The sequence below is a fragment of the Aspergillus brasiliensis genome, assembly GCF_001889945.1.
Source record: "Aspergillus brasiliensis CBS 101740 unplaced genomic scaffold ASPBRscaffold_5, whole genome shotgun sequence".
NCBI classification, from domain to species: domain Eukaryota; kingdom Fungi; phylum Ascomycota; class Eurotiomycetes; order Eurotiales; family Aspergillaceae; genus Aspergillus; species Aspergillus brasiliensis.
In genome coordinates, this window is record NW_027137446.1 from 1,969,113 (window position 1) to 2,198,309 (window position 229,197).

The window sequence follows — 229,197 nt, forward strand, 5'->3', positions numbered from 1 at the left end:
ATGGAACTTGGAGCTCACTAAACCACGCAGTGGGGCCGATCCAGGGACTGGATACATTCAGGTCGCAAAAGGACGGAGTCTCGGTACGGGTAAACCTACGGTATCTGAAGTTACTACCCCTGAAATGCTGGAAATACTTCCCTCCTCGGACTAACGTTTCAGAGAATGCGAACAAGTAGTATAGAAAAAAAAAAAAAACACCATAGGTACGACTACTCTCCCTGTTAGGAAGGCGTGAGGTCATCGTGGCTGCACAATGTAGTCAGATATGAGCTGAGAATTCTCCATATGCTGAAGTTATATCAACTATCTATCTCACAGATAACTTAACTATTAACTCGAGCCTGAATGATACGGAGACCCGTCATTTTCCCACCCCCTTACATCCCTGGGAAAATGGTCCATCCAGTCAAATGCTTCAGTGCTAATGCCCTACACGGAGCTTGGATATATCTTTTGCATCAGTCGGCTGCCAATTATCGGAGATTTCTTTCTTCATTGCCATCGTCATCACCATCACCATCGGCCCAGCCACACTGAGGCTTTGGCTTCTGCAGGCTCCGACCTCCACTGCCGATTATTGAAGGCTGCCTGTCAGCTGTGGATAATGAACGGCGTTTGGGTGGACTTCGCCCTTCAACAAGTGTCCATGAGTAGGCAAAGAAGATAATACACGTAGAGGTCGGTTGTGTCTATTGAGAATCATATATAGCGATCCTCGTTGGAGCCCGGCAATGGATATCCGATAGGCTGGTGCTTTTGCACAATCCAGCAACGATTGGCCTTAATTTCGGTACTCGACTGTCGATCCCCGAGCGTTTGCTGTCATGGCGAGGAAGTAAATCGAAGTTCCATTAGACGCTGTAGGCTAAGAGCAAGCGGAAAGTCCGGTCAGGCATGTTTCTCCTGAGCTTCTAGGTCGGCGGTGTTGTAATCCCCTTTATCCATTGAAGCAATGAGTCCCAACTGGATACGTAAGCGGCAAGCGGTACAGCTGCATATCAACGGGATCCCCACCGTGGAAGATTTCCACCCGAAAGGTTAGTTTGTCTGGGCGGGTCGCTCCCTTCCCCTTCCAGCGTTCCCTGGGACGGCACTATACTCGCTTGGGATTAAGTCCACTTGGTCACAATCGCTATTGACTACTGAGTATTGAAAGTATTGAGACGCTTTGGGCTTAACTTGCTCCGGAGAAACGGAGGTAACGGGGAGCACACCACACGAACAATGAAGCAGCACGTCCTCTGGTGTATCCATCCAATATCCATACTCTTATGCGCCAGGGGCCACAGAGCGGGGATTCTTCTGACTGATGATCATCAATATGACCGACCATCGTGCTGTTTGCCTGAGGGAAGGTGCGCGCTGAAGTCCAAAATATGTGTTTGTGGAGGAACCGTGGTGCTGGTGGCGGTTCTCCCCACTTGCGCCCGATCGGAACTCGCAGCTCGGTACGGAGTAAGGTAAGCAAAACACCCAGAGTTACATCGTCTCGTCCCTTCTCGTATCATCACCTGGATAATACGCAGCATCAGGCAGTCACAATATAGAAAAAAAATAAAAGGTTTCTCGCTAGTGCAAACTGTGTTGCCAGTTGCCACTACGTCGCACAGCCATAGAATGGCTTATGAAGCATTGTACTAGACGTATCTTCACTCCCTAGTGAAGCCCTCTGCAGTCTACGCCTGGAAACCGATGCGACTATTGAACGGGACCCAAAGATTCAGCCCCCAGTCAGCAAGATCCAAGAGAAACCCAAGGGAAGAAGCAACACGGTGACTCTTACCCTCTGTAACTCTATTTCACGGGGTCGGATGATCAGCCTAGGGTTCGCGCCGTAATAGAGGATTCTCTGGTCCAGGCTAAGGAGCATAAGGCTTTCTGGGGATTGCCGGTGTTTAGACATGAGCAACCTGGCTTCTTGACGGGTGTCATCCTTTTCTGAACACGGCTGCCACTTCCGAAGTTGCCTCCAAGGCCACAGTCGATACGTTTATCGATGTGGCGATATGATCCTACTAGTCCATAGCGACCAAATAGTCGAAATGACAGACTACAGACAGACGGGTTCCAATCACGGAGGCAACCTCGGTATATTAGCTTAATACGCCATATTAAGAGCATTGTGCACCACCATCATTTCTAAAGCTGATTGCCTCAAAACTGAGTTAACTACATTCCTCCATCCGATTGGTTGCTCAATTAATTCGATACCATGGTCAACACCTCGACACTTGGAACCATCGCCCTTTTTCTTCGCTTTTTCCATTATTCTTCTCAACCATGGAACCGCGATCAGTGGCAAGAAGGGCAAGCAAATCCGAGCCAACCACACCGCGATCACGTTCCACAGCAATCAATTTTGGGCGCTGTCAGATTCAGATGACGGCACAGTTCGCATGTGCACTGTGGAATGATATTTACTTACATGGTACCTACAGATCTGAGGACGATCCGGCCACAATTGGCTGTTGGATATGACTACCCGCATCCCGTGTTACCTCAGCAATAAATAATGATGCAAGATCACATAACTTCCCAACAGGAACCCCAACATTACTCACTAGTTTTCAGGAACTATCGCCATGATATGCAGAAGAATACATTGGCCCCATAATCATGCACGGGTATTGGGGTCGGTGATGAGAGGCGCCCTCACCTGTCAGTGTCCAAAACCCCTAGATTATTATCCTGACTCTCCACTGTCATGGCGCTCGACTGGTCAATTATCCGCCTTATGGCTTCAACGGCTAGGGTCATATCTTGAAATGGGACCAGTCGGACAAAGAACGGCTTTAATACATGTTGTATTGGGCCAATCTGCAAATTGATGGTTAATACGGAGTATTATCTGCTACTCTATCCGGCATAGTACGGGGTATGACTACGGGCGCGACCATGCTGGAAAGAGCAAGCCCGACACATTGCAATATGTGCAGTAAAATAACCATTTGCACCAAGACATGACGGTGTCTGCTAGTCATTTTCATTCTGGTTTCTTTCGGCCCCTAAGTAATTAGTCAGAGCTGAAGTAGCCCACTGTATGAAGAAAACAGCAATGCCGGGGGGCGGGTAGTAATAGTGTCTCTGTTGTTGAATATATCCCTTGAAACAATCGTGAAACCACCTCACCAACATCCAACTTTGGGGCAGAACCTAGCCAAGTTCACCAATTGAAACCGCCATTTCCAACATGCTATCCAAGCCCCCTTCCCCTTATGGTCAGATTGGCCAAATGACACGGTACAAACATACACACACACAAAGTACCTACTTTACTTCCACCGACGCAGGCACCTGCGGGATTTGCTTTTAGGTGTGGTCTGATCACCTCCGTCCTCATTGTCAGGCAACACGAAGGTAGCCACCGTAGATAGATAGATAGATACAGTAGGGACTACTGCAAAGTAGCGCATTCGATTCCTTGGAAATTATGCGACTGGTCATGCCCGATGTGCACTGAGTTTGTGATATGTAAAACTCCCTTCCCCCCAGCAGCGCCACTACAAGGCAATTCTCCATACTTTACCTTTCTTTTTCCCACTTTCAATTTCTGCAAATGTCCAATGACCTGCATCCCTTCAATCAATTAAACCTGCATACAGTAGGCACGGACGCTTCATTTTTCAGTTCCTGCTCCTGGTTCCCATTTCCCGGAATGCTCCCGACACTTACTGGATAGTTACTTACTGGTAGTACTCGTCTTACCCCGAGTGCGGCCCATCATCCCCGATATATCCAATGCAGGCTTGCAGCATTGACACCCGCACTGTCCATCTTTTGACGCAAGGTCCGTACTCCGGTACTTCCTTTCAACTTACTGTCTGTTTCCCCCCCTCTCACCTTCAAATTCCCCCATAGTTATAGCTTGTATTTTTAAAGTAGGTGGAAACTCCGACGATCTTCCGTAGATAAGTCCATTCCTCCGGCGTTTGATGATCCCAGGATCGGGATTGTCGCTGACTTACCGTGGTTCGAGCACAAGATAGACTACTATAACCTTGCCGTGCATTTCGGTGTACCCCGTAGGGTAGACCACTAAGTATCTACCCCGTATGGATATGTCTGAAGGTGCCAATTCTAAGCATTGATTGGCGGATCAATAAAACCCTAATATTGATTCTAGATTCTCAACACCAATCAAAATAACCTCGATTCCTATAATCCCCGTCTTTGTCAGCGGCACTGGACAATCCCATCCCATCCACCCATCTATCCCCACTGTGTGTGTCTGGGTGGATTGTCGTAAAAAAGAGACACGGGAAGGAAACATAAGTACATACTGTTATCAGGACGTACGTACGTCATTATTAGAGGAGGATCCTGGTTTTCGAGACTCGAGTTGTCGGACTAAGTTGTTAGACTCGAAGTTACTTTGATAGATGTCGGGGTTGGGTGGTGGCACAATATTCGGGCCCGCTTTCCGTCTAGGTAAGTAACCAAGTACCGTAGACTACTTACTTGCTGAGTGTAGTAGTCGCAGAGATAACTTGAATGGGTTAGAGGTTGCTGCTGTCAGGTGTCGATCATGAGCGGCTTATCTGGTTAATGTTATTGTGTGGTTAGGATTGTTCGGTCAGCACTTTACTTATGTTTTGCTTGTTTGTGGGATCGTTTACTTGCTCGTACGCAGGATTGGGTGATTTTCTTGTATCTTGCTATGGGGGAGTCTTGGGTATCACCGACTTTGTCTACCTACGTGGCTTTTGTTTGTTTACCTCTAAATCTCGCTTCTTACTGGATTGGATAGTTTGTAGTTGGAGGTAAATGGTAGGAACTGGAAAAGGGCACATGCACCATCGTAGTAATGGACACATATGCTAGATCATAGCATTAATTTGAAATTCCCATGACAATACCATTATGGTGCGACTAAATACTCGGAGGAGCCGATACTGTCACAGATCTAAGTCGTCCAGATATTCGCGGGCATCAACATATTGAAACTTGCGGTTGTCCACTTACTAAGTGTATAATCTCCATCTAATAGTACTTTGAAATTATAACAGAGCATAAGTAACTCAAGGGATCAACATTCCGCCGCAAATAGTCCAGTCATGAGCATGGACTGTATGAACGTCTACATTCTAATGGCCTTCATACCTGCTCACTTTCTCCAATTTGCCTCTAATTACACCTCTTACTACACAGACAACCATAATAGAAGACTTCGGATATAATAATGTATCTATATTTCAATTTCGCAATTTCATGCCATAACGTAATAATAAAGACATGCGCCTACTCAATAACACAGCTTCATCCTCAGCAGAGCCATCATCCTTAATGTGCCAAGCTTAACCCCTCAATGTTTTTGATATCATATTCGCTTAGCAGGCTTCTCATCCATTCTTCCATCAATCAACTTGAACTCTCCAGTGCATTAATACCCTTTAAGCTGTGTACATTGCTGGTCCAATTCAGAGGCCTCTTTCAATTAGACCGCGCAACCTTTCTGCGCCTGGACCCCATAACACAGATGTTTCGCATATTTGATTGCATTTCTACATCTCAGACTAAATAGCCCGACTTGTCCCGCTTGAATTCAGGATGCTGCACTGCTTTCTCGCATAAAGGTCCGCTTGTGCGAGATAATGTCCGTAATTTTGCTCCGGGTAGTAAGGGATAGATGAATGTGCCAGTACGACCCACAATATGTTGTGCACCTATGTATGTGATTTATGTAGGAAATAAGGGGTATTTGAGCGACCCAATGTACGTTTCCAATCTCCAGATGAGATTGTAAAAGGTAATAGTGCTGTGGTACAAACTAGGACCGTCAAGGTTCGCAGAATTGATGATATATGAAGGGATTCCTCTGACATGTTAGAAGTCAAAGTATATCAATCTTCGAGCAGTTTTTTGGTGCAGCCCAGTGATTGATGCCTGCTTAATTGCGCATTGTAGACCACTTTTGTTCGCACTATTGGCTTCTATGAAGCCTGGTCATGTCTATGGCGCTAAGTCTATGTCTTAGGTAATAAGCAGAATTTGACTTGTGACAATGTAACATTGACTGATGACAAGACTAAGTAAGTTTTATCTTAGCCTAACAAAACTCTCTTAAGAGACATTTTGCCCCATGGGCTGCCTAGGGTTGGGGGTAACAATGTTAGTCGTCTCCAGATCCAGGCCACAATGAGAATGAGAAACTGACCCCGCAGTCTCCGACAATTAACCTGGGCTATCCCATATGCAAATTGTTTTTTTTTACCACTATTGAAACCACATAATGGAAATCATGATCTCCTTAGCCCAGTGCAGTCACCGTTCACCCATTCCATCGGTTTTCCAGGGCAATAGTAACCGACTATGGCACCCCCCGCCTGGTACACAAAAGCCCAGACATGCAGGACATAGTCAATGTGACGCCAACACCACCATCCATGCATAATACCTGCAATAAATATCGATGATGTTGTGCAAGGCGAATTACAAATCCTCCAAGGCTTCGGTGAACTTGTGTCACCTTTACCCATCATACAAAGAAACATTGAAAACATCCCAACTTTTCTTTTTCGCTGTGTGGTATTTCACCGATACAAAACCCCTAACAAAGCCATTGTAACATACCAAGCGCAATTTCACCCGCTAAACAAACTTTATCAGCAAGAGAAACACCCCACTACATCGAACAGAGTTCACAGCTCCCAGAACACGACAAATGGGAAAATAGCCTCTGGCTTTCTAGAACACTTTAGAAGTTTAAAAAACCATTTAGGGTTGGTATCCGAGTCAGAGGGAGAGAAACTATCGTCGGACACGGATCCAGAAAAGGCAGTATGTCCTTTTTTTTCCTCCCTTCCGCTCAACTCAATTCCCTCAATGCTACTATGGGGTCTTTTCCCCCTTCGGAGTATGGAAATGATAAAGAAACAAGTTTTAAAATTACAAATCACAGTAATATAATCCTGGTAATGTAAGCATGATACATTGCTACTTCGTGACTTCCTCTCCCAACGCCGCTCCAGTTGGGGTCAAGACCACAGACCATGATCTACACATCTGCATCCATCTCACCCGCTGACCCAAAATCTGGAATTCCGGGTCAAACAACTAACACTGGACGGGATGGCCCCCAAAAGATATACTTACGCAATTTCCCCGTGTATGCACTCAGCCCTGCTAGGTACGCCTTGCTCCCTCCCTCTCTCTCCCTGATTCTGAGAATGGCTTAGTATTGTTACTGGTTACACAGGAAAGCAACTAGCGCCGATGGGAAGGTCTCCAGTGTCCACGGAACTCTGGGAAACCCATCCATTTTCCTAGGCCGGTAACGAACCATCTCCGTGCGTCAAGTAATATATTTACTAATTTGCGTCAACTTCAGCTTAGTTACTATCCACTTTCTCTCGCCACGTTTCGCAAGGAAGTCGGTCCCGTCTTGGGCTGAGTTACGCAGTAGGTTGCTGCCGTCTTTCGCTAGGTAGAAACTAGTCCGTCTATTCCTTTTGGTGTCTCGGATCTGAGGTTTGATCTACTGTACGGATTGCATCCTGGGCTGATTTTGTGTCTATCTTCTAGATGTATACTTATGTGAACTAATTATATATTAGCACTGCCACATAGGATACAGATTTGTGTCCGTCAGACGCCCTTCTGCGCTGTGCTAGTAGTAGTCTTTCAATTCTCTACCTACTTAGACGGCGTTTTCGCCCCATGTCGAGATACTGATGCTGACGGTATGCAGCCAGAACATTTTCCATGTACATACTCTGTTTTGGGGGGCGCATTCATCAATATCTGCTTTATTACGTGAAAGCTACCAGTCGCATATGCCTTCTCGACGCCGCAATCGAGCCCACAATGATCGGAGATCTCGGGCCGTTGATGCTTCGCTACAGTGGGCTCTATCATGATCGCCTCGTTCCGCGCACGGAGCAGTTGAGATCATATATCTCTTCTGGACTTGACTACAGGTAGTATGACATCAGTCCCAAGCCTGACCAGCTCCCTCCGTATTCTAAATTCTCACCGACCGCGTATATGTTGGGGCGTCGGCTACCGCGGGAGTCCCAAGACCTTGCTAAGCTCCCGCAGGATTCCTATCGTGGGCCGGATCTTACAAGCGTTCATGCAGATAGGTATTCTAGGGTATCCGAATCCTTGCGCGTATATCTGTTGGGTTATCAGGCCATTCTTGTTGGCTGCTGTCAATCACGATGTCAGCCTGTTGTGCAGCTTCCTGGGCCGTTGCATATGGCTGAGCAGCACGTGGCGCGAAGGACTGGCCCCAACCTGGGTTTTACAGGAATCGTATTGTAAGTATACCAACATGGAGATGGCTTCTAGGTATATCTGGCCCCAGCTAACACCGCCATGGTGTAGTCGTAGTGAGCGTGGCTTTGGCAAACCCGCGTACATGGGGCCAGAATTGTATCCATGGCGATGCAGTGTCTGTTCCAGGTGGTGTAGGACAGGCGAAGCTGTCTGGAGAGCCTGAGCCAGTTAAAGGCTTCGTCTCACCCACTTTTGCATTTGGAGGGCAGAGTCCAAAGATAGACGCGGTGAGCCACTGTGCTTATCGGATATAAATCCTAGCCTTGAAACCATATGCTCGGACTTTTGGCGGCATGAGCTTAATAGCAGCTTAAAGTGCGGTGGTCAAGTGCTGATGCAGTAGCAATTTTTTGAAAGCTGCTTCATGTTGAGACAGTAGAGTTGGTGCACACATTAACATGTTATCTCGCATGTTGCTATTCCATCTTGAGGACGTGACCGCCTTTGCTCACCCAACGCTGACACAAGCTCGGAAAGACACGGAACCAGTTCTGCCTAAGGCTAAGAGTCGGTCTGGCCAGTGATCGGGTGAACAAAGGCCCGATAAACAGCGAGGGAGTGATGTGGTTGGTTGGTCGTGGGCGATCAGAGGGCCCGTTCACCGTTACGAGCTCAATGGCGCAATTGACAAGCTCAATTGATGGAAGAAAGATGAGCCTGTGTATTGATAGCTGTAGAAGAGAGAGACAATCGAGAGAATAAGTGAATTGAGGCCAGGAGAAGAATAAAAGAAGCAGCAGTGGTGAAAAGAAGGGTGTTTGTGTGGTTTGCACGGGGGTCTACACCGGACGGCCCCGAAGGGAAGGGAAGCGGGCTTAGATAAGCCGCCTGCCGAATTCCGACTAGCCGCAGGGGAAAGTTTGTTCCCAACATCTCCGTTGAGGAAGTTGAAGATAACAGAATCTCCCTTCCTCTCCTCCAGCTCCTCTATACCCTCCCCGGTTGGACCCTCCCTCTCGTCCATCATGTTGTTCCGCGCTGCGGTCCGTCAGTCCGCGCCCTTGAGGCGTCAGGCTCTCACTCCTCTTGCCCGTCGCTCCGTCACCACCGACGCCGCCTCGTCGCATGCTGAAAATGTCCCCCAGGTTCGTTGAGAGCTCCCTGGATATCCCGGATTGACCTCCGCAATGACCCTTGCTAATGCGATTCCCATTCATCTATAGGAGGATGACAAGCCCTTCACCGTCCGCCTCTCCGACGAGAGTTTCGAGACCTACGAGATCGACCCTCCCCCGTACACACTGGAGATCACCAAGAAGGAGCTCAAGCAGATGTACTACGACATGGTTTCGATGAGGTATGGCCACCGTTTGGCCCTTTGCTTTTTTACCCTCACAACCGCTACGCAGATTCTAATTCATCGATCAGACGTATGGAGATGGCCGCCGACCGTCTTTACAAGGAGAAGAAGATCAGAGGTTTCTGCCACTTGTCTACCGGTCAGGAAGCCGTCGCCACCGGTATCGAGCACGCTATCACCCGCGACGACAAGGTCATCACTGCTTACCGTTGCCACGGTTTCGCCATGATGCGCGGTGGTACCGTCCGCTCCATCATCGGTGAGCTGCTCGGTCGCCGTGAGGGTATCGCCTACGGAAAGGGTGGTTCCATGCACATGTTCGCCCCCAACTTCTACGGTGGTAACGGTATCGTCGGTGCTCAGGTCCCCGTCGGTGCTGGTCTCGCTTTCGCCCAGCAGTACAACGAGGAGCCCACCACCAGTATCGTCCTCTACGGTGACGGTGCCTCCAACCAGGGTCAGGTCTTCGAGGCCTTCAACATGGCCAAGCTGTGGAGCCTCCCCGTTCTGTTCGGTTGTGAGAGTAAGTCATCTTCACTCCTCCGCCACTCTCTCCCAACACAGGCGTGCTAATTCTTCTCCGCTAGACAACAAGTACGGTATGGGTACCTCCGCCGCTCGTTCCTCCGCCTTGACCGAGTACTACAAGCGTGGTCAGTACATCCCTGGTATCAAGGTCAACGGCATGGACGTCCTGGCCACCAAGGCCGCCGTCAAGTACGGCAAGGACTGGGCCGTCGCCGGCAACGGACCCCTGGTCTACGAGTACGTCACCTACCGTTACGGTGGTCACTCCATGTCCGACCCCGGTACCACCTACCGTAGCCGTGAGGAGATCCAGCGCATGCGCAGCACCAACGACCCCATTGCGGGTCTCAAGCAGAAGATCCTCGACTGGAACGTCTGCTCCGAGGACGAGCTCAAGTCCCTCGACAAGGCCGCTCGTGCCCACGTCGACGAGGAGGTCGCCATCGCTGAGAAGATGCCCGTCCCCGAGAACACCTCCCGTATTCTCTTCGAGGACATCTACGTCCGTGGCTCCGAGCCCAAGTGGATGCGTGGTCGCACTGTCGACGAGACCTTCTACTACTAGATATACCCATAACCATTCAAATCCGAATCTAGATATGTTTTCATAAAACAAAGGCTCCCTATTTTCCAGTGTGAAGAAACGAAGCTCAGTTGGAAGAACAACTCTGGATGATGATGACAAGGCAAGGAGAGAAAAGAAAAAAAGAAAGAGAAGGAGAAAGGAGGAGCGAGTGAGGGAAGGTCAACCTTTTTTGTTTCCTTGTTGAAAGAAAAAAGTTTAGACCGCGCACACACATCACACACCAGACCATTTGGGATTGGCAGGCTCCTACCTACTACTTACTACTACGCAAAGGCATCCATACCATGGATATGTTTACTATGTAATTTAGCCCGGGAAATTTGTCTGTTTTTTAGTATTTATATTTTTTGCATTACCCCCAAACTTTATCTTGTTACCATCCTCTATCGTACTAATCCTGTAAAGCGTTAAGTTGGGGAATATTTTATACTCGGAGATAGTTTACATGTCTATCGATAGTGTTGAGTAGATGTTTTCTACTAGTAGTATGGAATTCAGAAGGAGTGGAAGTATAGGAAGGTGTATATATTGATTCCCCGGAAGGTCATAGTGAATATATGAAAATGAACAGAAAGAAAATATGAAATGAGAAGGGAAAGGATGTCGCTAACAGTCAACCAGTCACGTCATAGACTCGCACTGAAGCAATGAATAAAGTATAAAGTATAAGAAAAGAAGAGAGGTAAATAAAAGAGATAGAATATAAGATAGTCGACATACTCGTCCATGGGTATCATCTGGTACAAAAAAGGACGCACAAATATTTGAACAGAAAGCTAGAGGATATAAGTGGAATATGAGAGGGAAGAAGAAGATAAGAAAGACGAGAGCGAAAAGATGGATGAGAGATGTAGAAAGGGTCCTCAAGCAGGCTCTTGTCTCAACATCTCGAGAATCATTTCCTGCGTCCGCTGCACCGAGTCCAATTTCTCTTCAAGCGTGGCGCGATCTTTCTCCAACTCGGCTCGCACTTCGGCGCGCATTTCCTGCCGAAGTTCATCTTTGAGTTTGTTGATGAAGTCGGATGATAGGTTCGTGAGTCCGGTTTGTGCGACGGAGGCAGGAGGAGGGGGGCTATTGCTTGTTGTATCGAGTTCCACTGGCTGAGCGTCCCGGCTCTGTTTGCGAGCACGGGATCTGGAGGGCGACGTCGGTTTCTCGGGCGCAGATGAGGTAGGTTTGGTATGAACCGAGTCGAGGTGACGGTTCAGTTTTCCCAGTGTCTCCAGCATAGCGCTCATCATGGAATTATCCGTCCCTGGAGGCGGGTTACTTGCAGCAGCAGCAGTTGTGGATGGCGGGACACTAATCGCCGGTGACGGGGTCTGCAGTCCCTGATTCGAAAACATATTGTCGAACCCTGGGGGTAGTCGCACCGTACTCTGCGAAACAGGAGTCACAGGTCCAGGATGGTGCTGGTTGACAGTAGGAAGCGGGCTTGTTGTGCCCTTCCATTCATCACTAGGACTCATGGTCCACGTGTCCCATGGCCGGTCTTTTCTCTTCCTCGGCTTTCGCGAATCGCGCTTCTCGATCCGCCGTGCCTCTGCATCCTCCCACCTCCGCCATGTAGGAATCCATGCGTCCACTGCTGCCCGCCACCGGGGGTTCGACAGGTCTTCGCTCGCGTCCGCCCCTTTGTCGCGCTGCTCATCGAGGAACTTCATCCGCTGTTTCGTGACCAACTCCACTTTACGACGCACCGAATGCCACGAGTATGGGTGACCCTGGTCCTGGGTGAACTCTTCTGTCACAGTCATCCACCATTTACAGAGATTACTGCGCTGTCCGAATTCACTTGCATGCCGGTTGCAGATATTGAATAGCGAGACCTCTTCCAGGGTCGTTAACCGTTTCCCATGCTTGCGCGACCTATCGCTGTTTGGTGCGCCATCGGGATCTTCGTCGTGGTCTTCCGTTGGATAGGGTCTAACAACGCTGGCCGCTGCAGCATGGAGTGCGGCTCGATTAGCCGCCGTGCCGTTGGGCATTATCCCGGCGGTAGTCGTAGGTCTATGTCCGGACTGTCGGGAAAGATTCGCTCCCTGGGGTATATTGTCAGGCGATGTGCTGTAATCGGGATCTGCGAGAGCGTCGGCGTGGGTGGGGTCGCGCGCACTGGGATCCGTATGGTCACTTGCTTCGCTTTCGAGCGCCTCAGCCAGCGGTTGTTGGGATCGCGAATCGATGACGGCTGGTCCACGTTGGCGCGTTTGCGGACGTGCTGGTTGGTGGTTGTGTTGATGGGAATGGGGATGAGGATGGGAGAGAGGAGTTTGCGGCTGCGGCTGCGGCTGCGGTGGTGTTTGGGATGACTGCGGCGACGGGTGTTGTTGCTGATGTTGCTGGTGTTGCTGTTGCTGGGCGATGCGCAGATTTGAAGACGATAAGGTGGGAAGAGGTGTTGCGCGCGAAATCATGGAGGGGAGCCATCGTAACCCAGGCACTTGTAGAGAGGATTGAGTGGTGGAGGAGGGGGAGTCGATGCGAGGTCCAGAAGAGGCGTCGGCGTTGGTCGTGGAGCCATGCCAGGGATACATTGGCATGGTCTGTGATACGGGTCTGTCTGTGCGACTGACGGGGTAAGAGGACAGAAAATTGATCGGAGCAGAATGATGGGAATGAAGCAGCAGCAGTGGACGCACTGCCGGCGTGCTGGAGATTGAAGAGTAAGAACGAGGAGTAGGAAAGTCGAGGTCGAAGTCGAAATCGAAATGAAAATTGCTCGGTCGGATTTGCAATTTCGAGGGCTGACAGGCGAAAAGCCCCCGCCGATCGGGGCCCGGCGTGTAATTTTCAGCTGACGGTAAGCCGACCAGCACGGGTACTTCCCTTTTTGGAATGTATATATACACAAATACATCCATCATACAATATCCAGTCAAGATGCTGGACCAAAAGATCATACGCAAACTATCCCAAGTATCGGACTGTACAGTGTGAAGATCATCGTATGAAGTGAGGATATATTTCATTGGTGATTTACAATTGTGCTCATCCAGCTCCAACACCGCTGCAACATGATATTGACCCTCTCCTATCAACAGAGGACCAGACAGATAGATATAGAGATACACGGTGAGCACACCGACAAATGCAGAGAAAGATCTAAGAGAAACAGCCAAACCAGCGACCCAGTAATACAATAAGACTGTGGAACATGCCCGCAGAACAGCGAAGATAAACCCAAAGAAACAAAAACAGATGAGGGGCAACTAATTAGTACAAGCATTTCTCATGCGTCTACCGCCGTCTCAGGTACCAGTGGAATGCTAGCGCTCCGGTGGAAAGGGAGAAGGGCGAAGGCACCTCCGACAAGCCCGGACGAACCACTGGGTGACGCAGGTACACGGCCGCACAAGCCTTAGGGTGCACCTCCAGGTAGCGAGGGATCGTGGCAAAGGCGCCCATGAAGTCCCGCGGCCGCCAGGGCGTAGCGTACGGCTTCGAATGGTCAATCGGGTTATCACGCATCTGGATAAGGGCACGACGAAGAATCTGGAACTCCTCATCCGTCAACTCGGATGTATCCACCTCCTGTTCGGGGTTCTCAGCAGCCTGGCGGAACGCCTCGGACAGCTTATCGCCAGGCTGGGTTTCGCTGTCTGCCTCAGAAGCGGCCTTGGTGTCGGTGGCCGTGTCGGAATTGGCAGGCGTGGTATCCTGTCTTTCCCTGTGGTTCCTCTTCTTCGATTTCTCTGCCTTCTTGGCCTTGAGCAGCAGAGTCAGCTCGGAAAACTGAGCCTCCAGGTTGTCGGTGAGGACGCTCGAATCGGAGCGAGACAGCACGCGACGAACGGCCTTCTGGAACCCACGAAGTTCCTGCTTCCGCTTGGCGGGAAGCACCGACTTGCTGTCGGCCATGATGTTCTTGGCCTGAGACAGCATAGCCTGCAAGGTCTGGCGTGGGGACTGGACCTTTTGCTTATCCTCCTCCTTGGCCTCGCCCTCCTCCTTGGCTTCCTCCGCTTCCTGGGCCTGCTTCTCGGCCTCCTTCTCAGCCTCCTTCTGAGCCTCCTTCTCAGCAACACGGCCCGCGCGCCGGTCGTACTTGTCCTTCGGAGCACCGGTGGCAAACATGACACGATCGGGTTCGACCTGGAAGAGATCACCGGGGTTGAGCAAATAACCGGGGTATCTCATCTACCAAAAGTAATGGGTCAGCTTTGACTGGCATTGCCCAAATGGCAAGGACCATAGAACGTCCTGGACACACTCACCTTCTTTCCATTGACCGTGACCGCTCCGTGAATGACGAATTGCCGCGCCTGCCTCGTACTGCTGGCGAACATAGCCCGGAAGACGGCCACGTCCAGCCGGCGCTCCAGGGGAGCAAAAGTCGCCTGTGTATAGGGAAAAGGCCGGTTCAGTTGTTCAAGCTCGAGTTTCTCGAGTGCTGAGCTTCGAGCCTGCTTCCCTGGGTCCGGTTTCGGCTCGACACCCTGACCACGACCGGCGGACAAGGCAGAACCATCATCTTTGGCCAGTTTGGCGGGATCCATGGGCATCACACTGCGAATGCGGGGAGAAAACATGCGCGCCCACTGCTTCTCGGAGACTTGTTCGCCATGATATCCACGGGCTATCGACTTGGCATCCCATTTTTGCTGGAAATGGGTGCGGAACATGGGGTTCTTGACGGAAAACCGCTTCAGGTTATATAGGTTCCATTTGCTCCATGATTGCCGGACTTTCTAAGCAAAGCATAAGAGTTAGCAATTGCGGCGAGATGAGCACGGAGACAGAGCAAGAAAAAAGACAGAGATGTCCTTACCGGCTTGCTCAGATGCTGGGTCGCCCTGTTCCTCATGATGGCGAGATGGGCAGGAAATGGCCTGCTAGCAGATGTCTTCTTGTCTGTCTCGCTGCCCGTCGGCCTCTTTTCCCATGCATTCCCGGCCGCCCAAAACTTCGCAAAGGCACGTGATGTAAATCACGTGCGAGATCAAGACGGTATGCCGTCTTTCTCAGGCACCAAGAGCCTTGAATAACATCTGTCTCTGATTGGCGGAACCAGCCTCGCTTACGATTAGCGTTCCTCACCGCCTCTACCAGCGGGTATATAATCTTCGCTCGCCCGCCCATCTTTTAGAATTTTTTTCTTCTTTCTTTTCTTCATACTTACCTTGTTTGGGTGGCTGCGATCAAGAAGGCGGTCCACCACGGATTGGTCCCTGCATTGCACAGCGCGGCGGAACAATCCGTTCAACGGCCTTCGGGTCATTGACAGGCGTATTCTTTGGCACTCCTCCACTTTGTGGAATCATTTCTTTTCATCATTTCTTCGCCTTGAGCGGGGGTATGGAGAAGAGACTAGCTGAACAACAATGTAAACTCATAGTTACTATATTCCTCTGGAGACACATGACGGACAGGTAGTCAACACCCTTTCGATTGTTTTGAGGTGTCGAGACGTTCTGCCTCCCTGCTCAGACAATTGCTTATCCACGTTTCGACTTACATGCACCTCATGAATTTACAGTTGTGACCGCTATTGCCTTCCATGTCGAGGAATAGTGAGAGTTCTAGACAGTTCATTATATGTCTTTGCTCAACCAACAGTTAGATTTGCATTTTATACTAGACCCGTAATGGCTAATTCTGCTGTATGTTCGTGTGGTTATCGCTTGCCACATACAGCCCCAAGCATACAGCACGCTTTCCGGTGACTTAAGCATCCTAATTCATGTGCCCTTATAACTCAAATATCAACACCCCAACTTCCAATCGGGTCAGACTTACTCAAGCATCGTGCTGAAAGCATAATAGTACTGATATGCCGGATTCTTATCTGCATTATCTGTCACACTCCGGATGTCCATCAGTCCCCCTTCGCTCCCTACCGTCAACTGGTAGATAGTCCAATATATTTCCTACACTCATCGCCTCTCCCACCCGGAATATTCCAGTTTCAATTTCAAGCAGGTCTCCTAAAACAGCCCCCCGCCAGTACGTCTTTTACAGCTCTGCCAAAGTGATGACTGTTTGCCGCTGGGTTTCAGTCAGAGACTCAGCTGGCCGCCTATCCTCATCCTCAGGTCTGGGGCCAAAGGCCAGCTCTAACACAACTTCCGCAAGTTCAGAAGCCTCCACTCTTCCCAAACGCGGGGATGCGTCTAACAAAGTGTACATGGCTTTGGGATATTCCTCCAGGTTCAATGTTTTCAACACCTTGCCGCTGTACTGGGATAAGTCTCCCTCATGGAAGGGAAACCCAAGCGCATTGGACTTCTGCGCATCACTTTTGGGGATGAACGAGCGATCGGCTAAAACGTAGGCTAGGACGGAGACATCCTTTAAGCAATGATGTAGTAGTCGAACGAAAGATACCGCAGCAGCGAACCGAAGTAGTGAATGATGACGCTTGGGAGACCTATACTCACAAAGACGGCAGATAAAGTCGTCTATTTCCTGATTAGGAACAACACCACTATCTATTCAACATCCATTCAGCAGGCCTAACGCAACAATGGCACTCGCAAGAACCATTACATCTTCGCCCTCCCGGTTGAGCGCCCGCTGCAGAGCAACAGCGCTACTCCTATTTCTTCCTGTACCGGCACCTGCTGTCTCCCCCGGAAACCAAGCCAATGCATAAGCTGCAAAAGCCCTAACCTCCACATCCTCATCCTCCAAAAGCTTCTGAAAAAGTGGCACACCCATACAAACAGCATCATACGTCGCCAATTCATATTCGGCGTTTGTGCACTGTTGTTTCAGCCCAACATGACGGACATACTCACGCACTTTCCGCTGGTTTTCGTCCCTCGCCTGTTCAGCGTAGTAGTAGTATTCTGTTTCAGATTCGGGAGTATATATCTTCCCTACTACCCGCTGACGCCATGCGACAATATCCACACCCTGAGGTAGGAATGTTGACGGAAGACCCAGCGCTAGATCAACCAGGTAACTAATCAGGGAGGTCCGGGCCGGCGTCGTCGGGCTCTCTAAAATCTTGAGGAGATATGGAACAGCATATACAGTTGCTTCGTAGCGGGTTGTTTGATGGAATATGTTGGAGTAGAGGGCCTTATATGCATCTGAGTGGTCTGATTTGTTTGGCGATAGCAAGGAGCGCAGGTTGTCGGGCACGTCGGTTGCTACGCCATAGGCGTGGTGGAGGGAGGTCCAGTTGACGGAATCGAGGAGGCGTTGGGCTGCAGGGTCCATATTGAAAGGGGGGGTAGAACCGTACTCGGTATTGAAGGATAAGTTGTTAAGGGCGGGGGTTCAAGTTGGTTGCAATTCTTCTCTTATCAAGAGAAGTAAGATCTAGAAGATATCAACCTCATTCCTGATGGAACCCCCAGCGGAAGCACAAGGCGCTCTGCAGTGAAGCAACTGCGGAATGGAAGGATTGTTGACATTTTGCCCGGTTCAGGCACAGCCTTTATTTGCTGGATTTTCATGGAACCCCTCCTACAGGCTCTAATTCTCTGTTCCAGACCCCTGGGATCTTTTCATACCGATTGGTATCTTTGAATAGCATAGTATAATAACGTGGGTATGTTTCGAACCTGCTATTTACCTGATTACTGTATCTTGATCGATGTGTATCTGTCATGGAATGTAATAATCGGCGTATCTGTCCAGCTGCCTACTAATAGAGATCTGTTTAGACTATCCTCTCCCGTAAGCTAGACAATGTAAAAGTGGCTGTTTGGCGATCTGTTTGCTGTGATTGGAGATAGTTGATGCAGTTTTTTTGTTTGTTCTGTCTGGTAACAGATAGATTGTGGAGAATTGGAGACGAAGCATTGAATGAATTAGAGCGAATACACACATTTTAAGACCTGCCGTCTACTGTCTACTGGGCCTTATGGAATCTCTACTCCTTACTCCATTAGGTAGGCTACTTGGATTACTTCTACTACTACTACTACTACTACTACTACTACTACTACTACTACTACTACTACTATTATAACGAGGGATGTACTGTCTTGGTTGTTTGGTAGTAGTTCTGATAGTTTGAGATTGGGAGATATGTAGTATTTGATCTAATTTAGTACCGAGTATGGGCGGATCAAAACTAGGCCTGGCATTCAGCATGATAAAGAATCTAGTTGGTTCGGTGAGGTAGTATCTATATGTTTATAATGCGCACTAAGCCGGCAGTATATATATTCAGCACAGACTATTCAATTTATGGTCGTATTCTATCGTATATCATTATTCAGGTATCGTTGGTATCGTTGTATAAATATTCAAATATCCACCCATTCATGTCAAACCATGACATTACCCACTAAATCTCACCAGATCAGCAGATCAAATCTGTCTCAGCTACATGCAGCAGCTCTACTCCTCCCGCTTGGCATTAGGAAATGCCTCCTCCAGAGCCTCAGCTTCCTCCGGCGTTACGGCGTCATCGAGAATTTCATGGGCCATTTCAACCGTATCGTCGTCGATTCCTGCTTCCAGCACCAGCCCCTCGCTGAACGCCAATCGTGTCATTACCACTAGGAACTTCTGCTTCCCACCAGGAACACGGGACAACTTGGGCTGCAGCTCTGCCTGTTCGCGATGGCGCTGCATCACGTTGTAGACGAGACACATGAGTCCGTTGACCAAGGCGGCATGGAGGTCCTTCGCGGGCGGTTGTGAGTAGAGGGCGTCTAGCTCATCGTGCATTACCCGAATCAATCGTGCCAGTGCGGTGGGATGGGATGCGATGACCATGCTGCCGTGCGTGCTCTCCGGTATCCGAGGATTGAAGGCGACGCTGGCAAGGAAGGCTAATGCTTCTTGCCGCATGCCGCAGATCTCGTGTGGGGTGTATGGCTTCTGTCCTTCGTCGAGCAGTGGTGGCTCGCTGAGCAGGTTGGCAACGCGATCCACGATGTAGTTCTCAATGGTGAGTTGGAATTGCTCGGTGTCTTGAACGGGACCGAATGAGTCGGCGCGGATGCTGGCCGACAGTAAGCTGAGCATTAGCGTTATGTCGTCAATGCGCTGCGAGCAGTTCAACATCGTCAGCACAAAGTCGTAGCGCACATGTCGCCACAGCTCAATGACATCCTTTGCTACGTGCAGCCGGATGTATGCCAGGTCATACAGCAGGCCAAGAACCTTGGTCGAATCGACCAGCGGTTCCAATTCGGATAAGGGGGTCTTTCGCGCCTGTCCTAGGTTTTGTCGGGAGACGGGCGAGGCCTTGAACCGAGGAATTGCGTTGACTTCCGCGGCTACTTGCAGGACCGGCACCAGGTGTGAATACAAGTCAGGATCGAATACTTGTAGATCCTCTGATATGAGGTAGTGCATGATGGAAATGAACATCGGAATGGGTTGGAAGAACTTTTCTGTCAACGCACGAGACCATAGCGAAGTGATCGCTCGCCCGTACTCCACCATGTAATTCCCGAGGTTAAGTCTCTCAGTCTCCTCCAAGAGAATGGTGGAAAGCATGCGCTGTGGCTCTGATGGGAATGCCAACCCAGCCATGACCTCGATATCGGGCTTCTCATCAGGGTCTGTTCTGTGATTCATGAGACGTTTAATGATGATGGGGTCCACAACGTTAGGTACTGCGCCTATCTGAGCTTTATCCGGCGCAGCATCTAGCATTGCATCGTCCGACAAATCCTCGGCCAGATCGGCTGCTATGGGCTCCGCTTGCGGACTTAACTGCAAGGGTGTCGGGATATCCTGGCTGTCCTTCCTCTTTCTCTTTCCGGGTACGACTGATGTAGTTCGCTTGGAACGTGCTGACTTGCTGGGAGAAACGGCGAGGATCTCATCATCGTCGAAGCCGTCGCGGAAAGGTAGCACCTTGGACTTCTTTGGTGTCACCGGCGGTGCCTTTTCCTCTGCTCGAGCTTTTGCCTTGAGTTGATTGGCGCGCATAGCCTCCTCTGCTAGGTCTTGCCTCAAAAAGGCATTTTCTGTGGCGAACATCTTGCCCTCCGCACGAGCCGCCGCAACTTCCTCCTCATGTTTCGCTACCTCGTCCGCCATGGCCTTTCGCAAAGCTGTCAGTTGGCGATCATAATCGGCGATGAGTTTGGCCTGATTGGCCCGGATGATGGAGATTTCGCCGGCTTTGGTTGCAGCCATGGATTTGGCCGCAGCCAGCTCCTCGGCCATTTGTTTCTGTCGCGCGCTCTCTAAAGCCAGCTATCGAGACGATCAGCACAATGAACTGAAGGGTGGTGGTTTTGCATAATTACCTTTTCACTAAGCTCTGCATAGGCTCTGTGTAAGTCAGGCAAATGAGAGGCGCCATCTTCTTCGAGCTCCATGGGATCCAGTAAATCCCCGTAGTCATCCTCGGCCACTGCCGCTACAGCAGCAGCATTTGGCTGATGCTGAGCTGTAGCAGCGAATGTCGCCGCTTGATCCAGTGCAGCATTTGACTGTATTGGAACCCCATTATCCAGAACCTCCGCGTCCAGCTCCCCTATGTCCCAAACATCGTATTCGTTACTCAGACCGGTATGCAAGGCAGGAGGGGGTTGTAAGGAAGCGTTGGAGGTAAATGCATTCTCAGAAATTGCCCCACGGTTCTGGACCGAAAAGGGGCGCGACGATCCCTTTACGTCAGAGACAGGCTGTTGTTGTTGTGGTTGTTGCTGATGATGTTGTTGGGCAGGTTTTGGGGCCTGAGTCGCGCGATAGGCGTTCTGCTCCAATTGGAACAAGGTACCGGGAGGGATGTCGTCGAAGCCATCGTCGGAGAAGAAATCATCTTCGTTTTCTTCCATGCCCTGGAATGGACGATCGCCATGAACGGAGAGGGTGGAGATTAATTGAAAAAAGGAGAGCGCTAGTTGGTTGAGGAAGATGAATGTTGAGTAAATGAAGTGAAGGACTAAATGCGGGATGCCGAAAAGTTGACGTCGTGTTGGGGAGCAAATGGAGCAAATCCAGATGCTCTCCAAAGTCCAAGTTGCTTGCCAGTTGCTGCCTCACGGGATCTCATGCTTTTCCCTCTTCACAACTTCTACTTTCCTTCTCTCTCTCCAACAACCCGCACCTTTCCAACCGTCGAATTCTCCTTCGTGACGACCTGGATTGACCGGTTCCACAGCAGTTTGGATAGTTTCCAAGACCTCAACTCTTTTCTCCTGGGGATCTACTTACTACTCTGCCCACCGCTCGTGCTCCATCCCGCTGTTCCCCGGTCGCTATTATTTCACATGAATTTTCGCTAGACGTCGATCACTGCTCTTCGCCTACTCCGTTCTCGTCTCCCTTTTTCCTTACTAAATTCTACTTTCTCCTGCGCTCGCGCGTTCTCGCCTGGTCGGTCAAATTCCGAGCTCGATCTCTCTGGTCACGCCTGGAGAATCCACCGTCTCCCCGCAGCCCACGACTCGAGAAGCCGCCGTGCTCCGTCGCTCTCCGTCGCTCTTCCCTGCTCCCCTGTACATAACTTTCCGTCATGTCCAAATCGCGTCGGAACGTCAGGTTCCCCCGTCGGATGTCCAACTCCTCTGAAGGTCGGCGCCTGAGCATCTCGGATGCCAGCGATGTCCTCTCCGACCCTGGTAGTCCGTCCAAAGATGGCAGCGTCACCGCGCCTGCCACCATTCCCGAGGAGGTGAGAGCTACGAGCTGCGAGCTTTCCGGCACCCCCCGTGAAGGTGTTTCCTGTTAGACAAGGCTGACATGACAACCAGAAATCCGAGAAACCCCAGTTGTCCGAATACGAAAAGAAGAAACAGACCTTTATTACACGTACGATATGGACCTTTGTGATGATTTTCGGCTTCTTCGTTGCCATGTTTTCCGGCCACATTTACATCATCGGCATCGTTACCGCTGTCCAGATCATCTCGTTCAAGGAGGTTATCGCCATTGCCAACGTGCCCAGTAAAGAGAAAAATCTCCGCTTCACCAAGTCGCTGAATTGGTACTTTCTGGCTACAACCATGTACTTTTTGTACGGAGAGAGCGTCATTTACTACTTCAAGCATGTGCTTCTGGTGGACCGGGTGCTGCTGCCTCTAGCTACCCATCACCGGTTCATTAGCTTCACGCTTTATGTTATGGGTCAGTTCATTGCTTTTTAGCGCGTATGTTCTCGCCTTTCTCTTGCTGACCGGTAATCCTAGGCTTCGTCTTCTTCGTCGCGTCCCTGCAGAAAGGACAGTACCGGTTCCAGTTCACCCAATTCGCATGGACGCATATGGCGCTCTACCTGATCGTGGTGCAGGCCCACTTTGTCATGAACAACATCCTGGAGGGCATGATCTGGTTCTTCCTTCCTGCCTCTCTCGTCATCACAAACGATATTTTTGCCTACGTCTGCGGTATCACCTTTGGTCGCACCCAGCTTATCCAGCTGTCCCCCAAGAAGACTGTCGAAGGGTTCCTGGGCGCGTGGATTTGCACCATCATCTTCGGCTACTTCATGACCAACATTCTCATGCGCTACAAGTACTTCATCTGCCCTGTCAATGATCTGGGTGCCAACGTCCTGACGGGTCTTCAATGCTCGCCCAACCCGGCCTTCGTGCCTCAGCCCTACCATGTCCCGGAGTGGACCGGCATGCACAAGACCTTCCATATCGAGCCCATCCAGTTCCACATTCTGATTTTCGCCACGTTCGCTTCCCTCATCGCTCCCTTTGGCGGCTTCTTCGCCTCCGGTCTTAAGCGTACTTTCAAGATCAAGGACTTTGGCGAGTCGATTCCGGGTCACGGTGGCATCACTGACCGCATGGACTGCCAGTTCATCATGGGCTTTTTCTCATACATGTACTACCACAGCTTTATCGCGGTATTCAAGGCGAGTGTCGGAGATGTAATTGAGGCCGCCATCAACGGCCTGACGGTGGAGGAGCAGCTCGAGGTCGTTCGGGGTCTGAGCAAGTACCTGTACAACCAGGGTACTGTCTCTGAAACAGTAAGTCGGCCCTATTCCCGGTCTACGTTTTCCATCATATCTAACCCACTTTACCTAATCACAGATCCTGGATTGCATCAACACCGAGCTCCGCCGTTAGAGCGGAAGCATGATGACTCGACCTCCGCCCTTGATCCAACGGATCTCCGTGATGAAAAACTTATCCTTCTCTTTCTCTCTCTATAGTTGCTGTTGAGGGTTAAAAAAATGAGCGATGTCCCATCTATACACCTTTCTAATCACCCTTCTAGCATCCAGGGATTGCTCTTTTCTCACTCGCGAGAACGGCACCGGGAAGCTCGTTCTTTTTGGAAATGTGCAGCACCCTGCATGCATGCATGTATTTGTCCCGCTTTCGCTACTTATATTTATCTATTCCTTGCTCCTTGCATTGGGGGTTGTTGTTCATTGGTGTATACATGCTTTCAGAGGGCGATAAAAGGGGGGAAGCAGGAAGCAGGAACCAGGTATATGTGAAATTGATGGAGGATGAGGGTTGGAATGCAGCAGGGGGGCGTGGGATACGAACGAAACATTGAACCCTGCATGCAACATGACTTTGACATGACACTACACTGTTTACATACTATGGTAGTTATAGTCATCTCGTTTCGTTTCTTTTCTCTAAACCTATCATTCCTATTCCTGTCCTCCAGCTCTCTTCATTGAAGTCCTTTCCCGATCATTGTATTCTTCTCTTGTTCAAGTATGGTCTTGTTTGGTGGTAGGAGAGAGGAGTTGTAATATTAAGGGATAATAATTCAAGGAAATGTGCATACGGCAATAGCATACTATTGTCCGTGTATCTCGTGGCCAATAGGCTCGACATTAAACATCAGCTGTCACGTTGCTTGTAATTACAAGTCTTAGCTATCAGAATGCGCTACTTAGTCCCATGATAGTGGACACTATAATGATGGATGATTCGTGGTATTAACTATTCGCAGGTATAGATAGTAGTAGTAGTATACATTGCATCCCAATATATTGCTAACTCTCTGTCATCATCTAGGTACTTTACTTATTATGTTGAGTAGGTCTATATAGGTGCAGTCGTATTCGTTCAGACTGTTTTCACGCTCCTCCGTGACCCCTTCTTCGTCGGTGTATTCTGAGTCTCGGGCTCAACAGGCAATTCGAAAGCAGTTTCTGGACGACTTCTCCCCTTCTTGGAATGTTTAACGCACGAATTCCCACCAGGGGACTGTCGCCCGGCCATTCTCGCTTGAAGATGCCGTGGGCTATTGCTCGATCGAAAGCAGAGCGGAGCGCGGATGTGTCCTCGTTTGAGTGAGGTCCGAGGCGGAACGACCATGCTTGGTGATTCGCTCGCGCCTGTTCAAAAGGAACGATACGGGCCTCTATGCAGGGTGCAGATGTGGTAACACATGCAGAGCGAGGCACGTTCCTTGCAGCTGGAATTGCGGCCCCATGTTCATCTGATATATGAAACTCGAGAGAGTGTAAGAGCATCTAAGCAATTCACTCCTCAACTTCGTACTCTTCCATCTCGACTTTGAAGTACGCCGCTACGTGGGACTTCTCGGCATCAGCACACTCCGGATCCAGCATGAAGCGCACAGCGCCATCGCGGCCCTTCTCTGTAGCCCTGGGACGGTCCCCGTTTGCGGCGACCGGAGTGAGAGGATGCAGTTTGGTGGCAGCATCCTTCGCGGCTTTGTCGCCGTTCGCGGCCTTGCTTTCGCGAGGTTCAGGAACCCAGTTCGTGTACCGGGGCAGTTTCTGAGACTCGGCTTCGGTATTTAGCGGGATGCGCACGGTGAGAAAGCGATCCGCTGGGAAATGGGGACCGACGGTTGTGTGTCCGCGGTTGTGGGTGTAGAGTTCTAGGAGGTCGAGGAGGGTTTCTTTCGAGTGGGTTAGCCTTGAGCTTCAAGGGCAAGGCAGCTCGGTCTTACCCATTACTTCCTCGCGACTCGTTTTCCATTTTGCATAATCAACGCCTTGCTCCACGGCCTCGATTCGTCGGTCAATTAACCGTCCCGCCAGTTCCAAACAGGTGAAGGCCATGGTGGAGGTCGTTTGCTTGATAGGCGCGTATGTGCGATAGAGGTCCTGCGAGATGCGATACGCCAGGTTCGAGACCTCCGATTGCGACGTCAGCCCGTACTGTCGGGCGAGCTTGGTCAGAGTCTTTTGCGGATGACGGGTCCGGAAGTCGAAGCCGGATGCCTCTAGCATCAATCTCTCCAGACCGATGATGCCTCTGGCGTGTGCTTCAAAGACCTGCTCTTGTATCAGTGAACTGGAGCTCTGAGTGAAGGACAAAGGTGCCAGCTTACCGGATTATCAGGAGCCATATGCTCTTGCGGAGGCAGCTTGAGATTATACGCAGCGCAAACAATCTCACGGGACCGCTTCAACGTGTCCTCGATCTTGCAAGCAGTAAAGAGTGCAGCTGCAGCGGCGTCCTAGGACGGAAGTCAACAATCACATTCAGCGGTATCAAAAGGGGGCATAAATGGCAATACCATATAATTATACTCGTTGTCAGGATGAACGAGTCGGAACTTGTGGTAGTACACCACAGCCGTGTTAAAGGTGCGGATCGGGCTAACTAACTGATTAGCTATGTTGAGCTCTGGGGTGCAGTGGAGAATCCGGCGTATGGGCACCTACAGGTAGAGCACACGGCGAACATTATCGATCCAGGTCACGCCTTGCAAGCGAAGGGATTCTTCGCGCAGTGGATTGACACCCATCGCGGCAATACATCGCTGAATGGTCTGCTCGAAGATGTACGGCTTGGCTACCTGAATGAAGGACGGGTGGATGGGCGGCGGGTCAGGGATGGCAGCATCCGGGGAGGATGCTTCGTCCTTCTTGTCGGGAGCCATGCTGGAAATATTGATATATGAGCGATGGCTGGAGAAGGAAGCTCTGAATGGGATGGAATGGATGGGAGGCTTCTTAATGCTGATGGCCGCCGACGACGGCCATTGGCCGGCCGGTCATGTGATGGGCGCAATTTCAAAGTAGAATTACAATACGTAAAATACAATACCAAGTCTGGTATGATGACTAACCAATCGTGTTGCACAACAGTGAACATCTCTACATTGTTGAAACGAGATTCAACAAATTGCTCTAATTCTAAGAGAGAATAATAGAGGGTACTAATAAATAGCCGTGGATACAATTTGGGTTCTCTAGCTTAGGGGCCCACCTAACTTCTCTGTTCGCTTAGATGTTGTATCAATGTTCTACTGGCGACACCTGTCTACTTGATGTATGGCTAGCCCGGAGTTAATATAGCCTATGCTTGAATTATTGAAGGTTTGATAGACCTACTACTACTCACTGGCACCAGTAATTAGATTATTGTGAGTTGTGACCAGTAACAACTGAGTACCTTTAAATATTCCTAGTCATTTCTTTCTAGAGAGCTCATGTGAGTAGTGCCAGAATATAATTATATGATTATAGGTTATCGAAACTTTCAACTTCAGATGCACAGCATATTATGAATCTCTCATCTAGAGTTGTATCATAATCATGGAGTCATTCAGCATCAGTCATGGAACCCCCTTCCCCTCCCTGGTCGCCCTCGCCAACCAACTCTGCGCCTCATCATCTGCATACCTCTTATAGATGGGCAGATAATGGACCGCCTCACTCGTGGTCTCTTTCGCACTTCTGCGTCCCTGCACAGCCTCCAACCACTTCCTCCACTTCCCCCAAACCTCCTCATCCTCCCCTCCCTCGCCGGGCTTTGGAATTCCCAACCCACCCTTGAACTCATCAAACACCCAAAGCCGAAATGCCCATGGCGCGAGCACCAAATCCGGCAGCGTTACCTCCGAGCCCCAGAAATACGGGCCCGTGGAGTCGATCTCCCTAGCCCATTCCTTCAAGATGGAGATGAACTCCTGACGGGCTTGATGCAGGCCCTCAATCCCGCGCGTCGAGGGCTGGTACTGGAGAAAGCGGTGCAGGAAGGGAATGATGCGCGAGGTGACGTAGTCAATCCAGATGCGGGAACGGGCGCGCTGGTACGGGTCCGAGGGGAGAAGGGGCCGGTGGTCTGGGTATGCTTCTTCGAGGTATTCGAGGATGACGGTGGATTCGTAGAGAGGCTTGGAGGTGCTGGTTGAGGGGTCGGGGACGGAGATGGTGGGGACGAGGCCTCGTGGATTGAGGGCGAGGAACGAGGGTTCTTTGTGGTAGGGGTTTACTTCGATATATTGGTAGGGAATCTGTTTCTCTTCGAGCGCAAGCCAGACGCGTTGGACTGGAAATTGATTAGTTAGTTGCAAATGGAGTAGTGAGAAGGTATGAGGAGTCGAGGGGGTAATACCGAAACTGCGAAGGCATTAGTAGAAGCTCCTGAAAGGTGCACTCTGGTGGGAGGGGGGAACTTGCGGACAGAACCAGCCAGCATACAGCTTCAAAGGCTGCTCAGCTTGGTGTCGGTCGACCAGCGCTTTGGCTGCACCGGTAGCTTCGGGGTGAACGTCTGCATCGGGGATGGCCATTGTGAGATGGATAGTATGTAATGACGATGGGATGGCCCGGTGGGCGGCAGTGGCTGTTTATTTATACTCGAAGGATGGTGTCATGGGCTTATTAATTGATGGCATCACAACCCCGCATGCGGTTAGAAACAAGATTGTATGTTTAGACTAGAGGAGGAAGTCATGGTAGTATTTGTAAGGATATGAGTAAAGAGATAGCTCAATTGTGATACCAGTCATAAAATGTCGCCATTAACGAGCAGATAACATTCTAGAAATAACGAGCTTAATAGCAGCTACTCTGTGCGGGTCAAAGAATTAATCCCCATATTTCCTCAGTAACTTCTGCATGATAGATACAGCTCCCGATCGGTATCCAGCTCCAAATATCGCATGGTGGTTCAAATGATGGTATCTTCTTTTGTTAGCTTCTTTCCCAGAAATTCAGACTGAAAAGACACGAGGAACAACATACAGCTCGTACAATCGCACCCGGTCCTCATACTCCTCCACCGGTTCGGTCTTTGGCACGATCTTGTGATATGCGGCGAAAAAGGATGATCCAAACCCGCCGAACATCCTCATTATCCCCAGATCATACTCGCTGTGTGCGTAGCAGACCGACGGATCATAGACCACATCGCCTACCTCCTCGTCATCCTTGCGACCGCTGCCCACAATGTGACCGCGATCTGCATTGCCACTCCACAAATCCCCATGGACAACGACAGGTGTGATATCCTGTCCATTTCCATCTCGGTCGTATCCTAAGTGTCCGTCCCGCAGCAATGCAGGGACTACCGTCCGCGCCGTCCGCTCCACCAGATCCCGCAAGCCCGCATCACGACCATTCCGAGTCTCAGACGACGCGAGGATAGTGAGCAGCCGCTCGTTGGCATAAAAGTCCGCCCAAGAGTCACAGAAGCGGTTGGGCTGCTTGGTGTCACCGCAGAAGGTTGGAACAGGGAACCCAAATCGGCGTCGTCCCGTTGCAGGGTCCGGGGGTGCGGGCGTCGAATGTAATTTGCCTAATCGCTGGGCTAATGTGTCTCCCCGACCTCGACGGCCGCCTCCCCCTAATTCCAAGAACTCGGTTGCTAGGAAGAAGCTTGTCCCAGCGCCTTCCTCCAGTGGGCCCCAGGCGAGAGCGCGGGGACAGAATCCGGGCACGGACGTCGCGATCGCATTCAGTGATTCGTACTCCCCACGGAACATCTCCTCTGCAGCCTCGCCATCGGAGGAGGTCTTGATAAAATAGCGTCGCTCTTCCTCCCCTGAGCCATCGGAGCGGGGAACTATGGCTCTGATAGCACCGGTGTTGGTGAAGCCCGACCCCAGACCGGCGGTAGACAGGCTGGCCTTGGCGGGGTCAGGAATGGAGAGGGCACGCAGCAGGGTGACAGGCACGGGAGCCATCGTCTCAATCAGCACGCAAGCGACTGAAGATGAGACGAGGTTCAGAGTTCAGGAACAAGGAGGAGAGAGAAGAGGGGAACCACGAAAAAGATGGGGAAATCAGGACGAAAATAAACAGCAGCAAAGATTGGCCGGAAACGATTTCAGCGGAAGACATCCCGATGACGTCGCTCGGGCCTTATCTTATCGATAAGATAAATCCATTGTGAAATAGTTACCTGAATTTGAAGGTTGCTCAACTTTCCCGGTGGATGGAAATGACGGGGAGGATTGAAGTGTCAAAAGAAAGAAGAGGGCCCAAAGTGTCCTGAGAAAAATTCACACAGTAGAAATGGATGAGTCTCCTGGTGCAGGTCGAGCACCGTCTACGTGAGTAAACCAACGCTTTGTACACAATCAACACCGTCAAACGCCTCCCAGATTGTCTGGATTTTCCATTTCAATCCAGTCCAAATAGCCCGCAAAATCCAGGCACCCGAATGCATAGCTAGCCTAATATCAAGTTTTCACTATGTGTGCGTCAAGTGATTAACTAAATCCTGGGCCGTCCTTGTCCTTTCCCGCACGTCCAGATCGGGATCATCCCCAAGACTGGCCAGCCGATCCATAACTCCCATCGCTCGCAGTCGGAACGCCCGTTCTCGACACCCTTCCTCCTCACTCGCATCGTCTTTGTATGTAAGGTTAATCACCACCCACACACAATTAGTCCGGACCTCACGATGGCTATGATTGAAGTACCCCATCAAGTATCGTAGCAAGTCCCGATGTGACACCAGAAGCTGGCGGTGCCACGGGAGGCCCGCAGCTAGATGAATCATGACGAAGGTAACGGACACCAGAATCTCTGTAGGAACACTAAGAGCCCGGTGCGCTGATGACTCCCTCCGATGTGGAAGCTGGATTGACCGGGGCCGGAGCTTGTCCGCCAACGCATCCAGAATCAAGTCCTGACCAATCACCTTGAACAAATGGTCAATCATCTCGGATGCGCCTGGCCCGCAGATGATATTGCGCAACAGGTCGAATGTCTGTTCTTGTACTGCAATATCATCCTGCCGAGCCTGGGTTGTCTGGTCGAGGTTACCATGCAATGCCAACTTGCGTCGTCTCGTGGCATCCGGAAGGAACATATCCAGACTCATTTTGGACGGGGGCATAGTGTCCGCCATCTTCATGTCCTCGTCTTGCCCAGTGGCGTTATCAACTGGGTTAAGCAAATCCACCTGCTCCCCTGCTGAGTTGGCTCGGCCCATCCCGACGCTGGAACCGTTGTCCATCTCCTCATCCATCCCTCGCTTGGCCAAAGCGTTGGTCGGGTCTTGGGTGATAATTTGCCGGATATAGGCAGGGCTTAATCCATCAATGATTCTCATCTTAACGTCGTTGGTCGAATTGTATGCCACATGCTTCAATGCCCACAGCGACTCAATGCGAAGCTTGGTGCTCGGAGAGTGTGCATGTTCACAAAGGGTGGGGAGAACGTCGGCGGTAATGATCGCCTAGACTCGTTAGCGCATTCTCTCAAGTGGCAGAAGGATGGGAGAACTAACTTCTTTCATTGGACTGAAATCCAAGGCTAGGTTACATATCACCTGCGTGGCAGCGATTTGCACCTCAATATTGGGGTGTTTGATCAAGACAAAGAGAGGCGTTGCCACCCCAGCATCGATCATACTCGTCCGCAGAACACTGACTGAGCGCGTCAGCATCCGAGCGGCACCGCAAGCAGCTAACAGGGTGGAAGTTGGGTTGCCATGAGAAGCGGTATTTTTAGGACCTGACGGGTCCGCCGACTGATCGTCCGAACAAGGCTTCAGTGAGTCAATTATGTACGGTACCACGCCGTTTTCGCAAACGGCCTTGCGGTACTCGTCCTTGAAAGGGACTAGAGCTGCTAGGGCTTTGAGGATATTCTCCCGGTATCGCATGATGTGGCAGTGGACAGGAGAGAAGCCCGCAGAACCCAGGCGGCAGTCTGCGGACAAGGTGTCGGGAGAACCCTCGATACTTTCTTCAGCATCCGCATGCCACATAGGGCGAGTGACATCCTGGACTGGGTTGTATGTTTCTTTGAGCAGTTGGGAGAGTCGTTTGATGGCATTGCCATCGACTGCATGCCTTTGCAGCTCGAAATCATCGATCACCAAGGTAGCCAGCACAAACGGAGCCTCTTCACGAAGACGCTCAGTCGAAGGGATGAGTCCCCCGTATTGTACTCCATCGTCTCCGTTCACTTCGTAGTCCTTGTCAAGCATCCGGATTAAGATGGGTATTAATAGGTAGCAGAGCATCGAGACTCGACGCTTCTTCGTTAGCCCCAAGCGAAAGAGGACGGTCACAAGACGAGCCGCCATCAAACGAACCATACCACCTTCCGCACGGACCATATATAGGAGCCACGGAATGATAGGATTCTCCTCATCTTCAGAGGTTGGAGGATCGTAAGCCGACATCGGCGTAGAATACGACTGACTGTGTCGGCGGTGAGTAGTACCCTGATGACCTAGAGGCGGGAAGTTGGGAGTGTTTGCCGGTGATTTGCTCTGCGACAAGGGAACCGATGGCAAAAGATGCTCCAAGGGACTGGCGCCTGCATGGCGGGGAACGGCGGAACCAGAAAAGTAAGTTGAACCCCATGGCCCCTTCTTGATATCTGTTGGAGCAAACTCGGGCAGCTGCCTGGGAAACACTGTAAGTATACCAGGCGATGAGAGAAAGTGCTCTGCGCGCCACTTGGAATGCTCGATAATGACCGCAATGGCGCGAAGAATGGGCGCCAATTTAGCTCCTGCTGGCGCAGGAGCTGGCAGAGAACCCAGAGCACCTGGATCCTGCAAATGCGCCTCCGCACCGGGGAGCACGAAGCCTTGCGCAACGATGAAAGAAGCTACCTTCACGGCCAAGGCGTCCAGAACCCCGCACTCCGCCAGGACTGCCTTGTGAACCTCCTCCGTGCACAATTTCCCAACCAGAGATGCAGCAAGTTCAATGGCCGCTTGATCGTGATGGCTTTCATACTCCTGGCCAAGAATACGGGCTAAGCAGCCAATGTGATCGTTGGAGAAGAGCAGATCGGCCAAGCGGGTGTCCTTGGACGATAGCTGTTGGCTCTGGAGCGGCAGTCGATCCGCAACATTGTTGAGGGTTCGAAGAATCGGGAGAACGAAGAACGAGGGACACCCCGGCGCAGACAGGATGGAGAGAAGGGCCGGGAGAACACCGCTGGAGAAAATGGGAGAAAGGAAGGGCGCACCGCCTGCTCGATCATCAGTACCCGTGGTGAGATAGAGTACGTGTAGAGTACCCAGTTGACCAGAGCGTTGACCTATTTACCTTGTGCTAGACTCCCCAAGATTATGACTGCTTGAAGACAAGCTTCATCTTCCTCCGATGTAGGATAGCGGAGTTTCGAGCCCCCATTGAGCTCCGCGGAAGCCGTGCCTTTTCCGGGGGACTGCCGGGCAGCCAGGATTTTGGCTAGCACGGGGAGAATCCCCCACCGAACCCAGGATTCTTTGCGTTGGTCATGACCAATTGTTTCGTTTTTCAAGCTTCGTAGGGCAGCTGCCTGGGCAGACAAGGTTTCTGCATTCTGTAGTTGTAGTAGGAGTGGAGGGGCCGAGGCGCGAGTCATGGTGCGCAATCGCCGCCTCCCGCGGGAGGGATCTTGGATGGATTACGTCGGAGAATTTTAAGAGTCAAGCTGATCGCGTGGAAGTTGTCGGTATGGATTAAGAAAAGAATGAGCAGGCCAATGTGTGAGGTCTAGGGAACAAAGGTTTCGAGGATGGATATGATTAGAAGTGAAGGTTGCGTATCGCCAGCTGGCCTGAGGCGATGGTTAAGCAATTGTGAATGATAATGGCGTTGCAACTGGAATAAATGGTGGAAAGTACCGGATCAGTACCACAAGGCAAGGGAATGAGATTTCGTGAAGATCTACCGAGTATGACAGAGTAAAAACAGACAGTACAAGCTATGTACGGAATGGACAAGAGAGGTAATAGATAGAAACAAGATCCGCGACCATGGGATCTGGGGTTTGAGCTGGACTGGGGGAGATGGGGGGGGAGCTTCTGGACGTTGACTTGACTTAGTGGTGATACTTGGTCCGCTGCCCGGGGCGGCCATTGCCTCTTGCCTTACCGCTTTCGGCCGGAGCCGTCAGGTGATGTCACCTGATGGTAGCGGTTGCGTAGTAAGCTGACATTGCTGAGTCATCCATAGCCGGACACAGCAGGTCATCATGTGATTCAGCCCTATCGGTATTGGCCGTAGTCTCTCAAGAGGTAGTACTTGTATCCCACTGTATTGGCGTTGTGTCCCATGCGGTAAACCACACATCTGAATCTGAGGAGTGTATGAATGATGAACGGCCAATTCAATAATTGGAAAGAACGGAAACCATGGTGTCACTAGACTGCTGGAGGTGTTTCTTGGATAGTTGGAGAGGAGTTGGAGTAAGTAGTTGTTACTAGTAGTAGTAAAGGGGAGTGCGGACAATGGGGGTAAATTGGGAGGATTTCGTAACTCAGTATCGCATGATGCTTAGCAAAGTGACCGGGAGATGAGTGTGGAAGACATGGTCTCCTTGAAACCTGAGAGGATAGGAGAAGAGCTTCTTGGCCTATAGCCCATAAACGATGCAAACTCCTCGCCTCGTTCGCACCCCTGAAGTCGACAGATTGATAGGTCTGTGTCACCATCACCTGACGCCAAGTTGCTTTCTATACGGACTACTCCATTACACATGATAGTACAATAATACCGAGTAAGTACCTGGTTTCACGCAGTACATGTCATGTCAGGACTCAGGACATGATAAGATCGTCTGGGGGAGTGTCAAACACTCCGCCTTTCCGATTCAAATCAAACTCTACCCAATTGAGTATCTATCTCCTAATGAGAACCAGCAAACCAGCGAGTTCGAAGTAATCTGGTTCTTTTGCCGAGATGCGTCAAAAACAGGGGAGCTGTAATGCGGCGGGACACTAGACCGAGATTAGACCGACCAGCGGGGACTCCCATTGGATAATGGGGCCACGCAGGGTGAGATTCCCTGCTTTGTTCCCTGCGTATCATACCGTCCCCATACCGGTCCATACTCAATTTTGCTCAATTTTCCTTACTGCCAAACTTACCCGGGCCGGTTGGAAGAGAAATTTTCTCCAATGATTATCCACCCCCCTCTCAGTGCTGTGCTGGATCGGCGTCATTGTTAGTATATGATTTCTCGCTCGTCGGAGTTCCTTGCTGTCTAGTACTTTTTCTGCTTGTATTCCCAATCCTCCTCCACTTTCTTTTCTTCCCTTCTTCCGTTCCCTTTTCTCTCCCCCTTCCTTTCTCTCTCTCTCCCCGCCTTTCAGCCTCCTTCCTCCCTTGAAGAGCTGAATATTTCGCTCCTCTCCCTTTCTCCCCCCCGCAGATCACGATGCGTCTGTGCACGCCACCTTCACCCCTCGCAGCAGCACAAGGTTTCGCAGCGTCTGCCAGCTCCGTTGCACGTCGTTCAGTCGTGCGCCCACGTGGTGGCCTCGTTGGGCGGAAATGCTAGTTTCATCGCCCTCTCCGTCCGCCGCCCTGCGTCCATCCCCCTCCCCTTCCACCACCACCACCACTACTACCACTACTCATCATTCCCATTCTCATCCCCTTCCCCATTCTCACTCGCATCCTCATCCGTCTCCTCATTCTCATCCCTCCTCCTCCTCCTCGTTTCCCCGACAGCCTCCGCCTCAGCATTATGAGCCCGCCGGGCACGCCTCTGCTGCTGCTGCATCTTCCAACTCTCGTTTCGACCCGCAATCTTCCCGTGTGGCCATCGAAGAACTTCGATCGGCCCTGAACCGGCATACCGTTGGATCCTCCCCTCCCGGGCCCTCAGGGGATCATCTCCCTCGCGGTCGCATGTCCGCCGGGCTGACCTCCTCTGGGGGCGGAAGTAGCACCACGTCTCATCCGCCTGCTGACGCCGCCATTCCCGCCTCCAATCCTATGCGCCCTGCTCAGGATCGTCCTGCCAATAACGTTTCTGTCCCGGCTGTACCTGCAGCCTCCGTTCCCGCCTCAGGTGCCCAATCCACATCGACTCCCCCAACAATGCCGGCCCCCAACAGTGCTGGCTCCGGGTCCAACAAGCGTAACAGCCCGAATGACCCTCCGGTCAGTGGTGAGCGAGCCGCGGGCCTAGCTCACGCTGACCTCGAAGGCTCCCAGGCGAAACGAATGCGACCGGACAGTCCGGCAGTCAAGTTGCTGCCGGAGCGGTACGAGCTGGCGGATCCTCGGGATATTGTTGTGTTGATCTCCAGCATGTTGATGGAGCTGATCCGGTTTAACGACAAGATCCCTCTGAATCAAGGTCGCTTAACTCGCTTTCACTCGCGGTCGCCACCGCGAATCTCGGTGCATGATTACCTCCAGCGACTCACCACTCATGCTACCCTGTCCCCTCCGATCCTTTTGAGCATGGTGTACTACATTGACCGACTCTGTGCTCTATACCCCGCCTTCACCGTGTCCAGCCTGACCATTCATCGATTCCTCATTGCAAGCGCCACGGTAGCTAGCAAGGGTCTAAGCGACAGCTTTTGGACCAACAAAACCTACGCTCGGGTGGGCGGTATCACCATGACCGAGCTAGCCCTGCTTGAGTTGGAGTTCCTGTTCCGCGTAGAGTGGCGCATCGTGCCCGAGCCCGAAGTGCTTGTAGACTACTACAAGAGCTTGGTCGAGCGATGTGATGGGTATGCGATCGGACATGACAGTTGATCCTTTCTATATTTCTCCGACTTCAATATTTGAGGGTGCCTGCGAGCCACGCATGAAGATTTAGAGATCGATTGCATATATTTCTGGGGCTTGGATGGCGCAAGCTAGGTGATTACTACTATTATGTAGAGAGTTTGTGGGAAGACGATGTGTTTGTACCAGTACATATCACAACATACACGGACATGGAGTTGATGTTGTTTCTGCATATTTTGATGGCGGGGAGCGATCGATATCCTTTATGGCTGGTGTTGTCTGATTTACCCGTTTTCCCATTTTCGTTTCTTTTGAAATTTCTTCCTTTTCAGTGTCGTGTCTGGTTCTTACTCGTATACACCCTGTACAGCATTCACAATACACAGTATATTTCACTCTTTCTCGGACGATAGAGGGATCCACCCCTTCGACCCATCGCTGGGCCCGCACCGTTGCCCCGAGTGGTTTAGGCGTCAGAAAAAAAGACAGTGCTGGCTGTACGTAACAATCTAACAGTATTGCTTACCCGTGAAGAACATGACGTCTTAATCCAGATCTCCTCTAGTCCCAATGCAGTTCTCCTGCTAGGGCTTAGGTCCTAGGGCACAGGGTCTGCAATCCCGTGCATCCAGACTGGAAAGTTATTCGGCTTCATCTTGCCGTTCTCGCATCTTGACCCAGACGGCGCAGTTGATTTCTGCCCAAATTGAGTATCCGCATTGAAAGAATGCCGTGACCGGACACATCCGCCATTCTCATTTTTTCCTCCTCATCGTCTATTCGCCCCTCCTCCACCCGCAACCCCTCCATAAAAGCCATCTCCCCCGCCAGCTATACTGCCACCGGCAATGGACGTAGAGGAGATTCTGCGCGGCATCAAGCCCCTCGAGGGCCAAGTCACCGCAATTCGGACCGTCCAAGAAACGCGTCCCCGCGAAGACTACGGTTCGTCGTCTCTAAACCTCCCCACAATGTCCTTAAGCATCTAACAACCCCCCAGCCGATGCCTACGTCACGGAGGTCAATGTTAAAAACGCCTCCAAGGTGATCAAGTGAGCTTTCTTCCAATCCCCTCTAAACCTCCATAGCTGTCATATCCTAACAACCCAGAGTCCTGGACTCCCGCTTCCCCCGTGACTCCTCCCAACCACTAAGCCACCTCCGCCGCTTCGCGAAACACAACCAACTCCCCGAGCACCTCCGACCCATTCTCCTCCACGAGGGATCCTCGCCCGCGCAGACCATCTTCGTGCTTATATCCCCGCCTCTCCCGGACATCGAGTCCCTCCAAGATGCGCTATCGCCATTCGCACCCCCAAACCCTGCGGGGGAGGAGGGCGGAAACAGCAACAGCCCCCTCACCTTCCACACCATCCGCATCCCCCTCCAACCACCCCTCACCCCCGTCCAAGCCGACGCATGGTCCAAAAGCATGTGGCCAGTGGTCTACAACCCCGCCGCACCTCGCGCCATGATCGCCCCGCCGCCACACATCCTAGCGCGCGCGCGCGACTTCATCCAGCCCAAAGCAGGCCGGTACCTCGCTCTAGCACAAAGAGTCGCGGAGGAAGCAGAACGTTCGGGTCTAGGTCGCCGAGTTGGCGCTGTCGTCGTGGACCCAGACCTCGAAGCCAGTATCGCCGAGCAAGCAGCAACCAATGACAATGACAATGACAATGACATTCACTGGTCCGACGCAATCGTCGCAGTAGCTGGCGACGGACGATACTCCCGCGCAGATACAGGCACCGACCCCCTCAACCCACCCAACCAAATCGCAACAACCTACTCCCCAGACCACGAAGGCGGACCCGAACTCCACGCCCTAATGCGCGCTGTGGAACTCATCGCCAGCAAACGTCGCGAAGACCGTCCAGGGTCATCAGCTACAAACCGGCCGTGTCTCACCGAAGTGGAGAGATACTTCCTGTCCAAATCAGACAGCACCACCACCACTTCTACACAGCCCACCGAACCCGAACCTGAAACCGAGTCCAAAGAGTCCACACCACTTCCCCCACCAGAAAAATACCAAAAAACCACCGAAACCTCCGCACACCCCATCCATACCACATCCCTATCTACATCAGAATCAACATCGCGCATCCGCCCCCGCTCTCAAGGAGGATACCTCTGCACCGACCTAGACGTATACCTAACCCACGAACCATGCATCTGCTGCAGCATGGGCCTGTTGCTTTCGCGCTTCCGGGCCGTGGTGTTTCCCCGATCTGGGAGGATGGTGTCGGGTGGATTGGCGTCGGAGCCGGTGGTTAAGCCTGTTCCTGTGGAGGAAAGGAATGAAAATGAGAATGAGAATGTTGCTGAGAAGACCAACGATGATGATGATGGGTCAGTGAAAAGGGAGTATTATGGGTTGCATTGGCGGAAGGAGTTGAATTGGCGGGCGTTGGGGTTTGAGTTTGTGGAGGAAGAGAATGGAGAGGAGGTGGGAGGACAGGGGAGTGCTGAGTTGGGGGTGGCGTTTCATGCTTGATCAATCATGTGGTGTAGGTATAGATAGGTATATAAGCATGTCGTAGAGGCGTCATTTATTTAAAAAGGGGCGTTGCGTGGATGGGGGTAGTATAACTATCAAGTTGTGATCGAATGAATATGAGTACATCAGGTAGAGTAGCTACGGATGGGAAAGATAAGTAAATTACGTGGTGTGAGAGAGGATCATAGTATCTACTCCATCTACTAAGAAAAGCTCAATGCTAACCTCGTCATTCATAATATTAAGCTAAGATATTATCAAATCCATGACTGGCTCCATAAAACCAACCAACTATTCGCATCTCATATGCAAGTAAGCGGCGGCTAGACATTTCCGCGTTTACTCATCCAGGCATTATTTCATTAAAAACCAGGACGTAGACCACTTTTGTTTTGCAACTTCTTTTCGAAATCATCCCCGCAGAAGCCGGGCACGGCGCGACAAAGGCGCAATCTTGCGAATGATAGGGTCATGAGGCGAAGTCTCAGCAACAGACATGTACAATGCCTCCAACCGTTGGCTGAGGATGTCCATGATTCTAGGCACAAGCTCGCGGATATCCGGATCCTGATGTCTTGTCAGTATAGGTGCAATCCTTGAGGCCAGAAGGCTAAACATACCAACGGGTTGACCGTTTGCAGGACCACTTCCAGCCATGTCAGACGCTGCATGACGTTGGTCTGCAGTGATGAAGTCACGGCAACGCCAACAGACAGACCCACGATAGGCGAAAGACTGGTCAGGTAGGAGGGATTCAACCGCACGAACAGGTTGTCAAACAGATCAGCCTGCTGAGAGGATTGGAGCCACTACATCAAAGTTAGCAAAGTCCCTGTAACGATCTCATAGACAATATACGCACCTTGACCGAACCCTCTTCGTACCGACCTGCGTTGATCAACTCGGCAATTTCTTCCAATTCAACTCGCTCGGGAGTTCTCGTGTCGGTAACCGCAGGCGCAGCAGGTTGCTGCTGCTGCTGCTGCACTGGCTCCGGCTGGGCAACCGGGGATGCCAGGGCACGATTGAGCCTCAAAACTTCACCCTGAAGCTGGGTCTGTGCCGTCGCCATAGAGGAAACAGTCTCAGAGAGCTCTCGCACGAGGGAAGTGAGCTGGTCAATCTTGGCGGCATCATTCTGACGCTGTAGCTCATACTGCCTCGCCTGAGCCTGCATCTGCTTCTCCATAGAGCTGGCTACCTTCTCCGCAGACTGCGCAGCAACGTTCCGGATGGCAGGGGCAACGGTGTTGTGAACAGCCTTGGAGACCTCGCTCTCTACCTGGGACGCCAGCTTCTGGCCCACAGCATCTGACAAGACTCTCATCAAATCGGGGTGCTGAATGGCACGAGTGACGGCTTCAGGAAGGGCCTGGCGCAGTTCACGGGGCACAACCCCTCCGATCTGCTGCGAAATAACGGCATTGAGTTGCTTACCGACAGCGGCGGCCGTGATATCGCTCAAGGCAGGCACGACTTCAGTCTGAATGTTGCTCGACACAATGCGGGCCAGGTTCTTCTCCACATTGTCAGACAGGGTGCTAGAGACCAAGCGTAGAACTTGATCCTGCTTGGCTGCTGAGGCTGCATCCCAGCTACGTCGCTCTTCATCGAAGCGTTGATACAGTCCCTCCACCTCACGGCCAAGGCTCTTGCTGAACTCGGACGACACGGCACTCTGCAAGGTCTCCAGATGCTTATTCAGAACAGCCGCAGAGTCGACAGCCACAAGGCCAGGTGCAGAGGGCGCAGGGGTAGCAGAAGTCGAAATAGGAGTAGGCGCAATAGATGCCTTCTGTGCATCGCCGTTGGATTGTTCGCCGCTCATAGAAGTTTGAACAGAAGCAACAAAATCACCAGTGAGGGGCTCAGTTGCAGTTGCAGGCTCCTTGCCCTTGACGGATGGTTCGCTCGTGGGGGCGGCTGTCGCAGCACTCTTCTTCTTCTTCTTTTTATCGGCCTTGTCGGTGCTATTGGCAGTAGTAGCAGGCTCAGGCTGTTCTTGAGCGGGCTTCCTTGTCACCAGCTTCGTGGGTGACTGAGTACGCAGAGTGCTAGGACCAGCGGCGGCAGCGGCAGTAGCAGCCGTCTCCGTGTTCAATTCAGGGATCTTCTTGGCGATCTCCTTGACTGCAGGCTTGGTGGGCGTAGGGGCGGAATCACCGTTAACCGATGGCTCGTCCGCTACATACGTGGGGAAGGTCTGCAGCTCAGCAATGTCGATGAGGCCTTCTTCCAATGCATTGACCGGGCGGATGATTTTGTTGTCCGAGGTCCATCCCAGGTCTTCCTTCTTGATGTTCAAACATGTCACTCCGCGGGAGTGCATGACGTAAAGCTCGAACAAGCCACTCTCATCGCCAGCGCTCTTGGTGACAGGGAGAAGGTCCAAGCTGCGCAACTGTCCCTTCGAGGCGAAGGAGATCTCCCGGATACCACTCATGCAAGCAGTAGACTCCGGCTTGGGCAGGCTGCTATCCTTCTCGCCCGAGCGCTTGATGAAGGAAGCCTGCGACATAGCTTGCAAGTTGTACCGGGGGGCGGACAGGTGGACGAAGTAGATGGAGTTCCTGGTAGGATGTCCGACGACAATGATGCCGGACGCAGGGTGGTAGGCGACGCTGCAGATGGCGTCCGACTCGTTCTCATGGGGGAACTTGAGCTCCTGCACAGCCTTGCCCAGCCCAATATCCCAGAGCTGCAGGGTGTGGTTCTGCTTAAGACCCACCAGCACGTAACGAAGCGCCATCGACTTGACATACGGGCGCAGCTTGTCGATGAAGAGCACCGAAGTGGGCCACGACTTCTCGGTAGGGGAACCAGTGACAAAAGTGTTCAATGGGACCCGTACCTCAGCTGGACCAGGCCCAGCGGTAAAGAAGGCGGGATTGCTAATCGCCTCCCGAATGTCCCAGAAACGCAGTCGGCCAGTCTTGTCAAGAGAGGCAATAACAGTGTCATCGTCGCTGAACATGAAGTCCTTGCCGGCCTTGCCGGTCGAGATTTTCAGAGCACGCTCCTTGAAGAACTTCTCAGTGTTAACGACACGTTGAGGGCCTGCGACACCATAGTTCGGATTCATAGCGGCCTGTGGCGAAACGACGTAGATGTTCTTCCCGCGGCCAATGGCAAAGAAACCGGGATGGCGAGAGCTCCGTTTGGCCCGCGTTTTCAGCTGGCCGCCCGAAGTGTTCTCGTCTGAGGCCGGGAAAGGTGGGAAAATGAGGCTCTCGCTCTCAAGAGCGTCCAGTTCGAAAAGATCCTTATCAGCGCGTGAGATCAAAGCCCAGTAGACTGCACCGCTCACGCCGATACCAAGGAGCGCCTGCTCCTCGGTGCTGCGGCCAGTCACCGCCTGCGAAGTACAGACAGCAACGTTGAACACGCGGTCACGAGCAGAGCGGAACACCTGCTTGTCGCTTCCGTCGTCCTGGCGGATGATGCGCATGCCTCCATTCTTCGCCAATGCATAGACGATGTAGTCGGAAGTAGCGGACGTCAAAGAGCGATCAAGCTGATCGAAGTCCTTCTTGAGCCGGGCGATGTCCATGATGCCGTCATCTCGCAGAGTTGCAAGTTTCCCAGTGTGGGCCTTGACGATAATGGAGATGAAGGGCTTCAGAGGGAAATTGTGCACGGAGACGACACGCTCTTCCTCCTTCTCAGCACTGTCCTCCGCGCTCTCCCAGCTGTCGGCAAGCGCATCACCACTGCCACTCTGGGAAGTCTCCTTCGCAGCAGCGGCCGGGGCGGCGCCTTCGGTTTCTTCCTTCTCGATTTTGCTGGTGGCAGCTTCAGCCTCCTCCTTTGCGTCAGCCGCTGTCTCGCGGAGGTGAGAAGCGACAGACGAGATAACAGCCTGAGCGCTCTCTTCCTGAGCCGACGCGATCTCAGACACCTTCTGCTCCGCAGACTTGGAAGCAGCAGTATCCACCTCACGGCTGATTTCCTCCACAAGCCTGTCAACCACCTGAGTGACAGCCTCTTTCTGCTCCTCGGCTAGGGCGGGGGAAGTGGTGCGTTCATCCTCGGTGGTCTCCACGGGGTTGAGTGCCGGCGCGTCCTCAGCCTTTGTAACAATGCTGACCTTCTTGTTCTTCATGATCTCCACAGCTGGACTCTCACTCCGAGACTTGGGTTGGGGAGACTTGACACGAGGGGAGGCGGCAGCCAACTGCTCAAATGGATTGACGTAGGTGAACATCGACTCCTTTCCAGAAGGCCTGTCCAGTTTCCCAGACAAGGGCTCCTCCGAACGAGCAGTTGACTCCCCAACAACCGGACCAGATGGCTTCAGGATATTTCTCAACTCTGCCTCCGGCACAGGAGACTTGATGGGAGAGACAGTAGATGGAGACTGAGAGACAGGTCTCACAGGTCCCTCCGACACGTCCTGAGCGGGCTTAGGGCGGTTCAGCAAACGAAGCAACATCTCCTGAGTATTCTCTGCGGTCGGAGCAGCAGGAGAGGAACTCTCCGCCACACCGGGACTCGCAGCCGCAGCCCCAAGCTGACCAGGGTGAGTACCCGCCGGTCTAACAGGTGGGGCAGTGGATTGACCCTGTCCGAAGAGCGACGCGACGAGGTCGGACGCAGAAATGTTCCTCGCATGGCCCGAAGACGCCTCCTCCGGAGCAGCAGCACGCGCCTGAGGGTATTTAGGCTGATCAATCCCAGCCACCACCGGCTGCTGCTGATGCTGTTGCTGCTGAGCAGGATCGGTCGGGGGCTGGTTGAACTTGAGAAGGTTCAACAGATTGACAGCACGGTCGGGGTTTTGCGGCAAGGGCTGATGATGCGGCTGCCGCTGCTGCTGGGGATAAATGTCGGCACGCGGAGTGGAAATGTTGGGACTAAGAATATCCGAGCCATGATGAGGCGGAGTATTGACGGGCGACGGACTATGGATATTCGACGAGACGGAAGGATGGCGGTAGCCGTGGTGGTGGTGGAGGTGTTGAGGGTGAGGGTAGCTCTGGCCGTCATAGGGCGGCTGGAACTGCTGCTGCTGCTGCTGGCGGTAAGCAGGCTGGTACTGGCCGGGGTGGTGCTGCTGCTGCTGCATGGGAGCATCATGAGCAGGGGTGCCCGATGGCGAGGGACGCGGCCTGATACTCGCCAGGAGGGCCTGAAGATCATTGGGGGTGGACATTTCTGTCACTCGCCAGGTGGATGAGGCGACCTCCAAACGAAATCCAAGCTCCAAGGGAAGTGCGAGGCAAGCTCTCTTTCGAGAGTCAACAAGCGAGGTAAAGGAAAGAGAACGCGAGAAAAACGAGCAGGAAGACTCGCGCAGGAGAAAAAGGGAGGAAAAAAAGGAATGCAGGCAGAACAGCAAGAAGACCAAAAGGACGGACTATAGTACACGAACGAAGGGGGAAAGGGGAAGAAGAGAAGGAAGAAAGGGAAAGAGAAGAGAAGGAGAAGAAAGCTCGGCGAAGAGCGAGTCGAAGCGAGAAGCGGAAGAAATGAACGGCGGAGAGGCAAGGTTTTTGTGGCTGGTGGGTTTGGCAGGCGGATGTGGCTGATGCTTTCGCTCGTACTGTCACTGTCAGGTATGGTATAGGAAAGGAAAGGAAGAGGAAGAAGGGAAAGAATCATGAACCATCAACATTATCATCATCATCAAGAAGAAGAATTATTCAACAGCATCACTTCCACTTCTAATTCACCCTATCATTTTAGTCCAGATAGTAGTACTCAATTCACTAGATTTCCCTCATCTCCGAGGTGCCTCTACTTAGGATCTTACCCGGTTCCTTCCCTCGCCACCAATTCACCGTCCTGTCACCGCGCCAGAGACCCTCAACCAAACCACTTTATCGTCGATCGACATCATTGCCGAATACCTCACCAACCACTATCTAACCACCATTAACATCACCGTCACCACCACCACAAACCCACGACCGGCACCATGTTCTGTCTACGGAGGTAAGCAAATCACCTCTACCTCACGGATCTCCCAAGATCATACATACTAATCAATACAATGAATGATAATAGCTGGCTTCCCCTCCTCTTTATCCCAACGAACGCCTCTCCCCTCTTCATCATCTCCTTCGTCACCCTAACCTACATCCTCCACCGTCCCTGCATCTACTGCTCCGCGTTACTTCTCATCCTCTTCATCTCCTCCTGCCACTGGTCCGACAAATGTTTCTTCGATCTCCGCGGTGACTGGTTCTCTCCGCGCTACTCAACAACCACATCCTTAGACACCACAACAAGTACATCCATCAACGACACCCTCGCCAGCTACGTCTTCGAAACCGTCAACAGTACCACCAAGGCCCTCGCCGGCGCCGTCGTCGAAGAAGCGCAACGCAGACTCGCTCTGAATGGAACATTAGCCGCGTCGTCGACGACAACGACGACTTCCGCGCAAGATGAGTGGACGGGTATTGGGCTGGAGTGGTTGAGGAGTCTTTTGGGGAGGAGGGAATGGACGTTGCCCTGTGTGGATGTCAAGGTGAGGTTGTAAATTAGGGGGGTTGAGAGTTTCGCTTTATTTATATACTTTATTCGGGGGAAAAGAGAGGGAATGGTGTGATGTGATTTGGGGGTGGTTTAGATATATATGTTTAGTTTTATTTGGTGAGGACCTTTCTATTCTCCTTTCGTGTCCTGGTTCTCTTCATTTCTCTTTTTTATTGTCTGGTTCTTCGCTGAAGAGAACGGTATTCGCAATGTTGTATATGGTCTGGATGTGTTTATCTTCTTACATCACTCCACCTCCATCCCTCTCCTCTGCCCCGTCTTGCACACACACACACACACACACACACTTTCTCTCTTTCCTGATTTCCCCGTGATTCAAGTTCAAAGTCGAGGTTGAGGTCGATATAAACATAGAGAAGTCGCGGTGGACTTGCAGCTAGCTGCATACATGATGCATATTATATATGTCTCATCGAAGAAAAGTCCTGGTCTGGAGGGGGCTCGTGGGGAAATTCTCCGCGTGTAACCTGCGGGAGTTTATGTACATAACTACTATTATCTTCTTTTTTTGTCCTGTCCTTCCTGAAATGTGTTGTCACTGCCGATAGTACAGCGCGTGTATTTATTACCATTACTATCTTAATGCTGCCGTATAAGGTATTAGAGAAGTTCTCCTGTAGCAATTCTTGGGGTATAGATAGTATCATATCGCCCGTCTTTGCACCCGAGTTCTGGTATGTAGTACTGCAGATGGCGAGATTCCGAGGCCATGCGCCTCATCATTTGGTAAAGAAAGTAAACGTCATCGTACTAATTACAATGCAAATAGGTATCTAGCTGGAAGCAAGAGATTAGAACCAAAGATAGGTAGGTACCGGCTGCGATCATACACTCGTCAACAGGGCAAGTAGATCACATCCCACAGTAGATAAGAATCAGTCATAGTCAAAGCATAAAACCACACCACGTCGCATCAAAAACATCATAAAACGTTAAAAGGTATCACAAAAGATGGCGAGAACATAGCCCGTCGTAAACTCCGTGGACGCGTCGAGTATGCGAAGAGCAAAGGGCGGGTATCGAAGCACCGATGTGCAAGGATCGTAGAGAAGTAATATAAACAATTCGGATATAAGGGGAGGGAGTGAGGGGCGTATTAATGGGGGGTAGGTGTTTTCCACGCTGAGTGCTCTAATGGTATGCACCCCCGGTTGTAATCGGCATAGGCCAGTCGTCTTCAGTGATGCTGCTCCAAAAGCTCCATACCGTACCAACTGCCAAAAGTGTGAACAGTGTCTCAAACAATGCGCCGTTGATCTTGCTGTTAGAGGCCTGGCAGAGGTGAACGCTAATCACGTATTCGAAGATTTGTCCGATGGCGAATAACAGGCCGGCAGCAGTTAGGTAGACTATTAGACAGGTTAGGGGAGCCAGATCCAACACAGGAAGATCATTCAAAACGGGTTGTAAACGTACTCATCGGTCGAACTTCGCCCAAGATCCGAAGAACTAGGATAGTCTCTAACACGTAGAACGCGACGAGGCAGATGAGAGGAAAGAGTTGATACAACACATAGAGGGCGATGTTGCGATAATTGTTTGCCTCCGTCGTCGCGAATTCACCAGTCCAGTCGAAAGCCGTATCCAGGGCAATATAGCCGGTACCGATAAAGAGAACCAGGGCGGAGGCGAGAATAAGACCGATTGAGGCCGGGGTACCGTCGTCGAGGAATTGATAGCCGACCACTGCATTCAGAAAGAGAATCCAGCACGTTGCGGTAATTGCAGCTACATGTGCAGCCGAGAAGCCCTATGCATGTTGATTAGACACAGCAAATCCTTGTGAGGAGTCGCGCGACTAACCTTGCGCACTGCTGCATCCAGAGGAAAGCCGCCCACAGAGAAGATCTCGCAGATTTCGACGACGATAAATGCCAGCAAGAATATTTGCATTTCCCTATTCCGATCAGCATCTCCTCTCTTTCTTCCCTTGTCCGATCATTTGTTGCATACCTCCTTCCGACTGCCGCCCGTTTGCGATCCGACCTAAATAGTAGGAATAGCGATACTAGGATAGAAATGAACGCGAGAAGAATAGAGCCTGCTTAGATTAGCGCCTTGAAGTCTACCATGAGCATGTCCGGGGTATGTCATACCTAGGTTGCTGAGGTAGCGATTATCGCTGAGCTCGATACCGTGAAGCGGGCATCCTCCGTATGCTTCATTAGGGGGTTGGTTGTTGGAGACAAAGAGCTATCGGAAGCACATGGTCAGCCACATGGAATGTATCAATTGAGTATTGACAGCCGATGACAGAAACAGAAAAGGAAACTGGGGATAAAGTAAAATGAGGAAAACGTACATTGCAGACGGGCAGTGTGGAATCTCGACAAAAGTCCTGCACATGCAGATCATTCACGGTCAGCCTCTTCGATATACTGGCAGATGCCAACGATAGATCAATCGCAAACCCACGTTGAAATTGCCAAACTGTGTCGAACCCATGGCTAAAGAGGCACGAAGCGCGACACCATGCAACAAAGGTCACGGAGAGTAGGCGTGGTCAGATGGTGGTGGTGGTGGTGGTGACGGTGAACAATTCGATCGAGTTCGGCGGACCCACGTCGGTCACGATGGCTCCGCTGCAGATCTGGAATGTGGGAACAAAAGGGCACCAATTATGATTACACAGTAGGGCGATAAGGAACAATAAGAATTAATTCTTAACAGGGTGGGAGGTCTCGCATGAGAATAACGGGGGGAAGAACGGGGCCAACAGGGGGGGAGAGAGAGAGAGGCTGGACAGGAAAAGGGAAAGGAAGACAGGAAGAGAGACCAGGAGAGGGAGGGCCTGAGAGGCCGGGTTCACAATTCAACGTGCAGTCGGACAATTGAAAGAAAGCGGGAAAAGATGGAGCGAGTTGATCGGGAGATTGGAAGACTTGAGGAGCCGGAAGGCGGGAAAGGAAGAGTAGATAATTATCAGCAATTCGAGGGAGACGGATGTGTGAGGTGAGCCAAAGAACCGTAAAAGCGATAATCTCAAACACCGGCGCAAGTGGATGTTCTGTAGGGCCGAGTGGGTATGTGTAGTATTTTAGTACGTATGTGGGGGGACGGGAAACAGCAGTGCCGAATTATCGAATAAGTAACGAAGTCATACACAGGATAGACGACTGTGTAAGAGGATGAACGATTGGGATGCGAATAGAGAGAAAGAGAGAAGACAGAGACAACGGAGTGAGGAGGGGAAGCAGAACGAGAAGGAGAAGAAGATGCTGAGCCACGCTGTTCGGGCGAAAAGCGTCGGAAGAAAGAGTAAGAGAGAGAGAGGGAGAGAGAAAGGAAGAAGGGGAGGGGAAATGATGGAGAGATAATAACTAGTACAGCAAGTGAGGTTAGTGTCTAGTCTAGTCTAAAGTCCACACGAGATGGCTTTGCTGTGCTGGAAATCAGAGCGTCCAGGAATGATGGAATTAGTTCCAGTTTGGCGCGGGTTAGCGTTGAATGGAAGATCTTTCGGCTCACGATGATAGGCAGCGCGAGTGCATCCCACCAGCCAGTCTAACTCAGCTAAGACCCAGAGGGAAGAAGGCCCGTTGCGCGACGCCATCCACAGCCAACGAATGGCCCCTAAATAAGGCATTGTCCGTCCAAAACCCTGCAGCTAAAGCACAGCAGATCCAGGAACCAGATAGGCTGAGGCGGGAATTACTTCATGCGGCTGGTAGAGTCTGAAGTTGTGAACAGAGACAGCGCCTTGGCTATCTATGCCTATACTAACCAACTAACAAACAAAACCATTCATTGAACACTACACAACCCCCTGGTTTTGATTTCATCAAAGTTTGAACCCCCTGTGGAAAACATATCCAGAGCTGCCCTTCAGTACCATGGATCATGTTCTTCATTTCGCCATCCATGGCTCGGGCTGTCCTGAGGTTTTCTCCATTTTCTATTCTGGTTCCGCCCTCAACCCGCGTCCTAGTCTTGTCATGAATCATGGCAAGAACTCGCTACATACTTACGTACTGTCCGGGCTAAGAATAGCAGTGACAGGCAACATTTTCTGGGGCTTGATCGATCTTGCATGAAATCCGGATGTGAAGTGCCGCTGCGATCTTCTTCCATCCTTCTTCTACTGTAGTATGATGTGTCTTACCCGCGCGGTTCCTTGGCCGAATGACGCCTGCAGGGCCCCCCAGCCACACTCACCACTGTCGGTCAGCATGATCCAAAAACTTTTGCTTCCCGGAAACTACTATTTAATGCTGGCGCTCAATTGCATAGCATTTTCGTGTTCTCTGTAGTAACATGCATGTACCGCTCAACTACTAAATCTCACCCATCTCATTCGTCCTATGGAGGCTCTCAGCCACTGTGTGCGCCCCGCTGGTCCCCTCGGAAGGGGCCATCAGCCAGAGGATGTATCTTTCATCTGTCTGCTCGCCCTTGCATCCATCCATACCTTACCTGTGGCATATCCAATCGATCATACTACAAAGGAAAAGTCCAAAGGGAGGTTCAGAGGGAGGTTCAGAGAGCAACATTGCCCTTGTAAGATAGTAGGAAAGACTCCTCTGCAGGACGGAGAATGCCGTCTATGCCATACATGGTGGCCAGATGATGAAGTCGTCACACCGATTCAATTTTCCGATATATCGTCGTTGCCTATTGATACTATCATCCACCCACCCACCTACTGCACAGAGTCCGCAGATCGCATCCTCTAGCACACGTCTTCAATCTTCAACTCCTTCCCATCATGCTCTCCCAGATCCAGCTTCAGCGTCCGCCCGAACAACTCCAGCAACATCTCAAAGCACACCTTGGTAATGGCAGGGTCATACCGTCCCTTGCTGAGCTCATCGCGAATAAAGGCATCTATTGAACCCTTGTCAGCACAACCCTTCTAGTACTTCCCCCTTCCTAAACAGGAAACCAATGGAGAACCTACGTTGAGCCCAAGCCACCTCGTAAAAGCTGAACAAGACTCCCTTGTCATGAAGGGTCTTGCGGATCAAATCCCTTCCCTCGGGCGGAACATGGGTATCATTCTTTCCAAAGATCTGCGACAACACACACGAACAATCCTCCCCGTTAGCACTTTCATTCCCTCACGCCGCGTGCAAAGCGGACTGAAAATCAAATGGGAAGGAAAGGGAAGGGAAGGGGATCCTATCTCACCATGAGCATCTCGCCCTTGATATCCCCCGCCCGGGCCAAACTGTCATCACTCTTCCCCAGCCCCAACGTCTTACTATGGATGTCCGTGGCAAAGTAGCACACCGCCGCTTTCACGCGGCTGTCCAACGCGCAGCGATACGCCAGATGTCCACCAAGGCACATACCCGTCGCACCTACACGGCCATTGCACGTGGGAAGTGACAGAAGATAGTCGACGCACAATGAGGCGTCCTCATCGTAAGCCGCGATTTTCTATCATAAAAAAAATCCCTCAGCATGGCCTTTTCCATGTTTCACCAGAATTCACACTGTAAACAGAATGACAGGCGTAAGTTAAGTTACTCACCTTACTAATCTTCCACTGATTCCCCTTATCCGTATCCTCAGCATCATACTTCAACGGCTCCGGGCCCGTGAACTCATGATAGCTCGAAGGCGCCGCGCAGATATATCCCTGACCGGCGATTTGGCGAGCAAATCGCGCGACGGGGCCAGTGACTATATGTATAGGTATTTATCAATAAATAACACCTTCTCTCATCATAGGAAATCTTCCTATTTCTAGTACTTGAGAGATCAAGTTCACAACCTACCTTGGTAGATTTCACTAAACACAACTACACCAGGGAACCGCGCCTTAGGATACCCGGGAATAGTAGGGTGAAAGACGTAAATACCTGGATTGGGGAACCGAATCAGCAATGACCACTTGAATGATATGTTTTAAGAGTGCCTTAGTATGTAGTAGTAGCTACTGGTGGGCAATAAGTAAATCTCGAAAAAGAGAAAAATTGAACCTATCAATGGATAACATACGCATAGTTCCACTGCCGTCCGCCTTGGTCGGCACGTCATGGAAGGATTCCTGGATCAACATGGTGGCTCAGGGTGGGGAATTGTCGTAGATAGGGAGTAATAATGATTTGTTCAATGTCTAGGGGGGCTCAGGGCAAGCACCAGATCGACAATTGAAGCGTTCTATCCCGAATAGAGCGTTATGGAGGGGCTTAGTTGTTGTTGGGACTGATACTTTGCGATAAGATTCCCGGAAATGGAGGGGTAGTCATGTGATTTTGGTGTTGGGGGGAAGGTATTGAGAACACAATGTTGAAATCTACCGTTGCATTAATAATAAAATTTAGTGGAGTGTAAAATGTACTTTTTTTGAGATACAGATTGATGATAGGATAGCGGTCTGGTATTAACTAGGATACATTGATGTGCATGGTACCCATGGTTGCGATTAGCCTCGGGGATACATGAAAGGAGAAGCAAAAGGAGCCGAATGGAAAGGAAAATAAGAAGAACAATCTAATAATGTACATGGAATGTTCATAATTTTGATAGAGAAAGGTAAAATGCAACAATCGAGGGAATATCCTCATGCAGAACTACAATCAAGACATAATGCATGTACTCCGGCGTACTCAAGCCACATGGCTCGAGTGTATTGACCGAGCAAATCAAAGAGATTACAACCAGATATGATAAAATAAAACAAAGCAGTGAAGCTTATGAATGGCAAGGCCCTACCTGCAGCCCTGACTAGGAGACGTAGAATCCCTGAAGTCCGCTGTGAGGGTTGGGCTGGTGCATCGAGACGCTTAGAACACATACTAGCCATAGATGTCAGCTTTTGGTCTACATCATCATCACTAAGCAGTTCACTTACCGGAATGAACAGGTAAGGAACCTGTCTCTCGTACTCCCTCCAGGCCTCGCCGTACTTGTTCCGGCAACGCTCGATATCGCGCATCGCACGGTGGGTGATCATGCAGGCGAAGAACAGAGGATAGAACCAAGGGAATGGGCTGTTGAACCCAGTAATGAGGCCCCAGTTGAGGGCAAAGTACAGGTCACAGGTGTAGTGGATCTTGCGAGCCTTGCCATCTGCAGAATATCGAGTTTAGCGCAATGTATGACGTGAAAGGTAAACGTTGAGAGGGGCACTTACACCAGCCGTCGACGAGGATCTTTGACCCATCCTCAGCCGTGATAGTCTTGGGGTTCTTCAGCGTCTGCCAAGGCAGCTGAGGGAAAGTGCTGCGAAACACCATGGTTCCACGCTCTTGTTGGCGGTAACGGTTCTTCTGGCTATTGGTCGTATCCCACACCCAGTACACGAAGAGGTAGGCGACGTAGAGGAATGTGAGGAAGTAGCGGTTCCAGTGGTACGTGGCCGGGTCGTGGTTGGCCAGGTAGATTGTGCAGTGACAGTAGCTCAAGGGAACACCGGCGAGGTTCCAGAAGATCAGCATGAAACCCCATTTCTCGTAGTACATATCCCTACAAACTAATCAGACTGTGACACGCTGTCGCAGGTTTCGGGAAGTACTTACCAAGTGGACACAATGCACTCTTCACCCTTAGAGCAGGCGTTCGCGTACAGAAAGTGCGCCATGAGAAGGAAGCCAACTTCTCCAGAGACGTAGCCATAGACTTCATACTGTCTGGCCGCGGCACCCAAGGTAACAAAGAGCAGGATATACCAAGGAAGGCGAACTTCAAAGAACATCTTGAAGTCCAAAATCCCAAACATTCTGGGGTTGAGCTCGGCACCCATGAAGAAATCGTAGACATGGTGCCCGGTCATGCGATGTTGCGCCCCGCGTGCCAATGCCGAAAAGTAGGCCACGAAAGCAACAAGGAATCCAGAGAGGATAGCGACGCTCATGAGAGGGCCGAACTCGTCAATGATAGTATACAGCTTGAAGATACCAGTCACATGAAGCAAGGTGGCCAGTGCGATAGTGGTGTAGAAGGACCAAACAGCAGAGCAGTAGTATGGCAGCTGCTTGCCTCCCAAGTGCGGCAGAGGACGACCCATCACCGTAATACCCGGGAGAAGGAGGTAGCAGATGCCCTCGAAGATGAAGAACACCCAGTAGATCGTCCAAGCCTTGAGAGACGGGAACGCACCTTCGTATACCAGGTGTCCCAAATGCGCGAAGAAGTCCGACATACTTTGTCCTTCGGCGGGGCGAGGAAACTTGCCATCGTAGTAGGTGGCACCAATCCACATGTAGTACATCAGTAGCGGAAATCCGATCATCATGGACGCTACACCGAAGGAGCCACCAAATTCAAAGTGGCCACTGTAGTCGACTTTGGGGTCTTTCCCCTCTTCCCACCCATCCACAATGCGAGCCTTCTTGACATCAGAACCTTCGGTGTGACCATTGGTCGCAAATGGCCTTGATTCTTCCTCCACAGGTTCAGTCTTGATCTTGACAGAAGTGCGTCTCCGGGTTGTCGACTTCGATCCGTCAGCTGTTGAGTCGGAAGGCTCCTCTGACAGTCTGGCACTGCTGCTGCGGGTTACTCGGCGGCCAGGTGTCTCGATGAAGCCGGGCCGCTCCATTTTCCTAGAGAGATTGATCGACTGGTAAGCTAAAGACGAATACATCAAGCAGAAGGCAAGGCTCGCAAGCGAAGCGCGATTGTGGTTGACCGAAGGGAAGGTAATTCACGACTGGGGTTCCTCACTCGGTCCCTGGTCCATCGTGCCTTCTCGTTCCTCCCATGAACTCTCACTCCCCTTGCGCGGCTGAGTGACTTACTTTGGGGTTTTCCCCGTTTGGGATCGAGTGACGGTCATTGTGTGCTGACCATAAGAGGCCTCAGGCCAAGGGTTCTATAATTGTTCGAGTATAAGTGGAGAGAAGAATGGGCGCAATTGACGCGAGAAGAAGGTTAGGGAGATGAGGGAGAATCTTTAGGCGGTCGCAAGGAAGAACAACAACAACATTCAGATGGGGATGGCACTAAAAGGGAGTGGGTGCGTTGCCCGCTGCGGCAGGATCATCGGCCCTGGAGCTTGTTACCGCAACCAACGACTCCCGTGGAGGGCTTGTACAATCCCACAATAATGAAAGGGGCAAAGGGTCCAACATAAAGCACGGACTATCATAGGCGAACAGATTGATTGATCAATAACTGCGCAGTACTAAGTAACTACTACTAGTTACACAGTAGGGGTCATGGCCCGCTGGCACCATCCATAATTTTACCAACAGAACAGACAGGAAGAGCAGCATTTTAGTATTAGCAACATAGTCATCAATTGATCCCACATATAGCTACATGCATTATTTGAGACGAGTCCAGCAATACTTGTATGAATATCATCATGATTTGGTAAATAGGGGTGTCAATAGGGTGTGGCAGATACGTGTGCTTTGGCGGAAGAGCTGTGGGTATATCTACTTCTCGTACGGAGTACACGGTACGAACATGGTACGGAGTATCGAGTGAAACCCGTGCCTTAATCGCCTGCCGTACAGCACGTGCCTGAGGCTCCGGTCGGCCGCCAAGGCATGACATACTCGCCCCTCCCTCAATCTGTCTCTCCTCTTCCGCTCTGCCTCTGCCTCTGCTAATTTACACAGTAGGGGAAGCTTCAGGGTTCTGGTGCTTCTCCTCTCCTGGTGCTGCCCTTGGGGCTTTTGTAGCCCTTCTCTTTAAATTCATTGTTTAAAGTTTTCTTGCTCAATTACAACCCCCTACCTCCCTCAGTGGGAGGCTGTACCGCAACTCTAGTCATATCTCCGCAATTTCCTTCATAACTGCTTTTTTCTGACCCCGCCATACAAAGGTACTTTCACGCCTTTACCTTTAAGGGCAGAGTGAATAATGTCGGGCAATCCTAGTCAGATCCCTACCACATCTATGAAAGCGGTGAACATTCCAAGTCAGCCAGCCTCTGCGACATTTACTCCATCGTCATTCGATAGCGGCTCTCCGCGGTCTCAGCGGCGCCCGGGAGGTTCTGGCAGCTTTGGAGCTGGATTGACATCTCAGGCTAGGAACTCTGGCACTCCTAGGAACAACCAGGCTCTCAGGAATCAGCATAAACGACAGAGGCGCCCTAGGTTGCTAGATGATGAGGATTATAGCGAATCGGTACGTGTCTCGAAGTCTAGGGAGCGGCTACAGCTACACGATCCTCCCTCGAGCCACACTATACTGCCATACTTCCCTCCCTTGTCTCAGCCCTACCTCATGCTCTTTGTGATGCCTTATGCGCAGAGCCTTAGGAAGCCTCCTTGAGATCCTCTGGATATCATATACGCGAAGGGCTTACATAAGATACTCGAGGGGCCTGCGCATGCAAGATGATCTGGGGGTTGTAGAAGTGGGAACAGTGTGGCTGCAATCACTCACTAGGACTATCATCATGGCTTTTCTGGATCTGTTCACTGACCTGTCTGTCTCCCCAGGCCATCATGAGATCCACGACCAGTCGCAAAGGACAGACGTCCATCACTCATCTGATGAACTTCTCCCTCCCCCCTCGTCCTCAGTACCATCCTCCGCCCCGTAATACTCGCCGCTATACGTCTTGGGGTCCGGGTTCTGGCTACCATGTCATGGACAAATCCCGCTACGTCCATGCCAACTATCGCTTTATCGTGACACCGAATCGCAACTATCACGCACAAGCGGCCAATGCTGATGTCCACCTAGACTGGGATTCAGTCATGCAGGTCTTGGTATCCGCGCAGACACAGTCAGCCAGTTGCCCCATTTGTCTGTCCACGCCGGTAGCGCCGCGAATGGCTCGTTGTGGTCACATATTCTGCCTTCCTTGTTTGATTCGTTACATGCATTCGACTGAGGAGGAAAACCCGGTTCCCGAGAAGAAGCCACGATGGAAGAAGTGTCCCATTTGTTGGGACTCCGTATACATTTCGGAAACTCGGCCTGTGCGATGGTTTCGTGGCCAAGAAGGGGACCTCCCATTCGAGGGGGGTGATGTCGTGCTAAGGCTTGTGAAACGGGAGCCCGGAAGCACTTTAGCACTGCCACGGGATGGAGCTGAGGCTATTGCGCCAGATGAGGATGTTCCATGGTACCATGTTGCGGAAGTGGCAGACTACGCGCGTATAATGAAAGGAGGTGAAGACTATATGAAAGAACAATATGACATTGAGATTGATGAGCTCCGCAGGCAGGAGCTCGAGGATGAGCTTCTATTTGGGGATGATACTACTTGGACACGGAAGGCAGTCGCAGCGATTGCAGATGCCAAATCCAAGATAGAAGGTATAGGGAACCCACCGGAGGTTGTGCGACAGTCTGCCCCAAGCCAGGAGCCAAAAGAGCCTGTCGCCGCACACTCACCACCAGAGGAAGTTGCTGCTATGTACGCATCGCAGCATGCAATCAAGTCGGGCCAAAGTTCGTCTGCGGAATCCATTCCCGCGTCGGATACAGGGCCCGGTTCGGCCTCCACCCCGGAGACGTCCAACGATGTGGATCGTACAACCGAGGCTTTGGGACAGGTTGACCTGAATGCCACTTCTGCCCTAAAAAAGAAAAAGAGGGATCCCGGACAAGGCAGAAACAACGTGCCCTCAAAGCGAGGCCCTACGACATCTGACCATGCGTTCTTCTTCTACCAAGCTCTACCTCAATTCTATCTTTCGCCCTTGGATATCCGCATCTTGAAAGCTGCATTTGGTGACTATTCTTCTTTCCCGGCCACCATTCTGCCCAGAGTTGAGCGTATTTCGAGCGGTCATATCGTGGATGACGAGCTACGCAAACGAGTCAAGTATCTCAGCCACCTTCCGCAAGGTTGTGAGGTGAATTTTCTCGAGTGTGATTGGAGAGATGTAGTCGTGCCGGAGGTGTTAGAGACTTTCAAGTCAGAAACTGAAAAGAGACGGAAGCGCAATAAAGAGAAAGAGGTGCGAGAAGAGAAGGATCGCATTCGCGCGGAGAAGGAAGAGGATGAAAAGCGCTGGGCAGCAGCGCGCCGGAAGAGGCCTAGCATTGGGGCCGTTGAAGAACCTCCCTTCTCCGAACGCGATTTTCAGCCATTATCGGGCTCTGCTGGCGAGCCTTCTGGCTTTGATATGGGATCTTCCTCTACATCCCCTCCTCCTCCCTCCTCAAGTCCCCCCGGATCTCGTACAGTGTGGGGAACAGTTGCCCCTCCGACACTAGCAGCTCCGTCGAGCTCCCAAGGCCCTGCCGATGGCTGGCTGCAGGGCTGGGAGGAGGAGCTGTGGGCCCAGCAAGAAAGAGAGCTCATGGCACAGTCGGCTGCTGAGGCAAACACTCCGGCCTCTTCCTCTGGCGGGAAAAAGAAGAAGAATAAGAAGATTACACTCATGTCGACCAATATTCAAAGAGGGGCGTAGAAGGTGCAACTATCTGTGCGTCTTCATCCATCAGATTCTCGCGATATACTTTGTCGTTTACAATTTTTTTTATTTATACGGTCGTTTGTGGATTTTCTCAACTATACTTACGAATATTATGTTATAATCATGTGTGGGGAGGTTGTTTGCAGATACATTCTGGGAAGAGCATGGGTCAGGAGTCGAAAGTGTTTTTCTACGGAATTTGATGATGGCTACATATGTGTACCAATTACAACAACTAGATAAAAATGATAAACAGCTAGATAGAGGAACCTCTTTCGTTGGACTCTTTGACGGTCACCACGCGTCGTTCCAGATAGAAGGTGCTAGTAACTTAGCTCTCTTTCCTATTTCGGAAAATAACGCTGCCAGGAGAATATTGATCTGTGGGAGGCCTGGGGAATATGAGAAGTCTCCTAATTATACTACTCGGAGTGTAATACTATAAGCCTGCCTGTCACCATCATTAGAAATATTTCGAATTCCCGAATCCAAAAATGAAGGTAGCTATCATCTGGTGAGGCTCTGTTGGGTTTGGTTGATGAAACTCCAGGGCCGGTGATCCTGCCGCAGCGGAGCCTCAGGCACGTGCCGTCCGCCAAAAAAACATCATCCATCTCAGCTCCAGCAATCCACCCACTTCCCCCCGATTGTGCTGTCCGGCCCTTTGCCTCTTTCTTCACCACCCACTTTTCTTGTCTTACTGGCCTTCTTCTTAACCCCTCCGACCTCGCATTTCATCCTTATAGCTTGACCCCGCGTTCTGCACAAGGTTCGTACCACGTCTCGCCCAACCAACCCTTCCCCGATCTTTTGCGCAACGTCCAACTTACGTCGTACACCACGCTGATCCTTCGAGCACAAATAGACGCCAAGCTTCGACCTACAATTACCTCATCTTAGCTTCCAGTATCCCGCCTGGGGCGTTAGGATGGCCGCTTAGACCGGTGCTCGCCCCCCAGTCTACTTTCTTTCGCTTCTTGACCTCGTATGGCTCCCATTGAGGCAACGCGTGGCTGAATAGTCAAGGCGACTCCCCGACTGCCTGGACATGATGAACCATCATATGCCCGCAATGCCCCATGGGCAGCCACCCATGCCTACTCCTCGTCGACAGCAAGATGTTCCTTACACTGCAGCTCCTCCCAACATGCGATCCCCTCCCGCCTACATGGGGTACCATCCCCATATGACCGGCCACCCTCCTCCGGCCGCATACTCGCCCCAGCAATACCCTCATTGGTACCCAACTTATCCGGCCATGCAGCTCCCTCCACGCCCATACCAACACCCTTACGCACCACCGATGTATGTGTCCAGCTATCCTCCCTCTCAGCCTATGCTGGCGCCGGCCCCTATCCCTCCGCCGTCTCTTCCCATGCAGCCGAGGACCTCCACTCCGTTACAAAGCACCATGTCTCCGCCTGTCGGACTTCCACCTTTGCCTATTACTACTCAGGGACAGTCTCCTGCCACTGTTCCCGTGCACCCAGCACTGAGTCCCGCTGTGTCATCGTCCCCCGCTCCTGCACCTGCAAAAGTTGCTCCAGAGCCCAGGGAGCCTTTCCGCCCACCGGTAAGTTAAACATAGATTGGCACACACTCAATATTCCTCCTGACATCGATCCCCAGCTACCTTGGCTCTCCGTCCCCGACCACCCTTTCCCTGCTCGGATTCCGGGCAGGCGTAGGAAAAGCCGTCTTCTCCCTACGTCATCTGTTTCCGTCGAGCTTCCTACGAAGGAGTCTCACCGGACTGGCCAGCCCGAGAGACGAACTGAAGTCCAAAGGCTAGAACCGGAACAGTCGCCGTCGGAACCCCAAACACCGACTTTGTCTGCCGCGCCATCAGTTGCGAATTCGACACAGCCCACAACCCCATCTTCAGTTGCGCAGAACCTCCCTCTGCGTCCTCAGTCGCAGTCCAAGGGAACCAAGCCGACTATTCCTGTAGTTCCCGTCGTCCCAGTCGTTCCCGCGCCTAGCACTCCTCGTCAGGCTACCAAGGATGATTCGAGCCGCTCGTCGGAAACGCCCAAGTCGGTCAGTGTGGGCGGCACAGCTCAGGAGAAGACAAACGAGGATGGTCAGGAATTGTCCCAGGATAAGTCTGAGGAATCTGTCAAGCAGGCCTCGCCTGCACCTGCAGTGCCCAAGTCGTGGGCGGATTTGGTCCGGTCAAAAGCACTTGCTAAAGCAGCGAGTGCTCCCAACGCATCCCCAGTTGTGTCAAATGGTGTTATCAAGCCCAAGAATGAGACTTTGGCCGACGTCTTGACCACACTAGGAGAAGACGTGTCGCAGTATAGTGAAAAAGTTGCCTTCCTCCAACCCAGAGGACTTGTGAACACCGGTAATATGTGCTACATGAACTCTGTATGTATCTTCGAGGTGCCAGCGCGAAGTGCTACTAGCTAATCACTTTACTTTAGGTGCTTCAAATCTTGGTTTCCTGCGTGCCTTTTTACCAATTCTTGGATCACATTGGACGGAGGGCGTCCCACAGCTTCAACAGCGACTTTCCGATGATCGACGCAATGTGAGTGGATTGACCTTTCCGATTCTCAGTTCTTCATTGTTTTCTGTCTTGCTTGGAAAGTTTCACTAATACCTGTGAAGGATCATGTTTATGAGAGAGTTCCGTATCATTGACGCTGCACACACCGAGGAACAGCTCAAGTTGAGGTTGAAACCAAACGAGCTCGAGGATTACGGCGAATCCTTCATCCCTGAATTTGTCTACGAGGTTATCAGGCAATTGCCACGCTTTCGGGACATGCGGGTAAGTGTGTTCCCATGCCTAGTTTACGGAACCTTGCGAGCTAATACGTACGTGATTCATGAATACAGAGAGGCCACCAGCAAGATGCTCAAGAGTTTCTGGGCTTCCTATTAGAAGAGATGCACGAAGAGTGCAATCGTGCCGCAAAGGATGCACCTGTAACTGCTTCGGCCCCTCCAAACCCCGAGGCAGAGGTTGCAAATGAAGAGTCCGGCGATGGCTGGTTGGAGGTTGGTCACAAACAGAAGGCGGCCGTCACGCGCTCATCTGGCCATATCGCTCTGGAATCGCCAATTACGAAGATATTCGGCGGAAAGATCCGTTCGGAGTTCAGGGTGCCTGGAAACAAGACTTCTGTGACCCTCGAGCCCTACCAGCCGCTTCAGCTTGACATTGGAGCTCCTGAAATCAATAATATCGTTGATGCTCTCAAAGGACTTACTAAGCCGGAAAGCATTCAAGGAGACTTCAATTCTTCCCGCGGTCCTAATGTCACAGCCACCAAACAGATTTTCCTTGAAACTATGCCGCCAGTTCTTATCCTTCATCTGAAGCGATTCCAATACGACAGTGTGACCAGAGGCACCCAGAAGATCTGGAAAAAGGTTGGATATCCGCTCGACCTGGAGATTCCTCGCGAGGTTTTCCCACCTAACAAGCGCAATATCATGATGGCACAAGGTGGTCTGCCCAAGTATCGCCTCGTCGGTGTCATCTACCATCACGGCAAGAACGCTAGCGGCGGTCACTACACCGTCGATGTCCGTCGTCAAGATGGACGCGAATGGATCCGTTTGGACGATACTCTTATTCGTCGAGTTCGGAGTGAGGATGTTGCGCAGGCCGGTGGCGAGGAAGACCCCAAGGTTCTCGCGGCGGCGCTTGAGCAACACAAGCGCGACGGCCCGAACGTTAACATCTTTGACCATATTGATCAGGACGACCTGGAGCAGTCCGATAACGAGAGGGGCTGGAGCCAGGTAAACGGCGCCAGCGGTCATTCAAGCAAGAAATCCACCTCAGGTGCAGCTTCAGCACCGTCTTCCGGCGTCCGAACTCCCCTTGGACGCTACGGATCTCGAGACAACAAGGTGGCTTACCTGTTATTCTACCAACGCATCGTTTGATTTGGCATATTCTGGGGCGATATAATCTCCAGGAGCGATTGGTGACTTATCGAGAAGACAGAGAGATTCAACAAGCGCAATTTGCTTCTTCACATTCTCCCATCCTTTTCTTATCAAGGGAAAGGTCACAACATTTCAACGCTGTCTAGTGGTACGCCAATGTGTTCTGGCGCTTCACTACACACGTCTCAACCATTTACACTAACTCAAGTTTTGTCTGTCGACTGCGCATACAACATGGGCATCGACCTGGCGGTTCATTAGAGGTCCGCGTTTTCACCTGTCATCAAGGGTTGCTGTTGCGAGTGGAACGGATCTTCGGAGAGTTGTTGGGCCCTTTTTTCCGACTATCCAGTTTGCCGCACAAAGGACCCCGTCTTGTTTGCTCGCGTTTGAGTCTACACAGATGGCGGACATCCCCAAGACCATCGCTGTGTATTTTGCTTTTACTTGTTATTATCTTTCCCGTCCCCTTCCGTGTTCCTGATGACATTTGCCCTGTAGCTTATCCATCTATCTCGCTTATGATCTTGTGTGTTCGCGGTGCTGTATCTGGTGAGATGTCGCTCTGATATATACCCCTAGTTTCCTCGCATAGCCCTTTGGTTTGCCTCACTGATGCAGATGGGTTTTTTATTGATGTGGCGTGGACGGGTTTATAACGACTGCATGATTTTCCTTTTCTCCTCCCAATAGACATGTCTATCCAGAAAAAGAAGGGCTGTGGAATTTTTGGTCGGTGGCTGGCGTGCATGCTTTATATGAACGAAGTTGGAGATGAGGAGTCCGGAGGATGGTGATGAGCATGGTATGAACGACGCCCGACGATGGAGTTGAGTTCAGTTCAAATGATGGGGACTACTCTTGTTTTTCTTTGACTCCCAGATGATTTTGGACCAGTTGTGGTTGCAGCACTTTACCCATCATGGCTGGTTATTCTATGTCTTTTTTTCTTTTCCTTGTTTCCTTATTGCACCATTATACACCCACACACAACCCTTCGTTTCAACACAAATCATACTTTTTATTTCCCCTTTATACTCTCATTTTCATATTAATGACGAGATACGGCGGTATGCAAAATAGGGTGGTCATCTAAAAACAAGGCATGGTTTAGGGTGGGATGATGATTCATTTTATTGTTGATCTATTTCAGGCACGACTTGAGACAAAAAAAAAGCATGTTTAGGCAATATTATCACATTTATAAAATTATCGGCTTCCATCACATCTTAAATTATGTCAAGTGTTCCCGTGGACTGGACTTGAAGGTAGTATGCGATGTAGTGCTAGTAATGATTTCACGTACTAGTAGATATGTCTACTATATATTCAATCCATGTATTAGTAACTACTTAGTAGTTTTAGAGTAGACACGAGGACAAAAGTCCATGATTTACTGGTAAGTAAGAGTAGTAGCCACTTATCAACCACATCATGATCAAATATATATTTGACTAATCACTAGCCTATGCAGTCAGAGTGAGATCTGATTTTGAACAGAGAACATTTACTGACGCTAGATACTAACGATTAGTAGCAGAACGTCCATTCACCAACATCCATCTATCATCCACAGGTCCTCAGCCGCATACAACAACCCCCTCAACACTCTAACGTATATATTTGCAGCCATCCAGCTTCACCACCACCGTATATACAACATGAGCGTTGATTCAGTATGATTTTCCCATCTCCGAATCCCTGACCCTGGATAGACACGGGCAATCTAAGCATGTTGTTCGACTGGCGGAGTCGGACTGTTGCTGCTCTCCTGTGCACTATCCTGCTCATTCTCCCGGATAACCAGGTTGACGGGTCGAGCTGGTTCATCCGCAGTTGCCGATCCAACCTGGACTTGCTCCTGCAAAGAAGTGGTAGGGATAACAGTCCGACCGATCTGGAAGACGGCCGGGTTGGGCGGTTCCCGTCCTGCATTACCGCGCTTCCGATTCCGGTTGTTCGTGGGCCCTGCGCCGCGTGTCGCGGTGCTGTGTGTGTGATGCACATTGGCGATCGGTACAGGGTCGGGCTCAGCAATTGTGCTGGTGCTGAGTGCCTGGGAGATGGTCCGGGGGAGATGGTAGCCAGCTTTGGCTAGGGGGATACAAAGTCCATGAACAACCTGAGAGGTCAAAAAATGCTCAAGATTTGTATAACATGTTGGGTAGTGCGTAAACTTACTATGCTGCAAATGACCAGGAACCAAACCACGACATTCACGGCCTCGGACACCTTCGCGGCATCTTCCCGGACCTGACCATCGACGGTGATCTGACTCAGGTATTCCCGGCTGACCGACAGGTAGAAGACAGCCCCGACCCCGATAGGTCCGAAGAATCCAACAAATGCTGCCTGATAGAAGTGCTCGATCTGGTGGATGAGCTTGTGCATGGCGAAAATGACAGGCATCCGCCGAACTAGCAGAATTAGGATTCCCAAGAATATCAAGCGATAGAGGGGAATGACGCTGTTGTTCAGGAATGATGACCACGGGCAGACAGCACCAAACCACATGAAGACCGCTAAATTCAGCAGCATATCGATGGTTGGCTGCAAGGAATCATCCATAGTCTCCAAGCGGAACCAATCACTACTTTTGTCAGCAATTGAGCCAAAACAAATAGATCTGAATGTCTTACTCTTGCGTAAAAACATTGCCGGCAACAAAGCAGGCCAGGAGATCATCCGTCCCTATCAACCCACATGTACCAATGATAAACAGCTGCATCCAACGTTAGCAACGTGAGATGACCGAGCCAGAAGTTCAACCTACAGAAAGAGCAATGGCGAACACAAGAAAGCTTTCCCGATCAACGTAATGCTTCTCCTCTGCCCAGTGAAGCAGCTTACGGGAGAGCCATCCAACTACGATCCCATAGACGACACTCAGGATCACGGTGTAGACCCACGTTTCATAGAACCACAGGCCCATTGCTTTCCCAGCGCCCCCAGAGTATCCCTCGCCGCCCATTCCAATGTACTTGAGAAGATACAGCCCGAAATAGAGAAAGGGATAACCGAGACCATCATTGGCACCAGACTCGGCCACAATAATGCGCTGCAGAGGACGGGGCACATTCTTGTCTGCAAATTTCCCCTTTACGATGGAATTGGAAAGCACTGGGTCGGTAGGGGTGATGCACGCACCCACGACGAGGGCATGAAGAAAGGGAAAGTTCGGCACCATCGCCCAGATGATCAGGCTGCTACACATCCACATGGCAGCCATCCCGGGACCCAAAAGGAGCGACAGGCTCTTCCATTCTATCTGCAAGTACCGTTTGGGGAGCTGCACCCCGGCAAGAACCAGCTGAACCCCGAGAACGAGACGGGTGAAGTACAAGGTGATCTCTTCTAGATTCTGCTCGGAACCAAGGGCATACTCTTGGGGTCTTATAAAATTGGCCGCATGGGGGGAGAAGATCACTCCAGCTAGCAATGAAATCACTGTACAACGTCAGTCATCCACCGTCCAATCAGCGACAACACGCCTAGCTGAGGAGAGAGGTCGGGAGTAGCGGGTGGAAGGTTGGAAAGGTGAGGACGGACATGCTTCAGAAAGATAGAATCTTTCCTTGAATAGGTAGGACACCAATCCGAAGACGGATATGAATCCTCCCAGCGTCGCACAGACGATGTTGAAGTTAATCAACGATAGGGTAGGCATCTTGTCGTTGCGCTCCCCCAGATGCAGCGCACACCGTCTATTGCTATTTCTTGCTCCGATCCCAAGCAAGGATGCCGGAATCCTGAAGGTTTACAGTTTCTTTCCAAACAGCTGGAGCGCGGGGTAAACGAAGGTAAAATGTGGGGAGAATATAGAAGATATAATCTCCAGAAAATTGGAAAAAATCAAACTAAGTCACAAGCACGTGTTATTCAATCATAATAGTATAGATATCCTTGATGACAAGCTCTCCTGGCATCGGAAGAATTGGAAATTCCTCCAGCAACTGGATGTTTAACAGGCGAACGTCGTCACGGACAGCACGAGTTTCCAGCCCGATAAGCTTTGCCGGGGGGGGGAGGAAGAAAAGAAACGAGCGATACGAAGGACAAGACACGAGGCGAACAGATGCAGGCAAGCACAGACGCGACGGATGACCTCGAGCGACGATCAGACTCGATATGAACGACTTTGCGCCAGAAGCGATGCAACTATGCAGCGGTACGTGGGAGTGGGAGAAAGAAGGAAGAAGAGCAAATCGGGGAAGGAGGAGAAAAAGTTCCGGGGATCATCCATCAGTTCCAAACTTCCAGTTGGTTACTGAGTGGCCCGTGCCGCTTTCGGGAAAGGCACACAACCTCGTGGTATTCTCTATGTTCCACTCTACAAAGTGACTTTTTCTTTAAGCACGGGCAGCTCTGCTGTCCGTCATACAGGTCATATTCTCTACAGCTGGCCCAATTCGTGCCAAGTAAAGCATCAAATCCCGTGCTGCAGTTCTAGGGAACACGTCATGTCCTGAGACCAACAGGAATAGAAGTCACAGATCGCAACACAACAATCTACCCAGTATCACAAGAGAACTGAATCCGTCGCCATCATTGATCTGTCTCCGGCGGGAGCATCTTGGAGGATAACTCGCGATCGGTAGCTCAAAAGTCGTCGTCGTCATCATCCTCATCAAAAGCCTCGTCCGGAATGTCCCTGACTGCTTCCAATGCTGCAGCCTTCTCCGAAACTCCTCGTCGAGCACCACTCACCGCCAGACGATCGGCGGCCTCGTTTCCGGGGTGAGAGTTATGTCCCTTGACCCATTCGAACAAGGTCTTCACCTTCAGCTCATTGCGTTCTTCGATCTTCGAGAGAATGGATTCAACCAGGTCCTTGTTGTCCACCGGCTTGTTGCCAGCGGTCATCCAGTTGTTGCGCCGCCACTTTGTGAACCACACCGTCACGCAGTTGATCGCATATTGACTATCGGTGAATATGGTCACATCCCGATGTCGTGGAGCAATGTCAAGCGCCCGGAGGATGGCCGTCAGCTCGGCACGCTGATTGGTCTGGCGACTACCTTTGAGGGGCTCGGAAACGTTTCTGCTGGGAGAATAGGCGTCAGTATTAGCCAAAAGTAGACCCTCCCAGGGATAGAGAAGACACGAGAACGATAGGGCGAGCGTCAGGGGAGACAAACCGTGAGTCGCCAGGACCAAAGTAAACCCCAACACCCGCTGCGGCGAGCGCTTGGCCATTTTTCAGAGAACTACCGTCCGTGTAGATGCGCAGCATCCCCGGCGGACCAGTGGCTTTGATTTTTTTGGTCGCAGCCTTCTGGTCCTGTGATTTGTAGACCACTTTTCCTGTTTTCGGATCCAACAATACATTGGGGTCAAACCCATCCTCCGCTCCGGTCGGCAGAGGGCCATTACCCGCCTCAAAAGGTACCCCCTGTGCATCCGCAGGGACTCCGTTCATCAGTCCCGGTGCGCCGGCGAGCTTTTGCGGTTCCGAGGTCTTTCCGAACGTAGCGCCAGATCCTTGACCTTCTCTTACAAATTCCTCTGCCTCCTCCCTTGTCGAGAACTTCTTGTACCGCGGCTTGGGAAATCCCTTGATCTGCTCCTGCGCCGTTGCCCAGTCCGTATAAACACCAGGTTTTCGACCACGTTGGACACCGTAAAATCTCGTGGGTTCTGAATCCAGGGGGGTACCGCCGCGCGCAGCGGGGGCACGGGTCCCGGTAAGGAAGGCATTTGCTTCTTCGTATGAAGGGAAGGCCTGGACTGAGAGAACAAGTCAGTCTCAGAAGACTGGATGCGGAGTATTCGCGAGAGACTTACAGACAGCTCCCTTGTACCCAGTGACCTGGGTCAAACAATCGCGCCATTCATAGTAAACCCCTGGCTGATAGCCAGCCTTCACGGCGTAGTATTTCGCCGCCGATGCGCGCTTGCGTTTCGTTCCGGCTGCTGTGGAGGAGGGTGATTTCGAAGTTGGGGATGCTTTGGTGGCAGGACCCGGAGTAGGAGAAGGGGTGGTCGTGGTGTCGTTCATGACGTCGTCCCCGCAGTCCGCAAGAGTCGAGAGGAAGGTTTCTAGGAACGAGGAAGGCTGGGAAGGATAATTCGAATAGAACCGTTTTGAATGGTTCCTGTCGCGCGGATCAAGTGAGCAAGATCCAGGAGTCAGAGATCTCAGCCTGCAGCTCGAAATGGAACACCTCGGTCCCAGCTTCGAAGCTGTCAGGCAAACCCAAGTGAGACGCGTGATGGGGAACAATCCGCTGCTCTCTGACTTGACCCTATCACGAATGATTTACAGTGATCGAATGATTTGAAAACTGGACGATGGTGTTGAGAAAGGAGTTCAGGCAAACGCGGGTCTAAAGTTTTGGTCGATGAGCGGGGGGGTGTGGCAGAGAGGTCAGTCAGAGGGGGGGGTGTGGTCAACCCATCATCAAGCAAATCCCCGACCATAATGCGGCTGGATCCGATGCGCTTTTCACTGGTGCCCCGGCTGACCTCAATGACAATTTCATTTTCTCTGATGGCGTTCATTTGTTCTCAAGTCCAGAAGCAACTTGAACATTGTCAGGTTTGTTAATCATCGATGGTCAACAGGGACAGGCCTGGGTCGGATTGTGGACCCAACGGGGTTTGAGCATTCGAAGGGGGGCATTGGCGATGGATCGCTGGTCAATTGGAAGACTTTCCCAGATGATGTTGAAGATGCATGAACAGAAGCTAGAGGATCTTTTTTCCCACTTGTTCCAGTGCTAGCGGATTGCCTGATTGACTGTGTGGTTTTACCTCCAGCTGTTGGATCACGGGTCACGTGATTGATGAGTAGATCGGCTACTATGGATACACCATTATCTCAGTGATCACTCTGATAGATATGCTGGATAGTATTTCGAAGGCTCGAACTACCATTTGTTCGTGATGTAGTAGAGCACATTCTATTATCAGCAATGAAATGCGGGTCTACCAAGTAGTAGTAGTACCTGACCACTTACTAACTACGGATTTATAGTATATATACAGCGCAATGCTAGACTCACAACTCAGTTGTTATGCTTGGCTAGTAGTAGTACTTAGTAGTAGAAGACTACTATCATTGCAAATAATCCACATATCGCAATGAATCATAAGTACTTCTATCGGACAGCTGCATCCACACACCGATGTACAAGCGTTACTGCTAGTAGTTGCTTGCGTTCAGTTAGTACTAGTAGTTAAGCATTCCCAGGCTATTTGTGCAAACGCTTAGAGGGCAACAACCGTCGGTTCAAGGCATAAACTACACGGTCACTAGTATGAACTTCGCGACTAGAGAGCCAGTATGGGGTTTTCTTTCCATGATTAGCTGCTATTGACTTGATTCATCATGAGAAAGTGTCAATCCTCGCTTTAGTCGTGGTTTCTCGCCTTGCTAGACACCGTCCAAGGCTCTAAGCCTGTGAATTATTGTCGGCTCATTGACCTAAAGGGTGAGAGATATTGTACTGATTATTGCAGCGACATGGTTGCAAATCTCACTTTCTGCAAAAACCCGACACCAACATTGTGGACCACAAATGTCATAGGATGAACCTCAAAGTGGCAGAGGATGACATGCAAGATCAAAGACATACATAATCTCAGCCGGGATTTCCGGGATGGTGCTTCCATATAAGTGACTGGCTAGAGTCATACATTTCTGGACCCTAGTGGGAAATGAGGTAATAATATGTGTGCAACAAGCTTCTTCTTGTCCACGTCACCCAGCCACGCATTTCCCAGTGGGGATTTGGGTCTAGTGGGGTGCGTACCCTGGCTGCTTCGGCAATCCAGAATACTGGGAATCCTGATTTGGATTGCAAGCAATACACAGATATTCTGTTGTTGCTGGGGTCGAACACAGGACTCTAGAAATGTGGTCGTTCTCATATCTTATGTTATCAAGAATGATTGTGGCAGTCCGAATTAATTTAAATAATATCCTCAGTCCCTTGTCAGTACAGTACTCCTGTGAGGCCAGGTAGCTAGTAAGTAGACGAATCTCGCACTCGATGTTACTTTTAGCGTCATTGAGAAGGAAACATGGCCATTGCCAGCCGTGTGATGACTGAACTTGATTGCATCGTTGGCAATTCAGGACCTGTCTCACGAAGAATATGTAGCTGATCAATAATGGAGAGAGGATGAGAAATGCCACCTCTTTCTCTCATCGTATCTGTGAATTAGAGTACCCATTGTCACAGAAGTGGGAGAATAACCTCACTTGAATGTGTCGGACTTGAGGCTGGAAGCAGCTCTTGGAGTTTGCATTCCATTCAAAATGACCAAGGAGACACATGATCTGTCTTTTGTCTTCATTCAATCCCTCATATCCCCCCTCCAATCCACCTCGTCTAATCCATTTGTTCAAGCACAAATAAAGAACTATGAGACGCTATATAAGCCTCTCGATTGATCACTAATCAAGTAACTTGTTTCTTTTGACCTGAACCGAGTATCTACCGTGCTCAGGCGACTTCCTCGGCAAGATTTCTGGGCAAAGCATCGAGAACAAAGGCTTTTTCGCACCCACAATGGCAGACTCGACGATGGACTCCGCTTGTCTGAAACCGTGCCAGTCAAGCCTTGTTTGAGCTTAGAAGCCCCTCGTTGGTTTTAGGCCCAAGCTACTGGGAGAAATTTCACTCTATCAAGTAGGTAGAGTAGCTTTGGCTGTTGTTTTGAGGAAAGATGCTGATAGTCTGTGTTAATCTCGGTGTAGTTCCGGGTTTGGGTTGCCGGCATTATGAGAGAAAATACCAGGCATTTCCACTTTCTTCATCGTGAGACCCACCACCTCAGCCCTAGTGCATTTCCTTGGAGGCTTAGCATCTCTGTTTTAGCTTGATGGCTATCTATTCTGCCTGTCCATGAATCATAGCTTGAGAAAGAGACCCTTCACCCTAAGGATCCATTCAACAGGGCTGACGTGACCCCTAAGGGTTTTTGAATGCGCAAGCTACTCGTCCTCCGCCGGCATCCGTCGGCTTCTCCTAGGATTTATCATTGTTCCTGGTTACAGGAAAGAAAAAGGCTCCGAACTGGTGCTCTCTATATCGACGATTAATGAAGAGTTTGTGTCTCCCGGATCAATCCAGTGGCATAGACGCAAATTCGTGACGTCGTTTCTCTTTCTTTGCGGTGACATCTCTCAAGCAACTCACTGGAACCAAAATGGCACGCAATCCCTGAAGGCATATCGGCAAACCCAGCAGAGGGCAAGGTGACGCGTTGCCTGGGGTTAGATTGTCGCCAATCATCCCCAAAAGGGCCGAAGTTATCGCAGCCGACGGGACACCGGCCGTTTCATGAACCACGAACACCGTAGACTTCGGATTTTCCGACTTGGCATCCCGAAAGCCCTATACTCAGAATAGGAACGCTATCTACCAAAGACCGGATCAAGAGAGTAGCCATACGTAAGGTACGTGGATCTATCAAGTCTATTGACCAGTTAATTGAGGAGGATACCACTCGTGCCGTACATCATCCCTTACAAGGGGTTGACGGAAGTCACACAATTGGGATGCGTCGAATCTAACAGCAGAGGATAAATAGTACAATGGATGCCCACCATAATCTAGAAATCTAGATCATTTTCTCCCTACTATCTTGACCTCACTCGCTTGTTTGCTTTCCATAGAGTTTCTTTTTGAGTCATTCCTTATTCCGTCATCCCACTCCTTATGGTTTCCTTCTTAATATGAAAGTCCTCTCGTTTATCGTGGCTGCGGCCCTTCTGGGTCTCACTGGTGCATCTTCGAACTCCAGCCAGGGGCTGTTGAAGTCCGACGGTGGTAAGTGCAGGATACTCATCTGTACGTTTCTGCTGGGCCGGACAGCTAATGCCGTCACATAGTGGCCCTGGGAGACTGGGACTCGGCTTATCAGAAGGCCTCTTCCTTCGTCGCTGGCCTGACCACTGATCAAAAGCTGGCTTTGATCACTGGAAGCAGCGTTAACTCCACTAATGGCACCTTTAGTGGCCTTACTTTCCTTGATGGTGACATGGGTCTACAGGATTTCTTCTATGTCTCCGCGTTCAGCTTGTCTTCAGCGGTTGCCATGACCTGGGACCGCGATGCTATCTATGCACAGGGCAAAGCAGTCGGCTCTGAATTTTATAACAAGGGAATTCAAGTTGTCGCTGGCCCTACCTCTCAGCCATTGGGACGTACGCCCTGGGGTGGTCGCAACGTTGAGGGGTTTGGTCCCGACCCATATCTTAATGGCTTAGCTACTGGGTTAACAACAAAGGCATACGTCGACGCTGGCGTAATCCCAGGTGCTAAGGTAAGTAGTCGACCATCAATCCATCGGATAAAGCTATTATCTCACTAACCCTTTACTATACAGCACTTTCTCCTAAACGAGCAAGAAACTAATCGGACCAGTAGCGGAGGAGGCGGAGGAGGACCAGGAGGAGGTGGCGGCGGCGGCGGCGGTATGCCCTCCGGTGGAATGGGCCCTGGATCGTCAAACACTTCATCCATGGGTGCCCGGCCTACAGGGTCAATGAACCGTCGTGCTGCCGGTTCTGACTCCGAGTCGGACAGCGGCTCGGCACCGTACTCCTCCAATGCCGACGATAAGACCCTGCATGAGACCTATCTTTGGCCTTTCTATGATGCTGTCAAGCATGGTCTGGGTGCTGTGATGTGTGCAATGACTAAAGTCAACGGCACTCTGAGTTGCGAGAACTCTGACCTATTGATGAAGCATCTGAAGACTGAGCTGGGCTTTCCGGGATTAGTATGGCCCGATATGAATGGCCAGAACAGTGCTTTGGAGTCTGCCATCGGTGGAGAGGACTACGGTTCCAGTAGCATTTGGAGCACCTCCACCATGGAAAAGCTGTTATCCAATGGCTCCCTCACTAAGGCCCGCTTGGATGACATGGCTATCCGCAATCTGATGGGCTACTACTATGTTAATCTGGACAATGGGCTTCAACCGGAGGAGCAGAGTGAAGATGCGTACGTGTACGTGAGAGGCAACCACTCTAAGCTGATTCGGGAGAACGGAGCCAAGTCTCTGGCCTTGTTGAAGAACAAGAATTCTGCTCTGCCATTGAAGAAGCCTCGTGTGATGAGTGTTTTTGGTGCTCACGCTGGCCCTGTGATGGGAGGGCCAAATGTGGCCATGGATGTTGAGGGTTCCGGACCAACATATCAAGGTCACTTGGCCACCGGCACTGGATCTGGCCAGGCCTCCTATCCTTACTTGGTGACACCTTATGTTTCATTGACGAACAGAATTATTGAGGATGGTACCATGATGCGGTGGGTGCTCAATGATACGTATTCCTCTTCTAGCACTTCCGGCTTGATCACAGAGGGAACTGACAGCACCGCTGTGGACCCTTCGTTTGTCAACTATGCCACAAACTCCGATGCCTGCCTTGTCTTCTTGAATGCTCTGTCCGGAGAAGGTGCTGATCGCACTGAGCTGTATAACGATGACCAAGATACCATGGTCAACACCGTCGCCGATAACTGCAACAACACAATCGTCATCATCAACTCTGTCGGCCCGCGCCTGATGGACCAGTGGATTGAACATGAGAACGTTACTGCTGTCCTCTACGGATCCCTCTTGGGCCAGGAGTCTGGTAACTCCATCATCGATGTTCTCTACGGAGACGTCAACCCTTCTGGCCGCCTCATCCACACCATCGCCAAGAACGAAAGTGACTACAACGTCAAGATCTGCTACACGGCGCAGTGTAACTTCACAGAAGGTAATCAGCCTTAACCTATGGCTCTCCCACACACACAGTCATACAAGATACTTACTCGATTAATCTTCATAGGTGTCTATCTCGACTACCGTTACTTCGACGCCTACAACATCACCCCCCGATACCCCTTCGGTCACGGTCTCTCCTACACCACCTTCTCATACTCCGACTTGGACATCGAGAAGCCCTCCACACTTTCCAAGTACCCCACTGGCGAACAAGCCGTCGGAGGCAACAGCGACCTCTGGGATATCGTGGGAAGCGTCTCCGTGAAGGTCGCCAACACCGGCTCGCTCGACGGCGCCGAAGTTCCCCAGCTCTACCTTGGATTCCCCTCTGCTGCGCAGCAACCCGTTCGCCAGCTCCGTGGCTTTGAGCGCGTTGATATCGCTGCTGGCAAGCAAAGCGAGGTTACCTTCAAGCTGCGCCGTCGTGATATCTCCTACTGGGATGTCCAGGCTCAGCAGTGGCTTGTCGCTTCGGGTGACTATAAGGTCTACGTGGGTGCAAGCTCTCGTGATTTGAGGCTGAATGGCACTTTTACTGTCCAGACTTCGTCTTAGATATGAGCTAGTACAAGTAGAACAGTACTAGCAGAGCGGGATCCTTTTTAACATTTCTCGAAGGGCAGCGTATATGTTGTTCTATGTGAATTATATGCGGTCATCCCATATGACTTGTTCAATATTTCTTCCTCATTGTTGAACGACCGATTACAGCATCTTCATGGGTCAGCATTTGATAGTAGGATGCTTTTAGTAGCTGTTGTGTTCCATGTTACTGAAATTTAATTATCCCTGTAAATCATAATATGTCTACAGGATAGAACTAAACGGCCACTTAGAACAGATAGATCTTATCACTAGGTTTCTAGTGTATTCATTTCCAGATACATCGAGTTCAGCAACAAGCTTGATCATTGACCTACTACACAGTGAACCATATTGGCCATAAATTCATCAGGTGCAACAGAAACTTCAATGAGCACGTTGTAGACTATAGTAGTATACCGATGCGTATGGATATTTAGTAACGCGTAGGATTATAGCCTAGCTCCTGGCTTTCCTGCCTCAGTGACCCAGCGGAGTAGCTCGTCTTTCTCGAACTCTTCCATAACACTTACAGGTAGATTCATGCGGATTTCCCAAGGGCTCTCATCTCTCTTTGAAGGAGTCCTGTCTGGTAGAATTAGAGTTAACCCATCGGTTCGAGCGTCGATGGTATCAAAGTCTAGCAGTGGTCCCAATGTCGTACCCCAGTCTGAGGTATAGATGTTAGTTTTTCGAAGGCTGGACATTATGACCTCGGCAGGGGCACCAAAGATTGCTGAGTAGTCATCACGTTCTTTCACACGGCCTATGAGACCACGAATTTGCTCGTCCTGAATGGATCTGCATTTAGCTCGAGACATCAAGGCTAGTTTGAGCAATGCATTAATTGTTTCTTTATCCATTCTTCTTCGGGTTACGGGAGAGGCTTCCTGTGGAGCAGGGATATCCTTCCAGTCGCACTGGGTTCGCACCAACACAAGGCTATTTCCCAAGTAGCTTCTTGGGAGAGGAGGCTGAATCATTGAGCGAACCTCTATATTTCGGGATAAAGAGGATACGCGCGGCAGGGCTGACGAAAGCTTGGAAGCAACACGACGGCGAGCGCGGGATACAGAGAGCCATACGAGAGCAGTCACCAAATCGTCACTTGAGATGTTGTCAAGTTCATTCTGGCTTCCAGTTGGTGAGTGCTTTGGTGACGTTGAATAATCCTTGGCAAGCTCATGAGCAAGATTGTTGCACATATTTTTTTAGATAGTTGACTCTGTCTGTATGCATAGTATAACGGCGGCAGATGATTGACGCGGGTTGGTTTCCACGCACTTCATCATAGCTAATCCCGCAGTATGCATCCCTGAGATCTGAGTTGTTGTAACTGGCAGCTTGGTTTATCCTTCTCCTTGCCTGCTCTTCTTTATCGGGGTTCATCGGAAGACGCCTGGGAGCGGCGCTCTTTCGATCCCGTCCGGAGCAGAATCGAGATAGGGAGTGCAAAATTATGGTGACGCCTAGTGAATCCATCACCTGGTGATGCCATGAGAGGCATAAGATGAGTCCGTCTCGCATGACATTGGCCTGGAACCGTACAGTAGCAGGTATCGGATGGGAATTTGAGACAGTCGTCGGAATGTGTAGCATTCCATATTCAATAACCGGGGAGGCCAAAGCCTGTGAGATGGTCTGTTGATGATGCTTGACAAGTAACATGGGGCATCGGTGGAGGTACGATGCTGTCGGTGGCTGCAATTCTAAGACGTTGTCTCTATCCTTCCTCTGCACCCGAGCGACATTGCCGGCCAAAAAGGGCCATTGGGATATCAGTTCCAACAGACCCGATTCTATCGCGACAACTGCCTCAGACGGTTGTTCCGGTCGAAAAGACATATAGGCGAATACATGTTGTGGAGGGAGCAAGTGGTCTAGAGGTGTGAGGGTATAAGGCCGGAACGAAGGAGTGGGGGTTTTGGCGGTCATGTTTGTAGGCTGATAAGTCGCGCCGATTGTGGTGGAAGAAATGGTTCCTTAGAAACCTATAATTATTGCCATGGCGTATAGTGTACCAGAGAACTATTCGCTGAATGAGAGAAACTCTGTCAAACTTACGAGCAGATGATGGCATCTTAAGCTTTCGGACTCCTGTAGCCAGGTTTTGTCTGTGTGTTGAAACAAGATTCTCCATCGTTAGAGGAGGACATAGATGCAGAATATTTTGCCTACTACCCAATAAATGGTTGTTGCTCGTTGATTATTAGTCGATAGCCAGTTGATGATAGTTGTGGTCTTGAAGTGTATTTCACACGTCTAGCAAGTTAGTAGTGCCCATGGTAGAGGTGCAGTATGGTTAAGCTGAGTCTCAAGTCGGGGATGCTGTTCAGCCCAGTTTCAGATCCAGCGAATGTAGAATCTTGATCAACACCATTGGTAGATTTTCGATGCAATAAACTCCCGGGTTGTCATCGTTGATCCATTGTACACTTCTTGAATGAGAGGTGGTCGCAATGGCTCATCCCACCTTTGGATCAAGCCAGAGTGTGAATGCTTAGGGGTGACTAATTCTGCTACCAATTGGTCCACCTTGGGGATTCATACCCTAAAGTTAAAGGAGATTTGATGATGGTAATAAATGGTGAGGATTTTTTGATTGTAGGACTCCCAAGATGCAAAGATTCTCGTAACTATCCCAAAAGGGACCCCGACAACATGACTCAGCAGACAAACGCACTGTAGTTAAGCAAGTCACCAATAGCTAGTTATACAACTATTTATCTCAAGAAACCCCAATCTCACTGCATTGCAAGCTTAGTTAGACCTTGAAACGATCCCAAACAAAAACAACATGTCCGACAAAGACCTTCTCACCACCATATCCCAAGAACTCGCTGGGACTCGGTATGCCTCGTCCTCTCTAACCCCACTAAGTGGCGGAACTGCCAACTTTGTCTATCGGGCTCAGCTCGATCAACCGCTCCCAGATGGAACAAAATCTGTCATATTGAAGCATACGGAGGCATTCATTGCCCTTAACCGGGAATTCAAACTTCCTGCTGAACGTTGCGTGGGTTGCCCCTTGTGTGAAGTTGGGACATACCCAAGTACATACATCGTGTTGACATATGCCATATAGCTTTTCGAGGAATCCATCTTGAAGACCCTCGACGGGTTCTCTAGCGTACTTGACAGAAACAAGCAGACTGAGACTCATGCCCAAGAAGTGACAGTCAAAACGCCTCGTCTCTTTTCGTTCAATCGCGAAACCAACACTGCTGTTATGGAAGACCTCCCCGACTCCCAGGACCTGAAGTCTTTCTTGATCTCCACAGCCGCTTCCAATAACGTGACTCAAGAATGGGCATCTTCTATAGGCCGTGCACTTGGGAACTGGCTACAATCGTTCCATCACTGGGCTGATAATGAGGCCCAATCAGGGGTGGCGGCAGAGATGGACAAGAACCAGTATATGAGAGATTTGAAGTTCATGGTTAACTATGATGCTCTCGTGAACAGTGTTGATAAATACCAAACTGTGCTGGGAGACTCTCGGGATGTGTTCAACAAGGTTAGGGAAATGGCGGCTGCAGAGTTGAAGAAAAAGGACGGAAATGGATTTGGGATAATCCATGGAGATTTTTGGTCGGGAAAGTACGTGACTCTGCCCTGATACATTAGAAAGAATGAGCAAACTGATGCAATATAGTGTCCTCATTCCCAAGACGGCCCTAGAGCAACCAGATCATCTTCCCTTATTCATCATCGACTGGGAACTCTGCCACTGCGGTGCTCGTGCCCTCGATCTGGGCCAGATGTTCGCTGAGCTGTACATGTTGAAGCATTTCAAGAACATCGATGCCGGGACGTGGATTATCCAAGGAATTGTGGATGGGTACCAGGGTCTGGACGATGAGATGGCTTTTCGGGTATTGATCCACGTTGGCGTCCACTTCATTGCCTGGGGGCCTTTGATTCCAGGTTGGGGTACCTCGGAGCAGGTTGAGGATGTTGTTCGTCTTGGAAGGGACATGGTTACCAAGGCATGGGGAAAAGATAAGAGCTGGTTTGAAGGGGTATGGAAGTCCTTGGTTAGAGATCGATAGATCATCCAGAAGCCAAACTCCATCTCTGTATCTACTTAGCAGCGTTATAATGTAGTTAATAGGTTAAGATACGAGTCACATAAGTGGCCCTCGTATCATAAGCCAACTTACCAACGAGAGTTGACCGAGAAACGGTGCACATTGTCGGGTGATTCAGTGATAGAAATCACCCATTCTAAGAATAGCCACACCCTACGTTGTTCGGTAGTTGTGTCAAACGGCGGGCCCATTTGCACTTCCAACCTCACAGACCGTGCTTCTGATTCCTCCCAGCATCTCATCTCTAGACACTGATCACTGCACTGAACGTGTACCAGTCATGGGTTCATCAAAGAAGAAGAAGCGAGGCCACCCTACATCGGAGCCCTCATCATCCAAGCGTCGCAAGGCCACAGAGACAGCTCCTGAGGCACCTGGCCAGTCTGAGGAAGATCAACCTGAACGGATCACTCCATCCGAAGCTCAACCTCAACCGACCACTCCATCCCAAGCCCAGTCTCTAATATCACGAGGCTCATCAACCACCGACCTGCCATTCAGAAGACGTGACGACCCGGACGATCTCAACCGCTATGGGGACCTTAAGCAGTCCATCATCATGGTCGATGTTGAGCTACCAGATGCTATTAAAAAATACGTTACCAAGATCCTTGGCAGCATGAAAATCCGAGAGGCCGGACAGAGCAAAGTAGAAGACTCGTTCACTGAGCAGATAACCAAAATCAACTGCAGAGATAGCAAGAAACATGAATGGGTGGGAGCCATACATAATGCCATTCTTGGCCTGAAGCTCGAGAACAAAGCTGCGATCACGACTGTGGAAGATCAAGGTACGTGACACATAATCATCAAGACTGTACAATATCAGTACGAGATCTGACATCTTAGAAAGTCTGGCACACAGACATCCAGCCCAAGCTACTGCAGCGTTCCGAATACACATCTAAACCAGATATTTGTGTTGGGCTGTGTAAAACTTACATCCAAGAGATCCTAGACAGCATAATGGATTACACAGCTGCTGAAGACTTCTGGGACAATTTGAAAGAGGAGTATGGAGTCATCGGTGATCCATATGCGGAGTCGCAGTATTTGCGTTTTCCATTCTTCATCTTGGATATTCAGTCCGGCACTGATAGAAGTACTCTGCAGCAGGCCCAGAACCGAGCTGCGGTCAGTGCTGCAGGTGCACTTTGGATGATCCAAATGCTCTCTGCAAATAGGCGTGATACAATCCGAACCAAGTCCAGGAAGAGTATCGATCTTACCACTCTGCCCGTGTTCTCAATTGTTTCGGAGGGCGCAACATTGCAACTCTGGGTTCATTATCAGAAACGAGTGATGGGAGAGAAGTCGAGCAAGACAGAATATTATTCGGCACACTTTGTCTCATGGCATGCAACCAGTGAAGAGGTCCGTTCTGAGATCCTGAAACATGTTTACGCCATTTTGAGATGGGGAATCGGTGAGTATAAGGACAAGGTGGTCGAGGCGCTCAAGTCATTCAAGTGACGGTGACGGCATTGCTTCGGCCATTGATCTTGCTGGCAAGGGCTCGTCCTAGTACAATATTTCCTATTTCTTGGTTGTCGTGTTGCTTTATCTTGTCTAGGAATTGGATTACGCTGTTTTGATATGGCTTAGGAGAATACAACATCTCTCTGTTGGCTAGTTATCGGAACATAGGTATCATTTGTAATTCCTTATCCTGATTGTTTATCGACTACAATGTCTCTCTTTGGTTGATTGACTCTTCTTTCGTTAATCAATACCGGATACTATCCTCGCTTTATGACACAGGAAAAAATAAAATAAATAAATTTGCTTCACTTAGTATTGTTACTAGTCTAGGTCGGCTCTTCTGTCTCCACTTTAAATGTCTATCACTGTTCAGAAACACTGGTAGGTACTGGGCTCGGGATATCATAAACTGTATACGTCATGTAGACACTCATACGAGTGCGTCTGCAGCAGTCGCAATAGTCTTCCTACGGATAGTCTAGTCAAACTTGCAAGTATCTGTTACCATCATGTCTATTTCTTTGCGCAGGCTGCAGAAAATAGAAATGCTACGATATACACCCATTACCAGCGTAGCTCAGCTCATAGTTTGGCACGGTATGTGCCCCGGATGCCTTCTAGCCCTGATGGTCCATCATATATTTGCTGTTCCACAAGGCGAGTGTTGATCTGTGGCACAGTCGGTTAGCGATGGAAAGACTAAAAGGAGAAGGGAAAGACGGCTGAAGTGATACTTACATGCTGGGGTCCTAGATCTTCCACACGCTCAACACCAAGCAACCGCATGCATGTCTTGGTCTCGTCGGACAGAACTAAAGATTATAGTCAGTAGATATCATATTCATGATCCAGATTCATATACGTACTCTGCAGGGTGCGCTTGACACCCTCGACACCGCCGGCTCCTAAGCCCCATAGCGCAGGACGTCCAATACCGACACCCCTTGCGCCCAGACAGAGCGCCTTGACAACATCTGTCCCACGGCGGATACCGCCGTCAACCCATACTTCCAACTTATCGAAGACTTCCGGGCAATATTTCCGGATTTCAAGTAATGTGTGCACGGCTGGGGGAGCCGTGTCGAGAGCACGGCCACCGTGGTTGGAAAGGATGATGCCTTTAACCTGGGGGGCGTGAAGAGATGCAATGTAAGCATCCTCGTGAGTCTGAAGACCCTTGAGGACAATGGGTAGATCGGTTTGCTTAGCCAACCACGGCAGGGTCTCTTTCCATGTGAGCGTTGGGTCTGTGCCGGCGAAAAGCTGACGTCCGACACCTCCGCCTCCGTTGTTGACCTCGCCCGCAGTCTTGTCTGCAGCCTTTGTGGCGCTCGGGACTGGTGCAGATGCGCCCACGGTGTTACCACGCTCGTCGTCCTCTCTCTTTCCAGGCACAGGCGCATCCAGAGTAAGAACAATGAACTTGATCGCCTTAAGCTTGTTTATGCGTGCCAGCATTGCCTCGCTCTTTTTCCGGTCTGTTTGTACATACAATTGCCATCCAAATACTTGGTCTGGCGCGGCGTCCTGAACGATCTGCTCTGGTGTCATCGAGGCGTTGTTGGAAATGATCTGCATGGCCCCGAAGCTGCGACAGGCATCCGCAATGCCAGCTTCACCGGCAGGATGGCCCAGACGGGCCATGGCTGCGGGGGAGACGTAGATGGGCATGCCAATCTTGTTGCCCAGGGCCGTAGTATCCAAGTCACATCGCGTGCAGTCGATGAAGACCCGCGGCCGCAGCAGGATAGATCGATAAACTTCAGTATTGAAGTGTTTCGTGATTTTGTCGTCGGATGCTGAATAGTAGTAGGCCCAGGCCTTCTTGCTCACATTTTTGGTGGCCACTTGCTCGAAATCGTCCATGTTGAGTAGGCTCTCCATTGGAGGCGGGCCTTCCTTCTCCCCCGCATCTGAGGGTGGCTCCGCTTGTACTTTCGGCAGAGTGTCGGCGTTTACCGTTCCCAGGAATGCTTCGGGCTTCAGATTTTCTTCCAGAATGCCCGGAGGGTGAATTGGGTCGTATTCCTCTGTGGCATCTTTTCCTGCCAGCTTAAGAATTATTTTGGCACCACCAGGGTGCTCTGAGAGGAAGTCGGTGACCTGATTGAATTGGAGAGTGTTTAGTTTCGGTTAAACATTAAACAGATGAAAGTATGATCGGGTGAACATACATCGTAGACCTTTCCGTAGAGAATCACCCAGCAACTCTCTGGGGTGTTGTGCTTTGCGACTGGAGAGTTGTCAGTTGGTTTTCACGACTGTGGCTCTATCTTGGGATGACAATTGCGCGCTGTATGGGGTTTCCGGGGTATACTAACCTTCCGCCGCGTCGAATACCTTGCTCATCTTGCTATTATAAAAGATAGTTAGGTCGTAGCAATTGGTCCTAAACAATTGTCGAATGCGACCCACGAGAGGGGAAAGCGATGAGGAGAAGAAGAAGGATAATCAAGAGAGAAAAAGACGGTAGGTGATGAAGTGTTCGGATGCCTCCTCGCATTCAACTAACCCGGCTAAACCCAACCCCATTTACGGCTCGGCCTGAACTCCGACGAGGTGCCAAAGTTGGGGGCGGCGATTGAATTCCGCTCGGTTTGGGAAATGTCGGTCGCCGACGGGGACTGCTTAGAGAAGCATGATCGGCCATTGGTGGACAATCCGGGGGCCCTTGATGTCATGGCTCAAGGGCTGTCTCCAGTTTTCTCTCCGGAAAAGTATCTATGCTCTTGAGCTTCATTTCTTTGATATGTGCAACCCATCTGCAGCTCTAGAATTGACCCAGGAAAGGAAGGAAGTCTTCCACGTAGCAAATGGCTGCTACAGCAGACGATGCAGCTTGACGCCAAGTTGAGCCATCAGGTGCCATGGTCGCGTGCTATTCCTCTTCCAGTGCAGCTAGACCACGTGAAAAGACCAAGGCTGCTTAGCTTGATCCCCTCATCATCCTTCGACTTGCCCACCATCCATCTCGATTTTTTCATGTCGACTTGCCGACTTCGAAGCGGCATATGTCTGGGGGCCTAACTTCAGCCAAACTCGAAGTCATCCAGTCCGCTTCTCATCTCCAAACGGGAACCCAAACGGTTGCCCCTTCGCTCCAGTATCCCGTCGATCGGAGGAATCGAGTCATACCACTCAGATATTACATGACACGTCGTGATGTTCGAGGTGCGTTGGCTGACTGGCAACTTATCACTTAATCTTCCTACAATGATATTTGCATCTATAATGGTGTCTCTGTACTGACTGGCACCAGCGTCGCGCCGCGGACCGTTACCGGCTGCGGATGCACCGTGCCCGCACAGTCGCGCTAACAACGGATGAGATTGTCGAAGTACGGGCAGCGCAGCGGACTTTCGAAGGCGCCTATATTCGTACAGCTTTATCACAGTTCTCTTTCGCCCTGGTGGTATTGAAGATCTTCACCAGCGAGTTCTATAGCACTGGAGCGCTTTTCGCCATCTACGGCACGGGCGTGCTTATTATTGGGCTCTTCCGTCGTCAACAAGGCAACCGGCAATTCTTTTCCGAGATAGGTGAAGATGGCATTCGTCACAAGTTCAGAACTAGTGGAAATGCCGTCGTGGTCTTGACGGCCCTTAGCATTGCCGCCTACGCGACCCTTATCGCGCTGACCGTGAGGCTGGACAAATAGGCGGTCACGCCTCGCCAAGACACTTTAGGCAGTATGCCTACAACCTCACTGCGTACCTGCCAAGTGCCAAGTGTGTGCAGAATGCGACGGGATCATTCCAGCTCCAAGTGCAGTCGAGAGACGTGGCACGCGGGTGTGCCGAGCCGACTTCCCCCAACATCAAGCCATATCGACTCATCGCAAAGTTTCGTGGTCAGACAGGGATAGGCTTGCCATATGAGTAAGACATTTCGTGCCCGGGTATGCGGGGCCTGTGGTTCATGACGAGATGGAGCATTACCACATTCAGCCACCTGAACTGGCGGCCTGTCTAGGATTATCATGTTGTCTATGCTCGTCATTGCCTACAATGCTCTTAGCTCATTATACGGTCGCCTATGTCGCTGCTATGGGAGATAACTATGGGTCTAGTGTCGATTCCGACTTTGATTGTGATGGCACTACTGAGACGATACGTGACGGTCTGAAGCGTGCTCGGAACGGCGTGTCGAATAATCGGATTGACACTGCAGCTCTCCTTGCAACACGCTCTGAAGGGGATTTTTTCTGTTCATTACCTCCTTATATACTCCGTAGTTAATTTATCTCTATACAGATTCAATTACTCATGGTCATATTCATACTTCTATTCACGCCCCCTTCCTAACTTCACCAACCCCCATGTAGCCCTCCAATATATAAGCCACAGTATCCTCCGTCTCCAACACTTAGCCAAGATACCAAATGCATTAAAGAGCTAGTCAATAAGCTTCATTATCGCTGGATAATCTAGATCTTTAACATTCTTGCCTATTGACTTTACTGACGAACGTATTCTTGATTCCTGCTATTTGGCAAGGGCGTCGATCCCTCCAGAATGAGTACTCCTGAAGCGTTAGAGGAAGTAGGTCCCCGAATACGATCAATGCAATATTAAGAAGAATCTCGACGCACCTGCGGTGATTGAGCATACCCAAATAGACAAAGAGGCTGAAAGATAGGGTGCCTAGACAAAGATCAGCCATGATATAGCCACCTAAGACATAATCCTCAACATACAACCTTTCATAAATCAAAGGCCTTTTCGAGGCTATTGCCCGGTATCAAAAGACTTGATACACGACCATACTGCCTATCCTGTTAAGATGACATACAAAGATATTCTGGAATGGATAACGACCTTATGAACAGGCCGAAAGGATTTAAAAAAATTCCTTTCATGATTGATCACACTGCGAAAGCTTGGCCTCGTGCATGCCACCATTACTGGCCCAAACCAAAGCTTTTTAGAAGACGATTGATCCGCCGTCTGAGACACAAAGACGGGGAGGATGTATCTTGGCTGCTTCTAGAATAGCTCTAATGGCACTGGTATGCAACCAACTCAGTGCTGTGGGTGGGCATAGTAAACATACTACTACGGAAGCTGAAGGATATTAATGTTGTGGTCTTCATTTATACTGGTATTTGATTGCCAAATTGGGTAGGTAGTTGTAAGATACACACAGCCTGTCATTTATAAACGCAATATGCTCAAAGATGCCAGATACAAGATACCGAATAATCTGTCGGTATCATATTACTCAATTTACATCCAACTTGCGCATAGAGAGATAACAAGTCACGCTATTAGCGACCTTATACCCTGCAACACGTGGTAGAACCCCCATGGAACCACAGGAGATCGATTGTTATCCGGTGTCGAGAGATACAACTGTCGATGAAGAGTAAGTGGGGTGACATGCAGTAGATGACGAGATAGAAGCTCCGAACGATCCTAGTAAAACGTGGGACAGGTTATGGGGAGCGTGTCTCTCTCAGAAAGGCTTGACATCAAATTCGGCGACTTCAAGTGTCTTGGATGAGGCATACAATCGAGTACCAGACTCAGTAATGCGGACTGCTGCTGGTTTTCCTCTTGCAGTCGGGGATTCTAAAGTTCCCTGGGCTCTATCGCATAGGATAAGAGATACACTGGGAAATGGAGAGGGATTGGTCATAAATCACTGGCATATAGGGAGGGGTCTTGATAGAAAATAAGCTAGATACGACAGCTCACAAGTAGATATGGTATCTACACACGATAAGTGGCTGAAGGCTTAGCCAATCTGTATATTATGTTCCCGCCAACTTGGAAGAGTGTCCTTATTCCTGTTACTTGTATCTATAAATCCACAATAAAAAGCCCTAGGTGCATGTCATACCTGAAGCGAAGAGGTCTTGTGAGGCTTGTAAGGTAGCACTACTGTAGCTGAACTCTTTATACAACGACCTCGTTGAAGTGTAACAAGCAACGATTGAGAATGGCTCTTTGTTTGGGCACCTAGCAGATGCTGATGATTGTCGCTTTGTTTGGCTAGATTCGGACATGGAACTGCATGTCTTGCAGACTTCCAGCTTGGAGCTGGACCATGAGACATGGCCAGATTATGAAATGTATCGAACCACATTTTGGGGAATCTCACGCTAGCGGAGTCGGCAGATACCGCTCGCAACCAAACTTAGAGGGTCAACCTAGAGGTTCTTAGCTGAGATCGAAGATGAGGAAAATGGGCAACCTGGAAAATAATACGAGGCGGGAAACTACAAGACTGGGCAAGCTGCAGCGGAGGTGATCGGATCTTGAACAGTGCAGGATAATAATGTATGTGAAACTTGGAAGGAGTGGTTACTTATCTTGTTAGCAATAAGACATCTGACACCCTTACCTGGGCCAAGCATTCTGGATCTTTTCAGTGGCCATCAATACTATCTACGAGATTAGTGTGGAATTCGAAGGATCCGTATTAATGGTTGTTTTATTTGCTTTTAGCTCTAAGATCGACAGTGCAGAATGACTAGCGGGCTGGTTCAACATTCTACAGCCGTAGTAGAACTGTTAGATATGAACCGGATGTACTGAAGTACCACAGTAGTTTGCTTCTAATCCTGCACTTTTGGTAGTACCAATTCTACATTGCAGGAGCGAGATACCTCTAGCAAGTGCATAGTGGATATGATTTGACATCATGGGTGGCCATGGATGTTGATCAATCCGCGGAAAAGCTCCACCGTTTGTCATGAACGAGTGGGCGGGAAGTGACTTCATCAGCAACCGCAGTGACCCTCTTATATGCCCGGTCGCAGTTGGAATCTCTTTGACCTCCCAAGTCCTCACTCACCAGATGATAAGAATCATCCAACCGAATTAGCCTTTACCACCTCGTGCACCAACCCTGACCTATAGCTTCACCTTACTAGCTCACTCGCCCTGCAATTTTGCCTTCGGAAGACCCGGAAAAGGAGCTTTGCATTGCATGGTACCGCCGCCCTGGAAAAAAGTGTTGCGTGCCGTGACTTGCCCCGTTCTGCGGGATTCTGCCGGCGTCTATTGAACCCAGACGAACGCGGTCGTGCTGTTGCTACCGCGTGGTGGTATAAAATTCACGACCGCGACTGTAGGCCATCTTGAGAAAGTGGACTGCATTCACGGGAAAGAGCGAGCAAAGTGACGAGTGTGTGAGCGGAACCAGTGAATTTGAAGTGACGTTGTTGGGAGACGCGGATTTGACTCATTTCCCGCCCGCCTCACAGCGCGACGACCAACACAACAACTTTCCCCTCACAACATCTTTTTTCTCATCCTTTCTCCAAAGAAAGCACCCCCGCGATCATCGCCTCTGCGAGCCGACTGACTGTAGTTGACCCGGGTTGAGGTCGCTGCCAGCATTAGATCGGAGGTGATTCTCACTGCTGTCATCATCTCATTGGCTCTCTCTCGCCCCGTTGTTCACCCATCGATTCATCTTTGCATTCCGGCTGCATCCCTGCGCCACTCGCGGGGATGTCTCAACACACCGATATTGCACGATCCGCCATCATGACGTGCGCGTCGGCTCCCGATCATCAACGCGCCGGTGCTTCAGGAAAACCAAATGGATCTCACTCGGGACCTGGGAAAGACGCTAATCTTATGCCTCCCCCGAAATCTTTGGTTGGACGAGCGCTAGGCAACGAACTGCATTCCGATTCCCACAAGGGATCGCAGGCCTCCAAGGATGGTGTCGGGTTTGCCCTAACAGACACTCCGATTTCTACCGCACCCTCGTCTCCACCTTTGTATGTTCTCCCCCCATTTCCTTGCTCCTGTTGGTCCGTTTCTTTTTCGTCTGCTGTCTAGATCTGTTTCGAAGCGTCCTGCACTCGAAATCTAGATCGTGAAAGCCCCTTTTCCCTTTTTTTAAAGATTTTTTAGTTTATCATATATTTCCCCCGGAATGATCGACGGCTGTCAACTCGGGTTATATTGTCCCGGCTGATGACCCGATCTTCCCCGCTCATTCCTTCCATACTTCCTTTTCTCCGAGTTCATCCTCTTGGTTCTGGGGTTGGACCATGTGCCTGTCCCCCCTGGTGTCGTCTTCTTATTTGTCGTAGCTGTTTCTGGGACACAACCAGGAACAGAGTTTGTGGCGTTGCAAGCTAACCAGCTATCCACACTAGTACTGCCAATACTACTCCATCCACTCCGGGTCGGGTGCGCGCCACTACCCTTGATATCCCAGGTCTTACCAAATCGAAGGTCTCCCCGGACGGACGTATCGCTCAACGTGATGTGGGATCGAAACTGGTTATTGTCATGGTCGGCCTCCCTGCTCGGGGAAAGAGCTATGTCACCAAGAAGCTGGCACGTTATCTCAACTGGCTCCAGCACGATACGGAAATCTTCAACGTAGGAGAACGTCGTCGTGTGGCCGCCGGAAAGTCTCCAGCTACCGATGGAAGACGCCCCAGTCATAGAGCCAGTACCATTCATAGCGAGCTCGTCGATTCAGTGCGTCGGCTCAGTGTCAGTGTTGGCACCATGAATCAGCCATCGAAGAAGAGTGACCTTGCGGCCGAAGCAGCTGCAAATGCCTCGGAGAGTGCTGTGATGTCGCCTCCTGCTGAACCCGAAGGCAGCCTCCCGCCTCCCGCTATTCCTACCAAGATCTTGGTCAACGGAAAGGAAGAGGACCCTTCCGATAGCACTCTCGTCCCACCAATGAATACGGACATACGCGAGGCATCTCCCGAACCCATCGACCAGTCCGCCAATTTCTTTGACCCTAAGAATCAGCTGGCCGTGAAGCTGAGAGAGCAGGTCGCCTTGGACACGTTGGATGAACTTCTGGATTACATTCTCGATCAGGGCGGCAGTGTCGGCATTCTTGACGCCACCAACAGTACCATGGAGCGCCGCAAAGCGATCGTCGATCATATTCGCAACCGTGCTGGTCCCGAGCTCAACATCTTGTTCCTTGAAAGCAGCTGCGTGGACGCGGAATTGCTGGAAGCTAACATGCGTCTGAAACTGTCCGGCCCCGACTACAAAGATCAGGACCCTGTTAAGGCGCTCGCAGACTTCAAACGACGTGTGGCGCTCTATGAGAAGTCCTATGTTCCCCTTGGCGAGTACGAAGAGAGGCACAACATGGCGTACATCCAGATGATTGATGTTGGGCGCAAAATCGTCTCTCACCAGACCCATGGCTTCCTTTCCTCGCAAGTCGTCTATTATCTGCTCAACTTTAACCTCTCCCCACGTCAAATCTGGATTACCCGACACGGTGAAAGTAAGGATAACCAGCTGGGCCGCATTGGTGGCGACTCTGAACTGAGTGAGAATGGCCATCGCTATGCCAAGGCGCTCAACCGTTTCATCGACCATCAGCGGCAGCAGTGGGAGTTGGTTCAGCGGCAGAAGGAAATGCTGCAGCATTTGCCCCCTCGTGCTGGCGATAGCACGCCTCCCAACCCATCGTACATTCCTCGCGACCGGCCCCGCAACTTCTGTGTCTGGTCGTCGATGATGCAACGTTCCGTGCAAACCGTCGACTACTTTAACGAGGATGAGTATGATGTTAAGCAGATGAAGATGCTTGATGAGCTCTATGCCGGCGAGATGGAGGGAATGACTTATGATGAAATCCGCCAGAAGTTCCCCGAGGAGTACGCGGCGCGTCGGAAGGACAAGCTCTACTACCGCTACCCTGGCCCTGGCGGCGAAGGGTATCTGGATGTGATCAACCGGCTTCGCGCCGTGATCATTGAGGTGGAGCGGACGACCGACCATGTTCTGCTGGTCACTCATCGGTCGGTCGCCCGCGTCCTGCTGGCGTACTTCCGCGGCCTGAAGCGCGATGAGGTTGCTTCTTTGGATGTGCCTCTGGGGATGCTTTATATGCTGGAGCCTAAGCCGTACGGTGTTGAATTCAAGGCGTATCGTTACAATACCGAGACGGACTGGTTCGACTACATTCCCGACTTTAAGTTGCAGCAGACGTCGCAGTACTAGACCGCCTCAAATTACTACTTATCTCCTAGCACCGGTGCAACGGTGAATGGCCGGTCTAGCATGATCACTGAACATCTCTGCTCTCCTCAAAAGATGCCTTCTACGAGCAATGACTCTTGACGACGTTTCTTTCGGCCTTGACTTTTCTTTTCCCTTTTCCTTGGTGTTATGGAGCATTTTGCTGGACTGGTTGCCGGCTGTTGCTTCCCCCAAATCCCTTTCGCATACGTGTATTATCCCGGGAGCTGCCCTGTTGCGTATTCACTGGGTCTTGACTTTTAGCGCGCATTTGCTTGCTCCGGCGCCGGAAGGATGCACTTATCCTCTTTCTGCTTTATCCGGGGATATTCTTGCTCGCATTTGTCGACTCGGGCGTTTGGGGATTTTTCTCTCTGGGGTTGCAAATTTTTCCCCACTGCAAAGACTTATGGTTGTAAATCGGAGGACTTAATGGGCAAAGGATGGCTGTCTTATGAGACTAGACTCCACTACGTTACACTTCTCGCTGCGTGTGTTACATATTTGCTGCCTCCATAGAGCAATGTAATTTGCATGGGATTGACAATACCCGTAGATTAGATCCTCTTTCTATTTACCTACCTATATAAGATCGTAAACCACCTATTAAGAACTCTTCCTCACCTGCTCAAACACCTCCAAAAAGGTCTCTGGCTCATCCGCTCCCTCCACAGCATACTGCCCCTGAATCATATAATACGGCACCCCCGTCACCAACTGACGCCTCGCCTTCTCGGCCTCCAAATCGACCTCCTTCCCACCTTCCTCCCCAGCCAACAACCTCTCGACCTCACTTCTTTCCAACCCAGCCCCAACCCCGGCCTGCACCAACACCTCCCGCTCCGTCACATTTTTTTCCTCTTCAAAATACGCCCGGAATAACTCCTCCGCCACCCTCGTCTGCAATCCCCCGATCACACTGTCTTTTCCTCCCTCTGTAGTATTCTTCTCCTTCTGCCCAGCATACCACATCAACCGATGCGAATCCCGCGTATTCCCCGTCCTCCCGCCAAAGCTGAACTTGATCCCTTCGCTCTGGCCCACGGCACCGAGTCGATCGAAGATGGCAACCGCGCGGTCCGCGCCAAACTTCGACTTGTAGTATTCGGTCTTGTCGAGACCGGGGAAACTGGGCGAGTTCGGGTTCAGGTAGAAGGCGTGCCAGGTTAGGGTGAATGTGTCGGCCGGGTGGGTGGTTTTGTGCGTGGTTATGGCTCGTATGAGACGGCGGAAACCGACGTAGCACCACTGTTTATTTTCGAAATATGTTAGTACTTGATGTTTCTGTCTGTGGGATGGGCCGGGAGTGATGGGTTGGGGGGAAGTACCGGGCAGACGGTGTCGGAGATGATTTGGATGTTGAAGTTGGTCATTATGTATATTAGTCCACTCTGTGTTTTTAGTCGTTACAGGGTGTATGTATGATGAGGTTGAATGTAGGAAAGGAGAGTTCTAGATGCAGTTGTATACTATGGTCTGTTGGATGGGATATTCGCACTGGATTTGTCAGCAGATTAGCAAATTGTGGGGAGATTCAACCACATGGATTGCGATGGAAACAGTCATTGGTGATCTTCTTGTAGAGCCGAGTTCCGGTCCATCTATTAGCAAAACGAATTGGAGCTGATCTTCATCTGACCAGTTGAGAAGATCGCGTGGAGCAGTAGAGTCAGTTCTGATGCTGCGGCTGATCCTCCTCTTTTTCCATCCCCGCATGACATCATCTCACTGGTTTGGCGGAATCCACCAAAGATGGATGACAGACCAAAGTATATCTTTTTGTAGGGGTCCAATGGGTGGAGATTCCTTCAATGGAGAAGTTAACCTAGAGTTAATTAACAATATATCATGTATCACATTCTCAGTATCTGTTACAGTCCCACTTTCGCGCAGATAGCTTGCATAGCCCAATCCAACTGCTCTTATCAGCTGACTCTTTTCTCCGATTTCCCTGTTTTACGACATATCCTCTCACTTAACCAAAGGGTATCTATTAACTAGTACTCTTCCTTTCGCCTCACGCACTCCTCCAGAATCCAGGAACCAGAGCCAGTCTCGCATTTGCTGCCTCCTCCCCATGATCATTTCGTTCCTCCTCCGCTGCCATGACTCCATCTGGGCCTTTCTCCATGCCATCATCCTCAATATCCCTCCCTCTCGGCTGTATATCTTCCCTTCCATGGCTGGTACAGTCTGGTTCCTGACTCTGGCGTCCCTGCTTCTGACATGGCTGGCTCGTGGAATGCCCGTCTACCCGGGTCAAAGTAATCCAGATGTCGCGTGGGTGTTTTCTTATCTATCTCAATGACAATTCAAAACGGTTGTTAATGCAAGAAACAGCTTCATCTCCGACATTGCCTCCTTCGAATTGAAACCCCTCTTCCTCATAGGTGCTTCCATGACAGCCGTGGGGTTCCTCTTCACGGTAGCTGCTGTGCACGTCATGCGCTACGAGCCCGGTTTCGCCTTGGTTAAATGCCCAGTTATCTCCGAAGACACCGCCAGCGAGCAGGGACAAAATAATAATGCCTACGGCGAATCTAGCGAAAATAATCAACAAAATGCTCATAATCACATAACCGGAGGTGGAGATGGTGAAGACGAAGACGACGAAGACCAAGAAACCACCCGCACCCTCAAAGTCATCTCCCTACTATCAATCCTGGCAGCCGGAACAGCCAGTACAGCGCTCATTCTCCTCGGAGTCATGGATACATTCCGATACAAAGTCGCCCATCATATCTTCCTCCGCATCTGCTTCGGATGCTTGGCTATACAGTCGGCTGGCACTGCGATTGTCTACTCAACCGAGGTCTTGAGTTTTGTGTCGTATCTATACCATTGGGGGGTATGGGGTAACGAATGGGGGAGAAAGAGAAGCACCCGAGTTAGAGTGTTGTATGTGCATTATCCCCTTTCACCCATATATCACACATCGTTCTAAACATGCTGGAACTGCCAACTAGTGCATCCCTCTCCACCATCCTCATCCTAATACAACTCTTCCTCGGCGTGGCTTTCATCTCCCTCACCATTCCTGAAGACGTAAACGACTATCGAACAGCTGGTATTCTCGAGTGGATCATTGCATTCCTAGGGACGATTTATCTCTGGCTGTTCTGTGGGTTTTTTGATCGGTAGGCACCCATAACCATTCCCTATAGCTATTGTTCTTGTTACTAAATAACCAGTAGAACCACCTTCGAAGGCTACGTCCCCAGCATTCTATACAATACAAACCCCCATGTCAAATTCCTCGGCCGCCCCGCAGTAGCAGGGGTAGGAGTAGCTGAAGCTGAAGCTGAAGCTGAGTCTTCGTACACCGCTGCTGGTGATACTTTGGATGTGGATCCTGAGCGGGCGCCGTTGCTCCCTCAGTCTCAAGCTGGGCTTGGGACGAGATATACGTGATGATGTTCATGACAATTATGCCTTATATATGATATACTATGATGTGATTCTCAAAGCGTTTGGTTCGTGCATATACTACTATGTATATATCTTCCATGTTTAACTAGCATATACTATACGACCTTTATGGACTTAGGTAACTCATTGATCAATGATGGAATTGAGGCTATGATGACTACGATACAGGGAAAATGATGTACAGCCCAGAGACTAGTTGATAAACAAAATGTCCACTTTTCATTCTACCGATACTCGCTCATGTCGATGTGACAAAACCTCACTAAGAAAAAAGAATAACATGCTAACGATACGTACATTGACGATACACCACCACCCGTATTTACCTCAAGTAAAGGGGTTGTGCGCCAGCAGTCTCATACATTCTATGCACTTTACAGAAATTGCGGCTGGCTACATTCTGGCGCCACGTATCGCCTTCAGAATTGGAAAGAAAGAGAATCGTCTCATAGCGATTGACCACCTTGGTTCACAAGTTGCCACATGTTGGCCTTGTTGAGGAACGCAGTCGAGTTCAGCCCAGGAAGGGGCTCCATAACCGGTGGTTCACGGTTTCGGAGCTTCTCCATGGTAGAGTTGTACTGATGTCAAGGGTTAGTTTAGACTGTTCAGGAGAGAGAGAAAAAGGGTCCAGGAATAAGAGAGCCTACCTTAAAGGCAAAGTTCAAGACCAAGGCAACGGCCAGCCCTACGCAAACCACAATCGGACCAAACATGTTGTCCAGGTCCTTTCCGCTCCGTTGGCGGATCAGACGGGCACGCTTCTCGTGCATGTACCATCCCCAGGCGGCGGCGAAGATGGCGAAGCAGGTGTAGACAATGGATAGAGCGCGAGCAATGTCGTTGTGCTTGCCCGCTGCGTTGTACAAACCCAGAGATAGCGAAGAAAGGAGGATGCTAACGTGGAGCCACTTGATGAAAGTACGCTGGTTGGCGAGCCAGACTTTGGTCTCGACACGGACCGGGCCCGAGTCCTTGATCCATGTGCCGGGCTCCCGGACACCAGGGGGTAGGACTACGTTGTCTGCAGGTGCGCGGTTCTGACGGGAGATAGCAAAGGAGGGGAAGAGAGAGGCCAGGCGCTTCAAGGTGACCGGCTGTTCTGCCTCTGCAGCGGACTGCTGGGCGGGCTCCTGACGCTCAGGGGTCTGTTGTGACATTGTCGGGGCAGACGGACGAGGGATCGGCTGTACAATCTGGGAGGATTGACGGCGACGTGATGACTCTGTTTCAGTAAACATCTGAACGGGGGACCCGACAATGTGTCGGGTTGACGGTGTCTTGCCTCCCAAGAAGCTTCCAACAGCCATATCGTCTTCAGCACGCTTCGCCAGTCGCTCCTGTTCTTCGTGGAAGGCCGTCTCAGGATCCCGCCTGATGTCGCTTTCCAACTCACCGAGCCAGAAGGGGAAGCTATTGACATAGTCTTCGAACAACTGGGCAACGCCATGGACGAACTTGGAGAACCGCGGGGCTTCCTTCACGAGATGGGACACCATCAGGTCCTTGACCCATTCGGCGCTACGTGTCACATCCCCTCTAATCTTGATCTCCAGCAGAGCATGAGGGAAGCGAGCGATTTCGCCGGTTCTGATGGACTGGAAGGGATATTCCATGCCAGCATCATCAATGTCGCTCCGATGCCATTCATGTGCCTCACGGCACGGGCGCAGCTCGTCCAGCGAGTCTTCTCGGATAAGAGCTAAGTTGGTATCCAGGGAAATACGGATCCGATCATCTCCAGGAATCTGGAAGGCAGTGCGGGTGTAGTTGGCGCGGAGCATAGGCTGCAGATTATGCTCCTTGATGAAGGATTGCAGCTCATCGACATCCTTCTTGAAGGCCTCCGCTTGCTCTGAGTCGCCATTGCCCATGTTCTCCATGCGGTGCACCTTCTTGTCGAAGCGGTACTCTCCGTCCAGGAACTCCTTGACGTGCTTCTGCTTGAGCTGTACCTTGACCTCTCGGCTGCGATCATCATCTGTGACCACCTTCTTCTCCAGGAAGATGGCGGGCTTATCCCGCAGGTTGCCAGTCCAGCGCAGCCGCAGCGAGCCCGCTTCAGGGGCACGAGCCACCTTCTGGGTGTAGAGGTCGAATTGCGGGTTGTCGAAGTAGAGGGAGGTAATCGTGGGGTCATCGGGCACGGTGTTGAGATCCCTAGAAGTACCCGGGTTGTAGATGAGGACGGGCAGTTGTCGGAGGATGTAGGTCTTCACCTCCAGAATGTTGTCTGCATGAACCCAGAACTTGAATGAGGAGTAGACATCCTGGCCGACACGAGGCTCGGCAGGGTCCTTGGCTTCGATCACACCTTGGCTGAGGATCTCGCGAGCGAAGGAGTACATCACGGACAGCCGACGGACCAGAGGGGAATAATCCTCCGAATTGAAGGGCAGTTGCGAGAGACGCACTTGGAGCAGAGGCTTGACACGGTAGCGGGTACCACGCTTGCGATCATGCTTCTTTGCAGCTTTGAGGAAGCCGGTGAAGTTGATACGACTGTACTTCTCGAGCTCTGTTACCTCCTTGGTGATATTGTCCAATTCCTGCAGGACATCAGAGGCCACCCGTTTCTTCTCCTCTTCATCCACCACGGTAGGGGCATCCTCCTCGAGCGAGGCCGTCAACGGGCGCAAGCGGGTCTCGCAGGTAGTGGTACGCTCTCGCAACTGCTGAAGGGTTTCCATCTGAAAAGCATTGACCTTATCAAGCTGGACATTGATGAGCTCTTGGACGAAGGCTTCCTCGTCCTGCTCGGTCCATGGGTTGCTCTCGGAGTCACTGCCATCACCAGTGACATCATGCTCTCGAAGCAAGACCTTCAGTTTATTGTAGTCGATGTACTTGCCCGCCCAGGGGGCATAGACGGAGTTGCGAAGAGTCTTGCCGAAACGCATGGCTGTGATGGGTAAGTACGCACGCGACAGTCCAGAGAGGGAGAGATGGACGAGAGACTAAGATAAGTAAGGAATGCCGTCCTAGCGGAGACAATTCCGGGAACAACGGAGGGCGATCGATGCAAGGGGAGATAAGCAGCTAGCTATATGCACCTTTTTCTTGCTATCGGGAGAGAAAAATAAAATTTTCATGAAGAAAGAGGAGAAAGGGAAAAGGAAAAGAAAAAAGTGGCGAGCGTTTCAAGCAGCAGCAGCATCATGACTAGCAGATACTACTAGATAGAGACTACTTTAGCAGCTTCAAGCCAGAAGGACTGCCATCGCCGCATCCTCGCACGTGCTCCCGTCATCCCTGCTCTATTTGGTCTAGCGTACTGGTCTATCTAAACCTGACATTTTGATTGGCTAATTTTCATGGACCTAACCCCGGCCAGTTGGAAGCTAGTATTATGCTGTATTGTGGTATGCGTTATATCATTACCATACAGACCTCGGCTCCATCGCCAATCTCCGGCCCGTCTTTTGCCTGCTGATAGATAGTTGATGTTATTCACATTCCGCTGTCGCTGCAGCCCATAGGTTCAACAATTGACAATCCCGTGTTAAATATCAAATTCTCTAGGCGTCTGGCTTTAATGCTCCTGGATAGTGGATCCACCTTCGATACCAATGTCCGCTTCGTTGCCCCCGTCTCTCCATGACGTCCTGTCAGACTTACACCAACGTCCATACCCCCATGTCCCCAACCCGCCTTCGTGTAAGAAACGAGCCTCTGTCGCCTTGATCCTCCGTGTCCGTCCCACATATAACCACTGGCCTGACTCCTCGTCTCTCTCGCCCCCGGATGTTGCTGCCTCTGTCCCGCAACGACTGCAGACGTTCTTCTCGCAGGATTGGGTCCAGAATGGAGAACCAGAAGCTCTCTTTATCAAGCGAGCGTCGCGCGTAGGCGATCGCTGGACTGGTCATGTCGCTCTACCAGGAGGAAAGCGGGACCCAGAAGATGTCGACGATAAAGCGGCCGCGATTCGAGAAGCTGTGGAAGAGATCGGACTGGACTTGACAAAGAGTGACTGTATCCATGTGGCGAATTTACCAGAGAGGGTAGTGACTTCAAGTTGGGGAACAGTGCCGTGCGTGTCTTTCCAAGTCTTCTTTGGTCCCTTAAAGCAGAGCATAGCACTGACTATATTTATATATCCTCCCCAGGCTGATGGTCCTATGTCCTTACGTTTTCTTGTTAACGTCCAGTGACTCTCCCACCCTCCGATTGCAGCCTACGGAAGTCGCTTCGACCCATTGGGTACCCCTCAGAGCCTTGCTCTCCTCATCCCTCAGAACGGTGGAACACGTGGACATGACTCAGCGATTGGCAAATATGGGTGGGCTTCTTGCGCGCCTTGCATATCGCTCCATGATGGGTTACATGCAATTTTCTGCCATCCGGCTGGCCCCAACCGAAAGCCTACAGTGTAACTCGACCCCAGGTTATATTCCAGAAGGCGATCAGCCACCCTCATCTCTGATTCAACGATGGAAATCCTGGTGTCTGGGCAGCCAGACGCACTCCAACAAACAAGACCAGCCACTCCTTCTTTGGGGCTTGACCCTGGGTATCCTGGCTGATTTTCTAGATATGCTTCCACCTCATACAGCTGTACAGTTATGGAAATATCCGAATTTCACAGCACTAGATTTGCGATTCCTCATAAACGTTCTGACATATCGTCTGCGCAAGCACAACCGAAGTCAGGTCCGGTCGGGAGCCAGGCCCAGCAACACGGCCGTGGATAGCCAGACCGCTGCCCTGCCAGTCACGAAGACTACAACCACCAATGGGGATGCAGAACACAACCAAGTCGGCATTGGAGGGTTGGGAGTAGGCAGATATTTTGGGTCATCTGATACAGACCCTACCGGCAGTGCATATGCAGTGGGTATCATGCTCCGGGGCTACTATGAACGAGTGCGGATTGCCATCTACATCATCGTGGCCTGGAGGATCGCACTGGGCTCTACAGCCGCCATCTATGCATGGAAGCTGCTACGTCGGCTAAAGTAGATATTGAATGTGTCTATACTTGACATCATATAGATTCTTATGTGAATAACAATGTTAATCATAATACGCCTTCTTTGTCCCATTATATCCCTCTCGTGCGGCAAATGATGCCCGGCTCGTAATTTAGATAAAGAAGTGGTTGGTTTGGAATCGGCGTACGGTACGGCTTAGTTCGCGACCGGGGTAAATTACACGGAGAGGGCAAGCGGTAAGGAAAAAGCAGCTAAGCTTAGGAGCTTGAGTCGAGATCAACTTCTAGTCTAATTACTTAGTAGTAGTCATGGTTATTGTTCCCATTATCTATCCCTTGTGATCCACTTCACCTACCCTCAGCACCACCGCCTCAACGGTCAACCCTCGGTGCTGCCGGCTCTTCAATTGCGCCAGGAGCTATCATGGCAGCTACGCAAAAGCTATACCCCCGTGCGACCGTCAAACGCGTCGTCAAGGCACACTCCAACCGCAACTTGAGCAAGAATGCCGATATCCTGGTAAGCCGCGACCCTGATCCCTTGACGTTATCACTGCCTGCTTGAAAACTGACGTGCTCGTCTTTACTGTCTAGATCTTCCTGGATTACATGCTGTTCATGCAAGAGTGAGTTGACGTCATTGTTTACGGGTTGCGATCACACTGGCATTCTGTACTTGCGGGGGGATTGTTTGGGCGGAGAACATGAAGCTGATTGCTGACGCCTGCTTGTATTTGCAGACTGATGCGGGAATCCTCAATCCAATCGCGAAAAGCGGGCGAGAAGAACATTTCCCCCAACAGTGTTCGGAAGGTGACTGAGGTATGTTTGCTTTGTTGGATTCCCAAAGGATAGCCTGTTATGATCTAGGCTGACTATGAATCTCCCGACGGTTTAGAGAACCCTTCGAAAGTTTAAAGGATAAGCTTGTGCACTGTGTGCGGTTTGGCGTTCATTCCCGGGCTCCTGGAGAGTGTATACGATGTCGCGATGGCCTTGTAGTGAGGGGGCTATACTATAACCATATGGCGTTGGACTTGGGAAGGGGACTGTCGTAGGGGTCTTGATTTTTGCTCTGAGTTTCTTCTCTTTTGCTTTTCGCTGGCCATGCTTATTGTACGGGACAATGACTGATGGAACTGGGTCAGACGATGATGGGAGCGGTGCGCGGCGTTAATCAGGAGTTGTTTGTGATGATACCCAACGATCATGGTGATCTAAAGCAGCAGGGATTCCCCCTGTCAAAATCGAACCTGTAATGCGTCCGAGACGCTCCTCCAACCACAGTTCCTTTTGTAGACCATTGAGTTCACAATAAGCTGCGCGACCGTCCGAGCGTCGTTTTGGGGGCAAAAGTTGTTGGGCTGGCGGCGAACAGCACGCGACAAAGCAAAGGCGGCGCTGCGGTTCGGAAGCCTTCCACCCGCATCTTCGTCTCGCTCTCTCACTTCTGCCGCCTTTGCTTCCTTTCCTCTTCTCTCTTTCTCTCTTCCTCAGTCACTTCCCCCAAATCTGCGCAAATACCCTCGTCCCTCTTCTCCTTCCCTCTCAATTCTTACATTATTCTTTTTCTTTGCCCTACTCTCCCCTTCTCTACCGAGCAACTAGGCTCCCTCCCAGCGTCCAACACCTCACAACACAGCAACAATGGCCGCCGCAGCTGTCACCACCAACCCTCCCCCACAGTCCGAGACCTCGTCAGAGAAGCACAAGCCGAACCATGCTTCCAGTCCTTCGATCGCTTCCAAGGCAGAGGTGAACGGTTCCGATAGCCAAGAGCATCAACACTTGAAAGAACTGCAAAAGTGAGTCATTCGAGAGTTTAGCCTCGGCGCTTCCCACCACTTGGCCGGGCAAAAGAGACGATGTTGAGTAGGATACTGACCACAGCACTATAGGAGTCTGCGCAATGCTATGAAGAAGCTGGTTCGTTCACTCAACTCGTTTTTAGGTTCCTACACACCGCTCACATTTGCCCCATTCAGAATGCGACCGCTAAGGTTGACGCCATCATCGCCGAAAACCCTGGAAAGTCATTGGACGATCTTGTCGCGGAGAAGAAAATCAACGTTGATCAGAAGGCTCAGGCCCTGAAGAAGCCTTCTCTTCAGGCCGCTGTTGCTCAGATCGAGGAACAGATCGCCCAGTTCAAGAGCTTCGCTGCTTACTATGAGGAACAGTTGGTCAGCCAGAAGGCTGAGCTGGAGAAGGTTCACAAGGAGCAGCTCGAGGCTGTTCAGAAGCAGGCCATTGATGCCGCTAGCGGCGCCAGGGAGACAGAGCTCAGGCAGAAGTTGCTTAACTTGAGCAAGTTCCTCTGTGCGGCTGCTCGGGTCAGAAACTCTGGAGATGAGACCTCGAATGAGAGCCGTGCTTTTGAGGGCGTTCTCTACCAGATCTACGGTGGTACTCAGGATGCTGTCTCTTCCATGCTCAAGATCATCGATGGTGTGGATGAGAAGGTGGTTGGCGTGGACAGCACTGTCCTGGATGTTACCTGTGAGCACTGCCATCATTCCATGTAATCTGTTTTGCTTGATGCTAACAATAATCTTCGCTTAGATGGAAGAGTAAAGCAGGCCGCTGCTGAGCTTGCTGGACCCACTGACGAGACGACTACCACCACCGAGGCCGCTCCTCAGTCGGACCCTACTGTTGCCAACGCCGGTTACACCGAGCTTCAGGATTCTTCTTACAACACCGACGCGACTGCTACTGCCGCCAACGAGTCCGCCACCGCCAATGAGCTTGAGGCTGACCAGGTCCAACCGCCTGCTCAGACCCTTGTCGGCGAGGGCGGTAACGCCGTCGCGGAGGCCAACTGGGATGCTAATGCTTCTGGTGTCTCCTCGGCCAACACTGAAGGTTGGGTTGAAGTCCCCCGGGACCCCGCTGAGACCGAAACTGGCTTGGAGGCGACACCTGCAGCGACGCAAGCGGAGGTGAAGAGCACGCCGGCTGCTGCTGAGCAGAGCACGGAGAATGTTACTGTGCCGAAGGACGGCTTCGAACAGGTACACCACCACCAGAGACAGCCTAGTGTTCGCGGACGTGGTCGTGGCGGACATGGCCGCGGACGGGGTGACGGCTTCAGGGGACGCGGACGCGGCGAGTTCCGAGGCCACGGTCGTGGTCGCGGCCGTGGTGGTCGGGGCCGTGGCGGAGCTAACGCCAATGGCAATGGCGCTCCCAGCGCTGCTCCTGCTGGAAACCAGTAAGCCGGTGCAACTGGGGATCAGTGTCGATCCGTCGTCTGGCTTGGGGGTTGTGCTCCTCTGTGAGAAGTACTTTTCAAGGTCGACGCGGTCCCGATGCCGGCGCCTTGCCTCCTGCCTGGCACTGGGCCTTGTCCACGCTACATCTTTACATCTTCCCCGTTTTCTATTCCCGCAGCCGTCGGGGCGTTGAGCTTTCCTTTGTCTATCCTCTCTCATACTAATAAACTCATGGGTAATGGCGGTGTCATGGTTGACGAAAGCAATGACTCTTGAAATGATTACAACACGGAGCTATGAGGGCGACATGCTGCCGATGAACCAGTCATTGGGTGGCATTGCTCGACGTTTCTTTTGGACTCTTTTGCCCCAAAGGTCCGGTTGTATATGTTTGCAGTTATTGAGCGTGCATAATGTTGCTCTTTGATATCTTTTCTATTTCCTTGTCTTTCTCGCTGTGATGACCGCTTCCACGGGGCCATTGCATTCGGATGGTGGCGGCAATGCTCGTCATATTGGCCATCTACTATTCTTTTTCCTGTATTTTATTCATATTGCATCTTTATGTTGACATGGAGGGCGCAGGCCAGGGCGGTTCGCAGCGGCGTGAGCAAGGGGGCAAGAGTGTGTCTGGCCGTTGACGGCCGAGACAGAGTTGCTAGGAATATAGGCCAGGGTGCAGCTCGGCGGCAATGGAGCCAGCGGCGCACACTTACTTTTCCTCATCACTTCACTTGAACCAACACGTATACCATTGTAGAAGATGCCTACCAATACGAATGAAGATCGTTAGACGAATGAAGGAATGACGTGGAGTGTCCCGAAAGGGTAGCCAAGGCCGAGGCCCGCATCTGATAGGGCTCAGGGCTATGACATAATGGACAGTTCGGAGGAAGAGAAGATGCCATCGTGTTGTTGTCGTTGATGTTTCATCTACTACTTCCCCTTCTTATGCTGCTGACTGCTGCTATCCTTCGTTCTATCTCTGTTCCTCATGTTTAACTAGATCCCCTCCATTCGCTCTCTCCTTCTGATCCTTTCCTTTCTATCTCTCTCTCTTGTCTTGACCTTCTTGTGTCGCCCCGCAACTATGGCGGTCGCCGCAGATCAGCGGAAGAAGATCCTCAAGGTCTTGATGATCTCGTTGCTCTTGGATTTGGTATGTCTAGCTGCTTTGCCCTCTTCTTTTCTCGGGATCTCCCTCTAATAGCTGATCTAGATATCCTTCACGTTCATTCTGCCCCTCTTCCCATCCCTCCTCACGTTCTACCGCAACCAAGACCCCTCCCCGAACTCGCTGCTGAACCGCGTCTTCCACTATCTCAATGCCTACAAGAACTCCTTCGCAAAGCCTATTGACTCGCGCTATGATATTGTTCTGCTCGGCGGCGCTCTCGGCTCCCTCTTCTCCTTTCTGCAGGCCCTAGCCGCTCCCTTTATCGGTCGTCTCTCCGACCAGCGCGGCCGCAAGACTGCTCTCCTCTACTCCATGGTGGGAAACACCCTCAGCGTCGCTCTCTGGGTCGCCGCCACGGATTTCCGTACTTTCCTGGCCAGCCGCATTGTAGGTGGTCTTAGTGAAGGCAACGTGCAGCTGGCCAATGCTATCGCAACCGACATCAGCGACCCCAGCCAGCGCGGCTCGACCATGGCCCTGGTGGGTGCCTGCTTCAGCATCGCCTTCACCTGCGGACCCGCCCTAGGAGCGTTTCTCTCGAACATCACCACTGTGGCCGCAAACCCCTTCGCGACCGCAGCCGGCGTCTCCCTGTTGCTCATTGTAGTCGAAACCACATACCTCTACTTCTGCCTGCCGGAAACCCACCCTCGTTTCACCAAGCTCACTCATATCTCCACAACCACCACTTCTGCCTCGAAGTCCTCCACCTCCACCTCCACCCCCAAACGCAGACAACACACCAACAACCCCGCCATTCTCAACGCCATCCACTTCCTCTTCCTCCTCCCCTTCTCCGGCCTCGAATTCTCCCTCCCCTTCCTAACCGCCACCTTCTACGCCGGCAGCCAAGCCAGCCCCTCCGCTCTGAACGGCCGTCTCCTCTCCATGATGGGTCTCATTGCCTCTCTCCTCCAAGGCACCGTCGTGCGCCGTCTCCCGCCACTCGTGACCGTTCGCGCCGGTGTCCTCGCCTGCACCGTATCCTTCTTCATGCTCGCGCGCGTCTCCTCCCTCTCCGGTCTCTACGCCGCCGGCAGCCTCCTCGCCATCACCAGCGCCACCGTCGTCACGGGCCTCAACAGCCTGGGTAGTTTCGAGGCGCAGGAGTCAGACCGCGGTGCGGTCCTGGGTAGACTCCGTAGCTGGGGTCAGGTCGGACGTGCGGCGGGACCATTACTTTTCTGCTCGTTGTTTTGGTGGGTTGGGCGCGAAATCGCCTATACCACTGGTGGGATTGCGATGGTCACGGTTTGCGTGGCTGTGTTTACGTGCTTGAAGTCGCCGAATGTTTCTGCGAAGGCCTAGTTGGGGTTCAGATGATCTTTGTTTGAATTACTTGAAAGGTTCTGTGACGATATAAAATAGATTTATAGATAGAATTTGTATGTTGATTGTATGTTGATTATCGGTATTCGTGTTACTATGAACTGGACATGATATTCGTACTATGCTATGTAAGGGAAGCATCATCTTCGTTGACTGCCGGGCTGCCTCGGTGACTGACCAATTAGACCCAGTAGTTATTGACCGAGGCAGTACAGTTTCAATCTCCATTACTAACTTGGGTATATTATACATCGGAGAGAAGTGAGGAGCGAATAAAGATATATAGATAACAAGACAATACAGGAGTGGAGAATGAAGAGGACAGGCCAGGATAAATATGAACATCTAGGACTTAGAATGTACAACCAACCGATCAAGCAAGCAAATCAGATAGCCCGCCACCGTAGGTAAATACCACCGCAGTGTCACCTTCGTAATAAAGACAGTCTCGAGAGCATGCCATCTCCCTTCTCATCATGACCGCCTCGCATGGCAAAGGCCTCTATATTCGAGACAAAGAGAAAGAGACAAAGAGTGGAGAATCGAGCCAGTAGATGAAAAACCAATATGGTCACATATCCATATCAGTAACATCTGATCGGTCAAAATAAGGCCTCAGACCTATGATCGACAACCATGAGAATAATACTGCTGCTCGTGATGTTGATGATACCGATCCCTATCAAGGAACTCCTGTTCATCATGCCAATGACACCCCTGCATAGCTAACCCCGGTTCCGCGGCTGGATCAAGCGATCCTCTCGCCTTGCCGATCAACCAGTCAGTCAAAGTCACGAACTTGGGCGTGCGATTCCATCCGCGCGCATCATCTGCATGCTCGATCGTATGCGACGCAATGCGACCTTCCTCGTCGAAGGAAAAGATGAAGAGACCCGTGAATTGCTCTTCCTTCTTCAACTTGAAAATCGGCGCATCCCCGCCCAGCAGGACGCTAAGGCCTTTGTTGATTCCCGTTTTCGAGGACGAGAGGTGACTGCCATTACTGTTGTTGGTGCCTTGGGTATCGGTAGGTAGAGTGGGAGATGCGGCGGTGAACGCGGTACTGGAACCTTCCGAGTCGGAGGTAGTGGATTCGCTCCGAGGCTCCGTTCGCCAACGCACCACGAGACGCTCGTCGCTGGTATCATGGTCGCTATCGGGCCGTTCGGGTTCGAGGACCGTTCCTGCGCGGACGATGCGCTCACTGAGGATTTGGAGCTTCACATTCCCTAGTAGGGGAAGGCTGCTCCATGCTACGGGGACGGTCCAGAGCGCGGCGCGGTATAGTGTTCGGCCCTTGACGGTGGGGAGATGCGGGTGCGTCGAGGGGAAGAGGTGCAAGGCTATGCTGGGGGCGAGAATGTTCGGGGGTAGTGGGTTGATGAGCAGAGTGGGGAGGAGAGGCGAGAGGATGCGGAGAGCTGTGAGAGGTTGGTTCGGTCAGCATCGGAACAATCTGTAGGGTTCCCTTCTTACTGAGGAGCACTCACTCTTTCCAAGCTTCAAGATGCGTTCATCAGGAGGCTCATGATCTCGTTTCGAACCCCCGTCAAGAGGATCCGATGGAGACGGTCGGAAACCAGTTTGCGAGAAGAGTGTCGGCGACTCGCGGGTCAATTGCGGGCCATGTATGATATCGGGTCGTGGCTGGGCCAGAGACCGCGGAGAAGGGGAGACGAAGTATTGTTCTCGGGAGACAGGCGGTTTTATAGGAGATGGTGTTGTAGGAGGCAGAAGACGACGTCGGAGAGCGCGTGGCGCAGGGCCAGAGACCAGCTTCGGCGGCATTCCCGGAGGTTCACCCAGGGAGTTTATGTTGAGAGCAGATCAATGCATGCCTTGCGGAGTGGCAGCGGAGGGGCTGGATCAAGTCATAAGCTGGCAGATGCATGAGATAGCAAGTGCAGAGGGAAGATGGAGTGGGGATGGAATGAAGTCGAAAAGAAATCCAAGTGGCATCGAAACGCAAATGAAGTTCAATCGGAATGTAAGCGGAAGATGACGTCGGCCCGCCCCGTCGCAGCCTGAGGCAACACCTAAGTATAGATTGAAGATGAAGATGAAGATGAAGATGATCAAAAATGCAGAACTCCGTGCATTTGGTATCTTATGTACATCAATAGCTTATGATTAATTCCTGTCTCATGCCAGTTCATCATCATCATCGGCCCCCATGTACCGTCGCTCCGCCAGATCGCGGATCTTGTCCTCCAGCACGCCTCGTCCATAACGCTGCGCAACCTTAACAGCAGCCTCCACCATCTTGCCATTGCGATCGCGCATCATCTGGACCAACTCCAGAGCCTTCATACCTCGTTCCTCGCCCTCGCGGCACTCCACCGCCAGCAGTTGCAGCAGGAACTTGTCCACCTCCAGCTCCTTCCGCGCCAACTCTGCTCGCTGGCCAGTGGTGGCGTTGGTAGAGCCCAGGAGGTCCTCAAAGAGCGACAGCATGATGTTGCTCCGAACAAAGGCTTCCTCAAGTCGTGCCCCTTCACCGCGTGTGTTGCCTTCTTCCTCTTCTTCATCTGGCGCTTTTCCAGGCGTGTCGGTGATGGGGACACGGAAGTCGAACTCACTCAGCAAGGGCCGGGGGAAGTACGGGTACTTATCCCCTCCCTTGAGAATGATGCAGTGGAACTTGTCTTGAGCCACAGCAACGGGCCAGTATGTCTCCTCCTTACGGCCACTCGCAAGACGCTCTAGCTGTCTCGTGTCCAGCAACGGCACCCAGCGAGCTTGTCCGTTTGTGCGCCAGTGTTGCAAGATGAGCAGAACGCCCTCGGAGTCGTAGATACACGGGTCCTAATAGACAGCCGTTAGCATATTGAAAAGTAGATGGAACCTGCTTAGGCTTCACTTACTCCTGCATCGGAAAAGAAGACACTCCGCAGCTCGGCACCCTCCGGGATGGCAACCACATCCTCATTCTGGCACACCTCATCCCGCTTGACATTCTCCACGGTGTACCTCAACGTGGCCGTGCGGCCATCGCTTCCCAGCGGGCCGTTGCCCACCGTCATGATATAGTCTCTCCAGGCGGCGCAAGTAACCGCCGGGCTCTTCTGTCGATACACCTTGAACGGTGTGCCGAACAGCGTATATACACGGACATAGTCCTTGGTCGTGACAGCGACAATGTAGGAATCACTGAGCGCCAGCGCTGCCAGTCGGTTAGCACCCAAACTTTGAATGTTTAGTCGGCCGTCCTCTTACCTCGAATGAACTCGCCCTTCGGCAGCTGTGTCCGCCAATCTGCACGCGTCGTCCACGTCTCATGGGGCCGATAGAAAATCGTAGCAGGGCTGCCGTCGGTGGGGTTGTTGGAGAATAGCGTTCCGTGCTCATCTAGGCCTCGTTAGCTACACTGTTGATCTGGTCTTGGGGTCCCATTGAACCTACTGAGACACGCCCTATCGTACAGATAGGGATCAGTAAAATGGAAATCGCGATGAAGTTCCCGGTCATAAAATTCGACCGTCACCGTGTTGTGCGTTTCTTGGTCAACCGTCCAGACACAACCGGTCAAGTTCAAGCCTAGTCCAGTCAGCACACTTGCCATTCGCACCACTCAAACTGCTTGGGCACACATACACAGATACCGTCGGTTGCCTCTCCAAGGCGTACTTCCCGGCTGAAGGGGAGGATGCACCTTAGGTTTCGCAAACGAAGTCAGTAGCCGCTTGTCTGGACGGCCATCTCCATCATCCAGATGCGAGCCCGCACGCTTGCCCCGTGCGAGATCCTCAGCATACCCAGCTCCATCATCATCCTCCACAAAGTCTTCCATGCCGACATCATAGTCGAGAACATCATCTAGTGAGTCGGGTGTGCGCGCCCGCCGTTCAATCGACTGCTTGGGCCGGTTCGCCAGCGGAGGTCTCACGTTATTCGAGATCTCCGTCAAAGGTCCAGAAAAGATCGGCGCAGCCTGAAGCGGCTTCTGCAGGAGGGGCTGGTGCTCTGTCGGCACAATTCCATCATAGATGAACAATTCTCCGTCGGATGTCGTGAACGACAGCGCATTTTTGCTCGGGTGCCAGGCGAGGTTGATCACATTCGCAAAGTCGTACCGCTCCAGAACCTTCTGTGTCTTCGTCTCCCAAAGCAGGACCTGACCATCTTTACCGGCAGTCGCCAGTAACGCCCCGTTAGGCGACCAGCTAATTGCCGTGATCTCCCCATTATGCCCACCAGAGAACGCTTTCTCTTTCTTCCACTCGCCCACCGAGAAGATGGCAATATCCCGAGTCGCTTCCGCAGACGCAAAAGCCGTTCCATCCGGGTGCCACACAATCCGCGAGGTTGCTTCATCCTCCGGTTCCAGCCTTCGGATCACTCCATCCACCTTGCGGACCAGCTCAGGCTCCTCGGAAAGCATCGAATATATGTAAAGCATCCCGTCGGTACAGGACACCGTAACGTACCGCCCGCTAGGGTCGAAGGTGACATGCTTTGTTCCTTTGGCCTGTTCCCGGAGATATTTGACCTTTGTCATGTCCTCGATGTTCACGATTTTGACCGTAAGCTCACTAACAGTAGCGCACAGTTCGTTAGCCACATCCCCGACACCTCAAGTGCTGAGTATAATAGACAGGTTACTAACTCGCTTGCAACAGCCGCCCATTCCCCATCCTTCGAAACGGCAATATCGCGCACCGGCAGCGCGCATCGAACAAGCAGCTTCTCCATCCGGCCGGACTCAATTTCGTATTGCCAGACGGTACCGTCTTCGGCGCCCATGATGAATGATTCATTCTGTCCCAGGATATATTAGCTTATCATCCAAGCGTGAAAAAAACATGAATGACAAGTCAGCAGAGCATACAGTAGCCCCAATTCCAAGATGTCCATCAACACCCTCATCAATTGTCTTCGGCTCGCCATCCTGTCCAACAGTGTAAATTCGAATCGCAGAGTTGGACCCGCCCGTAATGACACGGCGTCCGTCCGGTGTATATGCTAGTACTGTAGTCCCAGGGGTGTCTGACAATCACGCAATGTCAGTCATGGAAACCGAGAAGGAAGAGCGAGGTATAGTATACTCACGGGCTGGTCGGCCCCGGGGACGCATAGCTTCTGAAGCCATGGTGGGGCAAGGTGAGATATGAAGCCTCAGATATTATTAGAGAAAAAGAGTAAGTAACTTCAGCGCATTGATCTAGCCCCGAGCTGACATTGTACGTGACGCTTGTGGTTGCGATGCGGAGGTGTCTCGCTCTCCGTCTCTTCTGCAACGCGCCGCCCGATTTGGGGAACGCGTTCCGCGCGTTTGTATCTACTTTTGCCTATTCGGGCGGAAAGGAAGGGCTTAGGGCACTGGGTCAGGGCTGCGCATCTCATTATCTTCGCCTTGTCTTGTTTACCTAGCTACTTTGACTATTTACATGTCAGTGCGTCACTTATCATCAATTTATGATGTTCCATTCGCCGAGAGAAAGTCAAAGTCGGCGCCATCCTGAGCTTGGTTTACCGATCGCTCATACAGACCCCGGTATCCTCGTTTTCTCTGTCTAGCATGCGATGCTTCCGCCCCGCTACCATCAAACGCCTGCTTCCTGGCGTCAATTCGCCGTTTTAGCTCATCATCTGAAATCTCAAGCTGAAGCTTTCTCGTCGCGACGTCACAAGTAATCAAATCTCCTGTCTGGACCACTCCGAAGGGCGACTCTCGCAATGCCGACTCGGGCGATATGTGAAGGACAATAGTACCCCCTGCTGTTCCTGACATGCGTCCATCGGAAAGCCGCAGCATGTCCTTGACGCCTGCTGAGCCAAGCTTACGTGGGATAGGTATCAGACCTGCCTCTGGCATTCCGGGGTTGCCAATAGGACCGATGCCCTTGAGAACCAAAACTGAATCCGGTGTGACCTCGAGGTTGGGGTCATCGATGCGCTTGGCGAGGTCTGCGGAGTTCTCGAAGACAACAGCCGGCCCAGTATGAGAGAGTAACCGTCGGTCTTTTGAGGCAGATGCTTTCATAACGGCTCCATCGGGCGCGATGTTTCCGCGGACGATAACAAGCGAGGATGAAGGGTGGAGAGGATCAGATAGTGGTCGGATGATCTTCTGCGAAAGAGGAAATGTCCTGAACGGTGACGAATCTAATACCTCGCCCAAGGTTTGACCGCTTATGGTCATTGCTGAGAGATGCAGAAGGGGACGGAGAGTATGAAGCAATGCCAGCATTCCACCTGCATTGTGGAAATCGTTCATGTAGTTGTCACCACTTGGCTTCAGGTCAATGAGGAGCGGTGTTCGCTGACCGACTTCCTCGATGGTCTGCAAGGTGATCACCCCTTGTAATTTGGGATGTCTATTCACAATGGCCATTAGATGTACAACGGCATTAGTTGAACCCCCAATGGCTTGTAGCACTGTGATAGCGTTCAGAAAAGACTCCTTGGAGAGAATGTCTTGAGGCTTTCGTTCAGCGCGTGCGACCGCCACCGCATTTGCCCCAGTTTCTTCGGCCACTCTGATTCTCGCTGAGGAGACTGCTGGCGCGGACGCACCACGAAGCGGCATCATACCTAGAGCAGCTGTGATGCAGGCCATTGTGCTGGCAGTACCCATAACCCCACACGTTCCGACCTATTACAATTACGATCAGCAAAGAAAAGGGTCATACATAGTTTCATAGACTAGGAAACGAACCGTCGGGGCAAGCTCCTCGTTAATAGCCGAGATTTCCTCGATATCAATTTCTTTCGCTCGAAAGGCCGCCCAGTTATTCCGGCAATCAGTACAAGCCCCGATGCGTTGCCCACGATGACTCCCCGGCAGCATTGGGCCCGTGATCAGGGGAAGGATAGGTTTATTGGCAGAAATGCCACCCATCAGCTGAGCAGGAACAGTTTTATCACAGCCTATGAAAGGTTAGCTAAACAGCTGTTCCCGGATATCACTTCCTGAGAGAGCAGTATGCCCATACCTCCAATCATAACACATGCATCCAACGGCTGAGCGCGAATCATCTCTTCGGTATCCATACTCATCAAATTCCTCAAAAACATGCTCGTCGGATAAGCAAAGCTCTCTTGGATACTAATAGTAGGGAACTCGATAGCAAGCCCTCCCTGGAGATGAACTCCTCGCTTCACGGCTTCAATTAGCTGGGGGGCATTGGCGTGGCATGGATTGAACCCGGAGTATGTGTTGATGATGCCAATTATGGGGCGAGACAGGGCGTCGTCAGAATACCCTAGAGCCTTGATGAAGACTTTTCGCAGAAATAGAGAGAAATGCGCATCGCCGTAGGAGGATAGGCCCTGACGGAGGCCGGAGGTAGAGGCTATGGGTGTGGATAGGTCGTAGTCGCTTTGGGGGGTGGCATCTGAGTTGTTCTCCATAGCTGAAATATGAGGAGAATAGTGTGTCACTGGATTTCTTCCAATTGCATTTTTTCTGCAATCCCAAGGGGAGGACTGATGTTATATGAGCGATGGTGACATCGTGGGGTAGAGCCGCTCGGATTCTTATCCGGAGCTTGAGATTATGGTAACCCTATTTGTCTCTTCCCCCATTGGCTTCGTAGTACTAGTAGATGGTGATTAGCGTCTATTTAGAGCCTCTAGGTTCGGCAGTTGTGATCTTCTGCCGAATCTTCGGGCTAAGACGCCGGAGCTATTTTAGTTGATGTGCTAGAGAACAGTTACAGTTGCTGTGGAAAGGAAACAGAAGAATGTATTAAGCTCTTCAGCCTGAGCATTGATAGCCAACCAACCAGCCCATTTATCCTAGATGATCTATGTACGAAAATAGAATGCAACCAAACTCCGTGTATATGCAAAGTTGCACCATAGACCCGACCGCTTCTAAGCACGTTGCGTGATACGCACCCGGACGTCCTTCCGAGGCAGATATGCCGCGCCAGATGGCCGATGTTCAGGAATAGTAAAGCCTCCCTCTTGGGCGGGCTTGACATCCCACATGGTGATGATTGCCGCGGCAAATGCAAGGAGCTTCCTCTCTGCAAAGGCCCGGCCCTTACATCCAGATACCCCGCCACCAAATGGCTTGATGGTGTGTACGTTCGCTTTCCTCTGCCCAGTTTCGGCGTCGGTCGAGATGAATCTCATCGGATCAAAATCACGGGGATTCGCGAAGTATTTGGGGTCAGTATGGAGAACAGCGTGTGGAATGGCCACGGTATCGCCTTTTTTAATTTCATATGAGCGCGGCTGTGCTACGCCAGCGATAGCAGCATCTTCAGCGGATTCCGTGATGGTTAGGTCAGCGGTAACGCCCCGGAATGACAGAGGCGCCGAATCCAAGCGCAGTGTTTCGTAGAAGCTTGCCTTCAACAATGGACACGACTTGACTAGCGCTTCTGTATCGATTGACAGCTTGGGTGCTTCTTGGAAAGCGAAGCCGCTTTCCTGCCGGACAATCTTCACATAAGGGGCGACCTCCTTGCGGATCTCCTCCAGGAGCGTTGGGCTGGCATACATCCGCAGAAGGTGCCAGAAGACAACATTCGGGGAGTTTCCGTTCATGGCCCAGAGCAAGGATAGATGTAGAGGAGCACTAGACCTTGCGGAGAGCCCCAGCTCTTTGCATTTGCGAATCCGCTCCTTCAAGGGTCCCGAAATATCGTCAAGGTCTCGAAACGTGAGTCCGGGGTCAATCCCATCGTCCCATGTAACGAAGGCCTGGTGATACTCTGCCAGCGCATCGAGGAGCCGTCTGCGGGAAGCATGCGCCGCAGAGACCCCAGGGTGGACCAATCGAGGGATGCCCATGGATAGAGGCACAAAATGGTTGTCCAGCATAAACACGTCTTCCAGCAGGGCAGGGAAAGCCTCAAGAATGGCCTCACCCATGAAGATTGCCGTAGTGACGTGTCCAACAAATCTTCTGATGAGGGCAAAGAAATTCACCTCGCAGGCAAGCGAGGCTTCCCCGTCAACGACAACGGCCTGGCTTCCGCGCTCCCACAGCATCTGATCAACAATGCTTCGACAGTTAGTCACCAAGTTAGGGATCTCCCTTTCAATCAGGCGAGTGGCGGTTCTGGTGCCTTCGGTCAAGAAAGGCTCCCGCATGAGAAGGTTGGGAATATTGTGGTTGAGCGCATGATGATCTACAGGATTCAAGTTACGAATCACACCCCGGTCGCCGAAGATCTTCTCGAGTGCATAATTGATCAGGTCCGTGGAGGAGGTGCCCCGAGCCGTCAACACCGAGTTGACCATAGATGGGGACACGACAATATCGTGTTTGGTGCCACCCATGTAGATCCCAAACACGGCCTCCTTCATAGACTTTCTGTCATAGTGGTGAGATATTGCAGCTCATACTGGCGGATTTGGAGACATACCTGGACTTCTGTATGAGATCGACATGGTCCCAGGCAAAGGCCGGACCATGGCCCAGCCAGGGCAGCCAGTATGGCACCGTCCTTACGGGGCGCGGACGTCCTTCGGAGATTCCGCGGGATCGACTCTGAAATTCGGTGATGAGACGAGTCACCACGCAAACGGAGACTAGAGTAGCCACTATGGCTGGCCACCCGACTGTCTTGAGAACATCGCCAACAAATCGTACAAGATTTCCGGGCGCTAACAAATCATATCGTTCCATCGTAATGAACGAGGAAGATCCGTCCCGAAAACGGGGGCAGAATTGGAGAAAAGAAGGACGGGGGTTGCGATCACAGATGAGATGACATGGATAATCAGAATAAAGGAGCGCAATCTACACAATAGATAAAGAGACAATACTCATTCAAGAGGGGAAGGAAAAAGTAAAGAGGGATTTGTGCAACGCCTGAAGCAAAAAATAGAAACGAGAGTTTGATGCTGCTTTGAAATGCTGGACAACTGAAGTCAGGCAGCCAATTCAGGTTAATTACCGTACGGGCTGTGACGCTTAGCTCAGCCACACCTGATCACGGCTAAAGTCTGTTCCCCGGTTCGAGTTCCATCTTGTTTACGTTTACTGTGTACTATTTATGGCTCATCATTCATTCAGTGCAACTAACTCTTACTATCAAGAATTCGAAAATGTACATCTTCCTCATGGTCAATTCTCTCGGCGCAAGACCTTCTGTAGGATGGCACTCTCGTGCTCATACTGGCTGATCTTATTTTGCGAACTTGCCACCTTCTGCAGGAGCCACTGAATCCGTGCGCTGAGCTCACGGGGCTGCTTGGGGAGAGATCCCAGTACCTGCAGCTCCTGCTCATATTTCCCAATGCTCTTATTTTCACTGCTTATTAGCTGCTTGGCAATGTCCAGATCCAGTCGGCTACTCAGGGTCTTGTTCTCTGTCAACCGCTTGAACACCGCCCGATAGACGGGCTTGCCAGGCTTCACTGCGTCAGGGCACCCGTTGACGGAACTGATCGAGATAAGCTCGGCTTGCTCAAGGGCGCGGAGGGTGGTCTCGCCGTTCTCTTTAAACAGATCGGAGAGGAGAACTTGGTTGTACGGCAAAGTGCCATCGTGGGAGTGAGCTAGCGTTTTGATCAAATACCAGGCCTGCTCGTGGCTCCATTGCTTGGAACCAATGTCGGGGTCCAAGACAAACATCTTCAGGATCTCGGACGCCGATTGTTCAACGATTCGATGAACTGCCGCTGTTTTATTTTTAGCCATACACGCCGTCAATCAATTAAGTTGGATACAACGTACCTCTAGGCGTTTCTCCAGCCTCAATGCGCCGTGCCATGAATTCAAGGTCGGTCACTCGGCCTCCCAGCACTTCTATGCAGCTATCCAATGTACCCAAGTCTCCTATCTCTTCCATTGCCTGTCCTGACTTGGCTCCATCGGTCGCCCCATTCTCTAGATGGCTGAGCACAAACTTTCTGCCCACGTCGAGTGAGCAGTCGCCTAGAGAAATGGTCCGGAACACTGAGTTCGGCAAAGCTTTGCTCAGAGGCTTGGAAAAGGAAACATCAGTAGTCAAGAACACTACATGGGCAATATTTCCTGTTGTGAGGCCTGCGGCCCACTCGGTGATCTTGTCGTACACCACACTGCTCTCGGTGGCATTATGCAAGAAGTTGTCGATGACTACGACGGGACGCTGTTCGGGGTGAGCCTCTAGGTACTCTTCATCTGAGAGGTGTGCCTCCTTGTCATCACTCTTCCTGTTGGACAATGCGACCCTTTTCAGGGCAGTGGCAGTATTCTGCCAGATCTTGCTGAGCTGCGCATCCAGGGTCTCGGAGAAGCCAGCCTTGGTGCCAATCATGCCCTGCGCAGCTAAATCGATAAAGCTGCTCATGCTGTTCATCCATGAGAACACGGGCCGGTAACCGACCTGGCTAGCAGCCCGGGCAATCTTTGCAGTATCGCCTTTGGCGTCTTGAATCTGTTTGCAATCGATGACGACCTTGTATTTGTAGTTTTCGAGGGCGCGGTCCAACACAAGCTCCCGCTTTCCCGTGCCACGCGGGCCGTGGATGACGATGAATGTCTCGGCATTCTCCATCAGCCACGACTGCAACTGCTTGATGTCCCCCTGGCGATCCTCCCAGATCGCGGTAAGACGGCGAGGGTCTGTCCTCTGGCGCCCAAAGTAGATGATGTTGGCCTTGTTGACCTGATTTCGGATCCATTGGAGGACGCTGTTCTCTTCGGTTTGCAGAGTGGCCTTGATCTTCATTTCGATGAAGAAGGTGCGGATAGGGTCGAAGATGGTCACGGTGATGGCCGCAATGAGTGCGGCAATGGCAGGGATCACGATCCTCGGATGATTCAGGATCCAGTCCTTGATGATGGAAAACTTGATCTTCCGCTCGTACTTGATCTTGATTCTTGTGCCGGATTTGCCGCCGCCTTCATGCTCCGGGATGGTGAACCCGTGCATGCAGTTCTTGGCCATGACCGCGTACTTTTGCCGCGTGAATGACACAAAGGCATATCTTGGAGCCACCTTTGAATCTGTCGGTTGTCTCTCAATATCCCTTAACTTCCCATATCTCCTGAACAGAGAATACAACGTTTCTGTAGTTAGCTCCGTTGCGCCTCCATCAACGGAGCCTGGCAGGAACTCCACGCGCAACCGCTGACTTGGGATGCGATATAGATCCTCGATCCATGGTCTGCCGTGCACATGAGCAACTTTGACCTGCTGGAACGGGTTGAACCAGGGCCGGATAGGATTGTTCTTCAGATGATCTTGCACAGCGGTTACGATGTCAGTGTCCCGGACTCCATCTGTGCGAATATATTTCACAAAAGCACCGCCTTCTCTGAAGCGCGGGATGACCTCCCGGATGTCCACGTTCAGGCTCTGAGGAAATACGCGACGGATGATATGCAATGGATCCGACGCCGCCAGATGGGGTCTGTTGATTCGTTTCAACGCCTCTTCGTAAGTCTTATTCCCACTCAGCGGGCCTTGTAGCAACCATTGTAGCTTCGACGGAAAGATATCTACTCCCAACATGAATCGTTAGCAGATGCGCAAATCATAGCGAGCTATACTCATACTGTTCACGAATACAAGACCCTCGTCGTCTTTCACGTCAATGTGCCCGGTCTCGATGAAAGAGGCATGTGACGAAGTACGCCGACTAACAATGAACGCGTTCGTCAAGGAAGGAATTGCAGAAGGTCTACTGAAACGTGCATGAAGCAGAATTGCGCGGGGTACCACCGCTTGGTAAGGAACTCGCATCATCTCTGCAGGCCTCACAGCATCGTGGAGGAAGCTTGAGGAGTTCCTGAAGAACGAGAGACCCTGTTCCTGGAGTCTCCAACTATGACGTCGACTGGACGTTCTGGATCAATACACGCTGTGACGGGTATTCTGTCTCTGTTGGTGTGGGGCAGCTCCGCATTACCGTCACGGCGCGTTCGGGCGAAATTTAGCCTTCAATTCGCTTTGAAGCAATTCCACTTTGAACTCCGCTGTCTGTCCCTTCTTGTCCCCATCCAAACTTCCACCGGAGACATCCATTTTATCCCCCATTGAAACCAGTCACTGCCATGGGTTGGTGGTGGAGCTCCGCCCCTAAAGAGGGCCAGTCCTCTGCACCTGCTGCCTCCAATCCTCCTGCCTCACAACCGTCTCCAGAAACCACCGCACCTTCACAACCACCGCAACCTCGGACTCTCACTCGCGAGGAGCAGGCCGACGCAGAATGGAAGACGCTCATCGCCAGTCTAGAGAGCGATATCAGTGGTCAAAAGCAACAGCAATCACCATCCGCTGGTGATTCCACATCTTCCGACTCCGCATCATCCCCATCCTCCGCCGATCCTCAAGCACCTCCCTCGTCCATTGCCCCCGAATCCCTCTACGCCGATGAAATGTCCTGTCGCTCCGCATTCGACTATGCCTTCTTCTGCCAGTCCTTTGGAGGCCAGTTCGTCAACGTCTACCGCTACGGTGAACTACGGTCCTGCAGTGAGCACTGGGACAACTTCTGGATGTGCATGAAGACCCGCACGTTACCCGATCAGCAGCGCCGGAAGGCAATCCGCGATCACAACCGGAAGAAGGCCATCAAGTACAAGACAGGGCCCAGCAGCGAAGACGTGTGGGATGTGCGGACAGAGCCGGTGCAGAATGCATTTTCCGGGGATTTCGCGGCCCTGGAACGGGAAATGCAGGCAGAGGAAGAAGAAGCAGCGCGGCAGAAAGCTGGTACAGCCTAAAAAGAAACCAACCTATCATGACCCCCTAATTTTCTGGCCCTTGTGTCAGATCTTTTCACACAAACCAAGGGACCTTCCTTTTTTTTCATCTTTTGATACCATGTAGATGGATACACCTCACTCCCGAACTCGTGGGGCACATTGTACAATAGCATTAGCAGAAATCAATCACCCATCATCATCTGAGCATCCCAATTGTCTCAGCCACCACACCCAGGACAAAGGATATCTCTGTCTTCAACACACAATAAAGCGACTTGCATCCGACGGACAATTCCGATGTATCTTTGTTCATCCTGACCTATCCAACTCTGTGCAACTCCTATATATAGACCTCATATTACAACACCCTTGTCATCAGCAGCAACTACTACCAACAGCCAACGTTGGGCCACTCGAGCACCATGGCTACGAGATGAACTCCTTCAGGAATTATAGACATTTGATATGATCATGCGCCCTTTTGGATCTTTCAAAAAGCCTCTTCGCATCAAACAAAAGTTGAAATTACCATCAACCGCCACACGTCGCATGCGCACGCTCTTCCATCGCGTTTCCGCCATGCTAACTACTACTACTACTACTACTACTACCACTTATACAGAAGACTCAGGATCTGAATCTACTATTAAGGCTAATAGCCCCAAGAACTATTATAACGCGGACATGGATATGACCACCAATATGAAACCGCTCGATACTATCGAAGAACTCACCCACCCAGCTCAACATCGCCAGCTTCCCCACAGACCACCAACACCAACACCTCCAGCATCAGCATCAGCATCAGCATCAGAATCAGAATCAGAATCAGAATCAGAATCAACATCAGCATCAACATCAATACCACCACCAGCCCCAACAACCACCCACCCCCCATTCCCACTCCCATCCCCATCCCCCTTCCACCACTACTACCAACAGCAACAGCAACATCAACAACAACAACAACAACAACACCCACCACCCTACCACTGTCGTCCCCAAAAGTCCGTGACCTGGGGCCCCATCACCGAAATCCCCATCTACTCCCCATCTCCATCTCCATCCCCAACCCCATCTCCAGCCATCTCCGCCCAATCCTTCTCCCCCTCCACCTCCTGGATTGACCTCAGCACAACATCATCAGCAGTATCCTCCACCGCAGCCCTAACCTCCTCATCCGCCTTCCCCCCAACCATCATACCTAGGACCACACCCCCAAATCCCCGACCCATCCGCAAACCCCCCACCAAACTCGACAATGAAATGTTCTACCGCAACCTCTACCACATGTCCCAGTTGGCCACTCTGCGCTTGAACATCGTCTACGACGCACTGAGTTTCGTAGGCGGGGACTTCCTGGACCAGGTCCTTCTCATGGAGGAAGGGTATTTGATGCAGGTGGCTGTTACGCATGCCAAGCAGGCGCAGCAGAGGGATTTTGCTCGGTTTGCTTTTTCTGCTGGTGCTGGTTCTGGCGCTGCTGGTTTCAAAAGGGGTGGCAACGATGGGAATACTAGTTATAATAATGGTGCCTTGGGGATGATGATTACTCGAAGGCCGAGTCCGGTCAAGGCCGGACGTGTGGAGAAGAGGAAGGTGAGGAAGATGATGAAAAAGAGGAAGGCGTCGGATGTGATGGGGGCGGATTTCTGGGAACAGGTTCATGCTATGGAAGAAGAGTATGAGATTGAGGAGGATGAGGAGATGGATAGGGATTGGGTGTAGATCTACTCCGTCCTATTCTAGTCTATCATCCTCTATCCTATCTTTATCCTGTTGGGGCTGGTGTTGGAAGGCTGTGTATATACCACGCAACTGGCATGCGTGAAGTATGCCCTGTCGTATACAAATCGACTCTGCGGAGTCATACTACATACTATATGATAACTATTTCGGATTTCTACTAATGCTTCCGTTACGAGGCATCTACGATATCATTGACGGGAAACTCAGAAGTGAATGGACTGAACCATGGAATTGATATGGTCATGAAGAGAATATGTACATCGAAATGTGTTTGACGGAAATCACAAACGCTCCGACACCTCGCACCTCTTTTGAGAAGGAACAGAACGCTGAAAATCATCCTTCATAAACATAAAACCAAAGCAAAATATAATCTTTTCATCGCACAGTATCCCTCCCCAAAACATCCCATTTAGGACCACGAACACAACGTATCGTAGTTAAGATCAAAGTAATCGCCGTGATAGATATAAGCCTCCCAAAATTGCCTGGCCCAATCAAAACACACTTTTTCTCTCTTCTCGACATAGGAATTCGTAGATTCGTTGCTATCATGACGAGGGGTTTAGGGTGGTCAACGCTAGAACTTGTCTAGCGGATTTAGTTTAGTAGCAAGCCGCAATTCCAAATGAATCTTAAGCAGATACTGTCTGCTGAGCAGCCTGAGGAACGGCATCGATAGCGGGCCGGCGCACAATGCCACCAGTGACTGGGAGCTGGGAGCTGATGCCCATCAGGAAGGTGTCGACTTCACGGGCGCACTGACGACCTTCATTGATACCCCACACGATGAGGGACTGGCCACGGCGGCAGTCACCAGCAGCGTAAACACCCGGAACACTGGTGGAGTAATGTCCTGGCGGTGTCTTGACGTTCTTACGAGCGTCACGCTCGATTTCCTCGCCCAGGACTCGGTCCTCCGGCCCAAGGAAGCCCATGGAGAGGAGAACAAGGTCCGCGGGGAAGAATTGCTCACTGCCCTCAACGGTCTTCATGTCCCAGCCACCCGAAGCGCTCTTGGTCCACTCAACCCGAACGGTGTTGATACCCTTGACGCGGCCATTACCGTCGTCAACAAATTCCTTAGACATGACACAGTACTCACGAGGGTCCTTGCCCATGTGCGTCTTGACCTCGGAGTGACCGTAGTCGACCCGATAGATACGGGGCCACTGAGGCCACGGGTTGTCGCGGGCACGCTCCGGCGGAGGCTGAGGCAGCAACTCGAAATTGGTGACAGACTTGGCACCGTGACGAACAGATGTACCAATGCAGTCATTACCAGTATCTCCACCACCAATGACCACGACGTGCTTGTCTTTGGCGGAGATGTACGCCCCGTCGGCAAGGTTAGAGTCCAGCAGAGACTTAGTGTTGCGGTGCAGAAATTGCATGGCGAAGTGAACGCCATCAAGCTCGCGTCCAGGAACCTTCAGGTCACGGGCCACAGTGGCACCAGTAGCAATGATAACAGCGTCGTTGGTCTGGCGCAGAGAATCGAGAGTAACCTCGTGGTCAGGGCCGACGGGGGTACCAGCAGCAAATTTGACACCCTCAGCAGCCATGAGATCAACACGACGCTGCACGACCTTCTTGTCCAACTTCATGTTGGGGATGCCATACATGAGAAGACCACCGATACGGTCAGCGCGCTCGTAGACAGTAACGGTGTGTCCGGCCCGGTTGAGTTGATCGGCAGCAGCGAGACCTGCGGGACCAGAGCCGATGATGGCAACGTTCTTGCCCGTGCGAGTCTGAGGAGGGCGAGGAACCATCCAGCCCATCTCGAAACCACGGTCAATGATAGCACATTCGATGGACTTGATACCAACGGGGTCTTCGTTAATGCCAAGGACGCAAGCACCTTCACAAGGAGCAGGGCACACGCGGCCAGTGAATTCGGGGAAGTTGTTCGTCATGAGGAGCCGGTTGAGGGCATCTTGCCACTGGTTTTGGAACACCAGCTCATTCCACTTGGGAATGATGTTGGAGATCGGGCACCCAGTGTCAGACTGGCAGAAAGGCACACCACAGTCCATGCAGCGAGCTGACTGGTACTTGAGCTCATCCTCGCTCAGACGGCTGGAAAGCTCAGCCCAGTCACGGGTACGAGTGGCCGGGTTGCGGTATTTCTCACTGCGCCGGTTGTACTTCATGAAGCCCCTGGTCTTGTCCAAGATGAGGGCAGAGCGTTTCTTCTCAGTCTTCGAGTCGCTGATGCTGTCTTCAATATCCAGCATCTCAACCTTCTTGGCATCGTCGGACTGAGACTTGGGCTTCTCTGCAGGAACTGGAGTGCTGGGAAGCTGAGGCAAAGTAAACTCTGCCTTCTTGGCGGCTTCAGCCTTGGCAGCTTCCTCCTTCAAGATCCGCTTGTAATCCGTGGGCAACACCTTGACGAAGTGAGGCAGGGCACGAGTGAAGTCCAACAGGATACGGGCTGCGAGCTCCGATCCGGTGTAGTGGTGGTGATCCTCGATCAAGCCGCGGACGAAGGCAATCTCCGCGGGATCTTCCAGGCCGGACACCTCAACCATCTCCATGTTGACCTTGGAGTGGAAGTCCTGGTTCTTATCCAGGATGTAGGCGATACCGCCAGACATACCAGCAGCAAAGTTACGGCCAGTCGAGCCAAGAACAAGGACGCGACCACCGGTCATGTACTCACAACCGTGATCACCAACACCCTCAACGACTGCGGTAGCACCAGAGTTACGCACAGCGAAACGCTCAGCAGCCATACCACGGAAGAAGCAAGTACCGCGAGTGGCACCGTAAAGGCAGGTGTTACCAACGATGACGTTCTCTTCAGCCTTGAATGCAGCACCACGAGGGGGGTAGATGATCAAGCGGCCTCCCGAGAGACCCTTACCGACGTAGTCATTGGCATCACCTTCGAGCTCTAGCGTGATACCAGGAGCAAGGTAAGCGCCAAACGACTGACCAGCGGAGCCCTTGATGTTGGCGTGGATGGTGTCCTGGGGAAGGCCTTCGCCGCCATAACGGCGACTGACCTGGTAAGACAAGGTAGCACCCAAGCCACGATCAGTGTTGACAATGTCGCACTCAATCCTGCAAGGGAGACCCTTCTCCAAGGCGAGCTCGGACTCGGCGATCAGCTTGTTATCGAGGCGAGTGTGCAGACGGTGGTCCTGCTTGCGGACATTGTAGGTAGCGACGCCGGGGCGCAGGGAGTGGGCAGGAGTAAGAATGAGCGACAAATCGATCTTCTCCTGCTTGGCATTACGGATATCATCACGAACCCTGAGAAGTTCAGCACGTCCAACCATCTCGTTAACGGTGCGAACGCCCAGCTTGGCCATGATAGCACGCATCTCGTTGGCGACATAGTAGAAGAAGTTGATCACGTGTTCGGGTGTACCCTGGAATTTGGCTCGAAGCGCCGGGTCTTGAGTTGCGATACCGACAGGGCAGGTGTTGAGGTGGCACTAGACGTGAAAGTTAGCACCGGTCCATGCGGAAATTTCATGATTATCTTACCTTGCGCATCATGATGCAGCCCATAGCGATCAGAGGGGTCGTAGCAAACCCGAACTCTTCGGCTCCGAGCAGACAAGCGACAGCAAGATCACGACCAGTACGAAGTTGGCCGTCAGTCTGCACAACAACACGTCCACGCAGGTCATTGAGAACCAAGGTCTGGTGGGTTTCGGCCAGACCCAACTCCCAAGGAAGACCGGCATACTTGATACCAGTCCAACGAGAGGCACCAGTACCACCATCGTGACCGGAGATCAGGATATGATCAGCCTTGGCTTTGGCGACACCGGACGCAACGATACCAACACCAACCTCCGACACAAGCTTCACAGAGACACGTGCGCGAGGGTTGGAGCACTTGAGGTCGTAGATGAGTTGCTTCAGGTCCTCAATAGAGTAGATATCGTGGTGAGGTGGCGGCGAAATGAGGCCGACACCGGGAGTAGAGTAACGGGTGTGCGCAATAGGGCCGACAACCTTGTGGCCGGGAAGCTCACCACCTTCTCCAGGCTTAGCACCTTGGGCCATCTTGATCTGCAGTTCATCGGCATCGGCAAGGTAGTGGGAAGTCACACCAAATCGGCCAGAGGCGATCTGCTTGATGGCGGACCGCATAGTATCACCGTTGTCCAGTCTCTTGCTCCGCTCCGGATCTTCACCACCTTCACCGGTGTTCGACTTTCCGCCAAGGCGGTTCATGGCAATGGCAAGGGTGGAGTGAGACTCCATGGAGATAGAACCGTATGACATGGCGCCGGTAACGAAGCGACGAACAATCTCAGTCCAGGGTTCGACCTGATCAATAGGGATCGGCGTGCGTTGCTCGAAATCGAAGTCAAGCATACCACGGAGGGTACAGTTTTTGATCTGCTCGTGTTCAGCCTTGGCATACGCTTCGTAGGACTTGTCGTTCTTCGTGCGCACGGCATCCTGCATGTTGGCGATGCTAACGGGGTCATTGATGTGCTCCTCGCCACCATCACGCCAGTGGTATTCACCAGACTCCGGGAGACCAGGGATGTCGACAATCTCGCGAGAGGGGTATCCACGCTCGTGGAAGGCAAACGCGTCTTGAGCAATCAGTTCAAAAGTTAGACCACGGATGCGGCTTGCGGTTCCCGCAAAGCAACGGTCAATAACACTGTCATCGATACCAAGGGCTTCGAAGATCTGAGCACCCTTGTAAGACTGCAGGGTAGAAATACCCATCTTGCTCATAACCTTGAGGATACCGCCATCGCAGGAAGCCTTGTAGTTCTCGATGACCTTCTCATCGGGGAGCTGCTTGCGGATCAGCTTCTCCCGGTTCATCTTCAAGATACATTCCATAGCGAGGTAGGGGTTGATGGCGTCAGCTCCGTAACCGACCAGGACACACATGTGGTGCACTTCACGAGCCTCGGCGGTTTCCACAACGATGGCAGCAAGAGATCTCCACTTGTTGCGGACCAGATGGTGATGGACTAGACCAGTTGCTAGAAGGGCAGACACCGGAACTCTGTCCGCACCAGTAGCGCGGTCCGAGAGCACGAGGATCTTGTCTCCGTTCTGAATAGCCTCGGTGGTGGCATCACAGATGGCATCGAGGGCCTCCAAGTATCCCGGAACACCCTTATTCTTTTCAAAGGTGATATCAATGGTCTTCACAGTCCAGTCCTTGTGGGCTTGAGAGATGTTCTTCAGAGCGTTGAACTCGGGGATGCTGAGGATGGGGGAAGGTAGCAACAAACGGTGGCACTGTGATTGCTCCATCTCCAAAAGGTTTCCCTGAGGACCAACGTAGCACTCCAAGGACATAACAACCGCCTCTCGGATAGGGTCGATAGGAGGGTTGGTGACCTGGGCGAAAAGTTGGCGGAAATATTCGTAGATAAGACGAGGCTGCTTCGCAATGCAAGCCAAGGGAGCGTCGTTACCCATGGATCCAAGAGCTTCTTTGGAGTCTGCAGCCATGGGACCAAGGAGTAGACTGACTTGCTCGAAGGAATAGCCGAAGGCCTTCAGACGAGGATCGTTCTGGATGGTCGTTTCGTCCAAGGCATGTGTCAAGTCCACGCGCTGTTCGTCCAGGCTCTCCTTGACGGCGGGCAATTTGAGGAGCTCCTTATCCAGCCACGAAGCAAAGTCGTGTCTGTGGGACACGGTGTATTTGAGCTCGGAGTCATCGATGATGCGTCCAGCCACAGTGTCGACCAGGAGCATCTTTCCAGGCTGCAGACGACCTTTCTGGACCACGCGCTCAGGGTCAATGTCTACAGCACCAACCTCTGAGGCACAGACGATGCGGTCATCATCTGTTACGTAGAATCTGCAGGGGCGCAAACCGTTACGGTCGAGGTTTGCACCGCAGTAGCGACCGTCGGAGAAGGTGAAGAGAGCCGGGCCATCCCACGGCTCCATCTGGCAAGCCGCCCATTCGTAGAAAGCAGCCTTAGCCGGATCCATAGCCGGGTTGTCTTGCCATGCTTCCGGAATCATAAGCATAACCGCCTCAGGCAATGAGAGCACACCATTGATCATCAACAATTCGAGGACGTTATCGAACGCGGCCGAGTCGGAACCGCCGTCCTCAACAATGGGGTACAGGGAATCCAGCTCCTCTCCGAAGATGTCCGACTTCAGCACACCTTCCCTGGCGCGCATCCAGTTCTTGTTGCCACGAAGGGTGTTGATTTCACCATTGTGGGCGGCCCAGCGCAGGGGCTGTGCACGGTCCCAAGAAGGGAAAGTGTTGGTAGAGAAACGGGAGTGGACGAGAGCAAAGTGACCTTCGTAGTCAACGTTTACCAGATCATGGTAGTACTGGTATACCTGAACGGGGGCCAATTGACCCTTGTAAACAATATTTCTGTTGCTCAGCGAGCATAGGTAGAACCAATTGGCGAGACCGATGACGTGAGTAGCCCGCTTTCGCAGGACATACAGTTGACGTTCGAATGTCTTAACGTCAAACAGCTCTGGGTCGGTAAGCTCTGGCTTGTTTCCTTCGCCATAAGCCGACTTCAGAACGACAAACGGCTGCATAATGGTAGGCTCCCGGGAAAGGGCGGCGGGACCCAGAATGGTCGAGTCGCGGGGAACCTCACGCCAGCCCAACACCCGTAGTCCCAAGGATGTGGCAATTTCCTCGAAGCTCTGTACAGACTCCTTCACGGACTCCTCCTCAGGCTTGAAGAACAGATTGCCGACCGCATACTGGCCGAGAGGAGGGAGATCAACTCCGACCTCACGGGCAAAGTTCTTGATAAAGAATTTATGGGGGATACTGGTCATCACACCAGCACCATCACCATCGCGTGCGTCCGAGCCAACGGCTCCACGATGGGTCATGTTGCAAAGCAAATTGCGAGCTAGAGAAGTCAGTTAGTATGCACCCAAAACCACCAGGAATATCTGACTGCAAATGCTTACCATCACTGACAATTTTGTGGCTAGGCTTGCCCTTGATGTGACTAGATGTCGAAAAGAGTGCTGTTAGTCCATCGTTCCATGATTCCCAAGAAGCAATCGAAGGGTTGTTCGGCTGAATACTTACGCCGCAAAGCCTACACCGCAGGCATCCTTCTCATATTCGGGGTCATAAAGACCTTGCCTCTCGGGCAAGGTGTTTGCCCAGCCATATCCCTTCTTTGGCTGGTACTCCGAATACTCATTCGGAGTCTGCTCATCCACTATCGGTTTGCCATAGATTTCCTCCAAGTTCAGACCCATTCTTCCGCCGGTGGCCGACAGAGAATGGAATAGCGAATCTTAAAGGGATTGGTGTGGTTGTTGTTCGAGGGTAGGGGATCGCCGCGGAACAAGTCGGGGGCGGGGGAGGGGGGACAATTCGTTACTGTTATAGATAACAATGTCGTCACAAAGACCGGGGGGTGGGTATACAATGACGCGGGCAAAGCAGGGGCAAGGTTCAGAGACTTTTAATGGTGATGGCCCTGCGTCTGACTCCGGGTGGGATGATAATGGGAGGAAGAAAAGAGAGAGAGAAAGAGAAAGAGAAAAAGCGACCAAGGGGAGGGGGAGGGAGGGAAGGGAATAATAAAATGGGCAAGACAGAGAGCGGGAGCTCCTACGGGGGGGTGCGGTCCGGGGATTTCACCTCGAGACTCCTCCGATACTCCGTACCAGACCAGTATGTAAAATTGGGGTTACCCCCCTTCCTTTCTTGGTCTCTGGACGGATGAACGCACCTCCATCCACCGCAAGATCCAATTTACTCTCAAAACGCCAACTGGTACGGAAACCGAAAAATACCGAGGTGGGGATGATCAAGCGATTCCCGTGGCAAATCGTAGCTTACTTAGTTTAGCTCGAGGAGCGAAGACGGAGGGCTAAAATGGAAAGAAAGTAAGTAGCTTCACAGCCAGGCAGGTGTAAGCAGTCAGACGGTGGTTGACGGGCGCAGGGAAAAAGGAACTAATGCGGGCTGGCAGATGGCAATGAATTCTAGCGCCTACGACGGAGTAGACTACGGAAGGTTACTGTAAGGGGAGGGAGGAGGGGGGGGTTGAGAGAGAGACGCATTGAATGACAACAATTCCATCAATCATTCATTTTGGTTCCCGTGTATGATGTAGCTCCATGTGCATACACGATGGTGATCTACAAATGTTGTAGGTTTGTTTTCGCTTCTGTCATCATGGTGCAGAAGGCAAAAAAGTCATAATCAATAAAGGGTGGGTGGTGTAAAAAGTGAGTAGCTTACGTCGACTTTTAGTGGTTTGGATTGTTGTCGGGCTTGTAATAGTCAGCAGCAGCGTTTTCTGACTTGTCTCAGAGAAGAAAGCTTTTCCATCCATTCATTGTATTGAAAGGTAGGGTGGGTGGAATGGAGAGGGAGAGGGAGAGAGAGAGAGAGCGAAAGAGGGAGATTTGATTTGCCATATTCCCAATTACCAGGGAGGCAGGACTGTACTTCACCTCCAGCCGGGGATTTGTTCTAGAGAAGGAGATAAGACTAGCGCCCACCAATCAGCATGACGGTTTTACAACCTTCCGCAGAAAGATTAGGTTTTGGCTACGTCAAGATCCAGGCCGGTGGGGCCCGGGCCAAAAAGAAGAAAAAGGGAATCAGAAAAAAGGTTGTCCGCTGACGGCGCTAGTGGGAGTCTGCTGGGTACTTTGTTGCGTATCGTCCGGTAATGCTGGCTCCCTTCGTTTTACTCAATACGAGGAGCGACGAGTGATTGGTATTTAATCAAATTAGGGGACGCAACAAGAACTGCAGTGGTAGTAGTTTCCTAGTAATTTTCCATTGTATGAATGCACTGCCTCCAAGTGGGCTTGAAACGTTTCTCCCATCACGCAGAGGGAGATCCATTCATATCCGCAACACAACTCTTAATTACAAATTGACCCATCAGGTGAGAGAGATCTGACCGACCATCCATCAAGAGGGCTGGCTGGCATACCCGGTCAGAAAAGGACCCAGAGCTGTTGGAGAGGTTGGATCAACCGTAACATGATCGTCCTGGTGGTGATACCTACAACGATCCACAAATGGAAGAGTTAGATGCCTTGGGTGGCCTGTTCCACTTCAGTCTCTTGGGATCGTAAGTCACCATTCTTTGGTCCAATGCACGAAACCTTTCAATGCGACAGCAAATCATTGTACATTACTTGGTGTCCCATTCCTTGGACGCTAAAGTGTGCATGCTCGCATAATCCTTGCTGATCGCGATGGCTATGATCTCAACTCAGGTCAACTCACTAGTGGCAGTGTATACATAGAGGTAGAAAGTACGAAGCAGTGGCCCCATAGATACGCCAAGTGTTCCGTGCCTACTAATTGTTTGGAGCATCGCATAGACCAGGGAGCCCATCTCATTTGCCGTGTTTGAAAGGGCATAATCATCTAGTAGTTAGTAAGTAGGATGGGTGACACCGGGACACGACTCGCGGTTTCTCTTCTTCCTCCAACTGTTCGACAAGAGGAGGGAGAGGGGGAGGTGGTGCACAGCTGGATGGATGATTGGGCGTTGTAGAGGTGGGTCAACGCAGGGATACAGTGCTTATCCCCAATTCTGTCCCAATCAGTTGGTCGGCCTGTGCTGAAAGTGCGCTGCTGCACATTGTAAGTCATCCCCAAGTTGCCTACTAAACCCGGGAAAGAGGACAATTCCGGCGGGAAGGGTGAAAAAAACATTAGTGAAGAAGCAAATATGTTTCTTACTCCAAAAATGGCTTGGCAGGCACTGGGCGTTACATTAGAACAGTAAGGAGATAATCTCCAAGTCGATTATTTCTATGTATAACAGAAAATCCCAGATCGTCCTCAAAGTTGAACTCTTGTAGTCATAGTAATTGCGATGTAGTCATAGGAATTGAAGGAGTGGGTGGCTCCAACGGTGTGTGTCAGTCAGTATACCGTTATTAAGTACACGGCCCGCAAGTTGACCTCTGCCTATATTCGTATACCACGGGGAATACGGAGTGGTAAGGTGTAATTAAAGGTCAGTGACTCACGTCGCCGACTAAGTTAGGCAGTAGATTGCATGGTGCATAAATCTGCCGCCTAAATATCTTTGTGAAGTTGATCAATCGGAAACTGTTGAAAATAAGAAAGAAAAAAAGAAAGGGACAGGGCAGAATAATCTGCACACGCGGCCTGCAACTTGCAAGAGGACTGCAACCGAAGGACTTTTGACCCAGGCGCTAAGCGGTGCACTGGGCAATTGGTGATCTCGTCCGTAGCCACTCTCTAGACTGAGGATGGCCCTAACAGAAGGACACGCTTCCCTTGCCCATCCTCGGCCATGCCTAAAAGGACCTCCGAACTAAGAACTCGCATACCACGCTGAGGTGCAGGTGGTCGGGCGATCAGTGGTAAGTTGGTAAGTTTGCCCGTTACAAGCGCATACGCTGTTGTATCCGGTATATGTATTTTTGCCAGGTGGAATGGTGGGTAACTTACTGGCACGGAGCGGTACCACTCACTTCAGCAATGGAAGCATGGCTGGTTGTCCGCCCATCTTTCTGATTCCCGTCAGCCCAACCTTTCCGACAACGGCCAAGCTAGACGCCTTTCCCTATCCGTCCCGGAATCCCTCCTCCCTCTGTTCTTCCCTCCCTCCCTCCCCAAAATTACCGACCCTCTCCGAGCCACGTTCCCTCTAGTCTTCCCAGGCTGCCTTCTCTGTTACATTCATTCACCCGTAGCCTACTACTGCCTAGTCTAGTAGCTTTTTTTTTGTCCGTACCCCTGCCCCGCCGATTTCGGGGCTCGCGACTGCCCCGAGACGCACCTTGCGTTTCCAAGAATACCAGTGGGTTCGATCCAGTCGATTTTCTCAAGCTCATTTCTTGAGGTCATCCAAACCTCTTATCAGTCACCCTCTTCAAATAGCCACATTCTTACTCGACGCCCATCTGTCCATTTGGCATCTAGACGTCCCGTCCGTAGATCTATGAAACCTTCCATTGACCCAAACCCAGGGCATATTTTCTGGGGAAAACCCACCCTCCCCGTGAAATGATTCCCATGGGCTTGTCCGGGACTCCGGGCAGGACTGACCGGACGGAGTAGGAGTAGGACCGTGGCCGTTGATTGGGCCCCGACCAATGAGCATACAGGAAGAACACATCCAACACCCCGGAAATACGAGCGGTACCAAGCCGGTATGGCTTTGATTTCACTGGATAGTTAACACCAGCTAGTCTAACTATCGAACTAACCTTTCCCTATCCTCCCCCCTCTCCTTTCTTCCCCTTCGGAATAATCACGGGATGTTTATGCTGGCTGACTCGGAACCCTGGCCCGATAAGAGCTTATTTCTTATTTATTCGAAAATTAATAGCATGAGTATGATGATGGTAATACATAAATCAATTGATTTCCAATCTCCCACCTTACCCCCCTCCCCCCGTCCGAGTTGCCTGGACGATGTTGTGTTCACCTTCTACTGGCTGGCAGAACAATGGATCCCACCATGCCAGACTGGCAGCCAATTTCTTTTCCCCTCTCCATGTCCTGAATAATCATTGTTGCCGTACTCCGGGACATTTGGAGCTAGGAGGAGTCCGACAGTTCGCATGAGTACGAGGATGGCCCGATTGGAGGGCTGCATTCACGGCTTCAGACGTGAGCTCCCCGGGATGGACTTGCTCGAGACGACTGACTGATACGGCCTCCTTCCTTTCCACCTCTGAACGACTAAAATTCTCGGCCGATCTGCGAAGGCCGAATAAATTCGCCCATCCTTTCCTCTGGCTCACAATGCCCTCCAATGGCCAAGCAATAGCACCTAGTAGGCGTATCATGGCGCCTCGCTAATTACCGGTCTTCTTAGTATGACTTGGGAGGCATGAGAGGGATGGAATGACTCGGAGCTGTGGAATGATCGCTAATTACAAGACAACGCCTGGTGCATTGCTGGAAATTGTTCGAGAAATGGGGGGATTACGCAACAAAGCTGCCGTGTTACCTCTGTTCAGAGGCGCAACTTGCTCTTCCGCGTATCCATCCCCATCTCAAGCCTTTGGGAGGGATCCGCTTTGGAGCGACGGGCATCACATGACCGAGCGGAGATGCCAATGTTTCCGGTGTCCGTTTTCTCCCGATCCTTCCTGTTCAGGCTTGTCCGCTTTGGGCTCACCGAATGTGACCTTGACGATGGAGCGGGAGCTTGCAACCCCTCGGGCGTTTTCGGGACTGGCAAACGGAAGCGAGCGAAAACCGGGCAGCAGGAAGGGGGCAGCAGCAGCAGCAGGAGGTCTGTTTTCCGTGATTATTACAGGAACAAACAACACCAGTAGCATCCGGTAAGGTACCAAGTGGTTTGGTTTGGTTGGTCTTCATGCAGTACCGAATTAATTACAGCGTGACTCTGATTCACTCTCTGCTGCAGAGACACCATAGACCCAGTAAATTGTCTCCATCTGACTGGATAGCGTCTGGCTCAACTACTGTGTAATCTTCCGGGCTATCCTGGCTACTTTCTGCGCTGCTACTGCCACCGCCTTCTTTCATTGAAGGCGACGCTGCACTCCTGCAGAGGGGACATTGGCGAAGATGTCAGATCAACACCCACGGCCGTGTGAATTGGTGGAGCAGAGTAGTCCGTCCATGGCCTGATCTTCTCACGGCTTGCTGTTGCTGCTTTGCACACTTTGTACAGCTGGCTAGGCTTATGCTTCAGGTGATCTTGGTGCAATTATACTCTGCAGCTGTGCAGGACTACGGAGAACCCCGGATGCCTCGCTGTGGGCTGATGCGGGCCTCGGTGCGGAGAGTGTGAGAGTACGAGGGAGCGTGAGAGTTACATGCAACTGTTTTTGCTCAATCGTCTTTGTTTCGGGCCTAATTGGTGCGACACATTGGAGCAGACAGAGTGACCGCATGAGAGTTTCCCTTGCTTACGGCGTGACTAGATTCAAGCCTCTGTCTACGTGCTACAATGCAGCCAGCCAGCAGCAATGTCAATATGCATCTTGCACCAATCAGCAATGGGAAAATGGTCTTTACCTGCACATTATGGGGGGAAACGGATATTTGTCCGTGGGTAGATAAGTCGTAGTCTTAAGACATAATTCACTAGTCTATAAGCTGGTCTTTCAGGTGAATACAGAGTCGTTAGACGGGTGGTCTGTCTCACAACACGAGGCAGGCGCTAGGAAAGGAGTGCACGATACTTAGTCTGTCTCTTAGAGGATAAGCTAGTAGTAGTTCACAAGAATCCTTCTCTGGGATGAAATCCCCGCTTAGCACACAGTACTAAGACTACTAAAGTACCATGCAACCCATTACCTGTCGCCAAAATGAGCGAATAGTATCAATTGAAATGCAATAGTAGACTACAGCTGGAATTATGATTGAAGTACTACTAGTTCATAATCGGGAAATGAGTCTCGAATATATATACCAGTACTCGTAGTAGACGAGAGATGAGTAGCACAATGCAAGTGCCATTGAATATAAGTAAATCTCACAACATCACTATATACATATAGCTTCTTCATCCTCCAAGAAAGGTTACACAGATCTGAATCTGCCTGCGTGACCAGTTCGCCAGCAGAACAGAAAATAACCCCCAAAAGAAGCGGCGAGATGCATCCTGCCAGATGCGGTAAGTCGGGAGATCCCCGCGCGGGAGCTTGTCTGCTTTTGTTTTGGTTTCCCCTCTCGAACTCTCCGATTTCTCCAATTCCACCTCGGCCTCTCCAAACAGATTCAAGATACCCTTCAGCTACCTATCATTGGTGTGTGCAACGGATCTCGCGTGACAAGTGAAGTTGATCATATTCCGATACGATTGCATAGCTGGTCTTGTGCACGACAACGGAACAACCTTGGCTCAGAACCACCTCACGATACACCAACCGACACAGACATAGAGTGCGAAGCACTTAAGCTTCATTCCATTCCAACTATATAGTACGACCCAATTGATCTGAACAACCGCTCTTCTGTTCCCAGTGGTAGCTCGGGCTAGCACCGCCAGCCACAATGCTCTCCCTTCCCCTCATCACACCTCGCGATGTACGTGCTGTCGGCCTTTGCGAGCTCTCCATAGAGACACCCTGGATCACCCTTGAAGTGCATCATTGGCTAATCAAGCTCTCTTATAGTCGCATGAACTCTGGTTCGGCTCCTCACAACCCTACCGATCCTCATCCCAGAACCAGCCTTCCGCCGGAGAAACACAACCACATGCTCGCCGCAATGGCCCTACGGCGCTAGGTGGACGCGCTTCAGCCGCTGCCTCAGGAAATATGCTTTCGTCCCTTCTCCTAGAAGAACGTGCCCTACGTGCGCGCAAGAACAACATTGCCTCGTTCGGATACTCGTGGATCAGGCCGGCCGGGTGTCCCAAGACTATGCTGGGCATGAAAGAGGAGGAGGCGGAACGAGAAGAGGCGCTGGCCGCCGCAGCGGCAGAGAGAGCAGCGGCAGCGGCAGCGGCGGAGGTAGGCGTGGATGGATTGGATGAGTTCGGAGGTCAGACGCAGGGTACCCTAGATGGCGATGGTCAGGATGACACAGGCATGGAGAGAGATCTGGACGACGATATCCCAGACGCGGATGCAGATGGATTGATCGAGGAAGGCGAGGAAGGGCTGGAAGAGGAGGATGTTGTGGATGAGGGAGAGTACATGGAGCGTGACCTAGACGATGATATCCCCGAGGCATTTCCGGATGATGACGACCTTGAAGAGGAAGACTTGGACGAAGAAAATGACGAATTTGACAATCAGCCGGACCTGGATAATGATATCCCCAGCGCAGCTGAAGAAGATTATGATGATGAGGGTATGAGCGAAGGGGAGGAGGATATGGGCCGGGACCTGGATGATGACATCCCGGAGGCAGTCGAGGACCGGTCAGAGCAGGAAGAGGAATGGCAACACACCGACACCGACGCCGAATTTGACGATGAAGAGGACGTCAGCTTCTCACAAGACCCCTTCACGCAGAGCTTCCGCGCCAGTACAACTAGTAGTCGCGGCCTGCCACCACCCATTCGCCGGGAGAGAGAAACCGAAGCCCAACGGCGGTTTTTACAGAGGTGGAGTGGCGGCGGTGATGCCTTTGACACTAGCAGCATGCTCGTCGATGACGAGGACCTTCGCGCTTCTTTGACAAGTCAGGGCAGCAGCCGACGGAGTTTCTTCAGTCGATTCCCTAGACGGCGCATGGGAGGGCCCAGAGACAGCCTCGAATGATTGCAGATTCCAATTTCTACTTGCATGAGTGTGCTATAGCTATTTTCACGATGGGGTTTATGGAGTGCTTGGTATATTGTGGGAAAGGTGGGATGATTGTGTTTATATATATATATAATTGCACGAAACCGAGGACGGCGTTTCGGTCCCATACAGCATTTAATAGACTTCTATTCGTACTCTGTATTATCACAAATGATACGATGACATTGGAGGTAGCAATGATATGTATCGTATTTGCAAGCAAACAGATCGACGAATCAGATATAGGTAGATAGTTAGGGAGATGACAAGATGGGTATGAAATAATTATACTATACATCTCACATATCATTGTACAGCAAAAGAGCAGATGCCGTCCTATGTATGGCGAACCGACCAAGCAAGCAAGAAAGCATTCATAACGTAAATTGCAGATTCCCAAACTCCCAGGCATGCACTTTCATTGGCGGAGAAGCCAAAAGAAGGGAACATTCAATGTGTGACAAGCCAGGTAGGGCCATCGGTCGCTGGGGGGTGGGGGAAGAAAGGGTATGCTCCTATAGACCGCTTATGTGCAAAGATGCTAATTATGTCGATGTTGAAGAAATGCGTTTGCCCTCAAGTCATGGTATATGCGGGTAAGAAGCAGGGGCGGGTTATGATGAAGGGGAGGAGGGCTATGAGGCGGATTAGAGACAACCGTGTTCCTGTATATGGATATGTAGCTCAAGGTCATGGCCCTCTGCTATATAGCCACGCCAAGAGAAAGCTGTTGCACCCGGCCAAAGGAGCTCTCGAGTGATCATGCTCGGCTATATTAACAGCAGCAGCAGCAGCAGTCCCGACCCCTCACGTCAGCCAGACGTAGAAGAAGAGCAGGAAGACGGCGAAGAAGAAAGCAAGCCACACTTTCCAGCCCACGCCGGTGCGCTCGGCCATCCGCAGCATACGGTTCATGTTTCCGCGGAGACGAACACGAGTGTTTTCGAAAGTGTTATTGAGGTCCGATATGGTGGAGGTATCCCGGATCTCGTCGCCAATAGCAACCGTAAGCTAGTATTGGCATATCAGCATGTGTACACCCAAGTCTGATGAGTGGAGAAGAAGCGACTCACATCTTTCAGCATCTTGACCTTGGCGCTGATTCCTTCGACCTCTGCGTCATTCTGAGACTCCAGGTGGGAAAGTACAGCATCGGAGTAATGGCCCCTGTTGATCGGCATTGTGAGCTTTTTGCACCAGCGAATATCAAGGATAATTTCTCTCTCCCCCCCGTCGTAAACAGAACATACTTGGCATTTGGGGTCGCCGACCGATATCCTCCCCTGGCGTTGCCATTCACGGGGCCGTCCCCGGCTGGGGGCGTGTACCCTCCATATCCGTAACCACCTATGCTGGCCGGGGATCTACTGGCGGGTCGAGAATTGCCACCGTATGAATCGAAAAGGGACGAGGAGGCACGAGGATCGCGCTGATGTAAGTTGGAGCGTGGGAATCTACAGACAGACCAGTAATTAGTATGGGCTGGGGTATCTGGGGGATGACAGGTAGATAAGGGCAGCATACCGTGAAGCCATAACAGATCGTCAGATTATTAATTGTAAGAGCTAAGATAGGCAAGGTATAATATAGTAGAAAAGACGATCACAGCCAGCTGGGGCACATGTCGCAAAATAAAGGCCCTAAACAGCAGGGGAAAAGAATGGGAGCAGGCTCTCCAGGAAGAGGAAGAAGTGAGGACAAATCGCGGCGGAGAGCTAATAGCTGGCCGTCCCCGGAGAGCACGGGGTAGCTCACGTGACTCCAAGAAGTAATTAGCAAGGGTGAGTTCTACATGATGGAGAAGAATCTTGATACGATGTACATGAGTTCTCTTTTCTGTTTTCATTATCGACTTATTTCCATATAGATCTCCTCTGCGAATCATGATGTGGGTTTTGCACGGTGGTGATGGCTCAGTTGAACCCATTTGCGAGGCGATAGATGCAGCCGAATCTGGCCCTGAAGGAAAAGGTCCAGAGCGTGCCTATCGGGGAAAACATTGGCAGACAAAACGCAGAGGCAACCATAATGATCCGTATCCATCCCAAAAAGCCTGGAAAAGAAAACATCATAATATGATTAAGGAGATGAAAGTGTAACCGGCATAAAAGGCACCGAAGAAACCCTCAAAACAGACCCTGCGCCTACCCATCCCAAGTCCCATGCGCGCTCGCCGCCCCTAAATTGTGTGTTGGTATCATCGTAGCTTGATCCAAAAAATCTAATCCCGCATCTTGTTGTCCTCGTCGTCATCACCAGCGCCGACGTAGTCGTCATCATCGTCATCGTCCTCATCCATGTCATCCTCCTTCAACTTCTCAGCCGCGGCTTGGAAGTCGATGTTCTTGCCGCGTGTACGGCGGCCACCGGAGATGATATTGTCAGCGGAGATAGGCTCCAGGGAATCATTGTCTTCCTCGTCATCTGCCAATTACAATCCGCAATTAGTATGGGGTTCGAACTAGGGAGGACAAGATTGGTGTCCAATGGACGGAGGAGGGAAATCTGGGTATCATACCATCATCGATCTAAATCATTAGAAGAAGATTCAATTAGCATGGGAATCCTCTGTTTTGACTATCTCGGTAGTGCGTAGTAGGAGACTCACCATTTCTTCGGCCTCGCTCTCCTCACTCTCATCATCGTCCATGCGCAGATCTTGAGTGGGCTCAGTGGCCTTGCCCTTGCCCTTGTCCCAAGCAGCAGCATCGGGGGCATTGGCGGCAGGGTCAAAACCCGTGGTAGCTTGGTTGTTGTCACCCATGATGAATGAAGAAAAGAGTAGTAGTACACAAGTGTTTCTGAGGATGGATTAGGGGGAGTGTTGGAAGTAAGCGCAAGGACAATTGAAAGAAAAAAGCACTCCAGAAGATGATAAAATTCGTAATGAACAGGAAATACGAAATCAGGGGGATAGTAGGAAGTGTGGAGTTTAAGTAGGCAGAGGTGTCAAGGGCAGCGAGGATAACTCTCTCTGTGTCTCTGTCTCTCTCTGTCCAGACGGTTCAGTTCCTGTCGCAAGGGGAGATTCACCTCGGCGGGCATTGGGGCGATGATTGGTTGCCAGGGGTGGCGATCAGCTGCAGCTCCCGTGCTGGGGCTTTGCCCTGTTGGGAGGGCTCATAACAAACATTCAAATCTGAGAAGAGATTCAAGGGAGAGTTGCCAATTTGCTTTCTTCTATCAGCAGAGTAACTACATACGCACTGAAACTTGGTCTACTAGTACTGTACTGCTGCGATTGACGAGGTCACAAACAACAAGAGCTCCATCTCAGTATAGTGCAGCGGCGGTTTCTCAGACAACGGGGGTTTGATCGCGGGGAACATTCAGCATAGGTAGCTTGAGTTGAAAGTGTCTGAAATCTGAATAGATAGATAGATACAGCTACAAATTGAGAGATAACACGAGTCGCGGAATGTATTGCTTTTCTTTCAAAGCAGTATTCTTGAAGATTACTGCTGAAGTGAGTGATACGATCATAAATAATGTTGTGTCAGGTACAACCTGGTCTGTCGAGCGTTCGAATCATGTGACTGTTCTGGAAGGGCCAGAATCCGTAGAGAAAAATGGAAAAAGTGAAAATCCATTCGAAATTCTCCGAAGAGCAAGCAAGAAAGAAGGAGAATCGTTCATTAACCAAGCGTCATTATGACGGCCTTCATTCTGCCCAATTCCATGGATGTCCAAAACTTCCCTCCGAAAGGGTGAGAATTGAGTCCACAGTAAGCTGAAGTGCCATGTACAGCTACTACAATCTGCAAAATCTCATACTACGAATTGAGAAGGGGGAATTGGGTGACAATTGATCGGAAACTTCACGAGAGGATCTTGGGAGTTGAGAGAGACAGATACTAACACTGTAACTAAGAATAGATAATTTCTTGAAAGTGAGTCATGGCTGTGAATCAGAACAGTGAATAATAATGAAAATAATAAAAATTGAAATAAAATCAAAGAAAATTCGGATTCTGCCAATTACGTCATCCAGATTACCCCGCCAACCGCCCACCAAGAAAAATCGCCTCAAACTTCCCAAGATCTTCCCCTCTTCAAGCTGCAGGGAAAAGAGTCGATCGTAGCTACAACTGACAATTGACAGAAGAGTTAGAGATACTAGACTAGCGTAGTAGCTTGTAGAACTTCCCCAGAAGAGAGAGGATCATACCAGGGCGTTCCTCTACCCAAACCGTGAATTCTCGAAGGGTCGAGAGGGACTTCCGGGCCAAGGACGGGGGCGATGGAAGCCAGTCGAACCCGATGGATGCCCATCGAAGCGGGCGATTGCTAGAAGCTTCGCTGGAGCAGCAACTCACCGCCCGCCACTATATCAGCTTTCGCTCTCGCACAAATTCTCGCCCTCTGGATTTCTTTCTTCTCCATCAATCTCTTCCTCGTTTTTCTTTCTAGACATTCATCTCTCATATACCCCCATTCCTCCCATCCTCCCTTTGTGTTTTTGTACACTACTCTCCTAACGAACTCCTTTTAACGAACCCTCTCCCATCTCTTCTCTCAACACACACATTCATCATGGCCCCCGCTGTTGGTATCGATTTGGGAACCACCTACTCCTGTGTGGGTGTCTTCCGTGATGACCGCATTGAAATCATCGCGAACGACCAGGGTAACCGCACTACCCCCTCTTTCGTGGCTTTCACCGATACCGAGCGTCTCATCGGTGATGCCGCCAAGAACCAGGTCGCCATGAACCCCCACAACACCGTCTTCGATGCTAAGCGTCTGATCGGTCGTCGTTTTGCCGACGCTGAGGTCCAGTCCGATATGAAGCACTGGCCCTTCAAGGTTGTCGACAAGGCCGGCAAGCCCATCATCGAGGTTGAGTTCAAGGGTGAGACCAAGCAGTTCACTCCCGAGGAGGTTTCCTCCATGGTCCTCACCAAGATGCGTGAGACCGCTGAGGCTTACCTTGGTGGCACCGTCAACAACGCTGTCATCACTGTCCCCGCCTACTTCAACGACTCTCAGCGTCAGGCCACCAAGGATGCTGGTCTCATTGCCGGCCTGAACGTTCTCCGTATCATCAACGAGCCCACCGCTGCTGCCATTGCCTACGGTCTGGACAAGAAGGCCGAGGGTGAGCGCAACGTCCTCATCTTCGATCTTGGTGGTGGTACCTTCGATGTCTCTCTCCTGACCATTGAGGAGGGTATCTTCGAGGTCAAGGCCACCGCTGGTGACACTCACTTGGGTGGTGAGGACTTCGACAACCGTCTGGTCAACCACTTCGTCAACGAGTTCAAGCGCAAGCACAAGAAGGACCTCACCACCAACGCTCGTGCTCTTCGTCGTCTCCGCACCGCTTGCGAGCGTGCCAAGCGTACCCTCTCTTCCGCTGCCCAGACCTCCATCGAGATCGACTCTCTCTTCGAGGGTATTGACTTCTACACCTCCATCACCCGTGCTCGTTTCGAGGAGCTCTGCCAGGACCTCTTCCGCGGCACCATGGAGCCCGTTGAGCGTGTCCTCCGTGACGCCAAGATCGACAAGTCCTCCGTCCACGAGATCGTCCTGGTCGGTGGTTCCACCCGTATCCCCAAGATCCAGCGTCTCGTCAGCGACTTCTTCAACAAGGATGCCAACAAGTCCATCAACCCCGATGAGGCCGTTGCCTACGGTGCTGCCGTCCAGGCTGCCATTCTCTCCGGTGACACTTCCTCCAAGTCCACCAACGAGATCCTCCTGCTCGACGTTGCCCCTCTCTCCCTGGGTATCGAGACCGCTGGTGGTGTCATGACTGCCCTCATCAAGCGCAACACCACCATCCCCACCAAGAAGTCCGAGACCTTCTCCACCTACTCCGACAACCAGCCCGGTGTCCTGATCCAGGTCTACGAGGGTGAGCGTGCCCGTACCAAGGACAACAACCTGCTCGGAAAGTTCGAGCTCACTGGTATCCCCCCCGCCCCCCGTGGTGTTCCCCAGATTGAGGTCACCTTCGACCTTGATGCCAACGGTATCATGAACGTCTCTGCCATCGAGAAGGGCACTGGCAAGACCAACAAGATCACCATCACCAACGACAAGGGCCGTCTCTCCAAGGAGGAGATCGAGCGCATGCTTTCTGAGGCTGAGAAGTTCAAGGCTGAGGATGAGGCTGAGGCTGCCCGTATCCAGGCCAAGAACGGTCTCGAGTCCTACGCTTACTCTCTCAAGAACACCATCAACGAGGGCAAGCTCACCATCTCCGATGAGGACAAGCAGAAGGTCACCGCCAAGGTTGACGAGGTCATCTCCTGGCTCGACAGCAACCAGACCGCCGAGAAGGACGAGTACGAGGCTCAGCAGAAGGAGCTTGAGGGGTATGTTCATTCTCTTAATCCATCATTACATTCAGACGTATAAAATACTAACTTTGATTTACAGTGTTGCCAACCCCATCATCTCCGCTGCCTACGGTGGTGCCGCCGGTGCCGCCCCTGGCGGTGCTGCCCCCGGTGCTACCCGCACTGCTGACGAGGTCGAGGAGCGCCCTGAGGAGCTCGACTAAATGCTTTAACCAGCTGCGGTCTCGACTTTCTTGTTTCTTTCTTCATTATACCTCCAGCCGTTTGCAGATAGGCGAGCGGTTTTAATGGATTTGCTTGTTTCTTTCTTTTTCCTAGTATCATGTTAACGAATTTATGGGAATCACTTTTTCTTTGTCTATTGCATAGATTCGAGTTGCTAGTTGTTCATGCATGATGACTTGCTCTGCAGACTCTGGGAGGGAAAAAAGTTTCCTTTCGACGAATACAATACTTTTAATTAATTGATTCGTGCCATTAGTGTAGATGCATTCAATTGATTGCTTATATTAGATCTGTCGTCTTTGAAACTGATTCTTGTATTTCCCTCAGACTATCCAGTCTAGACCTTACACCTGAGTCTGAAGTCTACGAATGTACTTAAACCAGATTTCCGGCACATTCAATCATCACATCATTCATACGCATTCAGTAGATGTCGCTCAATCCCATAAGAACAACATGACATAGTAATAGAATCCTTAACGCCCTAACCCACCCACCCATAATATACAATTCATCCATATACGCATCCCCTCACAAATCAAATCCCACCTCTTTAACAAGACCGTGCCCATGAACATAATCCCACACACCATTCCTTCACATCCATGTTCCCTCAATATAACACACGCCCAATATGCCCATTCACCCTCCTCTAACCATCATAATATCATACCCAGCACAGAAACCCCAACACCGGCGACAACCATCACCATCACCACAGGGACTCTGAGACAGAGACAGAGTAGCGTAGAGAGATGAACATTAATTAGATTACAACCCCTCAAACTCCCCCGCCCACCACCTCTTCACCCTCCCCGCGCCTAGAGAAAGTACACTCCCAATGCCAATATCCTTAGCCTGCTCGGGGAACTTTTCGCGCTGGTCGCGCTGAATGCGCAATAAAGCCGCGGAGGTGCCGATGGTGAGGGCGAAGATGGGGTCTGCGATTCTATTTGTTCATCATTTCATTCATTCGTTAGTATTCATATCATATGTATGTTTCCATTTTTCTGAATTGGGTGGGTAAATGTGTGCGATGGTTGGGAATTGATCAGTCGATTTTAATCCAAGGGAGGGGGAGAGAGAGAGAGAGAGTATCGCGATGTCGGGTTCAATCAGGTAGGTGGATGGGTAGAGGTGCATGCAGCAATTGAGGGAATTTGGATATATTATGTGTGTTGGGGTTGACGACGTACTTGGAGATTAGGTAGACTGGCATTTTGGGCGGACTTGTCTCTGCAGATTTGGTTGGTGGGGAATATATGTGCGCAGGAAGAGGAAGATGAGGTGTAGATTTGAGATACAGTAGTTGAGAAGCTGTAAGTAACTAGCTGTTGCAACTCCGCGCCGGATGTGATAGGTCACGTGATTAATATACACTGGTTGAGGTATATCTCGACCTTGGGTTGGTGATAATGCCTGTCGAGTGGTGATTCGCAGTGTGCTGATGCTGTTGGTTCTACTTCGGAATTGGTGGCTGGCTGATATGTAGCTATTCCAAACACTTAGTGGCATGTCTTAGATATTAGCTGCAGCCAAAAGTATGGCGGCCTGTCCAGAATCAAGTACAATCGTGGAACGGACACTAAAGTACTGACATCTACTGCTTATCCAACTGACACACATCCAAAATTAAGAGGAGTTGTATTCGTATCCAAGTGCATACCATCTTGCACCCATCATCCGGAACAGTGCCGAAGGGAAAAAGAGTCTATCATAAATACACAAAGGCTTAACAGAATGAATGCTCTATAACAGCACTAGAACAAAGCCCCGAATCGAACATAAAAAAGTAATAATGTAAAAATAAAGCCCGGATATGGGTAGAAAATGAGAAAGGCACTCGCTTTTTGGATCAGCTAATCATCAACATCTTAAACAACCTGGCCGAAGGCGGGGATCAACGTCTGAGCCAGCCAGAAGCTGAAAACGAGCTTGGGTCCGGTCATCAGGAGCTTGGGCGTCAGACCCTTGAAGAAACTGCCGAAACCCTCGTTCTTGACCATGTTGGACAGAATGCGGAAGCCGGACTCGGGGTTCTCGAAGTTGCGGTTCTGAATACGAGTCTTAATCACATCCAAAGGAGCCGACACGACCAGGGAGGCACTGGCACCGCAGATGGAGGCGACAAAGTTCTGGCTCCAGGAAGCAGAGTTGTAGTCCTTCAGGCCGTAGATGTACTCCTTGGCGAAAGCGGAACCACCGAAGAGCTATTCTCAGGCATTAGTCTCGGGCGATTACATATGGAAAGGAAGGCAAGGGCTAAAACAGTGGGAACATACAGCGAAAGAACCAGGAGCGTTACGGGCAGCAGTCCAGCCAGCACCACGGTAGAGACCCATACCCTCATCGGAGATGATCTTGAACAGACCACGACCGCGGAAAGCCTCGGGGTTAGTCTGACGCTTGATCTTGAGGACGTCCAGGGGCAGAAGGACGATCTCTCCGATACCGATCAAACTGTTTCCATTTGATTAGCCAAAGCGTTACCGTCCATGGCCGGAACAGAGAACGAACCTTCCAGCAGTGGCGTGCATGATGGCCTTGCCGGTACCCTTGCCGAAAGCATTGTCGAAGTCGGAGCCCCAGTGCTGGGCGAGGTAGTCACGAGCGAAAGGCTGGCCACCGTACTTGTAGATACGCTGGAGAACCTTGTAACCGGCGGCGTAACCCAGACCGGGGAAGAGGGAGGTGAACTTGCCGCCGAAGGAGGCGTTGGCGTATTCCTTGAAGACGACCTGGTTCAGACCAGCAGTGGAGGTGATCTAATCCAGCGCACAGTTAGTCGATGCATTTCTAAAACCTCGTATGGATAAGAGATAGGAGATGTCGTACCCTGGTCTGGTTGCTCATCAATCGCTTGGAGATGGTATCAACCTGGTCGATGAGTCAGTTCTACAGTTCTCGGGCCAGCAGAGCGCAATCGGTGCGCAATGATTCGAGAGGGTAGGGTCCAATCGTACAGGGTGGAAGACCATCAACTCGGCAATTCCGGCCGTTCCTAAGAGGAGAAGTCAGTCATTGAGCGCAATGCAGCACCTGGGTACAAAATGTGAGACACATACCGGAACCCAGAAGACGAGCAGTCGCGGATTCTCTCTTAACATCCTTAGCGGCAGAGCCGGCACCGGCTTGGACCATAGCGGGGGACATCTTGATTATGGAAATTGGGCTGAGTTGGGCGTAGTCCGGGCAAAGATTGGAGAGTATAAAATTTTCCGGGCCTGAGGCTTCTTTTCCGTCGGGGAGATGAAAAGGCGATTCAGAAGGAAAGAGGAAGAACGGGAACACTTATATATATAAGACAGGAATGCCAACAAAGACAGGACAAGAGACCACAGCCGGGGCCAGGCAATGCAGCAAAGACGAGGATGATGGGGAAGGCGGATGCAGGAAGAGGGAGGAAAAGAGCCAGAGGAAGAGGAAGAGACCGAGAAAGATGGACTGACTGGACTGACTGACTGTTTCTGCGCCGACTCGGAACCGCTCCAAGCGTCGCGGCCGGTGCTTTCAACGCCACTAGCCCCCTTTAGGCCTGGCACCACCGGCCCTGGATCGGAGCGGCCCTGATTATCTCAGCAGCCGGTGATAATGAACCAAATAATTAGTGATACTAACTAGTTTTAGATAACTAGTTAGTTATTTAAACTACTAATTCCCAGATCATAATTATTCCATAGTCAGGTAAGTAACTATGTAGGTAGTCTTTCTTACTGATGGCACAATATGTTTCACCGGGATCTACTGTCGCAAAGACACATTTCAATCAATACCAACGATTGTTTCTCATTTAAACTACCATCTGATGAAGAATACTCATTTCGCCAAGAGAGTTCACACGAAGATTAATGAAGAGCCCCCCGAGATAACGCCCGCGTACAGCACAGCATAGAAAACATCACAGCGTGGTCGAGCTCGCCATCTACCCCTGTCCGACAGCAACCAACTCCCACATCTAGGAAGTCAATCCACAACTTCCCCAAAAATAGAAACGGCAACTGAAGGAAGTGACTTGAACGATGACGGCAGCGAATTCACTTCAAGAAGCAGGGAACAAAGACTAAAAAGATGGGATCGACCAGCGCCTAGCAGTCACCGAACGTATTCTCGCCGGAGTACCTATTTGAAAAAGAAAACCCGGGTTAGCACTATGCGGACAGAATCGAGGAACTAGGAAATCGGAGGGATCGGCATACGTGATATACAAAAAGCCATCTTCATCCTTGTGCTCTTCGTAGATACTGCTCATGAGAGCAGCCGTAGGCGGCAGTACCTCGTCGACAAAGATGAAGATCGCCTTCTCGGGTGACAGCTTGATCCGCTTACGGATCACATAGACGAACTGCCCAACTGTAAGGTCGGCAGGGACAAGGTACTTCTTCTTGTCTATGGTAGCGATGTCCGATTTCTCGACCTTTTCGCAGATTACCTGTAGGATAGCAGCTGGGTTAGCGACACGAACAAGCGGTGAGCTAGGGACCCGGTTTCTCCCCCAAAAGACTGTGAAACCAAGACCACCATAGAAAATGAATTAAAAGATAAAACGTACTGGAATGCGATCAGCATATTTCTGACGGATACGCTCGGCCTCTGCCTTGCGCTTCTCAAAGGGGTGCTCGTCCTTAAACTTGGAACGCATATTGATAAGTGGATGAGGGCGGCTAATAGGTCTGGCCCGACGGGTCCCTTAAGGGGGGAGATCAGTGACGAAACAGGCGAAGAAGAGCGAAAGGGTGACGAGACTGGATGAAGGCTTTAAGAGATAGACAGAGAAAAGGTGAGATGGCGGATGGATGGGATGGGATGGATGGAGAGATAGATGGATGATGACAAAAAGGGTGAGCAGGTTGGCAGTTGTAGAGGGAGTTGAAGGCGACAGCCCCGCGTCATTTGGTGAGGGAACGGCTTCCACGGCTGATAAGGCCGCCAGGCAAGCGTGGATCACGGGGTGGAGGCGGTGAGCGGCCCCACACGTGAGTCAAGCCGGGTCATGTGCTGGCTCGATTCGAAGCACATTCGATCATCTTCCGGATATCAAAGGCAGTCCGTCAGGGCAGTTCCTGTCGTCATCCTGGCACGTGGATGCTGTGCACTCATTCAAATGACCAATGCGGATGATACCGTTTGGTTGTCATCGCGCTGTGTCGCCTTCGCGGTGCTGCATCGGTAGTGAAGTGGTAGCTCGGCGGGCGTTGCCTCCAGCCTCCACTTAGGATCAGCGCCTAGATTATGGGGTTTCCCAGCAGCCACCCACATCTTCATCACTCTATCTACTAGTAGTTACTGGTGTTGAGTGACTCAGATCGCTCACTATCTGCCAAGTAGTAGTTGATTCTACGCCGTTAACAACTGACACATTCTTCACTCCTGGAGAAACCCCGCATGATGTTGTGCTGCTGCCTGGGGGATGTTCGGGACCCAGGGGTTGGCATTACTATCATTGGCAGCCCTGCAAACCATGCAAAGTGCTTATCTCAGCCGGGCCGGGTCCCGTGGTCAGACAAACTCAACAATCATTGCAAACCGCGCAAACAGGTTCATATCCTCACGACATTCGGGAATATCGAGGCCGCAGGTGGTCCCATACTGTGCCTCGGAGCCGATGATCTGAACAATTTCTCCATTACCAAATCCTTACCCACTACTGGCTCTAGACCATAGGTGGAGCTCGGAGGGAACAACAACCGGTTGATTCTCGACAGGCACAATACCTGGCACCACCTGATCTTTTGGCAGATCAGCCAATTCCAACTACACTCCGACAATGGCTGTTCCCCGGCCATATATGCCTCTTCGGAGGTCGCTCTGCCAATTCTCATCTAGAACCTGTCGCACACCTCGTAACCTCTCAGCGCCCTTTCGCAGATACTCCTCGGAACAGAAACCTCCTTCGGAACCCAAGCCCTTCACTGTCTGGAGACCATACCTACGGCTGGCCATTGGTGTGCCCTTCATCGGCGCTTTGGTGTATTCCATGGTAATTTTAAAAACACACCATGCACTTTGCGCGAATGTCTCAATCTGACCAGTCTCAATGCAGATGACAGAAGAAGTGACCGAACTCGACTCCCCCTCCCTTGTGGAGCTCGATGAAGCCCTCAAGAAGCAAGCCACGATCAGCGAACAATCCCCCATGCGCCTGCGCATGGAGAAGCTGATCAAAGAACACCAGCAGAAGATCATTGAAGAGCTGAGCCGGATAGATGGAAAGCAATTTCAGACTGATACCTGGACGCGCCCCAACGGCGGAGGTGGAATATCCTGCGTCCTTCAGGACGGAAATGTCTTCGAAAAAGCCGGAGTCAACGTATCTATCGTCTACGGCGAACTTCCCCGACCAGCCATTGAGAAGATGCGAGCAGACCACAAGTCCTTCGTTGGCGCCGATGTGGATTCCTTGAGCTTCTTCGCCGCCGGCCTGTCCCTCGTTCTCCACCCTCACAACCCCATGGCTCCAACCGTCCACCTGAACTACCGGTACTTCGAGACCTCCGATCCCAAAGACCCCCTCAACGGCGATAAGAACTGGTGGTTCGGCGGGGGCACAGATCTGACCCCCACCTACCTCTTCCCCGAAGACGCCAAACACTTCCACCAGACAATCAAAGACGCCTGTGATCGCCACGACGCCACATACTACCCGAAGTTCAAAGCCTGGTGTGACAAGTACTTCTACATCCCCCACCGCCGCGAATGCCGCGGTGTAGGAGGTATCTTCTTCGACGACCTGGATGCCAGCTTCCTCCAGTCATCGTCGACCTCGTCTCAAAACCCCCAGGAGACCCTCTTCTCCTTCGTCTCCGACGGTCTCGCTTCTTTCCTTCCCTCCTATGTCCCCATTATCGAACGCCGGAAGGACATGCCTTTTACGCCTGAGCAGAAGGAATGGCAACAGCTTCGACGCGGTCGTTACGTCGAGTTTAACCTCGTCTATGACCGCGGTACTAGCTTCGGTCTCCGCACTCCTAATGCCCGCATCGAGAGTATTCTGATGAGTCTGCCTCGCACGGCAAGCTGGGCTTACATGGACCCCGTGTCGGGAACCCGGACGGAGGATTCGGCGGATGGGGATGAGGCGCTTCTGGGCGAGGGCAAGGAGCGCGAGAAGGAGATTATGGATGTTCTGAAACATCCTAGGCAATGGGTGTAATGCTGCTGAATCAATTAGATGACCAGCAAGGATGATGTTCTATTTTCACGGAAGAAAAATATGTATTATCTGCATGTATATTATTTTATGAGCTGCATCTATGGGCTACGTCACGCCAAAAGCAGAACTGCCTCTAGAAATCAGAAAGAGAAAGACTTTCAGATATACACATGTCTAACCCATGCAATAATAACGTAAAGGTGCATATGATATGTTTATAATGCCGATCAAGCTCCAACGGAAAACCAGGGGGGTAGTAGTAGTCGTAGTAGTCGAGCCGCAATAAGCTGGTATAGGGCGGCGAGCAATGGAACATATGTATGTAGAAGGGAAAGGTATAACAGCAACAATAACAACAGTCTTGGTAACGATGGAAGATGCACAGGGCAAAGAAAAAGAAAAAAAAAAAAGAAAAGATAAAAGGGGAGAATTAGAAAGACATGCACGAAGAAGAGATAGGACGTAAACCATATCGCCAACATACAAACCAGAGCTTTATCGACCAGCGACCACGCTTCTTTGCCTGGCTAGCCAGCCCTTCTGGGCATCGGCCAGGGACCCATTCCGGTACCGGGCCAGGCCAATATTGTTGTTCTGCAATCGGTTCTGGAGTTCGTACCAGGAGGAGCTCATCAAAGTCAACTCCCGCGCTTGAGCATCAATTATCTTCTGGAGTTCGAGCTGTTTGGAGGATTACATTATCAGTAACTTGGAATACTCTATCAATTTCAATTGTCAGCTTACCTCGCGCTCTTTGCTGATTCCATCATCCGTATCCTCTTCAAGTTGCTTTATCCGCTCTTGGAGGAACTTGATGTGTTCGTTTTGTTGGTGGATATACTGCAAAATAGTTTGTGTTAGTCTTTTGGAGGACGTAAAATGAAATGGGATAGGATGTATCAATGGGCCAAGGTAGCAGTCGAGTCTCAACGCCGGAACCGTTTGGCGATTAATCGACCCAGACGCGATAGGCCGGGTGCCTTCGCTGCTAACATCTGGGTCGAATCGCCAAATGGCCGATCCGCAAGGAGATCGAGACGTTTCCTGTCGCCACTCAGGCTACCGAGGCGGATAGGCCTTGTCTGGCTCGGGATAACACAACTTGAGAGTCGATAGGATTTCTTGTAACTGACCTCTGCACGCTTCGCCAGCCTTTCCAGATTCTTTTCGATCTGCGCGGCGACCTGTCGGATGAGCTCTACAGCCGACTTTTGAGCAGCTTCCGGATCATCGCCATTTTCCTGTGCAGTGAGTTCGGCCAGCAGTCTCTTCATTTCTTCTGCGGCTTCATGATCTTCCGCACGGAACTCGGCTTGCTTCTTCTCAAGCAAGTTTCGCAGATCGTCACGTTCGGCACATGTGACTTGGACTAGAGCCTGGGTTGAATCAAGCTCGGCCTGCAAATTGTACAGTCTGCGCATAGCATCATCCTCTCCTTCACGAGCCTTGGTCAAATCCGACGCTGTGCTCGCCTTGATCTCAGCGATCAGATCCATATTCTCTTTATTGGACAGTTCAACTGGTATTCGTGTGAGCGGATTTGATAAGCATAGGGTTTGTAAAACAGTATCTACTCACTTTCCGCCAGCGCATCGTTCAGCGATCTCTTGGATACATCGAGAGCTTCTTGGGCTTCGGCCAATCTCTTGAGGGCAGAGGTATACTGGTCGTACAACTTCCAGTAATCATCACTGATGCGTCGTTAGCATGTATACTAGGGAGGTTGATCCCAGTGGGAAGTACCTCTGCGAAGAGTTTGCGCGAGCCTGTTGCAGCGTTTCATTGAAAGCTTCGGAAAAGTCGAGTCCCATCTATGGTATCTTGTTAGAAGCTTGGAATAAAATAATAGGAGTCGTAATATGTAAACATACGGATGGCCCTTTCAGGGATTCCACTTCCTTCTTCAGCTCTTCGTTCTCAGATTTCCTATAGCGAGTTAGCCTGGATCTCCGTTGCTGCAGCATAGGGTTTCCTAACAGCTGTGATTCCTTCACACCGATAGCCTCAAAGTCTTTCTGCAGGGTTCCCTCGAGCTTGGGAGTTTCGGTACCCGATGTGAGGGATGGGCTTCCCGGAGAACCTTCCAGTTCACGGATTCGCTCACGAAGCTCGCTTATCAGGGCATCATCACGTTCGCGTTGCTCATCGGCGTTACTGAGGCGCTCTGTGAGGGCATGATTGTTGAACTCAAGCTGCTTCTTCAGATTTTGGATTTCACTGCACTCTTGCTCAATGCGAGGCAAAACTCTGCGGTATTCTTCAAGCTCCACCTCACGCTCGGAGTTCCATTTCTGCTGCGAATCTGCCTCCTTGAGCTGTTGCTGGAAGTCTTTAATTTGGTTCTTGAGTGACTGGTTCTCTTTCTCAAAGTCCTGGCTAGCCTGCAGCTTCTGGCGGTATTTTTCGGCTGCGTTCGCTTTACGAGCGAGTTGATCTCGCTCAGTCTTCAGTTCATCATAGTCATCTTGAAGTTTCTGGAATCGTTGGTTCTTGACGCGTAATGACTCCACCGTCATGCGTAGACTGTCGATCTCATCCTGCGCTGTAGCCAGCCTTGCTTCCTGGGTTGCGATGATGTCTTCCTGCTGACGGGATTTAGACTCGAGGGCCTTTGCACTGAGCCCAAGATCACCCTTCCCAGACCTCAAGTTGACCAATCGGTCTTCGGTCGATGCCAGCCGGCTTTGTAAGGTATCGTTGTTCTCCTGGAGGCGCGCCAGGCGATCGTGCATATCATCGATCTGCTTCTGCATGTCCTTTTTCTCACGCGCCATTCGGTTATTCTCCGCCAGCATCTTCCCTACCCGCTCTTCGAACTGCAGCTCCGGGTCGACGGACAGATCGCGCTCCTCTTTGACATCATCCTCGCCATCAGTAGCCTCATGCTGACCGTTCTGAGCTTCCTCAAAGATATTTTTCAGGGTCTCTTGCGTCGGGGTACTTAGGCTCTGAAGGGTCTCGACGTAGGTTTGCGCGTTGGGGGAGCGGATAGCGGCGATCAGAAGCAGCTTAAGGAGTTTGTTGGCCTCCTTGACGGAGTTCTTCTCGGCGACCAATTCGAGGTTGGGGTTCGGGTCTAGACCCGTGGGCATGCCATCGGGTTGCTGGCGGATGTAGTTGGCGAGCAACTTGTGGATATGTTTTAGGTTCTGCCATTTGGATAGCCAGTGATCGGACGGGGCGCGCTGGGGGATCTCGTCGAGGAAGTACTGCGGATCGATATCCTGCAGGATCTCCCAAATGATGGTGCCATCCGATAATTCCTCGGTCGTCCGGATAGTCTTGCCCAAGGCGAAACTGTTAATCCATTCCAGCAGGGCCTGGGTGACGGTATGCTCCGCAGCCATGGTCGGCGACGTTGGCTGCAATCGGGGGCAATCAACTGGGCGGGGGACACGGCGGTTGTTGCAAATTCCAGGGACGGATGGGAGCAATTGCCGGCAATAATGTTCGGATCGGGGCCAGGAGGGGCTAATTGCGACCCCTCAGCACGGTTGAATTCAAACCTGGACGGCGGAGGAAGAGGACTGTGCCTCGATGAGATCCTTTTTTGAGCGCCTCCGGGGCGTTGGAGGCGGGATCCACGCTACGCGCATCGACGAGCTATAAATACCGAAGTCCCGCTTGGGGGAGAAAGATTCAGAATCACCCACGGCAGTTGCTTCCTATTTCTTTTTTATTACTTTCACCTTTTGAACTCAACAACTGCATAATCAAAAGGGGGTAAAGATATTTAACATGGTGACGATTTATCCATGTCGGTTTTTCATTTAATGGTGAGTTGTTGTTTGTTCGGTCTGGGAAACAGTCGCCGGCTTTAAAGTCCAGAACATGGCTCAGACGCATACAAGTTTTCCAAAAGCAGAAGACATTGATACATAGAGATATCCTGAATTATAATCTAGACTATTTTTTCCCATTCATTATCGACCATCAACGGTCGAGCCCCGAAACCAGCGGGAGAACCCTCCATCACATAGTAGTAATTTGGAATGAAGAAAGCTCCCTTTCTTCTCCCAGACCATCCGATATCCCTTACTGGATAGTGACAGTCATGTCTTTCTCCACAGTTGGATTGTATGCAGCGAATTCAGTTGACAGCTGTTGAACCGAGTCGTCCTTGGTGTCGGCTGCGAAGCCCCTGTGTGTATGTCAGAGAAAAGCACCTTGCAACTTTCCAAGGGGATATTACTTGAGCAGAGCTAGAGAGAGCAATGTGTTAGCATTACCACTGCCGAGAATGTGAAAATGACTAGGGACGCTGCATGATGCTTACTATATTCATGGGTGATCTTGCCACCCTAGAAGTAACGGTCAGTCATAAATACAAGGCCAACGCTGTCAAGACTACTCAGCCACATACAGCGTCCTTGACCGATTGCTTTGCCTGATCAACCACCGAGTCAGGGGTACCTGAAGGGAACGTGACCAGAATCGATTCGGCCAGGGCCAAGGGAAGCAACCCCAACACGGTTGCAGTAGCAGGCAACTTCATGGTGAATGATTGACACTGAGCTCGAAGCGTAGAGGGCCCTAAAAACCAAAATAAATGAATTACACAGATCTAGGAATCAAGTCCAATGGTTATGATAATAGAGATAGAGGCGATGAAGATGGAGTCGTACCTATCTTGGGAGAGTAAGGTGTGACTGCGTCATACTACCCACTCACGGCGACTCACGAGAGCACTGGAACGCATTGCCCGATCGGGGTTAGTCGGTAACGGATAAGGACCAAGTCTAAAACTAGTGCGCTGACTCAGCCAGTCACGCCGCGGCGCTGACGCTTTCTATTCTTCGGACCTCGTGAGCGCAACTTCCGCAATTCTGCCTGCCTCTCCTGCTCCCTGTTCGCCTCCCCTTTCCCTCGCTTCTCTCCGGCCTACTCGGCTGCTGTGCTATTTCTTTTGGTCATTCTGTTCGAGCTTCGATCTTCCTATTTAGCCGGTTTTCATTCTCCCTTGGTTCCTTGTGCACGTCCGATTTTCTCCTCAAGGAGTGTAACTGCCGGGGGGTATTTCTCGGCTTCACTCGAAGACCCTTCTTTTCCCCCTCTCCATCTCTCATCAGCTCCCCTTCGTCCCGGTTTGGTTCCTCTACTAGTTATTGTCTACTGGAAGGGTCAATCAGTACGGGTGATCGTATGAGATAGATTGATTTACACTGGGTTGAACGGAGTGTTGTAGCGCGGGTTCTTTGTTGACTTTCGGGTTTTGGTGGAGGATTTGCGCTTGCGGCCTCCTGTTGTTGTCTCGAGTCTGACCAAGATAGCTAGCAAGCATTCTACAAGTTCCGACAGCTCTTTCCATCTCTTGCACTCTCAGGAGACACGTTTGTTTGGAGAGAAACAAAGGAAGCGGAAATAGGAATTTTTTATATACGGTGGTAAAAAGCACAAAGCCGGGGGAAAAAAAGAGAAGAAAGAAGAAAGAAACCAAGCAATAAGAAGGAAAAGTTCCTAACAAAAAAGGAGAAAGGAAGAAAGCCAGAAAAAAAAAGCAAAAAAAAAGAAGATAAAGAAATTCAACGGACAAGGGAAAGAATTGGAAAAGCCAGAGAAAAAGACAAGATAACTAAATAAAGAGGAGGAATCAGAGGAGAAAGAACAAACACAAGGAACATAAATATTCTTTCCGAGTGTTACGCCCTTCTTTAGCACTCGTCCATTGTTCATTTCTTTCTTCTTTGTCGATACCCTTTTATCATCCTCACTTGCCCTCTGTTCCCCCTTCATCGGCCTCATCAGCCTTTGTATCTGCCCACCATGTCGTCCGGGCTAGCCTCCGACGAAGTTGCCGAGGATTACAAAAATTCCTTGGAAGATCTAACCTCCAATGACAGGTTCCAGATCAGCAATCTGACTGTCATAGCCAAAGAGAACACAGAACATGCGATGGCCATCTCCCGCGTGTTGGAGAACCACATTCGAACAGTAGGTGACACGCTCTTCAGAATACCACCGGGTGGCCCTCGTCGGACCCGGCGAGGCGCTCAACCCGTCTGTAGTCTCTCTTTGGGATGAAACGAGTTCTAATCTGCTCTGTAGACTCCGCCGGCTCAGAAGTTGCCCGCCTTGTATGTAGTCGATTCGATTGTCAAGAACGTAGGCACGCCCTACACTCTGTTCCTGGGTCGCAATCTGTATCAAACCTTTATGAACGCCTACACGCTGGTCGATTCGCAGACGCGCAAGAAGTTGGATGAGATGCTCAAGACCTGGAAGGAGCCGGTGCCGGGTTCCCTTGACACCAGGCCCGTCTTTCCTCCAGAAATCACTCGCAGTATTGAGAGTGCTCTGATCAAAGCCAGGACTGCGGCGCTTCAGCAGCAGCAGGCCCGAACCCAACAAGACATCCTCGCTCGCGGTCGAGTTGGTACTCCTCCAGCTTGGAACAGCACTCCGACACCGCCGCAAGGTATGGGCCGCCATCCACCTGCGGCAAGCCAGGCTTTACCCATGCATTACCAGCGCAATGGCTCTGGTCACGGATATCCACCATCGGTCAGTGTCATCTCACATCTCCAGAGCCATACTATGGCGGATCGTCTCATATGATTAGCAGGGTGAATCGTACTCTTCACGGGGAACGCCGACTCCCCAAGCCCAGCAACGCTCAGCAGAGGTCGATCTCAAAGCTCTCAACCGAGACATCGAGGCTCTTATTGCCACCGCTAGAAATGATTTTGCAAACAACCCACTGGACCCTTCGATACAGCAACGACTGAAGGCTCTTTTGGATCTTCAGGGTATCTTGCAACGGCAAGAACTCACCCAAGAGCAACTGAAGCTCGTCCGCGACCAGGTTTCAGCTCTCGCTCCGAAGCCTGCGATGCCGGCCCCTCAAACTATGGCCCCAAGTGTTCCGGCCGTTTCAACACCCCCAATGGCTACTCCTCCAGCCCAAACACTTTCGCAACCTCTACAACAGCTTCTCAATCCTGGCACGCTGGCCGGGCTCCTCAAAGCCACTGCTACACGTCAGCAGCCGACTCCGCCGCCTCAAATTCACAACATCCTACCACAGATGCCCACTAATACTACCGCGCCACAGCCATCCGTCAGTGCCGCACCGGAGAATCCCCTCATTGCAGCTCTAAGAGCGCAGGGCTTACTGCCACCGGCCTCAGCACCTCCGGCCGCTTTTACTGCTGCTCCGCCGCCAAATGTCACGTCTACTTTTCCATTAATCGTGCCTGGACAGGTACGAGTCACACCTCCCGTCGCAACGCCGCAGACACAACAAGGTACATCGGATGCGCGAGTCAGTGTACAAATGAGTACAGCATCCATCAAAATGTGAGCTCCATATGCCTTAGGCTACATTGTTCTCAATATCACTGACTTTAGCATGACTCAGCCCTCGACAAATGTTGATCTCCAGCCTCTACGAAACGCGGTCAAACCGGTGTGGAACATGCGGTCAACGTTTCTACGCAACGGAGGAAGGGAAGGAGAAGAAGGCTCGCCATCTGGATTGGCACTTTCGAACCAACCAGCGCATGTCTGAGGCAGCCAGGCGGGCCCAAAACCGCAGCTGGTACGTTGATGAACGGGTAAGTCACGAACACATTCCTGAACCAATGATCCTGCAGGACTAATTATCTCCAGGATTGGATCAAATCTCGTGAGGCGGGAGACGAGCAAGACCTTGCGGAGACGGAGGCCTCCGCTGAGGGTGTTGCAGGTGCTGACGGTGCTGCGACTAAGAAGGGGCCTCCCAAGCAATGGATCCGTGCCCCGAACGACGCGACATTGCGAAACACCCCTTGCCCTATCTGCCAGGAGAAGTTCGAGTCCACATGGTCAGAGGATGTGCAGGACTGGATCTGGCAGGACGCGGTCAAAGTGGGAAGTCGCGTGTACCATGCCAGTTGCTATGCCGAAGTGACCAAGGACGGACCTACGCCAGCTAGCCGGGGGACGCCGTCAGGACGAACTGGGACTCCCGACTCTGTGTTGGGCAAACGCAAGGCCGAGGTGAGTGATGATTTGTATGAAAGTAGTTAATCCAGCAATTTTGGTGACTTACATATATGCTCTAGGGAACCGATTCTCCTGGATCCAATGTGCGGATCAAAACAGAGCCCGTTTGATTGGGGTGTATATTCCTTCCCCTCCCCCCTTCTCTACCTCTCTCTCTTACTCTTTGTTGATGATTCTCTGCTTTTGAGCGAAGATGCATCGTTCATTCAGCTTGGCGGCTGTTTATTTGCATGGGAAGGTGGTTGAAATCCCTTCCCCTGGGCGTTCCGGGGCAAGTGATGATGGTGATGGATCAACAGGACACATACAACACTCCCGGGCTCGCAGCCTTTGTATATAGTATCCCATTGTAGAACCAGATGAACCCAATATCAGGTCATTACATACACCCTAGATATATATTTACCTCGTAGGACTACTATAAAACGACCAGATTATATAGAATAATCCCCAGTCGGCCAGAGTCTCGGCGAATGACGTCGGCAAATGAAGATGCCCCGCTCGGCGCAACTCCGCTCAACGCAGCAAGAATTCCTTTCTTAATCTTCCTTTACTTCCCCTCTCGACATCTGTCGAACGTTCTTTTTAGAGTCTACGGATCCGTGCGACTGCGCAGCACTTTCTTAGCCTTGTTGATCCTCGCTCAGTATTCAAGAATCTCCAGTCCTCCATCTTCACAATGGCTCCCCACAACATCCGGTGGGGTATCATGGGTAGGGATCAAGTTCCCCGCATCCAGACAAACAACAAGATCCCCAGGCTAACGCACATGGATGGCATTGCACCTGTACAGCTACGGGGTGGATCGCCGATGGTAAGCCTCTCCCCCCAATTTCAGCAACCAGCAACTTTCTCTAACAATGTAACTACAGTCTTCACTCGCGATCTCCTAAGAGACCCCAGCATCCGCAACGTCACCGACGTCTCCCACACCGTCGTAGCCGTAGCGTCCTCCTCCAACGTCGCACGAGCAGAGAAATTCATCTCAGACACAGGCATTCCATCTCCCTGTGCCGCCTATGCCTCCTATGAAGATCTCGTAGCCGACACCAACGTCGACGTCGTCTACGTCGCGACCCCGCACTCCCACCACTTTCAGAATGTCATGCTGGCTCTCAACGCCGGAAAACATGTCCTCTGCGAAAAGGCCTTCACCGTCAACGCAGCCCAAGCTAAGATCCTATGCGAGACCGCTCAGAAGAAGAACCTCTTCCTCATGGAAGCTGTCTGGACTCGCTACTTCCCTCTGAGCATCCAGATCAGGGATTTGATCAAGCAGGGCGCTATCGGTGAGGTCTTGCGGGTTATCTCTGATAACAGCTTCGGAGACCCGGTCGAGGAGAGATGGGGCACGGAACATCGTATGGTTAATAAGGATTTGGCCGGTGGTTGTTTGCTGGATTGTATGTTGTGCCTTCCCATCATTCCTTCCTTCCTCAGATGTGACGATGACTGACCATATCGAACGTGCAGTGGGAATCTACTCCCTAACCTGGGTCTTCCAGACCCTCTATCACACCCTCCCCCGGGACCAACGTAAACCCCCCTCCGCCATTTCCGCTCACATGACTCTCTACCATCTAACTGGCGCCGACGAGGCCACTACCATGCTTTTGAGCTTCCCAACCAGCACCCCCTCCAATCTGCCTCATCCGGGCAAGTCGCAGGCCGTGGCCATGACGCACCTCCGCGTCTCCACGGATCCTGACGAGGCGAACACCGCCCGTCCGGCCATCCGGATCCAGGGTACGAAGGGTGAGATTCAGGTGGATGGGCCGGCGTTCCGGCCTGAGCGGTACCGTATCATCCCGGCCAAGGGAGAGGGTGAGGTGAAGGAGGTTGAGTGTCCGTTCCCTGGCGGTGGAAAGGGAATGTTCTGGGAGGCGGATGAGGTGGCGCGGTGCTTGAGGGATGGGAAGCTCGAGAGTGAGACTATGCCGTGGGAGGAGAGTATTGTGATTATGGAGGTGATGGATGAGGTTAGACGGCAAGGTGGGTTGACTTATCCGGAGAAGATTGAGTCGACTGTGTATCCTACGCAGCTGTAGATCTTATAGCCATGTAAATCGAAAGATGTGATTTGGTTGACATGTGACTGTGGAGTATATCGTTGGCTTGTATACAGCCAAGGCCCAATGGCTACATAATCATGGCGGGTTACTTGTCGGAGGTTTTTCGCATTCCGAAATTACTACTATACATAACAGAGATATCCCGCCGGAAGGCATGAGTCTATATAAGGACATGAGAAAGACAAATTCCATTACCGGACAATGCAGGTGTTTTTTTTCTGCCTTTCTTCACCGGCCCGTGGGGGCAATCAAAAAGCCTCTACCTCCGGGTAAAGACATAGGGACCGGAACGATGGGTATCACTAAGGTACATCACTCCGGCTCCAAAGGTGGACGTCCTCTGCCATTAAAGGCATCTAGTTCTTGTGGAAAACACCGAGCAGGCTCTTCCAAACCTGGCCAGGCTCCTGGCTGGCGTCAATTCCGCGCCAGATACCAGTCTTCTTGTAGTAATCGACAACGGGAGCGGTCTGGGCGTGGTAGGTGCCGAGACGCTTCTTGAGGGTATCGGCGTTGTCGTCAGAACGCTGGATCAGGGGCTCGCCAGTAACGTCATCCTTCATCTCCTCCTTGGGGGGGTTGAAGATCTTGTGGTAGGAGCGGCCGGAAGCCGGGTGGACGAGACGTCCGGTGATACGGGCCACCAGAAGGGCATCGTCAATCTGAAGCTCAACGGCGTGCTGGAGCTTCTGCTGGCGAGCGGAAAGCATGTCGTCCAGACGCTCAGCCTGGGCAACGGTACGGGGGAAACCATCCAGAATGAATCTATAAAGAGAGGCGCGCGCCGTCAGCCAACTAAGCAGAATCGCATGGAGATTAGGTTACCAACCCGTTCTTGCACTCGGAGTTGTTGTCAAGCTCGCTCTGGATCATGTTGACCATGATCTCATCACTGACCAAACCACCCTGGTCCATGATCTTCTTAGCCTCCTTGCCCAATGGCGTCTTCTTGGCGACCTGGGAGCGCAGCATGTCACCGGTGGCCTGTACGAACGGAGATAGACATTAGTATGGGGCTCAAGGGCATTCAACAACATCGCGGTGAATGGCTTACCAAGTGGCAGGCACAGTACTTCTCCTTCAGTCGGGGAGCCTGGGTACCCTTGCCTAGTTTGGAGAATCGGTCAGAATTCCGCAGGACGGAAATGCAGGGAACGAGGTCAGGATCCCAAAAGGGTCCAAGAATTCTCAATGGAGAACATACCAGCACCAGGAGGTCCCATCAAGATGATGCGGATCTGCTCAGTAACCGACTTGGGCTTGACCTGGTTGCTGAGGCGGCCTTCCAACTCCTCAACACGAGCCTCCAGCTTTCCGATAGTGTCCTTCAGGCCGTTGACGACCTCATCCGTAATGGGAGCCATTGTGATGTGCGAAGAGGGGATGGAAAGGAGAACGCTTCAAAAAAGTGTCCGGAAAGGGAACAGGAGGGGGAGGAAGAGGGAAGAGAGGAGAGAAGTGGCAGGAATGAAGAGATATCTACCAGACCGGGGAAAGGGAAGGGAACGGAGAAAGTGCATGTTGGGGGAGAAAAGAGGCCGACCGGAGGGAGTGGAGTCTCCCACCCGAGGTTCCTGCGCCCTGGGAAATTCGCCTCGACCGGCACCCTAGCCTTCGGGAACCTGATCGGAGGTGTTTGGTAGATACTCAATGGTCTTCAGAGGCGTCCATTGACCCGGTAGCAATCGCTCATCTCCAACATGACGTCCTATCTTTGAGCCAATCTCCACTGGTTTGAGACTTGAAGAGTCCGACTCGGGACTAGTCCCGGAACACGTGTCCCGTATTTTATGCCTGAGGCAAAACAACGCACGAGAATGTAGATTTGTGGCTGATGTCCAGGTGTCGAGGTGTCAATTTCACACCATCAGCCACTCAAGTGTGGCTCAAGCACGGAGCTCCAATGAATCCAAGGCTCTCCGTTGATCCAACCAACAACAGCTTCCCTCTTCATCGTCATCGCTCGTCCTCCTCTCTCATCTCCCATCTTCATCCCCTTGCTTATCCCGCAACAATCTCTCCCACACGCTTCTGACATACCCTTCACTTTTCCCCTTCCAATCCTATCTCCACCGGTGACAGCTCGTCTCGCGTTCCTCCTGTCTCCGCCATGCCTGCCACCACGGCGGACGCCCTCTCCCTCGTTCAGCGCACCGTCACGGTCGCTCCGCTAGTCCTTCTCTCCGTCGCAGATCACTACGGCCGCTCGGCCAAGGGTACCCGGAAACGTGTGGTTGGTGTGCTGCTGGGTGAGAACTCGGGCCAGAATGTCCGGGTATCGAACAGCTTTGCGGGTGCGTCATTGACCTTCGATTACTCTCTGTATCTCTTTCAGTGTCCACGTGCTGACAGTTTCGCTTCCAGTACCCTTCGAGGAAGATGAGAAGGACCCGTCCGTTTGGTTCCTAGATCACAACTTTGTCGAGTCGATGAGGGATATGTTCAAGAAGATCAATGCTCGTGAGAAGCTGGTTGGGTGGTATCACTCGGGTCCGAAGCTGCGGGCCTCGGATTTGGAAATCAACGAACTCTTCAAGCGCTACACACCAAACCCTCTGCTGGTGATTGTGGATGTCCAACCGAAGGAGGTTGGCGTTCCTACAGATGCTTACTTTGCCGTGGATGAAATCAAGGATGTGAGTAGCTATGCGCCCCATCGTATCGGATCTTACCTTGCGGACTTTGGACTAATCATTACAAATCTTGTAATAGGATGGTACCACAACATCAAAGACCTTCGTTCACACCCCGTCCATAATCGAAGCAGAGGAAGCAGAGGAAATTGGTGTGGAGCACCTTCTCCGGGATATCAGGGATGTCGCTGTCGGAACCCTCTCTACCCGCATAACGTCGCAGCTTCAGTCGCTGCAGGGTCTGCACCTGCGTTTGCGCGACATCGGCCAATACCTGCAGAAGGTTCTTGACCACGAACTCCCCGTCAATCACGCCATTTTGGGCAACCTCCAGGACGTCTTCAACCTCCTCCCCAACCTTACCACACCAGCCGCCACGCCGCGCATCAGTGGTGCGCCCGAACAGCCGACGGAGAACAGCGAGCTAGCACGGGCCATGAGCATCAAGACCAACGATCAATTAATGGCGATCTACTTGAGTAGCTTGATCCGCGCCATCACCGCCTTCCACGACTTGATCGAGAACAAGATCCAGAACCGGCAGCAACAAGAAGAGAACGAGCTGAAGAGGGAGCAAGAGGCCAACGCGGCCAAGACTGAGAAGGAGGCAACGAAGAAGGCCAATAGCGCCGCCAATGGAGAGCAGAAGGAGGGTCAAGACAAGGAGAAGGCCAAGAAGGGCCAGAAGGAGTAGACGGGTCAAGGACTCTATGCGATACGATCATCTAGAACAATGCAGTCCATCGAATGTATATTACGGGTAATCTCTACGCGGATGGTTACGACCACGGGGCATCTGCTTGGTATAGGCCAGCAACGGTGCTGCTGTATCTGTATTGGTAGGATTTATTCTCAGAGCAGCACTTGCGTGAGGTATTGTCGAGGATGAATCATGGAACTGCAAGCTCTCGGGGCTTTCATATTGGATCCACTCCACAAGTTGGAGCCGCTCCCAGACGGCACGGTAGTAGTCTTCGTAGACCGGCACGTATCTATTGTTCTGCACACGTCATGCCATAGTGTTGCTGGGTCAGTTTCCACGTAATGACTCCCAACCTCATGACTCAGGTCTAGGATGATATCAAGGCCCCTCCATCACGATCCCCAATGGAACCTTTGGGGATTCATTCTTTGTAGACAAGGAGAAGTGTCTCACACCTGACAAAGCATATCATGTGCTTTGTAGCCACTACAGGGCAAACAATAAACACCCCCAAGAATAGTCGATAACCTCTTACCGACTCGAAACATACAATGAACAAACAAAAGAATTTTTGGAGGCGTCACATCCATCATCCGCCCCATCCAGCACACCAACCCGCCAATTCCTCCGCACTGACAATAGAGACGGACCCCTCTTCTCCGGTCCCAAAGAGACGCGGACACCGCACAGCCAGACACCAGGCCAGAAGGTGCTTGCACACGGGAGGAGAGAATCGAGTTGCGGTCCGGGTTAATGAGCCCCCGAAGGGATAGTGGTAGTTGTTGCCCCTTGTCAAGGAAGGGTCATCGTGGCCAGTGGTGGAGGTAGGGTCCTCCCCTTCATCATCATCATCATCATCATCATCAGGTACAAGGTCTCGAAACGCGTTCAGGGTAAAAGTAGGACAAGTGCAGTTCCAGGCCTTTAGGCGGACTTCGTAGCCTTTTGGGTCTGGGTTTTTGGTGTGATGTGAAGATGATGATGAGAATGGGTCCTGTTGATCAGGGGAAATGGTCGATGTTGAGCGGACATAGAAGACATCGGGTATATCTTTGGTACTAGTGACATCTGTTGTTGTTGAAGAATGATGGTGGGTTGTAGGATGAGCTGCTTGGCTGCTGGTGTTGGTGTTGGTGTTGGTGTCATTGCATATGAACCGGTTCACTAGACCTCTGTCTAGGATGTCCAAAGCCAGGAGAAGCTCGTTGGGAAATATGCAGTGGAGTGTTAGCATTATTGCCTTGACTTCTGCCATCTGGGATGGATGGAGAGTAGAGAAGGGGGTGCGGTGCTGTCTGGCTGGTGGCTGAAGTCGGGGGTCATGGTTACTGTCTACTACGTGCGGGACGGTGAAGGTAGAGAGGTGGGAGATCAAATGATCGATGAACTGAGCGGATGAAGGAATTAAGTGGGATGGGAGTTGGTAGTCTGACTGTGTTTGAGACGCCATTGAGAGGTGAAGCTGGTGATGAAAGTAAAGGTGTTGGATAGAAGAGGGCGCGCGGGAAGACCGCAACTTCTTTACGGGATGTCACCGTCGACGATATAGGTCGCATGTTACTACTATACACAAGTACTATGATATCGAGATAATGAGACTTTCATGAAACGATCTAAACAATAAGCCAATGCAAGCAATGCCACCCCATCAAGAGATTAGAAAGGGAATAAAAACCAGTCAACTAAGTAACCTGATCTCAGAAGGACGCGAAGCGAAAAATACTCTAAAAGCATCACTATTTGGAGGTATCCGCACAAAAAAAATATACTATATAATCATCGAACAACATTATCATCTCACCTCCACATCATTAACAACAACCGAGATTTACTACCCGATTCAAGTTCAAAATAAACACCCGTCTAAACAGAAGCCCTCATAGCTGATTGAGACCGCTTTGGGCTACTGGCTTTGGTGATCTTCCCAGAGATAACCCTATCTTTCGCGCTTCCTGGAGGCCTTGTTGGCCCGATGTCTTCCCTCCGCCTGCCTGGTGTCGTCTGTGTTCCAATGTCTCGTATGGGTGTCTCCGGTCGAGGTCCAGCGTCATATGGCTCGGGCAAAATCCCCAGCTTGAGGGGAATAACCCCTCGCCCTGTAAGGACCTCTCTCGTCTTCTTGCAGACAAGTCTAACCCTGACCTCGGCTTGCTGCACCTTTTTCCCCGGTTTCAGCCAGATAAGGGGCCCATCTCCATCAGGGACGACCAGTTGATCGTTGACCGTCCATTTCAATCTTCGTCCCTTTAGATGAATGGTTTGTTCCAGGCATAGAGCATTATGAGGCGCGATGCTCACTGTATCTGGGCCGGGTTCTGGGGAAAAGGCCCTTGGAAAGCCTGCAATGGGGCTGGCATGGGACTGGGGCTTGCTGGGCGGTTCATCGTTGTCGGTTGATTGCATGGCCGAAGCCTGGTCTCCCTCCCAATCCCTTGACCCCAGATCCAGTGGCCTCTTGGAGGGCGTACGGTGGTAGACTGCCCAAGAGACGCGATCATGGTACTCAGGCCTCAAGGCTCCCAGGTTGTTCAAAGGAGCACCAAGAACATCTTCCACTGAAAAATAGGGCTGGTCAGTTTCCAAGTCGTCCTGATATGCCCATTGATTATCTGGCCCCATGACAGCACATGTATAATGGCCCTTTTCACAATCCGTCTCATCTGGCTCATGAAATACTATCCCAATTAGCTCATAGCGAGCCCCGCCGTCGATTTTCACCGTATCACTCAGTAAGCGAGGTGGAAGTTCTATGTCTCGTTGAAGAAGCACATCAGTCCTGATCCTGCTCAGCCTATTCGTCTCCCTGTCATATTTCATTCTGGGAAATTGGACAAGAAAGACTTCGGGAAGGTACGAAGCCTGCTCAGAAGTAAGATGCTCTGTCTCTTCTCTGCATCTGCCACACTTTTCCTGCGAATGCTCGGGCTTGTCTATTAAGCTTTCCTCGATGTTTGCAAACCCAGGCGAATTTTCAGACTCAGGAGCATACATAATAAAAAATTTTTCATCTGGCCGACTTCTCATTTTATTACATTTGGTGCACTTTTTGTTCCTGCTCATTCGAATCTTGAATATGTCATTCAATTCACGACGGCTATGGCCAAGTTAGCATCTGGCGTAGGTATGAAGGGAGCACCTTACCCCTGTTCATCTACCTCTACAAGCAGCTGCTGAAATATGCACTCCATGAAATCACGCGCATCCTGCTGCCCTGTGGTATAATCCTTCCAGGAGGTCTTTGCAAGTCTTTCCCATAATGATTTCAGGGCCCTTTGCAATCTATCCTCTCTATTGTCGTTTCTGACCCAATAGGCATGATACAGACGGTAGAAACCACAAGTCAAACACTTTTGTTTTGTAGTACATCCTTCGTGGCTCTTGCGATATCTTAGAAGCCATTTCAAAAAGACAGGCGTATTCATAAGTACTACGAGCACCGCGTTCCGGTAGCACAAGACACTCGGATTCCTAAATCCCCTCACTCTCCCCCGAGAAAATCCCAGAGGGGCCCAGCCGGAGGTGATAGGGTCATCCTGTCAGTCAATTAGTCAAGCAATTAATGGGTAGTTCGAACATTCAGGAGTAGATACCGTTTCTGGTGACTGTGCCAGCCGCCGATGTGGTACGTCTGGTTCCGGTTCGCTCATATCTCAGATGATCGATAGCTATTCTTCCCTGTCCAGCATGGAGCCAAATTTTCGGCAGTTGTCTGAGTGTATAGCCTGAGAGCATACAGACTTGGCAGGCTAAAATGACGTTCTGATCGTGATCGGCGGACATGGCGTAAAGAAGATTGCTGCTGGCTTTATGTCTGAAAACCACATAGTGACTTGGTAGGAGTGGAAGAAAATGCATTATCTCGTTTGCATTTGGCGCAGGGGTCCTTTATCCCACCGCTGATCTCTTTGAATTCAGAAGATCGAGACAATTTGACGCGTTGTTCGATGAAAGATGCAGTATAACTATTGGTACCCGACGATGGCATTGCTGCTGACCTGAAAGGAATCATAGAGATTCAACAATACGATCTCATAAATAGACTTTGTTTGATAATGCTATCCAGATACCGCAGTCTTTGACGGAGAAACAAAGGATTACACGGCCTCGCATTGAACGTCCTTGACCACATTGACCACAGTCAAGTCTCCTAGAATAGAAAATGGGCATGTGTAGACAAAGGAACAGAAGATGCCTCTTACGACAGTCCTTATAGGCCCTTTGGTGTCCTCCGGTAAACCCAGTTTGGCCCAACGTAGTAGGTGGTATAGACCAAGGCAATGGAGGCCTAGGAACTGGGAAAAGATCGACTCCTCCTTAACAAATTTGAACAGAAGGATTCTCAATATATCCATTAAGAGTTCAGTTGGAGCCGGGAGGTCCTTGAATGTCCATTCAATACTGTGTAGTAAAGCTAGTCACATGATTGAATCTGGTATCACATGTTTATATCACAGCTGTGACTTCTCCATTCATCACTACACATCCACAAGGCCCATGTGATGTGTTCAGCCATGATAGGGCGTCCCCAGCCTTCCCAATTGATCGTTCCGATGTACTTTCCCTTATTCCACCCGCTGCTGCTTGCCCGAGAATTGCGCGGCACGATTCACAGCAGGGGTCCGGACCCGATTACGGAGTACTAGCATCCTTGTGTCCTGTATGGCCTTTGCGATGACGTTCTGAGAGACGGCCGAGATCGAGTGGGGTTCAACCCAAGGTCTGGCCGGCTGCCAGACCACCCGCGCGGAAATGAGAATTTCAGACTTGACCAGTCAGGTACACCCTGGCCCGGTCCGGCAGACATATCCAGACTCCAGAGAACCCAGCCCTGGTACTTGCGACCAGGACTACAGGTTTCCGGCCAGTCCAGCCTGGGTAGAATTACCCTAGTGGTTCTACGGAGGTAGCGAACGATGACGGGGCGGGCGCCCTCAACGACAAATTGAATTGGACGTGGGCTCTAGAGTTATCTCGAACACGGGAAGTTTCGAACAGGATTATTGCAGCGGGATACGGCACTTGGGCCGTCCAACGGTTGTCTCAGTGTCATCTGTTAAGTAGATAACTAACTACGGAGTCACCAGTTAGGTTGGATCTAATTAGTTAGCAAGGGAAGGGAAAAGGGAAAAGGGTCATGATGACGGGTATCCGTTGCAATCAAATCCCCTACTGGTTTATGAGGAGAGGCGCCCAGTTATGATGGTCAAACCGTCCATGTCACACGAGCCCGTTGCCAGTGTGCTTCTGCTGTGTCCGTTTGGTCCTTCATGTGTGTTATGAGGGGGAATCCGATTCGATCCGCTTTCCTGCTCATGTATGTCAATAATCGAGCAGGGATGAAGGGTTATCTGAAACACGTAACATGACCACATTGTATAGTACTCGTAGATATTATTCGTTCCCTCATCAGCCGCTGTCCCTCCTTCCTCTTCCCTCTTCCCCTCCAAGTCCAAGCAAGTATTACCTTCAATCTACCAAACTCATAGCCGAACTCAACCAGGATGGAGAAAAGAACCTGACACGAAACCAGGTAAAAACCTCCTTCGAGTCTAGACCACCCGTGCCTCACCGATGAACTGGTTCTTGCTAGTCCAGTAGTGTCGGGGAAATATGCATCGCGATATTAACTCTCTCCCCCCCTCCTCCCTCCCTCTCCCTCTAGTTATTAGTTACACACTAGATAGATAGATATTGTGTCCCTCCTCGATCACGATCCAAACTTGCAACTAGACTAGATAGATAGATACTAATTGTACTTGAGTTTGGTGAACTAGTCCGTAGAACAGACAAGAAACTCCTCTCTTTCAAGTAAATTAATTATTCTAGACGCGTGGTAATTTCCTACCAGTCCCCACAATCCGGCCTCGGTTTTGGTTTCATCTGGTCATCGAAGTGGAACGGAATTAATTTACCACCCAACCAAATTGGCCTTCCTTACCGACAGCCCGGACGGACCCCTTCAAACTTCAAACCAAACCTCTCTCCCCTCTTCTCTTTCTTCATCATCGTTAGCTAAGTAGATATACTAGACTAGAGACTAGAAACTAGACCAGCATAATAATATATTGATTGCACCGGAACGCGCTTTAATTAATCTCACGCTCAAAGTCAATCTCTATCTATCGGCTATTATCTCACCACCAAACTTTCCGTTGGGTCGGTGGTGTCCGTCCTCTCTGTTCTGTTCTAGTCTGGCCTAGTCTAGTCCTTGCGATTTTTCTTTTTCTTTTCCCTTTCTTCCTTCTGACCGACCGCATGGTCTGATTCGGGAGAGAAAGATACATATACACACAGAGAGAGAGGGATAGAAGTAAAATGTGTGAATATGTGAGCAAAGGCGAAGCCAAGGAGTATTGCAGTTCTACAATGGTAGCTTTACTCTAACTCCAAAACTACCATCTATATTCACAACTATGATAGTAACCACTTACCTCACAACTCCGCCCATATTGAACGATTAGGGAACGTTCAATTCATCGGGCCATACTCCTCCGTAGCAATCAGAAGTAAATTCCGAGTCCTACTACAAAAAGTACTTAGTTAGATAGCAGTTTAAACCTGCATCTAATCTGCGACGAACCATGGTTTCCTGCAGATTAACCAAGTCGGAAACCCTTGAGAAATTAAAGAAAATAATAATCATGGATAAATTAAAGCGGAGTACATCAATCGCGGAACTGCGGTCTCTCTCCTCTTTAGTCCTGTAAGTTGACCTGTCTACCAAAGTTTCCATAAGTAGTTAACTAGCTAATTGATCTGACTAACTAACGGAGTTCTCCGTAGGGTGTGGTTCGGTTTGATTCGGTTTTACTTTAGTTACGTTAGCTTTTCCCAGCTCAACATGATCCAGGTAGCTGGGACCGCGCTGTGAGTACTGAGTAGACTAGATTGTACCAGTACCGGATTTATTGTTTTTAGTTTAGTGATTTATTTAGTTGGCTTTCTTTTTCTTTCTTTTCTTTCCTTTTTTTCTTTCTCTTTTTTTAATTCCATAGATATCTTTCTAGTGGTAGATACTTTTTACTTGCTTTGATTTGTTCAATTACCTTGATAGGTAATGGTTACTTGGATTGTGCTATCGAGTAGGGACTTACTGTGTAGGTATTTAGTTAGGTATCTACAGGATCTACAGTATGTATGTATGTATGCATGAAGGTAGGTTTGTTCGTGTTCAGCTCTGAGTGATCGGCTGGATTGAGAGCGGGAGAGATACACAGTAACTAAGTACTTAGTAGATAGGTCCCACCATCAATCCCATCCTGCAGGCCAGTAAATAACGAGCGAACCGACCAACTACAGTACTGTAGATGCAGGTGTAAATGTCGGCAATTGGGAACAGGTCATACAAAGTACTGCATAAGAAAAAGAAAATAATTGATCCAAGAAAAGGAAGGGAGGGAAGGGGAAGAAAAGAAAAAAAAGAAAGATGCTCCCAAATTTCGGGCCTACAGGACTTAGTATACAAAAACAAGCAAATACCCAGAAGGAAGGTACAAGAAAATAAAAAAGAGAGATGGAAACAAGGCAACGAACAGGAAAAGGGAACAAAGTAAGAAGACATGGATAATGCTTCCATACGCTTTGGATGGGTCTCGTTTTAGTCTACCCTAAGAAGGTGACAGCTGAGTTCCTGTGCCAGCATCCACAAAACCCACTTTTCGAGGGTTGAACGTCAGATAAAGCTCCCTAAGACTTACTAACTACCTACGGTGTAACATTATTTCACAAAGAGGGATGATTGCGGAGTCGAGAAGCCACACATTATACATCACACTATATATCACACAATGTGAGTATCAGCACTCGTCAGAACGGAGACTCGTCTCTGTTAGATGGGCTATAGTCTAGCCTTTATCAAGCCTTTGGGAATAGTTAACCAATGTAAGCACAAATAGTTACTATCACAGCATATGGACAGAGGAAAAAAACAATCAATCTACTAAGTAATAATCATACGGCATAATGTAGATAGCTGCGTAAGGGCAATCTCTCTCCAAATTTCCCAGCTTCGTGCCCACAAAGTACCTGCTTGGTGGCAGCCAATTCTAGGCCCCAGTTGACTCGAAGATCCACTCAGGTTGGGCAGCGCCGAGCGAGTATCAAGCGTTCTGCTCCAGGCTCCATAGCCACGGGACCACCTTTCAGCTTTGCCACGAAGCGGTGATCCAATGCCCGTTTCGATTTGTCTTCCAGCCCAATGCAAGCCTGCCGAGGTCTGATTTGTAGACCGAAAACCCATACATGTTCTGTTTCCTTTCCCGGCAGCATGCTTGCCTACGAAATTCCTGGTAATATATCGCGAGTAAGTGTTGGGCCACGCCAAAGTCCTAATTACTAGTATCGATTACCATCCTGGCCCTGCTTACCCCACAGGCACAGACCATGCGATTGAAACCTTGAGAGAGTATCTTCAAGCTTCGAGGGGATAAGGCTGCCTGGACATGGATAGCGTTCGAGTACTAGTCGAAGTATATCGGTCACTCGGGCTAGCTGAGTTAGAAAGTATCATACCACCAAGGATGGATAGACTGGGATGATCGTAACAATTCCCCCAAAATGAAACAAGCACCACGACAGTCCAATGATAAATTCCAGTTGCAGCCATAGCCGAGGCTTGGCATCTAGATCATGACACTATTCTAGAGTCTACCTGGTGGATGCGCCGAGGAGATGTGAAGGAAATAAAGCGCGGAAAGGGAAAGGGGACATATGGTCCCGAAGCGGTAGAACCGAACCCTCAAGTCATGACACACGGACATGAGGATGCGACCATGGGTGTGTGGGGGGAGGGGAGAGGGGGTGAGGGCCTCTTCTTGAGGTCGTCGGACATTTTCCTGCGACGATCACTGCGAGCCAGGAATAGATAGAGCAATGGAATCCTTGCCCGACTCCACTGGCGTTGGTCCAATGGCGGCTGTCAACCACCCTCGAAACCGTTTGGACTTTCTGGTCAACGTCGCTAACAGAGGTACTTGCTGCACTTTAGACTGAAAAAAGATCCGTCTCCTTCCCAAGAAAGACATGTAGCCCGCCGACGGCTCAAGGTGCCCAGCGGGTCGTAGTGTGACCGCCTTATCCAGATGTCCACTTCAGTGAGGTCTTGTTCAGAAAGCTAAGAAATGGTTGAGACTTGAGTAACTAGTAGACTCAGTTGCGGTAAACACGGAGGATGGGGTGAGCTCCATGAATCCTCATTAAATGCTGAAAGACAGCTGAATCCCCTCCCAATACCAGCGGCCGGGAATCTACTTGTTGTACAACAAGCTTCAAAAGTCTATAGCTGGTTTGACCGAAGTGTAAGAGGCGCAGTGTCTGAGAAGGAAAAAAAGAAAAGAAACAATAACAACAACAACAACAATAATAATAATACAAACTTCCTTCATGTGCGTGTAACTCCGAGCTTGCCTTGAACACGAGGGGAGGGGCGATAGACCGCAAAATTCGAGGTCATCTTCTTCAACCAACCGGATGTGGAGGCTGATCTTGCCATCTGGCCACCGTTACGCTGTGGAAGTCTGAGTACTAGCACAAGTACTAGTAGCAGAGACTATAGTACTTTCTGCTTGGCCCCTAAGTAATCAACTAGTTAACTATCATAAGGGGCGATGACTATGATGATCGTCTGTTAAAGACTTAGTCTGGCCACAATCGGGATTTGAATCATGTTGGTTCGGGCCCTAGACTCGACTCAGCAAGCAGCAGCTCGACGCGTTTCGACCAGAGGACAAGATGGTGGTAGATGCACAAGAAGTTCTAGACCAACGGCAGAGCGTAACCCACTGTTGTTTACGCTAGACTTAGTGTTTCGCCTTGTATGGACAGTGGCATTATTATAATCGTCATGGGACAATATTGTTCGAGTACAGATCCAACATAATGATGAGAAGATGGGTGAAAGCAGAATGCCCTGTCTGTCAGGAGTCAAAAAAAAGGCCTCATAGAAGAGGTCGCCATGATGGTGATGATGATAATGATGATGATGACGATAATGGTTCATCGAAACGGGTCAAAGCTGGATGTGTTGCAGTAACATGGCTCGCGTCACGAAGGGGCCCATGTTTGCGTGGTTCAGACCCATGAATTCTCCGAATGGATCTATCCGGCGGTGACTTACCGCCTCTGATTCCATGGTAGGTGGACTGCATCTTCTGCGTCACCCTGGATGGCTTGTGTATTCATGGATCGCTCGTTCGCCAAAACGATAATTGGTAAATTCGCAGCTCGCTTTCCATGGTTTGTCGGTAGAGTCGCACCAACTTATCCTGAAAATCCGGAAATCGGAAGGACAGCCATTGCAAGGGAAATTGCCCAAGGCAAGGCCAATCAAAAGCTCCATGGCTGGGATGGAAGCATTGAGAGCAAGTTACTATGGTAGAATGATACAAGAATACTGTTTTCTAGGGGTAGGGTACGCAGCTACCTACGATGCGAATTGCGTTGCCACATAGAGTTGTACGTAATCTCACTGGAGATACCAGACAGCGGCTTGACTACTTAACTACTTACTACCGGTGAGCGTATCTACCACCAATTAGTGTATTATCACTATACTGCAAGTAGTAGTCGTGAACACTAAATACTGAACAGAGTCAGTTTGAAGTGGGTTGAAGATCATTGGAGCAAAGAGCGAAGGAGAGAGGAGGAGGGGAGTAGTTAGTGGTTTTGCAACCACTAACTTACTTGAGAGTGACCAACTGACTACTTCTAACAGTATAGTTTTAGTCCATAATTGGCTAACTACAGTTAGGCTCTTAAACCTCGTAGCGAGAGCTCCTTCACCCCTCTTCCAGACATCCCAATAGGGCCCATCTGTGCGAGACTGCCACACTGCGAGCAGAGACAGCTTCGAAATCAAGCCTCGCGCCCTGCGACCGCCAGTGCGTTTGCCATGTCACCGAGGAATGGAACGGACTAAGCTGGCGTTGTCGGGGCCCACTTAGGCTGTCAACACGGGGCCCAAGCTGGTGCTGATTGGGCATGGATGGGTTCTGGTGCCTCCGCCACTCTCGTCGGAAGAATGCTTTTAAGGCAAGCCACCGTTTGACCCGTCTCCACTGGTCCCTAGGTAATCTTGCAGGCTTGCAGCTGCGCGGGAAACCCCTTGTTCCCGCCGGCCCCGTCGTTCGATGTCCAGCTCCAGCCGTGATCCAGGTTCTCCGCAGCCCGCTCTTTGCACCCAAGCATACCCATTGTCACCCTCGGTTTTTGCCATTGGGAGGTGGAATACTTCACTTACTCAGTAGCATGTAGGTAGTAGTAAGCTCTTACTCGAGACTCTGAAGTGACGGAGAAGGGGGGCCAAAAACAAAGAGGAAGACATAAGCCCAGCAACAAAATGACGAACGGCACATTGTCCCCCGAAATCACAAAGTGATGGAGACAAGTGAAGGAGTCGACGATGCCAATGGAACAGTGACCCATCAATCTTTGCCATATGGATACATAGTGCCAGAGACAAGCACACAGAAAGCAGAGACCGACGCGTCTTTGGCGGCAATCAGTTCGGTTTAGCGAGTCTGGAAGCAGGCCGTTCCAGCATTTGTGCGGTTCCAGCCCAAACGATCAACAGTTCCTAATTTAACGGGAGCCATCGAGACCCGGAGATCGCGAAATCTCAACCGTCAACCGCGAGGGTTTGGTGACCCCATAGTATCTGGCACAGCCGCACGAGAAGAGAACTGCAAAAGCCACAGCAAACTTCGCAACCAGGCAAAAAACTGTCGCCTAAAGAAAAGAGACTCAGTAGCATGCAGTGACTGTTTAGAGACTGGGTATGGTACCACCTCCTTATGGCACCATGGGCCCCCCCTCCTTAACAGGTAAGAGAACTCCAGTGGTGGTATCAATATCATAGCAATCTATATCAGGTTTCATACTATTGTCTCCATTTTAGAAGAAAGAAAAGGTCCAAAAACAAATTTGCTTACATTAGGGTTCTGGTGTTCCATCCATCCAAGACTCGGATGAACCAAATGCAAAAAAACCTGAATGGCTCGTCTTGTTTATACGCGCTGATTGGGCGCTGGAATTATTGCGTTCTTGCTACTATCTATCTAGTATACTTGTGACGGAGCCATTAGTATGTTGACTGAAGAGTTCGGAGAATAAGTGCGCCAAACTCGACAGGGATTAAGGGTCACAAGCCTTGGCGCTACACTTGCTTTTCGAAGAAAATGGGAAACAAAACAAGAGGAGAAAAAAAGAAGGGAAAAAAAAAGGGCCAAAGGCAAAGACAAGAAAAAGAATAAAAACAAGATGAAAAAGCAAAGTCCGCTCTCCGTTTTCTGCTAGCCTGACAGAATAGGTAAATGGACACCAGGAGACAAGGAAGCACATAACTACTAACTACAAAGTAGGAACAGAGAAGCGAAGCTTCATAATACCAGTTAGGACATTAAGGGAACAGAAAAGCCCACTTACGAGAGATGGAACCCGTGTTGATCCACCAGTGCAGGCTCGGCAGAGAACCATTTGCCGCCTTGTCACCTGATTGACAGCACCACGAGTGGATGTATCACTTTTCTTTCCCCCCTCCCCTGCTGGAGCTGCCAGATCCCAAAGGGACGGAACTACAAAGTACTCGGTCATTGTCTGAGTTTGCCCACTCTCTTGTACTGATTTAGGACAAGGCTATGAGGCAGAAGTGAATTAATTAAAGTGGTCACAAATCACAACAAGGACGCTCAGACTCAGTTACCCGAAGAACGGGAAAGATATTCATCATGGATGGGACTATGCTGACGTTTGGACCGATAAGGCCAGTCCGTTAAGGCATGAAGTGCAGAAAGGTGGACGAGGCGAACTGGTACTAAAAGACCCCGGATCCTAGTTAGCGCCTGGCTAGCGATATTACCTAGGACGATACCTGCCGTTCAAGGCTTGGGGTTCGTTCGCCGTTGACAGATCCATCCAGACGGTCTGAGACTAATTGGCTGGAGCAACCCATGGCCGTTGGGCCTCGGAAATTTAATTAGATTGGGCGGCGCCCAATCAAAAACACGTTGAAGAAAACCGGAAATTCTGAAACGGGAATAAATAAGAAAAGAAAAAAAAAAGCAAAAAAAGAAAAATGAAAATCAATAACAGAAATTAGAATCAAGCTGGAAGAAATAAGTAACTAATTACTGAAAAGACGGGAAGAGAGTAATTGAGCTTCATATTCCGAATTTCTTTCCATCTAGTACTAGTACCTTATTTTCCAAAGAGTAATTATTGGCAGCAAATGGGCCGATTCCTTCCCGTCCCTTCGCAAGCTGATGTGAAAAGTACTACTACTTACATTCCCCTCTCCGTTTTCGCCGTTTCGGCCGACGGGTGGTGGTTAAAAGCCTCCTCTGGGGACTTGACGCCGTCGTCGTTACGCATGCTCCCCATTATCGGCCGTTTTCGCTCTCTGGTTGGAGCTGCTAAGTCCATTCCACATCCCGGCTTAGGGCGGTGGTCTTCTCCACAGGGAGGAACCATGCTCCTCAACCGTCTAATGAGATGATTTCCTCCTGATTTCTGTTCAAGACAAGTACCCTAACTAACCTTCGGGTCCTATACCGGGGTTCCCGGTTGTTCAAGGCCAAGTGAAAGCAACTCCCCACCAGCTATCCACTACTACCCACCTGTGGCTTAGACACTCGCTGCTCACTGCCTTTTCCTTCTCTAGCAATAACAATGCTGCCCCTCCTGAGGGGAGGGAGAGAGGGTTACCGAACAGTGTACTATGCATGTATGCAACTTTCTCTTTTCCTTGACAACAACATCAAAACACCCGAAAGACACCCCTAATGGACCAATTAAGTGCTAGTTAGGATCTGTAGGGAAATTCCCAGATAATGCGGTCTAAATTAAGATGCAGCACAAGGCATATTCGATGGATTTGCCTCCATGTATATGCCAGAGAATATCTCTGCTCACGACACGAAACACAATCTGTGTATAGATGCCTACGCATATACTTCAAAGTGATCGCCTATCTATAATTGGGAGAACGAAATAATAACGCAACTGAATAGCGCACTGCCGTGGTTTAGTGCCGACTGTGTGTCTCCAATTTGTTTACCATGTTATAATAATGATCGTTTTCTTTATGGCCATGACGACGATGATGCTGATGATTATCATGGCCATCCTGAAAGGGATTCGCGTCCCAGGTTGAGCTTCTCTTGGGTAAGTTCGGAGCAGACAGTCCAAAAGTCTTGGTAGGAGGTGGGCAGGTACCTTAGGTAAGGCTAGGACGGAGTTGATTGCATCCATCCTGTTTCGCCAGCCAACTCACCAACCAACCAACCGAGTCATTAACATGACCGAGGCTGGGCTCGAACGTTCTTCCGGAGAGGTTTGACCGCCAGTGAGGCCCTTCCCGTCAAGTATAGTACCCGGGAGTGGAACCGTTTTGATAATCATCGCCGCGTTGATAATAATATTTATTATTATTTTGGTTATGCCCAGTGCCGTTTTGATCCTTGCTCTAAAGGGGGGGGGGAAGTGGATGTTGTTGAGGAATGGTGAATCTCATCATTTTCATTATCATGATGATCGGAGTGGATTTTATATTATATCTAGAATTTTATTTTCTTGATCTTCCTGGTTCTTCTTCCCATCTCTCCTGCTGTGCTTTTCTTCCACTACTCCTGCTCAAGCCAATGTGCCAGATAGATAGATTACCTTAGATCCCATTAATGGGAGTACCATAGTATCTGATACTCTCCCTTCGAGACTTAACGGCTGGGCGTGGACCTTAACCCTCTCTGACTGACCTGCTATTGGACTAAAGACAGTGAGTGAGTGGGATGAAGAGGGGGGAATAACGGCTTTCCCTCGAGGGGCAAATGAATTCGGAATAGAGCAAGAAAACACCATCGAATAATAATAATTTCTTAAAAAAGAAGGAAACACAAACAGAAATAAGGTGAAATAAAATAAAATAAAAATCAATAAAAAAAATAATGATGGCTAACTAATGATCTCAAGTATTAATGTTTATTTATTAAACGGTTTCTCGAACCCACTGGCCCTGGCCTCGCCTCTTCGTTAGCTTCCTTTTCCCTCCCCATAGCAGCATTATTACTGCTGAGCTTCTTATTTGCTGCGCCAACCAGCTGTCAACGGTCCCCGATGATCTCTCTTCTTATGCATCCCCAGACGTTTCATCTGTCTCGTCTGGCCCTTTCTCCCTTTCCCTGACTTTCTTTTCCCTCCCCGTCTTCAGCTTCTTCACATCTTCTTCCATTTACCCTCGTTGAATATCGCGCTCTGTTTACCTCTTGCTTATACTTAACTGGTGCCCACTACTAGTACTTCTAGTATATTCTTCAGCCCCCAGAAGTATTCTCGACTGTTCAGACACTCAAGTACTACGTATATTTTTGATTCCTACTATATTTCGCCCGACTCCAGCTTGACGCCATCGGCTCGACATCTATCGGACATATCAACTTTCTCTCCGACCTGAAGACTCCGTCATTATATGTGCCATTCGCCAGACGAATACACTTGTCTGCATTATCGCTTTCCATCCATTCTCCTCCCTCGCACACCCCCCAAGTGGCCCGGAGTTTAATTGGCGGTTTCTCTTATTCTATCTGCCCTATCGACACTGCCGCAGTGGCACCGATACACTCGCCACTGACTAGTGGATTTTCCGGAAAACAACAGAAGATCCAACAAGGGTACTAACTCATCTCACTGGTTGGGACGTCTTTGGTAACCCGGGCTATATCTCTCTTCTATTTCCAGTGGATATATTCTTGATCTCTTTCCATCTTCTCTTGGTCTTGACACCTTCCCCGCCCTCCTCAATTCGTTTCATCTCTGCATTTAGTCAGACGGGGCTTCTGAGCTATCATTTTTCTATACATCTTGGCATATGGTGCTTTCTGCTACACATATCTACACTTGAGAAAGGAATTTTCCGCTGCGAACCGCGCATATGATCGCGTTACAAAATCAAGTCATCTTGCCTCCTCCCGCCAAAGTGGATATCTCACTGCTGCTGAAGCCTCAGGATGAAGAGGAAGCCGCCTCGGTGACTACAGCGCCTAGCTACCCACCCAGCGCAATCCCGCAACCCTCGGTGGCACCTGTGTTGCCAGTGGCCGCTCCAGCGTCATTGTCCTCAGTTCCCCCAGTGCCCCAGCTTACGTCCAAAATCCCGGCTACGGTGCCTGCCAAGCGCCTCCAACCTGCCCATACAGCAGAGTCGCCGGCTAAGAAGCAATCAAAGTGGTCCCCGGAGGAGGATGCCCTGATAATTGAGCTACGAGGGAGTGGCATGAAGTGGGAGGATATTAGCAAACGCCTTCCTGGCCGAAGTGCCATCAGTTGCCGTCTACATTATCAGAATTACTTGGAACGCAGAAGTGAGTGGGATGAGGATAAGAAAAACAAACTTGCGAGGTTATACGAAAGGTATGTTCTATGCGACAAGCGAGGCGGGACCTCAAGATATACTTCAAAGACGGCTGTTGATTGTTATTGTAGATTCAAAGCAGAGATGTGGTCAAAAGTGGCAGAAGAGATGGCCATTCCGTGGAGGGCTGCAGAAGCCATGCACTGGCAACTTGGAGAACAAGAGATGGCTCGTCGAGCGGGAGTAGTTCCATTTTCATTATCCAGCACCGCCATAGATCCGCCAGCACCTCGAACTCGCAGAGCCAGCACGTCTCTATCTCGACCAAGAAAAGGATCAACATCCCGTCCCATTCCTCCTCCACCGCAACTTCCTTCGGTAGAAGAACTTACCGCTGGAGTGCCTGCATTTGCACCGCACCCAACTTTCCCGGCCCCTCGCGAACATTATAGGCTGGGGCGACCCTTGGACCTGGGTGGTCACAGTGGTCATTTGGGACCCAACCTCGGTCTCCCCCCTCGAACCCTCCCGTAGAGGGTATGAAGAAAACGATGTCTATGCCTGTGTGTTTTGCGTTATTACGAATTGCATAGCGCTGGTTGGAGGTATATCTTCGTCACTCGTGGGAGGGCTTATCATATGTATAGCCCTTCCGGGTGCGTGTGTGCGCTTTTTTTCATTATCCTCATCTGGCTTTGATCTTGCTACACATGAAAAGGGCACCTTCGAAAGGAGGCCTCAATTTGACGAGTCCAATGCTCGTATCGTCATTCCTGTCGTGAGTGCTGTGCAGATGTGGAAGACTAGCTTCGAGGCTGGATCTCGATGATCCCACTGCATTCATGTATCTCATGCTGATCCTGGGTTGGTCCGCGTTGCGATCGCCCACCAATTGTCTTTCTCATATCCCGATTCCAGGACACGACCTCCCGCCTTGTTGATATCCTGTTCGAGTTCCGACGCCTCGTAAAGGTGGTAATACCGATGGAACACCTTTGGCTGGTCGGATGGAGCGTCCGCGGAAGGGGCACCCTTCATGACCCAGGGAACCATTATATCTTGCGGATCACCTTTGTCCCAGCCTCGACGGCTGTTCTTCTGTTCTAGGGCCCAAGCATAGATCAGGGCTCTCCCACCCGGAGAATCTTCAGTAGCAGGTTTCAGCGTGCGCAGGATTTCGCGAATAGCTTGGACCCTTCGATCAGGAGTGGACAGGTGGTGAATGACGGCAATCGAAATGGCAAAGTCGAAGAAGGAATCAGGATGTGGGAGGTGCAGGATATCGGCTATGATGGTTGAGTGTGGCTGATGCTTTTGCGCAATTTGGGCCAAATTTGCGGATCTGACATGGAATGATCAGCTTTTTGAATACAACGGGAGGTCAATGCCTGCGTGCAACGGGGTTATTGGACAGGAATGAACATGAAAATACCCATATACGAAACACGGTAGATAGAAAGAAACACAAATCTGAAATTGAATTCCAATATCCACGAAGAGACGAGAGAAATAATCTGTGCCCGGGAGTGCGGCGAGAAGAAACATACCTATCTGAAGCAACAATAAAGACCTCGCGGTTCACAGCCAAATACTTGCCATTGCCACATCCCACATCCAAACCAACGGATCCAGGCTCCAACCCTTTGAGAAACTGTTCCACAATGGGCCAAGGCTGTTTGAATGGTTAATAAGAGGATCCCGAGGTCGCAATTGAATTATCGAGGGGCTGAGCTCGGCAGAGGAAGAAAAGTAATACCTTGTAACGAGTGGAGGAGAAATGACTGGCAATTTGTTGGTACACTTCGTGAACATTCTTCTCTTCATACGCTTCCTGGTCATCCGAGGGAATGTCTGCCAGAGCTGGAACATTCGGGGCAGCCATCTTTGTTTATAACTTGGTGCTTTTCCCCCTTCTTGGTTTCGACACTGATGCTGCAGAAACCCCTCCCACGACAGAAATCTAACTGTTGTTTCTACGAGAGTTTAGGGTCGTTCTCTAGATTAATGTGTCCCACCGTAGCCTAAAAAGCGACTCTGGTGTCTGGACAGCAGCGCGAGGTAGAGGTAGATCGAATGATCGCAGCTGAACAGGGGCTAAAGGTTGCTGGCAGCGTGCAAAGAAACGAAACAAATTTGGATGTTCGGAGGAGGGGCGGAATTTTCTCCTACAGATCGATCAGACGTCATCTCGCACTGTGTACGCTGTATGGTATCAGTAATGTCTGTGAGCTTACTGTATGTAATATTAACCCTCAGGTATTCCAATACCGTACACCACGTGCTCATTGGCGGTTTGGCATCAAAGGAAGCAAACATCCCCACGATTTATCAGGAACATTATTGAGACTAAATATTCCCCTGCTTGTCAATCCTTCTCGGCTTTGATAGCACCAGCCATTGCACTGAGCTTAGTTCTGACTTCCTTTATCTCTGAGAGGCGCCTTGATCTGGTCAGTATCACAATCCCCCCTTTTTCAGACCTTGTAAGCTATTCAGAATGCGCCAATGGCCCCTCCGAGTCTGTACATTATTCTCCTATAGTGGAAGCCCCTCGCGGGGCACCCTAAATTATATGAATGATGTGTAGCCCGACCCTGATTATTACCTCCAATCTCACTGAGGGTTGGAGTTTAATCATGTCATCTTCCTTCATCTTTCGACCATCCCTTTCTGGCACTTCTCTATCTAATTCGTGAACATAGAAAGAATTAAGCCCTCGGGCTGCAAATACGGACAGAGACAACGCAGTAGGTCGTTGAGCTCCAGAAGCAGTCCAAATTTCACAAACTCTTTTCTATTGCAACCACTCAAAACTGCTCTAGACGGTTTCAAAACCATGGCTTTCCAACCTACTCCGGCGGACATCTCTGTCGCCATTACCACGCCCATGACAAGCTCCAGTGCCGAGCCACGCTTGTTGACAGAGCGTCGTATTACTCCTACGTGGAGCGTCTCGCAGCTTAAAGGCAAGCTGGAGACTATGACTGGCGTACCGCCGGGTAGCCAGCGGCTGCTTCTCAAGTCCCCCGGCCATCCCGACCAATGGATTGAAGGCGACGACACGATCATCGGGAACTGGGGTTTGATGAAAGGTTCTGAGATTGAGGTAGGTCCTGCTCTTCTCATTCATCTCAATTTCCGGCAGCCTGGACATTCCCTCAGCGTCTGAAATGACATTCTCCGGTCAATAATCAGTCTTCATGATGACCTGCTCAACGGATCCATGTCTTGCTTCATTGAAGACCCTGGTTTCCTCCCGTCAAATCCCGAAACACATATCAACCAGGATTGCCAGTTCATACCAGGAGCACATACTCATGTCTCAACCTAGGTTCATGACACCCGTCCTCAGTCAGCCCGGCCAAACTTCACCGACCTATCATCCGTCGAGAAATACGTCCTTCCTACATCCACCTACGAATCACTCTCGAACTCCGTTCTAGCATGGAAGAAGAACCAAAAACTTGGCCGGTTCGACCCAAGTGCTCTAACCCCGGAAGAGTCCATCCGCCAGCAATCAGAGAAAGATGCCGCTGAGATCCAACAAAGAGGTGAGTAACAAGGCGTCCATGAGTTTGCTACCCCTGGTCGGGGAGTTGGATTCGCGAACTTCCGACCCGAAAACAGCCAGACTTGTGCCTTGAAGCCAAAAATTTCTAATGATCGTATGTATGTAGGTATTGCTGTTGATAAACGTGCCATTGTCTTGCCCTCGTCCCCGCCTCATATCCGACGAGGAACGATTCGGTTTGTTGGTCCAGTGCCTACGATTCCTTTCCCGGGCGTGGATCCCAAGAAGGTACAGTTAGATTCCGAGGCTCTCCCTATCTGGATAGGCATTGAGCTTGATGAGCCGCTAGGGAAGAACGATGGCAGCGTAGGCGGCCAGAGGTTCTTCACCTGCCCGAATAAGACTGGTGTTTTCGTGAAGCCTGAGAAGGTCGAGGTAGGAGATTTCCCGCCGTTGGAGTTGGATGACTTGGACGATGAGATAATGGAGGAGATTTGATACGGGGTTTACCCCCCATAGCGTCAAGTATGAACACACAGAACAACATAAAAGAAAGCAAAGCCTGCTACAATGTACTCCTAATCTCCCTCGAAGTTACTTCGATAAATCTACAGCTCATGTTCCCTTGTTCATTGATAACCCACTGTCTGCAAAAGAGGGGGGAGGAAGGAAAAAAGGAAAAAAAAAAAAAAACACAGGAGAAGAAAAGAATGGGAGACAAAGCCATGAGGACGTAAGCACACTTCCATCCCAATAATTTCACGTAACTAGCGCTAATCCAGAGGTCAAAACCCGGTGGTGGGCAGGATATAGGTGGTGAGTGTTTCAAGATATTAAAAGACGTATAGAGCGAACCCGGACACAACATTTCATAATTGAAATCATGTTGCTTTACGTCCGCCTGCTTTCTGTTTGCCCTTCGGTCGACCTTTTATGCCAGTCGGACGGCCAGTCGGGGTGCTGGAATCCCCGTCCATGGCACCAGGTTTCGTCGCCGACCCGGGAGCAGAATCGTCGTCGTTCACCGGGACGCAGCCTTGCGTGAAGAACAGACGGGCATCCTTGTTCTGCGTATTGGCAAAACTGTAATAGTTTCCTGCAAACTCAGTCAGAATTTCCATCGGTACGGGACCAAGTCTCCGATCTCGTCAAGAATAGCTGTATACAGAGCTCACTCACCTCTCGGTACCTGGAAGACACACCCTTTGCCGGCACTGAATCGAACACCGGAGATGTCTACTTGCACCCGACCCTGGCAGATGTAGAAAACCATGTGCATCTTCTTCGAATTCTTGGGCTTCTTTACCCCTCCAGGCGGCAATTCCACAATCCCAGATCCCAAGAAAGGCGAACTGAGAAGTTTAGCGAACCGCCACGAGGAGTCCTTGACGCTCCTTGTCTCCATCCCAGCAGGGGCGTACGCAAGGTCTACGAGCGGATATATTAGCACACGGCAATCATAATCAAATGACAGTACATACCAACGATGTCCTCTTCTTCACCAACTGCCTGCGCCTCCTCGTCCCACTTCCTGATATAGCCATGCAGAATTCCACTTTCCTTCTCCCAAGGATCAACATATCCGTCTTCTTCATCCGAAGATTCGTCGTTTTTACCCTTCCTCGATTTGGATTTCTTGTTAGAACGGCGCTTATTCGACTTCGGTTTCTCCGGTTCGAGTTCTTCCGTGCGAATAATCTCCTTGATAGTCGATAGCGGATACCGCTGGCCCTCCACAGCTTCACCATCGCCATAGACGCATCGTTCGTTTCGCCAGTATGCAAGAGGTCTGACAGAAACACGCCCGGATCGTGTATGGGTGGCAGCGCCTTCGGAAGGTACTTCGCGCTTCAGAATATAGAGACTCCGACCCTTCAATGGCCCTGTGCGGTTGACATAGTTCTCCACCATCTTGTCCAGCTCTGCATTACCGGAAGGACTTGGGTATTTATCAGCTTTGTCCGATACCCTAGGCTTTTTCGACGGCCGCTCTTTCTCCGCTTCATCACTAGACTTGCGTTGCGTTCGTGGCGGCCTTCCAGGACGTTTGCGCTTTTGTGCCGGTTGTTCTTCCTCAATCTCATTCTCCTGCGCGGCCGTGGATGCACCGGCCCTTGCACCTTTCACACCTCTGACAACCCTTGGAACGGGTTTGGCCTGTCCCCTCTTGCTGCGGGATTCGGACACGGTTACTGGCGAGTCCAGGTCGGCGCCGGTGTCATCTTGTTCATCTGCATGGTCATCCGTCAAGACATCATCGCCTGCATTGAAGCTGTCAACAAAGTCGTCGTGTGTCTGTGCAAACGAATGTCCGTTCTCGTCTGTGTTTAGCTGATTCTCAGCATCGCTATCGGAAAAGCCAGAATCCATGGGCTCCTCTGTTGGCTCATCATTAAGTTTGTTGTTCCGTGCACCATTGACGTGGTTCAAGATCGGTGGCGCATTTATGGAACGGCTAGTAAGCGGAGATACATCTCGTCGTGATTCCCCCCTGGCACTCCCCAGACCTTTCCCATCTGAGGGACTGGAAGACGGTTGTTCGCGTTGCGGACTTTGGGAAGATCGCAAGCCGGGAGTCCTCCGAGGTGAGCCAGTCAGCCCGGTCTTCATGGGCGAGCGCGCAACAGGAGGCGGAAAGTAAGAGCTCCGTCTGCTCTTCAAGAAATCAGTGGGGTTCGGACCATTCCCTGCCAGATGTATATCAGCGTTAGTATTCATCCAAGATGATGACGAGCTGTGAATCGCACCTTCGTCTATAGACATGCCATCCGAGCCGGTAGATTCCTCAGCTCCGTCACTGAAGCCATTCTCTTTTACGGGCGACGTCTCGGGCGAAGAGAATATTCCATCAACTTCTTCCATTCCATGTTCATCACGCTTGCCTTCCTTCAACATTAACCCCGTGCGCCTGTGACATTCACCTGCATCAGTTTATTGAATATCTATCTAAAGAACGGAAGCGACTTGAAGGGGAGCAGGGGATAGAACAAATACTGAACAGGGGCGTTCAATGAGACATGGCACCGATGATACCAACCTTCCAGCTTTGCCAACATTGGCATAATCGTACTCGCGAGCCTTCGCAGGGCCCCGGGGAGCCATTGTTCCGGGGATTCGGGAAGCTGTATGCGGCAATTTCGAGGGAGGCAACGAGAGGGGTCCAGCGGTGGTGAGACGCGTGCGGACCGGGCAAAATTCGCGGGAAACCTGCCCTGCAAGACGTGAGTAGGCGACTGTAGGAGATCACAGCAGTTGCAATTTAACGGAGAGGGGAAAGAAAAACCCAGGTCTTAGGGATGGGCAATGAATGCTGCGGAGGGGAGTTGGAATCCGTGAGGGCGGCGAACAAACACGCGCGGAAGCGCCGCTAGTCCGGAACCGTTTGGGACGCGTCCATCTTTCACTTTCAACATTCATCTCTGCTGCCCTCCCCGTCTACAAATTTTCCCCCTTTCGCTCGCTTGTCGTGATCGCAAGTCCTTCTTGATTCCAACGGAAGTATGGGCGAATCGGCAGACAACTCCACTGGCCCTTCCCTCGGGGGTGCTCCCGCTACTGCAACAGGCCTCTTCATCCCTCCGAGTATAGATCACTCTCGGCTCTTCGCTGGGGAATCCTATTCTTACTATTCACCTTGTCCTCCCATCATTGCAACCTCCAAAGTTGCTGAACCTGCTACGAGCTCTGCACCGAATCACCTAGTCTTGGGTGTAGACGAGGCCGGACGCGGTCCAGTTCTAGGCCCCATGGTCTACAGCGCCTTCTACTTACCCCAAGATCTGCACCATTCCCTTTTGACTCGTGATTATAGCTTCAACGACAGCAAAGTCCTTACGCCCGGCGTGCGCGCTAATCTCATGAAGCTACTATGCACCCGGGGAAATCCCTTACACGAATCCTGCGGATGGGCCGTGAAGCTACTATCAGCGCGTGACATATCGTCTGGTATGATGCGGCCTGGAGCGGGAGCTTATAACCTGAATGCGCAAGCAATGGATGCTACAATTGAACTCATCCGTGGGATCATCGAAGATCGCAACATGGACGTCCGAGAAGTCTACATCGATACAATTGGAAACCCCGCAACCTACCAACAGAAACTCGAGAAGATATTCCCGTCACTCCGGATCACCGTGGCGAAGAAGGCCGACTCGTTATATCCGTGCGTGAGTGCTGCAAGTGTTGCTGCCAAAGTGACCAGAGACGTAGCATTGGAGCTCTGTCATCAGGCTATATATGAAGACGTCCATGCGGAAGATCCATCAGAGGCAGTGGCGCCACAAAGTTGGGGAAGCGGCTATCCCTCTGATTCAAAGTGTGTCAATTGGTTGAAGAACAATATGGATCCGGTTTTCGGATGGGGCAATGAATGCCGATTCAGTTGGGGCACTGCAAAAGAGATGCTCGAGTTGAAGGGAAGGCCAAAGGTCGACTGGCCGGGAGAAGATGAAGAAAACACACAGCTCAGGGACTTCCTCTTATCTTCGACCGGCAACTCTACAAAAGCTCAGCATGAGCTGCTGGAATGGTACGGGTCAAAGTCCGCAGAGGTCCTCTCTTAGCCAGACATGGGTTTATATCTTATCAAGCGCAGATCCAGAGATGACGATAATAATGACCAAATGATACCCACTTTCTTTTGCAGTGTGAATATCCTTGAATTCAGTGGAAGCATATGAAATTGATGTGTAATTTTACACTAACGCGCAAATTGAAGCAAAGACAGGATGTAGTGTTGAAAACAGTGGAATGGATTGCTTGGGGATGGTAATTCATCGGGTATCTAAATTAAGCACGAGAAGACTGCTGTGTGAGGCACATGGGGCTTCCGAGGTGGAGCAAAGATGCTGGCAAAGATGGCAAAAACATCTGACGTTGGCAGAATACAGCGAACATCACAGTGTTGTAGTCGAGAAGTAGTAGCTGTCCCAGAGATACTCGTAATCCTCGATGACGCTGCCTACCAAATCTAGCAGAGGTTTGCCCCTCATCTTGCCGGTCAGGCTTTTCAACCAGGATCTATGTAAAAAGTTAGTACGATACCGTGTCACCATGTCGGTAGTGTGGGAAAGGCTGGGATTCCGTACTTGGTGATATTCTCATAGAAAGCCCCGCGCATAGACCACCAACCCATCGCCCAACCTCTCTTCCTCAGTTCCTCCCGCTCCAGTCCGGTCAATCCCCGAAGACCGCCTGCGACTCTGTCGCGAAGATCAGCTTTGGCTAGTTGTCGACAGCCATACTCCATGCCGAAACCGATAAGCCAGGGTTTCCAACTCCGCCTGTCTTTGCAGTATCGTTGCAGCATGAGCGCATAAACTACTGGACGGAGGATGTATAGAATCTCAGCGAATTGCCCCTGACCAGTGATTCGGTGCAACAGCGTTTTTGGTGGTTTGATATCGTCGGCCGTAAGAACTTTGGATATCAAGTAGTTGGAAAGGTCGTCCACATTAGGCAGGGAAGGAAGTGACAGCCCTGTGCGAGGCATAGTCCAGCACAGATCCGACGACCGTTCGCTAACAGGTGTCTGCATGCCATTCCAGTCGCTACTGTCCTCTTCTTCCAGCGACCTGGGATCCACTTCCCGTTCAGGAAGCGGAGGACTGACTAATGGTCTAGAGTTGGTGAGACGAAGGAGCAACAGACGACAGATCGCCTTAGCGGCTTCGATTAAGACGATGACACGCCAGCGCACCTTCTCACCACGACGCCGAGCTGCCATCTCCCACAGCAGTTCTGTATACTGAATCATCTGTAGTGCGAGGGCGATTCTCTGATACAGTGAAGAGTGGGAGGTCCAATACTTCGTGTAGCGCGCATGAGGTGATGGTGTAGGCCGTGGGATTGTTGACGGTAACCTAGAAATGACTCGCGAAACTAAAGAGTCATGGTAGAGAGACAAAAGCTGTACCCCCGAATGCACTTTTCGCAAAAGTCAGTATGAGGCGAACGACTTTCTCTAAAAAGATCACCATGAGGGACACTTGAATAACGTACCGCACTCTGAGCTTATCTCCGAATCTCGGTATCGCCCTACACGCGGTCTTCAGCCTTTCATTGCCTCGATCAGATTCCTGTACCTCAAGCTTCAAGCACTAACCTGGGATAATGTATGTTAGAGACCTCAACGCGGACTCTACTTGGCTCACAGAGCTAGCATTCTTTGTCACGAACTCCTCGTACAGTGGGAGCCATTTGGAAGGTCGCAACAGTGCGGCAGGTATCGGGTTTCGGGCGCGCCATGAGGGTTCCATATTCAGGCAGAAACCATAGAAAGATCAGAAGAACTTGATGTCTCTCAGTATCAAGAAGAATCAGTTAGGAAAATAACTCTAGGTCCCGAAAAGTGTTTCCTGTCGTGTCAGCTGGTCTGGGAGAAGCACTTTATCTACGGCGTAAGCTAGTTACGGGGGTGGGTAAGGAGAGGTAGGCCGAGGTAGGCACCACGGTAGCGGCTAAGGCACGTGTCCGGGGCTTGCCAAGAAATGCAATACAATACAATGAATAGTAGACGGAGACCTTGACCTACAAGCGGTTATGCTTGGGTTCTATTAGAAGCCACTGCAGGGGAAACCCCGGCTTGTATTTACTGCCTAGCCAGCTTTCGGAAGCTCTTCTATAAACCTGAGCGCAGCCCTTCAAGCCTAATACACTGTGTTCACTCATCTGCAAACTTCCAGAGGCCACCCGGGCGCATTGCCTCTCGATATCGATCTCGCACCTTCTCCCTTTCAATTTCCCTTGCCTCCTCATGATCACGCTGCAACTCCTGTGTATCGGGCATATCTGTGCGCCAATATCCAGGTGGCGATCCCGATCGCTGGTGGTGATGCTTATGCTTCCCAAATCGATTGGCAATGAGCCTGGCGTTCGCCTCTTGCAGAAGGCTCTCCCGATCCTCTGTGCTTAATTTACTGAGTATATGTCTTTCCTCTCCCAAATAGTCCTCCAGAATTTCCCGCTCTTCCTGTTCTCTGTCCTTGTTAGAGGCTGCGTTCGTCAGAAGACCGCCTAGGCGTGCCATGGCATGGAACTTGCCTCCGCAGCAGCCAGGGCGCATACAACCCTTCGCACACTTGCGCTCGTCTGTGGTGCGGATGACACTGCTAAATGCAAAATCTACCCCTTGATTATAGTTTGAATTAATTTTGAAGTGGCTGAGTTCGAGGCAATGCAGCGGCAGATTTCTATATGGTATACGCGCGGCGTTCTCCTTTATCCGTTGTGCTTCGCTTCCCAAAGACGAGGTGGCTTGAGTGAGTTCATGTTCAGTATCAGGTTTCGAATCCACCTGCAATGTTTCTGATTCAGCATTTGCCTGTATTCTCCTGCTGTAATCGGATGTATGTGACTGAGTTCGTCCAGTAAGAGAAAGGGAGCTTTGCACTGTGCGACTTCTTGTGAATTCTTCAATAGCACTTTTGGGTTGTAGTTGTTGCTTAGCAGGTACCGGTCCTTCAAGAAGCCCTTCCAGTCGTTGTAGGGCAGATTGGCCTTCCTTACCTGGGTCTGGACGTGGTGACCTAGCTTCAATTGCCGACATGCCAAATCGATTCGATGTAGCGGCTTCCGCGTCATTCTCCTCGCCATCCTCAGCCATCGCCGAGATGGGGTATTTGGGTCTCGGTTTTGGCCCCTGCGCAGCTGATGTGCCTAACCGTTGGTCAGATCTATTGGTGCTTGTGTTGCCATCGATTGATTGCAGGACCGTGGGTCGTCCCAAATATGAATGAACCGTTGCTGAGGGCAAGTCTTGAAATCGTTGAGATCCTGTGCGTCTTGGTCCAATCGCTGGTGAAGCCGCTCGCTGGAGCTGAATGTTCTTGTACTTCTTCCTCTTGGTTGGAGTTTCAACCGTGACACCAACTTCGTCTAGGTCCTGGGTTCCAATAGCCCCGCAGCTAGATATTGGCCTTTCCAGAGGGCTGGACGACAAGCTTTCGTCTTTAATTGAAATGGGCTGACCTGCGCCATTATCATGGGTAGGGCCGTTGTCATGAAGTGCAGGTGACATTCGATGGGGCGGCTGTGATGCCGAACGTTTCCGTTTGATAGTTACGGCCGGAGCAGTCGCACTCTGAGCTGTAGCCGGCTCACTTCGCACGTCGCCATTTGAAGATTCATCAAAGGCACCTAGTCCTATAGTCTGCAAAACAGGGGCCGAAACTCCTCGCACAACTGGATGAATGGCCGGTTCTGTAGAGTTTAATGGAGTAGATGTTGGTACGTCAGCGGATAAGCATGGTTGCTCTCCACAGATGTTTCTTCTAGCTCGCTGGAAATCAACTGCTTCCCCATCGAGCACCAACGTGAAATTGTCGCGGTCAAGGCTCTTTCTCCAACGCATCAACTTGTTTTTGTGACGTTTGACTTGTTTTCGAAGTTCTCCAGAGGCTTTCATAAGCGTCTGAGCTTCTGTATAAAGCGCGGCATACATATCTCTCACAGCCATTACCTCCGTAGAGCTGAAGCCCTCGGAGTCCATGCGATTGGCACATATACGATCTATAACACGATGCGGCGCATACGTTGCTTCCAGTTCGAGGGACTTCTGAGCAGTAACTTGATCTTCAACGGACCCAGCATCCCTGAGACGCAACTCGTCCCGTAGAAGAATAACCTCATTCTTCAGTGCCTCCATTTCAGCGTCCGTTCTTTTTCGTGCTTCATCTGCAACTCTAGACCTGTCCTCGGCCGCCCGCACCTTTGCGTCTCGAAGAGCCAGTTCTCGTTGAAGGTTTTCGTAGGCATCCTTGAAATGATCGCCAAAGGCTTGGGTAACAGAAGCTTGGAACTGTTTTAGAACCTCCATTGATAAAAGCTTATGCTACAAACAGGAAAGGTCTTCCCGGTGTACGGAGTAGTTTGGGGCGGCTACGGCACGCGACTTTGACGCGCATAGATAGATACCCGCAGTAATACCAGTAGTTCCCAGATCGTATGGAGTACAGAGTACAGGACGCTCTATTACCTCGGCACGTACCGTATCGTTCGTGACATCTGTCCACCATACATACCGTATCAACCACCCTCAGATAAGCCTCCGCCCTGACATTAGGCGGATTAGGAAGTGGTACCTCCCTCTCAAAAAAGAGTGATTTCATCCAGCGAGTACTGGCTTGTGCAGTCAGTTGTGCCGAGTTTTGTGACTGCCTTCACCAATCTCAGAATGCCAAAGAGGCGCAATGTTGAAGATCTCCCTCCGCCAAAGCGTCTCCGCACGACTCCCAGCCGCCGTCTTGATCACATATCCACACTAAGTGACGAGCTCCTACTTCATATACTGTCTTTTCTGCCTCTCCCCTCTCTGCTTGTCTGCCAACAGTATGTACTCCTCGCTTAGAGTGCCGACTTCACAGCTCATTACTTTCCCCCACATAGACTCTCGCGCCGGTTCCATGCCTTAGCTGGAGATTCAGAGCTCTGGAAAAGACAGTATTATTCTCGATGGGTACGGCCTCGAGCGCGTCGGTTACCAAATGCAAAGCGTGCACTTTTATCCCGATCTGAAATCGAGTATTCGCCCAGAGTGTCTACCTGGCTTGACCACAGTCATTTGGCAAAGGAAGGAGTAGCCACGAATTGGAAACGACAGTATCGTCTCAGATACAACTGGTCTAAGGGAGTCTGTCGAGTCACAGAGGTCGAGTTTCCACAACCCCTTCGTCGACAGATGCTAGTGACGTTTTGTGCTGGTATCGTGTTTACAGCGGATTCAGATCACGGCCTAAGAGCTTGGGCCGCCGAGAAGCCTGAACAATGTTTAGCAAGGTCTCCTTTGACAAAATCGCCGTCGCGATCGTTACCCGCGCCTACAGCAATGGCGGCTGCGACGAGCGGTCCCCAGCAGAGCTTGGTTGATGTTACAGTTGGTTTTGAGGATGGCAGTCTCGGTGTCTATACTCTAGACACCACAACTTTCTGGATTGAAACGCGCTTTGCCTACGTTGAATGCACCGGTGAAGCCATCACAGCAATGGCCTCGTGCTCCCCTTTCCTCCTTTTAGTCTCTCAACACAAGGTTTTATCCCTGTATGAAACAATCACGGACGAGGACGGTTGGTCATTAACCCCACGGCTACTTACTACTCTCAAGGCGGACAGTATCTTGGAGCCAATATCGCTATCTGTCCGTGCTGCGGGTCCCAAGATAGTAGCGTCTATAGTGTACAGTTTTTACCATATAGGCTGCGGCTGGTCACTAGGTATTCAAGAATTGCAATTCGCCTTGGACGGTCAGCAGCTGAGTTCCCGGCTTGCTACGACAGTCGACTGCCATTACGGAATGGTGTCCCCAACTTCTCGCAGCCAGTCAAAAAGGGACTATCGCACCACATATGTGATAGACTCCAGGAATGAGCTAAATGCCTGGCCACCCGGACCTTCAATATCACACTGTGAGCCACCAACCTCGGTGTCCTATTCTCACCCTTACCTTTTGACTTCGCACGCGGACAATACCTTAACTGTGTACCTTGTGGTCTCCACTTCGACAAGCCTTTCCGTGACAAGCTGCCAGCGTCTCTGGGGTCATACATCGTCGGTCTCAGCCGTACAAGTTAGCGATCGTGGTAAGGCGGTTTCGGTGAGCTCTAGAGGAGACGACATCAGGATATGGGAACTTGAATCTCTGGTCTCTTCGCTCGGAGGGCACAAGGCGTTAAGGGATGGGAATAGCATCCGAGTCAGCCCGGAAAACAAGGCAGATCAACGACATGATAGCCTTGACTTAGTGTCGGAGTCTTCTCATGGTCAACTTAACGCAACCCGATCAAACTCGGTTGACAATACTTACGGATTAACGAGGATGCACAACTGCATTGGCTTCGACGATGAGCGAGTCCTTCTGCTTCGCGAAAAGGGCGTTGGAACGCAGATGCTCGAATTATATGACTTCACGTGAAATGAAAACTTGCAATGGAACAAAATAGATACCATAGATCAGAGTTCAAACCGTGTCAGAAAAGCCTTTGCTGTCCCCTGCCATTTGAAAGATCTGACTATGTCGCCAATGAACCTCCCAAAGGTCGTATCAGAAGGGAAATTCATGGCAACAGCAGGCAGTAGAATGAGGAAACCGAGGAGTAAGCGTAAGCCCACTCTAGATCGACATGGGGAACGTCAGGTGCAACCAAGGTGTCCGGCCTGGAGAGGACCTTGGGAGGGAGCTATAAGAGTCACGGCGTAGTTTAAAGCGCTACCATCCTGCCCTGCCTGAACTAAAAGACGGGTTTTTTCCCTCCCTTTCTTCCTCCCGCGGTCATGTTAAATGATTTTTTTGCTGTTCCAACCGAGCGACCTAGTAACTGCGTGATCACAATGTCGACCCCTCTACGCTGTGAAAGACGGCTGCGCATGCACTCGCTGTTTGCAGGGCATCAATCATTAAGCACATAGTGCGGGTTAAATTTCAGCTCCTTAAGAGAGTATTGTTCGAGGATCAGTCTGCTTTCGTCGGTGAGGTCGCGGAGGGGAAGCCAGTATGTACCGTCCGTCTAACGAGGTCACGCGAAAGATCTCACCCCTCATTGTGTCTGCTACGATCGCCACCACATGTACGGCATGGTGGCAGATGGCTAAACGCTAGATACCTGGAAAAGCTAAGTACTAGGACTTGGCTAAGGGCACAGCATAGAGGTGGGTGTGGGTATGGCGCGACAGCCAGGATTAAACCCAGGTCTGGAAGCGGGCAGCTGTTGTGTGTTGCGGCCTCCCGGCGTTAAAGCCCTGCAGGAACCACGGGAAGCGCTCCCCCGCACCGACTGTCCGCATATCTGATTATTTTTCCTGCTGGTTAATATTTATCGGCGCTAGCAAGAAATCCCTACCTAAATTTCTGATCACCCAGTTTCCACCCCCCTCTCAACCCTCACCTGGCAATCACCATCTCTCTCTTACCTCCTCATCCCAAAAGTTCTACCAGTTTCATCTACATCCTATATCCACAATGAGTTTCCAAGCTGGAGGTCGTGGTTGCTTCAACTGTGAGTCCCCCTGCTCTGTTCCGTCGATGGTCAAACCTGAGCCCTTCGATTTTGTCATGCACCTTTTGTGCCTCCATTCCCGCAGCTCCAGCCGAGGGGTGTAAAAAAAAAAAGATTCTTTGAAAGTCCATGATAGGATAGCCCATCATGCTCCAAGATATTTTTTTTTCTTTTTTGCATTTGTGTCCTTAGTTAAGAACTGAGTTCCTTTGGCCTTCCATGACCACCTATCTGTCCCATTTCTCTCATAGAGAATTATGCTACCGGCTTAGCGCTGTGTCTACCATCCCTGGCGAAGCGAAATTCTGGATTGCACGGAAATGCTAACAAGATATCTTTGTTCATTCTAGGCGGTGATGCTTCCCACCAGGTAAACTTTTCCCTGTCACCATCATCTCGTCAGAGCATTCCCAATCAGCTTTTCCGAAATTGTGCCTATACTCATGTTTTGGCAACGTTCTAATCTGTACAGGCCCGTGACTGTCCCAAGAAGGGCACTCCTACCTGGTATGCTTAACTTGCACTGTCTATCTTTCTCTTACTGTAAACATTATTGACTAAACTCGGTAGCTACAACTGTGGTGGTATGTCTCCTGGCCTTGTATTCTCTGCGTCACGTCAATGCCCAATCTTCCCTATTCCTTCTCGTTCACTGGCCTGTTTCGCGCCGTTGCCGTTGACCCTCAGTCGTTCTAACCAAATCTTTGCATCATTACAGGACAGGGACACGTCAGTAAGTCAACCCAGCGGACCCTCCAGTCACTTCTCCGTCTTTTTATTATATTTTCCGGAGTTGCTAAGAAGCCTACCATCCAGGCCGTGAATGCACTGTAGCGCCCAAGGAGAAGTCTTGCTACCGCTGCGGTGGTGTGGGCCACATCTCCCGCGAGTGCCAGGCTAGCCCCGCCGAGGGTTTCGGTGCTGCTGCTGGCGGTGGCCAGGAGTGCTACAAGTGCGGTCGTGTCGGTCACATTGCTAGGAATTGCCCTCAGAGCGGCGGCTACGGTGGTGGCTTTGGCAGCCGTCAGCAGACTTGCTACTCTTGCGGTGGCTTCGGCCACATGGCTCGCGACTGCACCAACGGTCAGAAGTGCTACAACTGTAGGCTACCGCGCCCTTCACAATGTCTCAAATTTTGACACGCTAATACTGTGTTCTAGGCGGTGAGGTCGGTCACGTCTCCCGCGACTGCCCTACGGAGGCCAAGGGTGAGCGGGTGTGCTACAACTGCAAGCAACCTGGTCACGTCCAGGCCGCTTGCCCTAACTAATTAGTTGATCTGCATGCTGCACCGTTTGTCTTTTGTCGCGCTATCATACGCGAGACCAGGATATCGGGATGACCTTTATCGCGCTCACCGTGATGATCTACAATCTCTTTACCCCGTGTTCTCTGGTCTAATGCACGACTTGGCTTGCGAGCCTGTCTCTGATTGACTTCCTCCGCCGGCTGACAAAGATATCCAAGAAATGATATCCAGTTATCGTGGAATCAAACGGATGGAGTCCGGTGTTCCAAACAATGAAAAGCGGGAGAATCAGTTTGCAAGACTGATAAGTGGTGACCTGGGTTTGCGGGTGGGCAAACATGTGAAATCTTGTGTAATGCGGAAGAATTACTTGTCCACACAACTAGCATATGAAAGCAATGTCAATTCCACGGTTCCATCTTAGTCAGGCCTTTGCCTGCTCGGCCTAGCCCTCCAGGGAATTGTTGGGGAGTAGCCTTCATCTCGAAGAAAGAGGATGGAAACAATGATATTTTTGCGATCATTTTCAGTAGCATCAGCTAGTACCTGCACAACAACTCTCATTTTATCTTAAAGCACACTAAATGCGGACTCTAATATACTGGACGGGGATTATGGGAACACGTTTAAGAACTGCAGCTGCACATCATGGCTCTCTTGAACCGAGGGACATCCCCACAAAAGCGCACCTCTTCATCATGATTCTGCCCCCATTCTTCATTGAAGGGATTAAGTGCCATATGCATCACCCTTCCGAGTACTTCTCGGTCTCCGCGGCGTTCAACACGCTCAATAACTTCATCGAGGATCCAGCCGCGAGGCAGAAACTAAGAAGATATCCACTTATTAGTGTTGTGGCGAGGGAGGAGAAAGAGGGGTAATGATAGGCTTACCTTTGGATTTGTACTCTTCATGAACTGTTGTCTTTCAATATCTTGACCAACGCCCCAGTCTTCTATAATGCGTTGTCTCCACTTGTCAAGCCAATCTCCAACTCGTTGCCTCGCAGAATCCTCGGTGTATCCGATGCCACCGAACCCTTCGTTGTGGAAGAAGACAGATGCTATCTTCTCTCTCATCTCTTTGGTCTCTATATCCGACAGTGATACGTTTGACAGTCTGCGGAAAAAGTGATTGAAGTCTAATTCCAAAGCCTCCAATGTATCGAGCAGTTCCGAAAACAGTACTTGGAAGTCCGATTCCTTCTGGCTCTGCAAGCCTAGCCTGTTGCTCATGAGGCGTTTGTATTCATTCAGGAACACCATTCTGAACTCCTTGCCTGTTCGGTCAATGATCTCCTCCGCGCGTCGAATAATAGCAGGTGCGGCTTCTTCTGTCACACCATCCTTCACGAACTCCTCTTTGTCAACACCTTCACCTGCACCAATGAGTTCTCCAAGAGACTCGCCGAGCCTAACCAGATTCCACCAGATGATGGTAGGCTGGTTCTTGTAACAGTATCTCAGGAGATGGTCATCATGGTTGGGCGTGTACTGGGGATCAAAATTGTCCATGAATGCAAATGGGCCAAAATCTAGTGAAAGGCCGTAGATGGAAGTATTGTCAGTGTTCAACACCCCGTTCATGAATCCATATGCTTGCCAAGCAGCAACGGTTTTGGCATTCCGCCGTGCAATTTCACGGTAAAGCCTTGCAAACCGATTCTCTTCCGAGCCTGGCGGCCCTTCAGCTTGGTCCCAAGACACATGTCTCGGGGGTTTGTCTACAGCGTCAGATGACTGGCTTTGGTCCAACGGCAGCATACCAGGCAAAGACTCCCAGCCCTGGAACACCTCCTCGGCGATATACGTCGCCAAGTGTCTAATCAGTTCACGATCTCCCCGCGCCCGTAGGAGGTCAAATGTTCCGATCCTCAGCCACGATTCAGCAAATCGGGCAACTATAGCTCCGGGCTCAATGCGTTCGCGCAACACCTTTGATTGAGGCAATAGGCTTATCGACAAAGCTCGAGTGGTTGGAACACCAAGTGCAGCAAGAGCTTTACTCGCAGTTAGTCTAAGCTGCGCGATTAGAGAGTTGCTGATGTAATACCTTCTGATACTATGTATTCTCTGATGCTAGAGCGAAGCACGGCCTTTCCATCGGCGAAGCGGGAATAAGGAGTCCGCCCCGCACCTTTGAGTTGTAACTCATAGCGGGTATTGGTCTTTGGGTTTGTGGTTTCGAAAAGGCTGATTGCACGCTGGATAATCATTCATTAATCTCCGTCGATGAAACCTCGTGTCTAAAAGCAAGTACTCACTCCATCGCCGAGTTGCCCAGCCCATGAGCCGCTGCGATCTGTCAATTTCGAAGAAGCAAAGGCATCTACTGTATGGAAACGTACAATTGCCATCCTTGAAGTTATTAGTGAATACTAAACTCGGCCTAGGAACTTAATGGGTTCAACATCTCTCACCTCCATAACATTGTGCCCAAGGATATATGCCACCATTGTTTTCATCCCAGTAGAAATCATTACCCGCAACTAAAGCCTTGAACTCGGGAGAAAGCTCTTCACCGGGCTTTAGACCAAGGTCTTCCATAGCCTTTTGACTGACTCCCAAAAGTTCGCTCTCCTCCGCCGGCTCAGGTCTGACGAAGGTATATAGCGCACCTCTCACTAGCCGTGGGCCGAGTGTCTCACGGGGAGCTCGATGTGACGCCTCGGGGGTCTCAAAAGCTGGGTCGGGAGGAAGCTTGGAAGTGAAGACGTTAGATTTAGGGAGTTCAGCTAATGAAAGCCCTCCATTAGTGCCGGAGAGCTGCGACGCCATTTGAGTCAAGCGAATTCGACTGGTCCGCGATGGGTAGAGTGTGCTGCGGGCCAGCATAAAACGGGCGCGGAGAAGGCCAGGATGAGCGGCAAATGAGCCCATGGAAGTACTAAAACAGTGAGCGAGGGATATGTCAAGTAAATACGGGCCCTCGACAAGCTACCTAGGCGAATAGGAAGACGGCTTTTACCGGGTTCTTATAATAAGTTTTGACTATTACTGCCAGTGTAGCTGTTTAGTTCAGTTTATCTCTTGGTCAATTAGTTAGTTTAACTTATTTGCAATGGACACGGGCCGTTTTTTAAGTAAGCCGGCAAGGCCAACCTGGGCTATGACATCATTCCCCTCAAATCGTTCCGCTTATGGAGTACCGATTCCGCATCCAAACTGCCACTTATTGGACTGCACGCTGGTCAATTATCACATTCAGTAACACAACATCTATCATTGGAGATTGAACCTCTTCATGGGAGGATGGTGGGGGCGGGGAAGGCTCAGAGGTTCAGGCCATGCGCAGTGCGGGATGAAGCTGAACTGTTTGTGGAGCCGGAGCTGATCCGATCCGGATTCTAATACATCATGAGTCCATTCTGCACCCAATTATAAACCTCGAAAGGTCTCCTCTGCTTTTCGACAAGTTGAAGTTGCTTCTGTCTACGAATAAGGATTTTACCACACCAGTCAAATCGATAACATCAAAATGGCCAACACCCTGAAATCCATGCCATCCATCAGGTTAAGCGACGGCATATGTGTTCCTCAGGTAAGTTTTGGAAGTAGCACACTCAATTGTATTCCACCTGGCCCATAATTTAGTTACATTTGTTAACGGAAGCAGCTTGGATATGGCTGCGGCACAGCTTGGTACAAGAAGGAAGGAGACACCAGTATCAACCGGGAGCTTGTTGAATCCATCAAGAATGCTATCCGACTGGGATATCTCCACCTTGATGGTGCCGAGACTTACAGAACTGAGCCTGAGCTTGGAATTGCTATCAAGGAGAGCGGGGTTGAACGAGATAAGCTATTCGTAACCACTAAGGTGAGCGTGAACATCGCAGATATTCCGAGGGCAATCGATGCAAGTCTAGAAAAGCTTCAGCTTGGTTACGTTGATCTGTAGGTAATCGTGCCGACAATATGTTTCTACCGTCTTGAAGACTTCTTCGTTAATGCCAAATGCGGAGGGCTAATGGGTGCTATATCTAGGTATTTAATTCACTCGCCTTTTTTTGCGAAGTCAAATAGCGACCTTCAAACAGCCTGGGCTGCTATGGAGCAGGTGAAGGCCGCTGGAAAGGCACGGTCAATTGGTGTATCCAACTTCCTGCAGAGCCATTTGGAGGCTATCTTGGAAACAGCTACAGTTCCGCCATCCATCAACCAGATCGAGTTCCATCCCTATCTACAGCATGGCAATCTACTCAACTTCCATAGGAGCCAAGGCATCCAAACGGTCAGCTATGCGCCTTTGACTCCTATCATTCGGTCGACAGGAGGGCCTGTCGATGACCTGCTGCCACATCTGGCCAAGAAATATGCAGTCAGTGAAGGGGAGATTCTTCTGAGGTGGTCCATGGACCGTGGCTGTATAACAATCACGACTAGTAGTAAGGAAGCCCGCTTAAGCAGCTATTTGCGCGCTTTAACCTTTCAGTTGACCCCTAGGGAGATTGACGATATCTCCACTGCGGGGCAGCAAAAACACTTCAGGGCATTTTGGCAGGGAAAGTTCGCATCAGACGATCGTTCGTGAAAATGACCGGTCGTCTTTGTATATAGTTCCACGGTCGATCCTGTGGTTATTATTGGATGAATAAAGATGCAAGCCTGGTGGTTTTTATTGAACCGTCAACCCAAGGATAATCGAAGGGACATGTCTTTTTATGGGGGTTTGCCCTGTGATGGCCCGGTACTAGGGCATTGAGAAGTGATTCCCTTGTTGAATTAAACTGCACTTATCATTACACATTCGGATGAGATTGGCTGAGAAGAGCAAGCTCCAATCCTTGAACTATGGTACGGAGTATAACTACTCCATAGTGCCTAGTAGATAAGCGGAGGAGACCCGCTCTAATAATAAGCAAATCAATTACTGCCAAGCGTTTCCGCTTCGACCGCCAGCATCCCCAGTCGCGACTCAACACCCCCCTCAACCCACCCTCACTGTCGGACTGAAAGGCGATCCCATCTCCAGAGGAAGCTGCTCGGTGCTAGCCTTCCTTGTCGTTTCTTCCTTGCTGCCACGCTCACGTCAACGCTAGCGAGCCAGAGGCTCTCGTCCTCTATCCTTATGGCCTCGAGCGTCTCATTCTAGCTCCGGCATACATTGGCTGTTTGTCGACACTACATCTGTACGACAGGTCGGGGCTGGTTCCTTATCGCGTTCCTCATTCCAGCCAATTTCGTGCAGTGTATCCCGCCAGCTGATTCCAGCCCGGCTCGTTGTGGTTGAATCTTTTCAGATCCGAAGCGCTTGTGTTGTTGAACGCTCGTTCATTTCGGTCACTCTTAACACCACAGGTCGCAGTCTTTGGGGGCAGTCGGCAAAAGTCAACGAGGAGCTCAGTGCGCTCGGTATCCAGATCCAAACGCAAGGAATAGGATAAACGGAGGGATTAGGAACAATAAGAAGGCGGGCTGTCAGGTTTTGGAAGGTGACTATTCACACGGTCACTAGGTGGTCCCTGAACCTGTTCCTGGGAAGTGAGATGTTCTTTGGTGGCGACAATTGAACTCCAATTCGCGAAGCCACATGGTACTGGGAGCTAACGCCATTCAGGGAGGCCAAAAGAGAAGGAAGAGACTTGGTATCAACCTATGGTCACAGTCGAAAAGGAGCTTGCTCGCCGTCAGCCACGTAGGCTTTTGATCAACGGACTGCAATGTCGGGGGACCAGCCCTCTCGCTCCGCGGATGATGAAATAAAAGCCCCCAAGTTCAATAAAGAACAGACACATAGCTCCGGACAATCTTCAATCGACCAACGATTGAAGCGGCTTAGGGAAGAAATTCTTCCGCTCTACCCCTTCCTTCTCACTGTTCCCACTGATGTGCCTTTCCGCCTGGGGAGTCGCTTTGTCAACAACTGGGCTGTGGGTAATGACGGGCCGTTTACGCCGGAGGAGCAACAACTACAATATATGACATTCCTTACACATCACGAAGGAGATTCCTTGCTAGTGGCTGTGGGTGACTGGTCCGACGCGACAGGAAACGCCATGTCCGACCGGCGTTCCGGAGCCCAAAGTGCTGCAAGCACACCATCGAACAACTCGGTGAAGAAGAAGATAAGTTTGAACGACTACAGGAACAAAAGAAAAAGTGGCGCCTCCGCTTCCCCTGTCGGCCCTGAAGTCAATAACCAAAGCACCTCGGTCCTTAACACTCCTGATGCAAGTCAGCGAGCTGCTAGGGTTAGCCTTCCTAGCAGTGACTCGCAAAAGCCCGTGGAAAAGCCTCCCGCTCACTCGCGAGTTCTGTCTAACCCGGGGGGCATCGAGCGCAAGCGCCCGTTTGTTGATGGCACTTTGGATTCTTCGAAATCACAACAGAAGGTCGCTCCCCCCCAAAAAAAGCCGAGGATTTCTCCGAGTCCTGCAAAGACCGACCGGTTGAAAGGTAACGGCTTACCTGCTCTCCTGTCACCGACTCTTCCCCCGACTTCAAGCAGTCCAAGACTACCTCGACTTCTGTCTCCCACCCTTCCTCCTGATATTGAGAGAGAATTGGCTGGGCTTGGAGAAGGCCTCCTAGGCTTAGGTTCATCACAAAGCGACGGCGCTTCGCACATTGATTTGTCATCGGGATCGAAGATCCAGAAGGCCAAATCCGCCGTTCACGCTGCGTCACAGCCGGATTCAGCACCCTCTTCGGGCTTGCATAACAAGCAAGCTTATCATGGATATGACAAACGACGGCCCTCAAGCACGGATGTCTCAACTTTAGACAGTTCCCTGGCCTCGAAAAGCAATTCAAAGAACCATGTGGGAAATATGCCGTCAAGACCAATCGGCTCGCCACCGACTCTGCAGGATGCTTCAGCTAAAACACAATTAGTCGTCAAACTAAAATATGGTAGATCGAACAGGAGGCGAATTGAGGCTCTCCTGAAATTCTCTGGCAAGAAGAAATCGGCCCCGCCAGGGTCACCCGTGAAGAATGCACTAGATATGGAGCCCTCCCAGTCTCAGAAAGCCAGGCAGGCGGCAGCGAAGGCCCCGGCATCGGAACATCCCGATCACAGCAAACTACAACGTTTGGAAGGGAAAGGGAAGCATATGGGCACAACTCCCGTCTCCCGGGAGCATTCAAAGGTTCCTGAAAAGCCTCAAACACCTGTGTCTTTCTCCTCAAATCTGGCAGTAAATCAATCAGACCGATCGAAGCCTAGTTCAACGACGCCGGTAAAAGAACCCAAGTCTTCTGCCAGCCGGCTTGAACCATTCAGCGGCAATGACGGAAAGCCGTCTTCTCACCCAGCCGTCAAGCGCCCCGGTAATTCCGCCACTCCTACAAAAGTCGCATCTCCACAATCGAGTAATACGGCATCACGTCAATGCGACCGTCGAGCTTGGAAGGATGAGTATCAGAAGTATTCAAATCTGGGACGTGATTTAAAGCATGCTGCGGAGCGACACACAGCCAAAGATCACGTAACCACTGTTGATGAAAAACTCGCGGCTGCTACGGCAATTGAGGCTATTCTTTGCTTCATCGTGGCATTTGTTGCTGACGACCAGTCTAAAGCCCTATCCCGGCAAGCTGCAGATTCGTCTTCCTGGCTATCTATTCTCGCATATTGGCGTGTGGTAAAAAAGAATAGCACGCCCTACCCGCGCCTATATAGTCTCTGCCTCATACTTGGTGCTGTCTCTTATGGTGCCATTCACGCACTTGATCTTGAGCGACTTGCTGCCACACCTCTGCCTGGAGAGAACACGCCGGTGCCCACTCCGGGAAGTGATGAAAATACTGCTGCGTCAGAAGACCATAAAAAGAGCCGGAAAGAGCTTGTGGAGCTGAAGAATCGACCGTACGAATGCTATAGGGAATCCCAAAGATTATGGCTTGAGGGCTCACGTGGTCTTTGCGAAGATGTACTTTCGCGCGAGTTCCCGAGTACCTGGTCTAAACGATCTAAAAATTTCTCGGAGTTGGGAAGGCAACGATTGAAAGCTGGCGACTATTCTGGTGAGTTTTTCTTGCCAGTTGGACGGACCAACGCCCCCCTAGAGGTAGTTCGGTTCAGTCACGCATTTCTGAGTGAGTGGTGCGTCAAGGAAGGTGTGGGATGGAACAGCCGACTTAAGCTGTAAATGTGGCGAACTAATCCAGGCGTTCTGCTATGTCGTTCGTGTCACGATCTGCGGTCCTTGCAATGGCTTTCAGTTGGGCGTTTGTGGCAGCAGGCGTGTACAGGGAATATATTTTTGCCTGCTGTTATTATTACATGATACCACGGGTTGTATGTGCTTAATCTTAAGCGGAGGCGAAACATTCTTCTTTTAATTATCTCGAACGTAGGTCTGGGAGATACGTTGGGGGGTGTACAATTGAATCGAATGCACGCTATATCATCTGATGAAATCCGGGCACTTGAACATGTAGGGTATTATGCGTGTCCACTTAGTGTTCACATCTGGAAAGCGATCCTGATACGCTACTACGCTACGGAGTAGGAGTAGTGGTGGTCATATTCTTGGTACTATTTTCTGAAAGAGTACGACCAGGCGAATTGCATTCGCTCTAAGGTACTTGATGCCAATGAACGGGAACAAGTCGCATAAAATATAAGGTCTGATAATGATCTAGATACGATACCTGGCATAAGCCGTTCATTTAGCAGCAGACGATTCCCATAAACATAGTGATAAAGAACGAGCACAATCGCTAAGCCGAAAACTCAAGAAATCACCAATGCGCAATATCACATCAGATTTCAAATAATTGAAATTCCTATCGAGCTCGGCATCGACAGGACGGCGACTACTAAGGGGTAAATGATCTCTCAATGAGGATTTAAACCTTGGCTTCATGGTCGCATAGGTATACCGGCTAAGAAGTGATCGCTCATGGATCCTCAAAGCGCGGATTTCTGGAAACAGAGCCAGGCTCTTGGCCGAAGAGCCAGCCAGCTTCCCGGCAGTACCTTGCTTCCCGGCCGTAGGCTCCAACTTCGCTACTCCAACATATGATTGATGCATCAACAATATCTGCGATTACACCTTCGATTGCTCCCAACACACTCCAACCAATCGTCCCAGCAATGAACCCAACCATGTAGGCATACATGCTTCCTCGAATTGAACCGTTGGTACCCATCACACTTAGGCTCCGAGCAGTGCTCACCCAGCCACCAAACCCAAGCGCAAGAGACATCATGAGACGGGCAGCATGCAGGATGAGCTTGGAAAGTCGATAAGGAAGAAGAGTTGCGGAAGGCCCACGAGACCAAGAGAACGACCGCGGGTGTAGAGAGGACGTTGCTATGGAGGGTGTCAGGTTTGTCATCTGCACCAGGCCACGAGCGGATACTGTAAGCGGCTGGGAATGTATGGAAGCATAGGTGAGTGTAAGGGGGTCCGTAAGGGCAGTTATAGGAGTTGGGGCAAAAGAATAGGCGCAGAAACTCAAAAGGGAGGCGATGCGACCGGGAAGCAACAAAAGCGGGACCCGGATCATTAGAGCCAGAAGGCTCGATAGGCAAATTGTACCAAATAGGGTTGTAACGGAGTGCAGAGTTGCGGCTTGGACTATTTGCCTGGACGTCGGCGCCGGCGTCGTAAAGCGATGAAAATACCACTGGCTCACTGCGGCAGCTGTGACTGTACGTCGAATACCAGCAATGACCCCCAGCGACCATGCGTAAACGAGCAAATAGTAGACTCCTAGGCACCAACTGCTTGAATCGAGAACAAAGAGGCTGGATCGAGAAACATGACCCTCCAGAAATACTCGCGTAAACATGAGCATCCATAGCCACGTCCACAAGACAATGAGAACGAGGGCACCAAGCCCCAAAGCTAGAAGCTCTGGATTCACGGCGAGGATGCGGCATGCAAACTCGAGTATGTCGACAGCCCTCCCTATAGCGCGGCGGCCTCGAACGACATTGTAAATCCATGCACTGGCCAAAACAAACGGAACAACAGACCCGAATCTCATGGCTTTGTCCTGAACACTTGATCCGTGCCAGGTACCCCCAAAGCTCGAGATGAAGGGGTAGAGAAAGAAGGAATACAGGATGATGGGAACGGCGATGAGGACCGCATAGACCAACGGACGTACATAAGAACGTAACAGTGCCAGCCAGAGCAAAGATATAGATATTGACGCGACGGTATAGGTACCTAGCAGGTAAAATGAACTGTGTATGGTCAAATAGACCGTGTCACCCCATTTCGACTTGTCACTAGAAGGAGGTGAAGTGTGGAGGTATACCAGGAATGACGTAGCGAACAGAGAAGCCACGGATATCAGAAATAACTGACCCCAAAAGGCGTCATGAGTGGGAGAGCTAGCGCCTACCGGCGGGGTCGACATTCGATAAGACCGTGACGTGCCTGGCGGTTGAGATGTTTCTGGCACTACTGCGTTATCTGATTCTATAGGCAGAAGAAATGAGTCTACCCCGAGATTGCCCGTTCGTGACTGTGGCTGCTCTCGAAACCGTTGAACGGAGGGCGGGTTATCATCACCGAATCCGGGAGACTCAGCCCGGTCGCGGCCGACATCTGATTCCAGTGTATCTTCCAGGTGGATATCGACTAGTTTTCCCCTAAGCCTGCTCCTGCTTCGCTCTGCTTGATCTGGATTTCCCGTTCCATGTGTCTCTCCTTCGTGTTCAGCACATGAATTTTGTGCTCTGTCACTAGTTTCGGCGTCGCGCCAGGAGCTCCAAATGCCCTTTCCCCTAGCATAGGAAGGCTTTTGTTCCTCCGAATTGGTAAAGTCGTTATCGTCGCCAATCTCTGAAGATTCCCTAAGGTAGCTGCTCCCAAACTGACGCCGCGATTTTTGTAAGGCATAGAAGTCGGCAATCTCTCGCTCATGCTCAACCTCATCATCGTCCTCTCGGAACTCGTCAGTGGCGCTGTAGAAGAGGGGCGCAGGCTGAGATACAACTCTTGAGCCAAAAGGGAAGCTTGATAATTGAGAACCGGCAGGTTGGTATGGGTCGGCCGCATTCCTGTGGAAGAATGAGCGCGAGGAGGGCAAAAGAGAATTCCGAGGCTGTTGCAAGAAACGTTCATGTCCCCCTCTCCGGGGGTCTTCTGGATGGTTCACAACCCGTGACTGGGACTGTGCGAGGAAACGGGAGGCATCTGGGCAGAGTGTGAGCGATGAGGAGCATTTTCAGTGTACAAGAGACGGACAGCAGAGAGATAGCCATACATTCGGAGAACATATCGGACCTGGTTCTCTATCTTCGTTCTCTTCTCTTTGACGCCTTGGCCCTGAACCAACGAGCCGCTAAGCCTTCTTATACTCGAATCACTGATTGTCCGGATTATGGTAGACGAAGCGGTGTGAGCGGTATAAGCCCGATGCAGTTGAAATTCAGTGGGATTCAGAAGGACTACATAGCAAAGAAGCCAGATGGGATAGGGTTGTCCATCAAAGAGAAAGTTGACGAAGTATTAGGGTATAGTCTGCAGAAAAGGTTCAGACAGGCAGAAAGCGTATGAGCACCACAAGGTAGTAGTTTTTCCTTGCGATCAGTAGGTGAGGTTGCAAGCGTCATCAGGTAAGGTCATGGTGATAGATGACTCAGCATCCATGCCTTTCGTCTGGTTGGCTTAACTTGGTTGGACTGCAGAATGCGCCCAGGACAAATAAATGTTCTCGGTGTGCGGAGCAGGAAATTGGAGCAACTTCAGACCATACCGGAAAACAAGGGGGTTGGCGTGGGATCTTCCTTGCAGTCAATATGTGTGTGGCCCTGAACATACGGGTCGTCAGATTAGATGGCTTATAGATACTTTGGAGAACTAGATGGGACTAAATTATGGTAGCTACCTTTAGCCAGTGGATAACGAACTAACTAGTCAGAACGGCCATCATTACATAACAGCTACTCGCTTTGTACCCAGCATTTCTCGGTAGCTCCACCATAGCTTGGTTGGCTTACCGAGTAAAAGTTATCTACTGGCTGCTCCAGACTGGCTATCAATTCCGCCCTATCTTATCCCGTATTTCTTAGTACTTAGTAGGTTGGAATCCAGCGTTATGCCCAACTGAGTTTAGTAAGGCTGAACGTAAAAAGAGAATCCCTCCCCGTGCTGAGCACCAAGAAGCTTACGGAGTACCCAGCATCATTATCATACGATTCTTTCACCATAGGCCGATCGAGCGCAGGTTGGGACATCCTTTTTATTTCAAGGCGAGTATCCGCTTTTTTTTTAGGCACCGTCTTCCAGCAGTTGATTTTTCAGGAGCATGACTCCTACAGACCTCTAAAGTCCACGGATATCGATCGATTAAAGGAATCTCAACTTAACGTCTCAAGTGCCGGCAAAAGCGAACTTCTTCTGCTGTATCCATGTCACAGCCATGGGATTATATTGCTAAACTTGTCTGCATCGGCGACTCGGGGACTGGGAAGTCCAGTGTGGGTACACTTACGCTTGACAGATCATCATATCGCTGACACGGGGCCGCGACTTTTTAGTTGACGATCCGACTTTGCGAAGGGCGCTTTTCGTCGTCCCATGATGTTACCATCGGTGTCGAGTTCGGTTCGCGGATTGTTCCGGTAGGCCCGCCGGCTTCAAAGGCTTTAGGAGGGGAGTTCGACGGTTCTACTCGCAATCGTGCCCCTTCAATTACACCTTCGCCCTCATCGCCCGCTACGACTGCAGCCAGCGAATCAGTGGCCTCTGGACTGCCCAGTCCTCCACGTAGGGTGCAAGAGCTCCAGAAAAGAATGAAGTTGTCGCTATGGGACACCGCTGGCCAAGAAACATACAAATCTATTACCCGCTCTTATTTCCGTGGTGCTTCGGGTGCCCTCTTGGTCTTTGATATGACTAGACCTTCTACATTTGTATCGTGCACACAGTGGCTCCATGACCTGCGGCAGATTGCGGAAGATGGCATTGTAATTGTTCTGGTCGGCAACAAGAGTGATCTTGCAGGTGATGACTCGAGATCGCATCAGACAGTCAGTAGGCAAGAAGCGGAGGAGTGGTGCCGTATGAATAACGTCACGCGGTATGTTGAGACAAGCGCAAAATCCGGAGAGAATGTGGAGCGTGCGTTTCTTGAGGTGGCTGAATTGATATATCGCAACATCGAAGCTGGCAAGTATGACCTCTACGACCGTCGAAGTGGTGTCAAGGGCTATGGTGCCACCGGCGGATCAAACCCAGGTGTCCCAAATACTGTCACTTTAGGTTTGGATGATGCTATGCGCAAGGGTGGAAGTGGCCTGGCCGGAGGCTGTTGTTGATGGCTACAGGATCTCATACCTTTATATCGAGCTTGTTGTTCAATGGTGGAACGGAAGTATATCATGTGCGAACGTGTAACAGCCCTTTATAGTCGCCTTTTCAGCAGTGTCCTTTTCTGGATATGTGTAATAGCCTCGAATTTCGCCCAGTAATCTCTAGGTGACCTTAGTTTATATACATCTCGACCCTATGGAGATGAAGGCAGTCGGTATCAAATAGCGAAGCAATCTACTTCAAATGCTACAAAACAGAGGGGATGGGGCAATATACCAAATCCTGAAACACGAACAATTTTAGTATCTTACAGCTGACCATATCGTAGGCAGCCCACAAGCCAACAGTAGCAGACACAAGTATGGTATTGCATGTGAGGTACAGCGATGACGAGAAGCGTCATGCGTAAGCGGTCGATGGTAAGGGTGAGAATTATGGTGGTGATGATGAAGTGGAACAGCTTCAATTGGCAATGCGCCAGCCATTGAACCAGTTTAGATGAGACCATTGCTGGCTGGGCCCTTCAATACCAAACACAATAGCTCGGAAGTATGCAAATAGGCTGATAATCGTGCAGTAAAGCAGGGTATAGATCGCCCAACGTAGCTTATTGCTCAGCCGTTGTGTGAACCAGTCAACACAAAATCCGAATGTGAGTATGGCATAGTAGAGTGCAGGGTAGTAATGGTGAACGTAAGTCACTCGTGCCATGACCGCGAAAGGTAGATAATGCAACACCCACCCAATGACTGGGTAAAGACCGGAATAGTGGATGTGGTCAATATCCGCCTGGGTAAGTTCAGTATAACCTCGCTGCCAACGCACGAGATACCAAAGAACCAGAAGCGCAAATATTCCAAGACTTAAGGTACTCGCCCAATACACGAAAGGGTTTCCCAGAAGGTAGTACTTGATAGTGTTGTCATCCCAGGAGCACATACGAAGGCCCACATTGAGTATGGGCCATTGCCAGAACTTAGATGCGAGGTCATCCTGCTTGTCAGGATCGGGGACAAGAGCATTATTGGACGTCATCATAGCGACATTCAGATGAATGAAATCCTTCCAGAATGGAGACTTGTAGGATCCGGGGTCTCCAGGTGGAACTAGGTACCGAAATCAGTACTCAATCGCCACAATACGGAAGGCACAGGTCAGGAATAAGGGTAAACTTACGCCTTTCATTGTAATGTGACTCGACATTCCAATGAGTGTAGACATCACTGGGCTTGTTCTCCTTCACGCATGTGGTCTCGATCTGTTTGAAGCCCCACTGGGGCAAGTTTACATTTCCCGCACGCAAGTAACAGCCTAGGACAGGATGTCTTAGGCGGAATGCAGTAGTGAGCGTCCGAATCTTGCTCCTGTCCCTGGATGCAACATCATCAACGACTTCAACCGCCCAATGATCTTTGTCATCGCCGATGGTAATGTTGCCATAACACGAGACTTCATATTGGCTCTTAGTAACGGGTGCAGATATGGCATGCGAATGTAAATTGCGACCCGTCTGCCCATGGATTAGACGGATGATGTCTCCGTCACCAATGAATCTCAAGGAGCCCTCGGGGTCATAATCCGGCTCGTACCTATTGGGATAGATAAACCAGTCGTTGTTGGCATCCTTATGGTGATAGCACGTCACCTGCTGCTGTGTTGACCCCTCAGGATACGTTTGGATATGCGAATGAAGAAGTCCGCCACCATAACCCATGTTCTTCAGTGTCACCCTTGATCCGAGTGCTATCTCAAGAGGACTATCCTTCCCGACCTCGGTGCCCTTCAGGTTCGCCTGAAAGAGTGAGCTCATCTGGGCATCTCCTGGGCCACTATTCTCGAGAATCCAGAAATGAACATAGAAAGATAAAATGTAGACAATGCACGGCACGATTATAAGGCCCACTATGCGAGCAACTAGATGTTTCGCTACCACAACCTGCCGAGCATTAATCAACGAGCTAGTAGATGTTTCCATTCATGTAGACCGCTTACCTCGGGCATTTTGAGGTCACCAAATTTGTTCCATAGGTCTTCAACTGTATAAAGGCCCACAATAGCAGTGCAAAAGAAGCCGACCCATTTGACACTGCAGACACAGCCAATGCTCACGCCGGTGAGGAAAAGCCACGCGAACCATTCAGCCGAAAAGCTAGCATTCTGCAGTCGATGGAATTTGGCCCAACATAATGTGGTTGTAAACGTAAAGCATAGTAGCATGGAATCAAGGAGAATAAACCTCGAGATGGTGGCATACGAGTTTTCGAATAGCACCATCAAACTGACAAGCCAGACAGTAGCTTTGCGGAAACCCAGCTCCCGTGCGGTATAGTAAGCAAGAGGGACACACACCGCGCCGAAAGCCGCATTGAAGATACGCATGAACGTATAGTTGACGTCTTCGGGATACTTCTCACCGGATTTGAATTCGAACGAGCCATTATAACCAGCAAGGAATCCCGACAAGCCAACTAGCATCTTCCCCAGTGGTGGGTGTACATCAAAATAAAATTCGCGCTTCAGATAGTGTGAACCAAATTTTCCAAAGCTGCATACGATTAGAAGTCAATACGTTAGCCCTTTGTACTGCCACAAATAATTCACGTTCTTACTGTGCCTCATCCCATGTCACGATATCCGAACGGCCAATATGATACATGCGGGTGAAAATCGCCAAAGCGGTCAGAAAGAGAGGTGCAAATATAGGCTCCCAGCTGGCCACCGCAGAACGAAATGAGGCAGGCTAGAAAAAGGCGTCAATATCATCGGCTAACAAGTGCACTAAACCTTTGTATAACTTTGGTCCAGGGCAAGTATCATACCTCTTGCTTCAATTTCTTGGCATTATATGCATCATGATCAGGAGCACGGCTGAGCTCCTGCGTAAGAGGGGCAGTTCTGCGCCGCACTTCGGAGGAGAGATCAACCCCAGAGCTTGTCGCCAAATTGACCCCCGCCATAGTTGAGGTATATCAGGCGGATAGTAAATGCAGTGAAAAGGGCGGGCGAAAGAGAAAGCAGGTATACAGTATCAGACTGCCGCAGGAAGCTGGTTGAATGTAGAGCAGCTCGCTGGGATTGACTTCAGATGTGAGTTGCAAACATGTCTTGATAAGAAACAAAAATCAGATCCTTGGTCTGGCGTGCAGTACTCGAGCTTGTGCTGAGGGGCTAGAAAGAGGAAGGAGAGATTGGAGGGGCGTCAATGAGAAAGAACCTTCAAAACACAAAGCAAAGGTATGGAGGGGAAATCTGGATAGATTGAGAAGACACCGCTTTGCCAGGGTCAGAAGGGTAAAGAAACGAAGGTCTGTTGAATTGATAAAGCGGGGGAAAGAAGAAGAAAAAGAGAAAGAAATTTGGAGGTGATGGAATGGAAGAATAGAAAGATCGGAAGCCAAAGAAAAGGGGTCAGAGGTTGAGTGTGGGAAAGAAAGTCAGCCTCTCGAAGAGTTCCCTACTCAGAATGTAAGACGGAGTGGAAGCGCAAATGGCGAGTTGGCCTGGAGATAACACGGAAAGCTCGGGCGCGTGGTCTGAAAGCTCCGGTTCCGCCTGGGCCACTTCTGAAACCTCGAGTGCATCCTCCGTCGTGTTCGACGACGGTGACGGCGAATTACTGAGAGGGGTATAGCGTGTCCAATGGGGGCAGGCATGTCACTACCGCTTGGCATCATATAGTTGTGAAAGATGTCCTGACCGTCTTGGAAGGAAGGCTAGCCTTTCCCTTTCCACCCTTGGACATATTCCTAATCCCTTTACTGTTCAACTGGCTCTCCATGTCCTTACACTCAGCCAAGCTTGTCTACTGTAGTGATTCATCATCGTTGTGGCTCGCTGTCAAGACTTGTTTCGAATGTATCAGAGAAGTGCGAGGCAAATCCGAAATGGGGGTAGTCTAGTGATTCCGGTTTCCGCGGCTGTCCCTTGATAGTCAATCTCCGAACGCAACATCTCATACTTTATTGAATGTCAGCAGTAGTGTCAACTAGAACAGAAGCCTAACGGTCGATTATGAAAGGTATCAGGCATGTGTTTTGCGAAAGTTCGGGGAAATGAAAGCCCATTTGTGATATACTACTCTATCGACTTTGATGCAATTACGCCACGCACAAATGATGGGCAGTTTTGGCTAAGCGTGTAATTTTCTTCACCGGCTATTAGATATCCTCGTCCTCAACTTCATGGATTCCCAATCTTTATTTGGGGGAGGGTGGCAATATGATCTGCCTGCTTAATTAGCTTCAGGACATGGTGAAGCCGGTTGGGGTGTAGGTATGGACAATCTGACCATACAACCACGTGTAGGGATTCGTGATTGGGTTGGTATATATACTGACAATATGTAACTTTGCCCAGGTTGTGTATACGCACAAGGGTAGTAGATCTGGACTATTTCGGACAACATATCTGTATAGTACCACCATAAAAGGCGGAGTGTTGTACTTCACATTAGATCTAGGCCGCTATGAGACATGTGAAAGTATAGTAATTTTGCGTTGTGATCTTGTTAGTATTTCATACAAAGGGACCACGCGACTATTTCCCTCTAATGGTTTATTATCCTTCCTAAATCCCATTGCTTCCACATCGATGGACTGCGGTGGCATTTTATGCAAATCGGATAGAGAAACTATCATTGAGCTTGGAAAGGCTCTAAGAGAGACATGTCCCTTCGAAATTAATGTCGAACGCGGATTCCCATTGCCAAAGTCACATAATTAGATATTGTGTAGTAGTATGTGCCTCACGCTCTATACCAAATTGCAAGCCCATCATGTTATTGGACGATATTCCGGGGGCATGGTATACGTCTTGAAGTATATGTACACGTATACATAGTTAACTTTGAAAAGAGAAAATGGCGCAGCAAATCGAAATAGGGCCTCGACGAGACCAGCATCTGCAAGACCAGGATTGAAGATATCCTAGTGCCAGTCCATGAGAAAAGAAAGGATACAGTGAAGTCGGTGTACACAAGAAATAATAAAAGGAGAAAACAAGGGTGGGGGAGGTAGGTGCAGCAACAGGATGTTTAAATCTGTTACATGAGAATGGACCATACGCTGCAGCCCTACTCATTCTCCTCCTGTCCGAGACGTCTATACTGGCCACCCTGTCCTGGTGGTTCCGATCCTTTGTGTCGGGTGATCATATTCGAAATCCAGCCTCCGAAACCCTCTAGTCGACTACTACTGTCTTCCCGGAAGCCTGGCCTGCCAGTCTTGCTACCGGTACTAGAACTTACATTCGGTGGGTCAATGTCCAGGCCAGGAATGGCGCTGTCCGCCCCCAGACGGCCGTACTGGCGTCTGATGTCAAGTGAAGGTACAGGGGAGCCTGCACTCATAAGGGAGCCACGTTCTCCCTGAGTTGCTGGTGTTGGCATGGCTGTAGTCGCATCCCCAAACAGCAAATTCATATCTTCCAGGCGGACACCGCTCGTTTCTGGATATAAGAAGAAAACTTTTGGATGCATATTAGACGCATGGGTTGATCACAGGAAAGTTGACATGACACTTACCTAGGACAAAGCTGCAGGCACAGAAAAACGCATGCACTAGGTACAAGCGCCACTTGATAGCAGCCTGTAGAACAGGCGTGACCTCTCCAACGAGCCAGTTGAAAGCCCAATTAGTGGCTGTACTGAGACTTGCGCCCTTCGCACGAATGCTCAGGGGCAGAATTTCCGGGGGGTAGAGCCATGGTATGGGTCCCCATGACGCACCAAAAGCAGCATTGTAGATCATAACAAAGACGACAGTGAGAGTCGGTGTCGCCACGACGTCGATATATATGAAATATGAAATCAGCGAGAGAGAAATAATCATTGCCACCGCACCAGAAAGTAAGATGGGGCGCCTTCCCCAGCGATCCACCAGATACCATGGAGGTACGGTAGACGCCAGATATGAAATTGCGTTGATCCCGGTCATCAAGATAGCATCACGACCAGCCCAACCCGCTGATTCGAATACAAGCGGAGCGTAATAAGAGATGACGTTGATACCGTTAAGCTGGGCCAAGGCCTGTGCCGACATCGCTATCAAGACTCTTTTGTAGTAACGCCTAAACATATCAGTGTAAGATCTTTCACCTTCTTGCCTTTGCAGAAGAACGTTCATCTTGATCTCTCTATACTCTTGTCTGGCTTTGTCACTGTGCAAGTCTCCACTTCCATAGAGATTTGCAATGACAACCATACCCTCTTCATCGTAGTCATTGTCCAACAGCCACCTGGTCTTGCATAAGCATGGTGTACAGTTATATCTTCTCCTGCATGTCACGCATGGACTCACCGTGGCGACTCGCAAATAATGAGGCTACCCACACCAAGAAGAGCACCCATGACGCACTGGAACAACAATGGCAGGCGCCACGAGTAATTACTTTCTATATAGCTACAGAAATAATCCACCCAGACGCTGGCTGCGTATCCGGAGATGTTCCCTGTAAACTCGATACATGCCAGTTTCCCTCGGTTGTGGGGAGGCTTGGAGGATGTCAGCAAGGCATGCAAAGCAATATGCAGAGGGGGTGGTTGTGAATACCGATATTTCAGACTGGTAGACTGGTACAATTGTCGATAAGGCCCCAACGCCCAAACCTGCAACGATACGGCCCGCCATCATCATAGGCAACCCGGTAGCGAAGGCCTGCAATGCACCGCCAATAAAAAAAACTATGGAGCCATATAGGATCGTTTTGCGACGTCCTATTAAGTCGCCGATGCGACCGACAAGTAGAGACGATATGAAAGCCCCTACTTCGAGGATTGCGACCACCGTACCTATTGCAGCTCGCGAGGGTTGATTGAAGTAATCCTTGAAATACCAGCCTCTGATCGTTCGTTAGCAAAGCCCTTGATTCTATCAAAGAAAGGAAGACGGACGTTATAATCCCAGACATAACACCTTGGTCATAACCAAAAAGAAAAACGCCCAAGGACACGAATACACTCGTAAAGTACCTACACAGCTGGTCAGCAGAGCTAGTAGGTAACATCTGTGGATAACGAAGCCTCTTACAGTAATGGCTTCCCAACCAAGCCATGTAACTGTGCGTCTTGTCGACTATTAGGTGACATTATGGCAGCTAGGAGGCGCTCTGCTCGTGAGATCTTCCGGGGTGGAGGGCAAGGTATCTCGATCTTCTCAATATCGTCTTCACTGATAACAAGCTGGCTGGGATAATGGACACGATTCTGTTTCTCGGTCCGCACACTGGATTCCACCCGATCAAAGCTTTCACGGTCTTCAGGGCTTCTGAGAGGGATCCGAAGAGGATCTTCGGCATTAGCAAGCTGTTCCGTCAGATCTCCACTGTTAGTCCAGGTAGAATGCTCAAACCCAGTGGAGTGAGTCGATATAGAGGAAGAGCGTCGACTGCTCCCCCCACTAGCAGATTCAACTACTTTAGCAGGTTGAGGGACAGAGGGCCTTGAACGAGAAGGAAGACTTTGCAAGGGTATGCCAGAAGGAGTATGGGCCGGGGATGTTGTGAGAGGAATGTTGGCGGTTGTGATGGGCTGGGATTGACAGCCCCCCTTTCTTGGTTGAGTATTAGCTTTTTGCTTTCTGTCACCACTCCTTCACGCGACCAGAATATAGAGCCGCTGCGAGTAAAAATCAAGGAGAGCTGGTAATTTTCGTAACGGTCCGCACAAATCCGAAATGTGAGTTTTCATCAAAAGCGGCATGTAAAGACAACTGCTAATGTCTTCCAAGGGATGGATCAGAAGGACAGCAGTGCAGAGTAATCGCTGCAATGGGATGGAAGACCACGCGCCAAAGCGGAGACAAGCAGGTGAGGTGAACCAACTATTCCCAAGAATGCCGAAAGGGCGTAGAAAGCGGTGATGACAGTCCTTGGGGGGTTTTGCTCACGAGACAGGCAGTACTTGGCAGATCAACAGCGCAGGATGGCGGTGTCTGGGGTTTCAGCAGCCAAATTGTGATCAGGTGGAAAACCTCGAGAGGAGAAAGGGAAGGCAGGATGACCTCAGGCTGAACAACATATGGTTTGAAAGTCAGTAAAAGGTGATCTTTGGTTCGTGTACATAAATCCGTCTTAAGGTTGTTAGGTTTCCCAGGGGGCTAGCCATACTTAGTGGAGGCAGCTGTCAGAGCATCAATGTGACTATCTATCTATTTGTTACGTAGTACCTTGATGGGGTTCTCGGAGACCCCGCAAACACTGGCACTAAGTGGGTATGACAAACTACTCCGTACACAGCAGTCAGTACTCAGTACGTACTCAGTACACTATTTTAGTGTACCATGTTACCGACATTGCTCATCGGCGCTTCCGTCTGTGGCGGTGCGATCGATGAAGGAACCCTTCCATTTGCGCCTAAAGGTATCTACTACGTGCTTTCTGACATCCTGAATATGATTTAGATGAGGTGCGGTAGTTTACAACACTCACCTACCTGGATAGCTTTAATACTTTCATCATATATGACATGTTCTGAACTGCGGTATACTGATATGCAAGGCCTATGTCTGGGTGGATTTCCCTATAGTCTATCTAGGTCGTGTGAAAATAGCCCGTCTAGACCTGAAAAGCTATACCATATTATTGATCCTACAAGTTCGTTGACTCGTATTACACGGTGCTGTATACCTATAATTGTAGGCTTGAGTCATAATGATCAAGAGGCGACTTGGTTTACCTGGCGCGCATGCTGTAGTGCCCTAGTTTGACTAGAGAATGGGATACTGCTTGATGACTTTTGATACACAAAACCACTTTGAAAGGAGTGAAGTAAAGCCGTTGGGCATTAGTGGTTATCACATGGAACACCCAAGCAGACAGACCTTTTGTATGTATCAGTTGTATGTTTAGCAGACGTAATGCTACAATGTACTAATTCTACTGCGTAGAGCTTGTCCGAGGGCATCGTTGGTTATCACTCATGTTGATACTACTACGCGGTAGTCAATAGTATGGGTGGCCCCCTGCTACCCTTCGTTACTATGTGTAGCTAGCTTTCATGGACCACGAGTAACAATGAACTCCATCAAGAATAGTTTCTATCGGCTATGAACTCTGCCGTTATACCTCACAAATTACTCGTAGTAGTTAGCCGGGAGGGGGGGCGGTGGGGGGGAAGGCACAATGACTGAACCAGTATGTTATCACGTCAAGAGAATGTCATAGCCATCTTTCTGAATATATACAGCGTCTGCCATATTAGCATACTTACGACGCACCACCTCGAATATCACCAAGCCTGCACTAGTGCTAGGTACCTGACGAATAGCGTCCCTTGCAAACCCACGAAACAACCACCGACGCCAGCCACCTGCCCTAGATGCCTTTCTTCTGCATCTTTTCAGGGTTTCTTGGTATGCAGAGTAGTACAGGCGTAGCATTTCCCGTTTTGAAGGGTGAAGACTCGCCTGATGGTCAATATATTCCAAGCGAGCAACATGGAGACTTTGAATAGCACTTAGCGGGTGCTGTATACTCTGTTGAGCGACTGAAGCTGCTACACCTGCAGCCATCAGAAAACAAGGCTCCAGAGCATAATGTGGTCTTATGAGCGGTACACCGCGTTCACTCAATTGGACCTGCTGTAACTGTCCCACGTAATGAGTCCGACGTGAGCCGTAGTACCAGGTCAGAAATGAATAGTAGGCCTGCGACTTCACGAACTCAAAAAACGAGAAAAATACTGCATAACCAAAAGCGTCGCGCGCGAAAGATAGGCCCCAGCCTGCGAAGACACCACGGACGCCGATTTGATTGAGTTTATGGCGGCCATAATGCCACATGCTCTTGTAGGGGCCCTCGAGCAAGTCACTCGCTCGGAGGCGGACTTGAAGCGCATCCAGAGGAGCGGCTACTATTGACTGGATTGTACCCGCTATAAGTCCAGCTGCAAATGTATTTGAAGGGGGAGCAGGTGGGTACACGCGTTTTATGCCTTGAGACGCCGGTTCGTACAAAGCGCCAAGGACTTGTAGATATGACGTGTAAAGGACGGCACCAATTCTATCTATAGCAGTTAGACAACCCATGCAACTGATTTGAGGTTAAGTGAACCAACCCAGCATTCGCTAGGAGAGGCGGCATAACTTGATTAGGAATGAAGCGCCAACCGTATGTGCGAACGGCATGGACAAGTAATCCCGGAGTAGTTGTGTGCAAAGACCACCCCGTTTTCGCGGAATGAGGGTTGACAGCTCTAGCAAAGGCCTAGCGAAAGAACAGGAAGAGCCATATAGATCAGTTGAAATGGACTTCAGAGATCAGTGCAACCGAGCTGGCGAAGAATCATTACAATCACATACCAGATAACTGAATAAAAGGAGGACTGTCAGTGAGTGGGGGAAGAATATTTAAGAGACATTATAGAATCGTACTCAACTCGGGTGCGAAAAAATGCCTTGATAGGTGCTCTAAAGTAGAATGCAACCAATTGTGCACTAAGAGCACGCACTCCCGCAGCAGAGGCACCAGTAGCTGCATTCTGTCGCGGATTTCTGCGTGACGAATTTCCCGAATCCAAGCTCGAGGTATGATCAAATGCAGGTAATGTCTGAGTAGTGGCCATTCTGGGGCGTGTGAGCAAGCATTAATGGTGACAGTTTATCAGTGATACAAATATAAGCATAGCGCTCATTCCAACAACGCCCGCTCTGCAAGGTTCTATGAAAGAAGTCCTAACTAGAGGCGCCTTATACACTGGACGAGGGAGAACTCGTAGGTTGAGTATAGCTCTGACAAGAACTGTTGGTGAGAAAATATGAAGACAGCTTTATATGAGGAGCTAGAAGTAAATTGTCCACGAGATATTCAGATAGTAAATGTCGGAGATGAAATATTCTGGCATGGAGATGGAGAGGTATGGAAGGAGGGTACATATGAGCAAACAACTCAAACACCGCTGATTTGTCAGGAACACTTGAGCGAAACGCGCCTTGGAAGGTTTCGCGTTTGCGCTACCCCATCTTAGTTCTTCTACGGAGGTAAGAGCTAGTCAATGAGACCCAAACTACTCTCATTAATTGCTCAAGTGAAGACACCCTCCAGTATTCTCTTCTTTAATCTTCTATGAACCTGGTACTGAATATATCTCTACTATTTTTCGCTCATTGCCCTTCACTGAGTCCCACCCTACCTTTCCAAGGTTCCGAAGGGGACTCTCTGCACAAGCTGAAGTGATTACAACAAGCTGGCAGGCTGCACCAATTGACGGACTCACATCATGGCGGAAGAGATTGTGATAGACAAATCTACTTTCTTCAATAGATTATCAAGCTTCTATAGTGCATGGAAAGCCGACAAACGATCTAGTCATGCTAACTTCGGTGGTGTCTCGTCGATTGTCATCCTAATGGGCAAAACCGACGAAGCAAACAGCTTTCAGAAGAACAACGCAATGCACGTATGTCTTCCTATAGCTCTTGTACTGATTCATTCCGGCTCACGCACCATCGATATTAGTTCTGGCTCCTTGGCTATGAATTTCCCGCTACGCTTCTAGTTTTTACCACGGAGGTGGTGTACGTGGTGACTACCGCGAAGAAAGGTGAGGTTTCATCTCACAATATAAGCTTGGCAGTGTCTTGATTACTGACATACGCTTTTTTGTTGCAGCTAAGCACCTTGAACCCTTGAAAGGTGGCAAGATTCCAGTGGAGATCTTAGTGACGTCCAAGGATCCGGATGAGAAGATGAAATCGTTTGAAAAGTGCATTGACGTTATCAAAAATGCCGGTGTAAGTTCTAGTGTCCTGAAATCTAGCGTCCTTGGATGGAACTGACTGTCATGAAATATTAAGAACAAAGTTGGCGTGCTGCCGAAAGACACAACCGCAGGCCCTTTCGCGGAAGATTGGAAGAAGGTTTATACAACTTTGTCAAATGAAATTGAAGAGGTTGATATTTCGCCCGCTCTCTCTGCTACTCTCTCCGTCAAGGATACTGATGAATTAGTGAGTTTTACAAGTCTTCGGAGGTGGAACTGGCTAACAGCACATAGGTATCAATACGTAATGCGTCGCGGGCATGCAGTGGTCTGATGTCTGAGTACTTTGTCGATGAAATGTCACGTCTACTTGATGAAGAGAAGCAAATGAGCCACAAAGCTCTTTCAATGCGGATCGATGCGAAGATAGACGACGCGAAATTCTTCAACAAATTAGCGAAGTTGCCGGCCGAATTTGACCCTCAACAAATCGATTGGGCTTATGGACCAGTGATACAAAGCGGAGGGAAATATGATCTTAAACTGACTGCGATATCGGACAACAACAATTTGCAGCCGGGGATAATAATTGCTGGCTTCGGCATTCGTTATAAGACGTACAGTTCGATGATTGCACGCACCTATCTAGTTGACCCAACGAAAACTCAGGAGGCAAACTACGCCTTCCTACTGAACGTCCGCGAAGCAATACTAAAAGACGTCCGTGATGGGGCCGTGGCTAAGGACCTATACAGCAAGGCGATCAACCTAGTTCGGACAAAGAAGCCTGAGCTTGAATCCCATTTCCTGAAAACTGTTGGTGCTGGCATAGGAATTGAGCTCCGAGACGCTAATATGGTTCTCAACGGGAAGAACGATAAAGTTTTGAAGAGCGGAATGACATTCGCTGTCACAGTTGGTCTGACCGACGTTGAGGATTCGAGCATCAAAGACAAGAGTAGAACTGTTTATTCGATGATCATTACAGACACTGTTCGCGTTGGAGAAACTGGGCCCCTGGTGTTCACGAAAGATGCTGGTGTTGACATGGACTCTGTATCGTTCTACTTCGGGGATGAAGAAGAACCTCAGAGGCCCGTAAAGGAGAAGAAAGAGGCGAAGTCTAGCGCTGTCGCCAACAGGAATGTTACGAGAACGAAGCTCCGTGCAGAACGACCCACGCAGATCAATGAAGGTGCCGAAGCACGACGACGTGAACACCAAAAAGAGTTGGCTGGCAAGAAGACTAAGGAAGGTCTGGACAGATTTGCCGGTACGACTGGCGATGATAACGGGGTCACGCAGAAAAAGTTCAAGAGATTCGAGTCCTACAAGAGAGACAATCAGCTACCGACGAGGGTGAAAGACCTAACCGTTTATGTGGATCAAAAGGCTTCCACGGTTATTGTGCCAATAATGGGTCGGCCAGTACCCTTCCACATCAATACAATCAAAAATGCCAGCAAAAGTGACGAAGGAGAGTATGCGTATCTCCGAATCAACTTCCTCTCACCGGGTCAAGGCGTGGGCCGAAAGGATGACCAGCCTTTTGAAGACCTTTCCGCACATTTTCTGCGCAATTTGACACTTCGGTCTAAGGACAACGACCGACTGGCTCAGATCGCTCAAGACATCACGGAACTTCGGAAGAATGCTTTGCGGCGCGAACAAGAAAAGAAGGAAATGGAAGATGTGGTAGAACAGGACAAGCTGGTTGAAATTAGGAGTAAGTCTTGCCATTCAACCTTTTGAATTCACGGGGACTGACTAGGTTAGATCGTCGTCCTGTCAAACTGCCTGACGTATATCTTCGGCCTCCACTGGACGGTAAACGTGTTCCAGGAGAAGTTGAAATCCATCAAAACGGTCTTCGTTACATGTCACCTTTTCGAAATGAACATGTGGATGTCCTGTTCAGCAACGTGAAGCACTTGTTCTTTCAACCCTGCGCTCACGAGTTGATCGTTCTGATACATGTTCACTTGAAAACACCTATAATGATAGGTAAAAGGAAGACTAGAGACGTGCAGTTCTACAGGGAGGCAACTGAAATGCAGTTCGATGAAACCGGCAATCGTAGGCGCAAGCATCGTTATGGGGATGAGGAGGAGTTCGAAGCCGAACAGGAAGAGAGACGGCGAAGAGCCGCTCTGGATCGGGAGTTCAAGGCTTTCGCCGAAAAGATTGCAGATGCCGGAAAAGATGAAAGCGTGGACGTTGACATCCCATTCAGAGAAATCGGTTTCACTGGCGTGCCAAATCGCTCCAATGTTCTAATTCAACCCACAACAGATGCTCTTGTACAATTGACAGAGCCACCATTCCTGGTTATTACTCTGAATGAAGTAGAGATTGCTCATTTGGAGAGAGTACAGGTGAGTGGGAATCTTACCACTGGCGTCTTACTGCTTCTAACATCATTAGTTCGGACTCAAAAACTTCGACCTAGTTTTTGTTTTCAAGGATTTCCACAGGGCCCCTGTTCATATTAACACGATCCCTGTTGAATCGCTAGAGGGCGTCAAGGATTGGCTAGATTCTGTTGATATCGCTTTCACAGAGGGTCCGCTGAACCTAAATTGGACAACGATCATGAAAACGGTCGTGAGTGACCCGTACGGTTTCTTCGCTGATGGGGGTTGGTCATTTTTGGCTGCAGAGTCGGATTCAGAGGGCGGATCAGATGAAGAAGAAGAGTCCGCATTTGAGCTTTCTGAATCAGAGCTTGCGGCGGCCGACGAGAGTTCAGAAGACGACAGTGACTTCGACGACGATGCCAGTGCCGAGGCTAGCGATGACTTTAGTGCCGATGAAGAGAGTGGTGAAGACTGGGATGAACTGGAATCGAAGGCAAAGAAAAAGGACAGGGAGAGTGGCCTGGACGAAGAAGACCGTGGGAAAAAGCGCAAGCGATGATCTGATTGCGCATTCTGCCTGACAACTAGCTGTGTATCACGAAATAGTGGTTCTTAATTTGCATCAATCGCTGTCCAACACTACTTAATTGTACAAAGGACCAGGGAATGTAACCGCTAGCTCCCATGGAATTGGAAAATGAAGGAGCGAACATCAATATTCGTACTACCATTCTCATCAATCTATAGCTGGCCATCATGCAATTTAGATAACTTTGAGGGCATCCCTCATTTTCCTTCCCGCATAGCGGACCACATGTTCCTCATTCTCACCGCTTGGTCTGGAGTAAAACTTTCGTAACAGTCATCAGATGAATAGTCCATAAAATTATGAATAGCATCAAGGCCAGGAAGATCTGGACACGAATCCTTCTCGGTGGGACATCCGCTCGTAGGCTCAGATTGCTCCGGTGTGTCATCAATGTAATCTCCTTCATTATCAGGGGAGCACGATTCACCTTCGAATGTGTGCAGCAGCCCATTCCAATGACCAACCTCATGAACCGCTGTACCGCCTTGGTTGTACTGCGCCAGACTACCCCCAGGCATGGTATCCGCTAACACGTTACAACCATCCTTAATGTAACTAGAACGAGGGCTGCTGGAATTCACGCTCGGGTCAGGCAACGTACAGAAGCCAAGGACAATCGATGATGACTGATCTGATACATCTGTTCGCCGATGAACGTCCTTGGAGAGGCCCCGAGAACTCTCGCCGGATGACGCTTGGAGATTTGTTTGGAAATAGACATTAAGAGTGCTGTAATTGCCCCTTCGTAGGGCATTCTTCATACCCAATTCGTCATCATTTCGTGCCCAAGAGTCATTAATCTGCCGAGTAATGCCCTGCAATCGATAGGTGATAGTTGCACTTTCATATGCTTTCTGAAGATAAGAAAGCTAGGACTTGTCAGCCCAAAACACGATATTGCGAAAGCACGAGCCAACATTCATATGGTGACGAACCTGGCTGGTGATCATGTCATCCGATACTGTATTTGCTGCATCATTGCTGCTTACGATATGGAACCACGTCTCAATCTCAATCGAACGTGACACCTCCCGGTTTTCCTCAGCGGCGCTGTCACGTTGTGCCTGTAGACCATTCAGCCTCCTGTGCTCTGCTCGGAGTGACTCGTCGGGCGCTGGCGTGGAGCAAAAGTCATGTCTAGAGAGCAGTGCACTGCATTTGGTTGAAAGATTGGCAACAAGGAGGACTGTCAAGAGTGCATGGAGGTTGAGTAACAATGTCATATTGGTATCACGCAGTGAAGATTTTCTATTGCGCCGAGGACAAAGGACAAGGTGAGAGATATAAGATCAGAAACACAATTGCCAACCGCTACGTGGAATCTGGAGAGTTCCCAAGCAGTCACTCGTGTCAGGAATGCTGCATGCCAGGGATTTGTCCACCAAGGAATAGACGCGTCTCGCCGAGAAAGCTTGCACACTATTCCAGATCGCTTCATTGGGAAGGGCACATCGATTGACAGGTGAGGCCAATTGTTCCTAGATAAATAATCATAAAAACACAGGGCCAAGGAAAGATATCAGTGGGAAGCAGATATTGTCCAGGAACGCCACCTACAAACGCCTCGTATTAATTCATTTTGTGATTGGGGTCCGTAGACTGAGAAAAGCAAAAGTAGGATCAACATCGATGAACAATAAGGAAGTAGAGGGAAGATATGCTTTCAAGTAGCATGAGAGCCAAATCTGCCGTCCCGCCCGGTTGCCACAGCCGAGCTCTCCTGCTCATTGTTCCAGGTCAAGTACGTGTGGTCACCAAGTTTCCTAAGAAATCAGTCTAGGCACGGACAAAACACGTTAAGTTTACCAAATCTCCTTACCTCGGCCGAACAAGATGTGCAATAGTGAACAATGCCCCGAGAACAATGCACAGGCCACCTACAACGACATAGGCAATACCCATGAACGGGTTTTGACCACCCATCACAGTCCGTGTTGATATGAGAATCGACTTAGTACCTCCGTACTCAGTAACAGGAAAACCTGTACGCGGTTAGCGCTGACATTAATGCCAAATAATAATTTTGAGCTCACGGTCTTCAATGTCCAATTGATAGCTTCCTGCAGTCATTGCCGTTGTATCGTTTCTGCGAGATAGCTTACTGAAAGCCGGCAGCGCGGCAGTTCTCATCCATACCATGAACTCTTCGTCTTCATGAAGATTGGGTATACCGTCGGCATAACCATTGGGGTAGCGATCATGCCAATTAGGCGGAGGAACCACCTGCCATTTATTATACTGAGTCTTCCTGATAAGTTGCTTGTCACTGTCCCAAGCAATGCCTTTATTAGTCATATTGTAGGTCTCGGCAGTCACACCACCACTCAGAAGCTGTGGGCTGCGGATGGTATCGTTGAACTGGGAATTGGCTATGAGACCGCATGGATAGTATGCTTTGCCAGTTGAGGGGTCAAGTTTGAGGGGGTCACAAGAGCCACCATCTATGGTGCTATTGTCAACTGCTTTTCCTTTCAACTGGTCTGTGTCCATAGACTTAACGTATCTCCGATGATTCTGGTAGAAGTTCGTTAAGCGATAATATAAAAGCACAGGTGGCTCCAAGGTATCCGGGATCTCAAAGATCAATCGACAGATTGTAGTTCCGCTTTCATTGAATCTTTGCCAAGTTGGAGTGGACTGTTCGCCGGAAGATTTGAACGAGGACTTGACTTGATCTGAAATCGAGGCTGCATAGGAGGTGGGCGCCTTCTCAGCACATTCAGAATAGTCTATGACAATCTCCTGTACCTGATGATCGCTTGTTGGTTATTGAGATAAGGGGCTCTATGGGAGGAATCACAAACTTGTGAACTAGCCCACAGCAGCAGACCACCAATTGGGGCAAATATCACACCAATAACAAAGAAAAGAGGCAGTACGCTCTTGGGTGTCAATATTGGTCTATATGCGTCAGCACGAGGGCAAAATATACCATCAAAGTAGCTTACTGCCAGGCTTTCAAACGCTGTTGTCTGAAAGCAGTATCTGTGGGAATGAACTGAAGTTAATAAAGAATAGTCCATCGCATTTGAACAAGTCGAAAGTCTCACTTGCTGGTCTCCTATTCTTAGGCTTCTTATCATCAGCTTCCCCCCTAAGTTCTTGGTCGTCCAAAGACTCCGCACGGGTCGCTTCGGGATGGGACATTGCGGTTCAAATCATCCATTAAACGTCCTGATCAATTACTACAGCAGTTGCAGAAGCACTAGAGGAAGTGATATTCTCTGAAGGATAATATAAAGTTGGAAAGAGAGTGAGAGTGAATGGTGGTGGCGCAGGCTTAGCAGGCGACGGGATTGCGTAGTTGGCGGGCTTTGACGTCCCGACACCCGCTTGGGTCATGAACATAATTTCTGCTTCTCGGATGCTTTTGAGGTTCCCGAAGGCACTCTAAATAAGTACATGGTTCGTTACTGTTACAGTACTGACTAGTGCCACCCAGTATGAAGTCAACGTGTCAATTGAGCAACGAGCAATAATCTACCACTCTAATGAAAACTAGACGCCATGGCAAGACATCAGATGTCAGGTGAACGACATGAGAGACACATAACCTAACCTATCAAAGCCAAATGTTCCAGCCCTTAGGAAACAATAACGCCAAACAAAATAAGGGTGATTGGAAACTGTCTGAAGACGCCAAGTATAGAATCGACTCAATATCATCCGTATTGAATGGCCTAACGCAGCGAAGGAAAATGAGAGAAGAGAAGAGCAACATAACACCGTATGCAGCCTTGCCACTTGATGCAGAGAATCCAGCTATGCTCAGTGACAAACGTAAGTACCGTACCGATATCCGATGGCTAATGACGGGAGCGAAAATTGTGAGTCGAGTAATGCATTTGGGCTGATGATAATACAGACATGTGACCACGTCTCTAATGCATCATCGTGGGTGTTACCAAAGTATCAATGGGAAGGCAAACCATCGGAACCGCAGAGTTCAACAGTTTCAAGCACATTATTTTCGATACTCTCGGAAATGTTCGGGATCGAACCAACCAACCCGCTCATACGCCGTCCAGAGCTTGCTTGCTTTATTCACATCAATCTTGCAAGCCTGCTGGGCGTCGGTCTTCCGAAATTCCTTACCAACATTCAAAGCCTTCACCCGGGCTTCGAAGATGCGACGCTTGCTGCATAAATAAGTCGCACACGAGAGCCTTAAAGTAGCAGCAAGGTTGAGCTCTGCAGAGCTCAGCAAGTGCCGGTCCGGATCATGGCTAAGGTCTAACACTTGGCCTTTCCAGTCTGCCTTTAGTGCCTTTGCATTGCCTCCTAGGGTTTCTATTGAGGGAGAGTAATCCTTGATGGAATTGTAATCTGTATCGTCCCGGTTTGTGCCTATGGCGCGCGGCTGCTTGGCACTCGACGGGGGTGAGTCAAATGTGTCGAGGATCCTTTGCTTTGGTGTGGACTTTGGAGTCCGCTTTACCCTGGGTGTCCGTTGCAGACGAGGTTGGGTAGCAACTGCCCTCTTTGTAGGAGCTGGTGCAATCTTCTTCAGTTTTGCATCTATGGCACGTGGGCGACAACGATTCATCATCAGCAGCTGGCGTTCTAGAGTCTCCCGCTCTTCCCTAGCCCATGCTGCTGGGTTGCGGTTAAATTGAGCAGATACGATCGGTACACATGAAAGAGCTAGAAGATATTCGTCACGTGTCGGCTTGTTAAGTTTATTTTCAAATCTCGCCATGTGAGAATTTATATGCTGGTCAACCAACGCTTCCGCAGACGGAGGGAGCATGGACCCAAACAACGGCTCATCAGTGGCAATATCAGTAAGGCCTTCGTGGCGGGGGAAGAGAACAGGGTCCCTAGAGGAACCGACCACGGCATCCTTGTCAATCGGTTCAGATCCATTCGATCGCCGTTTTTTATTCCCAGTATAGGGAGTGACCGGTGGGGATGGCAAGTCCATTTCCGACTGTGTTCGCTTGTGATCACTCGGCATGGGAGGAAGCCTCACTTCATGGCTATACGGCGGATCCTGTGACATTGTATACGGTGAAATTGTTGTGGGACTGAAGCTCTCGAGAGGTTTGGACTCTGGGGGGGACATTAAACTTGAAACAGATGGCAGACGACTCATATTGACCTTATCACCACGACTGGTCAAAGGAGCAGCAGTGAATGAGGTCATCGCCTGGAATAATCCGATGGTTGAATTGCTTCACGATGGAAAGTGAGCGGAAAGTCTGGTAGGACGACTAGCTGGAAATAAATACTAACACGAAATCTGCTTCTGAGGTCAGTTTCAGGCAGTCGTCTGTTTGATGGCGAAAGAACGGTTGTACGCTGATGAGATGGTGATATGGAAGTCAATGGAACAGATGTTTGGCAATAATGTTGGCAGACACACGTGCAAATGATTTGTCAGGGCCGCCTCTTTGTCTGGTGGCAATAATGGATATGGCTTGGGTCTCGGCGATAAGGCTCACAATGGCCGAGAAGGCTAGAGTTAATGACAATGAGTAATGAGTAATCAGTATATTTCTCCTGGTGCTCCGTATTCCGGGTTTACTATCAGGAGTTTGGGATCCCTGAGGAGCAGAATCAATTAAGACTTGTGAAGGACAGCGAGCTGGTTCCTATCGACGGGTAAGAACCGGCACTCAGGCGTATGAGTCAATGTGCCGGATGGGAACTAGTAGTAATATGAAATACATCAACATTGTTCATGCGGGGTTGGCGCGTGGCAGTAAAGGGGGGAACCGTGCAAGCGTCTAACCCAAACGCCTAACACCAGATAGCTGGAGTAAGATCAGAGGTTGAGGCTGGTGACCTAGCGCTTGAGCAATTACAAGTCAAATATGAATCAGAAGGAACGGCCTGGCGCTTTGACAGCGAATGATACGATGTTATGGGAAAGCCATATGATGAGAGGGTTTGGTAGATGATCTACCACATGACGACAACAGCCATGGGAAAGCGGGGTCGAGTACCGGGTACTGAGTAATAATAGAAAAAGGGGGGTGGAGGGCAAAGGCTGTTGGCTGTCTGTCTGGGATCCATTGAGGGGCAACAATTCCGTTTAGCGGTGTACCCACCAATGGCTACTTACTGTGACTGGTAGGCTTTCTCCGGCATGTTAGGCTGAAAATTATGGCTACTTCGTCACAGTACTTACAAAAGTCAGCTGCATTGTGGCCTAAAACACAGTAGATTTAGCCTAACAGGTTGAACCCCCGCTGATACCGAGCCCCACAGATCCCATTGTTGCCTGACAAGTCAGACTGGGCATCCTTCATGGCTCCCTTAGTCAACCCGTATTGTACCATGGAGTCCGTGCATGGGTGTTGTGATGCAGTGGCTGAATTGATCCTTGCATAAGTAATTTGTGAATGTACTCACAGTACTTTGATCAACGACCTAGCAATCAGGCGTCATCTATCTTCCATAGGCATAGTACAGGCAGTATGCTCTGCGTAACAGTGGGTATACACTATACCAACACGCAAATACGCTGTATGCTTCGCTTGTGCGCTAATTCTAATAGTCAGCAATGTTTTTACTAACTCAACTGAGAAGGGTGGCTTTTCTTTAGAAAATACAACTAACCACCCTAATGGTGACAGAATGTAACCGCATTGGCTGACCAGCCTTGTATGTATTCAACCAGGATTCCTGATACCCTGCCGCCTGAAAGTGAATCAATCCTTCATGCTTCAGGATCCCAACTAACCTTGATTCTGTCCCTGTTATTGGGCTACAAGACAAGTATGTAAGCCTGATGATTTCGATATAATCACAGACTAATTGTTGGAGGCTGTGAGTTTGCAGCTCCTTGTGGGACCTCAGCCTTCAAGAATAGCTAGTAGAATCCCTTTAAAGGTCTAATTGATTTCTACTATAGGAATGGTATCAGTGTTGGCATGTCATACCAACACTAAGCTCCTTTCCTTCGTCATTATCTTCCTATCATTCTTCTATCATGTAGTACCTGTTAACAAGGACCAGGTAAGAACTGTATCCATTGATTCTTCGTATATCTTTATTCTTACTGTTTTGTATAATCTAAGCCACTTGTAGCCGAGGGAAGTGTGAGGATTGTAGGGTCTCAGTTGCGAGGGGGTCAGAAATTAGTGAGACAGTGTCAGAGGAATCCTGACCCAGGATGATCTTGATCACATGATTAAGCTTGCTTAGTATCAGAATTCTTATAGCTAATACTAAACTATCTTAATCATATGGAAATATAAATTAATATTAAAGATTTATTATTAATATTAGATTATTTTTTTATATGAAGATAACCCTTCCAATTATACTAAAATTTTAATTTTATATAGTTTTAAGTAGTTAAATTTATATA

The 229,197-nt window shown here is 50.5% G+C and overlaps 92 protein-coding genes across 92 annotated transcripts; 40 read left to right on the forward strand and 52 right to left on the reverse strand.

The window, feature by feature from the left end:
• Nucleotides 1-5,232: 5,232 nt before the first annotated feature.
• On the reverse strand, nt 5,233-5,863 carry ASPBRDRAFT_42747 (uncharacterized protein). The gene has a single exon (XM_067624861.1). It carries the CDS (start codon nt 5,823-5,825, stop codon nt 5,667-5,669), a length of 159 nt encoding a protein of 52 aa, XP_067480216.1. The 5' UTR covers nt 5,826-5,863; the 3' UTR covers nt 5,233-5,666.
• Nucleotides 5,864-6,907: 1,044 nt separating this feature from the next.
• ASPBRDRAFT_561346 (uncharacterized protein) lies at nt 6,908-7,740 on the forward strand. Its single transcript, XM_067627499.1, has 4 exons — nt 6,908-7,129; nt 7,199-7,273; nt 7,331-7,401; nt 7,525-7,740. The coding sequence occupies exons 1-4, from the start codon at nt 6,993-6,995 to the stop codon at nt 7,554-7,556; spliced, it is 315 nt and encodes a 104-aa protein (XP_067480217.1). The 5' UTR covers nt 6,908-6,992; the 3' UTR covers nt 7,557-7,740.
• A 173-nt stretch (nt 7,741-7,913) lies between these two features.
• On the reverse strand, nt 7,914-8,553 carry ASPBRDRAFT_123312 (uncharacterized protein; the record flags this gene model as incomplete). The annotated part of the gene is made up of 3 exons (XM_067617587.1): nt 7,914-8,022; nt 8,316-8,430; nt 8,505-8,553. The coding sequence occupies 3 exons, from the start codon at nt 8,551-8,553 to the stop codon at nt 7,914-7,916; spliced, it is 273 nt and encodes a 90-aa protein (XP_067480218.1).
• Nucleotides 8,554-9,245: 692 nt separating this feature from the next.
• ASPBRDRAFT_54744 (pyruvate dehydrogenase (acetyl-transferring) subunit E1 alpha) lies at nt 9,246-10,673 on the forward strand (the record flags this gene model as incomplete). Its single annotated transcript, XM_067627286.1, has 4 exons — nt 9,246-9,365; nt 9,444-9,577; nt 9,649-10,103; nt 10,168-10,673. The coding sequence occupies 4 exons, from the start codon at nt 9,246-9,248 to the stop codon at nt 10,671-10,673; spliced, it is 1,215 nt and encodes a 404-aa protein (XP_067480219.1).
• A 729-nt stretch (nt 10,674-11,402) lies between these two features.
• On the reverse strand, nt 11,403-13,390 carry ASPBRDRAFT_42752 (uncharacterized protein). Its single transcript, XM_067624862.1, has one exon. It carries the CDS (start codon nt 13,238-13,240, stop codon nt 11,558-11,560), a length of 1,683 nt encoding a protein of 560 aa, XP_067480220.1. The 5' UTR covers nt 13,241-13,390; the 3' UTR covers nt 11,403-11,557.
• Nucleotides 13,391-13,678: 288 nt separating this feature from the next.
• On the reverse strand, nt 13,679-15,565 carry ASPBRDRAFT_151634 (mitochondrial 37S ribosomal protein uS4m). Its single transcript, XM_067619329.1, has 3 exons — nt 15,469-15,565; nt 14,915-15,388; nt 13,679-14,837 (listed from the first exon to the last, which is right to left on the reverse strand). Exons 1-3 carry the CDS (start codon nt 15,502-15,504, stop codon nt 13,938-13,940), a joined length of 1,410 nt encoding a protein of 469 aa, XP_067480221.1. The 5' UTR covers nt 15,505-15,565; the 3' UTR covers nt 13,679-13,937.
• A 1,471-nt stretch (nt 15,566-17,036) lies between these two features.
• ASPBRDRAFT_42754 (HEAT repeat domain-containing protein) lies at nt 17,037-18,021 on the reverse strand. Its single transcript, XM_067624863.1, has one exon. It carries the CDS (start codon nt 17,862-17,864, stop codon nt 17,133-17,135), a length of 732 nt encoding a protein of 243 aa, XP_067480222.1. The 5' UTR covers nt 17,865-18,021; the 3' UTR covers nt 17,037-17,132.
• A 974-nt stretch (nt 18,022-18,995) lies between these two features.
• ASPBRDRAFT_54747 (putative DNA repair protein Rad26) lies at nt 18,996-21,400 on the reverse strand (the record flags this gene model as incomplete). Its single annotated transcript, XM_067627287.1, has 2 exons — nt 18,996-20,813; nt 20,867-21,400. 2 exons carry the CDS (start codon nt 21,398-21,400, stop codon nt 18,996-18,998), a joined length of 2,352 nt encoding a protein of 783 aa, XP_067480223.1.
• Nucleotides 21,401-22,080: 680 nt separating this feature from the next.
• On the forward strand, nt 22,081-23,647 carry cds1 (phosphatidate cytidylyltransferase; the record flags this gene model as incomplete). Its single annotated transcript, XM_067620886.1, has 4 exons — nt 22,081-22,239; nt 22,319-22,691; nt 22,754-23,547; nt 23,612-23,647. The coding sequence occupies 4 exons, from the start codon at nt 22,081-22,083 to the stop codon at nt 23,645-23,647; spliced, it is 1,362 nt and encodes a 453-aa protein (XP_067480224.1).
• Nucleotides 23,648-25,029: 1,382 nt separating this feature from the next.
• Nucleotides 25,030-26,405, reverse strand: ASPBRDRAFT_123456 (putative cyclin; the record flags this gene model as incomplete). Its single annotated transcript, XM_067617601.1, has 5 exons — nt 25,030-25,415; nt 25,467-25,794; nt 25,851-25,979; nt 26,040-26,121; nt 26,188-26,405. The coding sequence occupies 5 exons, from the start codon at nt 26,403-26,405 to the stop codon at nt 25,030-25,032; spliced, it is 1,143 nt and encodes a 380-aa protein (XP_067480225.1).
• Nucleotides 26,406-26,891: 486 nt separating this feature from the next.
• Nucleotides 26,892-28,043, reverse strand: ASPBRDRAFT_151641 (uncharacterized protein; the record flags this gene model as incomplete). Its single annotated transcript, XM_067619330.1, has 2 exons — nt 26,892-27,799; nt 27,908-28,043. The coding sequence occupies 2 exons, from the start codon at nt 28,041-28,043 to the stop codon at nt 27,084-27,086; spliced, it is 852 nt and encodes a 283-aa protein (XP_067480226.1). The 3' UTR covers nt 26,892-27,083.
• Nucleotides 28,044-28,340: 297 nt separating this feature from the next.
• ASPBRDRAFT_123504 (putative fructosamine-3-kinase) lies at nt 28,341-29,438 on the reverse strand (the record flags this gene model as incomplete). Its single annotated transcript, XM_067617609.1, has 2 exons — nt 28,341-28,437; nt 28,498-29,438. The coding sequence occupies 2 exons, from the start codon at nt 29,436-29,438 to the stop codon at nt 28,341-28,343; spliced, it is 1,038 nt and encodes a 345-aa protein (XP_067480227.1).
• A 254-nt stretch (nt 29,439-29,692) lies between these two features.
• On the reverse strand, nt 29,693-33,194 carry ASPBRDRAFT_561542 (armadillo repeat protein). Its single transcript, XM_067627504.1, has 3 exons — nt 32,775-33,194; nt 30,992-32,697; nt 29,693-30,940 (listed from the first exon to the last, which is right to left on the reverse strand). The coding sequence occupies exons 1-3, from the start codon at nt 33,073-33,075 to the stop codon at nt 29,948-29,950; spliced, it is 3,000 nt and encodes a 999-aa protein (XP_067480228.1). The 5' UTR covers nt 33,076-33,194; the 3' UTR covers nt 29,693-29,947.
• A 1,678-nt stretch (nt 33,195-34,872) lies between these two features.
• phoB (regulatory cyclin phoB) lies at nt 34,873-36,212 on the forward strand (the record flags this gene model as incomplete). Its single annotated transcript, XM_067617598.1, has 3 exons — nt 34,873-34,956; nt 35,181-35,610; nt 35,689-36,212. The coding sequence occupies 3 exons, from the start codon at nt 34,873-34,875 to the stop codon at nt 36,210-36,212; spliced, it is 1,038 nt and encodes a 345-aa protein (XP_067480229.1).
• An 824-nt stretch (nt 36,213-37,036) lies between these two features.
• On the forward strand, nt 37,037-38,685 carry ASPBRDRAFT_54752 (putative tRNA-specific adenosine-34 deaminase subunit Tad3; the record flags this gene model as incomplete). Its single annotated transcript, XM_067627288.1, has 3 exons — nt 37,037-37,133; nt 37,189-37,240; nt 37,299-38,685. The coding sequence occupies 3 exons, from the start codon at nt 37,037-37,039 to the stop codon at nt 38,683-38,685; spliced, it is 1,536 nt and encodes a 511-aa protein (XP_067480230.1).
• Nucleotides 38,686-38,897: 212 nt separating this feature from the next.
• On the reverse strand, nt 38,898-44,120 carry ASPBRDRAFT_42762 (uncharacterized protein). Its single transcript, XM_067624865.1, has 3 exons — nt 39,551-44,120; nt 39,309-39,497; nt 38,898-39,255 (listed from the first exon to the last, which is right to left on the reverse strand). Exons 1-3 carry the CDS (start codon nt 43,838-43,840, stop codon nt 39,100-39,102), a joined length of 4,635 nt encoding a protein of 1,544 aa, XP_067480231.1. The 5' UTR covers nt 43,841-44,120; the 3' UTR covers nt 38,898-39,099.
• Nucleotides 44,121-44,605: 485 nt separating this feature from the next.
• ASPBRDRAFT_195623 (uncharacterized protein) lies at nt 44,606-45,172 on the forward strand (the record flags this gene model as incomplete). Its single annotated transcript, XM_067620887.1, has 2 exons — nt 44,606-44,622; nt 44,695-45,172. The coding sequence occupies 2 exons, from the start codon at nt 44,606-44,608 to the stop codon at nt 45,170-45,172; spliced, it is 495 nt and encodes a 164-aa protein (XP_067480232.1).
• A 906-nt stretch (nt 45,173-46,078) lies between these two features.
• Nucleotides 46,079-47,975, reverse strand: ASPBRDRAFT_561622 (chitin synthase export chaperone). Its single transcript, XM_067627505.1, has 7 exons — nt 47,605-47,975; nt 47,492-47,527; nt 47,286-47,382; nt 47,143-47,230; nt 46,993-47,086; nt 46,606-46,939; nt 46,079-46,538 (listed from the first exon to the last, which is right to left on the reverse strand). The coding sequence occupies exons 1-7, from the start codon at nt 47,632-47,634 to the stop codon at nt 46,321-46,323; spliced, it is 897 nt and encodes a 298-aa protein (XP_067480233.1). The 5' UTR covers nt 47,635-47,975; the 3' UTR covers nt 46,079-46,320.
• Nucleotides 47,976-48,520: 545 nt separating this feature from the next.
• On the reverse strand, nt 48,521-49,195 carry ASPBRDRAFT_673575 (uncharacterized protein; the record flags this gene model as incomplete). The annotated part of the gene is made up of 4 exons (XM_067628875.1): nt 48,521-48,762; nt 48,845-48,897; nt 48,984-49,113; nt 49,158-49,195. 4 exons carry the CDS (start codon nt 49,193-49,195, stop codon nt 48,699-48,701), a joined length of 285 nt encoding a protein of 94 aa, XP_067480234.1. The 3' UTR covers nt 48,521-48,698.
• Nucleotides 49,196-49,311: 116 nt separating this feature from the next.
• ASPBRDRAFT_561771 (uncharacterized protein) lies at nt 49,312-50,040 on the forward strand. Its single transcript, XM_067627508.1, has one exon. It carries the CDS (start codon nt 49,491-49,493, stop codon nt 49,860-49,862), a length of 372 nt encoding a protein of 123 aa, XP_067480235.1. The 5' UTR covers nt 49,312-49,490; the 3' UTR covers nt 49,863-50,040.
• Nucleotides 49,859-53,914, reverse strand: ASPBRDRAFT_54756 (uncharacterized protein; the record flags this gene model as incomplete). Its single annotated transcript, XM_067627290.1, has 9 exons — nt 49,859-50,013; nt 50,087-50,198; nt 50,317-50,568; nt 50,663-50,814; nt 50,910-51,024; nt 51,989-52,206; nt 52,271-52,602; nt 52,656-53,681; nt 53,877-53,914. 9 exons carry the CDS (start codon nt 53,912-53,914, stop codon nt 49,859-49,861), a joined length of 2,400 nt encoding a protein of 799 aa, XP_067480236.1.
• A 908-nt stretch (nt 53,915-54,822) lies between these two features.
• On the forward strand, nt 54,823-57,784 carry ASPBRDRAFT_42768 (RING-type E3 ubiquitin transferase MAG2). The gene is made up of 2 exons (XM_067624866.1): nt 54,823-55,218; nt 55,536-57,784. The coding sequence occupies exons 1-2, from the start codon at nt 54,949-54,951 to the stop codon at nt 57,462-57,464; spliced, it is 2,199 nt and encodes a 732-aa protein (XP_067480237.1). The 5' UTR covers nt 54,823-54,948; the 3' UTR covers nt 57,465-57,784.
• A 758-nt stretch (nt 57,785-58,542) lies between these two features.
• ASPBRDRAFT_123029 (mRNA-binding ubiquitin-specific protease UBP3) lies at nt 58,543-61,376 on the forward strand (the record flags this gene model as incomplete). Its single annotated transcript, XM_067617562.1, has 5 exons — nt 58,543-59,043; nt 59,100-59,843; nt 59,900-60,006; nt 60,087-60,249; nt 60,318-61,376. 5 exons carry the CDS (start codon nt 58,543-58,545, stop codon nt 61,374-61,376), a joined length of 2,574 nt encoding a protein of 857 aa, XP_067480238.1.
• A 1,729-nt stretch (nt 61,377-63,105) lies between these two features.
• ASPBRDRAFT_54760 (putative Na/H antiporter) lies at nt 63,106-65,046 on the reverse strand (the record flags this gene model as incomplete). The annotated part of the gene is made up of 5 exons (XM_067627291.1): nt 63,106-63,501; nt 63,561-63,969; nt 64,019-64,101; nt 64,153-64,826; nt 64,929-65,046. 5 exons carry the CDS (start codon nt 65,044-65,046, stop codon nt 63,106-63,108), a joined length of 1,680 nt encoding a protein of 559 aa, XP_067480239.1.
• A 1,620-nt stretch (nt 65,047-66,666) lies between these two features.
• ASPBRDRAFT_561969 (RNA-DNA hybrid ribonuclease) lies at nt 66,667-67,471 on the reverse strand. Its single transcript, XM_067627511.1, has 2 exons — nt 67,164-67,471; nt 66,667-67,101 (listed from the first exon to the last, which is right to left on the reverse strand). Exons 1-2 carry the CDS (start codon nt 67,375-67,377, stop codon nt 66,758-66,760), a joined length of 558 nt encoding a protein of 185 aa, XP_067480240.1. The 5' UTR covers nt 67,378-67,471; the 3' UTR covers nt 66,667-66,757.
• Nucleotides 67,472-70,776: 3,305 nt separating this feature from the next.
• ASPBRDRAFT_561995 (uncharacterized protein) lies at nt 70,777-73,688 on the forward strand. The gene is made up of 5 exons (XM_067627513.1): nt 70,777-70,785; nt 70,920-71,158; nt 71,221-71,654; nt 71,718-73,101; nt 73,174-73,688. The coding sequence occupies exons 2-5, from the start codon at nt 71,065-71,067 to the stop codon at nt 73,662-73,664; spliced, it is 2,403 nt and encodes an 800-aa protein (XP_067480241.1). The 5' UTR covers nt 70,777-70,785; nt 70,920-71,064; the 3' UTR covers nt 73,665-73,688.
• Nucleotides 73,689-73,936: 248 nt separating this feature from the next.
• On the reverse strand, nt 73,937-75,626 carry ASPBRDRAFT_74851 (uncharacterized protein; the record flags this gene model as incomplete). Its single annotated transcript, XM_067629258.1, has 2 exons — nt 73,937-74,872; nt 74,895-75,626. The coding sequence occupies 2 exons, from the start codon at nt 75,624-75,626 to the stop codon at nt 74,144-74,146; spliced, it is 1,461 nt and encodes a 486-aa protein (XP_067480242.1). The 3' UTR covers nt 73,937-74,143.
• An 862-nt stretch (nt 75,627-76,488) lies between these two features.
• ASPBRDRAFT_123658 (uncharacterized protein) lies at nt 76,489-77,743 on the forward strand (the record flags this gene model as incomplete). Its single annotated transcript, XM_067617620.1, has 3 exons — nt 76,489-76,707; nt 76,777-77,291; nt 77,347-77,743. The coding sequence occupies 3 exons, from the start codon at nt 76,489-76,491 to the stop codon at nt 77,741-77,743; spliced, it is 1,131 nt and encodes a 376-aa protein (XP_067480243.1).
• Nucleotides 77,744-77,972: 229 nt separating this feature from the next.
• Nucleotides 77,973-79,554, forward strand: ASPBRDRAFT_562022 (uncharacterized protein). Its single transcript, XM_067627514.1, has 2 exons — nt 77,973-78,573; nt 78,636-79,554. The coding sequence occupies exons 1-2, from the start codon at nt 78,063-78,065 to the stop codon at nt 79,253-79,255; spliced, it is 1,131 nt and encodes a 376-aa protein (XP_067480244.1). The 5' UTR covers nt 77,973-78,062; the 3' UTR covers nt 79,256-79,554.
• A 13-nt stretch (nt 79,555-79,567) lies between these two features.
• ASPBRDRAFT_42774 (FMN-dependent alpha-hydroxy acid dehydrogenase) lies at nt 79,568-81,756 on the reverse strand. Its single transcript, XM_067624868.1, has 5 exons — nt 81,586-81,756; nt 81,439-81,497; nt 80,131-81,367; nt 80,003-80,076; nt 79,568-79,933 (listed from the first exon to the last, which is right to left on the reverse strand). The coding sequence occupies exons 1-5, from the start codon at nt 81,611-81,613 to the stop codon at nt 79,847-79,849; spliced, it is 1,485 nt and encodes a 494-aa protein (XP_067480245.1). The 5' UTR covers nt 81,614-81,756; the 3' UTR covers nt 79,568-79,846.
• Nucleotides 81,757-81,997: 241 nt separating this feature from the next.
• On the forward strand, nt 81,998-82,922 carry ASPBRDRAFT_74854 (uncharacterized protein; the record flags this gene model as incomplete). The annotated part of the gene is made up of 2 exons (XM_067629259.1): nt 81,998-82,435; nt 82,524-82,922. Exons 1-2 carry the CDS (start codon nt 82,427-82,429, stop codon nt 82,920-82,922), a joined length of 408 nt encoding a protein of 135 aa, XP_067480246.1. The 5' UTR covers nt 81,998-82,426.
• A 3,802-nt stretch (nt 82,923-86,724) lies between these two features.
• Nucleotides 86,725-89,217, forward strand: ASPBRDRAFT_123150 (6-phosphofructo-2-kinase PFK26; the record flags this gene model as incomplete). The annotated part of the gene is made up of 3 exons (XM_067617574.1): nt 86,725-86,999; nt 87,384-87,685; nt 87,839-89,217. 3 exons carry the CDS (start codon nt 86,725-86,727, stop codon nt 89,215-89,217), a joined length of 1,956 nt encoding a protein of 651 aa, XP_067480247.1.
• Nucleotides 89,218-89,841: 624 nt separating this feature from the next.
• ASPBRDRAFT_176753 (DsbA family oxidoreductase) lies at nt 89,842-90,608 on the reverse strand (the record flags this gene model as incomplete). The annotated part of the gene is made up of 2 exons (XM_067619839.1): nt 89,842-90,483; nt 90,564-90,608. 2 exons carry the CDS (start codon nt 90,606-90,608, stop codon nt 89,842-89,844), a joined length of 687 nt encoding a protein of 228 aa, XP_067480248.1.
• Nucleotides 90,609-91,298: 690 nt separating this feature from the next.
• Nucleotides 91,299-92,742, forward strand: ASPBRDRAFT_151691 (uncharacterized protein). The gene is made up of 4 exons (XM_067619331.1): nt 91,299-91,515; nt 91,576-92,133; nt 92,202-92,372; nt 92,427-92,742. The coding sequence occupies exons 1-4, from the start codon at nt 91,313-91,315 to the stop codon at nt 92,644-92,646; spliced, it is 1,152 nt and encodes a 383-aa protein (XP_067480249.1). The 5' UTR covers nt 91,299-91,312; the 3' UTR covers nt 92,647-92,742.
• Nucleotides 92,743-92,812: 70 nt separating this feature from the next.
• On the reverse strand, nt 92,813-95,823 carry ASPBRDRAFT_65269 (SPX domain protein). The gene is made up of 2 exons (XM_067628520.1): nt 93,315-95,823; nt 92,813-93,245 (listed from the first exon to the last, which is right to left on the reverse strand). Exons 1-2 carry the CDS (start codon nt 95,562-95,564, stop codon nt 93,111-93,113), a joined length of 2,385 nt encoding a protein of 794 aa, XP_067480250.1. The 5' UTR covers nt 95,565-95,823; the 3' UTR covers nt 92,813-93,110.
• Nucleotides 95,824-96,233: 410 nt separating this feature from the next.
• On the forward strand, nt 96,234-97,626 carry ASPBRDRAFT_123822 (NUDIX hydrolase; the record flags this gene model as incomplete). Its single annotated transcript, XM_067617637.1, has 2 exons — nt 96,234-96,697; nt 96,774-97,626. 2 exons carry the CDS (start codon nt 96,234-96,236, stop codon nt 97,624-97,626), a joined length of 1,317 nt encoding a protein of 438 aa, XP_067480251.1.
• A 268-nt stretch (nt 97,627-97,894) lies between these two features.
• ASPBRDRAFT_42783 (uncharacterized protein) lies at nt 97,895-98,882 on the forward strand. Its single transcript, XM_067624871.1, has 4 exons — nt 97,895-98,117; nt 98,192-98,223; nt 98,338-98,419; nt 98,496-98,882. Exons 1-4 carry the CDS (start codon nt 98,022-98,024, stop codon nt 98,520-98,522), a joined length of 237 nt encoding a protein of 78 aa, XP_067480252.1. The 5' UTR covers nt 97,895-98,021; the 3' UTR covers nt 98,523-98,882.
• Nucleotides 98,883-99,244: 362 nt separating this feature from the next.
• ASPBRDRAFT_195642 (uncharacterized protein) lies at nt 99,245-100,815 on the forward strand (the record flags this gene model as incomplete). Its single annotated transcript, XM_067620888.1, has 4 exons — nt 99,245-99,402; nt 99,496-99,523; nt 99,583-100,096; nt 100,160-100,815. The coding sequence occupies 4 exons, from the start codon at nt 99,245-99,247 to the stop codon at nt 100,813-100,815; spliced, it is 1,356 nt and encodes a 451-aa protein (XP_067480253.1).
• A 935-nt stretch (nt 100,816-101,750) lies between these two features.
• On the forward strand, nt 101,751-103,425 carry ASPBRDRAFT_65271 (putative tetracycline transporter). The gene is made up of 2 exons (XM_067628521.1): nt 101,751-101,971; nt 102,032-103,425. Exons 1-2 carry the CDS (start codon nt 101,903-101,905, stop codon nt 103,295-103,297), a joined length of 1,335 nt encoding a protein of 444 aa, XP_067480254.1. The 5' UTR covers nt 101,751-101,902; the 3' UTR covers nt 103,298-103,425.
• Nucleotides 103,426-103,939: 514 nt separating this feature from the next.
• ASPBRDRAFT_195644 (uncharacterized protein) lies at nt 103,940-105,106 on the reverse strand (the record flags this gene model as incomplete). Its single annotated transcript, XM_067620889.1, has 2 exons — nt 103,940-104,739; nt 104,809-105,106. The coding sequence occupies 2 exons, from the start codon at nt 105,104-105,106 to the stop codon at nt 103,940-103,942; spliced, it is 1,098 nt and encodes a 365-aa protein (XP_067480255.1).
• Nucleotides 105,107-105,460: 354 nt separating this feature from the next.
• On the reverse strand, nt 105,461-108,407 carry ASPBRDRAFT_195645 (WD40 repeat domain-containing protein; the record flags this gene model as incomplete). Its single annotated transcript, XM_067620890.1, has 8 exons — nt 105,461-106,123; nt 106,183-106,481; nt 106,535-106,666; nt 106,721-106,855; nt 106,913-107,850; nt 107,925-108,076; nt 108,147-108,304; nt 108,368-108,407. The coding sequence occupies 8 exons, from the start codon at nt 108,405-108,407 to the stop codon at nt 105,461-105,463; spliced, it is 2,517 nt and encodes an 838-aa protein (XP_067480256.1).
• Nucleotides 108,408-108,731: 324 nt separating this feature from the next.
• On the reverse strand, nt 108,732-110,671 carry ilv3C (putative dihydroxy-acid dehydratase; the record flags this gene model as incomplete). Its single annotated transcript, XM_067617566.1, has 3 exons — nt 108,732-109,913; nt 109,977-110,188; nt 110,254-110,671. The coding sequence occupies 3 exons, from the start codon at nt 110,669-110,671 to the stop codon at nt 108,732-108,734; spliced, it is 1,812 nt and encodes a 603-aa protein (XP_067480257.1).
• Nucleotides 110,672-110,984: 313 nt separating this feature from the next.
• On the reverse strand, nt 110,985-115,988 carry ASPBRDRAFT_65275 (uncharacterized protein). The gene is made up of 5 exons (XM_067628522.1): nt 115,767-115,988; nt 113,958-115,709; nt 113,367-113,902; nt 112,642-113,018; nt 110,985-112,589 (listed from the first exon to the last, which is right to left on the reverse strand). The coding sequence occupies exons 1-5, from the start codon at nt 115,954-115,956 to the stop codon at nt 111,137-111,139; spliced, it is 4,308 nt and encodes a 1,435-aa protein (XP_067480258.1). The 5' UTR covers nt 115,957-115,988; the 3' UTR covers nt 110,985-111,136.
• A 218-nt stretch (nt 115,989-116,206) lies between these two features.
• ASPBRDRAFT_42791 (EMI1 family protein) lies at nt 116,207-117,306 on the forward strand. Its single transcript, XM_067624872.1, has one exon. The coding sequence runs from the start codon at nt 116,265-116,267 to the stop codon at nt 116,934-116,936; it is 672 nt and encodes a 223-aa protein (XP_067480259.1). The 5' UTR covers nt 116,207-116,264; the 3' UTR covers nt 116,937-117,306.
• ASPBRDRAFT_562517 (uncharacterized protein) lies at nt 117,160-118,845 on the forward strand. Its single transcript, XM_067627522.1, has one exon. It carries the CDS (start codon nt 117,384-117,386, stop codon nt 118,644-118,646), a length of 1,263 nt encoding a protein of 420 aa, XP_067480260.1. The 5' UTR covers nt 117,160-117,383; the 3' UTR covers nt 118,647-118,845.
• A 457-nt stretch (nt 118,846-119,302) lies between these two features.
• On the reverse strand, nt 119,303-125,879 carry ASPBRDRAFT_195651 (glutamate synthase (NADH); the record flags this gene model as incomplete). The annotated part of the gene is made up of 4 exons (XM_067620891.1): nt 119,303-122,116; nt 122,169-125,518; nt 125,580-125,620; nt 125,704-125,879. 4 exons carry the CDS (start codon nt 125,877-125,879, stop codon nt 119,303-119,305), a joined length of 6,381 nt encoding a protein of 2,126 aa, XP_067480261.1.
• Nucleotides 125,880-130,315: 4,436 nt separating this feature from the next.
• Nucleotides 130,316-131,176, forward strand: ASPBRDRAFT_562706 (uncharacterized protein). Its single transcript, XM_067627528.1, has 2 exons — nt 130,316-130,928; nt 131,015-131,176. The coding sequence occupies exons 1-2, from the start codon at nt 130,486-130,488 to the stop codon at nt 131,055-131,057; spliced, it is 486 nt and encodes a 161-aa protein (XP_067480262.1). The 5' UTR covers nt 130,316-130,485; the 3' UTR covers nt 131,058-131,176.
• A 1,436-nt stretch (nt 131,177-132,612) lies between these two features.
• ASPBRDRAFT_54782 (uncharacterized protein) lies at nt 132,613-133,829 on the forward strand (the record flags this gene model as incomplete). Its single annotated transcript, XM_067627293.1, has 2 exons — nt 132,613-132,645; nt 132,735-133,829. The coding sequence occupies 2 exons, from the start codon at nt 132,613-132,615 to the stop codon at nt 133,827-133,829; spliced, it is 1,128 nt and encodes a 375-aa protein (XP_067480263.1).
• A 671-nt stretch (nt 133,830-134,500) lies between these two features.
• ASPBRDRAFT_176793 (SNARE domain- containing protein) lies at nt 134,501-135,538 on the reverse strand (the record flags this gene model as incomplete). Its single annotated transcript, XM_067619840.1, has 5 exons — nt 135,378-135,538; nt 135,104-135,307; nt 134,927-135,020; nt 134,721-134,864; nt 134,501-134,623 (listed from the first exon to the last, which is right to left on the reverse strand). Exons 1-5 carry the CDS (start codon nt 135,386-135,388, stop codon nt 134,501-134,503), a joined length of 576 nt encoding a protein of 191 aa, XP_067480264.1. The 5' UTR covers nt 135,389-135,538.
• A 536-nt stretch (nt 135,539-136,074) lies between these two features.
• ASPBRDRAFT_54784 (histone H2A.Z-specific chaperone CHZ1) lies at nt 136,075-136,617 on the reverse strand (the record flags this gene model as incomplete). Its single annotated transcript, XM_067627294.1, has 2 exons — nt 136,075-136,269; nt 136,462-136,617. 2 exons carry the CDS (start codon nt 136,615-136,617, stop codon nt 136,075-136,077), a joined length of 351 nt encoding a protein of 116 aa, XP_067480265.1.
• A 1,011-nt stretch (nt 136,618-137,628) lies between these two features.
• On the reverse strand, nt 137,629-138,260 carry ASPBRDRAFT_562875 (uncharacterized protein). Its single transcript, XM_067627532.1, has 2 exons — nt 138,022-138,260; nt 137,629-137,941 (listed from the first exon to the last, which is right to left on the reverse strand). Exons 1-2 carry the CDS (start codon nt 138,123-138,125, stop codon nt 137,749-137,751), a joined length of 297 nt encoding a protein of 98 aa, XP_067480266.1. The 5' UTR covers nt 138,126-138,260; the 3' UTR covers nt 137,629-137,748.
• A 126-nt stretch (nt 138,261-138,386) lies between these two features.
• hsp70 (molecular chaperone Hsp70) lies at nt 138,387-140,364 on the forward strand (the record flags this gene model as incomplete). Its single annotated transcript, XM_067627295.1, has 2 exons — nt 138,387-140,176; nt 140,241-140,364. The coding sequence occupies 2 exons, from the start codon at nt 138,387-138,389 to the stop codon at nt 140,362-140,364; spliced, it is 1,914 nt and encodes a 637-aa protein (XP_067480267.1).
• A 296-nt stretch (nt 140,365-140,660) lies between these two features.
• On the forward strand, nt 140,661-141,367 carry ASPBRDRAFT_563001 (uncharacterized protein). Its single transcript, XM_067627535.1, has one exon. The coding sequence runs from the start codon at nt 140,957-140,959 to the stop codon at nt 141,143-141,145; it is 189 nt and encodes a 62-aa protein (XP_067480268.1). The 5' UTR covers nt 140,661-140,956; the 3' UTR covers nt 141,146-141,367.
• Nucleotides 141,158-141,605, reverse strand: ASPBRDRAFT_124629 (uncharacterized protein; the record flags this gene model as incomplete). Its single annotated transcript, XM_067617711.1, has 2 exons — nt 141,158-141,335; nt 141,583-141,605. The coding sequence occupies 2 exons, from the start codon at nt 141,603-141,605 to the stop codon at nt 141,158-141,160; spliced, it is 201 nt and encodes a 66-aa protein (XP_067480269.1).
• A 461-nt stretch (nt 141,606-142,066) lies between these two features.
• Nucleotides 142,067-143,848, reverse strand: ASPBRDRAFT_42800 (putative mitochondrial GTP/GDP transporter Ggc1). Its single transcript, XM_067624873.1, has 6 exons — nt 143,452-143,848; nt 143,350-143,387; nt 143,222-143,263; nt 142,904-143,151; nt 142,669-142,846; nt 142,067-142,596 (listed from the first exon to the last, which is right to left on the reverse strand). The coding sequence occupies exons 1-6, from the start codon at nt 143,537-143,539 to the stop codon at nt 142,261-142,263; spliced, it is 930 nt and encodes a 309-aa protein (XP_067480270.1). The 5' UTR covers nt 143,540-143,848; the 3' UTR covers nt 142,067-142,260.
• A 623-nt stretch (nt 143,849-144,471) lies between these two features.
• Nucleotides 144,472-145,025, reverse strand: ASPBRDRAFT_124729 (autophagy-related protein 8; the record flags this gene model as incomplete). Its single annotated transcript, XM_067617724.1, has 3 exons — nt 144,472-144,505; nt 144,583-144,815; nt 144,936-145,025. The coding sequence occupies 3 exons, from the start codon at nt 145,023-145,025 to the stop codon at nt 144,472-144,474; spliced, it is 357 nt and encodes a 118-aa protein (XP_067480271.1).
• Nucleotides 145,026-145,132: 107 nt separating this feature from the next.
• On the forward strand, nt 145,133-146,047 carry ASPBRDRAFT_54790 (uncharacterized protein; the record flags this gene model as incomplete). Its single annotated transcript, XM_067627296.1, has 4 exons — nt 145,133-145,163; nt 145,259-145,343; nt 145,427-145,552; nt 145,834-146,047. The coding sequence occupies 4 exons, from the start codon at nt 145,133-145,135 to the stop codon at nt 146,045-146,047; spliced, it is 456 nt and encodes a 151-aa protein (XP_067480272.1).
• A 103-nt stretch (nt 146,048-146,150) lies between these two features.
• hem13 (coproporphyrinogen oxidase) lies at nt 146,151-147,536 on the forward strand (the record flags this gene model as incomplete). The annotated part of the gene is made up of 2 exons (XM_067627297.1): nt 146,151-146,363; nt 146,427-147,536. The coding sequence occupies 2 exons, from the start codon at nt 146,151-146,153 to the stop codon at nt 147,534-147,536; spliced, it is 1,323 nt and encodes a 440-aa protein (XP_067480273.1).
• Nucleotides 147,537-147,941: 405 nt separating this feature from the next.
• Nucleotides 147,942-151,123, reverse strand: ASPBRDRAFT_563048 (putative microtubule binding protein HOOK3). The gene is made up of 7 exons (XM_067627537.1): nt 149,514-151,123; nt 149,408-149,462; nt 149,280-149,347; nt 149,115-149,227; nt 148,670-149,055; nt 148,281-148,376; nt 147,942-148,217 (listed from the first exon to the last, which is right to left on the reverse strand). Exons 1-7 carry the CDS (start codon nt 150,881-150,883, stop codon nt 148,032-148,034), a joined length of 2,274 nt encoding a protein of 757 aa, XP_067480274.1. The 5' UTR covers nt 150,884-151,123; the 3' UTR covers nt 147,942-148,031.
• Nucleotides 151,124-151,187: 64 nt separating this feature from the next.
• Nucleotides 151,188-152,180, reverse strand: ASPBRDRAFT_151753 (uncharacterized protein). The gene is made up of 4 exons (XM_067619332.1): nt 151,900-152,180; nt 151,813-151,837; nt 151,729-151,738; nt 151,188-151,677 (listed from the first exon to the last, which is right to left on the reverse strand). Exons 1-4 carry the CDS (start codon nt 152,029-152,031, stop codon nt 151,572-151,574), a joined length of 273 nt encoding a protein of 90 aa, XP_067480275.1. The 5' UTR covers nt 152,032-152,180; the 3' UTR covers nt 151,188-151,571.
• A 10-nt stretch (nt 152,181-152,190) lies between these two features.
• Nucleotides 152,191-152,585, reverse strand: ASPBRDRAFT_123775 (uncharacterized protein; the record flags this gene model as incomplete). Its single annotated transcript, XM_067617633.1, has 3 exons — nt 152,191-152,293; nt 152,339-152,420; nt 152,513-152,585. Coding segments are annotated over 3 exons (258 nt in total), but the record flags the coding sequence as incomplete, so codon positions are not given.
• Nucleotides 152,586-152,955: 370 nt separating this feature from the next.
• On the forward strand, nt 152,956-155,910 carry ASPBRDRAFT_42804 (putative mRNA cleavage factor complex component Pcf11). The gene is made up of 6 exons (XM_067624874.1): nt 152,956-153,467; nt 153,582-154,037; nt 154,099-154,832; nt 154,894-155,089; nt 155,145-155,513; nt 155,579-155,910. The coding sequence occupies exons 1-6, from the start codon at nt 153,300-153,302 to the stop codon at nt 155,627-155,629; spliced, it is 1,974 nt and encodes a 657-aa protein (XP_067480277.1). The 5' UTR covers nt 152,956-153,299; the 3' UTR covers nt 155,630-155,910.
• Nucleotides 155,911-156,198: 288 nt separating this feature from the next.
• On the forward strand, nt 156,199-157,567 carry ASPBRDRAFT_176823 (Gfo/Idh/MocA family protein; the record flags this gene model as incomplete). Its single annotated transcript, XM_067619841.1, has 4 exons — nt 156,199-156,232; nt 156,313-156,333; nt 156,392-156,922; nt 156,993-157,567. 4 exons carry the CDS (start codon nt 156,199-156,201, stop codon nt 157,565-157,567), a joined length of 1,161 nt encoding a protein of 386 aa, XP_067480278.1.
• Nucleotides 157,462-159,190, reverse strand: adk1 (adenylate kinase ADK1). Its single transcript, XM_067627547.1, has 4 exons — nt 158,796-159,190; nt 158,646-158,698; nt 158,421-158,575; nt 157,462-158,356 (listed from the first exon to the last, which is right to left on the reverse strand). Exons 1-4 carry the CDS (start codon nt 158,953-158,955, stop codon nt 157,948-157,950), a joined length of 777 nt encoding a protein of 258 aa, XP_067480279.1. The 5' UTR covers nt 158,956-159,190; the 3' UTR covers nt 157,462-157,947.
• Nucleotides 159,191-159,701: 511 nt separating this feature from the next.
• Nucleotides 159,702-160,918, forward strand: rpn8 (proteasome regulatory particle lid subunit RPN8; the record flags this gene model as incomplete). The annotated part of the gene is made up of 3 exons (XM_067617613.1): nt 159,702-159,885; nt 159,956-160,227; nt 160,304-160,918. The coding sequence occupies 3 exons, from the start codon at nt 159,702-159,704 to the stop codon at nt 160,916-160,918; spliced, it is 1,071 nt and encodes a 356-aa protein (XP_067480280.1).
• Nucleotides 160,919-161,217: 299 nt separating this feature from the next.
• ASPBRDRAFT_563233 (uncharacterized protein) lies at nt 161,218-162,584 on the reverse strand. The gene has a single exon (XM_067627542.1). The coding sequence runs from the start codon at nt 162,375-162,377 to the stop codon at nt 161,517-161,519; it is 861 nt and encodes a 286-aa protein (XP_067480281.1). The 5' UTR covers nt 162,378-162,584; the 3' UTR covers nt 161,218-161,516.
• On the reverse strand, nt 162,584-164,844 carry ASPBRDRAFT_563299 (uncharacterized protein). The gene is made up of 3 exons (XM_067627544.1): nt 164,518-164,844; nt 164,069-164,460; nt 162,584-164,021 (listed from the first exon to the last, which is right to left on the reverse strand). The coding sequence occupies exons 1-3, from the start codon at nt 164,572-164,574 to the stop codon at nt 162,791-162,793; spliced, it is 1,680 nt and encodes a 559-aa protein (XP_067480282.1). The 5' UTR covers nt 164,575-164,844; the 3' UTR covers nt 162,584-162,790.
• Nucleotides 164,845-168,084: 3,240 nt separating this feature from the next.
• On the reverse strand, nt 168,085-168,767 carry ASPBRDRAFT_563364 (uncharacterized protein). Its single transcript, XM_067627548.1, has one exon. The coding sequence runs from the start codon at nt 168,501-168,503 to the stop codon at nt 168,156-168,158; it is 348 nt and encodes a 115-aa protein (XP_067480283.1). The 5' UTR covers nt 168,504-168,767; the 3' UTR covers nt 168,085-168,155.
• Nucleotides 168,768-176,174: 7,407 nt separating this feature from the next.
• ASPBRDRAFT_123081 (uncharacterized protein) lies at nt 176,175-176,433 on the reverse strand (the record flags this gene model as incomplete). Its single annotated transcript, XM_067617571.1, has 2 exons — nt 176,175-176,247; nt 176,321-176,433. The coding sequence occupies 2 exons, from the start codon at nt 176,431-176,433 to the stop codon at nt 176,175-176,177; spliced, it is 186 nt and encodes a 61-aa protein (XP_067480284.1).
• A 413-nt stretch (nt 176,434-176,846) lies between these two features.
• ASPBRDRAFT_176835 (MYB DNA-binding domain protein) lies at nt 176,847-177,800 on the forward strand (the record flags this gene model as incomplete). The annotated part of the gene is made up of 2 exons (XM_067619842.1): nt 176,847-177,325; nt 177,398-177,800. The coding sequence occupies 2 exons, from the start codon at nt 176,847-176,849 to the stop codon at nt 177,798-177,800; spliced, it is 882 nt and encodes a 293-aa protein (XP_067480285.1).
• A 315-nt stretch (nt 177,801-178,115) lies between these two features.
• Nucleotides 178,116-179,148, reverse strand: ASPBRDRAFT_124628 (tRNA (carboxymethyluridine(34)-5-O)-methyltransferase; the record flags this gene model as incomplete). Its single annotated transcript, XM_067617710.1, has 3 exons — nt 178,116-178,608; nt 178,814-178,938; nt 179,023-179,148. The coding sequence occupies 3 exons, from the start codon at nt 179,146-179,148 to the stop codon at nt 178,116-178,118; spliced, it is 744 nt and encodes a 247-aa protein (XP_067480286.1).
• Nucleotides 179,149-179,733: 585 nt separating this feature from the next.
• On the forward strand, nt 179,734-181,275 carry ASPBRDRAFT_176839 (TBCB family protein; the record flags this gene model as incomplete). The annotated part of the gene is made up of 3 exons (XM_067619843.1): nt 179,734-180,372; nt 180,598-180,817; nt 180,863-181,275. Exons 1-3 carry the CDS (start codon nt 180,103-180,105, stop codon nt 181,273-181,275), a joined length of 903 nt encoding a protein of 300 aa, XP_067480287.1. The 5' UTR covers nt 179,734-180,102.
• A 191-nt stretch (nt 181,276-181,466) lies between these two features.
• ASPBRDRAFT_563488 (Cupin domain protein) lies at nt 181,467-184,078 on the reverse strand. Its single transcript, XM_067627550.1, has 5 exons — nt 183,815-184,078; nt 183,525-183,685; nt 182,259-183,464; nt 181,957-182,205; nt 181,467-181,873 (listed from the first exon to the last, which is right to left on the reverse strand). The coding sequence occupies exons 1-5, from the start codon at nt 183,877-183,879 to the stop codon at nt 181,659-181,661; spliced, it is 1,896 nt and encodes a 631-aa protein (XP_067480288.1). The 5' UTR covers nt 183,880-184,078; the 3' UTR covers nt 181,467-181,658.
• Nucleotides 184,079-184,277: 199 nt separating this feature from the next.
• On the forward strand, nt 184,278-185,339 carry ASPBRDRAFT_124496 (ribonuclease H2 catalytic subunit RNH201; the record flags this gene model as incomplete). Its single annotated transcript, XM_067617699.1, has 1 exon — nt 184,278-185,339. One exon carries the CDS (start codon nt 184,278-184,280, stop codon nt 185,337-185,339), a length of 1,062 nt encoding a protein of 353 aa, XP_067480289.1.
• A 333-nt stretch (nt 185,340-185,672) lies between these two features.
• On the reverse strand, nt 185,673-187,034 carry ASPBRDRAFT_124306 (peroxisomal membrane protein PEX16; the record flags this gene model as incomplete). The annotated part of the gene is made up of 4 exons (XM_067617681.1): nt 185,673-185,796; nt 185,865-186,702; nt 186,778-186,813; nt 186,881-187,034. 4 exons carry the CDS (start codon nt 187,032-187,034, stop codon nt 185,673-185,675), a joined length of 1,152 nt encoding a protein of 383 aa, XP_067480290.1.
• Nucleotides 187,035-187,302: 268 nt separating this feature from the next.
• ASPBRDRAFT_74888 (uncharacterized protein) lies at nt 187,303-189,884 on the reverse strand (the record flags this gene model as incomplete). The annotated part of the gene is made up of 2 exons (XM_067629260.1): nt 187,303-189,607; nt 189,798-189,884. 2 exons carry the CDS (start codon nt 189,882-189,884, stop codon nt 187,439-187,441), a joined length of 2,256 nt encoding a protein of 751 aa, XP_067480291.1. The 3' UTR covers nt 187,303-187,438.
• Nucleotides 189,864-191,760, forward strand: ASPBRDRAFT_42823 (WD domain protein). Its single transcript, XM_067624875.1, has 2 exons — nt 189,864-190,104; nt 190,162-191,760. Exons 1-2 carry the CDS (start codon nt 189,950-189,952, stop codon nt 191,681-191,683), a joined length of 1,677 nt encoding a protein of 558 aa, XP_067480292.1. The 5' UTR covers nt 189,864-189,949; the 3' UTR covers nt 191,684-191,760.
• Nucleotides 191,761-194,047: 2,287 nt separating this feature from the next.
• Nucleotides 194,048-194,200, forward strand: ASPBRDRAFT_123005 (uncharacterized protein; the record flags this gene model as incomplete). The annotated part of the gene is made up of 1 exon (XM_067617560.1): nt 194,048-194,200. The coding sequence occupies one exon, from the start codon at nt 194,048-194,050 to the stop codon at nt 194,198-194,200; it is 153 nt and encodes a 50-aa protein (XP_067480293.1).
• A 439-nt stretch (nt 194,201-194,639) lies between these two features.
• Nucleotides 194,640-196,892, reverse strand: ASPBRDRAFT_29919 (YdiU domain protein; the record flags this gene model as incomplete). Its single annotated transcript, XM_067622712.1, has 5 exons — nt 194,640-194,840; nt 194,907-196,012; nt 196,066-196,216; nt 196,277-196,344; nt 196,433-196,892. 5 exons carry the CDS (start codon nt 196,890-196,892, stop codon nt 194,640-194,642), a joined length of 1,986 nt encoding a protein of 661 aa, XP_067480294.1.
• A 263-nt stretch (nt 196,893-197,155) lies between these two features.
• On the forward strand, nt 197,156-198,787 carry ASPBRDRAFT_151794 (aldo/keto reductase). The gene is made up of 3 exons (XM_067619333.1): nt 197,156-197,553; nt 197,626-197,909; nt 198,000-198,787. The coding sequence occupies exons 1-3, from the start codon at nt 197,491-197,493 to the stop codon at nt 198,544-198,546; spliced, it is 894 nt and encodes a 297-aa protein (XP_067480295.1). The 5' UTR covers nt 197,156-197,490; the 3' UTR covers nt 198,547-198,787.
• Nucleotides 198,788-199,675: 888 nt separating this feature from the next.
• Nucleotides 199,676-202,108, forward strand: ASPBRDRAFT_195679 (uncharacterized protein; the record flags this gene model as incomplete). The annotated part of the gene is made up of 1 exon (XM_067620892.1): nt 199,676-202,108. One exon carries the CDS (start codon nt 199,676-199,678, stop codon nt 202,106-202,108), a length of 2,433 nt encoding a protein of 810 aa, XP_067480296.1.
• A 594-nt stretch (nt 202,109-202,702) lies between these two features.
• Nucleotides 202,703-205,200, reverse strand: ASPBRDRAFT_673731 (uncharacterized protein; the record flags this gene model as incomplete). Its single annotated transcript, XM_067628876.1, has 2 exons — nt 202,703-205,117; nt 205,188-205,200. The coding sequence occupies 2 exons, from the start codon at nt 205,198-205,200 to the stop codon at nt 202,863-202,865; spliced, it is 2,268 nt and encodes a 755-aa protein (XP_067480297.1). The 3' UTR covers nt 202,703-202,862.
• A 766-nt stretch (nt 205,201-205,966) lies between these two features.
• Nucleotides 205,967-207,472, forward strand: ASPBRDRAFT_564151 (uncharacterized protein). The gene is made up of 4 exons (XM_067627560.1): nt 205,967-206,001; nt 206,059-206,150; nt 206,314-206,403; nt 206,464-207,472. The coding sequence occupies exons 3-4, from the start codon at nt 206,335-206,337 to the stop codon at nt 207,241-207,243; spliced, it is 849 nt and encodes a 282-aa protein (XP_067480298.1). The 5' UTR covers nt 205,967-206,001; nt 206,059-206,150; nt 206,314-206,334; the 3' UTR covers nt 207,244-207,472.
• A 228-nt stretch (nt 207,473-207,700) lies between these two features.
• On the reverse strand, nt 207,701-210,257 carry pmt2 (protein O-mannosyl transferase; the record flags this gene model as incomplete). The annotated part of the gene is made up of 5 exons (XM_067628877.1): nt 210,058-210,257; nt 209,848-209,978; nt 209,231-209,783; nt 208,415-209,174; nt 207,701-208,344 (listed from the first exon to the last, which is right to left on the reverse strand). Exons 1-5 carry the CDS (start codon nt 210,193-210,195, stop codon nt 207,701-207,703), a joined length of 2,226 nt encoding a protein of 741 aa, XP_067480299.1. The 5' UTR covers nt 210,196-210,257.
• A 1,558-nt stretch (nt 210,258-211,815) lies between these two features.
• On the reverse strand, nt 211,816-213,917 carry ASPBRDRAFT_42833 (putative MFS monosaccharide transporter; the record flags this gene model as incomplete). Its single annotated transcript, XM_067624877.1, has 4 exons — nt 213,787-213,917; nt 213,535-213,728; nt 212,760-213,472; nt 211,816-212,701 (listed from the first exon to the last, which is right to left on the reverse strand). Coding segments are annotated over exons 1-4 (1,376 nt in total), but the record flags the coding sequence as incomplete, so codon positions are not given.
• Nucleotides 213,918-214,427: 510 nt separating this feature from the next.
• ASPBRDRAFT_176875 (uncharacterized protein) lies at nt 214,428-215,540 on the forward strand (the record flags this gene model as incomplete). Its single annotated transcript, XM_067619844.1, has 7 exons — nt 214,428-214,569; nt 214,664-214,752; nt 214,839-214,876; nt 214,963-215,046; nt 215,125-215,188; nt 215,311-215,370; nt 215,398-215,540. The coding sequence occupies 7 exons, from the start codon at nt 214,428-214,430 to the stop codon at nt 215,449-215,451; spliced, it is 531 nt and encodes a 176-aa protein (XP_067480301.1). The 3' UTR covers nt 215,452-215,540.
• A 531-nt stretch (nt 215,541-216,071) lies between these two features.
• Nucleotides 216,072-217,281, reverse strand: ASPBRDRAFT_564465 (putative mitochondrial carrier protein). Its single transcript, XM_067627567.1, has one exon. It carries the CDS (start codon nt 217,258-217,260, stop codon nt 216,376-216,378), a length of 885 nt encoding a protein of 294 aa, XP_067480302.1. The 5' UTR covers nt 217,261-217,281; the 3' UTR covers nt 216,072-216,375.
• Nucleotides 217,175-218,085, reverse strand: ASPBRDRAFT_42837 (uncharacterized protein). Its single transcript, XM_067624878.1, has 2 exons — nt 217,290-218,085; nt 217,175-217,234 (listed from the first exon to the last, which is right to left on the reverse strand). Exon 1 carries the CDS (start codon nt 217,794-217,796, stop codon nt 217,560-217,562), a length of 237 nt encoding a protein of 78 aa, XP_067480303.1. The 5' UTR covers nt 217,797-218,085; the 3' UTR covers nt 217,175-217,234; nt 217,290-217,559.
• A 365-nt stretch (nt 218,086-218,450) lies between these two features.
• On the forward strand, nt 218,451-221,849 carry spt16 (chromatin-remodeling protein SPT16; the record flags this gene model as incomplete). The annotated part of the gene is made up of 7 exons (XM_067620893.1): nt 218,451-218,630; nt 218,690-218,774; nt 218,843-218,964; nt 219,028-219,180; nt 219,228-220,659; nt 220,710-221,308; nt 221,358-221,849. 7 exons carry the CDS (start codon nt 218,451-218,453, stop codon nt 221,847-221,849), a joined length of 3,063 nt encoding a protein of 1,020 aa, XP_067480304.1.
• Nucleotides 221,850-222,076: 227 nt separating this feature from the next.
• On the reverse strand, nt 222,077-223,102 carry ASPBRDRAFT_176885 (zinc metalloprotease; the record flags this gene model as incomplete). The annotated part of the gene is made up of 2 exons (XM_067619845.1): nt 222,077-222,748; nt 222,815-223,102. 2 exons carry the CDS (start codon nt 223,100-223,102, stop codon nt 222,077-222,079), a joined length of 960 nt encoding a protein of 319 aa, XP_067480305.1.
• A 440-nt stretch (nt 223,103-223,542) lies between these two features.
• Nucleotides 223,543-225,202, reverse strand: ASPBRDRAFT_176886 (CDC50/LEM3 family protein; the record flags this gene model as incomplete). The annotated part of the gene is made up of 6 exons (XM_067619846.1): nt 224,930-225,202; nt 224,828-224,864; nt 224,684-224,780; nt 223,913-224,627; nt 223,699-223,861; nt 223,543-223,642 (listed from the first exon to the last, which is right to left on the reverse strand). Exons 1-6 carry the CDS (start codon nt 225,024-225,026, stop codon nt 223,543-223,545), a joined length of 1,209 nt encoding a protein of 402 aa, XP_067480306.1. The 5' UTR covers nt 225,027-225,202.
• A 641-nt stretch (nt 225,203-225,843) lies between these two features.
• Nucleotides 225,844-227,025, reverse strand: ASPBRDRAFT_124532 (SWIRM domain-containing protein; the record flags this gene model as incomplete). Its single annotated transcript, XM_067617703.1, has 1 exon — nt 225,844-227,025. One exon carries the CDS (start codon nt 227,023-227,025, stop codon nt 225,844-225,846), a length of 1,182 nt encoding a protein of 393 aa, XP_067480307.1.
• Between the last annotated feature and the right edge of the window lie 2,172 nt (nt 227,026-229,197).

Bases quoted from the DNA above. Each gene is read 5' to 3' on its own strand.
- ASPBRDRAFT_42747 (XM_067624861.1), bottom strand. From the start codon at position 5,825: ATGTCAGAGGAATCCCTTCATATATCATCAATTCTGCGAACCTTGACG.
- ASPBRDRAFT_561346 (XM_067627499.1), top strand. From the start codon at position 6,993: ATGATCTACACATCTGCATCCATCTCACCCGCTGACCCAAAATCTGGA. The intron at 7,274-7,330 runs GTAACGAACCAT...CGTCAACTTCAG, and splicing joins CCATCCATTTTCCTAGGCCG to CTTAGTTACTATCCACTTTC. The intron at 7,402-7,524 runs GTAGGTTGCTGC...TCTATCTTCTAG, and splicing joins GTCTTGGGCTGAGTTACGCA to ATGTATACTTATGTGAACTA.
- ASPBRDRAFT_42752 (XM_067624862.1), bottom strand. From the start codon at position 13,240: ATGCCAATGTATCCCTGGCATGGCTCCACGACCAACGCCGACGCCTCT.
- ASPBRDRAFT_151634 (XM_067619329.1), bottom strand. From the start codon at position 15,504: ATGAGGAACAGGGCGACCCAGCATCTGAGCAAGCCG. The intron at 15,389-15,468 runs GTAAGGACATCT...TGCTTTGCTTAG, and splicing joins CCCAGCATCTGAGCAAGCCG to AAAGTCCGGCAATCATGGAG. The intron at 14,838-14,914 runs GTGAGTGTGTCC...TACTTTTGGTAG, and splicing joins TCACGGTCAATGGAAAGAAG to ATGAGATACCCCGGTTATTT.
- ASPBRDRAFT_42754 (XM_067624863.1), bottom strand. From the start codon at position 17,864: ATGGACCCTGCAGCCCAACGCCTCCTCGATTCCGTCAACTGGACCTCC.
- ASPBRDRAFT_561542 (XM_067627504.1), bottom strand. From the start codon at position 33,075: ATGACTCGCGCCTCGGCCCCTCCACTCCTACTACAACTACAGAATGCA. The intron at 32,698-32,774 runs GTAAATAGGTCA...ATGATCGAGCAG, and splicing joins CTTGGGGAGTCTAGCACAAG to GCGGTGCGCCCTTCCTTTCT. The intron at 30,941-30,991 runs GTTAGTTCTCCC...TAACGAGTCTAG, and splicing joins ATTTCAGTCCAATGAAAGAA to GCGATCATTACCGCCGACGT.
- ASPBRDRAFT_42762 (XM_067624865.1), bottom strand. From the start codon at position 43,840: ATGTCCACCCCCAATGATCTTCAGGCCCTCCTGGCGAGTATCAGGCCG. The intron at 39,498-39,550 runs GTGCGTATATTG...ACTTTGATGTAG, and splicing joins ACGAAGAGGGTTCGGTCAAG to TGGCTCCAATCCTCTCAGCA. The intron at 39,256-39,308 runs GTATGTTTAGCC...ACAAGACATCAG, and splicing joins TGCAAACGGTCAACCCGTTG to GATCCGGATATCCGCGAGCT.
- ASPBRDRAFT_561622 (XM_067627505.1), bottom strand. From the start codon at position 47,634: ATGGGTTCGACACAGTTTGGCAATTTCAAC. The intron at 47,383-47,491 runs GTACGTTTTCCT...TGCTTCCGATAG, and splicing joins CCACACTGCCCGTCTGCAAT to CTCTTTGTCTCCAACAACCA. The intron at 46,539-46,605 runs GTACGTTTACAA...CCTGTCTAATAG, and splicing joins GGGCGAAGTTCGACCGATGA to TCTACCTAACTGCTGCCGGC.
- ASPBRDRAFT_561771 (XM_067627508.1), top strand. From the start codon at position 49,491: ATGGAGGCTCTCAGCCACTGTGTGCGCCCCGCTGGTCCCCTCGGAAGG.
- ASPBRDRAFT_42768 (XM_067624866.1), top strand. From the start codon at position 54,949: ATGTCGGGCAATCCTAGTCAGATCCCTACCACATCTATGAAAGCGGTG. The intron at 55,219-55,535 runs GTACGTGTCTCG...CTGTCTCCCCAG, and splicing joins ATGAGGATTATAGCGAATCG to GCCATCATGAGATCCACGAC.
- ASPBRDRAFT_561969 (XM_067627511.1), bottom strand. From the start codon at position 67,377: ATGAACGACACCACGACCACCCCTTCTCCTACTCCGGGTCCTGCCACC. The intron at 67,102-67,163 runs GTAAGTCTCTCG...CTCTCAGTCCAG, and splicing joins TGGGTACAAGGGAGCTGTCT to GCCTTCCCTTCATACGAAGA.
- ASPBRDRAFT_561995 (XM_067627513.1), top strand. From the start codon at position 71,065: ATGAAAGTCCTCTCGTTTATCGTGGCTGCGGCCCTTCTGGGTCTCACT. The intron at 71,159-71,220 runs GTAAGTGCAGGA...GCCGTCACATAG, and splicing joins GCTGTTGAAGTCCGACGGTG to TGGCCCTGGGAGACTGGGAC. The intron at 71,655-71,717 runs GTAAGTAGTCGA...TTTACTATACAG, and splicing joins GCGTAATCCCAGGTGCTAAG to CACTTTCTCCTAAACGAGCA.
- ASPBRDRAFT_562022 (XM_067627514.1), top strand. From the start codon at position 78,063: ATGGGTTCATCAAAGAAGAAGAAGCGAGGCCACCCTACATCGGAGCCC. The intron at 78,574-78,635 runs GTACGTGACACA...CATCTTAGAAAG, and splicing joins CACGACTGTGGAAGATCAAG to TCTGGCACACAGACATCCAG.
- ASPBRDRAFT_42774 (XM_067624868.1), bottom strand. From the start codon at position 81,613: ATGAGCAAGGTATTCGACGCGGCGGAAG. The intron at 81,498-81,585 runs GTTAGTATACCC...ACAACTCTCCAG, and splicing joins GGTATTCGACGCGGCGGAAG to TCGCAAAGCACAACACCCCA. The intron at 80,077-80,130 runs GTACGTATATGA...TATAATCTTTAG, and splicing joins TGTCAAGCGCACCCTGCAGA to TTCTGTCCGACGAGACCAAG.
- ASPBRDRAFT_151691 (XM_067619331.1), top strand. From the start codon at position 91,313: ATGATCATTTCGTTCCTCCTCCGCTGCCATGACTCCATCTGGGCCTTT. The intron at 92,134-92,201 runs GTATGTGCATTA...ACTGCCAACTAG, and splicing joins AGCACCCGAGTTAGAGTGTT to TGCATCCCTCTCCACCATCC. The intron at 92,373-92,426 runs GTAGGCACCCAT...CTAAATAACCAG, and splicing joins TTCTGTGGGTTTTTTGATCG to TAGAACCACCTTCGAAGGCT.
- ASPBRDRAFT_65269 (XM_067628520.1), bottom strand. From the start codon at position 95,564: ATGCGTTTCGGCAAGACTCTTCGCAACTCCGTCTATGCCCCCTGGGCG. The intron at 93,246-93,314 runs GTAGGCTCTCTT...CCTTGACATCAG, and splicing joins TCTTGAACTTTGCCTTTAAG to TACAACTCTACCATGGAGAA.
- ASPBRDRAFT_42783 (XM_067624871.1), top strand. From the start codon at position 98,022: ATGGCAGCTACGCAAAAGCTATACCCCCGTGCGACCGTCAAACGCGTC. The intron at 98,118-98,191 runs GTAAGCCGCGAC...TTTACTGTCTAG, and splicing joins GCAAGAATGCCGATATCCTG to ATCTTCCTGGATTACATGCT. The intron at 98,224-98,337 runs GTGAGTTGACGT...TTGTATTTGCAG, and splicing joins TACATGCTGTTCATGCAAGA to ACTGATGCGGGAATCCTCAA.
- ASPBRDRAFT_65271 (XM_067628521.1), top strand. From the start codon at position 101,903: ATGGCGGTCGCCGCAGATCAGCGGAAGAAGATCCTCAAGGTCTTGATG. The intron at 101,972-102,031 runs GTATGTCTAGCT...TAGCTGATCTAG, and splicing joins TCTCGTTGCTCTTGGATTTG to ATATCCTTCACGTTCATTCT.
- ASPBRDRAFT_65275 (XM_067628522.1), bottom strand. From the start codon at position 115,956: ATGATGCGAGTTCCTTACCAAGCGGTGGTACCCCGCGCAATTCTGCTT. The intron at 113,019-113,366 runs GTCTTGCGCCGA...TCTATTGTGTAG, and splicing joins AGAGTGCCATCCTACAGAAG to ATTGCGCTCCTTTATTCTGA. The intron at 112,590-112,641 runs GTATGTCTCCAA...CCACTATGACAG, and splicing joins GATCTCATACAGAAGTCCAG to AAAGTCTATGAAGGAGGCCG.
- ASPBRDRAFT_42791 (XM_067624872.1), top strand. From the start codon at position 116,265: ATGGGTTGGTGGTGGAGCTCCGCCCCTAAAGAGGGCCAGTCCTCTGCA.
- ASPBRDRAFT_562517 (XM_067627522.1), top strand. From the start codon at position 117,384: ATGATCATGCGCCCTTTTGGATCTTTCAAAAAGCCTCTTCGCATCAAA.
- ASPBRDRAFT_562706 (XM_067627528.1), top strand. From the start codon at position 130,486: ATGACTCGGAGCTGTGGAATGATCGCTAATTACAAGACAACGCCTGGT. The intron at 130,929-131,014 runs GTAAGGTACCAA...TCTCTGCTGCAG, and splicing joins AACAACACCAGTAGCATCCG to AGACACCATAGACCCAGTAA.
- ASPBRDRAFT_562875 (XM_067627532.1), bottom strand. From the start codon at position 138,125: ATGGGCATCCATCGGGTTCGACTGGCTTCCATCGCCCCCGTCCTTGGC. The intron at 137,942-138,021 runs GTATGATCCTCT...GTCAATTGTCAG, and splicing joins TTGGGTAGAGGAACGCCCTG to TTGTAGCTACGATCGACTCT.
- ASPBRDRAFT_563001 (XM_067627535.1), top strand. From the start codon at position 140,957: ATGAACATAATCCCACACACCATTCCTTCACATCCATGTTCCCTCAAT.
- ASPBRDRAFT_42800 (XM_067624873.1), bottom strand. From the start codon at position 143,539: ATGTCCCCCGCTATGGTCCAAGCCGGTGCCGGCTCTGCCGCTAAGGAT. The intron at 143,152-143,221 runs GTACGACATCTC...GCGCTGGATTAG, and splicing joins TGATGAGCAACCAGACCAGG to ATCACCTCCACTGCTGGTCT. The intron at 142,597-142,668 runs GTATGTTCCCAC...GCCTGAGAATAG, and splicing joins ACGCTCCTGGTTCTTTCGCT to CTCTTCGGTGGTTCCGCTTT.
- ASPBRDRAFT_563048 (XM_067627537.1), bottom strand. From the start codon at position 150,883: ATGGCTGCGGAGCATACCGTCACCCAGGCCCTGCTGGAATGGATTAAC. The intron at 149,228-149,279 runs GTACTTCCCACT...ACGACGCATCAG, and splicing joins CGCGCAAACTCTTCGCAGAG to TGATGATTACTGGAAGTTGT. The intron at 148,377-148,669 runs GTCAGTTACAAG...ACTATTTTGCAG, and splicing joins GGCTGGCGAAGCGTGCAGAG to TATATCCACCAACAAAACGA.
- ASPBRDRAFT_151753 (XM_067619332.1), bottom strand. From the start codon at position 152,031: ATGAAGTTGCCTGCTACTGCAACCGTGTTGGGGTTGCTTCCCTTGGCC. The intron at 151,838-151,899 runs GTATGTGGCTGA...CGTTACTTCTAG, and splicing joins AGCAATCGGTCAAGGACGCT to GGTGGCAAGATCACCCATGA.
- ASPBRDRAFT_42804 (XM_067624874.1), top strand. From the start codon at position 153,300: ATGTCGTCCGGGCTAGCCTCCGACGAAGTTGCCGAGGATTACAAAAAT. The intron at 154,038-154,098 runs GTCAGTGTCATC...TATGATTAGCAG, and splicing joins GTCACGGATATCCACCATCG to GGTGAATCGTACTCTTCACG. The intron at 155,514-155,578 runs GTGAGTGATGAT...TATATGCTCTAG, and splicing joins TGGGCAAACGCAAGGCCGAG to GGAACCGATTCTCCTGGATC.
- adk1 (XM_067627547.1), bottom strand. From the start codon at position 158,955: ATGGCTCCCATTACGGATGAGGTCGTCAACGGCCTGAAGGACACTATC. The intron at 158,699-158,795 runs GTATGTTCTCCA...TCTCCAAACTAG, and splicing joins GATGGGACCTCCTGGTGCTG to GCAAGGGTACCCAGGCTCCC. The intron at 158,357-158,420 runs GTTGGTAACCTA...CTCTCTTTATAG, and splicing joins AACTCCGAGTGCAAGAACGG to ATTCATTCTGGATGGTTTCC.
- ASPBRDRAFT_563233 (XM_067627542.1), bottom strand. From the start codon at position 162,377: ATGGCGTCTCAAACACAGTCAGACTACCAACTCCCATCCCACTTAATT.
- ASPBRDRAFT_563299 (XM_067627544.1), bottom strand. From the start codon at position 164,574: ATGAGCGAACCGGAACCAGACGTACCACATCGGCGGCTGGCACAGTCA. The intron at 164,461-164,517 runs GTATCTACTCCT...ATTGACTGACAG, and splicing joins TGGCACAGTCACCAGAAACG to GATGACCCTATCACCTCCGG. The intron at 164,022-164,068 runs GTAAGGTGCTCC...ACTTGGCCATAG, and splicing joins GTAGAGGTAGATGAACAGGG to CCGTCGTGAATTGAATGACA.
- ASPBRDRAFT_563364 (XM_067627548.1), bottom strand. From the start codon at position 168,503: ATGGAAGCATTATCCATGTCTTCTTACTTTGTTCCCTTTTCCTGTTCG.
- ASPBRDRAFT_563488 (XM_067627550.1), bottom strand. From the start codon at position 183,879: ATGGCTCCCCGGGGCCCTGCGAAGGCTCGCGAGTACGATTATGCCAAT. The intron at 183,686-183,814 runs GTTGGTATCATC...TGAATGTCACAG, and splicing joins AATGTTGGCAAAGCTGGAAG to GCGCACGGGGTTAATGTTGA. The intron at 181,874-181,956 runs GTGAGTGAGCTC...CTGAGTTTGCAG, and splicing joins TGTCTTCCAGGTACCGAGAG to GAAACTATTACAGTTTTGCC.
- ASPBRDRAFT_42823 (XM_067624875.1), top strand. From the start codon at position 189,950: ATGCCAAAGAGGCGCAATGTTGAAGATCTCCCTCCGCCAAAGCGTCTC. The intron at 190,105-190,161 runs GTATGTACTCCT...TCCCCCACATAG, and splicing joins TCTCTGCTTGTCTGCCAACA to ACTCTCGCGCCGGTTCCATG.
- ASPBRDRAFT_151794 (XM_067619333.1), top strand. From the start codon at position 197,491: ATGGCCAACACCCTGAAATCCATGCCATCCATCAGGTTAAGCGACGGC. The intron at 197,554-197,625 runs GTAAGTTTTGGA...TGTTAACGGAAG, and splicing joins ACGGCATATGTGTTCCTCAG to CAGCTTGGATATGGCTGCGG. The intron at 197,910-197,999 runs GTAGGTAATCGT...TGCTATATCTAG, and splicing joins CAGCTTGGTTACGTTGATCT to GTATTTAATTCACTCGCCTT.
- ASPBRDRAFT_564151 (XM_067627560.1), top strand. From the start codon at position 206,335: ATGTCACAGCCATGGGATTATATTGCTAAACTTGTCTGCATCGGCGAC. The intron at 206,404-206,463 runs GTGGGTACACTT...GCGACTTTTTAG, and splicing joins CGGGGACTGGGAAGTCCAGT to TTGACGATCCGACTTTGCGA.
- ASPBRDRAFT_564465 (XM_067627567.1), bottom strand. From the start codon at position 217,260: ATGGGTTGTCTAACTGCTATAGATAGAATTGGTGCCGTCCTTTACACG.
- ASPBRDRAFT_42837 (XM_067624878.1), bottom strand. From the start codon at position 217,796: ATGGCCACTACTCAGACATTACCTGCATTTGATCATACCTCGAGCTTG.